This window comes from Homo sapiens, chromosome 1 (assembly GCF_000001405.40).
Source record: "Homo sapiens chromosome 1, GRCh38.p14 Primary Assembly".
In the NCBI taxonomy this organism is placed as follows: Eukaryota; Metazoa; Chordata; class Mammalia; order Primates; family Hominidae; genus Homo; species Homo sapiens.
The window spans coordinates 78,810,050-79,098,407 of NC_000001.11; the positions used below are offsets into that span (position 1 = coordinate 78,810,050).

The 288,358-nt window shown below is 35.6% G+C and overlaps 1 protein-coding gene, 1 long non-coding RNA gene and 1 pseudogene across 2 annotated transcripts, besides 2 other annotated features; all 3 read right to left on the bottom strand.

Annotated features, from left to right (window-relative positions):
• Positions 1-60,034: 60,034 nt before the first annotated feature.
• LOC124904203 (uncharacterized) lies at positions 60,035-71,901 on the bottom strand. Its single transcript, XR_007066179.1, has 2 exons — positions 70,824-71,901; positions 60,035-60,589 (listed from the first exon to the last, which is right to left on the bottom strand). It is a non-coding gene; the product is annotated as an uncharacterized LOC124904203 (long non-coding RNA).
• Positions 71,902-79,714: 7,813 nt separating this feature from the next.
• ADGRL4 (adhesion G protein-coupled receptor L4) lies at positions 79,715-196,681 on the bottom strand. The gene is made up of 15 exons (NM_022159.4): positions 196,584-196,681; positions 195,021-195,170; positions 136,225-136,377; positions 129,139-129,209; positions 128,051-128,230; positions 127,758-127,941; positions 126,246-126,362; positions 116,837-117,042; positions 111,564-111,737; positions 110,134-110,337; positions 107,781-108,001; positions 107,585-107,651; positions 83,049-83,140; positions 81,475-81,643; positions 79,715-81,167 (listed from the first exon to the last, which is right to left on the bottom strand). Exons 1-15 carry the CDS (start codon positions 196,603-196,605, stop codon positions 81,105-81,107), a joined length of 2,073 nt encoding a protein of 690 aa, NP_071442.2. The 5' UTR covers positions 196,606-196,681; the 3' UTR covers positions 79,715-81,104.
• Positions 242,865-242,994: an enhancer, noted in NCBI's record as "active region_1238". NCBI's record gives its function as "activates an Ori minimal core promoter by ATAC-STARR-seq in GM12878 lymphoblastoid cells {active_cell/tissue: GM12878}" and the evidence as "EXISTENCE:reporter gene assay evidence [ECO:0000049][PMID:35858748]".
• On the bottom strand, positions 244,700-246,073 carry PSAT1P3 (phosphoserine aminotransferase 1 pseudogene 3; annotated as a pseudogene).
• Positions 265,613-273,400: an enhancer, noted in NCBI's record as "VISTA enhancer hs1989". NCBI's record gives its function as "enhancer in: limb[3/3]" and the evidence as "EXISTENCE:transgenic organism evidence [ECO:0001131][PMID:17130149]".

A 288,358-nucleotide genomic window follows, 5' to 3' on the forward strand; every position in this document is an offset into this window, starting at 1 on the left:
AATACCGTTCAGGACATAGGCATGGGCAAGGACTTCATGTCTAAAACACCAAAAGCAATGGCAACAAAAGACAAAATTGACAAATGCGATCTAATTAAACTAAAGAGCTTCTGCACAGCAAAAGAAACTACCATCAGAGTGAACAGGCAACCTACAGAATGGGAGAACATTTTTGCAATCTACTCATCTGACAAAGGGCTAATATCCAGAATCTACAATGAACTCAAACAAATTTACAAGAAAAAAAAAAAAAAGAAACACAACCCCATCAAAAAGTGGGTGAAGGATATGAACAGATACTTCTCAAAAGAAGACATTTGTGCAGCCAAAAGACAAATGAAGAAATGCTCATCATCACTGGCCCTCAGAGAAATGCAAATCAAAACCGCAATGAGATACCATCTCACACCAGTTGGAATGGTGATCATTAAAAAGTTAGGAAACAACAGGTGCTGGAGAGGATGTGGAGAAATAGGAACACTTTTACACTGTTGGTGGGACTGTAAACTAGTTCAACCATTTTGGAAGTCAGTGTGGTGATTCCTCAGGGATCTAGAACTAGAAATACCATTTGACCCAGCAATCCCTTTACTGGGTATATACCCAAAGGATTATAAATCATGCTGCTATAAAGACACATGCACACGTATGTTTATTGCGGCACTATTCACAATAGCAGAGACTTGGAACCACCCCAAATGTCCAACAGTGATAGACTGGATTAAGAAAATGTGGCACATATACACCATGGAATACTATGCAGCCATAAAAAATGATGAGTTCATGTCCTTTACAGGGACATGGATGAAGCTGGAAACCATCATTCTCAGCAAACTATCGCAAGGACAAAAAACCAAACACTGCATGTTCTCACTCATAGGTGGGAATTGAACAATGAGAACACATGGACACAGGAAAGGGGACATCACACACTGGGGCCTGTTGTGGGGTGGGGGTGGGGGGAGGGATAGCATTTGGAGATATACCTAATGTTAAATGACGAGTTGCTGGGTGCAGCACACCAACATGGCACATGTATACATATGTAACTAACCTGCACGTTGTGCCATGTACCCTAAAACTCAAAGTATAATTAAAAAAAAAGACTTGAGGCCCATTTATTCAAGTTAAACTAACCACTTGCCTTTTCTTCTCTAAGAATTTTTGAACAATTAAGAACCAACACAAAAAGTAAATTGGGTAACTGTTTAATTAGTCACAGTATAGGGTCCCACAAAAAATCTTTCTTGGAGAACAAGGCTTTGCCTGAGATCATAATGGGGTGAGGTAAGCAGGATGTTAAGGTGGCCCCCCCAAGATTTCCACCTCTTGTTGTACAGTCCCTATGTAATGTCTTTCCCTTGAAAGTGGGTAGAACCTATAAATATGATGATGCATCACTTCCATGACTGTGTAACATTATATGGCATAAGGGAGATTATCCTGGGTAGGCCTGACCTAGCCAGCAGAACACTTAGAAGAGAGAGACTTTCTTTTACTGTCCTTAGAGGAAGAAGTCAGAGAAATTTCCTGCTGGCCAGGAAGAAAACAAACAGCTATTCTGTGAAGTGCTGATGGAGAGGGGCAGCCTCTGGTAGCTGAAGGTGGTTCCTGGTCAACAGCTACCAAGAAAATAGAAACATGGGTCCTATAATCATAAGGAACTGAGGCCTGCCAACAACTGCTGAGCTTGGAAGAGGACCTAGGAGCCCAGAAAGAATCAAAGAGTGAGTGACATGATTTCAGCCTTGTCAGATCCTGAGCAGAGGACCAAGTAAACTTGTATCTGGACTCCTGGGCCGTGAGACAGATGAGATAATACATTTATGTTGTTTCAAGCTACTAAGTTTGTTTTGTGATAATTTTCTACAGAGCAATAGAAAACTAATACATGGGATTCCTTCTGTTTTCCCATAAGTTAAATTTAACTTTGAAAAATGGCAAGGAAGTGGGAGCAAGGGGTGCTCCAGTCACGTCACTGAAGTTTCAAAAGAAAGAGAGAAACAAAGACTCCAGGTTCTGTATTAGCAGCCATCTCTACAAAATGCACCAGCAAGACCTTTCACTTCTACTATCATAAAAAAAAAAAAAAAATCAGCAAGGTTGGCAAAGCAGAAGATCACAAGCCAGTTATTTATCTTATTTTAATAAAAGTTTACTCAGGTTCAGTGATTCCGGGGCTGAGATGCTGCAAATCAGCTTTCCGGACTCTGGATTCCTTTTAAGTTCTGACAAAAAGAGGCACTCGGGAGAGACTGGAAGTTAGGCAGAAAGAAACAGATACTTTCTTCATATTTCCCTGTTCTTGTTGGTGTTGCTCCAGCAGCAGTTGGTGGCCTCAGCTTCCAGTTTCTGTCTGTGTTCCCTACACCAGCCCTGTGACACTCCCTTAGAGACACCGTCAGAACAGAACATTACTACCCCCTCAGAAAACTAAACACCAGCTCACAGGCACTTCTATTCCAAAATTCTAGGATCTTGGAACCCAGTATCTTCCTTTTGGTTCTTTCAGACCTCATTGTGGGAACTTCTGCAGTTATTATCACTGAATACTATAGTGCTCCTTTGTATTTTTTCAGTCTTCCAATACCCAAGTAATGAACCTTTGGTATTAAATAATGTCTGCTTAAGATGCCTATTCTAATTTCTCTTTGCCCAACTGAATCTTTGCCAATAGTGGACTCATATTATTTCCTCCTGGTGAGTGAAGTCTAAAGTACTTTCTACCTGAGAAATGGAGTAGCAAATATGTACTTTAATGCACTCTTTAATGCACACCAACATCCAAATTTATTAACATTTTACTCCAAGAGGTATCTCTAGTTCAGATGTCACTGTTAAGTCATTGACCAAATTTGAGCCATATATGTGCCTTGCTTTGTAAGTGTGTTAGTCTGTTTTTTTAACCTAGAAAGAAACAGCTGAAGTTGGGTAGTTTACAAAGAGAAGAGATTTAATTGGCTCACAGTTCTGCAGGCTGTACAGGAATAGTGCTGGCCTCTGCTTCTAGTGAGGGTCTCAGGAAGCTTCCAAGGCAAAGGAGAAACAGGTATATCACATGGCAAGAGCAGAATGAGAGACAGAGAAGTGGGAGGACACAGACTCTTTTAAACAACTGGATCTTTTGTGAACTGAGCCAGAACTCACAGAAGGGATGGTGCTAAATCATTTAGGAGGCATCATCCCCATGATCCAAGCATCTCCCACCAGACCCCACCTCCAATACTGGGAATCACATTTCAACATGAGACTTGGAGGAGACAGACAGACATCCAAACCATATTGGCAAGCATTATTGATTTAAAAAATATTCCAAGTAGAATCTTGTCATATGGGCTACATGATCTTCAATTTGTGTAATTGATAACTATCCGTATTGTCTTAATATTGTGCCTGTTTCATTATTTAAATTTGCTTTCACATTGCATCTAAGCCCAGTCCAATGCTTGTTTTAAATGGAATTGTCCCTATAGAAACATTTGCATATATATTTATTTCCTCAATTGTTTGTTTATTCGTGTTATTATATATTGATTAGATATAGTGATTGTGGGTGGGTATTTCTATCTTTATAGAAAAGATAGGTGGGTATTTCTATCCTCATTCTGAAGATGAAGGCCCCAAATTCAATGTTATTAAATATGTTACTGAAGCACGTAGGAAATTTCTTCTTGCAATACAACTGAGGAGCTATTTTTAAGCCATCAGCAGTGCATTTTCTGCTTTCAAAATGTTTTTTGAAAACATTATATTTAAACCTCAGAAGAGCTCTATGAACTTCCTTTTACAGAAATGTAAAAAATGTAAGAGTCCTGATAAATATGCCATTACTATCATATTTGGTACTAAAATTGGGAAAATAATTCTAATAATTGAACCAATGATTTTCTAATTACATCATATGACCCATAAGTGACTTTAAGTGAGATTTAAATTGCTAATGAAAAATTAAAATCATTCATAGACATGGCTTGACTAAAAGATTACTCTCCAAGACCAAGATTATCATCCAAGATACTGAAAATTAATTATGCCCTAAGACATGGCTGCTTTTCTTAAACCTAGGACACTGGCATCACTTCTGAAATCTCTCCGTAAGATACCAAACTCGATGGAAAAACAAATACTGATGATATTGAGAAAAGGTACAGGATATTGAGAAAAAGAAATTAGAGAGGATGTAGGAAAGGTATTACCATGGAAACATCACTAGCAATAATAAAAATCACTTTGGGGGGGCATTAGTTTGAAGAAAAACACTAATAATCATTGAAATAGAGTAATCAAATGACATAAGAGCCAGGAAGACAGTAACAAATATGCTGATTCAGGAAAATAAAAAGAACATCATTCAGGTAAAGATGGTTCGCTTGAAGTATCATCATTTGAGTATTATCAGTGTCTTTGTGGTTTTTTTTTGTTTTTTACTTATCATTTTGATGAAAAATTAAATTGTGTATGGCTACAAAATAACAGTGCCTTGACATATATTTTTTAGTTTGTCATTTATTTTATAGTTCTAATCTTTTTACAATTGTTGTACCAATTTGTTACATCTCTTGGAACTGATAATTCTTCCCATCTACCCCCACTCTACACATATATGCTGTATTGTTACAAGAAAAAATGATTTTGTATTTGTCATTAACAGCTTGTTTAATTATGACAGAAGTTTTGCCTCTTTGTTGAAGATTTGCAAGAAAGTGCAGTGAGGCTAATTAAATAGCTATCAGATACTTATCTTCTCTCTCAAGATATTGTGTTGATATTTCACTTTGTTGATTTATGTTCAGCTTATGAATATCTCCTTATTTCCCACTGTTTCATTAAAAATGTAATTCTAACATTCTGTTGCTTTTGCCAAAACTTTCCCCAAATTTATATCAGTAACCAGGACTTCTGCAAATACCTCCAATACCTATCCAAAATTTGACACTGTGTTGCCTCCACTGCTATGGCTCTGGTTTAAGCCACCATCATCTTTCCCCTGGATTATTGCCGCAGTCTCTTAATTGGTCTCTCTGCTCTACCTCTGGACTCTGAGAGTCTGAAACCAGATGGCTCACTTGCTCATCTCTTTCAGGTTTCTGAACAAATGTCACCTTCTCAAATAAAGTCTACCATGAAAACCCTACTTAAAACTGAATTTCTTTACATCCACTCTGCTCCATTTTCATTTCCTCCCCTCCCATCTTTATCACTTATTGATTCTAACATATTTCTTATAATTACATTGTCTGTTTGTGATCACTGCTTTTATGAGCCCAGTACCTGGACCAATGTCTGGTCTATAGAGGATACACAATAATTATTTTTTGTATGCGTGAATGAATGTGTGAGGTGTATAGGTATACAATGGTGTATAGGACATAATATGCTCATTTAGCAATGCAAATCAATTGTATGAAGACTGGAGAGAGACTAAGGACAAAGAATGAAAATGGAAATAGTGCAGGCAAACTCAATCCACCCTTCCACTCAATGAACATCTGCCCCAGAATTAACATGCCACAGTATATGAATCTGCTATTTTATATGTTATGTCAGTGGCCTCACAGTGTGAGAATGGTACATGTTGGGTGGGATTATTTTGCTATTTAAAAATGGGTATTTTTTATACATATGGACTTCAAATGCAAGACAGCCACCTTATCTGAAGCTTAACCAAAACATGATCTGTTCTAAAGCTAAAGGGAAAACAGCTGTGCTGAATTTATGTATAAAGAGAAGACACATTGGCCAGATGTGGCGGACACATGACTATAGTTTCAGCCCCTCCTGGGGCAGGAGGATCACTTGGGCCCAGGAGTTTAAGTTTAACCTGGGCAACATAGTGAGACTCCATTTCTGAAATGTGTCTAACGTGGTATTTCCTAAGGGGTCTTTACCAGCCATCATTTTCACCTTTCAAGTTCACTTTAGAACTTAACCACCAGATAGCTGGGACTTCAGTGTAATCAACGAGGTTTTTTTTTTTTTTAATAATTGAGATGACAAATGGTATCAGGAGCAAACATAAAGTGTGTAATAAGAGCATACCTTCCCCAAACCATACGTGTTTCCTATACGGCATTCTTATTGAATATATTTTGTACTCATGGGGTCCCTGCATTTGCATATCCTTTCCTGCTGCCAGGAATGCCCTGCTTCTTCCCCACTTGGCGGAACTCCACTTTCCTTTTGAGATTCATCCCAAGCACGTTTCTGGAAGAGGACCCTTTGCTGAACTTCCCATCTCCTTCAGCTGTTTTTCAGTTCTCCAGTCATCTCTTTGAGTATGCACTAGATGTTGATTTTATGTGTTTACCTGCTTGTCCCCACTGGTCTTTTGCAAATTTCTTTATGCTTGCAATTTTTGTATTATCTGTGCATTGATTTGTTTAGCAATATCCTCTGGTCCAGCATAGTGACTGCTATGTATTAGGTACTCAAATAATGTTTGATAAATAATGAGGACTAAGAAACCGAGACATATGCCTAGCTCTGACTTAACTCTGACCTAACTTCCCAATGGCTTACCAAGGTGACTCTTTAGAACAGAGAGCACATTTTACCCTGTTTACTTGTGAGGATTACTGTATGAGCTGGAAAATGAGATAATGCAGAGAAATTTACTGAAAGAGAGTAAATTAAATGCAAGGTATTCTTATTATCATAGCTTCTAAGGCATGTGCAAAACAGAGACTGGTGAGTGCTTTCTTAATGATCCTTGTCTTTTCTCGTCCCCTTCTCTCTCCCTCTTCTCCATCTCTCCTTCCTCCCTTCATTTCTTCCTTTCCTCCAACCTCCCTTTCATTCCTCCCTTTTTCTCTCTCTTTTTCTTCCTTAGGATTGAGTTCCTAAATATAAAGTCCTCTAGGAAATTAATCACCTGTCTAGTGCAAATTTTTGAGGCACACTTTCCAACCCCATCTTACTCCATTGGCTCCAACTTATTCCTCTTACCTTCTAGTAAACTTATGTCTTGAGATCTAGTTTGGATTTGTTTTTCTCTGATTAACAGTTAAGTCAGAAACTATGACTTTTTCTCAGAGCACTGAGAGTGGGCACTAGGATACAAGAGTGTATGTATAATATATCATTATTATTCTTTAAAAAACTTTAACTTGAAATAAATTGTTTAAAAGCATATGCATTCTTTACGTATATAAAGAATTTCCTAAAATAGTGCTCAGCAGGAGAACAAGAAGTTTGGATTTTATCATTCTCCTGGGATTTAATCTCTTAGCAAAAAGTTACATTTGCTATGCTAAATCTGGATTTTAAAAAGTCAATAAAATCTAGGAGAAACTCAGACATCACGATGATAAATTGTGATTTTATAGTGGAGTCCATATCACCATATGTATTTTACTTTTTGTAATATAAGTGACATATAATAAAATATTATTTTATATTCCGTATTTTACCTGTGTTGTATTCCTCTATTATACAACTTGGCTGGTCATTGTATAAAGACAACTTGGCCTGGTCATTGTATAAATGCCTCTCTCTGTCACTTGACTTTCTCTCCCTTTTAAAAACAAGACATTCTAGAGGTACTTGGCATGCAAATAATCAAATAGGTGCCATATTGCAGCCCTGAGCCAGGCACATAGAATGGAGCCTATAAGAGGTACATATTTCCTTAAGATAGAATTATACACCCTTTTAGTCTGTCTTTCTTAACAGAGGTAGATTTTTTAAATCTAGTTCTTAGAAGTTACTGAAAATAGATTATACCACCATCAATGTATAAATTATTACTATTGTTTAGGGGATTGTCTTCTTCCTTAAATAGTACTTACTTCCTAAAAAGTGTTGAATTTTTAATGGTTATACTCCCAATAGGAATATCTGAAAGAATCTCTGAAAAAAATTGCATACAGGTTTAAGAGTAGTTATTTGAGAAAAGCAAATTGATGGTGGAAGATTAAGAATTAGCAAAAAAAAAAAAAAAAAAAAAAAATCAGCCTTTTTTTGTGCAGCTGAAAGACATTGCCTGGCATTTTACCTCAGAGTTCACAGGTATCTCTTGGTGACTTTTGAGAGACCACCATTGTGATTTACTGTCACATATATGGAAAAAAGAAGCAATGGGTCAAATGAAAAATGTGTATTGTATCTTTTTATTATTATTTACTAATAATGCTGACTTTTTGCATTAGTTAGATTCTTTCAGGTAAAACTTGTAGTTTCTCTAAGTGATGAGGGGCCAGGTAGGTCAGGAAGCATAGAAAACTCTGTGCAGTCCTTGTCAAGAACTTAAAAATTGCTCAGAAGTGCATTTAAAAGTGTGAAATTCCTATCCAACTACTCCATCTCAGCTTATCCTGTCCTTTACTCTCCTATAGAGTCTACTTATTTATACTTGTACTACTTAGGAGGCTTTAGCTTTTCTGCATATCTGTCTACCATCCGTGTCCCTCTTTGCTCATGTGTCTCATTTCATTAATTTATTTAATAACTTTTAAATCACTTATTTGACAAATGATGAATGGTAGGCACTTAGATAGTTCTGGTATTGAATTCAAATGCCCCAAAATATGATCTTCATGAATCAATTCATTTACTACTAAAATGTTAGACTTTTTTTTTCCTGCCCTCTTTACAGGCCTAGGGATCAATTGGTTGGCTATTTTTAGCTCATTTATCAAAGCCTTGACCATCAGTTATGACCAAGCTGATATGATCAAATGAAACAGGGCTTCTCCATGACGGTGGTTCTGTGTCATGGTGGAATCTGGGGAAAATCCTGCAGTAGCTAAGTTATCACTATGCTTCCATTTTAACACCCCATAATGATTTCCATTCTTCCCAATTGCTTAAAATCTATAACACATTAAAAAAAAAGAGTTCTTCAATAATCAAAACAAAACTGAAAGCAAACTTCATGGTTGAGGCAGCTACTTTAGCAATTTATTCCTCTTCTCTTAAAGGAGCTTTATTAAGAGCCTTTTAAAAGCTGTTATGAAGGAGTGTTTATTTCTTGTTCAGACTGTTTTTTGAATTTGTAACTTCATAGGCACCCTATTATATCTTATCTACAACTAAAAATCTTGGAACAAGTGAGATAAATCTTCAGTTGCCCTTTCAAACTAATTCTTTCAGTTCTATAATTTTTTTTTTTTTTGCAAATATCCATGCCCTCTTAGATTGTGGGAAATGTCTGGTAGAAGAGACACCAGACACCAGACATCCCTTTGCAGCATGTGGATTTTTATGCCATCAGGCATTTTCTCCTATTGGTCTCAGGAAAAAGAAAAAAAGGTGTTTGGGGTCCTGAACAAGATAGAAGGCAAAGGGCAGTGCCAGCTGTATTATTATGGTTTTATCCTCTATTTTCATGTTCCCCTACCATCTTAAATGTGATTTCAGTGTAGGATGAAATTGCATTTATGATTGTACTGATTTGGTTTTTAATTGTCATTAATATGGGTGACATGGTTTGGATCTGTGTCCCTACCCAAATCTCAGGTCGAATTTTAATCCTCATTGTTGAGGTGGGGCCTGGTAGGAGATGACTGGATCATGGGGAGAGATTTCCCCCTTTGGTGCTGTTCCTGTGATAGAGTTATCATGATATCTGGTTGTTTATAAGTGTGTAGCACCTCTCCCCTCTCTCTTCCTCCTGCTCTGGCCATATGGGACGTCTCACTCCCGCTTTGCTTTCCACCATGATTGCATGTCATCTGAGGCCTCCCCAGAAGCTCAGCAGATGCCAGCATCATGCTTCCCATGCAGCCTGTGGAACCATGAGCCAATTAAACCACTTCTCTTTATAAATTACCCAGTCTCAGGTATTTCTTCATAGCAGTGCGAGAATCAACTAATATGGTGGATTTAATTAAAAATAACATGATATGCATGCAAAACAGGTTGTCCTTTTCAGGGAATTAAATTGCTTTTGTTCCTTACCATACATGAGGTTGCTCTGCTTTGAAGGAGCTGTAGACATAGGAGACATTCAGAAAGTCATAGGCTCCTCTTCAGAACATTTCTATATGTGGTTAACAGTTTAAACAGAACTTTTGTGTGCATCTTTGATCCTCTTATTAATGAAGTTAATAATTAGAACTTACATTTTCTCTGTTTTGTAAAATAAGACATTGAAAAATTGATGTGGGCAAAGCCATACAGCCTTTGTTTGACTTGAATGACAGCAATTTGTGGACAAAAACTTATTTATCTTGGTCACCCCCATGCCTAACACACCCTATGTCCTGGCACATAGTTGATGTGCAATTAATGGTTGATGAATACATAAATGAATAAAGATGTAAATGCAATTAGAACCTAGGCTTCTAGTCTTCTGCTCATTTCATTTTATTAAAGGACCTTTAAATTGAAAAATATTTTGAGATCCCATACCCCTGCCATTGGAAATTACTACAGTTACTGCAGAAAGACACCCCTGGGGGATATATAATACAGGAACACAATGACATCAAGCTTAAAATTGCCTGATTGCTAAATATTGTGCATAGATTACATGTTCTAATTTTATTATTCTTCTTCATGAAAAAACATGTTCCTCCTCCATAAACATTTCTATCTCTGTGGCTTAAATTAAATTTAGTTTTAACCTCAATACTTTCTCTTACTGAATACTCACGTTCTAGCTCATTTATACTTATGTCTAGATATCAAGAGATCACACAGATTCAACCTGGACATCTTGCCCTAATTAGACAGATAAAACAAGACACATTTATTAGTTGGTCAGTGTAATTATTTTCATTTTATTTTATGTTTTATTTTTAAATTTTTTCTAGAGACAGGGTCTCACTATGTCACTCAGGCTGGTCTTGAACCCTGGCCTTAGTGTTTCTCTTGCTCCAGCCTCCCAAAGTGTTGGGATTACAGGAGTGAGCCACCATACCCAGCCCTATTTTTTATTTTAAAATATCAACAAAAATATATAAAGTGCTAAGGAAATGTGATATATGTGCTATACACATTTCCATGGAAACACAGTAAGCTAAGACCTACAAATTTGAGACCAATGTTATTTTGGGTCATGTATAACTGAACAACCATCTCTACTGCCAATCAGAATGACAGCTGAAATTCATGAGCTTGATCTGGGGAAAAGAGAAATCTCAAAAGGCGATTTAAGTAAAGGTAGAGTAGAGGAGAAAATGAAATTTGCAGAAACTAGGTGTTGCTGTCCATTATGGTTGCTAAAATTACTACTGGGTCCTCAGAGAAGTGACTGAAATAGTGCTCATGTGCTGGCTAATAACTTGAAAGGATGTAAGTTGAGATTAAAAAGGGAAAATTTAAAGTCCCTATGACAAATATGTGTGAACTGGGTGGTACATTTTCTCATCTAGAAACAAACAAACAAACAAACAAAAACTTAAATAGAAACTTTAATAGAAAACGGTAAACTTTTGGAAAATTGGTCTTTCTGTCAAACTTCATAGTATGATTTAGGTGGGAGTTTTTCTTGCCTCAGGGAGTGAGAGGGCTATTGGGCTTAACTAATGAGATTTCATATAAATAGATGAATTCAAAAGAGAAAAATTGCTCTAATATTTTTACTCTTTTTAATGGTTAGAGATCAAGGAAATTACCTATCTATGTATCCCTGTTCCTAAGTGTGGTATTTTTTTTTAAAAAAGATTTAGACACTAGTAAAAGACTACAAATCCAAAGAAATGTATACATTTCTGCAACACAGTGCCTGGCACCCCATAGTTGATGTATGTTGGCGTGAGCGGGGAGGGGAAAAAGATGGAGGTATCAGAGGATAAGCAAAAGTGAGGAGAGTAAGGAAAAAGAAGGCTCTGCTTTTTTTTCTTTTTTTTTTTTTTTTTTTTTTTTGAGACGGAGTCTCGCTCTGTCGCCCAGGCGGGAGTGCAATGGCGCAATCTTGGCTCACTGCAACCTCCGCCTCCCGGGTTCAAGCGATTCTTTCACCTCAGCCTCCAGAGTAGCTGGGATTACAGACACCCGCCATCATGCCTGGGTAATTTTTGTATTTTTTTAGGGACAGGGTTTCTCCATGTTGGCCAGGCTCGTCTTGAACTCCTGACCGCAGGTGATCCACCCGCCCCAGCCTCCCGAAGTGCTGGGATTACAGGGGTGAGCCACCACGCCTGGCCTCTACTTTTTTATAGTGGTAGCTATGACTTTGCCAGTTAATGTATTACTGGCTTTTAGGTTTAACACTTATTAAATAACATTTCGGACGTTAAAAATGATGTAAAGAATACTATATCAAGTATCCACGTACTTGTCACTCAGTTCAAGAAGATACCTTGTCAACACAGTTAAATCTCCTTTCCAAACCTTTCCTGCATATGAGCTGGATCTCTTCTATAAGTAACATTATCCTAAAGTTATTATTTAGCACTCTCATGAATTTTGTTACAGATATATATATATATTTCCCTAAGTATTAAACAGTGTTGTTTTGAATACTTAAATCTTTATATAATTGGTTTTAGTATTTCATTTCATTTTTTCATTTTACATTGTTTGTGAGATTTATATATATTCATTTATGTTCCCCATGGTATGAATATACCAACATTTATTTCTTTATTCTCTTGCTAATAGATATTTAAATAATTTTCTTTTTAAAAAAAAACAAACAATGCTATTTTATACATTCTCCCAAGTGGTTGTCCCAATTCCCAGATCCACCAGCAGCAGTGTATAAACATTCGTGATGCTTCCTTTCTTTGCCAACACTTGATATTAAACAACTTTAAAAATGTTTGCCAACTCAATTATTATAAAATGATATTTCATTGTGATTTTAATTTATATTTATTATTTTCCTAATTGCTAGTAAAATGGAGTATGATTTCATATGTTTATTGGCCTCTCCTGTGAATTTCCTGTGCATCATGTTTGTTACTGTTTTTAGTTTAAAAAATATATTGTAGTTGTGTGAACTATATATTGTACTGAAACATAAAAAATATATATTTTTCAACCTTCAAGATCTCTTTCCACTTTTGTGTTGTGTTTTAATGAAAATACTTTCACATTTTAATGCAGTCAACATATAAATAAATTCATGGCCCAGATTCTCATTACTATTAGATGCCGTACATCCTACTGAGACCTGCAATCTGCTGAATCTGTAATCTTTTTACTTTCTCTCTTATTCATCACTCCCCTGCATATAACCTTGATTGTCTTGCCTTTTATTGTATAAGTCTGAAAAATATGAACCCTGAATGAATCCAACTGTCTTTGTACTCAGCATCTACACCTGTACTGCTGTTCACACTAGAGAAAAACACACAATCATGATCACTGACCCACTGGAATTCATAATCCTTTCACTCTGCTGTTTTCCTAGGTAACTATTTCCTGCTCCCTTCTTAAACTTAAAGCACCCTCTCATCCATCTTCACTCTCAGCTTATGGCCCTGCTTATTTCACTAAGGAAATAGGAACAATTGAAATAAAAATGCTACATACTTTCTCTACCACATTTACCCAGTTAATTTCAACTATGCCAATAAACCCTACATCACTCATAAAGTGATGCTGTGGTCCTATCAAATGTGAAACCCTCCATTGCATAGTTCATTCTCTCCCATTTATTTAATCGCTCAATTATCTGTCTAGCAATTCTCCTCTTTCCCTTTTGTACACCATCAATTTTCCCTCTTTACTGGATCGTTTTGAATATCGTAAAAATAGGATATAATTTTCGTATCTCTAAAAAATCTCTCTGAACTCTACTCCCTCTCCAGTAAGCACCCCTCCAGCATCTTATTCCTGGGCTTTTTCTTCCTAACAAAACGACTTAGAATAGTTGTGTATAATTGCTATCTTTAATTCTCTCCTTTTATTCTCTTATTTTAGGACTTTTTGTTTAAAAACTCAAACATACACAAAAGTAGAAAGAATAGTTTGATTAAATCTTGCTTTCATATCACTCAGATGTAATAATTATTGCCATTTGCCATACTGCCTACATCTACCTTCTCTTTTCTTTGTTCTTTAGCTAAAGCATATAAAAGCAAATTTTGGACATAATCTTATTCTACTCCTCTACTCAAGCTTTTGCCGTCACCACTTCACCATAACTGCTCTTGTCAATGTGAACCATGACCTTTACATTGTGAAGTCCAATGGTTAATTCTCACTTCTCCTCATACTAGACTGTGATGGTTAATTTTATGTGTCAGTTTGACTGGGCTGAGGGATGCTCAGACACCTGGTGAAATGTTATCTCTGGATGTGTCTTTGAGAGTGCTTTGGTACTATTGGTGCTGTTTTTCTAGAGGATCTTGACTAATACCTCTGCTCATCAGCAGCATTTTACAAAGTTGATGACCTGCCTTGTTGAAACATTTCCTGCACTTGACTCGGATGCATCCTATGGCTCTGGTTTTCCTCCTGTTACACTAGACTCTCCTTTTCAATTTCATTTGCTGGCCTATCTTTAAATGATGGAAGCTTCGAGATTGTTTCTTTACCTCCTCTGTTTTTTGCCTAGGCATATTCCTGGGTAATCAAATTCAATCTTCTGGGTTTAAATGATGACTAAATATCTAATGATTTTCATAGTTATATCTCCAGTCAAGTCTTCTAAACCTGACTCATATGTTCTACAGTCTTGCAAGTATGATAAAGATGTCTAATAGGCATCTCATTTTAATGTCTCAAACTGAACTTGGGAGTTTCTTACCTGCTGCGGGCAAATCCCATCCTCTAAAATGCTCCTTAATTTTTAAAAATAGTATCTCCATTTGTATAGTTTCTCAGGCCCTGAAACCTTCTAGTAGTTGGTCAGGCCTAAACTCCTCCTTTTCCCACATGCAACATTCAATCTGTCACAATACTTTTGATTCTACTTTTGAACTAGCATTTTATATCCCAAATCTGAATCTTTGCTTTTGGTTCTACCTTTGTACTGTCTTCTCTGCTACCACCCTGTTCCAAAACATTATCATCTCTCACCTGTATAATTGCAATGTGCATCCAAGTGGTCTCTCTGTATACTGCCCTTGCTCACCCCAGAGCAGATAGAGTGATCTTTGAATATGTACATAGGAATGTGTTATGTTCTCTCTATAATCTATAAACTGCACCATGTCACTCCTTGACTCTAATGGCTTTTTATTTCTGTCAAAAATAAAACCCAATGTCTTACAAGACTTGTAAGTAAAGTGAGAATACATTTATCCCCCAGACCAGGACACTTTGGGGACTGAAGGAGGATGATCATACTAATTAAATTGATATGATTCTGAAATGTGCATTTATGAATATGTAAATTAATTATATTAGTAGATGTGAAATAATTATATTCAAGAAATGTTTGAAACTAAAATTTTCTTCAAAAACAATGTTTGTGAAAGCAACATTAGAAACCAAATATCTTATTTAAAAATTAACATAATCTGAATAATTATTCTCAGTCCACTTTCCCCCACTTTAGTCATGACTTAGCTATAAATATCTCTAATATTATGTCACTGGTATTTTTTTCTAAAAAATATATGTTTTAAGCATGGCTTTATCAAGTTTTTAAAAAATAATATTACCTTCAAATATTATTCAAATTTGCATTGTTTGGTTAATTTGAAGGTGATTATACTTTCAATGTAGTCCTGTTAGCAAGCTGGGTTTTCAATAATTTTGATTTGCTAAGATCTTCAGATCTGAAATTTTGGCAACAGCTCCATTTGTTGAGTAACTTCCTTAAATATTTCTTGTTTAAAGTAGATGGTAGAGAATCTCAGTATATTTTTCTTCTGGTTTTCATGTGGTCAATGATATCATTACGGTACCCATGGGGGATGGCAAGTGTTTACAAATAGCCACAAGAGCAATGTTGCTTTACAAATATCATACATGTTTAAAAATGTGGGAGCTTAGGACACAGCAAAAATCTATGAATGAGTGCCCAAAGAATACCGTGTTCTTCCATAATACCATAATTATAAGAAAAAACATCTTATTCTACAGGACCAATCATAGAAAAAGAAAAAAAAAAGGTCATGGTTTGGTATGACCAAGCCATGGTTTATGTATGTCCAGAAAATTATAGCTAGAGTTAATTTTTATGTGGTATTTAGTTTGTTCCCAGTATTATTTAAAATATTTTACATATATTAATATATGTAATTTTTATAACAACTCTATGAATGAGGTTTTATTATCATTCCCATTTACAGGGGAGAAAATTGGTGGCCACAGAAGTTGAATAGCTTGTTCAGGATTACACAGCTAAAATGTGGAGGACTTGTACTAAACCCAGGTGCTAGGGACCAAAATTCACTTGTGGAAGCCCCACTCTCTAATGTGACAGGGTGTGGAGGTAGAGACTTTAGGAGGTAATTAAAGTTAAATGAGGTCATAAGGGAAGGACCTAATTTGATGGTATTTCTGTCTTTATAAGAGGAGAAGGACATATCGGAGAGGATTCAATCTTTCTCTACCATATGAGGACACAGTGCGAAGGCAGACCACTTTAAGCCAGGAAGAGAGCTCTCACCAGGAACTGAATTGGCTGGCCCCCTGATTTCAGAATTCCCAGCTTCCCAAACTGTGGGAAATACATTTCTATTGTTTAAGTCAACCTGTCTCTAGTGTTTTGTTATGGCAGCCCAAGCAGACTGCCATACACCAGGCACCTTGGTCCCAGAGTCTGTGGCTCTACTTGATAAAAACTTCCAGGTACAACAGTGATTTATCTAGGCCTTCTCAAACTTGTCTTCTAAGGTATCTAAGACAGCACTGTTAAATGAGCATTTCCACATGAATTTGTAACCTAGGGCTACCATAACAAAGTACCACAAACTGGGTGGGTTAAAACAACAGAAATTGACTCTCATATTTTAGAAGGCTAGAAGTCTGGAATCAAGGTATAAATAGGGCCATGATTCCTTTGAAGAGGGATCTAGTGAAGAATTCTTCCTTGTTTTTTCCAACTTCTTTTGGACCCAGGAGTTCCTTGACTTGTGAGAGCATAACTCCAATTTCTGTCTCCATTGTCACTTGATCTCATGTCTTTCTGTGTGCCCTCTTCTTTTCTTACAAGGATGCTGGTCATCAGATTTAAAGCCTACTTTAATCCAGGGGGAACTCATCTTAACTTAGTTATATCTGCAAAGAAATTATTTTCAAAAAAGACCACATTTTGAGGTTGCAGTGAAACAATAATTTTCAGGGGACACTGGTCAGCTCACTACCATATCTCTAGGAAACTGAGAGATACAGTTAAACACTACTTGAAACTTTCTCTCAAAAGGAAATCAAGAAAGAGGCCATTGTAAATGAGCCCATTTCTCTTGATCTTCCCTCTGGATTTGCTCTTGAGAAGGATTAGGCTGGTTTCCAACCTCTTCTCTCCAAACAAGAAATAAACTTTCATATTTTCTGTGTCTTGAAGAAGGCATTGTAGGATTCAAGGGCTGTGTATGAGCTTGAAGAAGCCACTTTTAGAATTAATTTAAAATGGGGTTACTCTGTTACATGTGAATCTAGAATACTCTAACTCTTAAGCAATTATAGTGTCAAAGAAGCTGATTGAGCTTTAGGAAACAGCAATATTTAGGTTTGTTGATGAGTTTTTCTCTTCCTAACGAATACTAAAAAAAACTATAAGCATTATTTACGAGGAATCATTCTGAAAGCATTGCTATTGATACTTTTCATTATTGGGTTGGAATATACATATACATTGCTATGAAAGATAGTTTGCACATCATCCATTTATTTTATCAGTTCCAAGATATAATAAGAACAAAAGAAATTGACTTTGGAACAATTTGGAACTTTAAAAGATTTTGAGAATATCAAGGAAATTTAGGAGCTTAGGGGAAAAGGTCTGCAGTTCACAATTAATTATAGATTTTAACATAATACTTCAAAATATCTGTGTGTAGGTGAATATCTTGAATTTTGGAACATGGCGAGGAAAGACAAAAGTCACAATGGCAGACCAAACAAATCTCACAGCAAAATGTAGTAAGTTGTTCTGGATGGGCAAGGCCAAGGCTATAGGTTCGTTACTAGATGCTGTTAGGCAATATCATTTTTTGAAAAACTTGCCTGTTGGAGCTGAGAAGCACTTCCACAGTTTGAAGCTATGGATTTACATGAAAGGCCAAATAACTCTTCAGAAGGTGGCATGTGGGTAATTATGAGAACCCTGATCTCTTTTGCCCTACTGAAGTTACATATATATATATATATATGTAATCTAATAGGGTGAGTCCAGACAATGCCAGAATATTGGAAAGGGAAAAAGAAGGCCCTAAGAAGAGCCGTGTCTGGAAAGGGTGTGGACTGCTGAAAGGGGCTGCAGCAGTGGCTGGCCCATCAGAGGGAACAGGGATAGGCTGATTTGAGGGATTAGTCAGATCTAGCGTATTCTTTAAGGAGAAAGACAGGTGTGTGAATTGAAAGTGCTGTGCCACTAAAGAGTATAATATTTTGGGTCCAGGTAGCTTTGTTGTGGTTAGCCTCTGTCTGAATGTATGTGAGGAGCGTACATCCTTCTCTTTGACCTATGAAACCAAGGAAACAGCATGTTTTATATCTCAAAGGACTGCTGGCATTTTTAGATGGGCTATCAAAGACGCTGGATATTTGGCTCCACTGTTAGCCGTGAAAGTCCATTGGGGGTAATAGCAGCAGGCTATAAGGCCAGAGGCAAATGGAATGGCCTGGGGGAGTGTGGGACACCATCAATTGTAGAGTTCAGCCTTGAGTGATGCCATTGGCAACAGGGGATCTCTGACAAGGACTGATTTATGAACAGAGTGCAAGCAGCTCTGGGGATTTGTGTAAATATTTGTATAGAATAGAATTCCGGAAGGAATGGAAATTACCTCAGGTAAAGGGACAGTGGATTTAAGATATTATAATAATGTAAACATAAATATAAATGACTCCTCACTTTTGCCATTGGGTTAGCGAAGCATGAGGAAGTTTTCAGTGTCAACAACGTGTATTAAGCCAGTGTCAAGGTGGATAAATAGCTCAGAAGTTGGAGTCAGGCTTGCGGTTTAAGGCCTGGTGCTACTATTTAGTAGCTTTGTGATTTTTGCAAAAGTTAATTAATATCTCATGCCTCATTTTTCATATCTGCAGAATGGGAGCACAATAGTGCCTACCTCATGGGGTTGTTGTGAGATTTTTAGATTATTTGTGAAGCATTTAAACAATGCCTGACCCATGTACATGCTATATACTATTTAGATAAAAACCAAGGAAATAGAAGAGAATGAGAAGAGTTAAGAGTGCTGTTTCTAAAAACTGAAAATAATAGTGGGAGAGGCCGAATTCATTTGCATTTCAGGGGCACTATTTATCCACTGCACGAACATTAAGTGAATATCACCTGTGTGTCAGACACAATTCCCTAATAAGCTCCAGCATAGGTGAGCCAATGAGAGAGGAGCACTTGTTTCTGTTGGTTTCCATTATTCAGAAGAACTTCACCAGGACAAAACATGTAGTTCTCTGGCCTAAAAAATGACTCTAAGGGCTCTGTCCAAGATTCTCTTCTGAGGATGCTTAGGGCATTGCTAGACATTGAGAGGCAGTAGTAGAATGATATTAGAAATTGGCTATGGCACCAGACAGAAGGAATCCCTGTTTAATAGGGTTTCTGTGAGTTTTAAATAAAGAAATCTGTGTACAAAGTCTAATAATAGGCACATTGTTGGCCACTGACATTAGGAAGTTGCATTTCTTCAATAATTCTTCTCTGCTGTTTCTCTAAGATATTCAGCATCAATCAAATACACAGCACCACTGACAAGTGCTTTGGGGATGCAGCAAATCATAATGGCTAAGCCGTCAGGCTCTGGAGACCTATTTTCTTGTATTCAAATCCCTGCTCCGCCTCTAACTAAGTGTGTGACCATGGGCAGAGTCTACGCTTCAGTTCCATCATCTGTTAAGTGGGAATAATTACTGTTCCCGCTCCACAGGATGGCTATGAAGATTCAATGAGTTAATACATGTGAAACCCCCAGAACATTGCCTGCTGCATAGTAAGTAGCATTAATAGATGTTAACTGCTATTATCAATATAATAAGAGCATGATAAAACACTAGAAAAAGAAATACTATCAGGAAAAATTTCACAGAACTTCTAACAAAGGTGACAAAGTCAGTTGCATTTTCTGCAAATGTTCTGATAGAAGAGTGTTATCACTACTCATGGTTCCAGTGGGACCATAGGCAAGAGAATGGTAGAGGAAGAATTTTGATGGCAGCAGTAATGAAAGTTAAAGCAGGACGCTCACGAAGGATTTCCTAAATATATGAGATACTGAATCGAGGGCAGCAAGCTTATTGAAAACCCTACCAGCTCTTGAGTCTGAAACCCTGTCTCCTTTCCATGGCCTTCAAAGTCCTGCTCGGTCAGCTTTCCTGTCTAGCCCTCTAACCTCTTTTCCCAGTCTCACAGCCACCACCCTACACTGTGATCTAGCATTTATTTTTTCCTTAAGTATGCCAATTCTAAATTCATTCCAGTCCCAGATTTTTGCACTTGAAATTGCCTCTGTTAAATGCTCAGCCTCTGGGCTTTTCATGCCTGGCTCCTGCTCACCACTCAGGTCTTGTCTCATGTTACATCTCAATTTCCCTGACTACCTATTTGAAAGTCTTCAGCAGACTCTAGTTACTTTCAATCTCACCACCTTGCTCTCTTTTATTCTTTGTACTTATCACTGTATAAAATTATCTTATTTGCCTACTTGTATCATGAAAGCAAGGACTTTATCTCAACCACAATTATTCCTATGTTCTAGAACAGCACTTGTCACGTAGTAGGAGATCAGTAACTATTTGTTTTTTTATTTTGTTTTGTATTATATATATATATATTTTTATGATTCTTTAAGTTCTAGGGTACATGTGCACAATGCGCACGTTTGTTACATATGTATACATGTGTCATGTTGGTGTGCTGCACCCATTAACTAGTCATTTACATTAGGTATATTTGTTAAATGAATGAAAAGTGTGCTGGCTGCTGAGAGGAAGGGAGCTGGAATTTTTAAGCAGAATCTTCGGAGCCTGCAGCTGAATAGGCTGACAAATGTAGGGACAGATAGGGACAGACAGTTTCAGGTCTTCTCATTTCCAGAATGAAGTTTACTGGTCATATATGAGGTTTTTGGGCTTATCTAAAAATGTGAGTGCAAATCTGTAATTCTCCAGGTATAGTTTAGACTGAATTTGATATGTTCATATCCATCTTTTCTCCTCTTTCCATTCATATATTAAAATATAGGACTAAAACAAGATCAAATTGATGAATAAAAAAAAGAAAGAGTTTAGGACCTGTCTTGGTTTTATATGTATTTTTAGCATTTTGTTAATATAGTATTTCAAATCCATAGATAACAGATTGGCTATTCAACAAATGATGCTGAGAAAACTAGTTAGCCTTTGGGAGAGAAATGTAGTGAAAATCCATACCTTGCTGAAATCAATTTCAGATAGAGCAATGAATTTCATATTAAAAAGTAAAAGTCTGACAACAGTTGAAGAAAATAGAAGTGAGTATTTGGAATCTTTGTAGAGGACAACTTTCTATGCATGACCTAAAGCCAGAAACTATAAAGGAAATGGCTGATAGAGTTCCCTACATAAACGTTAAAAGTTTCTGTAAGGAATAATAGGTTCTATAAATAAAATTAAGAAACATAACAAACTGGAAAATAAATTTACAAAATAACCTTAATATATTTAGACATTTGTTTACAAACCCTTTCCCCCGCCCCACACAGACACTACCATGCAGTAAGAGGGTGTCTAGCCTTCTTAAGGCAGACTGGACTGATGGCCCACCTCTTAATCATTTCCTTTCCCTCTCATTTCCTCTTTGCCCATGCAGCCAAAATTCCCCACTATAAAGGCTGAGTTGTCCCCAGAAACATGCTTTGGGGCATTCCTGTGGCTAGGTTGAAAGCATGTGACTCAATCATAGTTAGTGGGATCTGAGTTGAGGTCTTCTGGGCCTCCTAGGAAGTACTTTTTCCTCTAATTAAAAGAGGCTCATAGTAGGAAATACCCCTTTTGTATTTAATATGTAACCGTACATTGTCATGTCTAACTGGGAGCAGATTTTGCTACATTTTGCTACGTTTGCCAAAAATTTCAAGCCTAAAGACCAAGACTACTTGCCAAGAAATTCAACTCCATATTTAAGTTGAGAAGTAATTAATCATACCAAAAGCTGAACATGATTTCATGCTTCATCATTGTTTCAGATATTAAATCAGCTTTTTTTTTTTTCTACTCTAGAAGCATAGGCAGGCTACAACTATCAACAGTCTTGGAAGTTTTTTTTTTTAACATGTCCAATATTTGAATTAATATTCAGAAGCCTCAGCAAATTAGTCTATTGTTTGTGGATCTGCTGCCAACCAGCCCATACAGTGTGTGTAGTTGACAGTTTCTGAGTTTTCCAACAACCAACTCACATAATAGGCAGTGTTCAGGGCATCTGGCCTGGCAATCAAGTTAAATGATAAAATAAGTATCTACTGTCCTCAGCAAGACTGTTGTATCTAACTTCTCACACTGATTCCCGTGTAAGTTAAAGATCCAATTGTCTTCTTCTCTGGCCATCTATGCTCTATTGTTCCATGCTTTCTACAACATTCTGCACGACTTTGCCCCTGGGCTACACTCCTGCACCTACTAAACCCTTCACTGTATCCTCTGAACTTGCTCCTCCGTAATTGGAGATCTCCATTGTGTCTTTGACTTTTTATCTCAGTGTTCACACCATCTTCTTGTTTTAACTATAAACGGCTTCCTTCCTAAGGACACCACTTGTGCCTTTTTCTTTTAACTTTTTCTCGTCTTGCATAACTCATGACCAGGGATTAAGCTAGTGTGTCCTCATTGATCTCCATTATCATCTCCAGCCCATTCCTTTTCCACTCTTGTATAAAACACTAATTCTTGGCCGGGTGCGGTGGCTCATGCCTGTAATCCCAGCACTTTGGGAGGCCGAGGCGAGTGGATCACCTGAGGTCGGGAGTTCCAGACCAACCTGACCAACATGGAGAAACCCCGTCTCTACTAAAAATACAAAATGAGCCGGGCGTGGCGGCGCATGCTTATAATCCCAGCTACTAGAGAGGCTGAGGCAGGACCCGAGAGGCAGAGGTTACGGTGAGTAGAGATGGCGCCATTGCACTCCAGCCTGGGCAACAAGAGCAAAACTCCGTCTCAACAAAACAAAACAAAACGAAACACTAGTTCTTTTAGCTCAAGCCCATGTATTGAAGACTGTCACCTAGTTTGCTGCCATCATACTGCATATCTTCAGAACAAGCAAGAGGAATCCTTCAGGATCCAGGCTTCTGTATCCTGACCTCTTTTTCTCCCATGACTTTCTCCTTCACTCCACTTTAAAAATCTGCTCCAGTAGTCATTCCTAACATCACGCCATCACCTCTATTTTTTTTTCCTTCAAAATAAGTAATTTAAACCTCATACACTCTTTACCATATTCTCCTATATGTTCTGTGTATTTATTCAACTATCCCTTTTGCAACTGATGGACACCATCTGTGTCACTTGTCACTTCTTGTGCATACTCATTCCTTTGTCAACAGCTACATTTCCTGACTCTTGAACGAGGTTACATTCCGTGATTCATCATTTCAACAACACCCTTGCCAGCGTCTTAAATTTCCTTTCTCTCTGTTTTTCTTTTTCATCACATGTACTTGGAAATGTTCCAAATCAGATCAGCCTGACTGTTTAATTTGTTCTGCTTCATTGTATTAGTTAGCCATTAGCTGCTTCTAGCTTCATGCCCCCGCCTTCTTTCCCTCCTCAAAGTTTATTATCCAAACTTCTCAACATAATTCTCTAAAATTATCCATTTTAACCTTCAACCAATTTACTCATTAGTTTAGTTCTGCCAGGATTCCAACCTCATCTTTCCATCAAAACAATATGTAGTAAGACAAAAAATGTCCCCCATCTTCCCAAATCCTTCGTATAACTGTCAGTAATTTACTTGAACTTTCAGCAAGATGTTGTCCTTTTGACTCAATCTTCTTGAAAAAAAATCTCTTTTCTTAGTTTCTATGTCATATCTGCTTTCCTTCATTCTTCTCAGGTCATTTATTCTCTATTTCTTTTGTGGAGGTTCGTTCTTCTGTACCTACTCAATAAAAATTGGTATTACCAAGGGTCACTTTTAGGTAATCTTCTCTGCTCATTTTATACTACAGATTGTACCTTATATCATGAATACCTGTGGATTAAATTGTTCTCAATATGCAAATGACTCAGAAATGGATGTTTCTAGATTTACGATAGCTCCCAAGTTCCAGACCAGTACACGGAATTGCCACTTGATATTTTCTCGTGGTTGTGGTAAAGGGACCACAAAGTAAATATGACCAAAACTAAACAAATGATTTATAGCCATCTCCTGTAGAAAAGAAAAATAAGCACAACACAAACTCTTTTCCAGTGACACCACCATCTACTCAGTTATGTGAACTGGAAACCCCCCATACCCTGTACATAATCATATCCTCTCAGTTTCAACTTTCACACAATCTAGGTTGACATCATTTCTCACCAGAAATACTATCCTGGTATCACAACCAGCCTACCTGCTTATAAGGTATAGTACATCCCCAAGAAACACTTGTTCGATAAATGAAATGAGTGGATAAAATAGATGAAGAAAAAGTCATTATAAACATAAATTACATAAATGTATTTAATGTATTTTTTTGTTTGTTTTTTGTTTTTTTGAGACAGTCTTGCTCTGTTACCAGGCTGGAGTGCAGTGGCGTGATCTCAGCTCACTGCAACCTCCGCCTCCTGGGTTCAAGTGATTCTCCTGCCTCAGCTTCCTGAGTAGCTGGGACTACAGGTGCGTGCCACCACACCCAGCTGATTTTTATATTTTTAGTAGAGACAGGGTTTCACCATGTTGGCCAGTATGGTCTTGATCTCTTGAACTTGTGATCCGACAGCCTCAGCCTCCCAAAGTGCTGCAATTACAGGCGTGAGCCACTGTGTCTGACCTTGGTTGTTTCTTATCAGTGACTTAAGTCACATATATTTTCTAAAATTCTAACTTTTTATATAATAGTACATTGATAACATCCTTTTACTTTATTTAAAATATCATAAAGGAAAATTGACTTTCAATTTTGGTTTTCAGTTACATGAATTTTATCACATGTGTGGTTTCTACTATAATCAAGATACAAAACAGGTGCATCATTCCAAAAAAACTTCCTCAAGCTTCCACTCCATGGTTATACCCTCCTTTCATCCCTTTCTACTGGCAACAACTGATCTGTTTTCCATAAATATAATTTTGCCTCTTTAGGAATGTCTTACAAAAGAAATTATTCAAAATGTAACCCTTTAAAACTGAATTCTGTCATTCAGCCTTTCTCATATGAATTATTATGTGCACTGATAGTTTGCTCATATGTATAGCTGAGTAGTATTCTATCATGTGGGTGTACAAGAGTTTGCTTATCCATTCAACATTTGGGTTATTTTCAGATTTTAATTTATTAATTACTATACTGTCTCTTTTGTATAACTTCTATATTTTTAAGTTCCATAGAGTGTCACTCACTTTTTCTATTATTATAGGAAAGGATAATTAAAGGAAGATTTTTATTTTTTATATAACTACTTCATAAAGTTGTGTGAAATAAAATTTTTTTACAATAAGGACAGGCTACTTTAAATTCTTTTAGTTCACAATATGTCTGTAATCCTTGATTTACAACTTGGTAGGTACAAAATGCTCTTCCATTTAAGATATTGTTTTGAGACCAATGTAGAGAGAAAACTACAAATACGCTACATTATAGATATCTAAAATATTCTTGCTTTACTTCCCTTCAAAGCCTTTAAGTCTTTTTGCATAAGTACCTGTGTAATTCTTTTCACATTAAGACAATTATTTCATGAATAAACTCATGTTCAGAGCCCTGAAGATAGTGGGTTGTTTCTTCATGAAACTTTCATATTTTTGTAGTTGAGGTTGCCTCTTATTTGCCTTTCATATATCTAGAAATTTGCTAAATAAAATTTGTTTAAGTATATATAAAGGTCCTAATATTTTGTGAGAATTTTTTTTAACTTCATGACAACCCTGAAGGTAGAATGCTCTTGAGATATAGCAAAACATTGTGGGAATCAACCATTTATTTAACTCAATGTAGTAATATCCCAGGAAAACTTGGAGGTCCACAAAAGGAGGAACCACCTCCAGGTATATGCAGTACATACTATGTGTGTGTAAGAGTTTGTGTGTTTATGTGCGTGTATGCATGTGTGCCTGCCTGAGCACATATGAGAGAGACAAAGAGAGAGACAGGGGTGGAGATGTGATAACCAGCACCAGATGAAGATAGATATAGTGAAGAGTTTAAGGAAACTTTACAAATTTTATCTTGGGGGTGAGAAATTTACTGCTTGGAAAATTTCTTTTTATATATATATATATAAAGATATATAAGTATATATATATCTTTATATATATGACTATATATATGACAATTTGACTAAAAGCTTATAATATGACAATATATCTTTATATCTTTATATCAATATATCTTTATATATTTATATCAATATATCTTTATATATATGACAATTTTGACTAAAAGCTTACCTTTTATATATTTATATATCTATGTAAATATATATTTATATGTTTAAAGATATATATATATAAAAGGTAAGCTTTTAGTCAAAATTGTCACTTTGTTGAGAGTTTTGGCTCCAACACTGTTAGACCAACAAGACTTCCTTCTCTTGGTACTTGTTGATCTGCATAGAACTTTACTTGATTACTTTTGAAGAAGGAAGAAGTTTGGTTGGAGTATGTGGCAAAGGGAGAGAGAGAAAAATGAAAGTGAAAGCAGATGGTTTGGCATTTGTCTTCTATCAGCATTCATACATTGGTTTGAGCCCTAACCCTTTGAATATTGGGAGTTACAAACATGAGAAATATTTTTGTTTTTGCACTTGAAGAAATTTAAGTAGAAGTGTACTTTTTTCATGGTCCAGGAGAAAAGTGTTATTTTCTCCCCTTTGCCTGGAGCTTGGTTTCTTTAGAACCCCCAAAATGGTGACTGGAAGTATTGGAAAATTGTTCATTGGGTATATTCGTCAAGGGTACTTTCAACTATAGTGTCAAAGAAGTACCCTCAAAATCTCCAGGCTATGACTGTGGACAATAAGTCAGAGAAGGAAAGCAAGACACAGCATGGTGATTTTTACTTATATGTGATCTAGTTTGAATCTTCACATTTTCCAGAAATGACTGTGGGAGAACTGGAGAAATATGCTACAGAAGAAGGCAAGGAATAAGAGTACAGATGGAGTTCAGAAACATAACATTTTAGGCTTATATACTAATGTCCCTCATTTGTACCCATTGGATGATAAGGCCAGGAAAAAATATGTAATCACACTCTTACATATGATACAGACGTGTGATGTATAATGGTAGAGATGTATAAGTTAGACACACCCACTGGTGGTTAATCAACTATTCTTATTTTTTTAAAACCAATTTGAATTGGTGATGGTCCATCTCCTTGGTCTCCATCCATATAATTTGAGGACTGGCCAATCTGTTTTCCCGAGGTACATTAATGGAAATATAATCCATTTTAATGCATGGTTAAAGGACATCAAGAAAGCATATCCCTTATTCCTATATGTGGAGTAAAAGCTGCTCAGGGCTACTGTGTCCTCAGGATGCATGTGTGGAGTCACTATTAGTATTTAATAGAAGCTGGGCATGTGCATCAAGGAGACAATATTATAGTACCTGAGAATGTCAAAAGAGCTATATAATATTAGGGCTTTTCTTGTGGAATAGACATAAAAATGATTGAAATCCTAGTTTAAGGAAAAAAAACACATACTCATTTTAAATGTCTTCTTTGGTGGTATTTATAGAAACAGCTTTTATTCTTTTTCCAACAGCTTCCCTAACTGTGGAAAAAATAAATGATCTCAATATGATTCAATCTAATATAAAAACCCTTACCCTGCAACGTTCCAGATCCCATTCAAGTACAAATAACCATTTGCTTAGAATCTGGAAGAAAAGTAAAGGTTGTCTACACCTAAAATTTGCCTTAAATTGACAGAATAAAAAGATTTGTTTGTGTATCTCTCTGCATATGTTTGTGCATATATGTGTGAAAACATCCTACAGAACATTAAGATACAGAGGTAAAACAATCAGTGATCTAATTCAAATTAGAGATGTTTCATTTTCTAAGTCCTGGTTTGCTAAGAGACTGCCTTTTCAAGGTTGTTGGCCTATAAAAATAAAATAAAATAAAATAAAATAAAATGCTGTATGTTTTAAGTCTGTCTTCTTAAATTTCCTCCCTCTTGTTCCAGCAAGATAAAAATAATTTAGTATTTTTTTTTTTTTTTTTTTTTTTTTTTTTTTTTTTGAGACGGAGTCTCGCTCTGTCGCCCAGGCCGGACTGCGGACTGCAGTGGCGCAATCTCGGCTCACTGCAAGCTCCGCTTCCCGGGTTCACGCCATTCTCCTGCCTCAGCCTCCCCAGTAGCTGGGACTACAGGCTCCCGCCACCGCGCCCGGCTAATTTTTTGTATTTTTAGTAGAGACGGGGTTTCACCTTGTTAGCCAGGATGGTCTCGATCTCCTGACCTCATGATCCACCCGCCTCGGCCTCCCAAAGTGCTGGGATTACAGGCGTGAGCCACCGCGCCCGGCCTTTAGTATTTTTTAAAACACCCTGATAAATCTGTGATTGCTTAAAATGGGGAGATTTTTAAAATTCCAATTATCTTTTCACAATTAGCATTAAGCCTAGTGTAAGGACGCTTAGTGGCCTCCATTTCATTTTTCAGATCACATGTGCCAGATCATCACATTCAAATTCAGTAAACACTCATTGTTTGAAGTAGGATTGTATTTTCAATGTACTGATTTTTTAAAAGTGAGATCTGTGGATAAAAAAGGAACATTTTCCCTTCTTTTTTCTCTAAGGAGTTAGTGGATAGGGGGCCTGGGCTAGAAGGTCTTAGAAGTCTTAGAAGCTATAATATCCCGATGCTGAAATGCGTGTTGGATGGTTCAAAACACTCACCTGAGAACACATGGCCTTTCAGAAATCATGTCTTTAGAGACCCCATGTACTTTGTTAGAAGCCGTATTGTTAGATTCAGATAAATCAACACTTGCTTCTGCTGAGGACTGTATCTTTGCATTATATTCTATACTGAGTTAAAGATAACTACATTTTTAAAATTTAATTTTCTTTCTCAAACACCATATGTGCTGTTTTGATTGTTTCTGTGAGAGAACTTCACTTCTAAAAAGTCAACTCTGTAATTATTTAAATCTATTTAAATTTTACAACCTCCTGTTACTTATATTCTTGTTCCTTTTACTAAATCCTAAATGAATGACTTTGGTTATTTGTATTTCCATAATATTTGAGCTAATTAATAGATTTGAGGTAATCTGCTCTGAATATTTATTTCATTCTCATGTATACACAGTACATTTAAATTTTTTATTACCTTTGGGTTTTCTAAAAATGTGTCTATAGAAAAAATAAGCTAAATTTTAAACAACATAAAAAAAGTCCATCAGTCCTAGACCTAACTATTCTTCCTATAGTTGATCCCTTCCATTCTTTTTCTCTTTATTCCTACTTTAAAAACCAAAAAAAGAAACTTTTTTCTTTGACCAGTTTATCTTTTCTTCTTGTTATTCTTCTTTATTTTTTAAAATCCCTTTTTTTCTTTTGATTATTAGTGGACTCTTCAACTAATTGTTTCTTGGTTTGGGAAAGGTTAAGTTCGTGCAATTTCTGCAGAGCTTGCTTTTAAAGATTTGTCCAGGAGGTGGCACTAAAGCACTATAATAAGATTGAGTCACTATAATAAGATTGACATCAATTTTAAAATGTCACCTGGAAAAAAAAAAATCTCTGAGGAGTCCTGAGGTTGTTACCTGTAAAGAAGGTATGTTTGCAAACAAAGAACAATTTGCACTTGAAATCTTACCACAATATAGATTCAATTATGTCCAGTTAAATCCTTTCTCCTGTACAAAAGAAGTAAATATTCTTGTAAAAATAGTAGGAGTTTGTATGAATATGCGTCTCTGTTAGGGAGAATTAATTGAGACAACCTTTGTCTCCATAGGGTTTTCTAAGTGTTCTATAAAATATTACATTAAATCTGCATAAAATCAGAATTAAAAATGTATTTATTAGTATACAGTTCTCATTTGACACAGGGGGATTGGTGTGCACAGTCTATCTCTTATTAGTGTTAATGGGAATTACATGTGTAAATCACCAAGTCCCAGTGCATGGAGATGAAAATCTCCATAAAGATTAAAATTCTGCATTTGTATTGCTTTTGATTATGGAGAAACTGAAAGTATGATAGTTGTGCTTATATCTTTAAACTTAGTAGGAATAAGTTGCACCTGAAACAACAGACTCTGAATTTATTCAGTTAAACCTTCAGTTTTTTGTGATGATCAATTCAGAACCAAAAGCTAGAGAGGCTTCTCAGATTGCCAACCCTGAATCCTGGAATTTAGCCAACCCCGAAGAGCTCCCACAGCTGTTCCCATAGTAGCAGAGGTTGCTTCTGGGTCTAGCTTCCAAGAAGAAATATCTTCTTTTCGATGCCAGTTCAAGCACCTTAGAAAGAGCAGAGCTTTCTTCTCCCTCCTGACCCTTATCTCTGAAGCTCCTTCTGCCTCACAAAGTGGGGCTGCCCAGCCTCAGTGGCATTTGTTGCACCTGGCCTCTTCAGAACTCTACCTAGGTTTGAAGCTGGTCCCCAGTGACCCTCTAGAAGTAAGTCTCTCCAGAACGCCCCCAGGCCCAGGCAGCAAGGAGTAATGTGAGCCACACTGCGGCAACCAGCAGCTCCTGACTGACAGTTCTGGTTTGGCAGTTAACCAGAAAAGTGAAGAGAGGGTTTTGACAGCTGGGAGATCCCCTGCCCTACAGACCTAGAAGATACTTATGCCAGAAAAAGAAACCCTTCCATCCAGGAATGCGAGGAGCCAGTCAGTCTTTTTCTTAGCTGACTGTCTTTCCCTGCTCTGCTTTTCTGAGCGCTGCCCTGCCTAGATGACTAATAAGTAAGATCGCTTGCAGAATCTGTGTGGTCTCCATCCAGCTGCATTCTCTCCCTCCCGTGGTCCCAAAGGCTTTCTGGCCTTAGTTAAAAGCCCTTCTACTCTTGAGAATATACTTCCAGTAGCTGGAGACTTCAGTTTTCTGTCACCGGATAAGACACTGGACACTCAATAAATATTGAGCTTCCGATGTGGCCAGCACTATTTTACGCTAATTACATGAGGAATAGGGGAAAAGATTCCCACTCTTTTTCAGTTTTTCTTAAGCCCCTTGATTCTAACTAGCTTTGAAGTAAAATAGCCTTTCATTGTCTTTCCTGCTCCTAGGTTGGCTATAGCAACCGTTTCTGTCTCTGCTTGTGGTATTTGCCAAGGTGATAACTGTCCCATATCTATCTGCTGTTCATATTTAATAAGTGGGTTTTAAAAGGCATGATTGGAGACAGTGTATACTCTAGATAGATAATTCCCTCTGGTTTTAAGAAAAGGTGAAAAAGAGTCTTTTATGTTACCTTGAAAATTCACTCTCCTTTGTATCTTGCAGGTTTTTAATTTTTAAAGTAAAATAAAATGTTTTTTTTTTCTTTTTCATTTCAGGACAGAATGGAAAACTGTAACACTAGTACCATGTGTTTCATAAGGATTTGCTTCACTGATAGAGAAAATTGGCTGTTGACAATGGTTGACTGAAGCCGACATAGCCTAATAAGGAAAGGAGACACTTTATTGATTATAAGACAAAAGTGCCCAAACTAGGTTTTGTCCCTTTAAATTTTATTGACTATAAAATGGAGATCTTGTACCTTTTAAATTTGCATTTAGTGTGATATTACAATTACTTTTACTATCACTCTATTCATGCTCTCTAAGAGAGCACACACATTTATTACCGAAAAAAAAAAAAAAAGACTACTACTCTTTAGCAGGCACTTTGCTCAGGAATATTTATATACACCCACACACAGAGAAAAATTCAAAGCAAGAGATAAATGTATTCTAATTTTAAGGAGGACTCTGAGGTCATTGCTAAAAATTTTTGATTTGAAGTCATTGCCTCCAAGTTGAATATAAAAAAAGCATTTCTTTAGCACAGGCTCCTCAATCCATATCTCATTTACCATATTTAAATCCTTAATCCTGTAACACCAATTCAAATAACAGTCCACTTGCTATCTTCCAGCTTTGGGTCACCATTCAATGAAAAATGACAGGCAGTGAAATCAGGAGGGCTCATTGGCACGTAGATAATGGATGTCAAAGAAAGTCAGTATAACTCATAAACAACTAGCTTTTATAAATTGTCCAGTAAACAAATATTTTGTGAGCACTCTGCTAGACAATAGGAGCAGTGACCAAGATAATTACCATTCTCAAAATATTTCCACTGTTCTCAAGGGGCTTATGGTCTCACAAGGCATGTTGATAGAGAACTACAGGACCTAATAACTGCCATAAACTGAGTGATTCAAAATGTCGTATATCTGCTAAGTGCCTAATATACACCATCTTGCTAATCTTCAAAACCCCCTTATGAAATATATATTATTAACTCCACTTTACAAATGAGACAATTAAGGCTCAGAGAGGTTACGTTACATGGTTAAGACATATCTTATTCAGTGATAGAGACGCCATTTCAACCTAAGGTTCGCAGATTCCTGAGACAGAGACCTTTCTTCATACTTTGCTATTTCTTTCTCTTGGGAATACAAATGATCAAGTAAACTTTTCTGCCTGGAACACAGAGGTGAACAGGTAAGACTTCACAAAGAAGAAATCTCTTAGGACTGAGGAACAAATTTTCTAGGCACATTTCATTGGCTAATTAAAAAAAGAAGTGCTGGAGTGTTGCTAGGTAGTTTATATTTTATTCCATTTCAAGTTGGAAAAATACCTAGCTTCAAAGCTTTGTTTTTGTATATATTTTTTTGTGGGGTGGATCACATTGTAGGCAATTTGGAGAAAATGTTTATAGTTGTACAGGCTGAGAATCTGGTCTTTCCCCAACACATATTTTAACATATAGCAAAACATAGCCACAATATAGTCCTGCTGTTCACAAAGTAAAGCTTGATTCTGGGACATATAAACAGGAGTGTAACTACAGGAGACATGAGTTAATCCTCTCACAGTCCTTAGCATTTGCAAAGCTTTTATTAGAGCCTCATGTTTACAGCTGGCTGAAGCAATTTAAACAAGATACATGGAACCTGGAGAGAATCCAGAGGACAGAGGCAGGACGAATATAAGGATTCCTTGAAAAGAATTCAATTCAACAAACACTCATATATAAGGTACCACAGGAAAAAGTATAGCCCCAAAGGGCTGGGCCCACATCTGTTTTATTAATTAATATGTCCACAGTTCTTAGCCCAGTACTGGGTATATAGCAGCACCTCAGTCCACACGTGATGAATTGACTCAAAGGCCTTAGAATCTCATAGGGACGCAAAAATAAAAGAAGGTCTGCAATGCAAGGAGCAGGAGATAAGTGATACAATAAATGTACAAAAAAGGACAGAAGAAAATGATTCATTTTGACTAGTTCGTCACCGAAGTCTTCATGAGTAAGCCTGATGTTTGAGATAGGCTTTGACTATGGGGGAACTTTCTAAAGGCTAAAGAGAAAATGGGCATTTCTGGCTATAGGTTTAGTCAGTGAAAAGATGTAACAGTAAGATAATTTATGCTGCATTTATGGAATTCAGGATGGTAGAATTTCAATCTAAAATTCATGGGTGGAAGTGAAACACAGAGAAAACAAGACTGGAAATTAAGTTAATCTCAGGCTATGAAAGGCTTGAATGGAATGTTAGGAACTCTGTACTTTATTCTTTAGGCAGTGGAGAAAATAAGAAATAACATTTATCGAACTATGGTAATACAAGTTTTATAGTGAATAAATGTGCAATGTACAAACACTAATCCTCAAAACTATGCCAAGTTTTAGAGAGTTTAAGTAATAGTCTCAAGATCACATATCTGGTTTAGCTTATCTGTTTCAATCTACATCTGTGTGACTCCTGATCCAAGGCTATTAACTAATAAACTGAATGGTCTTATTATCAATAGCTTTTAGAGGAGTAACTGATATGATTAGAACCATATCAGTTTGAAGGATGCATTAAAAATATGGAAGGATAGAAATAATGAAACTAGTAAGATTATTGCAATGGTCCAAGAAAATATCATTTAAGGCATAGCTATAGGAATTGCACTGGAAGTGCAAATAGGGCCTGAATATAAAGGCAATGCCAAAGGCAAACGAATAAGGATTCAAATAGTTTTAATTTGAAGATACAGTTGTTAAATAGTGCTGTTAGCCAAATAATTATTGTTCTTTTCTTTCCAGACACATTGATCACACTTTCTGCACTCCTATGGTTAGGTTTAGTCATGTGATTCATTTGTGACAATAATTGTACAGAGAAGTGAAATGTGTTATTTCTTGCCTGAGTATTTAATTGATAATGTATGACTTTCCAGAGCATTCTCTTTTTCTCTATCATCATGATTGGCAATATTTGAGAAGATGACTGCTCTTTCAGCCTGGTCTTAGGCTGAAATATCAGTGGCTATGAAGAACAGGGGGCCTGTTGACCTACAAGAGACCTGAGTAAAAAAGAACCCTCTGTTGCTGTAAACCACTGATATTTTAGTTTTATTTTTTACTGCAACAAACTTAGCCTGTCTTGACTGATACAGAAGTGATGAGGGAACTAGCTAACATTTATTGAGCACTTATTCTGTGACATGCACTTTTCTGAATTGTCTTTCTTAGTTATTAAAATAAGTCTAATAAGTAGATGCCATTATCGTCTTTATATTTGGATGAAGATATTAGGTGTATTGTTGTTAGTAGAGCTTCACTAAAGATTAGCCAAGTACTCCAGCCGGGATTTGAATCTAGGCAGTTTTAACCTAGTGCCCATGTTCTTGTACATCATGTTACTCTTTCATCATGTTTTCTGGTCAGGATGTCAGGGATAATAGTTATGCAAGATTATTTGAAAGAGAGAGAGTAGGATTCTAGAAGGTGTGTTGGGAGGTGACTACATTTTTGAATATTTTAAAGTAGAATTGGAACTTTCAGAAGCAGAACATCAGGCAATATTATATAAATTTAACATTCTGAAAAAAAGTCAAAGCTAGTGTGTTAAACAGAATAATGGCTTCTCAAAAACATCCACATCTTAATCCCCAGATCTGTGAATATGTTACCTTACATGACAAAGGATTTCACACAGGTGATTAAGTTAAAATCTTTTTTTTTTTTTTTTTTTTTTTTTACTTTTCTTTTTTTTTTTTATTATACTTTAAGTTTTAGGGTACATGTGCACATTGTGCAGGTTAGTTACATATGTATACATGTGCCATGCTGGTGCGCTGCACCCACTAACTCGTCATCTAGCATTAGGTATATCTCCCAATGCTATCCCTCCCCCTCCCCCCACCCCACCACAGTCCCCAGAGTGTGATATTCCCCTTCCTGTGTCCATGTAATCTCATTGTTCAATTCCCACCTATGAGTGAGAATATGCGGTGTTTGGTTTTTTGTTCTTGCGATAGTTTACTGAGAATGATGGTTTCCAGTTTCATCCATGTCCCTACAAAGGACATGAACTCATCATTTTTTATGGCTGCATAGTATTCCATGGTGTATATGTGCCACATTTTCTTAATCCAGTCTATCATTGTTGGACATTTGGGTTGGTTCCAAGTCTTTGCTATTGTGAATAATGCCGCAATAAACATACGTGTGCATGTGTCTTTATAGCAGCATGATTTATAGTCATTTGGGTATATACCCAGTAATGGGATGGCTGGGTCAAATGGTATTTCTAGTTCTAGATCCCTGAGGAATCGCCACACTGACTTCCACAATGGTTGAACTAGTTTACAGTCCCACCAACAGTGTAAAAGTGTTCCTATTTCTCCACATCCTCTCCAGCACCTGTTGTTTCCTGACTTTTTAATGATTGCCATTCTAACTGGTGTGAGATGATATCTCATAGTGGTTTTGATTTGCATTTCTCTGATGGCCAGTGATGATGAGCATTTTTTCATGTGTTTTTTGGCTGCATAAATGTCTTCTTTTGAGAAGTGTCTGTTCATGTCCTTTGCCCACTTTTTGATGGGGTTGTTTGCTTTTTTCTTGTAAATCTGTTTGAGTTCATTGTAGATTCTGGATATTAGCCCTTTGTCAGATGAGTAGGTTGCGAAAATTTTCTCCCATGTTGTAGGTTGCCTGTTCACTCTGATGGTAGTTTCTTTTGCTGTGCAGAAGCTCTTTAGTTTAATTAGATCCCATTTGCCAATTTTGGCTTTTGTTGCCATTGCTTTTGGTGTTTTGGACATGAAGTCCTTGCCCATGCCTATGTCCTGAATGGTAATGCCTAGGTTTTCTTCTAGGGTTTTTATGGTTTTAGGTCTAACGTTTAAATCTTTAATCCATCTTGAATTGATTTTTGTATAAGGTGTAAGGAAGGGATCCAGTTTCAGCTTTCTACATATGGCTAGCCAGTTTTCCCAGCACCATTTATTAAATAGGGAATCCTTTCCCCATTGCTTGTTTTTCTCAGGTTTGTCAAAGATCAGATAGTTGTAGGTATGCGGCGTTATTTCTGAGGGCTCTGTTCTGTTCCATTGATCTATATCTCTGTTTTGGTACCAGTACCATGCTGTTTTGGTTACTGTAGCCTTGTAGTATAGTCTGAAGTCAGGTAGTGTGATGCCTCCAGCTTTGTTCTTTTGGCTTAGGATTGCCTTGGCGATGCGGGCTCTTTTTTGGTTCCATATGAACTTTAAAGTAGTTTTTTCCAATTCTATGAAGAAAGTCATTGGTAGCTTGATGGGGATGGCATTGAATCTGTAAATTACCTTGGGCAGTATGGCCATTTTCATGATATTGATTCTTCCTACCCATGAGCATGGAATGTTCTTCCATTTGTTTGTATCCTCTTTTATTTCCTTGAGCAGTGGTTTGTAGTTCTCCTTGAAGAGGTCCTTCACATCCCTTGTAAGTTGGATTCCTAGGTATTTTATTCTCTTTGAAGCAATTGTGAATGGGAGTTCACTCATGATTTGGCTCTCTGTTTGTCTGCTGTTGGTGTATAAGAATGCTTGTGATTTTTGTACATTGATTTTGTATCCTGAGACTTTGCTGAAGTTGCTTATCAGCTTAAGGAGATTTTGGGCTGAGACAATGGGGTTTTCTAGATAAACAATCATGTCGTCTGCAAAGAGGGACAATTTGACTTCCTCTTTTCCTAATTGAATACTTTTTATTTCCTTCTCCTGCCTGATTGCCCTGGCCAGAACTTCCAACACTATGTTGAATAGGAGTGGTGAGACAGGGCATCCCTGTCTTGTGCCAGTTTTCAAAGGGAATGCTTCCAGTTTTTGCCCATTCAGTATGATATTGGCTGTGGGTTTGTCATAGATAGCTCTTATTATTTTGAAATACATCCCATCAATACCTAATTTATTGAGAGTTTTTAGCATGAAGGGTTGTTGAATTTTGTCAAAGGCTTTTTCTGCATCTATGGAGATAATCATGTGGTTTTTGTCTTTGGCTCTGTTTATATGCTGGATTACATTTATTGATTTGCATATATTGAACCAGCCTTGCATCCCAGGGATGAAGCCCACTTGATCATGGTGGATAAGCTTTTGGATGTGCTGCTGGATTCGGTTTGCCAGTATTTTATTGAGGATTTTTGCATCAATGTTCATCAAGGATATTGGTCTAAAATTCTCTTTTTTGGTTGTGTCTCTGCCCGGCTTTGGTATCAGAATGATGCTGGCCTCATAAAATGAGTTAGGGAGGATTCCCTCTTTTTCTATTGATTGGAATAGTTTCAGAAGGAATGGTACCAGTTCCTCCTTGTACCTCTGGTAGAATTCGGCTGTGAATCCATCTGGTCCTGGACTCTTTTTGGTTGCTAAACTATTGATTATTGCCACAATTTCAGATCCTGTTATTGGTCTATTCAGAGATTCAACTTCTTCCTGGTTTAGTCTTGGGAGAGTGTATGTGTCGAGGAATGTATCCATTTCTTCTAGATTTTCTAGTTTATTTGTGTAGAGGTGTTTGTAGTATTCTCTGATGGTAGTTTGTATTTCTGTGGGACCGGTGGTGATATCCCCTTTATCATTTTTTATCGTGTCTATTTGATTCTTCTCTCTTTTTTTCTTTATTAGTCTTGCTAGTGGTCTATCAATTTTGTTGATCCTTTCAAAAAACCAGCTCCTGGATTCATTGATTTTTTGAAGGGTTTTTTGTGTCTCTATTTCCTTCAGTTCTGCTCTGATTTTAGTTATTTCTTGCCTTCTGCTAGCTTTTGAATGTGTTTGCTCTTGCTTTTCTAGTTCTTTTAATTGTGATGTTAGGGTGTCAATTTTGGATCTTTCCTGCTTTCTCCTGTGGGCATTTAGTGCTATAAATTTCCCTCTACACACTGCTTTGAATGCGTCCCAGAGATTCTGGTATGTTGTGTCTTTGTTCTCTTTGGTTTCAAAGAACATCTTTATTTCTGCCTTCATTTCGTTATGTACCCAGTAGTCATTCAGGAGCAGGTTGTTCAGTTTCCATGTAGTTGAGTGGCTTTGAGTGAGATTATTAATCCTGAGTTCTAGTTTGATTGCACTGTGGTCTGAGAGATAGTTTGTTATAATTTCTGTTCTTTTACATTTGCTGAGGAGAGTTTTACTTCCAACTATGTGGTCAATTTTGGAATAGGTGTGGTGTGGTGCTGAAAAAAAATGTATATTCTGTTGATTTGGGGTGGAGAGTTCTGTAGATGTCTATTAGGTCCGCTTGGTGCAGAGCTGAGTTCAATTCCTGGGTATCCTTGTTGACTTTCTGTCTCGTTGATCTGTCTAATGTTGACAGTGGGGTGTTAAAGTCTCCCATTATTAATGTGTGGAAGTCTAAGTCTCTTTGTAGGTCACTCAGGACTTGCTTTATGAATCTGGGTGCTCCTGTATTGGGTGCATATATATTTAGGATAGTTAGCTCCTCTTGTTGAATTGATCCCTTTACCATTATGTAATGGCCTTCTTTGTCTCTTTTGATCTTTGTTGGTTTAAAGTCTGTTTTATCAGAGACTAGGATTGCAACCCCTGCCTTTTTTTGTTTTCCATTTGCTTGGTAGATCTTCCTCCATCCTTTTATTTTGAGCCTATGTGTGTCTCTGCACGTGAGATGGGTTTCCTGAATACAGCACACTGATGGGTCTTGACTCTTTATCCAACTTGCCAGTCTGTGTCTTTTAATTGGAGAATTTAGTCCATTTACATTTAAAGTTAATATTGTTATGTGTGAATTTGATCCTGTCATTATGATGTTAGCTGGTGATTTTGCTCGTTAGTTGATGCAGTTTCTTCCTAGTCTCGATGGTCTTTACATTTTGGCATGATTTTGCAGCGGCTGGTACCGGTTGTTCCTTTCCATGTTTAGCGCTTCCTTCAGGAGCTCTTTTAGGGCAGGCCTGGTGGTGACAAAATCTCTCAGCATTTGCTTGTCTGTAAAGGATTTTATTTCTCCTTCACTTATGAAGCTTAGTTTGGCTGGATATGAAATTCTGGGTGGAAAGTTCTTTTCTTTAAGAATGTTGAATGTTGGCCCCCACTCTCTTCTGGCTTGTAGGGTTTCTGCCGAGAGATCCGCTGTTAGTCTGATGGGCTTCCCTTTGAGGGTAACCCGACCTTTCTCTCTGGCTGCCCTTAACATTTTTTCCTTCATTTCAACTTTGGTGAATCTGACAATTATGTGTCTTGGAGTTGCTCTTCTCGAGGAGTATCTTTGTGGCGTTCTCTGTATTTCCTGAATCTGAACGTTGGCCTGCCTTGCTAGATTGGGGAAGTTCTCCTGGATAATATCCTGCAGAGTGTTTTCCAACTTGGTTCCATTCTCTCCATCACTTTCAGGTACACCAATCAGACGTAGATTTGGTCTTTTCACATAGTCCCATATTTCTTGGAGGCTTTGCTCATTTCTTTTTATTCTTTTTTCTCTAAACTTCCCTTCTCGCTTCATTTCATTCATTTCATCTTCCATTGCTGATACCCTTTCTTCCAGTTGATCGCATCGGCTCCTGAGGCTTCTGCATTCTTCACGTAGTTCTCGAGCCTTGGTTTTCAGCTCCATCAGCTCCTTTAAGCACTTCTCTGTATTGGTTATTCTAGTTATACATTCTTCTAAATTTTTTTCAAAGTTTTCAACTTCTTTGCCTTTGGTTTGAATGTCCTCCCGTAGCTCAGAGTAATTTGATCGTCTGAAGCCTTCTTCTCTCAGCTCGTCAAAATCATTCTCCATCCAGCTTTGTTCCGTTGCTGGTGAGGAACTGCGTTCCTTTGGAGGAGGAGAGGCACTCTGCGTTTTAGAGTTTCCAGTTTTTCTGTTCTGTTTTTTCCCCATCTTTGTGGTTTTATCTACTTTTGGTCTTTGATGATGGTGATGTACAGATGGGTTTTCGGTGTGGATGTCCTTTCTGTTTGTTAGTTTTCCTTCTAACAGACAGGACCCTCAGCTGCAGGTCTGTTGGAATACCCTGCAGTGTGAGGTGTCAGTGTGCCCCTGCTGGGGGGTGCCTCCCAGTTAGGCTGCTCGGGGGTCAGGGGTCAGGGACCCACTTGAGGAGGCAGTCTGCCCATTCTCAGATCTCCAGCTGCGTGCTGGGAGAACCACTGCTCTCTTCAAAGCTGTCAGACAGGGACATTTAAGTCTGCAGAGGTTACTGCTGTCTTTTTGTTTGTCTGTGTCCTGCCCCCAGAGGTGGAGCCTACAGAGGCAGGCAGGCCTCCTTGAGCTGTGGTGGGCTCCACCCAGTTCTAGCTTCCCGGCTGCTTTGTTTACCTAAGCAAGCCTGGGCAATGGCGGGCGCCCCTCCCCCAGCCTCGCTGCCGCCTTGCAGTTTGATCTCAGACTGCTGTGCTAGCAATCAGCGAGACTCCGTGGGCGTAGGACCCTCCGAACCAGGTGTGGGATATAGTCTCGTGGTGCGCCGTTTTTTAAGCCGGTCTGAAAAGCACAATATTCGGGTGGGAGTGACCCGATTTTCCAGGTGCGTCTGTCACCCCTTTCTTTGACTCGGAAAAGGAACTCCCTGACCCCTTGCGCTTCCCAGGTGAGGCAATGCCTCGCCCTGCTTCGTCTTGTGCATGGTGCGCGCACCCACTGGCCTGCACCCACTGTCTGGCACTCCCTAGTGAGATGAACCCAGTACCTCAGATGGAAATGCAGAAATCACCCGTCTTCTGCGTCGCTCACGCTGGGAGCTGTAGACCGTAGCTGTTCCTATTCGGCCATCTTGGCTCCTCCCCTAAAATCTTGAGATGGGAGATTATATTGGATTTTCTGAGTGTGCTCAAAGTAATCACAAGAGTCCCTATAAGGGAAAGAAAGAAGGAAATGTGATGGTGGAAGTAAGCAGAGGTTTGAGAAACAAGAAGAAATTTGAAGATTCTACACTGCTGGCTTTGAAGATGAGGAAGGGGCCAAGAGCCAAGGAAAGCAAGTAGCCTCTAGAAGCTGAAAAGGCAAGAAAACAAATTCTACCCCACAATCTGCAGAAGGAACACAGCACAGTCAACTGATTTTTGACTTCTGACCTTAAGACTTATAAGATAATAAATCTTTATTGTTTTAAGCCATTAAATTTGAGGTACTTTATTATAGCAGTGATAGGAAACTAATACAGCCATAATAGATTTGGGAATTCATTTAAAGAGATTTGATAATTGATGCTGGAGGGCTGGTGAGATTGTCCAGTGAGGAAAAGTAAAGTGAAATGGGAAGGGCTAAAGAGCGAGCACAGGACAATTATAAATTGTCTTCAAGAACAAGGCAAAGGAACAGGGCACAGGCAATGGTGAGAGAGTTAGGGGGCAACTTTGTAAGAGGAGAGCTAGGATTGGGCTAGGCATAGATCTGCTGTGGTCTTGGTGCTACTCATTCTGGAAGGAGTGGCGAACTTGATCTATAGACCAATCACAAAAATAAAAACCTAAGGAAAACAGAACATACAGGTGTGGAACTCTGACCCAGCAAGCTCAGTAATGATAATAATAATAATAACCAATACTTTATTAACAGATTACCATGTACTGGGTAATATTGTAAGGGCTTTACATGTGTTCATATTTTTCAACATTACAACAAATCGCTAAGATATGTACTATTATTAACTTACGTTCATAAATAAGGAAATTATTTGTGACAAAGAAAAATTTTAAATGAAAGCTAAGGTAAAAACCAGGTTGTCCAGCACAGAGTCAACACTCCTAAGCCCAATGCAGATTAATATCTGAGAGAAATGCAAAATAATAAGGCCATTCTGAGTTCAAATTTCTGTTAATCCACTTAATAGATGTACAAATTCGGATAATTTTTATTCTTTTTGAACTTCTTCTTTCTTGTTTTAAAATAAATCTATGAATAGTAGTACCTATTTCATATGGTCAGCGTGAGGTGTACCGACACTGACTGGTTGCAGATAATAGACACTTAACTCAGAACAGCTTAAACCACCCTCTAATCCCACTAAAATAGAAGAGATGGACTTATTGGAAGTGTCTGGGGTGGTTCTCAACATAGAAAGAGGATGAGGAATTCTTGAGAAGGGAAGAAACCAAAACATCTTTGGGGATCCCAGCAATTCAAACATCAAAATTATTTCTGCTGGTCTCTCATCCCAGCTTCTATCATCATGTAAAATGTGTCCTCTTCTACAGAAGGAGATCAATAGCATAGCCAGATTAGAACCCTAACAACTTGGTTATGTCTTTACACTTCATTTTCTCATTTTCTTCGAGACTCTGCTAAAATACCGCCACTTGAAAGAACTGATCATCCTATGTAAAATAATACCCCTGGCATTCTATCCATTTTCTAGGTTCTGTTTTCTTCTAAGCATTTATCACTACTTGGTATTCTATTATGATTCTATTATATATTTATTGGTGGTTGTCTGTATTCTACACTAGTATGTAAGTTCCATGAGAACAGGGACTTGATCTGTGTGCTTAACTACCTGGCACATAGTACCATTCAAATCTCGGTTGGATGAATTAAATTACTGAATTATTGTGTGCTTACTATATGCCAAGCACAATTCTAGAGGCTTGGCATACATCAAAGATCTTTGCTTTTGTGTAATTCACTTTAGGTGGGGATCTTGGGGGAAGAAAGCAAGCAAGCAATAACTGTAATATTAAAGTATATTTGTAAGTGTGTTTGAAGATGACAAATTCCATGAAACAAGAAGAGAGTACAGTTGGGGGAGGGAGAGGTATCAGAAATGCCATAAAGGAAGACGGTTGCTAATTCCAAACTGAAACTTGAAGGTGAGACAGTGAATTATGTAAATATGGGAGGTGGAGGATGAGGAGTGTTTTGGGCAGAGCACACAGCCAGTGCAAAGGCTTAAGGCTGGAACTTGACTGAATTTGTTGCTACTGTGACTGAGTGGAGTGAGGGAGAAATTAGAGGTAGGAGTTGAGGTAAAGAGGATCATAGGCAAGGGAGAAACGGAGGACTTGTTCACCAAGAGCCTTGAGACTCACTCTAAATATCTGAACAAGGAAGGGATATGATTTTGCTGAATGAAGAAATTAATGATCATAAAAAATGAAAAATATATATCATTATAGCTCCAGGTTTTTTTTTAATCTTGAGAATGACTGAGTGGCTCTATTCTGAACTTGTGTATATTTCTGAACAAATCCCATGGCCATGACCAGAAACCTAGGTAGCAAGAGTAGCTCAAATTTGGTCAGTTGCCCCTTTCTCAGAAAATCTACAACAACAACAACAACAACAACAACAACAACAAATCAATTCAGTGTGTATAGAAAGGTGGGCTTGTAGTTTTTCAGTTTGGTAATATTTAGTTAGGTTGGAAAAGAAGGAATAGTTTCCCAAAGGTCAGAATTAGATTCCAGGGGAATAATTTGGCAAGCAGTAAATTTTAAATAAATTATAATGCTCTTTTACCTCTTTTAGACATTGGGAAACATTCTGTTGCACTCCTGGCATCAACTTTAGATTATCTTTTATTAAGCTCACTGTTCCAGGCATTGGGGACGTAAAATTAATTGACCAAGATATGCCTTCAAGAAGCTCACAGTTTAGCAAGAGAAAATACAAACAAATCACATTAATACGACATGCTCCTTGACCTAATGGACTAATGACGCACTGCCTGCTCTGGGGACATGCTGGATGGAATACTTAGCTCATTTTCATGAATCAGGGTTTCACAAAGCATTGTCCATGGATCACCTGTAACAGAATCTCCTAGGGGGTATTTATTAAAATACAGATTTCTGGGCTCCATTCCAAACCTACTGAATCAAAATCTCTACAGATAGGGCTTATGTATCAGCTTTTATAATAAAGCTCCTAATGATTCTTACCTAGATCGAAATTGAGAACTGCTGCCACATATTCTTTCTTCTAATGCTGTCTGGTAATAGTGCTGAGCATAAAACCAGCTGCGATGAGCTGGTTTACAGCTCAGCAGAGTGGCCAGGGAATTCAGATGATAGTCGCTCTGCCACAGGGTGTACAAGTCTGAAAACTCAGAACTGAAAATAGAGCAGCACAGGCCCCTAAGCTACTCTTCAGATTTTAAGCCAATGCTGTGGTTGCCTGTGTTTAGAACCTAAATATTACTGTGGGTGATGTGCTTCATTATTTTTTTATCGTCCGTTGTGACTTAATTATTTTGGAAACCACTAGGCTTTTGAGAAAGTCATTCTTTGACCACTGATATGCCAACTGTTGTTTCCCTCAGGGTCAAGTAGACTTAGTTATCCTGATTGACTGGATTGCCTGATAGGGGGTTGGTGGTTCAAACAATTTGTTCTTCACATAAAAAGAAAAAACCTCTTTCTCTCTCTCTTCTTAAATTTTTGGTCATAGGTCTTATTAATTTCACCCTACAAGAATTTATCTGTGAAATTCAGTTAGGAAATGGACTCTGATGATAGTCATTTCAGTCATCAGGACTTTTTGAGTCTTGTTTTGCAGGGTCACACATGTATGTCTTTGCCTTATTTTCACTGCCATTACCATGGTCTCTAGCCCTCATGCACCCAAATCTAGCTTGCTTCAACATATTCCTAGTAGTTCTCTTTGCCTTTCATTTACCTAGCCCCAAGATTCAGCAGTGTTGCCTGATAAAGATTCTTAAAGTGTCCCTTTCATAATGTCAATGTGTTTAGTTAGACTTATTGAGTCAAAGAACAGAGTTTTGCATTGACTAGGTTAAGTTCAAGGGGATTACTGGCAGCAATTTTCTATTCTCTTAGTTTCCTTTGTGGCCTATGTGGTTTCATGACATGCTTCTATCTGCAAGTTTCCTCTTTTTGACTCTTATACCTGAACAGTCCTTTATGGAGTCAGTTTGATTGGCTTAACTAATAGTCTTCACTTACACTAGGAGAATCTCTTCATTTATCCTGGGCTGGGCACCCACCCTGATCTAGTTAGTTGTCAGCCCAGTGCAAAGAACTATCTTTGCTTACTGGACAGGAGGCTCTGGGTGAGGGTACTTAAAACTTTCCAGCTCAAGAACTTAAAATGACATTCTGTTAAAGCCATAAAAATACTTACTTTCACTCCCTAGATTTAAGTTTTCCTGATGACATGACCCTTCCCTAAATTTTTGATTTTATTGCTAACTAATGTCCAATGTGTATTCACTGCCATAATCAAGCCAGTTTTATTTCAGTTGTTTCCACTTACTGTTCACGTTTCCACCTCTACTCTCTCATCCCTATTCCACAAAGCCATGCATCTCACTTATTTCCACCTATTGACACCTTATGCAACTAGCCACACCTTGCCCATTTCACAAGAATCAGCTTCAATTACCTTCATATAGATGCTCCAAGGATTTCGTCCCATGTTTACCCCTTATTTTCTCATTCTTTTTAAACATATAAGCACTATCTTATTAACTGTGTCTTATTTTTTATGCTCTTTATTTAGTGTGTTTTTATATAATTCTTTGTCCTCTAATTGGATTCTGTGTGTCAGCATTTGCTTAGCACTGTGCTCCTTATGTATTAGGACCATATATTATTGTGCTGTGTGGCATAGTGCCCAGCTCATTTCTGGACACATAACCCATGCTCAAATAATTACATTGTTAAATAATAAACAATGTAAAACAGGATAAGCCATTATTAAACAGGATAACCCTTAAATTGTTGCTACAAGGGTGATGATCAGTGATAACTCCTCAGAAAGTCAATAGGAAACTTGTTCTCAGTATGTGAACCCCTATCAACGAGTAATTATTTTTAACGAAAGACAGTCAACTTTTTATCCTTCCTAGTCACTGCATCTCAAAAAAGTAAATGTTGCTCTGGATAAAGCACAAAACAGAGAAAGGAAATTCCTTGAATTAAGTAGAGAACTTAGCTAAGGGGAAAGAAATAGGAAAGGAAAGGCATTTAAGCCAGAGAAATGGCTTAAACAAAAGTGTGGAAACAAGAACATTCAGGATGTGACCTGGAGTTCAGTTCCATAGAAGCAGAGATTTTACCCATGCTGGCCACTCCCACCTCCAAACTGGATGGTAAGGACCATGAGGACAAGAATTTTTCTGTCTCATACAACTCTTTATCTTCTACAGTGGATAGCATATTTTATGACCTCACTAAATATCTGTGGAAGGATGGGTCAAGTAAGAATGAACAAGCAAGATGTTTTTTTAATGAAGAGAAAATATTCTTCAGAGCTTACTGAAAGAATGCAAAACACCCACAGAAATAAATTTATATAAAATAAAATGTGTACATTTGAAAATTTTATTTTGACCTTGCTTGCCAAGGTTTCTTACAAAATGAGCAAACTAACATCATAACTCATGCTGTTGTATTCAAAGTTGCTCTATTAACTTGTGCCTGGGTTACTGGTATAAAAATTTCTCTCATCCAAGAGAGAACATTATGTTCTTTATCATAAAGTTTTTTTGATTGATTGTTATCCCTTATTATACGATTTTCTTTCCAGTACTTTTATGTATGGGTAACAGAACTAGATGGGTCTCACTCAGGTCAGAAGAACTTTTTCAGCACAGGTTATACTGGAAACTCAGTTTAAATTAACATAAGTCAAAAAGAGAACTTACTGTTTTGTGTAATTTTGTGTAACCTGGAAGTCAAGGTGGGATGTAGTTTCACGCACATTAGAATTTGGGGCTGTACTGATTCCATCAGGCCTTTCTCTTCATCCCTTGACTCTGCTTCTTGCTGTGTATCAGTTTAAATTCTTTCTACTCTGGATACACTTTTTGCATGTGGTTGGCTTAAAAAGGGTACCAGCTGGCACACAGTTCTCCATGTTCTTGACTTAGTAACATCAAAGGATATAGACTTTCTCTTCAACCTCTGCTTTCAGAAAAGACACTGATTGGCCCTATAAGACATGTAGTTTTAGGATTAGTCCCGTCTTTGTTGTCTCCCTTCCCCCGCTGACACTTCCACCCCCATGGCCAGAGTATGGTGGACACTACATGTAACAAACTGCAAGATGGCATATTAAAGGGATAATTCTAAAAAAAATGAAGCTGGATATTCCATATATGTCTACAAATATGATCTAATAATGAATATTATGCTTCCTAGAGTGGGAACAATGAGATAAGCAGCACACCGCCTGACATGGAATGCCATCTTAACAAGATTTATTTTTGCCCTGTGGTACTTTGTAAGATTGTATTTTGTGAAGATGACTGCAATAAATCTTCTGTTCCGCATATTTTTCTTCAATATGATCTTAACATTTTCCCGTCAAGAGGTAATGTCTAATTCCCCCCAGACTGCTGCCCCTCATCCCCAATCTGTACTATAACCAAGACAACAGGCCAGAGGTGGTGTTGCAGGACTCCTGAAGCTGGGTTAGAAGTAGTCTTTCAGTTTCTGCCATGGTATCTTGCAATGCTTGTGCTCAGAATGTTCCTCTAGAAACCCAGAAACCATACTGTGAGAAGCCATAGCCAAATTGCTTGCCCCCATGTAGATATTCTGTTTGACACTCTTAGCTAAGCTCAGCCTTCGAGTCATCCTAGCCCGGGCACCAGTTATGGGAGTGAATTAGTTATCTTGAAAGGGCATTCTGCAGCCCCAGCTTTTTCTGCATTGGGCCATTTATGTCACTCCCAACTGAGACTCCATTTACAAAGGAGGAAAGAATTTCTGACCCTGAAAAGTGATGTGCATACTAAAGTAGTGGTTGTTTTATACTGCTAAGTTTGGGTTGGTTTGTTATGCAGCAATAGATAACTGGGACATGCTCCATGCTCTTAGTGCCCAGCATGAGTTTTTGCACAGGATAGAAAATGAATTTTCCCCCTAACACTTGAAACATAATTATACCAGATGAGAAAGCCTGAAAACAATGTTATCAGAGAGATATTTAACAGTTAACAGTGGAGGAAATCAAACACGTTCTTTTAAAAGAATGAATCGTGAAGTCTTAAAGTCAGTGAAGAATATTAATTAATGGGGAGGAACATAAAAAATAAAACCCATGAACAGAGTTTAGTAATCAGCACGCATTTAGGAGAACAGTAAGAAATTGACATGATTGAAATATATGAAAGAGACTAGAGATAAATTTCAAAAGAGGGGGCACTTTATTTGGCCCTCGATGCTCTGTTAATAAGTTTCCATTTAGATAAGGACTAATAGGAGGGTGCTAAGTTTTATTCTTTCTGAAAGTTATATATCAAATATATATCAAATATGGTAAGAAAGATTGTCATTTTAACCATGTTTAAAATGACTAAGAGTGAGGAGTCCAGAAAAGCGGCAAAAGTAACAACCCCATCACACAGTGACTAGAACATCTGGCAGAAAACATGATGGGCATTGGGTACACTTAGAAAAGGTAGAAGAAAAACAAGTTTGTGCCCAATTGTAATTAGGGATTAATTATAACCTCCTGTTTCTTTCAGATGCTGAATTTCCATAATAATCCCATAGCATGACTATAGTTGGTAGTGAGGGACAATTGGGAAAAGAAGCTTATTTTGAGGGAATTTGAAGTGTTAGTAGTAAGAGATGTGGTTTTGTAAAGTAGCGGTAGAAACAAAGATGCTTTCTCATGGCATATTTGTGATCTTAGATTTTCCACACCTCTCTGTTCATCATGGCTTTCAAATGAGACTAAGGGAATGTGTTGTACTTGATGTAGTGAGCTCTTGCCTTAGGACTTCAAAATCCCAGTTACTAGCTATGTGATCTAGAGCAAGTAATGTTCCTGGAACTTAGTTTTAATATTGGGAACTATGAATTGACTGTTTATGGAAGAATCTGATGAATACATGTTTCATGTATTGTAAAATGTACAAATCGGCACATTTCATGAATATCTTTTATACAGATAAAAGATTGTTAATATGAAACTATATAGTTAGTTTTGGAGGACTCAAAAAATACATTAGAAAATTTCAGTTGTATCAAAAAAGTGTTTTTAGGGTAGAGCCCTGAGATATGTATAACCTGGGCTGGTATATGGATCTTATGTGGGGCTATCAAGAGAGGGGTGGTTCAGCTCAGATGGAAATTGGGGAACATGATTGGATGTTTGATCAGAATAGATGGATGTTGGATCAGAATAGATCCATTTTATAGATAAAGGAGCCAGAAATGAAAGTGAAGACAGCAAATTATAGATAGAGACTGTGCTTAGTCCAAAGGTAAGAATTGAGGAGTCAGTGAAGATCAATCAGAGAAACAGATTTATATAGATGAAAGGAATGAAATCAGAAAGATACCAGTGGGTATCAGTAGGAGAGTCAGAGATAGTAGTATGATCAATTTGCTTTATCTGTGGTCCTCTCGATGTGGGGCTTCCACCCTAAGGGTTTAAGGGGACATTTTCAGAGGTGATTACTTAGCTATTAAGAGATACATCTTTGTTCTTGCAAGTCTCAAAATTGTTGTACAAAATACTTTGACTAAGAGAATTTCTGTTCGTGTCTAACCTTAGACTCTACGAGCTAAGTAAATAGAATGGCTATTGTCCTAGTTGGCTTATTGCTCTACCTGGCATTATTGACAGCACCTTCTCAAGAGGGTAGGTGACACTGTAGACACCACGTGTAAAGCTTCTAATCTGCATCCCAAACCCCAACTATAGCTACTAACTGTAGTTTCATTTTCCCCTTTTGAAGTCGTGTTGCCACAGAAGAGGTTCCACCACGTTGCTTGTCTTCTTTGGATTGTTCATTCTATCAGCTTGGGTCCTCACTCTTTTTTTTGAAACTAGACAATGACTTTTCAAGGTTTTCTGATTCCACGCTCCACAGCCATGTGCCATCATTGCTCTATTCAAGCATTCTAATTTGGTTCTCACTGTCAGGGCCAAAACCTTAAAGGGATTAGTCCGCTATGGCAATTACATATACTGTTAGGTGATTGTTAATGTGGTCAGTTATATTTCAGGTCTAGCATTGAGATTATCTCTTATTTTCATGTGTTATTTGAGTGATGAAGCAGAACTTTATCATTACTAACTAACGCTGTGTATTTGAAAGTAAATAAACTTTAGATAGTGAATACAGCTTATGAATAGAAATATTTTCCACTTACAAATATTTATTCACTTTCCAACATTAGTGTGGCACATTTGTAATAATCAATGGATGAATATGGATACATTACTATTACCTAAAGTCTATAATTCATTCAGATTTCCTTACATTGTACCTAACGTCTTTTTTCTTTTCCAGGATTCTATCCAGTAAACCACATTCCATTTCATCACCATGTCTCCTTAGGCTTTGTTTGGCTGTGACAATTTCTCAACTTTCCTTGTTTTTGATGAGTTTAACAGTTTTGAGTAGTACTAGTCAAGGTTTATATGAAATATACCTCAATAGTGATATGTCTGATTTTTTTTTCATTACTCGTTTAGGATTATGGGTTTTTCGTAGGAAAATCATGAAGTGACATTCTTCTCATATCACGATTATAGACTACCAACATGACCTAGCACTGTTAATGACCTAGACCGCCTGACTGAGGTAGTGTGTACAGGTTTCTCCACTGTGAAGTTACTCTCTCCTCTTCCTTTTCACAGCATGAAGTTGGAAGTTACTCCACACTGTCTACAGGGGATGAGTGGATAGATAAACTCTACTCCTTGAATAGTAATATTTACATACATTATTTGTAATTCTTATGTATGAAAAGTTTGTTTAATCTCTCCTATTTTTAAATTATTTAGTCAATCATTTATTTATATCAGTATGACTGCAGGAATATTAATTTCATACACAGCTATATTCCAGTGCTACTTTATTTACTTATTTATAAAATAAGTTTAATTTTTACAGACATTTTAGGTTCACAGTAAAATTGGGAGGAAATTACAGAATTCCCATATCCCCGCCTCCCTGACACATTCACAGCCTCTTCCACTGTCAGTATCACTAACCTGAAGGGTACATTTGTTGGAAATGATGAACCTATATTGACACATAATTATCACAAAAAGTCCATGTGTTACATTAGGATTCACTCTTGGTGTTGTATATTCTGATTTTGACAAATGAATAATGATAAGTAGCCAATATTATGGTATCACATAGAATAGTTTCACTGCTTTAAAATTCCTCTGTGCTCCACTTATTCATCTTTCTTTCCCGCTAACTCCGGCAACCACTGATCTGTTTATTGTCCCCATCATTTTGCCTTTTTCCAGAATGTCATATAGTTGGATCATACAGTATGTAGCCCTTTACGATTCACTTTTCTCACTTAGTAATATGCATTTACAGTTTCTCTATGCCTTTTCATGGCTTGATACCTCATTTCTGTTCAACACTGAAGAATATTTCAGTGTTTGGATGTACCATAGTTTGTTTATACATTCATATACCAAAAGAACATCTTGGTTGCTTCCAAGTTTTGACAATTATGAAGAAAACTTCTGTAAACATTTATGAATGGGTTTTTATGTGGATGTAAACTGTTTTTTTTTTTTAGGCGGAGTTTCTCTCTTGTTGCCCAGGCTGAAGTGCAATGGCATGATCTTGGCTCACTGAAACCTGTGCCTCCCAGGCTCAAGTGATTCTCCTGCCTCAGCCTCTGAGTAGCTGGGATTACAGGTGCCAATGAAAACTTCCAAACGTTTTAGGTAAAAACCAAGAAACACAATTGTTGGATTGCATGGTAAGAGTATATTTGGTTTTGTAAAAAACTGGTGAACTGTTTCTAAGTGGCTGTACTATTTTGCATTCCCACTAGCAATGAATGAAAGCTCTTGTTTCTCCACATTCTTGTCAGTGTTAGGTGTTGTCAGTGTTTTGTATTTGGGCCATTCTGATAGTGTATATTGGTATATCATTTTATTTTCCAATTCTCTAGTGACATATGATGTTGAGCATCTTTTCATATATGTTTATTTGCCATACGTACATCTTCTTTGGTAAAGTGTTTGTATAGATCTTTGCACATTTTTAAAGGGGGTTGTTGAGCTTTAAGTGTCTTTTGTATACTACACTTTGGATAACAGTCCTTTATCAGATATGTCTTTTACAATTATTTTCTTCCAATCTGTGGCTTGTCTTATCTCGACAGTGTCTTTAAAAGAGAAGAAGTTTTTAAATTTAATGAAGTCTAGTTTATCAATTTTTTTCCCATGGATCATGTTTTTGGTGTTGTATCTAAAAATTCATCATCAAAGCCACACTTACCTAGATTTTCTTCTATGTTATATTCTGAGAGTTTTAAAGTTTTGCATTTTACATTTAGGTCTATGATCCATTTTGAGTTAATTTTTGTGAAGGATGTAAGGAATATATATATATTCTTTTTTTTTTGCCTATGATGTCCAATTGTTCCAGCACCATTTCACAAAAAGACTCTTTTCCCTATTGTATTGCCTTTGCTCCTTTGTTGAATATCATTTATCTATATTTGTGTCTCCTTATTTTGCTGTTCAAATTTGTCCAGCTTTGGCCTTTGGGAGCTATTTCAGTTGACTTCTGTGTCCCATTTGAAATATTCTTATTATTTTTTTCTTTATGAGAATTCTTTACTTTCTAGCACTACACAATACTCTAAGCTCAGTTTATGTATTTCTTGTCCCATTTCTAGAGTCAGCCATTTTTACAAGGAGCCCTGAATGTTTTTATTGGAGAGTAAGTATCTGAAGCTAAGAGCTGAGTGCTTGGTGTGCTCACTGCTACTGGGTTGTCATTGTTTTAGGTCCTCTCAGATGACAGAGCAAGGAAATAGATAAGTGTCTACTAACCTATGTATGTATACACACACATGTAAATATAGTTTTTTTCTCTGAGTAACCATGTATATCTACCTTAAGCGAATTTGTTCATAATAATGTCTCCCACTCTAGTGCATTACCATATTGTATTTTTCTCTAATTTTGTCATGAAGTCTCTCTCTGGAGAGTGGCTATAAACTCTAATTCTGTTTGATGGGGCTCCATAGATGTTCACTTGTGTCTTTCACAGAATACTTATTTATTCTCGTGGATGGTCTAATGCCTAGGTGTCCAACATGTGACCAGTTGTCTCTCTCACAGGAAATTTGTTTATACTGGCAGATGCCCTTATGACTCTTGCTGACCTGTGTTCAGCTTATTCTTACCAAGATAGGCATTCTCTAGAAGAGCCCTGACCATGAAAGAAGTTAGGTTTGGGAGTGGTGGTCAGGTGAGAAATGGTAGAAAACTCAACAAATCTCATGAAATAATAGAAGCAGTTTATACTTATAGATCCCAGAGAGAAGAGGGCAGCGTGCCTCGCAGGGCCAAATGGAAGGGGGAGCTGTCCAGGACACATGTTCTTAACCAGTGAATGAGAGCAAAAGAGAGGGGAACCTGTGGACTAAAGGCTTTATTGGGGTCCAGGGCATTACCCAAGCAGATTTGCTGTAAGGAGTCTAACGGGTAGGTTTATGTAAGCAGGCATGGGTTCCACAGAGTCACAGTGTGACTAAAAGGGGACCACTGCAGCATATCATCATGGTCCATGTGGGGTGTGGGGATCAGTGGAGTGAGTCAAGTAGGTTATTATCTAGCTGTTTCATAGGAAGGTGATCACTAGGAAGTGGTTATGTAAGGCAGATGTTTGGATCCACCATATTGAAAAACTGAGAATAAGTAGAGAACTGGAAAGTTTAGTCAAAGGTGACTATACCCTGCTTCTGATATGAGAAATTCCCACTTATATGCAAAATGGATGCTGAGGCAGCATAAAATTATAACATTTTACTACACATATATATCATTCTTGCTTTCTCTCCTTATTTAACTTTACCCCTAGTTAAACGACGTGAGAAATTTGGGTACTGCAGTCCACCATTCTTTGTTTAATTTTTGTACACATGTATGGTGGTTTCACAATTGTTAACCCATAGTCCATAGGAAACACTTTCATCAAATAAAATACAGTGCTTATGTACATTTCTTTTTTCCTTTAGTCTTGAAGACTCTACTTATTTCCAAAGTTACTTAGCTCAGTACCTTTTTCTTTCATCCCATTTCAATGAGATTGTTTTAATCAGTTGTAATAAAGTTATATTCTTTTGTCACACTGCATTATCTCCTGGGATTCCTCATTTCCTCAATGCTTCTTAAAAATTTGTATACATTAAGGTGTACTCTTTGTGCTGTTAATTTCTGTGGATTTTGACAAATTCATAGTGTTGCATATCTGTTATTAGAGTATCAGACAGGATAGTTTCACAGCTCTAAAAAAGCCCTTGTCTTTTACCTTTTCATAGACCTATCTCCCCATCATCTCCTGGCAACCACTGATCTGTTTACTATCCTTGAAGTTTTGCCTTTTCCAGAATGTCATATACATGGAATTATACCGTATGTAGTCTTTTCAGATTGGCTTCTTTCACTTAGCAGTATACTCTTAAGGTTCATCCATGTCTTTGTGTGGTTTCATAGTGCATTACTTTTAATAGCCAAAGAGCATTTGTATGAATGTCCCATAATTTGTTTATTCATTCACTTATTAAAGGACATATTGGTTATTACCTTTTTGGTGATTATGAATAAAGCTTCTATAAACATTCATGTGTAGGTTCATGTAGACATTACTTTTCAAATCAGTTGGGTAAACACCTAGGAGCACAATTGCTAGATCATATGGCAAAACTGTGTTTAGTTTTGTAAGAAACTGCCAGACATTTCTAGAGTGGTAGCATTGTAGTCCACCAGCAATGAATGAGAGTTCCTATTGCTCTGCATTCTTAACAGTAATTGGTATTGGCAGTTTTTTTGGATTTTAGCCGTTCTAATTAGTGTGTAGAGTATATCTCATTGTTGTTTTAATTTGTGTTTCCCTGATGACAAATGATTTTGAGCATATTTTCATATGCTTATTTGCCATATCTTTCTTGGTGAGGTGTCCAAATCTTTTGCCCATTTTAAATTGAATTCTTTGTTTTTTATTGTTGAATACTAGAGTTCTTTGGATATTTTGGATACGAGCCCTTTATCAGATAGGTGATTGCAAATATTTTCTCCCATTGTGCGCTTTCTTTTTATTCTCTAGACAGTATGCTAAGGAGAGCAGAAGTTTTCAATTTTAATAAGCTCCAACTTACCAGTTTTTTCTTTCATGGATTGTGTTTTTCTTGTTATATTTAAAAAACTCACCACCAAACTGAAGGTTATATGGCTTTTTCTCCCTTGTCTCCTATATTTTCTTATTTTCTCTCGGAAATGCTATAGTTTAGCATTTTATATTTAGGTCTATCATTTTTTTTTTTTTTTGGAAGAGTTTCGCTCTTGTCACCCAGCCTGGAATGCAATGGTGCGATCTCTCTGCTCACTGTAACCTCCACCTCCCGGGTTCAAGTGATTCTCCTGCCTCAGTCTCCTGAGGTAGCTGGGATTATAGGTGTCCATCACCATGCCCAGCTAATTTTTTTGTATTTCTAGTTGAGGCAGGGTTTCACCATGTTGGCCAGGCTGGTCCTGAACTCCTGACTTCAAGTGATGCATCCACCTCAGCCTACCAATGTACTTGGATTACAGGCATGATCCATTTTGAGTTAATTTTTGCGTAAGGTGTAAGTTCTGTTCTAGGTTCATGTTTTTATATAAACATCCAGTTATTCCAGTACTATTTGTTGAAAATACAGTGTTTTCTCCATTGAATTGCCTTTGTGCCTTTATCAAAATCAGTTGAATATATTTATGTGGGTCTATTTGTGGAGTCTAGCCAACTATATAGTGAGAAGACACAGTTCTCACAAAACTTCTCTCATTTAAGTCACCAGCCACAAGTTTCAGGTGTCCCCTAGACCACCTTCACTTCAGACCATTTGGCTACCATGATTGTTTTATGTTTCAAGTTTGCTAGGCTGTAATACCCAGATATTTAATCAAACACTAATATGGATGCTGACTTGAGGATATTTAGTAAATTTGATTAACATCTACAATCAAATTAATTCAAGAAAAATGAGATTACCCTCAATGATGTAGATGGGACTCATCCAATACACTGAAGGTCTCAAGAGTAAACACTGGTTTCTCAGAGAAGAAAAATATTTTGCTTTAAGACTGCCCATGCTGAGTTTTCAGCCAGCTGACCTGCCCTACAGATTTTGGACTCAAGACTGTGGCATTAACCCCTGCCTAATTTCCTAGCCTGCTGATGTGATCTATAAATTTTGGACTTGGCAGCTACCACATTGCATGAGCACTGGTTTTGAGTAAATGTCATATATATATATATATATACACACACACTCATATACACATGATTATGTGTACATATAAATATATATTAGACAACATATGTGATCTGTTTATAGTCTATATAAACTATAATTATATATATATAATATATGTCATATCATACATATAAAAATCTGTTTTTCTTGAGATTTCTGACATATATAGCTACAAATTCTGGGATCCCCACTACCAGTCACAGGTTTGATAATTGGCTAGAACAGCTAGAACTCAGGAACACACTGTACCTATAATATCTTTTATTATGACAAAAGTACACAAATTAAAATCAGCCAAGGGAAGTGATGCACAGGGCAGAGCCAGAAGGGGCCCCAACTTGAGACCCCTGGTTGTTCTCTTCCTGTGGGGTCATAAGCAGCGTTACTTCTCAGCCACAGTGTGTGACAATATACACTGAATATTGCCAACCAAAGAAGCTCACCTGAGCCTTTGTTGTTCACAGTTTTGATTGGGGCTTGATTACATACTTCAGTCTTCAGCTCCTCTCAGAGGTCAGGCTAATACTCTTAGTCTCTAGTTCTGCTGAATGTTAGAACTAATATAGCATGGCTCAAGTCTTCCACCAGAAATTACATTGTTACATTGTACCATGGCCAAAATCCCCAAGTCAACAAAGTCTCTCTTGCCAGATAAGACATTCTAGGGATGTATAGATCCCAGTAGTTGAAGGAAAAGTTCAGACTTTTCTTTGGGCAAGGTTAACTCTTTACTAGATAACACATAATGTAAGAAAAAAAATTGTGTGAATTTTAAATATCATAAAATTGAATTTAAATATGAGTGATAATTATGATACTGGTGTTCAAAAATACACACTTTGGCAGGGTGTAGTGGCTCATGCCCGTAATCCCAGCACTTTGGGAGGCCAAGAAGGGCAGATCGCTTGAGGCCATGAGTTTGAGAATAGCCTGGCCAAAATAGTGAAACCCCGCCTCTATCAAAAACACAAAAATTATCCCAGTGTGGTGGTGCGCACATGTAATCCCAGCTACTTGGTAGATGAAGCACAAAAATCCCTTGAACCTGGGAGGCAGAGGTTGCAGTGAGCAGAGATGGCTGCCACTGAACTCCAGCCTGGGTGACAGAGTGAGACTCTGTCTCAAAAAACAAAAAAATACTTTGAGATTTTACAAAATTTTACTGTCTTATTTTCTATCAGAAAATAAATTATATTTAAATACTTAGTAACACAAAGTTTTTAATAAGAAAACTATTAAAATTGGCCAATTTTTGTAATTAGGCCTCTTAGTTGTGTAAGGCTTTCTCCATTTTTATATGTGTATCTTAATAGGATGTTGTTTATCTCTCATATTGTAGGAATGTGAAGACCCTCACACATAGTCTTTACCTCACAGATATGTTCTACCAATAAGGGTTAGCTATTCTATAAAGTTATTCATCACTTATAAAATGATAATTTTTGTGTGTGCATGTTTTGAAATGACTGTGGCCTCCTCATTGGTTTCCAATAGCTTACAATGCTTTTTAAATGTCACCTCTTGAAAACTAGTTAAACTAAAACCAAAATAATTCTGTCTTCATGTCAAGCCTTTTAGTGCCTGTAGTGCCACCAAAAGGCAATCACCACTTACTTTGAGATTTAGCATATTAGGATCAGAGATGGTTAGCCTAATTAATCTGAAGGAGGCAGGCTAATTTTTTGATGGTGGTTATTTTCCCTTTAAAAATGAGAGGCATAAGCTATGGCTGAAGCTACATGATAATGTGTGCAATGTTCATAGGCTGTTTTTCTCAGGTGGTTTCAGAGAAAAACAGGATTTTTCACTCTTCCCCTATTCTCAAGCCGCCCCTGCTGGGTCAGCAGGGTGATTATGTCTGTTTCAGTAGTCTGCAATACTCTCATCTCACTTGGAAGTGTTGCATACAAATCATCCATTAAAAGAGTAGACTAAAAGATATCATTGAATGCTGTTTTAAGATTCGGTAGATGCCTTTCCAATTTTGTGTAGCTTCAGGGGAGGCATCCCTGAAAACTGCCTTTATTTAAAGGTTCTCTTATTTCCTAATTCATAAATCCATTTTCTCTTAAACATCATTTCCCTTTTTTCTTTGTACACCATCATAGTGAAGCAGGGATACAAGACTTCTTTAATATCAGGGGCTGCATGCAGATTTTGAGTCAGTCATTTTGTGTTAAAACATTCTACAACTAAATCTGACCTACATGAAATTTAGTCTTAGTGTATAACCTGTTTTGGGTCATAGGCTTTGACTTAGTTGTCACGGAAAGAGAAAGTATGACATAGTTTATGTGACAGATCTTTTAGTCTCACTAAATATGTCAAATTTAAAAATACATTTCTTATATTTATAAACTTTTCTTCCTAATTTTTCTGATATTAAATAATTGTCTTATTTTTGGCTAGACTACTATGTTGAAATACTATTCTTTAAATAACAGCTGCCTACAGCAGTGCCAAAATTGTATACAATTACGTAACTTTAATAATATTTGAGTATGTATTCATTTACTTTACTGAACATTAGCTAATTCACATTTGTTTAGAAAACATTATACTATTACCAGTCTTGTACAATTATTATAGTTAAAATAGTAAATATAATTTAAAATAACATAAAAATAATTTGTTTGCCATTTTATAAGAAGAAAATGTGTTCCTTTAAAGTTTAGATTTATAGTTTTTTTGGAGAACTAAATATTCATGTTCTATACTTGAAACTATTTTTAAAGTTATTAAGTGAATGAAAGAAAAACATTTGTAGGTTTTAACACTGACTAGATTTACAACCTTGAATATAATAGTAAGATCAGTTTATTTGTAAAAGTTCATCAAGCTTGATGTTTGTCTGTATATTGAGTAGGGCAAGATTTTAACTGAATTTTTCCCACTATGCTACATATAAGGAATAGAACTCTGGGCTCTCAATCACACAATCATTTGTTATGTTCTTTGGTTAAGGATTCTTCAAAAAGCTACTAAGTCATCTTTTGCCAGCATTACAAAAGAGCTATATTCCTTGATTAATTGAATGCAAAGGAATATTATTTCACATCCAGATGATACTTGGCTTTCAGTTTATTCTCAAGTCAAATACTACTCACTATTTCTCAACAACCCATCTTTTGGCATGTCTTAGTCCATTCTTGGTTCTTGTATTGCTATAAAAGAATACCTGAGACTGGATAATTTATAAGGAAAAGTGGTTTATTTTGGCACATGTTTCTTCTGGCTGTACAGGAATTGTGATGCTGGTATCTGCTTTTGTTGAGGCCTCAGGAAGCTTCCAGTCATGACAGAAGAAGAAGGAGCAGGCATATCACATAATGAGAGCAGGAGCAAGAGATGGAGGTGTGGGGAGGTTCCATACTCTTTTCAACAACTAGATATCACATGAGTTAACTGAGAAAGAACTCACTTACCACCAAGGGGATGTTAAGCCGTTTATGAAGGATCCACCTCCATAATCCAATCACCTCCCACAAGACCCTCCTCCAACATTGGGGGTTACATTTCAACATGAGATTTGGAGGCAATAGACATCTAAACCACATAATTCTACCTCTGGCTTGCTCCTCAAACCTCATGCTTTTCTTCCATTGTGAAAAGAACAATCATCCCTTCTCAATAGTTTCCCCAAATCTTAACTCATTCCAGCATCAATGAAAAGTCCAAAGTCCAAAGTTTCATCTCAGCACACATGAGCCTGTGTGCTCCATGAGACTCCTTCCACATATGAGCCTGTAAAATGAAAACTATGTTATTTACTTCCAAGATATAATGATGGTATACTCATTGACTAGACATTCCCATTCCAAAAGGGAGAAATAGGCCAAATAAAGGGTCAGTAGGCCCCAAACAAGTCTGAAGCCAGGCAGAGTGATCATTAAATCTTAAATCTCCAAAATACTATTCTTTCACTTCATGTCTTGCATCCAGGGAACATTTATGCAAGGGGTAGGCTCCCAAGGACCTGCGCAGCTCTGCCCCTTTAGCTTTGCAGGGTGTAGCCCCCATGGCTGCTTTCATAGGTTGGAGTATGGTGCCTGTGACTTTTCCAGGCTAAGAGTGCAAGGTACTGGTGTTTCTACCTTTCTTGGGTCTGAGGGTTGCAGCCCATTTCCTGCAGCTCCACTAGGCAGTATCCCAGTGGGGACTCTGTTTGGGGGCTCCAACGCTACATTTCTCCTCTGTACTGCTCTAGTAGAGGCTCTCTGTGAGGGTTATGCCCCTGTGGCAGGCTTCTGTCTGGGCACCCAGACTTTTTCATACATTCTTTGAAATCTACAGGGAAGCTACCAGGCCTCCTTCATGCTTGCATTTGTGCACCTACAAATTTCATGCCATGTGGAAGCTGCCAAGGCTTAGGGCTTGTGCCCTCTGGAGTAGTGGCCTGAACTGTCTGGGGCCCTTTGAGCTGTGGCTGGAGTTAGACTAGCCAGGGTTCAGGAAACAGTGTCTTGAGGCTGAGCAGGACAACAGGGCCCTGGGCCTGTCTCCTGAAACCATTCTTCCCTTTTAGGCCTCTGGGCCTGTGATAGGAGGGGCTGGCTTCAATATCTCTGAAATGCCTCTGAAACCTTTTCCATTGTCTTGGATATTAGCACTCTAGCTCCCTTTTAATCATGCTAATCTCTACAGCTAGTGATCGTTCCATAGCCTGCTTGTATTGCTCTCCTGAAAATGCTTTTTTCTTTCTTTACCACATAGCTAGGCTGCAAATCCTTCAAACATTCACCCTCTGCTACCCTTTTAAATTTAAGTTCCAACTGTAAGTTATTTCTTTGCTTCAGTATCTGATCATAGGCTGCTAGAAGTAGCCAGGCCACATCTTGAATGCTTTGCTCCTTAGAAATTTCTTCCACCGGATTCCCTAAGTTATCACTCTTAAGTTCAAACTTCTACAGATCCCTAGGACATGGACACAATGCAGCCAAGTTCTTTGCTACAGCATAACACAGGTGACCTCTACTATAGTTTCCAATAAAGTTCTCACTTCCGTCTGAGACCTTGTCAGCCTGGCCTTCACTGTCAATATTTCTATTAGCATTTTGGTTACAACCCCTTAAAAAGTCTCTAAGAAGTTCCAAACTTTCCCTTGTCTTCCTGTATTCTTTTGAGACCTCCAAATTCTTCCACCCTCTGCCCATTACCCAGTTCCAAAGCTGCTTCCACATTTTCAGATATCTTTATAGCAATGCCCCACTCCTCAGTATTAATTTTCTGTGTTAATCTGTTTACGTGTTGCTATAAAGAAATACTTGAGACAGGGTAATTTATAAAGAAAAGTGTCAGGCCTCTGAGCCCAAGCTAAGCCATCATATCCCTTGTGACCTGCACGTATACATCCAGACGGCCTGAAGCAACTGAAGATCCACAAAAGAAGTGAAAATAGCCTTAACTGATGACATTCCACCATTGTGATTTGTTTCTGCTCCACCCTAACTGATCAATGTACTTTGTAATCTCCCCCACCCTTAAGAAGGCTCTTTGTAATTCTCCCCACCCTTGAGAATGTACTTTGTGCGATCCACCCCTTGTCCACAAAACATTGCTCCTAATTCCACCATCTACCCCAAAATCTATAAGAACTAATGATAATCCCATCACACTTTGCTGACTCCTTTTTCAGACTCAGCCAGCCTGCACCCAGGTGAAATAAACAGCCTTGTTGCTCACACAAAGCCTGTTTGGTGGTCTTTTCACATGGACACGTGAGACATTTGGTGCCAAAGACCTGGGTCAGCGGGACTCCTTTGGGAGACCAGTCCCCTGTCCTCACCCTCACTCCATGAAGAGATCTATCTATGACCTCGGGTCCTCAGACCAACCAGCCCAAGGAACATCTCACCTATTTTAAATTGGGTAAGCAGTCTCTTTTTACTCTCTTCTCCAACCTCTCTCACTATCCCTCAACCTCTTTCTCCTTTCAATCTTGGCACCACCCTTCAATCTCTCCCTTCTCTTAATTTCAATTCCTTTCATTTTCTGGTAGACAAAGGAGACACATTTTATCTGTGGACCCAAAACTCCGGCGCCGGTCACAGACTCAGGAAGGCAGCCTTCCCTTGGTGTTTAGTCATTGTGGGGATGCCTGCTTGATTATTCACCCACATTTCAGAGGTGTCTGATCATGTGGGAATGCCTGCCTTGGTCATTCATCCTTAGCAGCAAGCTCCACTTTTCGGGGGGGCAAGCACCCCCCACCCCTTCTCCCATGTCTCTACCCTTCTCTTTAAACTTGCCTCCTTCACTATGGGCAACCTTCCACCCTCCATTCCTCCTTCTTCTCCCTTAGCCTGTGTTCTCAAGAACTTAAAACCTCTTCAACTCTCGCCTGACCTAAAATCTAAGCATCTTATTTTCTTCTGCAACGCTGCTTGGTCCCAATACAAACTCGACAATGGTTCTAAATGGCCAGAAAAAGGCACTTTTGATTTCTCCATCTTACGAAATTTTTGTCGAAAAATGGGCAATTGGTCTGAGGTGCCTTACATCCAGGCATTTTTCACACTTTGTTTCCTCCCTAGTCTCTGTTCCCAATGCAACTCATCCCAAATCCTCCTTCTTTCCCTCCCGCCTGTCCCTTCAGTCCCAACCCCAAGTGTCGCTGAGTCTCGTGAATCTTCCTTTTATACTGACCAATCTGACCTCTCACCTCCTCCCCAGACTGCTCCTCCTCAGGTCGCTCCCCGCCAGGCTGAATCAGGCTCCAACTCTTCTTCAGCCTCTGCTCCCCAACCCTATAACCCTTCTATTACCTCCCCTCCCCACACCCAGTCTTGTTTACAGTTTCATTCTGTGACTAGCTCTCCCCAACCTGCCCAACAATTTTCTCTTAGAGAGGTGGCTGGAGCTGAAGGCATAGTCAGGGTACATGTGCCTTTTTCTCTATCAGACCTTTCCCAAATCAGCCAGCATTTAGGTTCTTTCTCATCAGACCCCACTAAATATGTACAGGAATTCCGATATCCTACAATTTAACCTGGAGTGACTTAAATGTCATCCTAACTTCTACCCTCTCCCCAGATGAACAGGAAAGAGTTTTTTCTCTAGCCCAATCTCATGCTGACAACTGCCAGCTCCATGAGCCAGACCTCCAGGAAGGCATTAGAGCAGTTCCCCAAGAGGATCCCCAATGGAACTATCAGGCAGATTCCCCAGGTATAGCTAGTTGAGATTACATGATTTCCTGCCTAGTTGAAGGGTTTAAAAAGGCAGTTTACAAAGCTGTTAATTATGACAAGCTTAAAGAAACTACCCAAGGTAAAGATGAAAACCGAGCCTAGCTCATGGCCCGCTTAGCAGCAACCCTTAGATGCTTTACTGCCCTAGATCCAGAGGGGCCAGAAGGCCGCCTTATTCTTAATATGCATTTTATCACCCAATCCACTCCTGACATTAGGAAAAAACTTCAAAAATTATAATCCAGCCCTCAGACCCCACAACAGCAATTAATCAACCTTGCCTTCAAGGTGTACAATAATAGAGAGGAGGCAGCCAGACAGCAACGCATTTCCGAGTTACAATTACTTGCCTCCGCTGTGAGACAAAACCCAGCCGCACCTCCAGCATACAAGAACTTCAAAATGCCTAAGCCGCACACACCTAAGCTACAGCAGTCAAGCATTCTTACAAGACTTCCTCCATCAGGATCTTGCTTCAAGCGCCAGAAATCTGGCCACTGGGCCAAGGAATGCCTGCAGCCCGGGACTCCTCCCAAGCCATGTCCCACCTGTGCAGGGACCCACTGGAAATCAGACTGTCCAGCTCACCCGGCAGCCACTCCTAGAGCCCCTAAAGCTCTGGTCCAAGGCTCTCTGACTAACTCCTTCCCAGATCTGCTCAGCTTAGAGGCTGAAGACTGATGCTGCCTGATCGCCTCGGAAGCCCCCTGGACCATCACGGACGCCAAGCTTTGGGTAACTCTTACAGTGGAGGGTAAGTCCCTCCCCTGTTTAATCGATATGGGGGCTACCCACTCCACATTACCTTCTTTTCAAGGGCCTGTTTCCCTTGCCTCCATAACTTTTGTGGGTATTGATGGCCAAGCTTCAAAACCCCTTAAAACTCCCCCACTCTGGGGCCAACTTGGACAACATTGTTTTATGCATTCTTTTTTAGTTATCGCTACCTTCCCAGTTCCCTTATTAGGCTGAGACATTTTAACCAAATTATCTGCTTCCCTGACTATTCCTGGACTACAGCCACATCTTATTGCTGCCCTTCTTCCCAAACCAAAGCCTCCTTTGTGTCTTCCTGTCATATCCCCCCACCTTAACCCACAACTATGGGACATCTGTACTCCCTCCCTGGCAACTGATCACATGCCCATCACCATCCCATTAAAACCTAATCACTCTTACCCCGCTCAATGCCAGTATCCCATCCCACAGCATGCTTTAAAAGGATTAAAGCCTGTTATCACTCGCCTCTTACAGCATGGGCTTCTAAAACCTATAAATTATCCTTACAATTCCCCCATTTTACCTGTCCAAAAACCAGACGAGTCTTACAGGTTAATTCAGGATCTGTGCCTTATCAACCAAATTGTTTTGCCTGTCCACCTTGTAGTGCCCAACCCGTACACTCTTTTGTCCTCAATACCTTCCTCCACAGCTGACTATTCCGTTCTTGACCTTAAAGATGCTTTTTTTCACTGTTCCCCTGCACCCCTCATCCCAGCCTCTCTTTGCTTTTACCTGGACTGACCCTGACACCCATCAGTCCCAGCAGCTTACCTGGGCTGTGCTGCCGCAAGTCTTCAGGGACAGCCCTCATTACTTCAGCCAAGCTGTTTATCATGATTTACTTTCTTTCCACCTCTCCGCTTCTCACCTTATTCAATATATTGAGGACCTTCTACTTTGTAGCCCCTCCTTTGAATCTTCTCAACAAGACACCCTCCTGCTTCTTCAACATTTATTCTCCAAAGGATATTGGGTATCCCCCTCAAAAGCTCAAATTTCTTCCCCATCCATTACCTACCTCGGCATAATTCTTCATGAAAACACACGTGCTCTCACTGCCGATTGTGTCCAACTGACCTCTCAAACCCCAACACCGTCTATAAACAACAACTCCTTTCCTTCCTAGGCATGGTTGGATACTTTTGACTTTAGATACCTGGTTTTGCCATCCTAACAAAACCATTATATAAACTCACAAAAGGAAACCTAGCTGACCTCATAGATCCTAAATCCTTTCCCCACTCCTCTTTCCATTCCTTGAAGACAGCTTTAGAGACTGCCCCCATACTAACTCTCTCTGACTCATCCCAACCCTTATCATTATACAGAGCCGAAGCGCAGGGCTGTGCAGTCAGAATTCTTACACAAGGACCAAGACCACGCCCTGTAGCCTTTTTGTCCAAACAATTTGACCTTACTGTTTTAGGCTGGCCATCATGTCTCCATGCAGCGGCTGCCACTGCCCTAATATTTTTAGAGGCCCTCAAAATCACAAACTATGCTCAACTCACTCTCTACAGCTCTCATAACTTCAAAAATCTATTTTCTTCCTCACACCTGACACATATACTTTCTGCTCCCTGGCTCCTTCAACTATACTCACTCTTTGTTGAGTCTCCCACAATTACCATTGTTCCTGTCCTAGACTTCAGTCTGGCCTCCCACATTATTCCAGATACTGCACCTGACCCCATGATTGTTTCTCTGCGATCCACCTGACATTCACCCCATTTTCCCATATTTCCTTCTTTCCTGTTCCTCACCCTGATCACATTTGGTTTATTGATGGCAGTTCCACCAGGCCTAATCGCCACTCACTAGCATAGGCAGGGTATGCTATAGTATCTTCCACATCTATCATTGAGGCTACTGCTCTGCCCGCCTCCACTACCTCTCAGCAAGCAGAACTCATTGCCTTAACTCCAGCCCTCACCCTTGCAAAGGGACTACATATCAATATTTATACTGACTCTAAATATGCCTTCCATATCCTGCACCACCATGCTGTTGTATGGGCTGAAAGAGGTTTCCTCACTATGCAAGGGTCCTCCATCATTAATGCCTCTTTAATAAAAACTCTTCTCAAGGCTGCTTTACTTCCAAAAGAAGCTGGAGTCATTCACTGCAAGGGCCACCAAAAGGCATCAGATCCTATCGCTCAGGGCAACACGTATGCTGATAAGGTAGCTAAAGAAGCAGCTAGAATTCCAACTTCTGTCCCTCACAGCCAGTTTTTCTCTTTCTCATCGGTCACTCCCACCTACTCCCCTGCTGAAACTTCTGCCTATCAATCTCTTCCCACACAAGGCAAATGGTTCTTAGACCAAGGAAAATATCTCCTTCCAGCCTCACAGGCCCATTCTATTCTGTCATCATTTCACAACCTCTTCCATGTAGGTTACAAGCCGCTAGCCTGCCTCTTAGAACCTCTCATTTCCTTTCCATCGTGGAAATCTATCCTCAAGGAAATCACTTTTCAGTGTTCCATCTGATATTCTACTACCTACCCCTCATGGATTGTTCAGGCCCCCTCCCTTTCCTACACATCAAGCTCAGGGATTTGCCCTGCCCAGGACTGGCAAATTGACTTACATGCCCCAAGTCAGGAAACTAAAATACCTCTTGGTCTGGGTAGACACTTTCACTGGATGGGTAGAGGTCTTTCCCACAGGGTCTGAGAAGGCCACTGTGGTCATTTCTTCCCTTCTGTCAGACATAATTCCTCAGTTTGGCCTTCCCACCTCTATACAGTCTAATAATGGACTGGCCCTTATTAGTCAAATCACCCAAGCAGTTTCTCAGGCTCTTGGTATTCAGTGGAACCTTCATACTCCTTATTGTCCTCAATCTTCAGGAAAGGTAGAACGGACTAATGGTCTTTTAAAGACACACTTCACCAAGCTCAGCCTCCAACTTAAAAAGGACTGGACAGTACTTTTTACCTCTTGCCCTTCTCAGAATTAGAGCCTGTCCTCGAGATGCTACAGGGTACAGTCCCTTTGAACTTTTATATGGACGCACATTCTTACTCGGCCCCAACCTCATCCCAGACACCAGCCCTCTAGGAGACTATCTTCCAGTCCTCCAGCAGGCTAGACAGGAAATTCGCCCTGCTGCTAATCTTCTCTTGCCTACTCCAGATTCCCAGCCACAGGAAGACACCCTAGCTGGACGATCAGTTCTTGTTAAGAATCTGACCCCTCAAACTCTACAACCTCGATGAACCGGACCCTATTTAGTCATCTATAGTACTCTAACCACTATCCACCTATAGGACCCTCCCCACTGGGTTCACCATTCCAGGATAAAGCTGTGTCTGTCAGCCAGCCAGACTGATATCTCCTCTTCCTCCTGGAAGTCGCAAGTACTCTCCCCTACTTCCCTTAAACTCACTCACATTTCTGAAGAACAATAAGAACCCTTATGAGCTTAATACATCCCTTCATTCTATTAGGTCTATCCATCCTTACCCTACTCTTTGCAACAGGGCTTTACACAGTCACCCCCACTACTTAGACTGCGCCCCAAAAAGTTGTCATTCCTACTATATTCTGTCTAGTCATACTCCTATTCACCATTCTCAACTACTCATAAATGACCTGCTCTTGTTTACACTGCCGGTTTACATTGTTCCTCCAAGACATCACAGCTGATATCTTCTGGTGCTATCCCCAAACCGCCACTCTTGACTCCCTCTTAGAGTGGATAGATGATTTTTGGTGGTAGGGCATCCTCCAATACTTCCACCCTGATGAAGTTCTATTCTTTAGTTTTCTACTCACTCTTATTCTCATTCCCATTCTTATGCCACTCTCTACCTCTCCCTAGTTACCTCCAGCATGCTGTCAATCTCACCCACTCTCTCCTCACTGCCTCCAATCCTTCTCTAGCAAAGGGTTGTTGGCTATGCATTTCCCTTTCTTCCTGCTTTTACACAGCCATCCCCACGCTACAGGCTGACTGGGCTACCTGCCCCATCTCCCTACACCTCAGAACCTCCTTTAATAGCCCTCATCTGTACCCGCCTGAGGAACTTCTTTACTTTCTAGACAGATTTGGTGAGAACTCTCCAGACATTTCACACCAACAAGCTGCCACACTTTTCCGCATCTACTTACGGCAACTTTCTCCTTATGTCAGTTTCACCCGCCCCATATTTGGATCCCTAACCACACAAACAACTATCCCTGTTGCCATTCCTTTATGCATCTCCCAACAACAGCCTACTGGAATCCCTTTAGGCAACCTTCCACTGTCCAAATGTTCCTTTACTCTTTATCTCCAGAACCCAGCCGCACACATTACCAAACAGATGGGAGCATTCCAACTTCACATTACTGATAAGCCCTCTATCATTACTGACAAACTAAAAAACATTGGCAGTCACTATTGTTCAGGAAGACACCTACCCTGCATCTCACTACATCCTTGGCTACCCTCCCGCTGCTCGTCTGAATCTCCTCCTAGCCCTTCCTCTTGCTTTCTTATACCCAGCCCCATAAATAGCAGTGAAAGGTTACTTGTAGACACTATGTGCTTTCTCATACAGCATGAAAACTGAACCCCTCGCTATACGCAGTTGCACCATCAATCCCCATTACAACCTCTAATGGCTGCTGCCCTTGCTGGATCTCTAGGATTTTGGGTGTAGGATTCCTCTTTCAGTACACCCTCTCACCTTTTCACTTTACATTTCCAGTTCTGCCTGACACAAGGTCTCTTCTTTTTATGTGGCTCTTCCACCTATGTGTGCCTACCTGCCAACTGGATGGGCACATGTACTCTAGTTTTTCTTACCCCCAAAATCCAGTTTGCAGATGGGAATGAACAACTGCCTGTCCCCCTCATGACATCAACATGACAAAAAAGAGTCATCCCACTAGTCCCTTTACTTGTGGGTCTAGGACTTTCTGCCTGCACTATTGCACTTGGAACTGGAATAGCAGGCATCTCAACCACTGCCACAACATTCTGCAGCCTCTCTAATGACTTCTCTGCTATCATTACAAATATATCACAAACTTTATCGTTCTCCAAGCCCAGGTTGACTCTTTAGCTGCAGTTGTCCTCCAGAACCGCCGAGACCTCGATTTACTCACTGCTGAAAAAGGAGGACTGTATATATTTTTAAATGAAGAGTGTTGTTTTTACCTAAATCAATCTGGCCTGGTATATGACAACATAAAAAACTCAAGGATAGAGCCCAAAAACTCGCCAACTAAGCAAACAATAACATTGAACCCCCTTGGACACTCTCTAATTGGACGTCCTGGGTGCTCCCAATTCTTAGTCCTTTAACACCTATTTTTCTCCTTCTCTTATTTGGACCTTGTGTCTTTCATTTAGTTTCTCAATTCATACAAAACTGCATCCAGGCCATCACCAATAATTCTGTATGACAAATGTTCCTTCTAACAACCCCACAATATCACCTTACCCCAAAATCTTCCTTCAGCTTAATATCTCCCACTCTAGGTTCCCACATCGCCCCTAATCCCTCTTGAAGCAGCCCTGAGAGACATCGCCAATTATCTCTCCCTCCCACCCCCCAAAATTTTCGCTGACCCAGCACTTCACCACTATTTTGTTTTGCTTTTCTTAGTCATATAAGAAGACAGGAATGTCAGGCCTCTGAGCCCAAGCTAAGCCGTCATATCCCCTGTGACTTGCATGTATACATCCAGATGGCCTGAAGCAACTGAAGATCCACAGAAGAAAATAGCCTTAACTGATGACATTCCACCACTGCGATTTGTTTCTGCCCCACCCTAACTGATCAATGTACTTTGTAATCTCCCCAACCCTTAAGAAGGTTCTTTGTAATTCTCCCCACCCTTGAGAATGTACTCGTGAGATCCACCCCCTGCCCACAAAACATTGCTCCTAACTCCACTGTCTATCCCAAAACCTGTAAGAACTAATGATAATCCCATCACCCTTTGCTGACTCTCTTTTTGGACTCAGCCTGCCTGCACCTAGGTAAAATAAACAGCTTTATTACTCACACGAAGCCTGTTTGGTGGTCTCTTCACACGAACGCGTGAGACAAAAAGTGGTTTATTTTGGTTCATGGTTCTGCAGGCTATACAAGATGCATGGTGCTGGCATCTGCTGCTGGTGAGGGCTTTGGGAAGCTTCTAATCATGGTGGAAGGTGAAGGAGGAACAGGCGCATCATGTAGTAAGAGCAGAACAAGGGCTGGGGGCGGCAGGGTGGGTTTCATGTTCCTTTAAACAACCAGATCTCACATGAACTATCTGAGCAAGAGCTCACCTATCATCAAGAGGATGTCACTAAACCATTCATGAGGAATCCACCCCCATGACCTAATTACCTTACACCAGGCTCCACCTCTAACATTGGAGATTACGTTGCAACATGAGATTTGGAGGGGATACACTTCTAAACCATATCATAAAGTGAATAATTATGGATGGATGATGGTTGAAGAGTGTGAAAATTCTGTATTATATCATGTTAATCTTTCCTGATCTGTGTTCTGTGAGGTCTCTCATATCTTAATTGGTATCCTAAGGGAAAAAAAGTGTTCTGAGTCTTAAAAGGTGCAGCAAAACTACGTTAAACTAATTCAATATTTGGATTTGTGTTTTTTAGAATGGCAATAATTCTCCAAACTTTTATATATTAAAATATTTTGACTGGCTGACTCAAGTCTATGGTGTAGTTGGAGTGTGAGAATGAGTGAACTATGTAGGATTTCTAAAAAGAACTCTACTTATAGAATGCCTTTATTAATTTATTTTTTTTCAAATAGGGCCCTATTACTAGCAATCAGAATACTTGTATTCAAAATACTAGAATACAATATGGAGAATACTGATACTGATTTTAAAAATATACCCCTAAGTAAAGCTATAAGAGCATAAAATAGTTACCTAGCTCATATAATTTGGGATTTTTATGGCTTTTATTGCTTTAACTAAATTGTTCTTTGGTGCAATTTTATTGGTCTACACTCAAGGACACTACAGGCAACAGTCCTATAAAATGCTTTGCTTTGTCTAATGTAAGGATATTATTGTGATATATAGATAATAGCAAGAGTGTGAAACTTATGGCAGGGCTGGGGGCTAGAGGAGGGATAGCATTTGGAGAAATACCTAATGTAGATGACAAGTTGATGGGTGCAGCAAACCACCACGGCACATGTATACCTATGTAACAAATCTGCACATTCTGCACATGTATCCCAGAACCGGGCGCAGTGGCTCACGCCTGTAATCCGAGCACTTTGGGAGGCCGAGGCGGGGGGATCACAAGGTCAGGAGATCGAGACCATCCTGGTGAACACGGTGAAACCCTGTCTCTACTAAAAATACAAAAATATTAGCTGGGCGTGGCGGCGGGCACCTGTAGTCCCAGCTACTCAGGAGGCTGAGGCAGGAGAATGGCGTGAACCCGGTAGGCAGAGCTTGCAGTGAGCCAAGATGGCACCACTGCACTCCAGCCTGGGAGACTCCATCTCAAAAAAACAAACAAAAACAAAAAACAAAACAAAACAAAAAAAACAAAAAAAAAACTTATGGCAGATTGTATTTTCTAAAAAGGACCTCAATAATATTCCCATTCCCACATGCTCTTATGCAATGTGACCTTGTTAGTATTCCATTAAGAGATGGATCTATTTCTCCTTCCTCCTAAGTCTGGGTGGGCTTTGTGACTGACTGCTTTCACAAAAGTAAGTGATATGACTTCTGAGGTTAGGTAATAAGAAGGTTTTCAGTCTCTACTAGAACCTTTTGTAATGCTTGCTTTCAGGATGCTCCCTCAAGAATCCCAGAATCTATGCTGTGTGAAACCCAAATAACATGGAGAGACCATAAATGGGTGTTTGGTGGGCAGCCGCTGTCAAGATTACAGTCGACAGCCATGTCAGATCACTGTAGCCTCAGTTAATATCTGACCACAGCTGCATGAGAAACTCTGGGTGATAACTACACTGCTGAGGCCAATCAACCAACAGAAATGTGAGAAACAATAATGAATCACTGTTTTAAGGCACTTGATTCAGGAGTGGTTTTGTTACACAGCAACAGATAACAGGACAGAACTTAAGTGAATAAAGCACTCATATTTTATTAAAGTTTTTACCTCCATTTTATGACAGTACCCTTGTTTTTCCTTTGACTCTACTCTCTTGTTTTATATTTGTATTATCCAGTTTATATTTTATCCATCTTTGTAAAGCACCTTAAATTCATTTTGTAAAATGACCATATGTACATAATTATTTATGTAAGAAATTCACATCATGTCCAAGTCAAAAATATACATATTAATCCATTTACCTTTTCTGAGTCTCACAAAGAAAATGGGAGGATACTAAGAAGTAATATTACACTTCTGCTTTCAAGGAAATGGAGCTTTGGGGAGCAAGCAAGAGCTTCCTATTTGTTAGTGCTATTGGAGCAAGTAGAAAAAAATGTTTGGCTATGTAGACTTATTCAGCTTATTCTATCTATGAATGCAAATTTGTTTGGAAAAAAATCACACAATGCTAAGTATGTCTTATACTTTAGTGCATAGAAGAATGAAGAAATATGTTTCTAATCTCTGAAGCATTCTTCATCAAAATAACAAGATTGGCAGATGAGGATGGCAGATATAATGGAAATCTGGATTCTCAAATTAGCAAATAATAAAATTTCTAGTTAATTTTTATCTAAAAAATTTGTAATATCTAGTTTACTAAATATGGAAGCTAGAAATTACCTTTATGTAACAAAGAAATCTATTGTTCAGGAAACAATGCAGAACATTTAAATAGCATAAATAGGTAAAGCCAAATGCATTTTACAAACAAGTAATTGGTATTTATTAAAGAATATTTCTTCTTTTCTATTGGCAATTCCCTTATCAGTTTTTCTCAAGTATTAAAATAGCTCATTTGCTTTTTCCTTTAAAGATATCAGGATTGTGTTTTAAAGGAGCATGCTTTCTGTCATCTTAAATTAGGCAAGAGTAAATGAAATGACTGGAAAGTGTCCTGAACCGAGAATATATACATTTATCCTTTATATATATATTCTTTATATATATTTATCCTTTATATACATATTCTTTATATATATTTATCCTTTATATATATATTCTTTATATATATATAATACGCTGAAAAAAGTACCCAAATGCCAGTGTAAATTTTTTCCTTATTTATGGTAGTACGTGGAAAGCTGAGAATAATAAAATGTCTTTGTTTATGTGCACTATGTTTAAAGAAGAGAAAATATTTTTTAGCTTCATGTAAATGCTAATAATAATTATATTTAAATAAAAATATATTGATGAAAATTTTTTACAGTAAAACCACTTTAATTGTAACTGAAGTACATTAGCACCTGCAGGGGCAGGATTTCTGTGTATACAGAGAATGTGGGACCTGGGCTGCAACCGCACTCCAGAGAACACATCAACAAAGTCGAACATTTAAACTTCTTTTTGGCATACTTCCAGCTCCATATTAGAGGGCAATGAAACTTGAAGTTGGAGTTTTTGGGTGGGGTGAAATGGGGGGGCGGTGGGAGAAACTAGATTGGGGGATGATAGAAAATAAAGAAAGTAAATCTACAGTTTGACTTTATTATTATTCACTTTTGTTTTTACTGTTTCCTTGCTTGTTTCAGAAATAACTTGCTGATAAATCAATAATGTGGAGATCTTCACTTTGAACAAGATATTTATGTTTATTTTTTCTCAGTTTTCATGATTTTTACTGGTTAACTCCACCACATACTGAGAACAGTCACTAGTACCTGGTAAGTGCATGGTCAGTAATTGTTCATGAGGGTTATAATAACAATAGCTAATACTTAGATACCACGTGCCATGTGCTAATCATTGTATTAATTGTCTTCCATATATTAAGTGATTTAATTCTGAAAACAACATTATATCATTGTTATCTCTATTTCCTAGGTGATAAACTGAGGTCTAGGGTTGTAACTTGCCCAAGGTTATACAACCAACTCTGTTAGGAAGGGAATTCTAGCCAAGGTGGTCTGACTGCAGAATCTGAGCTTGCATCCACACCGCTGTTACTGCCTCTCTGAAAGTAAAGTTCTAAAATGTGAGAGGTGATTGTTTATTTACACACCCCTTTAGGAGAATCTGAGAAATTGATCTGAGTGGGAAGATAAAATTGGGGAGCATTTAGGTGGCTCTGCAGAGAAGTTGGCAGCACTTGAGGAACAAGAAACACTGTTGTTTTGAATAATTACATTCCTCACTTGGGTCATCTAAGGTCTTGCAGAAAAGCCTCCTGCATTAGATTGAGTGAAAGTTGTAGTTGTCATGATTGCCGTGTGGGCTGAAGTGACAGAATAAATGACCTCACTGGCACAGTGCCGCTCTCCAGGAGCCAGGATGCACAGAAAAGCAGGGGAATTTTAGGGTAATTCGAGCGATATTTGCAGTGGTGGCAACACATGGCTGTTTCTTCACAGCAGGCAGCAGTAGCAGGGAGTCTTTTTTAGGGCTCTGTTCTTATCACCTAAAACTTCCAAAGCTTAACTGACTGCCAAGATAATTAACCCCCCTGCATACTGAAGGTTCTTTTAGATCCACTTTCTGATACATTAAGAAAAAGAAAGAAAATAATCATTTTCAGGTTGAGCTGCCTGGCCCTTAGATGTTGATATACAGCAAATTGCAGCCTGATAGGAAATAAAACCACATTTCTTAAGGACAATTTTGAAAGAAACCTATTATTTTTTCCCTTATTTTTGAGGGCATAAAATTGTAATATACTTTGTAGACCTTATTATTTACATTGCCTCAAATGGGGGGTTGGAATTAGAAACATAGTACATTGGCACCAGAAGAGATCCGTTGCAGCTAAACTAACCCTCTCATTTTATATTAATCATAACTATCACACAAACCTGTGATGTGCAATGTCTGAATGAAATACCAGGTAAAATGTTCTGCACTTTCAGATTGCTTACCAATCTTAATGCTTGCTCAAGCCATCAATGTAGGGTAAATAATTCAAATCCTTTTCACTTAAATGAAAATGCTCAAGGAGCTTTGTGGATCTCAAATCCATAGTATGATTTTCACTGAATACTTACTAGAAACATCAAACAACCTTTATATCAATGAAAGGGTTATGATGTTTTGGCTCATCAACATGGGTCCACATTCATCTTAAGAAAAAAAACAACATTAGCATTTGGTATTTTCAACAACAAAACCAAGCCGTATGGCATAGGGAACATTATTTTTGAAAGGCAGTGAGCTCTTCCAATATATTATTGCATTAGTTCAGATTGTATATCAGCTGTGCAATTATGGTACATCCTCAATACAAAATATTATTCAGCCATTAAATGAATTAATGGGCTATACTTGTTAATTTAGCAAGTGAGAAAAGCAGGTAACGTAGGCATTATTATAATGTGATGTCATATTAACGTTCTCAATAAGATGATATGAACAGGAAGAACAATATGCAAGAATATATGCCAGTTGGTTAACATGAATTGCCTGGTTGAGGGTGTGAGTAGGAATGGGGGATGGGAATAAATGTGCAAGGAAAGGGCAGCGAAGCGAGAGAAAAAGAATAAAAACACATTAACTTAAAACTTATGCTATGCACTTATTTCAAATCACAGATGCATGTAGAAAAGACATTAAAATCCCATGTTAAAAAAGTATGTCGGCTGGGTGCGGTGGCTCAAGCCTGTAATCCCAGCACTTTGGGAGGACAAGGCGGGCTGATCACAAGGTCAAGAGATTGAGACCATCCTGGCCATGATGGAGAAACCCTGTCTCTACTAAAATTACAAAAAAATTAGCTGGGCGTGGTGGCGCGTGCCTGTAATCCTAGCTACTCAGGAGGTGGAGGTAAGAGAATCACTTGAACTCAGGAGGTGGAGGTTGCAGTGAGCCGAGATAGTGCCATTGCACTCCAGCCTGGGCAACAAGGGCAAGACTCGGTGTCAAAGAAAAAATAAAAAAGTATGTCATGCTTCCTCTAGCCTCAAGAGAACATAATTGTAAACTGGAATATTATCCTTACACTATACAAATGTATAGCTGTGGAATATACCCTACAGAGGCAGAAAGCTTGGGTATGAATCCAGCCATTTTCAATCCTTATCTGAGTCTGAGCAAGTTTGTGAGAGCTCCTATAGGGGAGCAGCAGGAGCTGTAGCTTTGAGTTTGAAAACTAACTTTGCTATTTCCTACCTGTGTGACATTAGACACTTTTCACGTTGAAAAGATAAGGATAGAATTGCATATGTTAGTGTGAGAATTAAATGGGATAGCACAGTTTAACTATTTAAAACTGTATCAACGTTCAAGAAAGAAATATTTTCTTTAAATGCCTTTACCAAGTTATTTAACTCCTATCTGTAATCTAAAACCTAGGAACTTGAAGCTTGAGCACTGAATGATGACTTTACAATGATTCTTATTAAGTGTTATGTTATCATGTACACCCTGTAAGTGCTATAGTGGTAGCGATTGTGGAAATTAATAAGGACCAAATTGACCAGAGAGCTTCATAATGTGAAGTCTTGAATGATGGGTAAAATTTGCATTGAGAAGACATTCCAGGTAGGGGGAAAACTTGAACAATGGGGTACTATTTCTGGATTCATACTGAATTCATAATTCATGCTTCCCTCAAAAATTTCATGTTGGAGAAATTAGACAATAATGTGATACATACAAATGGGTCCTATTTTGTAGGGCAGTGAAGATGTGTGTAGAAAGTTAGATAGAATATATAGAAAATTAATGATGCAGAGTCAGCATTTAATTTTATGGGGCTAGCATTAAATTGAAAAGGACTGAATAAATGATGTCATCATCAAATTATGAAAGGCTTATTAGTTATGCCTAGTATGAAGATTGTGGATTATTTGTTTATAGACCCTCATGTTATTTCTAATTATTATATTGCATGTAAATAAAATTTTCCCAACTACAGTGTAATCGGTTGACGAACAGATATTTTTTATTAGGGGATTATTACATCTCTAGTTAATAGCAAGTTTTCACACAGTCAGAGAATTTATCTTATACTTCCCTGGTGTCTGTCCATCTCATTGCTTTAGGCCAAGCTTAAAGTATTAAGTTATTTGATTGAATCTTCTGAGATTTTATAACTCCCCCTTTGTTTGTTTGTGAAGAAGAGTTTGTAATTTAGTATTTACTGATGATCTTGTGACATATTTTACAGGTTAAGGTGGTTGAGTCTCAAATCTTAATATTTACCTAACTCACTATCAAATGAGGAAGTGGAATAAGGAATAACATGAGGAAAGACAACCAAATGGAAAATGAAGCATAACTTTATTATTTTGGTAAGCTCCTTACAAATCCTCCAAAAATGTCTTTTCTGAAAAAACTGAATTGAATAATATATGCTCAAAGCTATATTGCTCACCTAATTACTCTGCCTTCTCTACTTTACTAATTTGAAGTTGCTGGGTCATCCCTTTCCACCTAATTGCATGGTGTGTGTGAGACAAGCATGAAAGGCTTGGCTAAGTGGGCTTCCAGAACGGAATAGGTAAAGCAAAAGAGCAAAGGCCAGATTGTTCAGAGGGTGCAGACCTCTTATGACATCAAACATGTGGTCAGGAAGCAACAGAAAATAAGTAACATCGATTCAGGAAACCCAAAATAAAAAGGGTACCTGTGTTTAAGAAATAACAGAACACCATCCAGTGAATGTCCTGAGCTGGGCTGAATAATTACAATACAGTGTAATAAATGTTAAATAGATAAGTACTAGATAGAGTGGTGAGACAAAGGTAGAAATGATTAATTCCTTGTGTGAGTCAGAGAAGGCTTCCTAAAGAAAGATGCATTAAGGGCAAGTAATATTTGCCAGAGTAATGATTGTCACAAGGACGAAATTCCAGAAAAGGGGAATTCGGTAAACCATGGCAAATTTGGGGAAAGGTAAAGTGTTTGGTATAACTGAATAAACTTGTCAGGCAAAAATGAAAACTGGGGAGGAAAGTAGATATGAGAAGCTCTTAACTGTCATACTAACAAATATAAGCTTTGTCCAATGATATCTATGAAAAGGTGGATGAAAAGAAGACAGTTGGGTGAGTGCTTGCCCTAATGATCTGAACAGTAGTTCATCTCCAAAGATCTTATTACATAAATATTTCCATCGTATTCATTCCTAATGGCTGCTGTAACAAATTATTCACAAACTCGGCTTAAGACACCATAAACTTATTATCTTATAGGTCTGGAGTTTAGAAGTCTGAAATAGGTTTCCCTGAGCTAAAACAAAGTTATCAGCAGGGCTGACTCCCTTCTGGAGATGCCAGGGAAGAATACATTTCAAGCCTTTTTCTGCTTCTAGAGGCTGTCCTCATTTCTTGGTTTGTGGAGTTCCATTTCAATGCCAGCAATGGCTGGTAGAGTCTGCGCCACACTGCATCACTGTAACTCCTGCCCTTCTTCTGAATCTCTCCTTCACTTATAAGGACATTGTGATGACACTGGGCCCACCCGGATAATCTAGAATCATCTCCTCATCTCAAGGTCAGCTGATTAATAGCCTTAATTTCATCTGCAACTTTAATTCTCCTCACCATGTAATCTACCATATTAAGAGGTTCTGAAGATTAGGGCATGGACATTTTTTTGGGAGGGGGCATTATTCTGTCTACCACGGGAAGTTTTGAATATATCTATTAAACAGATGAGTATTTTCAATATCACATTTCTATAACATTATCCTGCAATGGCACTGATAATAATAGGTCACAGGCTTACCATGTAAGAAATTAGAAGATAATGAGAAGTTATTATCATGGATTCCCTAAAAATGTAAAAGACCCTTGGCAGGTAGCTCATCTTTCTTGAGAACAGGAATTCAGCAAAGCTGTAGCGGAATTACTTCATTTAGATAACATTTTATTTGTTAGAGCAAGATTTGGCAGACTTCATTTCAACAGCTGGAGGAATTAATTTAAAATCACAAATTTAGTGTATTGGCACACTTTTACAGGTCGGCAAAGAAAAATTACCTATTTTTGAGATCAAAATCACTGCTTATACATTTTAATGAGAAGATTTAAAGACAGATAGAAGCTATATATTTAAGCAGATATGATTTAATAGATAGTAGAAAACTGTCAGAAAATGGATCCACTGTGAAAACCTCTACAGTTCTCCATGATTTCTTTGTTAACAATAACAATTTTAAATGTGTTTACACATTGTTAACAATAACAATTTTAAGTGTGTACTTTTCTGAACAGAAAAAATAGCAATTCACTTTATAAATACTTTCATATTTACAATACCCCTTTAAAAATAGTAAATTAAAGGGAATATTGCAATGTGAACTGTGATATTTATAAAATTAAAAATAATAAAGGATTCAAATATACTAATGAGATAGTATAACTTTCACTTCACTGAAAGGTAATAGAATACTTCAGCTTTATTACACTGTTTTTACATTGATAGGTATAAACAATATTATATCTTGACACATTTATATTTTACTGATTAACTATCCAAAGTCACAATCTGTGAAATAAGTAAGGAAATAGTATATATCTCAGTCTAACCTTAGAAACAGATTTTTTTCACTTTTTTTTTTTCAATTTGTGGAGGTAAACCTTTTTTTTTTTTTTAGAATATTAGAAAAAGAAACAGATTTAGCAAACAGAAGTCTAAGTTGTTTTAGTGGACATTTAAGTTCAGAACAATTCACAAAATGGTAAAATGTGTTTCTTCAATTCTTTATTTTATGTCAACAATTTCTCAGCTAGTCTACAGAAAAAACAGTTCATTCAAAATACATCTTATCATTCCCTTTTCACTGTTTGATATTCTGCCCCTTCATTCTCTTATGTTCCACTTTCTGTAATGGAGCTCATTACCGAGGTGGTAGGGGACTAGTTTCAAAGGCAACACGAGTCACAGAAATATCAAGCCAGTGGTTTCCTTCAGGACATTCATATACTTCTCGTGTTAGAAAGAAAATCTTTCCTTGGGTGCAGTGATATCACTCCTGAGAAACCAATTACTTTCCAAATATCTGCAATACTATTTTTGACAGAACTATTTCACATAGAAAAACATAGTATATCTATATGATACATAATTTTACCTTATTATCTACAGTTCCTATAGCATAAACAGAAAAACTGATTTAAAATACTTTTTGTCTAGTAGTTAATAATTGGATAATTTGATGAGTCATTTTTATACATTGGTCATCCACAGCTTGGAATTTTTATTTTTGTGCAGTTGTAATTATCCACCATTCTCTATGTTTACCTTAAACATCCAAAACAACAGGGGACATTTTTGAACAATCTGTAATATTCTTCTTGAATCTAAAAATTAAAAAAAGGAAAGGAAGAAATGTTAATCATAACAATCACATTTAATTTCTTTTTCAAATCACAATAAATTGTTACATATGGTTTTCTAAAGTATTATAGCTCAGAATATGTCCATTTAAGTTATATTTATATCCCTAATACCAAGGTTCTTTTAAAAGCATATTTTCCTATGAACAGCTAGGCGATTTAGGCAATAAAGGCAGAAGTCATAAATCTATGAGAGTAAGAATTTTCTATCAATTTGGCAACTGATGTTACATGAATATACTAGGAACCACCAAAATAAGAAATTGTTTACCTTTCTAGATAAAACACACAGGAATAAAAAAATGAACATCCCCTGGAAAGCATTGCTGACTGTGAAGAGGTAAGCTGTAACCACTGATGCGTGCACAACATGGAGAACCCCAAAGATCCAGGTGGTGCCGAGAAGGAACAGAAGAGCGAGGGCTCCTCTTGCACAAGACCTATCACATATGAGAAATGCGTCAGTGAAGAAAGCTACGTATAGTCAACATATCTCCCAAATTACTCAAATTATGTGGGAGGTGAGTTTTCAGTATAACCAAGAAACCTTTTACAAATAGACCCAATAGAATTTCCAAACTGCTAAGTTGTGCTGCAGTTAGGTGTGACAGCATTTAGGGTATGTTGCTGCTACTGAACCGTGGCAGGGGTGTGCTTCCAAAGTCAAATTGCTGTTACCAAAACATGTTATTATGTTTAAGATTAAGTAATTTCCTTCACCTTAAAATATTTTTGTCTGGTGTACTGCAGTGTGCATGCTTTGATTTCAAATGTAATGTTGCAGGAATTCCCAAAGGTAAGACATATATCTGTTAGGAAGTATTTTCCCTAAGAAACTCCGAAAAGAAAGTATACCATGTGGACTGGGGTCAGCACATATCTACTACATCAAAGGAGGCTCTGCTTTTCTTTCAGGTTGAGAAGAAACGAACGTGTAGGATATAAAAATAGGGTTTTGTTTTATTTTGTTTTGCTTTTGCAATACAAAAATATGTCAAAATAAATTCATCACAGAATACTGTTTTCTTAAAAATTAAAGAAAAAATACACACACATACGCACTCTTACATCTTTTCAGCAGAATGCCTGTGACTTTTGGTAAAACAATATTCTACCCTGCTCACTAAGGACATTGCCTTGGAAATGAAGCAACTAATGATTATTCTCTCATTCATTTTTAGTCCAGTCATTCTTTATTGCAGCAGATGTTTTAGCAGTGTACCTCAGAAAATGAGTCATTTTCAACTTTATTAAAACCAGTACACTACATGAAACCATAACTGGTGAGGACTAAAAGAAAGTAATCGATCAAACATTTATTAAATCCCAACTATAAATCTTGTGCAAAGTATTGAAACTACAGGAGTGTTCCCAAGCAACACAAATAGTCCTTGGTTTCCAGTGTTCCCTATAGTATAATTCAGCTCTTCCTGAACAAATCATTTTCAAGGTTTCAATAAATCAGTTTTAAAGCGGGAGGGTGGGTGTAAAGGAAAAATCATGACAACATGCAAACTAGGGATAACAAGAAAGAAACAGTTACTAAGTTCTGAAAAGCATTTTACAAAAGAAAATCACTAAGGCCTTCCTTGCCTTAAAACACAGTCATCGTCTTTTCCCTTTCAAAGGGGTGTATGTTTGAAAAAATTGCTTCTTACCACTGAATCTGCAGTAATTGTAGTCTTAATATACATACTAAATGCTATTTTCCGATGCGTCTTTTAAATATGGTAAAGTATGAAACAATCATTTAAAAATAATTCCCCAAATTATTTGTACTTTGAGTTACTAAAGCTTTTAATTACCAAAAAAAAAAAAAAAAAGTGAACTTAAAGACGCATTTACCTTATGTTCTCAAAGCAACTAACTTCTGGTTTCAACCCTGCAGTGTGACGAAAAACTTTGTATATGATGACTCCAAAAGCCAAGAGATTAACCTGGAAAAAGAATTAATTTCAAAGAAGAGATAGTTTTCATCTTAAATTGGATACATATAAAGAAAATAAATGGTAAAGATTTCAATAAGATAGAAACTAAAAATCATGGCATTTATATAGTTCTTTACAATATCACTGAAAATTATCAGTACAAGTGGTACCGAAAGCAACCTGTTTATGAAACTTCTTCAGATGTTATCATCATACCTAAAGATTGATGAGTATCATCTGCTGCCACTAATATGATTAATATATACATTAAGTTAAATTTTGGTTTGGAAAGCTTTATAAACACTAAAGAAAGCAAATTTTTGTTCAGTAATTTCTATACTGTTTCTTTGAAGAAATGTGTTAGTGATAATTCCGTGAACCCTTTAAAAATTTAGACTGGAAAAGAAAAATTGAAAGATTGAAAAGAAATAAGAAAACTCAACAAAACACTCTCAGTTTCTAATGTGAGGAAATGTTTGAATGTACTTTCTCTCGTATGATTTATCTAGATTCTCTCCTAATACAAATGTTAATATTTCTTTTTCCTTGATTTAACCGTGGATGCTTTCAAAATGTTAATCAATGAATTAAATGTTTGTTGTTAGGCAAATAAATGTTAACACATTCTATTATTTGTATTTTGTAATATGGGCTAAATAGAATTGGAGAGTTGTCACCCTTTTTATTGTGACTGCATTATGAAAAGTTGCCTCTTATTTTCCTTTTTCTATAGTTTTGAAGACCTCCAAGTCATATTTGCAGTGTTAGAAGGCTAAATGAAGGGTATATGTTAAATGTATAGATAGTCTAATATGAGCATGCCAATAATTTAAAATATTAAATATTATAGAAATAGTTGGAAGGCTAATCCCTTATGAAATCTATTTTATTAATTCAAGCAGATTTTTCCAAAGACACTTTGAAATGACAACAACAAAGTGCAACATTATAATTTTCAGCTAATTCTTCTACTAGTAATTCAGAAGCTTACAGTTTTAAAACATTTCTTTTTTCTATCTTCTAATGAGTTTTATGTAGCCTCTCAAAATGAAATTTAGCATATTGTAGTATTACAAACAGCAGTATAAAATAATGGGCCTGAGAATTTCATGTTGCCACTTTTGTATGGAGGGGTCCTTGAGAGGAAATCTCGGAAGAATAAGGGGTCTAGTCTCTATTTCCTGTTTCCAAATGTCCATTACTTCTAATTATATGAGTAATTAATCCTAATTATAGTAATGCTTCCATACTTTAGCAATTGTAGAGGTGAGATAAAGAATATTTAAATTGATTTAGGTGATAGTTCCATCCTCTTTGTATGCTCAAATAATTAACTGAAATGACAATTAAATAATATTTAATTTTATAAGTAGTCTTTCATACTCATGAAACTGGAATACTTAGTATTTTCTAGATTTCAATAGCTATAGCTTCTTTGTATAAATTTGGAAACAACTGTATTTAATTTTATAAATATATGCACATATATTTACAAATAAGAGTTGTAAAATTTGGTTAGTCTAAATAATATATGCCTACCCATTATTGGTTTGAAAAACTTTAAATAATTTTTATGAGGTATTTATATTGATCTTGCTATCTCAACAAAGAAAGACTTAGAAGATAAAGTAAATGACGAGAAAAGCTGTTCTCTAGATCCACAAGTTTTCCACATAAATAGTAATTTATTTAAGTTTCTTAAACTTCTGTTTTCAATAAAACTGAGTTTGAAAAATAGTTGCTCATACTGCTAATGGTTTCTCAGAAGTTCACATTCATTTTGGATATGCTCTTCTACATCACATGCTGAACTAGTGAAGAGAGGAAATGGAACATTCCCTGAGGTGATCCAAATCTTGAAAGTACATTTTTTCTGTAAAAATGGAAAATGTTTACATACTTATAAAACCCAGGTGCTGCTGGGCAAGTGGGAGACTAATTCTTATTCCATTAGCTCATATTTTTCCAAATTTAAGAGAAAACAGATTAAAACATGTTTATCAAAAGGCGTTATAGTTTCATGTTATCCAAAAATCACAAATATACTGATTATATTATCCACATTCATTGATAATAATACAAATATGCGGAACTTTTTATTTTCACTTATGCTAAGAATTTTTTTAAAGGGCCTATTAAGTGTCTGGTGCAGTGGCAAGGGCTAGGTACCTACTGATGATTAAAACAGACATGGTCTTTTGTTCTCATATATTCTATTGAGAAACAGATAGTAAACAAATAATCATACAATCCTTATAAATCTACAAACTGTGATAAATGCTATTAATTCACAAATTAGAATTGTTAGGAGAGACAAAATGGACATGTAAGACTAGAATGAAGGTTTAGGAAGTACCTGTCTTGGGACTTAGCATTTAAACCTGGATTTAATCAGTTATGATGCATTAGTAGATCAAATAATGAAGGGAAAAAAAGTATTCTACAGAGAAAAACAGCATAGGAAAATCTTCAAGGCTTGAGGAGCTAAGAAAGTGATATTCCTACAAACAATTGATAAAGATGGCTGGAGTATAGTAAGCAAAGCGACGAGTGGCATGACATGAGTTGGGTGAGGAGGACAGGGACAATTATCACTTAGATTTTATTTGAAGTGCAAAGGTTTATTTGCTGTTTTGTTCAATAATTATTTATGTACTGTAGGCTTTCTCCTTAAAGAACCTATAGTATGCTGGAGGAGATGACCAGAAAACAGGCAAGTGCAACACGACTCAGAAAGCACCAGGTAGTTGTTTACATAGTTTCATGAAAGAACACAGGAGACTGCACCTTAAATAGGGATTTCTAAGCAGTCTTGAATGACCAGTAGAGGCGAAGGAGGACAACACAGAGAAATAAATGATTACTGTGAACAGCAATCATTGAACCTATTTATGTACTCTCACTTCCTAGGTGATCAGACCCAATGGTTCATGCCACTCTTCCCTTTGTTTACTATACTCCTGCCGCCTTTATCAATTGTTTATAGGAATATCACTTTCTTAGCTCCTCAAGCCTTGAGGATTTTCCTATGCTGTTTTTCTCTATAGAATACTTTTTGTCCCTTCATTATTTGATCTACTAATTCATTATAACTGATTAAATTCTAGTTTAAATGCTAAGTCCCAAGACAGGTACTTCCTAAACCTTCATTCTAATCTTACATGTCTGTTTTGTCTGTCCTTTGGCCCAATCTAACTCCTCCATTTGGAAGTCTAATAGGCATTGTGAGTTAAAGAAAAGTCAAAAACCAAACTGCTGTTCTTCCTGCAAATAACCTATTTTTTTCTGCAATCTTCCCCATCTCAAAAAAATGTTATCTTACTCTTCTAAGTTATCAGTCAGTGAACTCTTTATTTCTACCTTCAAAACATGTTCAGAATATGACCACTAACTACTTACCATTTCCACAGACACTATCCTGAAACGGGCCACCATCATGCCTCCTCTGTGCTACTTCAGAAACCTCCTAATTGATCTCTCTTCTGCCATCCTTATCTTCCTATAATCTATCTCATAATAACAGTCAGACTGATCTCTTTAAAATGTAAGTCAGATCTTTTCACTGTTCAGAATCCTCCAATGGCTTCCTATGTCATTCAGAGTTAAAATAAAAGATTGCACAGTGGCTTTTAAGGTCTGAATGATTTGATCTCTGCTATACCTCTTCCCCCAAGCGTTACTTCTCTATCTTTTGACCACTTCACTCCACTCACAGTGAGTTCATCATAGTTTCTCCAGTACCCCATGCACCATGCCATAGGGCAGTTGAATTTGGGCACTAAGATATTCCCATGGCTCATACCCTCATCACTCTGTTTAAATGCCATCTTGCCTACATACTCCCTGCCATGTGCTTATATTAAAAAAACTGAAACTCAAATGATAAAATCAGACCTAAGTTCAATTTTATGGAAATGTAGAGAATGATGAGTATTCTTTACTGTTTTGTACAATGCAAACTTTGTAGGCCAACATATTCTTCCCTTGCCTTTGTCATTAAAAAACTGACACTCTCCTTGACCAAGCTTTAGCCAGGTTCCTGTGAGTCCCCTTCACTACTAGTTAAGCCTTGACTTTGGGCTTCAGTGTCTGATCTTGTGGAGTCCAGTTTTAGTAAAATTTCTGATAAGTCAGTTTAGAGAGAATCTCCTCACTTCTGATACCTGATTGTTCTTAATACCTAATCAAATTCTTCAACTCACATCCTTGATATTTGCTCACCCTGGCTTGCCATTCAGTAGGAATCCTGTTAAGTCAGTTTAGCAAGAATTCCTCTTACCCATGTTGTCTCTTCTCAGTAATTATTCCATTACCCTTAACTTGCACCTTGGCTATAAATCCCCTGATTTCAGAGTTGGGCCAATCTGCCTCTCCCCTGCCATAGTTTTGACACCTATCACAGTAGTCCTGAATAAAGTCTCCCATGCCATTAACAACAGTCATAACAAGTTTTTTCTTTAACTTTGTATCAGAATAATAACTTTTGCCAGAAAAAATACTTATCTAAAATTATTTAGAATATGTTTTTCTTTCATTACTCAAAATTTCCTGAATGATATGATCCAAAGTCATATTACAATATTCAGCAAAGTTGGGGTAAATAAAGAAAAATGTAAGTTTTCCCAGTTACCCCTAATGTCATATTAAAATATTCAGCAAATTTGAGGTAACTGGCAAAACTCACATTTACTCGTTTATATTTTCTGTGTCCTCTTTTTATCCATAAATATATAAGCTACTTCAAATCCTTTTTCTAACAGTGTCAAAGCTTTAAATAAAGAATCAGTATCACCTAAAGACATCTAAAGGCACATGAGTTTATGTACCTAGAGGTGGAAATAAAGTTTACACGGTATGGAAAAATATCTTTGGGGAATTTTATGAAATAGGTGTGAAGTGTTTGAAATGAGGTTAAAAAAAAGGATACCTCAAAAAAGGAGGATAAAGAATTAGAAAGCATTTTTAATAATAAAAATCAGTTTTCAGTTAACCCAGAGGTGATGACTTGGAGGAAAGATGATAAAAGTCTCCATTTTGGGTTGAACAGCTAGAAAGATACTATCAGCACTATGTTTATATGGCAGTGTCTAATATCATGATAGCAGACTTGGGTAAATCTTTAAAATGTAAGAAAAATCATTGGTATTCATCTGAATTAAGAAAATAGTGCTTTTCAAATGAGATGCACTTTTACTCTTTAGTGCATATCTGTGTGTGCTTATTTAATCCACTGTGGTCCATTTATTAATCTCTAAATGTTAGTGCCAAAAAAGCACCAGGGATAACTAATGATTTGTAAATGAATATTCCTTCATTATCACTTTTGTCTCATTTTTTTTTTTTTAACGATTTCAGATTGTCAGCTTGGGTTCCATGATACTTTGATAGAAATAAACAGGGCAAGGACCTTAGATGGCAAGTATAAGAACTTTGAAATTCAATGCTGCACTTCAGAATACAGAAGAGAATAAAAATAGCTGTGAAGAAAAAAAGTCACTCAAAGTCATGAACACTTAACTCTTGAGATAAAGCAATATTTTAAATTTAAAGTCATTTTTTGTTTCATCTTAAGTGATATTTATCTATAAAGAGACCTGTTTCTTAAATTCAGATACATGCAGTTCATATATTTCATGTATTTCAAAGCTTAGCACATACATTTTGTTGTTTGACAGTGTGTTAAAATTTTTTAAGTGTCTTTAAAAAAAACAAGAAATTTAAGTAGATGAGTTGGTGAAAGAACGACAACTAATTCTGAAGGATTTAGAGCTACAGGTACATTCAACCCAAAGGCTTCAAAATCAGACTTCAAAATGAAGCATCCCAATCAGTCATTTTTCTTTTCATAGTCTTTTTCTCAATAATTGATGAAGCCATCTATATGATGTTAGATCTCATCGAAAAAAATGAAAAGATTTCTCTTACAGCACTTTTAGACCCATGCTTAAATTTTTCATAAATATCAAACAGAATCTGGTTCATTTAAGGATGTGTCATAATCACAATGTCTTTGTTCTTTCAAATAGTTTTATTACCTTTAAGTCAACTGGCCTAGGACAGACCTGCTTTTGCTATGAACAACAGATGGGTTTCTACTGACTGGCCTACTGAATAGCCATATACAGCAGCTTTTCATTCTCAATCGTTATACCACTGCAGAAATGGCTATGTATGTATGTAAGTATTTATTTTGAGACAGGTTCTTGCTCTGTTGCCCAGGCTGGAGTGCAGCGGTGCAATCATAGTCCACTGCAACCTCAACCTCCTGGACTCAAGCATCCTCCCACCTCAGCCTCCTGAGTAGCTGGGACCACAGGTGCACACCACCATACCTGGCTAATTTTTTGTATTTTAAGTAGAGATGGGGTTTCGCCATATTGCCCAAGCTGTTCTCAAACTTCTGGGCTCAAGCGATCTGTCCACCTAGGTCTCCCAAAGTGCTGGGAATACAGGCATGAGCCACCATGCTTGGCCCTATGTAGTTATTAATTTAAGCATCAGAATTTTAAATTGTGCTCTATTAATTGTCCATGAGTTAAATTGGAATCAAAGTAGAACAGGTTTTGTCTTCTGTCTGATTTTCTTTTTTTTTTTAACCATTTCCCAATTGAGATTACCATATTAAGTGCCTTAGTTACAATGCTTATCACAGAGTATCAGAAAATTGGGTGTGTGTAAAGCAGAATAATGGCTCCCCCTCCAAAAAAATGTCCACACCTTGATTCCTGGAACCTGTGAATATGGCAAAAGGGATATTACAGATAGAATTAATGTTATAAACTTTAAGATAGGGAGGTGATCCTGAATTACCTGGTTGAGCCCAATATAATCACATGAGCCTTTGAGGCAGAGGAGATTTGGTGGGAGAGATACGGCAAAAATGAAGTGGAGGTAGAGAAATTTAAGCAGGAAAAGACACCAACAGCTGTTGCTGGCTTTGAAGATGAATGAGATCATGAGTCAGGGAAGGTGGGAGGCCTCTGAGGTTGAGTAGGAGCCCCGTCTCACAGCCAGCAAGGAAATGGGGTCTTAGTCCCACAACTGCATGGAGCTCAATTTGGCCAACAACCTGAATAAAAATGGAAATGAATTCTTCCGCAGTCCCTCCAGAGACATTGATATCTTGATTTTAGCCCAGTGAGACTCTAAGCAGAAAAACCAGATGCGTCATGCTATACCCAGACTTCTAACCTACAGAACTGTGAGATAATACGTTTGTGTCGTCTTAGGCCACTGAATTGTGGTAATTCGTTATAGCAGCAATAGAAATCTAATATAGGGAGAAATACACGCACATGTACATATAGGTGTGATATGGTTTGGCTCTGTGCCCCCACCCAAATCTCATGCTGAATTGTTATCTTTAGTGTTGGAGGAGGGGCCTGGTGCAGGTGATTGAATCATGGGGGCAGACTTTCCCCTTTGCTGTTCTTGTGACAGAGTTCTCATGAGATCTGGCTGTTTGAAAGGGTGTCGCACCTCTCCCTTCACTATTCTTCTCTCTCTGATCACTATGTGAAGACGTACTTGCTTTTCCTTCACTTCATGATTGCAAGTTTCCCAGCCATGCTTCCTGTACAGCCTGAGGAACTGTGAGTCAATTAAACCTCTTCTCTTCATAAATTACCCGGTCTCAGGCAGTTCTGTGTAGCGGTGTGAGAATGGACTAAATACAATGTGTATATGTATATAATGAAATACCCTATAATTATAGTTTTTATTATCTTTAAATTAGTATTTATTTTAAACTGGATTTTAAATCTTAAAAGGTTTAATGTAATATTAAATTGTATGAGATTTAAAATCCAGTTTAAAATAAATACTAATTTATAGAACCTACCATATTTCTTCTGTAAAATTCTTATCTTTATAGGTCCTTCACATAGGATTGCCAGATGTTGTAAATAAAAATATAGGATACCAGTATCTTGGTTCCAAATATTAATATTAATTCCATGCAATATTTGGGGGCATATTTACACTTAAAAATTAATTCATTGTTTATCTAAAATTTAACTACACTTGGCATCCTTCATGTCAACCCTAACTTCATAGCTTTCAAATTTTGTTCACATCTGATCTTTTTATAATCTGAGGACATTGGCTTCTTAGTGGAAAACCCCAAGGATGTCACCCTCTTCACACAGGCTGATCTATAATTGTTTGAAAGAGACCTCAAAGGAAGGGGGGCTACATTTTTAGATGTTCCAACTATTGTGGAGACTGAATATATGTGTATGTGTTAAAACTGATAAAATGTCCTAAAAGTATGTAGTCTATGAAAGGGCACATAAAGGATTGAACCCAGAAAATGATACATTTGGTCTTGGCAGAACTCTTTCTCTTTGGAAACTCCTTGGTACACATGGTACAGTTGTGTCCAGAAGCAGTGGATTGAGCCAGCACCTGTTAAACACTTTTTGTTAGTAAAGTAATGGTTAGAAATAAAATGTATAAAGCACAGGTATAAAATGGTACTAGTACATTTGTCAAAATTCACAGCAAGTATGATGCCACAGTGTTTGGTCACCTATTGTCAGATTTGTAGAAAAGACAGAATAACTTTCACCCCCACATATAGCTACATGACACTGCTAGGAAGCGTCTCTCTGCTAACACCATGAGCCTCATCATGTTCAGCACTCACTAGGGTCAGGATTTAGCACACTTGGGAGTATCTACAGAGCTAAAAGATATTTCTCTGCTGAGGTTACCAACACTCAGCTCAGCAGAAAGCAGACCTCAGAGAAATGGGAGTGCAGTCTACAATTATGTGAAAAAAATTAAGTGATCTGAAATACACTGAAACATCTGAAACCATAATAAATATACTAAAGTAGGCTCTTTATATCACAAAAGGAGAAAAATTTTAATAGATTGCTCTGGGATAGTAACAGTATCAAAAAATGCAGTAAACTCTTGAGATTTATACTTTAGAAAACAGCAATGTTCTTCTACCAGGCATTGACTGCAGAGGAACCCAATTAGATGAATAATCGCTCTGAGATAATGTGGCATTCTGCATGTACTTCAAAACTACTGTTATATTGAAACTCAAGTGAATGACCACCTCCACATCCCCCAAAATTAAAATTTTGAGTGCTGATATTGAGTGCTTTCTATGTGCCAGATATTGTTCCAAGTCTATTTATTAATTTATTTAACCCTCTCACCAAGTTAATGGGATAAGCATTCTTTGCCTTACTATTATCACCATTACCATTATTATTTCTGTTGTTGCTCTTATTATTACATTTGTTTCACATTTATGGCAACAGAGGCAGAAAGAGGTCAAATAACTTGCCCAAGGTAATACAATTAGGGGGTAACAGAGCCAATATTCATACCTAGTAGACAGGTTCTAGAGTTTATGCTCCTGAGCACTTTACAAAGCTACCAAACTAAGATGAAGGAAACAATAAAGAGAAGCTAAACTGACATCTACAATTTTAAGAATTTAATTGTACAGACATTTATTTACATGCATAGCTAACAGTTATTGCCTTTGAGAAATAATTAAAGGAGAAGAACAACATATTAATAAGTATTACTATGGTTAACTATTTGGCATTAGTGTTCATCCAAATTAGTCATGATACCAGTGATGAAGGCCTTGTTAATAGCTAACAGGATTTAGTGTACTGTGCTAATTATCCTTTACTGGAGACATCTGTCCTCATTGTTCTCTGTGGTCAAGGGATTAAAGAATGTGGTAATTTTTCCTGTACTGGTGAACAACAAAGCTTTCCATCCTTTAGAGTCCAAATATAACTGTATAATCATTTCATGATAGTGGTTTCCAAAGTGGATTGTCAAAAAAATATAAATTGGGGTACATGAAGAACACATTCGAATTCCAGCTGATATTTTCCCACGGAAAAATTAAACTTTAATACTTAAAATATGAATGACACTGGTGTCCTCACTTTTTCCATGCTCTATGGAGTGGAATCCCATGTCAGATCTGAGCCATTCTGAAGGCTATATTTGTTCCTCAAGGTGGAGGAATCCACCCTCTTTATCTTTCAGCCTACTGCATCATATTGTATGCATGCCTGTCATCTTACACTATTTAGTTTTAATAAAGTAATCCTAATGAAATGGACAAATAAGACTTAAGATGTCTCCAAGTGCACTGTGGGTTAAAATTCATACTACTAAGGAAAATACAAACAAGAAAATGACAAACTGACATTTTTCTTACTTCTACAGTGTGCTATGTGCCAGCCAGGCTGCAAGTTCATGTAAAAAGTCCATATAAGCCAGTCACAGTTAAAATCCATGAAGATCTAATCAGATTTGATTAAATGGTATTACAAAACTCAAAGTTTTAAGAAGACAATTTGAAGCATGGATTTAGATCCACAGTTTTCAGTCATATTTAAAGTTATGCATATTCATGAAATGTTTAGAAGTTTCTAGTAATGTTTTCTACTTAACAGTGGAAGTTTAAAAAAAAAGTCAGGTACTATTGGCCGGGCGCGGTGGCTCACGCCTGTAATCTCAACACTTTGGGAGGCCGAGGAGGGTGGATCACGAGGTCAAGAGATTGAGACCATCTTGGCCAACATGGTGAAACTCCCTCTCTACCTAAAATACAAAAAAATTTGCTGGGCCTGGAGGCACGTGCCTGTAGTCCCAGCTACTCAGGAGGCTGAGGCAGGAGAATCCCTTGAACCTGAGAGGTGGAGGTTGCAGTGAGCTGAGATCACGCCACTGCACTCCAGCCTGGTGACACAGCGAGACTCCATATAAAATAAATAAATAAATAAATAAATAAATAAATAAATAAATAAATAATAATAATAATAATGTACTATTGAAGAAAATATCTGTTCTTCATGATAAAATTAACTAAAATAATACATGGAACATAATATAATAACCCATGAAGTAAGACATGGAAAACAAATAGAATAATGGCACCAAATTTCAATGTATTCCTTTATATACTCCTTCACTAAAAACTTCTAGAAAGTGCAATAATAAAACATTGCTGAAGATTTGAAGAAATAAGTATTAGAACAGAGTACCCAGAGTGGTAGATCTGCTACATCTAATGTGAAAGTACAGATTTAATGTATTTTTGAGGTTGCAGCTCCCTGATAGTCATTTAAACCAAGTATTGAACTTAGATCTATACCTTTGAATTGCTGCATTTAAAGTATAATCAATATTTCATTTAAAAAAATGAAATGCTAATATTTTAGTGAGAATCATATTGATCTATTTTAAATATTGTTATTTCATCTTTCATTCTTTAATATATATTTTAAAGTATGTTTTACAATATACTTTATATACTGTATAAGATAATTTATATAAAATATTAGTAAACTAATAAATGAAAGACATTTTCAAGATATAAACATACATTTAGTGAGGTGCATACATTTTACTGATGGGTCTTTAGTCAAAAAGTTTGAAAACCACTTTCTTATATAATATGACAGTTTTAAGAAAGCAACAAATGCACCTTCAAAATAAATGGACTAAATGGACCTTAGAGCCACATTCATAGGTTCAAATTCCAGTTTTCATACTTACAAGAAGATTAATATATTTAGTTATTTGTGTCTTACTTTCCTTGCGTGTAAAATGTGGATAGTATTAGTACTTATCTCACAGGTTGTTTGTGTGTATTAAATTACATAATTAATGTAAAGTACTCCAAAGAGTACCTAATATTTAAGTTCTCAACAAACATCAATTATTATCAGTAGTGGTTATAACACTCATACAGAATTATGGTTCTTCTATATTGTTTTCAAAATTTGAAGTGACCAAAACTACATATAATGTGTATTTATTCAACAATTGGATAATTATTGTTTTGTGATATGGTTTCAATGGACCTGTCAATAGCATCTTAAAATACCAGAACTTATATTTGTCTGTCTTTATTTTTGGCCAATATGTTCTTAATATAGAGGAGGGAAATATTTTCCACTTTCAGGACTTTCTTCTAAAGTGATATCAGCAAAATAATTACTGAAATGGATATAATTCAAGAGTAAGTTGAGCATTTATCATTTGTGTAAACAATTCCTCATTTCTGTTGAAACTTCTCTGGGGTAGAATTGTAATTTGTAGATCATAAACCTGGCTAACTTCAATAAGTTTATAGAAAGAAAGAAATAACTATATTGCAAAGGGTGACCCATAAAGTACCCAGAATATAAGAAGACATATTCATAATTAATCCATTATGAAATTCTGGGAATTTTATGAGAGCAGATAGCTACCTTTTCTTACATTTCTCTAGTATACAGCTGGGATTAGTAAACATTTTGTGTAGAGGTCCAGAAAATAACAATTTGAGGTTTTGAGACACCTGTGGCCTTGATCACAACTATGCCATACCATTAAAGCAGAGAATACAAAAACAAACAAATGAGTGTGGCTGTATCCCAATAAAACTATTTACAAAAACAAGCCATGCTCATTGATGACTCCTGATCTAGAATCCGAGGTCCACAAGGACAAAGACTATTTTCTATTTTATTTGGTGATGTATTCTCAAGGCCTAGAACAGTGTTTGGAATATACAAGATGCTCAACAATCATTTGTTGAATAAATAAAAGGGTGAAGGATAGACCCTATATTTAAATCCCAGGTATCTTTAATAACCTTCATAAAGGAGCATTTAGCCATTAATTTGACTAAACATTTCGAAAAATTACATTTTTATTTTGTCTCACATTTTGCAGATTGTGACATAATAGTATAGAATTAGAAACAGAATATTACATAATATATGGCAACAGAAACTAAGAAATATAGCTCAAATTATCCAAATATAATTATTCTCCAGGAATAACTCTGAGTAGGGAAAAATAATAAAGTTACATCTGTTGATGTGGATAGACACAATGGACAACTTTCAATAGTTTGCATCTAAAAGAAACTAAAGATTCATGGGTTTTATGATATAAATTCATTAATCTAAGACTTGGGCACACTGGTAGGCCACAACTAAATTCTTAGTCAACTAGTTGGCAGGATACTTGTCTATTAGGAAATTAATCCTCATGCTATAGCTTATAGCTAAATAATTGCTCTATTTAATTATGGCTAAAATCCCATCCTAATACATAATCATTTTAGGCATTAAAATAGTATTAGCACTTCATATTTTTAACATGTTTCCATTAGGAATATTTTAATAGTGGTTTTTTTTAGTGTTTGAAGGAATAATTTACTAGTCTCAAAAACAGAATCAAAAGGCAGAGAGAACTGGACATCTGTATCCATGAAGGATAAAGTGACCCGCACGGGAGTAAGTGAGCTACATGGGTTTATCTTTATCACTGGTTTTTAACTGTAGATGATTTTAAACCATGGAAAGGAATAAAGGTGAAGGAGAACAACTGTATGTGAAGAGCATTTACAACAATGTAAATTGATGTAATGTGACAATGAATACTACATAATGAACTATTTCTTCTTAAGATATAAGCAATGAAAAATATTTGTTGTATATACTTGCAATAGAAAACAAGAACAGAGGTTAGTAAGAATCAAACATTTCAAAGGAAGTTTATAAAACTGTAACCTTTAAGGTATAAAAACTTTAATATAAATTTATATAAGTTGCTCGCTGAGAAGCTAAAATAGAACTTTCGCAATTAAATTCAAAGGTATATCTAAAATTATTGCCAATTTAATTTTTCATTTAAAAGGTAAAAATAGAAGAGATATAAGATTTTCCCCCAAATTATTAAGAATTGTCCTTTTCTGACTTTTAAAAAATGCTCTAATAATTTGCTTTTAGTTTTTAACAGTATCTCTGTATCTGGAGTAGATACCATTATCCCCATCTACATATCAGAAATTCAGGGCATGGAAAGAACCCATTGTTTGTACTCTTCACTATCCATATTGCTTTTGAAAACTTCTGGCATTGTCTAGCCAGCACTTCATTTCATTCAGTTAAGTGTAAAACCTCAGTGTTAAAATTCCTACTGAAAGCATGTCATAGGTAGATAGACTAATATACATAGGTAGATATAGTAATGATTTTCTAAGAAAAAAGTAAATAAAGTAAAAGTGATAGTTTATAATGAATGCTGCATATAATTTTCTGAAATTTTTTCTCAAAATAATCTTATGTCCGTGATGATTTATTTCTTTAAATTTCCATTTTAGGGAAGGAAATATCATTTCTGAGTAACTTTTCATGGCGCATCATTCATTTATTCATTCAACAGTATTACTTGAGTGAATTCTACATGCTAACCCCTAAAGATAATATACTGAGAGAAAATCCATAAGGTTTTTGTTTTCACAGAGCTTACAGTACTCCTTTGAGAAGACAGATATTAATAGGTTATTCACACTAACACATGTGTAATTGTAGAATGATAAAAGTTTTCCAAAAGAAAAAAATGGGCTTCTATGAAAGCATTTAACAATGAGACTTATTATGGACTAATGAATCAAGCGGGACTTTCCTTGGAAAGTGTTGTTTGAGTTGATATCTGAAAGACAAATGAGTGGTAACTAGATGGAGGTATAAACAGAAGGAAGTGATAGGGAATGTTTTAGGGCAGAGGTGCTGAGATGGGAAGGTACATAGAACCTCTTAGGAAGTGTCAAGCAGCCAGTGTGACTGAATATGGAGAGCTCTTGAAAAAAAGAAGGTGAGCAGCAGACAGGGTCTAGAACATGCACTTCTAGGTAAAGTATCCACACGTCCCCGTTTGCCTGGGCTGGTTGTCATTTTGATCAGATACAATCAGGAGGAATGATTTTTGCATCAAAAAGAATCTTAAATACTTATTCCTTGGGAAGCCCTGAAACTAGACTGCACAATGTTTCCGTATGAGAGAAAGAAATCAAGACCAAGCCACGCAGACTGTCCATTCTCTCAAAATTTGTAACTCATATTTTGCAGGGAATATTAAAGGGGACAGAGGGATATGACAAACACTTATAGAGAAGTTTAAATATCTTCAGTTGTGTAGAACATGAGCTCTGCAACGACTAAGAAAGACTGATTCAAAGAAAGGCTCCCTCTTGTAGTAGATCAGCTTGGGGAAGGAAATCATGTTACTTTCAGAGGATGATCAGAAGTCCAAAGGTGATTAGAACCTATACTGTGCTCTTGGCTAAGTTTAAGGATTTTATGGATTCTTAGTAAATAGGAGCTTGAAGGTTTTGTCTGTTAGCTACAAAAGAATGCACATAATTTGCCTTAGTGTAATCAGCCCTTTTCAAACAATTGGTCTAAAGCTTTAAAAAGTTATAAATAGCAGAACCCCTGTAGGTATTTTTAAGTAGATAAGTCAATATTACAGTATTACAGTGTAAACATCTAGTAAAACATCATTTTTTATGAAATGCTGTTACTATTTTTATTTGCATGTATTACAGAAGCTTCCATTAGGATTAACTGAGATATAAGTGTTTTGTAAAGGTTAAAAGACTATAGGAATGTAAAGTGAATAATAATTCTAATGACTATCTTGCTTTACCAACATCCATAGTTCTTCCCTTTCATCATATCATTATGTAACATCCTTCAATGTAAAGCTACATTTATAAGGAAATACTAGCGATGAATCTCATCTTAACCAGTTATTTCCAACTGGGCTTTAGAGATCCAAGAGTTTTTAAAAATATTTTTTGGATTTCTAATTTCTATGAGTTTATTCAGCTTTTAAGACATTTTCTACTATGTGTCTTAAGGACATTATCTTTGAAGGTATTTCCAGTAAGAATATATCTCTCATATATAGGAACATATTGAAACTACCAATGTATTATTTATGTTTTTATATAATTCCACTTTTCCTTATTTTGAATTCCAGCTATCTATTGTTTCAAGAAGGTCAAAATAATATGAAAAAAAGTGGAAAAATGTTACAGGCACTGAAATGCTTATTAATACATAATATGGATAAAGGTTAGAGTATTAAAGTGCCTTGAAACACAGAGGTGACTGAAAGATGCACCCAACAAATATGATGATGTTAAATTAAAACACATAATTAAAATGTTGATGCCATTATCCATAACATTTAAAATTACAATGAGTAGTGTTTCTAATATAACTTTAATGTGGACATCTAAAGTACAGTGCCCAAACCATGATTCTCATGATTTTTCTCATTGTATGCTATTTATAGAGGACTGCAAAATACAATCGTATTCAAGATACTTAACATCCATGTCTAGGCTAGTGGTTCCCAGTGAAGAGAACTGGGAATATCATCCCCCAGAGGACATGTGGAGAGGCATTTTTGGTTGTCATATTTAAGTGGCAGTGGTGCTACTGGCATCTAGTGAGTAGAGACCAGAGATGTTCCTAAGCTTATAATAGCACAGACAGGACAGCCTCCACAACAAAGATTTGATCCAACGTGTCAGCTCTGCCATTATTGTGGAATCCTAGTTTATCACAATGCTTTTTGGTTTATATATTCCAATCGAACCATTTATTTTTATTATCTACCTCAGTAGATAATAATATCTAGCATTGGCAGAAGTGTCAGAAAGAGAACACTCTCATATATTGTTGGTGAACCTATCAATTGAAGTAATTGTTTTGAAGGACAATTTGTAAATTTTAAAATCTGTATATACTTGCATTTCTACTTCTAAGAAGTAGTTCCTAATAATTTTATGTAATAGATACATGAAATTATATTGGAATAAAGATTCTCTGTGCAGTATTATTTGTAATAAGTAAACTTTGGAAATACATTAAATATTCTTCAATAGGAAAGTTGTTAAATAAATTAGCACATAGTCATAATATACATGATAAAAAGAGGGTAGAACTGTATATTCTAACAAGGAAAAATGAATATGATATATTACAGATAATAGACAATTCAGGTTTTTTGAATTTATAATCAAATATACACACAGCAGAGGTCTAAAAGGATACAGAGTAAATATTAAGAAAAATGTATTTATGGGGAGAATGAGTGTAGATTGGAATATTCACATTTTTACCTTGCACAGTCTTGTAATATTTGCATTTTTCCAATCTTTGGCAATTTGTGCTACTAAAAAATGTAATAAGAATGTCTTACATAATAACAGATATGTCTAAATGTGGCCCATCTTGTAAGAGTCATAAAAATTCATTTTGAGTAGGTTTTAATAAGTATTTCCTGGTGAAAGGGAATTAGATTGTAGACATATAAAGGACAATTAGAGGTTACAACAAAAAGTGAGTGGAGTTCTGGTCAGATTTGAAAAGAAGTTGGTAAGAGTAGTGATACAGCAACACATAATTATGAGAGTTTTGATTTAAATTCAAATGAAACCTCACAGTTTTTAAATAAAATACCTTACTTGGACATAGCTTAATTAGTATTTGCCTCAATCAAGCAAATGCTATTCTTCAATGCTGAATGTGTCTAGGGGAAACTTCAGTTTCTATTTAAAAGTTAAATTATTTTTATGAACTCTTCTTTATAGTTGTGTACTTGAATCTAATCACTTACATAGTTTTAGTTTAAAGAATTGAGCATTGAAGATTAAAAATATTGAATGAAGAAATAAATTATGGAAATTATCTTCAGTTTGCAGCTTGCTTTACAAAGATTTAGACATCTCTTTTTTGTACAGCTCAAGCTTTCAAAAAGCAAGACTAGGCCTTTTCAAGTACAGTCACAATCTTAACATTTTAAATGTAGTGATTCATAGATAGAATCAATGAGGTCACTGGTTCATATTTCAGAATTCTAAGAGATTTTTAATATTAATGAACCAAACACCTGAAGAATTACTTTAGTAAGATCAATGCAGAACATGTTACTGTTCAAATACCTAAGTAGTTAACACTTATCTGAACGGATTAAAAGCTTAAATATTTGTTTGAAACAACATACATAATAATACATTAGTGTTGAACTAATTCTGTTCTTACTGATTTATATATTACCTCAAAGGCATTTTACATCATATTCCCAAACCAGGCAAGCCTCAGGGCTCCATTCATAAAAATAAGCAAATACCATTTAAGGCATTAGTCTGTAATTCTTACTCTAGAAGTCCTTACTCTATGGATAAACTGTAAGGATTCCATGTAGGAATGATTGGGATTAAAGATTGCTCTATAGAGATTTCTTTTCTGGAGCACAAGTCTTTCTAGATGTGTTCAGAGAAACGGTGAAAGCAATCTTAACCTTCATATAAGGCCATAAAAAATTTGCCCCTAATTACCTATTTAAATTTGAAGCTTCACTTATATTGTGTCTTTATTCTGGAAAATAAATATTATTTATTCTGTTAAGTTTCTATTGGTTTTCTTTGCAATATTTCATGTTTACTTTGTTTTAGCTAAACTTTTTCTGGTATGGTGTACTAGAGACTTCTAACAAATTCTATATAAAAACAGACACACGTATAATAATCATATCTTGCTATAATTAAATACTGCTACTTATTCACTAATATTTTAAAAATCAAGATCTAAACACACACACACACACACACACACACTATAGTTGGCTACACATACATTCCCTTGCATATAATGTTTTGCTGTAAAAATCATGGTTTTAAAATGTCTTTTTATTTAATTTTAATACAAAAATGTAGGTATAGGAATGCCATAAGATTATCCTCCAGAATGTTGTGCATTTTCCTTTTTTAATTGTTAAAAAATAAGTTAAAGTTGTTATTGCTGTTTTTACCATAGCCGTGTTATGTAGGGCTGGCATCATTAACTTCATCTGCATATTAGGAACCCAAGGCTAGGCGTAGAAAAATAGCTTCAGAGAGATCACTTAATCTTGCTTCCTCATTTATTACCATCGATATTTTTAGTGGCTCAATTAAAATATACACATAATTACTGAAGACTTACTAGGCACTTCTATACTGCAGGGTGACCAAAAAGAGGGCCACAAAGTTTTACAGTTCTAGAGTCCATCACTCACAGAGGTTCCAATGTGAATGCAGCTCCCCAAAGACCACATTGCAACTGTGACTCCTAAAGTTGTGCAACACAGTGGCACTGATTATTGAGCAAGATGAATATTGAGTAAGATGCGGTAAATAAATCAAGAAAGGCATAGCTCTATGATTGAGATGTAAACTAAAAATAAAATTTGAATCCCTTCATCAACTGACTAGACTCTGTTGTGCCAAGGAGACCCCAGAAAAACTTGAAAACTGAGTTCCTGGCCATGATGAGTTGGAAGGTCAAAAACACCTTGTTATACCCTCTCTCTTTTATGGTTTAGACAAGGGATTCCCAAACCCCAGGCCATGAACCAGTACTGCCTGAGCTCCCATCCTGTCAAATCATCAGCAGCATTAGCTTCTCATAGGAGGGCAAACCCTATTGTGCAATGTGCATGCAAGGGATCTAAGCTACATGCTCCTTATGAGAATCTAATGCCAATTACCCCTCCTCAACAATCTGTGGAAAAATCGTCTTCCACAAAACTGGTCCCTGGTGCCAAAAAGTTGGGGATTGCTGATTTAAAAACAATAGCTGACTGCATTAATGTTAAAATAGGAGGTCATAAAACTGCCAGAACAGACTCTTTGTGGCAATATGATACCAAATTATAAACAGGACCTGAGGCTATACCAGGCCAGGGTAAGTCATGCACCCCTACACTTTAAAAAAAATTGGCAAATGTGAACTAATTAAACTAAAAAGCTTCTGCACAGCAAAACAATCAACAGAATAAACAGACAACCTATGGAATGGAAGAAAATATTTGCAAATTATGCATCTGACAAAAGTCTAATTCCAGAACTATAAGGAACTTAAACAAATTTAGAAGAAGAAAAAACAAACAACCCCATTACAATGGGGACAAGGGACATGAAGAGACACTGTTCAAAAGGAGACATACACATGGCCAACAAGCATATGAAAAAATGTTCACTGTCACTAATCATCAGAGCAATGCAAATCAAAACCACAGTGAGATATCATCTCACACCAGTCAGAATGGCTATTATTAAAAAGTCAAAAAATTACAGATGCTGGTGAAGTTGGGGAGAAAAAGGAATGGTTATACACTGTTGGTGGGAGTATAAATTAGTTCAGCTATTGTGGAAGACAGGGTGGTGATTCCTCAAAGACCTAAAAACAGAACTACCATTTGACCCAGCAATCCCATTACTTGGTATATACCCAAAAGAATATAAATTGTTCTATCATAAAGACACATGTTCACTGCAGCACTATTCACAATAGCAAAGACACAGTATAAACTAAATGCCCATCAGTGGTAGACTGAATAAAGAAAACATGCATATACACCGTGGAATACTATGCAGTCAGAAAAAGAATGAGTTCATGTCCTTTGCAGGGTCGTGGATGGAACTGGAGGTCATTATCCTTTGCAAACTAATGCAGGAACAGAAAACCAAATACCACATGCTCTCACTTATAAGTGGGAGCCAAATGATGAGAACACATGGACACAAAGATGGGAACAGCAGACATTGGAGCCTACTTGAGTGTAGAAGATGGAAGGAGGGAGAAGATCAGGTAAAATCACTAATGGGTACTAGGCTTAATACTTGCATGATGAAATAATCCATACAACAAATCCGCATGACGCAAGTTTACTTATGTAAAAAACCTGCACATGTACCCTTGAACTTAAAATAAAAGTTAAATAAAATAAAACAAAACAAAGTATAAATTAAAATAAAACCTCTTATTTTTGTTCTGAATACTAAGCATCCTAGTGAGGGATAGCAAGGCCCCGACTATAAACATGGAGGAGAGTAAATGGATGAGTTTATTTGTGGAGGTAAAAATTTGTTTAGTAGTTAATGACAATCTGGACTAAGAAGTGATTAATGTATTTTAAAAAGATGATTCTTGAATACTGTGAATAATGGTGATTCTTCAGTTGATGTCTGGTATTGCCTGGTTTACAATGCTAACTACTTCTTGTTTTGCCGTTTGTTCTCCCTCAGAAGGAATCTGGCATGCTTATAAGGGCTGCTTGCTTTAGTTCACACTTGCAATCCTCTGCCCTTTCGCAATCATATAAAGTAGAACCTGCTTCTTGTCACATCCACAAACAAGGTCCTCCACCTCAATGAAGACTTTTGAATGTCTATGATATATATACTGATCTCTCCACATCTTACCAGTATGACTTATATTGTAATTATATACTTTCCTTTATCATGTGTGTTGTCTTTTTTCCTCTCATTCATACTGTAGTTGGCAGAAGATATTTCTTATATTTTCTTTGTCTTTCTATCATGTCCAGAGCACCCAATTAACACGGTGAACTTAATCATACGGTTTGGGTCTTTACCTAGCAGGATATTCTAAAGCATAGGATGCAAATTCCTAATCAGTAGGTCATTGCTATCCCCAAAATGGCAAGTGGTGATCAATTTTGAACATCTGATCATTTGATGTTCATCTGATCATTTGAACATTTGAACATTCCTACTTCACCAAGGAATCTCTAGTTGGTGAAGTAGAGATTTTTTTTGGTGACATAAAAGTTACTTTTTTTTTTCTTCAGGGACTGCCATAAATTTACATGCCATAGCTTTTAGTAATTTTAGATTTTTTAAAATCTGGTGTTTACTTCTTTTTCCTTTCCAGATACTTGAAGCGTATGTGTTTGAGTAGGGGCAGAGTGGTTGGTTCTGAGATACTGGTCTTCTACTGCTAGGGATCCACAACTCTGCGCTTGGAGGGTAGAAGGATCTGACCACCAGTTGTTATGGGGGAGCTGCATGATATAATTTTGGTTTAGTCTGGTTCTTATTACCATTGCTAGTTGTGGCTTAAGAGACAGTCTTCACTTTGATGGTATGCATAATTTACTTGGTGATCACAGTATTTCATTTCCATCTTGGTCTCTTCTATTCTTCAAAGATGAATATCCATATCTCCATTCAACCCATTCTCTTCATTGTACATATCTTCACATGACCTAGGCAGACCTGCAACTTCTTTCCATTTCTCCGACTTATCTTTGCGTATAGAATAGCTCAAGTCTTTGAGTTTCACCCTATCATTTTATTACTAGGGACACTGTATAATAATCTTTTCTGTCCCTGCTGTTGAAGAATACTCCAGTAAGCACATTGCCTGGAGGAAACTCCGTACAAAAGCAGGTGCTAGTCTCTAGGTTCACATTTGGCTCGAAATCAGGGGATATATGGCAAACTCTCATAAAAAATGCTCATTATAATCTGGTATTCTTATATCCCGGGGACACATGAAAATTCTACAGTCATTCTAGCAATGTGAGATCAGGATGATAATTTTACTCTTACTATTTTGATTCCATGCTCTGCAAACTTTTTTGAGTGTTCCTCCACATCTTGTCTTCAGGGGATAGGGAAACACCATCATTTTTTCTTATTGGTAGAGAAAAGAAAAACTTCTAATAGAGAACATTGTCCTCCCCTAAAGGCCAAGCATGCCTAACTCTGAGCCATCATCCGCTGAGCTCCCTTCTCCAGTCCTCTCACGGGGCTATAGCTGGTGTTTCTCTTTAATTGTATGACCCATGGGAAGAGCAGGCCTAAACTGTTGGTGGTTCTTTTTTAAATGTTTGGTGTTCAATATCTCTTTGACTTTATCTTTGAACTAGCTACTATTCTTGGGCAACAGGAAAAATGTCATCTAACATTGTGTTATATAGCTGAATAATAATAGTAATATGCAAGCATTAGCACAGAAGAACAAAGATAACTGGAGATAAATAATTCACTTTGATTCAATAATTATCTAAGAATTTCTTAGTATTTAAAAAAGGTATTATAAAAGATGAGAAATATTTAATTGTAGAGTAAAACTGAGGGGCCTAGCTCATTTTTTAAGTAGACTGACCCCCTGGTTAACCTGGAAATGATTATCATACAGAGACTGTATGGGAGATAAATTGGCTCACTAGCTCCAGACTAGAACAATGTGACAGTGTTCATTTAGACTTCTAGAAAAGTTTTCAGGACTCATTTTTAAATAATTTCATCTAAATTCTCTGTATCTTACCATAAAATAATCCAAATTAGCCTTACACAAGCAACTGTTAAAAACTATTTCAAAGAATACTTCCCCTTTCTTATTTTAGAGAAGTATGCTCCTGTTTTTGTTGTTTTAATATAATTTCTATCATGCTACTTTTTATCTAAACAATAAGAGTCATTGCTCCACGGACCTTTCACTTGTACAAAACAATGGCAAAGATGGATTTTCCTATGGTGAGAAAATCAGTAAAATTAGGATACGCCATCACATGAAATACTCACATCAGGGCAATCCATAAAAATATGCGAGTGGGACACCATTTTATATTCTTATGTGGGTTGGAAATTTTGGAGTCATAATAAATTAACTCAACTTGTTTTAGCTTAAATCTTGCTCTTGGTTTTTCTTTTATAAAATATTGTTTGATTTATTGTGAGAATTATAAATGAGTTTTTGTGATGAGTAGAAAGTATACTTTATGAATGCCCTTGATTTCACCCACACCATTGCAAAATAAAGCTTGATGAAAATTCTCTGCTTTGCATTTCAGGTCCTTCTCCATTTAGCAGTACCCTCACAACCATAAAAAACTCAAAGGAAAGAGGAAGACAGAAAAAGAAATTCAAAAAGATGGCTAGCTTACGGTCAACACATATGGAACAAAGTTGTCCAAAATATTGCCATAACTTCTCTACTGACAATTCATTCCACTCTAGAGTTTTGTCAGCCCTCCCAGATTCACTGACAGACTATTATATTCAGAAAGACTGTTGAAAACTTTCAGGACTTAGAAATGCTCTTCAGACATACAAAAATGTCTTTATTTAGAATGGAACATATAATGCCTGCCAAATTTGTAGGTTTGAAACCACTTCCAATAAGAATTAAAAGGCCCTCTTCCATGCTGAAATAGGACTATCTCAATATATGACTTGTCTGTTCATGAGAAATAGTGGGTTCTTGTCTCTGCTGTTGCAATTTAGTTTAAAATCACTTTATGATGACAGGGTACATAAAGATGATAAAACTATAAAGATGACAGTCTAATCTTCAAAGATGACCGATCATCGATAAAAGATTAAATAATGTAAACATCTAAAATGCCAAATTATCAGCTGGTTGGCACACTCTGTGTGTTGAAGCATGCCGAGGTATTACTGATAAGCAAAAAATGCTTTTTCCTCTATGTTATGCAGACATCTATACTCCATCAAGAGGGGCAAATGAATTGTAATAGCTTTGAATTTAAAAGCTATACATGATTTTTTTTATATTTAAAAAGTATTATTATATTTTATATTTAAAAAGTATATATTAAAAAATGTATAAAAGCTATACATGATTTAAAAGATATACATGTATTTTTTAATTATAGTATATGTAAAATGCTGATAAGTGATATACTGTAAAATATTCAAATTCTTCTTTTTTAGAATAACACCTTATTGCTGGAAATTTTAAGCACCCTATGATCATCACTTTTTTGAATTGTAATAACAATTTTATATATACATACAAGAATGATTAGGCATGCTGGTCCTATAAAACTCCAAATAAAGTTGTTTTCGGTGCTAAGCCAACATCTGAAAAGTAAATAAAAGATAGAATCTATAAATATGTTTGCATGTATGTTAACATAGCAAAATTATCAAAGAAATGCAAAGCACATTCAAAATCGTATTTCAAATGCTCATGAAATCATTTTAACTTACACTTTGGTTGTGCCATAATATCTGTATCCTAGTGCTGCCGAAAATCCAACTACCACGGCTGGGCTTAGATAGCCAAAGATATAAAAATTCTTGTGCAAAAATCCCTTGTTGTAGATGACACCCACAACAATGAGATAGAGATGTATGCCTTCAATGCACATCCATGCAAAAGCAGCTAAAAAGAAGTAGTGTAGCAGTCCGGCAATGATTGAACAGAAGAGCTAGAAATCAAAGAAAAAAAAAAAAACATTGTCAGTGTTTGTTTTAAAATTATCATAACATACAATCTCTACTTTCGCTGTAAATCACAACTTTCTTTATACTATAAAGTATGCCACTTTATATAATGATTAGTCATATTAAAATACCATGTCAGTTCTTAAAGATTTAGAAAAACAACTGCGTTTCATCAGCGTGAAATATTAACCAATCTTGTGATAGAACTGTTACTGTTTTTGTCCAGAGGTTTGTAACTTTTATATATTTATCTTATGTGATAAATTGTGGATTATTCTCATGTAAACCATGGTATCTTGGTGAATATGTTAGGATTTAAGTTGATTTCTGTTTTGGAGATGCCTCTCTTTTCCTTTATTTTATTCATGCTCAAAGAATGAAAATGACTCATAATACTCTGCTAGACAAAAGAAAATAAATATCTTAGATGACAAAAATAAAATTTACAAAGTAGATTAATAATATATTTCATCAAAATATCCATTACAGAATTACTTTCAACTGTTAAGATTATCATGTAAATTTGAGATGGCTTTCACTTAAACATACTTTTCAGTGTTTATTTCTCATCTTGAGCTAAAGTTAGACCTATAAGAAATAACAGAAGAAGAAGTAGTTACACTTTCCATACTAGTAAAGCTAAAGGTATGTATCATGGGAGAGATAACATAATACATACTTATGTACCTATCCCATTAAAAAAACAGAATATAATTCAAGATTAATGAGATGACATAGTAAAATATGTTAGAGAGTACTCTATAAGGCTGGGGAACAGAAAGATCATTGGCAATTAAAATTTGGAAATCACTTTAGCAAGGAAGTGAGATTTGAGATATGACTGGAAAAATGGGACAAATTTAATAGGTGAAAAGTAGTTGAAAGTAAACACTACACTGAGTAATTTTGGGGTGAAGATAATGGTGGAAGGTAATTGAAATAGGAACTAGGCATTGGAGGATAGTGGGAGATACATAAAATTGAAAAGTGTTACGAATACCACTGCAAAACATAAAAATAGATAAGGAGTTCACAGTCTAGTGTATACTATTTAAAATAAACACTTCTTGCCATCTACTTCAGAAGAATACCTTGCTAACTGATTGTTAGTTTCAGTCTTTGAAAGATTTCTAAGAATGGAAATATGGAGGCAATTTCACTTTTTGTGGTCATGAGAATACACTTCTCCAATCTCCAACTGCAAGGAGTGCAACTGACCTAAGGCTTCAGCCGCAGCTGTAGGAAATCCACTGCTGTTCCCACTTCCCATAGGCTGCTGCCAGCCCATCACTGAGTACAGTAGGGTTACTGCTGTGAGAGAAAAAGGATTCCTCTTACAAAGGATTCCTGCTCCTGAGAGACAAAATGATTCCCCTGACAGGTAACGTTGGCTCAAGGACTTCCGAGAGGACTCCTTGACACCTGTGCTGACTTTTCCTTAGAACTGCATTACTGTGTGGAATGCTTTTGCCCACTCTTCTTTTCTTCCCTCAGGATCATACCTGAATCTTGGTCTGATAGCTCTCCAAGCCTCTCTCTTCCCATTTGCTCTCCCCAGCAATTCTCTTAATAAATCTATTGCATACTTAACCCCATCTTAACACCTGCTTCTAGGAGGACCCAGACCAATACAATATGAAACCTTTTGGGAAGGTTCAAATGGTTCAAAATCAATAATCTTGGGAAATGGGAAGTTAGAAAAGATACTAGGTAAAACCAATTTATCACATTCCAACCTACAAACTGTGACTGCATTTATGTTCAGTCCCTATTCTAAGATAAAGTTTATTTCTAATTGTTTCTCTCCTTGGCCTTTGTTTAACGTCCATTTAAAAACAAAACAGAACAACAAAAAAGTATTTATTCAGTTTGTTGCAAAGTTTTAACTTGTCCCAATAATTCATCATAATGAGGGCCATTTTTGCTGAATGGACTTGATAAGTAGTTTGCTTAGCTGTGTTAGCATTATCAAACTTAGAAAGGATAGCTGAAGAACAAATTATAGAGAACGTCTGCCCCATTAAACCCTAAATTACAAATAATGTTTCTAGGACATATACATTTAAGAAAGTACACATATCATAGGACAAAAATAGAGATTAGGATGCCTACATACCTTATTAGTATTTGTATTGATCCCAACAAGAAAAACAAGTTCAGCAAGAAATAGGCTACAGCAAAGATTTTTGTGAATTGTTGTCCTGGTGCTTTGAATTTCACTGAAGAACCAGAAGGTAAAAATGCATATGGCAAGACAAATCAGTGAAATAATTATTCCTAGTTGAGTGATCCTTGTAAGAATATTATAATCTTTAATACCCTAAGGGAAAATAATAATAAAGCAGTTAAAAGAATAACTCACTAAGTTGTCAAAGGAACTACAACATATAATGAACTTCCTTTTTTGGTGAAACATTAATCAAAATGTTCATAAAATGTAAAAATATAAATGTGCATTTAGATGAGAAAAATTTTGTACTTTTGAAAATCCTCAATATCCACATAAATCTGATGTAAATCATGTAGCACTTTAACAGTTCTGTAATTGGTGATTTTTTTTCTAGGCATAGTATTAGTATTAGTACATGGTTTAACAATGTTATCGTCATTAATTTCACTACATTAGAAAGGCAATCGATTATTATAATGTGAACATGGTTAATTAAAACAGATTTATCAGTGGTAAGACTAAGTCTTATGTCTATGCAGTGATTCATCTAAAACATGTGAAACAAAGGTGTTAGCAATGCAGAATATAAGGATTATCAAGTAATATTGTTCAGAAACTTTGAAATAGAAAATGCTGGTTTTATCCTAACTAGATGAATACTTATGTTTATATACGGAATAGATGTTTATTTGCTTAAGTTCAGGAAAAAATCATTGTTAGGACTGACATTATGTTCAGGTAGATTTATTTGGTTACTTTATATATTTAATGATAGATTATAAATAAATATATTAAAATGGAGATGATAGCACAGAGCTATAAAATAAGAAATTATGTGATAAATATACAATGTAAGTAAGATATTACAAAAGTAAGATAAATGTCATGAAACTATTCACCTTAGAGAGATTCTTCATGTTTAAAAATCTTGTGGCGTTCTACATTGCTAAAAACATGATGTTAGTTATAAGTGTGCTAATACTTATTGCCCAACTGTCAAATATTTTCAGGAGCTTTGTCATGAGTAAAAATAAACTGTCATCACAAAAAAGTGCCTTTAAATTCCGTGATACATTAAAATGGGCAAATGGCTCTTGAAAGCAGCATTACAAGCTAATTTAATATGTAATCTACCAGATATTACAGACTAGATAAGTCTTAGACTAGAAATAATCTTAAATGCATACTAGATATGTTTCAGAAGGTAGGTAGGAAAACAGACAGAAAGAAAGATCCTGTTGGGGTTTTATCTCTTATACTAAATGTGCTATCTAAACCCAAGAAAAATATATAAAAAATTAAATATTGTCTCGAATGATGCGGAAAAAAAACAGAAAAAGCAACATTTATAAATATGAAGGGGAAAATTATCTTACAATGGAAGGACCAGAGGACATCAAAATTGCAAAATGTGTCAGGTGATTACAGCGGCATGAGGTGTGGGTCTCATTTGAGTATGTCAGCTCACAGCCCTCTGAAGACCAGCTGCCATTCATGGTATCAGGTGAGTAATTCCAAAATGCACATAGACTCCTATACCTATCTGTGACCTGAAAAAAAGATACTTTACTGATGAAAAAAGAGAAAAAGTTACATACATAGTATTGTTTTGTCATATTTAAAATACCACTAATGTGATTGAAACAATGCCTTAACAGTGAAACACAAAACAAATTATAACAAAGGCTGCTATGTGGCAGAATGGAAATTTATATTGCAACAATGCTGTATTTTATCAATTTTGTCTCACAAACGTGTGGTAATTTTCATTACAGTAAATTACTCATGTCATTTACCACAGTGCATAATTATCATATGTATCTTTATTCAATACAAGTTTGTTGAGTATTTTCTAGATGTTTATCATTAATCCAGGTACTAAAAATACAACAGTGAACAAAACAGAAAAAGTTGTTTGCATTGTTGACATTAAATTCTAGTTAGAGATGAAAAATTATTCAATGAGAAAAGTAACCCTGGGTAAGAAGAAAGAAAGTGATATGGAGGGTTGTCCAAGGGACGTCTCCTAGATTATGTCTAAGCAGGCACTTCGATGACGTGAAGGGGGGTGTCCAACAGACTTGGGAACAGAGGGTTCCAAACAGTTGGAAATGCAAATGGACAAGCTCTGAAGTGAGGCTGACCAGAGGCATTCCAGAAACTTGTAGAAGCCAGTTAAGTTAGAGCACAGTGAGTGAGGTAATGAATAGTGAAGACAAGATCAGATACAGACATGGGACAGATGACACACAGACTGTGTGATAGTTATTCAATAAACAGTGGAATTCTCCTTATCATACTTTTATATTAACTAATCATAACACTATACCTAATGTATGGTTTAATAATAATTTATCAATAAAATGTTGAACTTGTAGAAATAAAAACTATTTAGTTATATAACAATTTACACTTAACTAGGTGCTTGCTTTCTTATTTTGTTTGGTTTGACCCTCATAAACCTTCTCTGAGATAAATGCTATATTATGTTAAGAGGCCAAGATATGTGATTTTAAGGTGTACTTAAGACTAAACACTGATAGATGGAGTAATATAGAATCAAACTCAAATTTTCAGACAAATATTTATTAAAGAAAACATGTCCTGAGTGACAAATGTATAATATATACTGTTCAAGGAGTAAGGATTATCAGTCAAAAAGATAAAGTATCAGCTCTTCAAGGATGATAGAAACTCAGATGATTTAAATACAATAAGATAATTGTTTTAATGGGATAGATGCTAAATACAACCCTTAGGTCAACAGTTGGAGCACTGAAAAAAACTGTGAGTTTGTCTGGAATGAGTCTGGAAAGATAATTGAGTTAAAATTGGAGAGATTGCTAGAAGTTTGTCAAGGAGGTCAAGCTATATGAAGAAAACTGAAATTCTTTTAGTTCCTAAAAGAGCCTGGGAAGGGCCTAATTCTAGAGAAAGTAGAGGGACTCAAGAATTGAGGAGCCAGACTGAACTGTGATTGTGCGTACCATTCAAAAACAGAGTTAAGTGAGGGTCTGTTTACACACTGGTCTCCCATCATGCCCTACCACATTTTCTTAATTTTCCTAATCCTTTCACCAGACTTCTGTCTGGGGTAGATAGGAAAGGAAAAACATTTCTTCCTAAGAAACGGATTGGCCCAAAATAAACTGCTTTTGGGTACTGACATTCGGGATCTTCCAATGCCATGGCCAGGAGCCTGCCTGATGAAAACTCTAGTGAAGCACACCACTGCCACAAGGTCAGGAGAGCACACCGTGTCTCATTATTAAATGTGAATGGGTGGTCATGAACCCCCAGACATCTGAGGACAAGCTCCAACAGCAAAGACAGGGAACCAAGATGAACAATCCAAAGAAAGAAAGTCAAGAGCAAGATGATGCAGGAAGCAGAAAATAGCTTTTTTAAAAAAATATATAAATAATATCTCAGAGAGATGAGATACTGTACCCATTAAACAAAATCAGGATTGAAAAAATAAAGTTTCTCAGTGAAAATAAAGTATAAAGTGAAAATAAAGTATAAAGTAAAAATAAAAAATATTAGGAGAAAAATTAAAAATAGGAATGAAAAAGTTTAAAAACTCCAAATATTAGAAGCTCTGCTGGGAAGTCTCATAAATACTAAGAGGAACAGAAAAAGAGAGCAGAGATACTGTACAGGGAGAGATTACCAAGAAATCATTGTAGAAAATTCCCTAAAACTGAAGACCATACATTTTCAGACTGAAAAGACTCACAAAATGTTTACTGCAATTAATGAAGGAAGATTCACACCAAAGTACATCTTAAAGATTTTGGAATACTGAGAATAAAGATCCCAAAACTTTACAAGAGAGATAAAGAGAAAGAGACTGATTGCATTCAAAAGACAATAAATTTTAATTAAAATATTAATTGCATTCAACTTCTCCAGGTTACCCTTGAAAGCTGAAAGACATATGAACGAGATCTAGAAAGATCTGAGAAAAAAATATAACTCTGTACCATGGTATTTATCTAACTAATATAAGGGTAAGGTAGAAAAATATATTTGTGTGTGTCTGCGTGTATATGTATATTTATATAAAATCTGATAATGCAAGAGCTTAAAAAATTGACCTTCTCTGCTTCCTCTTTCAAATGGCCACTGGAGAATATGCCACCAAAATACATATATAAACTAAGAAAGAGGAAGACATTGCTGGAGGAAACATGGCATCTGACACAGGAGAGGAGAGAGGTGAATGCTGAATGTTATGTGAAAATGATGGGGGAAGGGAAGGCATGCCTGGGCTGATAAATGACCCAGGGGTAGATCATCTAGACAGCATCAAGGCTACAGAGCCTTGGAAAGGATGTCTCCAAGACAACAAACTGGCTGATAGATAAGCTTACATGTTTGAACGTTTTGAAAAGAGATTTATAATTCTGTCAAAGATTTTGGAGACAAATTAACAATGGATAAATAGAAATTTAAGCAAGTGAAAATAAAGGAATTTATTAACACCAGGGAAATGATTGAGCTCCATGATTCAGTTGTGAATAACACACCAATTTATAGTATTATAAACACTGAAAACTGATTTAACCAAAAATTGGAGGTAAGCATGAGCGGATGGATAGTTGAGGGAGTGTGTGTATCACAGCAGAAGATGTGTGTAAGAAAACTAAATCTGAGTCTTCCATAGATGGAAGTCAGCAGATTACATCTACTTTTTAGAAGCTTAAGATAAAAGGAGTTATTAATTTTTGGTTTTTTGGTTGAAGATGATACAGTACCAAAGGGGAATGGTTTTATTTTTTTATAAGGTAGAGACTTGAGTCTTTTTATTAGCTGAGACACTGACACCAATGTGGAGAGATCCAGGAAAGATGAGATGGTGGATGGAGCATAATTTCTTGGGAAGTAGATTGGGATGGATGTAGTGGGCCAAACTGGCCAGGAGTATCATAGCTTCTGAGAGCATGGACTCTGGAGGAAGGCTGCAGGGGCTTGAAACCTTTTCCTACCAGTTAATTGTTGAGTGACCATGAGCAAATTATTTAATCTCACAGGCTCAGTTTCCTCATCTATAAAATGGTAATAATAGTATGTACCTCATATGGCTTTTCTAAGCATTAAATGCGCTCATTTTTTTAAGTAAAAAAACTTAGAATACTGCCTGGTTTCTAACATAAGCACTATGTAATTATTGATTGCTATGAGAATGGTTAATACTACTATAATTACTGTTACTATTCTTCTGAGGTACTGTAGAATTATGTATTAGTCAAATCGCAGATAAATTATCAGGGAATCAGGACACTGAAGATATTACTTATGAGATAGTTTTTATTTTCTCAGGGGAAAAAATGGGAGCGAAATTTCATTCTCAGAGCAAGGGAACCAGAGACTAAGCAGGTATATTGTCAGAGGAGAGTGGTGAAATTTCATAACAGTCATTACTTATTGAATGGAAAATATATTTGAGCAGAAAGGCAGATAAAAGCAACTAAGTTTTCCCAGGAATTACCGTGAAGAGTTTTTGTTTAAATACGCGTTTTGTTTTGTGTTTTTATCAAACAAGGATTGGTGAAGTGGGTTGTTCTTGGCAACTCTTTAGCTGCCAAACCATTCCACTGATGAAAAACGGAAAAAACATCAGACCATGTAAAAGAACAGTGTTTGGTTTCTAGTATTAAAAACGTCTTTTGCATTTAGCATCTAAAAAAGAAGTCTAAGTTTGGTTTCCAGTCTTAAGCAATTTCACACCTTCTTTTTCCCTCAACATAGTGCTTACCATTATTTAAGTTTGAGCTATTATTTACCTGCACTTTTTATACATTTAGTTTCTCTCTACCTTCAATGTTTTTACTTAACAGTGGCATGTTTGTATTGTGTGTGAGCAAATATACTCTTTTTGTTTAGAAAGCCCCTTTTCCTCCCATAATAATGCAAATATAATTGCTCAACTTCAAGGTACTTCAAATGGAACTTCGAAAGTACTCGAATCATGTACTAGAACTGAAATTCTGTTGAAAGTTTAAGATAACATCAACTGTGAAATGGTAGCAAATAACCTGTGATTTTGAGTTGCCCCCATTCATTTTTAACTAAAATAGCTAAATAGTTGGTTAGTTCTAATCATGCTTTTTTATTGTATAGCTTTAATTATGTATGAGTCTGAAAAATGATTTAGAATAAAAAATAAAAGAGTAAAATGGTCTCCACCAATTTCTTTATGAAACATTGCAAATGTTGCTATAATTTTCTTTTAATCAACACCAGAATCCCTTCAAATATTATTTAAAGTGACAAGTATTAATGAAACACCTCACTTATTACACAAGTGACATTTATTTCTCTGATTGTGATACTTTTTAATAACTCATTCTTCGAAACCATGGATATTTCCAAAATAAACAGTGTACTTATAAATAAAACTAAAATATTGCTTAATTCCAGAGAATCAAATTAATGAATTCCTTGGTATTAATTAGAATGTTTAAAGAGCTGTGAAACTACAAGAATATTTTATACAAAAATTAGTTAAAACTACTTCACTCTTTTAATTTCAAATCTGTATTTTTAAACTCAAGAACTCAGATAATTTAAGTGACACAACAAAGAGTCCAGTTCTCTGACTGTATCACAATCATAGCCAATAACTACCAGAAAAACAGCTTACCTTTCGATGACTTAATGTAAATGTTATTTTTTCAAGTTCATATAATGTGGGTGGGTTTGAGCTCATTGAGACTGAAATTACTGAAGATATGACTCTTTCCTCCTCTTCAGAATTATCATAATTTTGAGGTTTCAATAAGAAGTTGTCAGATGATGAAAGCAAAGGACCAATACTCTTATAATATACAAATGCAACTGCAACATTGCCTATCAATCAAATAAGTATATTTAGTGAAATTCTTATAAAACAAAGTGTATTTAGACTCTTAAGATAAACATAAAAATTGAATAGACAAACATTTTACTTTAGAAATTTATACAAATCCCCAGATACTGAAATATAGACCACAATAAGCCTATGCCTGCATTGTTAAACCATAGGAAGACATATTCTCTGACCTCAAAGAATTCAAAGATAATCATGAACTGTGTAGTATCCCCTTTGCACAAACTATCTTTAGAAGAAAAATAGTCCTAGATAAATTTACACCAAAATCCTGACCAAGAACCAGAGTGTGAAGTGTATTCACTTGAATAACAAAGTTTCAAGTTATTATGTCCTTGTATAAATATATGAACTTAAGAGGTATTGGGAGGAAATTATCACAGGCTGATAGAATCAAGAAAATTTAGAGATGAAGGAGTTGTAACATGCCACTGAGTTCAAATGTATGCCCACTAAAATGGTTTCTATTTAATATTGATAACATGTAATTATGCAGTGTCGGGGTAGAAAACTTATTTGCTTGAGAGATGGCCATTTATCCATGTCCCCTAAAACTCCCCAAATGCAGTGCACCAGCATATAACCAAATAGCGCAAAATCATAAATACAAATATTAATATCATCAAATAAAAGGACTGTAATAACAAAACTGGAAACCTCCACATCACATGAATAAACAGGATTATTTGGATATGACTGTGTGAGCTAGAAGTTGCCAAAGTGTATTGCTATTTATGTTTTCTCTCTTAATCTAAAAAGGCACCTCAAGAGACATTGTTAAGAGCCTTGCTAAACCCAGATACATTACATAAAAGATTTTCCTCAAGTGTCGTCTTACAAAACTTATATTAAAGAAAGTATGACATTGTTGGGCTAGTGAAATTATGACTCCAAAAGATGATAACTATCCCAGCCTTTGCTATAAACAGATGAGGGCCTGAGGCAGGACTTGGATACCTGTTAGGTCAACATGACCAGGTCCAGTTGATGAACCATGTCGTGGGACAGTGGCATCTCAGGAGTTGTAGTAGAAGATGGTTCAAAATCAAATGATGAATCAAAAATATAAGAAGGATTTTTAAAGTCTACTAGTTACTGCTTTCCTTTGTGAAGAAAAATATTTATTTAACATCAATTTTTGACTTTTGATAAGGGGTACCACAAAGAATCCTCCAAGATATCTTCTCACCTCATTTACAAATATATTATCTCAGTATTTATTTGTCCATTCCCAGGGTTTTGAACTTCTTCAATTCCTATGATTTCTCACTAATTTGAGGCTTGATCTAGCTTTGAATTTTCTTAACAAACCTGTACTTTTATTAAAAATTAGGGGTTCATTCACTAATAAAGGGCATAAAAACTTTGAATAATTTGAAAAGAGTAGATCATTTCCTAATAAATCATCATCCATTCTTCCTAATTTTTCTTCTTTACAATGCTTACTTTAGTCTTTTTGCCCTAAGATCTTTCCTGTATTTGTTAACATTACCATATGTTTGCCAGGAACCAGAGATAGCCTTCAATTTAATTGATAGAACATATATCTGAGCATTTACACAGTGCAAATAACTATGCTAAGTTGTGGAGACTTTACTTTAGAATTAATACCTATATATATTTGTTTAAAGATTCCCATTCAGTAGGTCTTCTTCCTTATTCCTATTTTGTTTTGTTGCTTCCAATTCTTTTGAATGAAATTAATAGTTTTTTATTACTGTGGTCCAAGCACAAGCCTTCCAAACTATTAGAAAACTACTGGGGTGACAGGAGTTATGATTTTTCCTTATGTTAAATTCCCATATCAATTTTACCCACATACACTATGCAATGAACTCCTTAGAGAATCATTGCTCTCAAACTGCTTTATTGCTACTTTAACTTGAGAATGACTAAAACCACTTCTCAATAGAGCTTCATATGCTGCTTTATTTTTTCACCTAAATGTTGATTTCATAAGTAATTTGAAAATAAGTATGTGAAATCTCTTAACAAAAGTCTATTATCTTTTTATCATAAAACCATAGATCAGAGCATTGAATCTTGTTCTATTAATTCTCAACCCTTCCTCCTTACTCTTCTAAAATTCAGTCTATAAAAAAATATACATTTAAAAATCCAGGGGCCAGGCACAGTGGTTCAGGTCTGTAATCCCAACACTTTGGGAGGCTGAGGTGGGAGGATCACTTGAGGCAGGAGTTCGAGACCAGCCTGGGCAATATGGCAAAACCACGTCTCTACAAAAAATAGAATAATTAGCCCAGCATGGTGGTATGTTTCTTTGGTCCCAGCTACTTGGGAGATTCAGGTGGAAGGATCACTGGAGCCCTGGGAGGTCAAGACTGCAGTGAGCCATGATCATGTCACTGTACTTTAGCCTGGGCAACAGGGTGAGGCCTTGTCTCAAAAAAGAAAAATAAAATCCACTTGTGCTGCATAGACCTCCTATATTTTCCTACCAATGGTACTGTTTATGTTTTAAAGAATGCATGTGTTTTATTAACTAATTTTTTCAATAAATTAATAAATACTTGCAGACATCATTGAGAGGGTTTGATCAATGTGTTAGATTTGTCCTTATTTTTAAGATACAACCTTGAGAAAAACACATTTTCTTACTCTCCTTTACTGACAGCTAATATTACTGTCCCTTTCAAATGTCACTTTGTACATAGGATCATTAAATATAACAAAGCTACCGTACAATCAGACAAAATTTCTTCAGGATATTAATTCCATGACAATTTCATCATCTGTCACTATAATCGGTATTTTCAATGTCTTTTTTCCAACTTCCAAACAGTACCCAAATTGTCTTTGAAATTTCAACAGTTTAACACATTCTTTGGATTTGTTCCTAAATACAAAATGTATGCTTGGTTAATTAGAATATGGTATAATAGAGTAAAAGCCAAGGTTTCAATGGGAGCATGACTTAGTTATTTTTGCTTCATTTATGGCTATTTCCCACTAGAACATAACAAGAAAGAATAGAGGATACGAAAACACTTCTTTTTATGAAATAGTGTCTCTCCATGAGACCATATGTGTGTTGAGGTATATAGTTTCCATTTGTATTTTACTATTTTGTTGTTGTTCTCATATAGGTAAAAATATATTACCTAGAGAAAATAGGAAATATTATTATTATTTTCTTTGCAAAAATTTTACAATTCCTATTTTCTCAAGGTAATATAATTTTACCTATATGAGAACAACAACAAAATTCTACTATCAGCAGGGTTTTTTCTAAATGCATTGCACTAAGATAACAGATAAATGATTAAATTGAAATAGTAACTACTTACTTGCTAGTTAGGTACCAAGGAAAAGCTGATTTTTTTTTTTTTTTTTTTTTTGTGATGGATTCTTGCTCTGTCACCCAGGCTGGAGTGCAGTGGTGGGATCTCAGCTCACTGCAACCTACATCTCCCCGGTTCAAGCAATTCTCTGCCTCAGCCACCTGAGTAGCTGGGATTACAGGCACCCACCATCACACCTGGCTAATTTTTGTATTTTTAGTAGAGATGGGGTTTCACCATCCTGGCCAGGCTGTTCTTGAACTCCTGACCTCATGATCCACCCACTTTGGACTCACAAAGTGTTGGGATTACAGGCGCGAGCCACCGTGCTTGGTCTGGAAAAGCTGATTTCTTTTTAGAAGAATCAGCTTTTAGCGGTTCTGTACTGTCTGCTGATGGACATGGAACAAATCTATTAAGTTTGCACATTAGTTACATCATCCATATAAGAAGGATATTCAGTTATTTAATCATTAATTTGCTTGCTAGTACCAGAATTGAATCAACATTGAATTTTGATACAATTTTTAAAAAGGGTTGTTTAGTTGAAGAGTTTACTATACAAAGACTAAGAAAAATACAAATTATAAGAGAAATCTAAGCCTAAGAAACTTACTTTATCTCCTACCTAGCAAGACAGGCCAACATGCAAATTCAGCAAATACAGAGAGCACCACTAAGATACTCCACGAGAAGATCAACCCCAAGACACATAAACAGATTCTCCAAGGCCAAAATTAAGGAAAAAATGTTATGGGCAGCCAGACAGAGAGGGCAGGCCACCTATAAAGGGAAGCTCATCAGACTAAGAATGGACCTCTCAGCAGAAACTCTGCAAGTCAGAAGAGATTGGGGGCCAATATTCAACATTCTTTAAGAAAAGAATTTTCAACCCAGAGTTTCATATCCAGCCAAACTAAGCTTCACAAGCGAAGGAGAAATAAAATCCTTTCTAGACAAGCAAATGCTGAGGGATTTCGTCACCACCAGTCCTGCCTTGCAAAAGCTCCTGAAAGAAGCACTGAATATGGAAAGGAAAAACTGGTTCCAGACACTGCAAAAGCAACCAAAATATAAAGACCAATGACACTATGAAGAAACCGCAGCAACTAGTGTGTAAAATAACCAGATAGCATCATGATGACAGGATCAAATTCACACATAACAATACTAACCTTAAGTGTAAGTAGGCTAAATGCCCTAATTTAAAGGCACAGACTGGCAAATTGGATAAAGAGTTGAGACCCATCGGTGTGCTATGTTCAGGAGACCCATATCATGTGCAAAGACATACATAGGCTCAAAATAAAGGGATGGAGGAAAATTAACCAAGCAAATGGAAAGAAAAAAAAAGCAGGAGTTGGCAATCTTACTCTCCAACAAAACAGACTTTAAACCAATAAATATCAAAACAGACAAAGAAGGGCATTATATAATGGTAAAGGGATCAAGTCAACCAGAAGAGCTAATTATCCTAAATATATATGCACCCGATACAGGAGCCAGATTCATAAAACAAGTTGTTAGAGACCTACAAAGAGACTTAGACTCCCATCCAATAATAGTGGGAGACTTTGACGCCCCACTGTCCATATTAGACAGATCAATGAGACAGAAAATAAACAAGGATAATCAGGACTAGAACTCAGTTCCGGATGAAGTGGACCTAATAAACATTTACAGAACTCTTACCCCCAAATCAACAGAATATGCATTCTTCTCAGTGCCACATGGCACTTATTCTAAAATCGACTACATAACTGGAAGTAAAACACTCCTCAGCAAATGCAAAAAACTGAAATCATAACAGTCTCTCAGATTACAGTGCATTCAAATTAGAATGCAGGAATAAGAAACTCACTCAAAACCATACACTTACATGGAAGTTGAACAACCTGCTCCTGAATGAATCCTGGGTAAATAATGAAATTAAGGCAGAAATCAAGAAGTTCTTTGAAACCAATGAGAACAAAGAGACAAGGTACCAGATCTCTGGGACACAGTTAAAGCAGTATTAAGAGGGAAATTTATAGCACTAAATGCCCACAACAGAAAGCTAGAAAAATCTCAAATCAATACCCTAACATCACAATTAAAAGAGCTAGAGAAGCAAGAGCAAACTAATCCAAAAGCTAGCAGAAGGCAAGAAATAACTAAGATCAGAGCAGAGTTGAGGGAGATAGAGACACAAAAACCCCTCCAAAAAAAAAAAAAACAATGAATCCAGAAGCTGGTTAAAAAAAAATTAACAAAATAGACCACAAGCTAGGCTAATAAAGAAGAAAAGAGAGAAGAATCAAATAGGCACAATAAAAATGATAAGGGGGATATCACCACTGACCCTACAGAAATACAAACTACCATCAGAGAATACTATAAACATCTTCATGCAAAAAAACTAGAATATCTAGAAAAAATGGATAAATTCCTGGGCACATACAATTTCCCAAGACTAAACCAAGAAAAAGTCGAATCCCTGAATAGACCAATAACAAGTTCTGAAATTGAAGCAGTAATTAGTAACCTCCCAAACAAAAAAAGCCCAGAGCCAGACTGATTCACAGCCTCTGGAATTCTACCAGAGGTGCAAAGAAGAGCTGGTGTTATTCCTTTTGAAACTATTCCAAAAAATTGAGGAGGAGGGAATCCTCCCTAGCTCATTTTATGAAGCCAGCCATCATCCTGATACCAAAACCTGGCAGAGACACAACAATAAAAGAAAACTTCAGGCCAATATCCCTGATGAACATTGATGCAAAAATCCTCAATAAAATACTGGCAAAATGAATCCAGCAGCACATCAAAAAACATATCCACCACAATCAGGTCAGCTTCATCCCTGGGATGCAAGGCTGGTTCAACATACACAAATCAATAAATGTAATCCATCACATAAACAGAACCCAAGACAAAAACCACATGATCATCTCAATAGATGCAGAAAAGGCATTTGACAAAATTCAGCATCCCTTCATGTTAAAAATTATCAACAAACTTGATACTGATGAAACATATCTTAAAATCATAAGAGCTATTTATGACAAACCCACAGCCAATATCATATTGAATGGGCAAAAGCTGGAAGCATTCCCTTTGAAAACTGGTACAAGATAAGGATGCCCTCTTTCACCACTCTTATTCAATGTAGTATTGGGAGTTCTGGCCAGGGCAATCAGGCAAGAGAAAGAAATAGAGGGTATTCAAATAGGAAGAGAGGAAGTCAAATTGTCTCTGTTTGCAGATGACATGTTTGTTTATTTAGAAAACCCCATCATCTCAGGCTCAGAACTCCTTGAGCTGATAAGCAACTTCAGCAAAGTCTCACAATACAAAATCAATGTGCAAAAATCACAAGCATTCTTTCACACCAACAATAGACAAGCAGAGAGCCAAATCATGAATGAACTCCCATTCACAATTGCTACAAAGAGAACAAAATACCTAGGAATACAGCTAACAAGGGATGTGAAGGACCTCTTCAAGGAGAAGTACAAATCACTGCTCAAGGAAGTAAGAGAGGACACAAACAAATGGAAAAATTGTCCGTGTTCACAGATAGGAAGAATCAATATCGTGAAAATGGCCATACTGCCCAAAGTAATCTATAGATTCATGCTATTCAAACTACCATTGACTATTTCACAGAATTAGAAAAAAAATACTTTAAATTTCATATGGAATCAAAGAAGACCCCATATAGCCCAGACAATCCTAAGCAAAAAGAACAAAGTTGGAGGCATCACACTACCTGACTTCAAACTATACTACAAGGCTACAGTAACCAAAACAGCATGGTACTAGTACCAAAAAGAACAGAGACCTCAGAAATAACACCACACATCTACAACCATCTGATCTTCAACAAACCTGACAAAAACAAGCAAAGGGGAAAGGATCTCTTATTCAATAAATGGTGCTGGTAAAACTGGCTAGCCATATGCAGAAAACTGAAATGGGACCCCTTCCTTACACCACAGACAAAAATTAACTCAAGATGGATTAAAGACTTAAATGTAAAACCCAAAACCATAAAACTCCTAGAAGAAAATGTAGGTAATACCATTTAGGACATAGGCATGGACAAAAACTTCATGACAAAAACACCAAAAACAGTTGCTACAAAAGCCAAAATTGAAAAATGAGATCTAATTAAACTAAAGAGCTTCTGCACAGCCAAAGAAGTTATCATCAAAGTGAACTGGAAACCTAAAGAATGGGAGAAAATTTTCACAATCTATCCATCTGACAAAGGTCTAATACCCAGCATCTACTAGGAACTTCAACAAATTTACAAGAAAAAAATCAAGCAACTCCATCAAAAAGTGGGCAAAGGATATGGACAGACACTTCTCAAAAGAAGACATTTATGCAGGCAACAAACATGAAAAAAAAGCTCGACATTACTGATCACTAGAGAAATGCAAATCAAAAGCACAAGGAGATACCATCTCATGCCAGTCAGAAGGGTGATTATCAAAAAGTCAAGAAACAATAGATGCTGGTGAGGCTGTGGAGAAATAGGAACGCTTTTACACTGTTAGTGGGAATGTAAATTAGTTCAACCATTGTGGAAGACAGTGGTGATTCCTCAAGGATCTAGAACCAGAGACACCCTATTTGAACCCACAATCCCATTACTGGGTATGTACCCAAAGGATTATAAATCATTCTACTATAAATACACATGGGCACGTATGTTTATTGCAGCACTATTTACAATAGCAAATTTATGGAACCAACCCAAATGCCCATCAATGATAGACTGGATAAAGAAAATGTGGTACATATACACCATGAAAAACTATGCAGCCATAAAAAGGAAAGAGATCATGTCTTTGCAGGGACTTTGATGAGAGCTGGAAGCCATCATCCTCAGCAAACTAACACAGGAACAGAAAATTAACAGCACATGTTCTCACTCATAAGTGGGAGTTGAACAATGAAAACACATGGACACAGGGAGGGGAACATCACACACCAGGGCCTGCTGGGGAGTGGGGAAAGAGGGGAGGGAACTTAGAGGACTGGGTCAATAGCTGAGGCAAACCACCATGGCTCACGTATAACTGTGTAACAAACCTGCATGCTGTGCACGTTTCCCAGAGTTAAGCAAAATTAAAAAAAAAAAAACAAACCTACTTTAAAAAAATCTCTATTTTTCTTCCTCACACAATCACAAATTTTGTCTCATGATGAAGAATATGATGGATTATTGAGGAAGAAATATTAAAGGAACTGCAAATATAGTGACTTTGCTGTATAAGGAGTAGTAAAATCAGAGCTCTTTTGTATATTTTCATTAGAATCTCAACAATTTCAGACAGTAACAAAAGTTGGAGGTAAGACAAGGACCCAGATATTGTCAGCCAAAATCCTCCCCAGGTATTTATAACAGAATGGAAATCTCAAGTAAGAATATGGATATTCTGGGCCGGGCGCGGTGGCTCACGCTTGTAATCCCAGCACTTTGGGAGGCCGAGGCGGGCGGATCACGAGGTCAGGAGATCGAGACCATCCTGGCTAACACGGTGAAACCCCGTCTCTACTAAAAATACAAAAAAATTAGCCGGGCGTGATGGCGGGCGCCTGTAGTCCCAGCTACTCGGGAGGCTGAGGCAGGAGAATGGCGTGAACCCGGGAGGCGGAGCTTGCAGTGAGCCGAGATTGCGCCACTGCACTCCCGCCTGGGCCACAGAGCGAGACTCCGTCTCAAAAAAAAAAAAAAAAAAAAAAAAGAATATGGATATTCTGTATACTGTACATACATCAAATGTTTTTATAGGAAACCACATGTTACATGTACATATGACATAATCAAATGCATGATAAATATTTATTGCAAATTCATTGATATATTGTCTGTTAGATTGTTAAAGTCCTACCATTTGAATCATATGCAGCTTTTCTCTTTGGAAATATATTTATGTAGTCTCCATCCATATTCATATGAGGATGAATATGTTTCATGTTATATGAATCAAAAAAGAAAACTTTGAGAGCTGAAACAAAACCATGAAAATAAAAAAAGTGAAATTACTTTAATCAATATACATCATAAATATATTAGCTTAGAGACAATTTCATCCATCATTATTGTGTTTTAAATTATTTATAACAAGTAGAGTGAACATTCTTAATGTGTTTGGACAATGTAATGTATATGTTAAAAATCTGACTCAAGTTTTAATTTTTTAATTTCACTATGGCACTCATGGTTTAACTTTTTTTGCATTAAATAAAATATAATATGTGTATGTAACCAAGCAAGCTATAAAATTATAATTACTAAAGCAAAGATAAGCAACTACAATGGCTTACAGAATAGTGTCTACAACTTACTAATGAGTGATTTAATTAAACGTTTGAGTGATAATTCCTTTGACCTGCTGTATTATCACCATTTTCATGCAGAAACATTATAAAAATATAGAGCACCTATATATTAGTCATAATGCTTGAAACTTTGATTTAGAGTAAACGATGAATCCTGATGAGATTTTTGTAAATCTGCTGTTGCACAGCAGAATGCCAACCAGAAAATGCAATAAAGATGTCTGCAGTGATTATTTCAGCTAACTTACCTTGCTTCCTCAGAAAAAGTTTATAGGGATCCTCAATTTGATACAAGATTCTGAATATTTTAAGTATGAATTTGCATGAAGCAGGAAACATTCTAATTTGCTATGTTGATTGCTTTATATTATGAACATGCAAAGGATTCTTAAATAGAAGTTTAAATGTGTTATATCCGGCTGGGCATGGTGGCTCATGCCTGTAATCCCAGCACTTTAGGAGACCGAGGCAAGTGGATGGCTTGAGGCCAGGGGTTCGAGACCAGCCTGGCCAACATGGTGAAACCCCATCTCTACCAAAAGAACAAAAATTAGCCAGGTGTGCTGGCACACGCCTGTAATCCCAGCAAGTTGGGAGGCTGAGACAGGAGAATTGCTTGAAACCAGAAGGTGGAGGTTGCAGTGAGCTGAGATTGCGCCACTGCACTCCAGCCTGGGTGACAGAGCCAGACTTTGTCTTTAAACAAACAGACAAACAAAATCCAAAAGATCATTGGTCAAGGTAGATCCTAACAAGTCATGAGATGATGGACTCAAAATGCCAAGGGAATAATGTACTCTGACCATTTAATGGCTGTACAGTTCAGGAATCAGAAAAGGTGGATATGATAGGAAGGAGACACTTGTGGATTTATCCTTTTGACTGGTACTTTATTCACAATGCTTTTGCAATATGCATCACCATTCATTTGTACACTGATAAAACTACTTTCAATGTAATCAATACTAGTTTCAACACCATGCCTCCTAACCCCACCCAAAACTTTGAAAATGGCTTATTTGGAAAACACAATTACTTTTAAATGGACCCTTGTTTCTTACCTATATCCGTTGAATTTGTATCAAACTCTGTGGTCTTTTGGAAGCTCTGGGATATCCTTAAAGTAGCTTGTTCAACAGTGTGCATGAGTTTTGTAAGATGTGTTCTCCTATGATTCACAGATAACTTGTCCCAAACTACAAATGTATCCCTTTGAACAAAATTATTCACGGTTTTTACAAATTCCTATTGAAAAAAAGTATGTCTTTTAGAAATGTTGGAATCCTACACTATTCACAAATGAAAGGAAAAATTCAAAGCTCAATTATATTGAGTTAAAGCTGAACATACTTACAGTAAGAGTTGAGTTAGAAAGGGTGTCCTTGGCTGAGATAGTGTTGTTCTTGTAACCTAGTAATGAAGATGATTCAGCTAATATTTCTATATATGTAATTATATCTGTTGGTGAAAGATCTGTCACAGAATTTCTATAGACTTCTTGTAGCAAAGCCACAGGTTCTTTTATGGATCTGATCTGAGAAAAAATGAGTCCAGAAAAAGGAAACTAAATTAGTTCTACTGGAGTTTTACAAGAATAAAACTTACATGTTAAATTTACCCTGAGGTTGGTTTCCTTGGTCTACACATAAATAATATCAAACTAATAAACCTAAACCATAACATGCATCATTGAAACCTGAATTTATTTACAAGAGATTAGCAAATAACTTAAAAGCCTAGACTTGACTTTAGAAAAGAAATAGAGCATGTTTGAATTAATAATTTTTTTAAATGAGCTTTCAAAATAACTTCCTATTCTTCAGTATAGAATTATATCCTAGCCAATGAATCTACCTTAATACTTAAACTTCTTAGTACTTATAAATATTGATATCCTAAGCAATAAATGATAATACTTTAAATTAGATTTTAATCAACCAAAGAAAATTCTTTACAATGTGATTAAGTGAAAATTTGCTTTAAACTGACAGTTTATTACTCATGTTGAGATTCACATTTTCAATCATACGACAATTATTTTATAAATCACCTACTTTATTTGCTCTTTGAATGTTCACTTTGAAGTACCAAATCTAGGTGCATTCAATTATGTCTACTTAGAATGTGGGAATGGGTCTAGAGTCAAAGTATCTCTTTACTATTTTTTAATCAACATTTTTTACACAAAAAGAATTTTCCAACATATGGAGTAATGAAAATGTAGCATATGAAATATGTAAAAGGCCTCTTGAATAATTTGAGGATTTTCAAATTAACCCTATCTTTGATGCAAACATGATGCTTAGATCTCTATATGTAAACGTTTTCGACTCTCCCTAAAGTTTGACTACTGTTTACTCTTCTTGAAATGTGTGACATTGAAAGCATTTTAATTGAAACCAAAATGTCAAAATAAAATAAATTGTTAACTGTTCTACTTACTTTTGTTAAAGTTTTATTAATATTTGCAGCTATACAGACATTATCTAAATGGCAGTTTGCATTCACATTTTCTGTAAAAAAAGAAAATAGATTATACAGTCAGTTTTAAAAAGTATTTTTCCTAAGCTGATCATATCAATCCCAATGATCTTTCTCACTTATTTAAATATTAAAAAGACATTCTCTAACACTTGAATTTCCTCTTCAGTTTTAGAATGTGCAATATTTTACAGAAAATGAAATAAAAGGGTTTTAAGGGCCAAGAAATGTTAGTTCCATAAAATATTATCTACAATTTTGATTAAATTAAAAAAAATAGGCTTTCATTTCTTTGTTCCATAGAAGATAAAGGAATGCAGGCACATTTCTTGGAAGATGTAGCTCTGTGATACTTCACAACTGTGTACTACATATTTTATATAGTTCTTTGATCATACATAAAATTTAATAATGTAATTTACATTGGCAGTAAGCGCCATCATTATGTGTGAACTGTGATTTTCCTGTGGATGTCTGATAACCTTCTTTGCAGGAGCAGTTATACCCACCATTCACATTTTCACATATGGAATGATCATCACAGGCAACTGACTCACTGCACTCATCTATATCTGGAAATACTAATATTTGAAAAAATGTTTTAGTGCTCATATGCCTGCTACCTTGTTGAAAATAGTGTTACTTATGATTAGCAGTTTCATGTCAAATTTTACAAGAAAGCAAGAGAAATACTATCATTTAGACAATGGCAGAACAAACTTAGATGCATATACTTTTTAACTTTAATTCCTCCAATCAATTTTGACAGAGTATTGAAAATATTATTCATGGGCCAAATTCTCAAATTGCTTTCTGAATTGCGTGATTAATCAACAAAGTCATTACAGAAATTTCCATCATTGATGATGTAACATTTAGTTCTAATTTAACAAAGACCCAATTTAAGAAACACATTTAAACTTATTTGTTTTCTAGTATTAAACTAAACTGATTTCAACAACTCAGTGTAATCTGGAGGATAAAAGAGCGACCTGATTTCTTTCCAAAGCTTCATTTTTGCATTTAAGTTAACCTAAAAAACTAAGATATAGCAGAACGTGTGATTGAATTCCCTTAAAATTTTACCACAACTTATTACTTTTGTTCAAGGTTATATTTTACTATGGTTCTTCATACACAATCATCATAAATAAAGTAATACATTATATAGAATTAAGTCTTACATTCTCAAAAGCCATGTATTGAGGCTGTAATAAAGGTGCTGGGTTTTAAGCTTACATAGTATATATTCTTAATTTAAAACTTTACTTACTACAGTGAAATATGCTTCACATTATAAGTACAGTATAAATAATCTGCCACTAGAGAAAAGATTCTAAGGAACTGAGGAGTCTAGATCATTACCTTGAATTAATGCAAAAATTTTTATGTTTCTACCCCAGGTTTGACGTCTTAAAGATACTTTATATTAAATTAATAAATGAACATCTAACCTTAAATTTATAATGTAATTTATTTAAAACTAATAGGGTGGCATAATACTGTTTGCTGTAGAAAAAGGGTGTGTAACCAAAGTCTAATTTAAAATGTCATCTAGCTAGTTATCTTAAATGCAGGTGTTCGTAATTTCTCACTCAAAAATCCAACAAAAAGACCTAGAAAACACATCCAAATTCACACCACCAAAACTGAAAATGGAAAGTGAGCCTCTTGCTACATTCTTAAAGAAAGCTCCATTCACTAGAAAGGTGATGGTACTAGATTTAAGAGGTCAGCTAATAGCCCAGGCCTAAAAGGTTAGAACAGTTCTTGTTCTTCTGACAAGTATATATATTCAAAATCTGTACTACCCAGAAATATGAGCACACCACTTCCAAAGAAACACAAATGCTCCTGTAGCACCCTCACCCCTCATCCTCTATTTCTAAGTGTATTCAGGAACTACCACTCCACAGAAATGAATTAACAGAAAATAAAGTAGGGGAGAAGTAATGACAAGTGACCTTGGGATATGGAGAACCATCAAGGAAAGCATTCTAGGCTGGGCTAAAGACAGAAGCACTCAGATGGTAGTGCAGACTAGGGTTATCACTTGTCATGAAATCAATGAAGTGAGAAAGCTATATAGGACTAAAGCAAAGATGAGTCTTTTTTAGAGCAGAACTGCTGAAGTATGAAATGTTATACTCCAACTGGGAAAACACCCCAATGAAAGTGTGAATAAACCCATGAAGTATCATAAACAACACCAAAAAAAATTTATTTCATGAGCAAGAAAACTACTATGTTCTTTGAATACCCTTGTTTTGTAGTTGAGATGCCTTCTATAGGTAACAGTAAACAAGGTGGTTTTTTCTCTCAATTTCAATCCCCCCTTTTTTTTTTAAATGTGCAACAGTCTTAGAAACTTTATTCCAAACCCAATCTCTGAGAAACACAAAAATCTTGGCTCCATGGACTCAATTTCCATCCTCCTTCTTGCACTTTGAACTTAAATGTCCAGTGAAACTGGCTTGTCTACAGTGAATGTGCCTGTCATTTTGCAGCAAGATCCACACTAATTTCTCTTGCAATCTCTTGCAGGTTCAAATGGCTAAAACCTACGGTTTCCTCTTTCCTGCAGGAAAAGTCTCCGGGATTGCTAATTAGAAGATCTAAATTCAAATCCTGACTATAACACTTATGAGCTGTGTGATAACCTTGGGTAATATCTTAAAAAGACACCTTCTAGGCCCGGCGCAGTGGCTTTCGCCTGTAATCCCAGCACTTTGGGAGGCCGAGGCGGGTGGATCACGAGGTCAGGAGATCGAGACCATCCTGGCTAACACGGTGACACCCCGTCTCTACTAAAAATACAAAAAATTAGCCAGGCATGGGTGGCAGGTGCCTGTAGTCCCTGCTGCTCGGGAGGCTGAGGCAGGAGAATGGCATGAACCTGGGAGCACCACTGCACTCCAGCCTGGGTGACAGAGCGAGACTCCGTCTCAAAAAAAAAAAAAAAAAAAAAAAAAAGACACCTTCTAATCCAAAAGAGTTCTACCTCATCAACAAATAAGAAAATGTATGGGAAGGTGGAATAGTGCCTAGGATATAGTTGCCACCTGATACTGTAACTGGAAAATCAGGACTGGTGATTCTACTCATATTGCATATTTTCCTAATAGCAGGAGCCTTGTGACTAAGTATGTTTGAAGATACAGATAAATAAAGAGTGTTTTCTTCTAGGTTACCATGTCTTGGTAATCTCCAAATCTATTAAAAAAGAAACCTCTTTCCTATCTTAATGAAAGCTAAATCTCTGTTAGGTAATTATTTAAGTCAGGCTAGATTTGACAGACCTGATTTACTGATTGACCCACTTTCCTCACTACCAACTTATTTGATTTTAAACTAATAATTTGATATCACTAAATGCAAGCATATCATTAACAAACAATCTTAACTCATTTTTATTAATAGGTGATGCTTGGCTGGCTCACACCTGTAATCCCAGCACTTTAGGAGGCTGAGACAGCAGAATCACTTGATTCCAGGAGTTTGAGACCAGGCTGAGCAACATAGCAAGAACCTGTCTCTACTAAAAAAATTTAAAAATTAGTCAGACAAGGTGGTGTGTAGTGTAGTCCCAGCTATTTGGGAAGCTGATACAGAAAGATCACTTGAGCCCAGGAGTTCCAGGCTGCAGTGAGCCATAACTGCACCACTGCACTCCAGCCTGGGTAACAGAGACCTCAGCTCAAAAATAATGATAATAATAATAATGATAATAATAATGTTATGTTTGTTTCCATGTGTATAATTAGCCAATCCAGCAATATTTTATCATAATCTTCTTTCAAAACATGATCATATGATGGTTATGATTCTTATAATTATGATCAATAATACAGTTTTCTAATGCGTAACTCACAGACTGCCAAAGAAAGATAAAATGTTCAATTATAGTAAATTATTTTCAAAGACAAAATTTAATATTATTCAAAGCTAGAAAAAAAAATCTACAATTATCATCGAGTGCTCCAGGCAGTAGGACATTACAAGCAGTAAACAATGCTCTAAAACACATGGTGAAATTGAAGGAATTCATGGCTTCTATTAATTTGGTTTTAGGAGATTGACTTTACTATTGGATGCCTCAGCTTCCCCTTGTGAAATTCTTGTGTGTAACTAGGTTTCTCAGGAGCTGGACTTCTGAAGTTCTGTTTTACTGTGATTCAAAGAGGAGGAGAAATATGTGCAGTGCTAAATCTCACCCAGCGCTTTCTGCAGCAAAATGAACTTATGTGTCGAAAATAGTATTTGAATATGGACTAAAGGTAAAGAATTTTGCTTGGATTATTTCTTGCCCTGTATCAAAGTCTTCCATTTTTTATTCATAGAGATTTTAATGACTATAATTACCAGAAATGTCAAATTTAAGGATAAGCTAAAATTTCAAATCAGAAGCAATACACTGTAAGGTGATATACTAACGCAAAAGGGAGTAGATTTATGTTTCTCTGTTCAAATTCCCTGAGGATTATGATATTGTGCAACGAAAATTACTGCAGGACTGAAATAAAAAGAAATAGCTGCACTGCTTTTCAAAAAAGCTTAATCCTTAAAGACAACAAAAATTGATGAGAAATAACATTTTTCTAGAGAATGAATTTTTCACTGAATAATCCATCAAACAAAACAGGTAGAAACAGAAGGGCTCAATACTGGGTATTGGGCTTTAATAAGGTTAGTGCCTTTACTGACTACTTAAAATAGCTAAAAATGGAATTAGCACAAACTCAGGCCCATTCCACCTTAACACAATAGAAATTGAGTATCAAGAGAAAGAGTCTTCAATTACAAATATACTACCTCCATAAAATGTTGCCATTCAGTAATCTTTGTGTTTTTGTTTTCTCTGTATTTATGATTCAGTGTTTTCTAATGCAGAAATTCTCTACTTCAAGGAACATGAACCGAGAAATGTAGCCCTTTGTGAGTTGAGGGTTATTAAAAGTAAACATGATCAGATAAAAAGACAGATGTCTTCTACAGACAAGAGACATTAGGGAATGGAGAGCACAGTTAAAACTGTATTAAATTACAGTGATTAAGATGTTACAAGTTAGACTTCTTCACTAACTGGAACATTTCCACTAAAGCTTGCAGGGCTGCATATTAGAACTGAACTACCAAAGGTAAAAAGCACATTATATGACATTCTAAGACTAGTAACAAGAATATAGGCTTGAGAAGAACAAACAGTGAAGTACTGTAAGTTTTCTGGGCAGAATATCATTGATTCCTATTTCCTGAGAATGTTGTTATGCTATATTGCAATAAAACTTTTTTCTAGAAACACTAAAGGTAAAATTACCATTCAACAGTAATAGCATTGTTTTCTCATATTTTAAATATTTTATACCCTTGCAAAGCTTGATCGGCTGTATTTGGATGATTCAGATCAAAGTGATATTTAAATGGTCTACTACACATTTAAGTATTCCATGGAAATAACAAAGGGTTTTTAGATACAAGACTGTGAGTGTAGCCTTACCTTTATCCAAAATGTATGAATCTAGAGTAGTCCTTTACTTCCTTGGCAATAAAATGAGGAGAATAAAATATTCCTTTTTTACATAACAGAGTAAATGTTGTGAAGCGTAGGTACATGAGACTGGATGATTTCTTTAACACAGACATTTCACAGATAAAATTTTTGAACATTGTGTCATAGCTTACCATCCCAGCACTTTGAGAGGCTGAGGTGGGCAGATTGCCTGAGCTCAGGAGTTCAAGACCAGCCTGGGCAACACGGTAAAACCCTGCCTCTACTAAAATACAAAAAATTAGCTGGGTGTGGCAGCGTGCACCTGTAGTCCCAGCTACTCGGTAGGCTGAGGCAGGAGAACTGCTTGAACCTGGGAGGCAGAGGTTGCAGTGAGCCGAGATCGCACCACTGCACTCCAGCCTGGGCGACAGAGCGAGACTCTGTCTCAAAAAAAAAAAAAATATATATATATATATATATCTCAATAGGGCACTAATCAAAGGCTTTATTGTGATTTAGATTAACTTGAATATCTATCTCTTTTATCTAACTATATCATTTAGAAGCAGCGCATTACCCTTCTCTATGTTGCATGTAGGTTCCTGAATTCTAGTCCCATGTCTAACCTTGGCTACATGATTACATTCTCAGGGCCTCAGCATACCTATTAATTTTGTAGATTACCAATCATAATTATAATAGTTATTGATAAGTTGAATATTTTTTAGAAACCATGCTTAAGATTATTTAAAATTTATTTTCAAAATTAAAGTCTTTGGCTCCAGAGAATTTGCTTCTGAAAATTATTCATCTGTTGAAGTTTATAAATAATTATTTTTTCTCAGGCTGTAATCCAGTTCTCTAGGATCTGATAAATCACATGCATGACCAAATTACAATAGAAGGATATTTTTAAAAATTGTCTAGGTACTCCCTTCAGACACACAATAAGTGAACAATCACTTAAAAATTACATTGAAATTATTTTCCCTACAAAGGACATTTTAGTGACCCTACATGATTTTATAAAGAATTTTCTGACTCTAGTGTTCAGAAAAACTTAATGCATATCTGAAGTGTGACTTTTATTAAAGCAGAGGTAAAACCACTAGAACAATTATTTTATAAATGATGATTGTCTGAAAAATATGTAGAACCCATCACAGAGTGCATATTTACAAAGGCCTCAGTATCTTTTAATGCAAATGACAATTTTCTTGGAGTATTTTATTATTCTAAAGTGTAAACATTTATTCTGTTGTTTGCCACTATACTAGATCTCATGACTCCATGAACATTTCTCTCACTTTCTTTTATTTATTTATTTTTGCAAACTTATTCTCTCAAAAATTAAACCTTCTTCCTGTATCCTTGGATAACTATCCCACAGACTTTAAAACACTGGAGAAATAAGGACATTAATTACATTTCTGAAAGTACTTAACACGTAGGGTACGATCAAGGTCTGGCAGAATTTGGTTTGAATATGTTTAACCTCTGGAGGTAACAAACAATAAGAGATATATACAAATTCTAACTTAGATAACCGAACTTACCTATACAGACGGTTCCATCATTAGTGATAAACCTGTCTTGGTTACTGCTGGATCTGAAGCCAGGTACACACATACAATAATAACTTCCTTCTGTGTTAGTGCAATTAGCATTTTCGCCACAGGACTGAGTTAAATTTCCACATTCATTATCATCTGTTGGCATATGAATTTAAAAGATTATTTTTATATAATTGACATAAATTTTGACTATTTTCCATCAGTATTTTGGAATATTGACTGTTAGATAGTTTAAGGTATGTGATGTTTATATCTACAAACCTTAGTGCTAAAGAATCCATATTCCACACTTCCTTATTCTTGTTTATAATAAGAGATCTTCTTTGTAGTTGCAAAGCAAAATAGTATCTCTTACTTTAAAAGCACTAGATATAACTATTAAATCTATATGGCAATATCTTTCAAATTTTTACATATAATTTAATTATAACCATGTCAACAAATATAAGCTCACTTTGAATTTATGGTACTCTTCATAATCCATCAAAAGCACAACATAAATTAAAAATGAAAAATCAGAAATTACAAATTGACATGTTGTTATCATGTACTATTTATTTCATCCACTGTTCCACAGAAAAAATTTGCATTACTTGGCACACAATCTTTTCATGTATTCATTAATGCATTTATTTACAACTATATGCATTATATTGTTCCACAGAATAGTATGCAATACAAAAAATTAAAAGTAAATAATATAGTCTTTACCTTTATACTCTTACAATATAATTTATCAGGGAAGATAAAGGTTCATAAAACCTTTTTAAACATCAGAGAGCAGATTTATATTATCTGTTAAATAAATTGATTGGAAAATATGTGCTTCTCAGAGATGATCATAATGGTCTGGAGGAGGAGAATATTTTCCAGTGACATGAAACCCTGTTTTGGGTTAAAAAACATAGTTCAAGTCCTAACCCCAAGGTGTCTGTGAATGTGACATTGTTTGAAATAGGCCCTTTGGATATGTTATTAAAGAAAAACAAGGTCATACTCGATTATGGTGGGCGCTAATTCAATGATTGACATCCTTATAAAAGGACGGAAATTTGGATATAGAGACACAGAAGAGAAGGCTTTGTGAAGACAGAGGCAGAGACTGAAAGATGTAACTGCAAACCAAAGAATGACAAGGATAGCTGGCAACCACAAAAGCTAGAGGAGGCAAGGAAGGATTCTTCCCTAGACGTTTTCACGTTTTTGAAGCAGCATGGTTCTGCTGACACCTTGATTTTAGACTTTTAGCCTCCAGAGCTGTGAGAGAATAAATTTCTGATATTTTAAGCCACTAATTTGGTCATATTTTTTTATGGCAGCCCTAGAAAACTGATAGACTCAAACTGGAGAATATAGGATAGGTAAGTATCAGTTAGAGAGAAAGAGAAGAAGAAAGGAAAATAAAGGAATAAAAAATTTTGGACAAAGTTGCAGGCAGAAAAGTGACTGGGATATTCTGAAGATTGTAAGAAGCCTAATTGGGGAGCACAGAGAGAAATCACAGGAGAATCATAAAAACAAGTCAGGTTTGAAAAATGTCTTGAATCTTTATTCTTCATTTTATTCAAACCAGGCTTAATTTCTTTTTAAAGGGTGAGTTGTGTAGCATTTAATTCATATACTGGCTATTGCTCACATATAGTAATTACTAAAAGTTGAAGATTATTCCAAATGTTTTATAAATATTAATTAGCTTAATGCTTTATAGAAGCTCTAGGAGGTAGGTATTATTATCTTTAACTGATGAGAAAAATAGAGCAGACAGAGCCCAGGCATCATACCTAAGAGTTTTTTCTTTGTGGCATCAGATAGCTTTTTACTTTACCATAGTTACCTTCCTGGCAGGTTGAGAGCAAATCTCAAGTTCTGTTGAAAATTTTAATCCCTAGCATTTGACCTGATTTATTACTGGGAAGACAGAAGAGCAGAGCAGCAAGGGAAGAACTTTGAGCTTCTCCTGGAGACCAACAACTTTGAGATATGAAAGAACAAAGGTTGAGTTATCAAAAGTTTGTATAGACCAGGTGGGTAATGTAACAGTTTGATTCCATCAGGAGTCAGACAATAGAAGGTGGTGTCGTGTAGCTTGTGGTACCAGTAAGTACACACTCACTTAAAAAATTTAAAATTTAAAAAATTTTAAAAGCATATTTAAGATACTTTGTTCAGATTTAGCATTTGGCCAGGCACTTGTCAAATGCCCCTAAAGCACAGCATATGGAGGTGGGAGGAAGAGAGAAAAATTGCTGAAATATGACAATAAAGTAAGATAAGTTATGAATAGTCTTCTATAAAATGCGGAAGAGTTAATACTTTATTAACATGCATTTAATTAATTTACCTATTTTATATAAATAAATATATGATGCAACTCTATATGGCTATATATACTCAGAAAGTAGATATGTATGTCTATGAATGCATAAAATAGAAATTAAACTAGTTTCTTAAAATTAACTGAGAGTGGTTCACAAATTGAACATAAGCAAAATAGTTCAACCATATTAGGTTTGATTCAATCATTCAGTTACTCAAATATTTATGGAGTCTCCCAGTTCTCAAAAGTGAATATATCTATATTGGGAAATAAGTAAAAATTAATCAAAAAGTCAGGATCTGTGCCCTGCTGTCAGAGTTCACATTCTAAAGGCAAGTTAACACAGAAGCATATAATTGAGTTTTTATTAAAATAAAAGTTTTCATTTTTATCTTTAAATTTGACTCCCTTCATGGCATACTGGGAGAAGTTTATATTAAACTTTAAAAGAAATTGGCTCTCAGATCAGTTATTGGTAATATAGAGGACGATGAGGATTGTATCCCTTGTGGGCTATAGCTGTAAAAATGATATGCAAAAATATAGAGAAAAAGAACACATGAGGTCTGAGGTATTGGTTGGAGTACAAGAAAATGAACCACTTTATATCACCTAACTGATTGTTTGTAAAAATAGATTAACTTGCCAATATGTTGCTTAACCCTGAAATATTGTTACTAGTCTTGGGTAATACATTAATAGGTAGAAAAAAACAAAAGTTGATATTAATTTTTGTGTCTCTTCCTGCTGTATGGTTTTGAGCGCTTGACCTCTTTGCTTTCTTATCAAGAATTTGGAAAGAAAAATATTTCCTTATCTATCTCCCTATCTTCTGGGCTGGATATATGATATGGACAAATTCCCTAATGTTCCAACTCAAATATTGTTCGGTAAAATACCACTTATCTGAAAGTAACCTCCCTCTTCCCTCAAGATTGTGGAGATAGGCAAGAAATTATCTTTGTGAAGTAATATATAAATATGAATTATTTAAATTGCCTTAAACTTTCCAGTGTCCAACTTCATAATAATTAATCTTCAAGGAGAAAGTTTCTCTGGATGAGTATAGTATAGAAAAATAAAAGTCTGCTTCTTGGGCACTCTTATTTCTAATGTTCAAATCAATTCACCAGTTATACTACCTAATCCCTGTAACTAACTCTATAATTTTGGTAGATTGTAAAATAACTATTTAGATTAAGATGTCCCTTGAAAAATTCTTTAAAATACAATTATATTGTAGATATATTTTAAAATGTTATTAAAATGTTTTAATAAGGAAAAATATTTGGTATTCTCTGATAAAAAATTCTTCCTCGTTCACCTCTGATACGCTGAGTTAAGCACGGCAAGAACACAGGCATACACACAGCTCCTAACTTTAAGGTATCCATAGCTACTGGAGAAGATGTACCAACACCCAAATTATCAGATTGTAGAGTGTGTCAAAAATAAAAGAGGTATTTAGTAGTACAGTGGCAACTGGAAGAAAATGGCTTCCTTAGGTCATTTGCAAGATAAAAAGGTGAAGATTATTGACAGAGAAGTATTAGGAAAGGAAGTGATGTTTGGAGTCAGGTAATGAAGTATAAGCAAGAGTTTAGACAAACAAAAGGGGTCCCCACAATCCAATCAGGCAAAGGAAGAAGTTTACCTAAATGCCTGGAGTCCTGCAGGAACAGCGTAATTTAGAGGAGGATTGTACTGTCAGACACTGGGCAGGAGGGTAACGGCTTCAGGGCAAGAATCTGTGCAGGTAGGCATGGCTGAAACCGAGAAAACGCTTGCCAAGAATTTGGAATTATATCCAGTGGGTAAAGGATGTCCATCAACAGGTTTTATGTAGTGGATAAATATGATCGGATTTGAGTTTCAAAACATGTTTTCAAGGATAAAGAAAACTAAGGCCCAAGTAACTCTGGTTACAAGGCTTGAACTAACCAAAACAGAATCAAGGAGAAAGAAGTAGGGAATATTTCAGAAATATTTAGGTGTTACGAGTCAGTGATTTGGAGAAGATAAAGAAAAGAGGGTAGGATTAAACAGGTGATAGCTACATGCAAATTTTTATATCATATTTTGCTTTTCTGTATTTTAAATTTTTCATAATAAAATAATACTTAAAATATCAGTGGGGCTTGGAGATTGAATGGATATTTGAGTTGGCTGAAGAGAGGGGAGCAGCAAAAATGAAATCCAGGTTCTGACTTGGAGCGATCTGGTGGATAAATTGATCCACTTACCAGGACAGGGAGAAGCAGAGGAGGAACATTCTTGCAGGGTAAGATGTTGAGTCACTTTTGGACATAAAATGTTGATGTGCCTTAATTAACTGAGGACATTTCAGAAGACGTATCAATAGTTCTATAGTCAACCATACAGTCATGAATTGTCTATTCATGAGAGAAAGCTCACGACTCCCTTCTTCTCTTCCAGAGCATGAGTCAGATTCAAGAGCATGGCATTTCTCAGCTCCTGAGAAAAGGGGCAAGCCTGCTGCTTTTCTTTGTGCTTCATCTCTAAATGGACTCCTTTGCTCTCCTTCTAACTCCCCAGGTTCCATCTCAGCTTACAGAGCATGGGTATGGGGCATTATTGCACTCTTGTTTTGCCTCCCCATCATCTGTTTTTTGTTGTCCTTTGTATCTTCTTCCTTGAGTTTACTTCTTCTTACCAATCAAGTGATAAAGTCCAGAGGATTGAGGGTAGGATGTGAAGGTAGAGAAAAATGAAAAAGGAAGCCTCTCCACATATTTTTCTTTCAGCATTACCAGAAAAAGCCTTTGGGGTTTCACATGGTTCAGCCCAACTTGCCAGTAAACTACACAGGGGGTTAAAATAATAAACAGATGCATATGTCTACGATATATTTTCAAAATATCTGTTGGCATTTTGTTTCTGTTGTTGATGGTTATCTACTCGTTTAGTTATTTTGGAGTTATATCAACAAGTAGATTAGCAAGATTTATACCCGATAGTATGAAAGAATTATTTCAGGGAAAACACATATTTCAAGCATTCTGTTAAATGGTACATTTTATATTACTTAGTTGTTGCAAAAATGCAATGATTGATATTGTCTTCATTTTACTTAAGAGGAAACTAAAGCTCAGATGGGTTAAATCATGCTAGCGTAGAAAGAGAATCTGGTAGACACAGTTTTTATGCTTAAGACTGTCTGACTCCAAAGACAAAGTTATTTTTCAGCGTTGAAGAGTGAAGTGTACTTTATCATAAAGTGTACTTCTTAATAAGACATAAAGAGCGAGCATATAATTCTCCAAATTCAAGAGTTATATTGAGTCCCCTAGTAATGAAACATTTTTGACCATAAACCATATGATTATGTTATCTTCTTTGTATAATAGGACAGAAGCTTATTTGCTTTATAAGACACTGGTATTCAAGAATCTCAACAAGATTTTAGTTTATATTTCATTTTTTTAATCTATTGACCAAAGATGGAGAAAAATAAAAAGAAAAAAGAAAAAAGAATCGTCTTTTTTTTATCACTTGAGATATTATTGGCCGGGCTCAAATTGATTATAACAACTTGAAATCTATGGAACTTTAACAGCAGCATCACTCCTGTACACATTTTCCCTCTGGACGTGATTGCCAGTGTTGCTCCGTAAACTTGAACACTAAAATGACTATAACCATTATGTGATTCCTTGTAAAACAGGCCCTCTGTGTCAAAGGTGGAGTAACATAGAAAGCTTTTTTTTTTTTTTTTTCCTCTTTTTCCCCAATGCAGCTGCTGGGCTCATTTGTTTTCAACAGCACTGGGAATTCTCTTTCCATATCAGTACTATAAGGAACTTTAAAAGATCATCACTATCCTTCTCAATCAATTATGGACTTTCTGTGGTTTGTATTTATTCTGTGAATACCAAAGTAAAAATACAGGTAAAGAGATAAGGAGGAAGAAAAGATCACCAGAAAGGAAAGAAAAAAAAAGAACTACAATGAATCCAGAATGGATTCAATCAGTCAAGACAAATAATAGACTTATAAAGCCCATAGTGTAAACTCACATTTCCTTGACCATGAACTCAAGTTCAATTTAGTAAAGGAAATGTAAAATTCATCAAATGAAAGTGTTACAATTATAAAGGTAAATAAAGCAGAGTTATACAAGAATAAAATGTTTGTGTTGGGTATTTATTATTATTTTCAATATCTGCATTGGGAATGAATTTTTAAAGTGTTTGAAACTACAGGTTCATTTCAAAATTTTTTTGAAGGAAAAATGTCACTTTGACTATGAGTCAGACTTTGAAAAGTATGTATAAGCCAGGAAAAAAAACAAACAATACTTGTATAGAATGGTCTCTGTTTCTGTTTACACTTACTTATTTTCTGAGGGAAATGCAGCACTTAAGAAAATGTTCCCGTTTTATATTATTATCATTTTTTGGTCCTCTTTGTCAGAACTATTAATATACACATATTAGAAAAACAAACAAAATGAAGTATAAGTAGAGAAGGTAAATGAAATGAAACAATCTTATGTTTGTACATATTGGAAACCACTTATCTTGACCATTGGAGATATGGAAAATTCTGACACATTTTTTTCAAACTATCAAAGACTCTAAAACTTTGTCATTCCATTGTATCTATCAATCAATGGTACAGTAAAGATGAGTAATGCTCTTACAGTATCTCTGGGACTTACATGATGGCTATGAAGTTGTTTTTGAGGAGCTAGTTTTATTGAATTTTGTTTCTAATCATTGATGTAATGCATATTCAATGGGGAAAATTAAATCATTGGTAGAAAAATCTTACAAGCTCTCAGTTGCAAAAAAAAAGCTGCTAGTTCACAAACGAAAAACTATTAGAATAGTATCAGATTCTTGCTAACATCACTGAAAGACAATAGAGTAACACGTTATGTCACTGAGATAAAATGAGTGTGTCTTTATAATTTTCTAACCTGCTAGAGAAACCGTTCTCTGAACAGAATGAAATACATTTGTAGAAATACATGGATTCAGAGAGTAGATCAATCATGCACTGTGTGTGAAGAAAATATTCAAGACAGCATTCTAACCAAATACCAATGAATTCAGGAGACAGAACTTTATATAGGGGAAGATTAGATGGAGAGGTAAAAATGGTGGACAATAAGCTCTGCAATACATAAATTCAAATAGATGATGACTGTGTGATCATGAACACATAACACAAGTGCTAATTATGACTCTCATAGGATACATGTTGATAGGAGAAACTAATAAATGGTCTGCACCGGCCAGGCTAGGTTGCTCAGGCCTGTAATCCCTGCACGTTGGGAGGCCAAGAAAGGCAATCATCTGAGGTCAGGAGTTTGAAACTAGCCTGGCCAACATGGTGAAACCTCGTCTCTACTGAAAATACAAAATTACTGGGCATGGTGGCACATGCCTGTAATCTCAGCTACTTGGGAGGCTGAGGCAGGAGAATCGCTTGAACCTGGGAGGTGGAGGTTGCAGTGAGCCAAGGTCATGCCATTGCACTCCAGCCTGGGCAACAAGAGCAAAACTCCATTTCAGAAAATAAATAAATAAATAAATAAATAATAAATAAATAGTCTGCACCTAGTAGGGTTCATATTACTTTAGTTAGGGTGAGGGTGGAGCACAGTGGGCAAGTAAAACACACTGGAAAAGAGAAGACTCGTTATCTAATTTTAGTAAAGGACAAAAATATCGAATTTATTATAAGTATCTGGAATGAGAAATGTACTGAAAATTCACAATTGAATTTAAAAAACAGGGAAAAAAGATAAAGTAAGCCTTCAAAATCTAACATAAGAGAAAAAACAAAACTCTGAGTAAAAACAAATGAGCTATCATTAAATAATTTTGATGGAATAAGAATAGCAATCAAGTATATCAACTGTTACACTAAATGAGGAAGACATGCATTTCCCCATAAGACACAGCACGTCAGATTATGTTGCAAACAAAATCCAATTATATTTTATTAACAATAAACATACTTAAATTTTAAATGGAAACAACCTTGAAAATTTCAACAAAGAAAATAGGGATGGCACACAATATTAAAGTAGAATTTAAGATTAAAGTTATTAAAAGACACAGAAGCACATTATATCACTAAAAGTTCAGTTTATTAAAAAATTGTAGTTAGAAATATAGAACTTAAACACAACATTTTAGCTTAAAAGCTATAGAGAAACAAATTACATGACATTCAAAGGGAACTAGACAAACGTGCAATAATAGCTAAGTATTTTAATTTTCCTTTTTATGAATCTGATACACCTAACTTACTAAAAAATTTGTGCTTATATCAATAGAGACCAAAAATGTAATTAATAAAATTCATCAGATAGGGGAAAAGTTTTTTCAATGTAGTAATGGCTACTTAACAAAAACAACATAAATATTATTCTAAATCGTGAAACTTTGATCAGCATGGCCAAACTAATCTTCAGGAAATGTGTAGATATTTAGTAATGTAAGAGATGTGCATATTTCTCAATTCCTTTGCATTCAATTTCAATTTGATAGACAAAATATAAGATCTCATTTCTATAATCATGTTGAGATTATGTATTTAAATATTACTGAGTACAGAACCCTCTTGTATATTTACATGACATTTATTTTGTGTTCTTGCTTTTGTTATCTGGCTCTTCATAGCTTTTGCTTGGGCATTATTAATTTTCTTGTAGATTTGCAAGAGGCTTTTAACAATTATCAACTATTGCCTCTCACTGATATGACATAAATGTTAAACTTAAAATTGTTTTTAACTTTATTTGTGGCATAGTTTGTTTTATTTACTTGTTTGCTTCCCAAGCTGCAGAGATTTTTTGTAATCATGTCTTGCATTCTTTTCCTTTCTTGTTTATGATCTTGTATCGCAATTATAAACCATTTATACTCCTAACATTATAAAAATGTTTAATAGTACTTTTGTATTGCCTTTGTTTTTTTTCCTACAATAAAATCTCTAAAATAATATGCAGTTTACTTCAGTGTAAAATGTGAAGTTGAAATCTAATTATTTTCCTAAAATGAGTAAGTTTTTTCATCATTATTTTTGCGTAATCATTCATTTTTTTCCTGATGTAAAATGTTATTTTTTCATACTCAAAATACACTAATTTACTTAGAACAGTTTCTGAAGTCTCTCTTATGTTGATGAGTTTTTCCACACCTTCATAACTGCCAGCCAGGTTTACTTATGAATGAGACCTTGTTTCCTTGATTTGAAGATGCCATAAATTTTAAGACACATCATCAGTGCAATAAAATATTTTGGAAAAAAACTATCTAATCTATACTTACTAAAAGTGTATGCATTTATTTACACAAATACATTGTACTTTCTTTACTATATAATAACGATTGACTCTAGTCTTTTTCCAGATTATATTCTAATATGACTTTGAATTACCTTTGGTATCCAACAGCATATAGCATCAGGATGATACACTCCTTCCATAATTTGTGATTATAACCTTGACCTCTATATGTATTGCATTTAGGAATGACATTAGTTATTAGTTATTGCATTTAGATATTGCCGAAACACAAAAATTAGCAGGACTTTGTCTTCATTTTTTAAATATAAACTAGGATATCACTTGTTTCCCCTTTGCTTCTTGGTATAGCGCTGTAAACTTACATAACTTTCCCAGCATTCAGTTTAAGCTGTCGGATACATGTCCCATACCTAGATAATATCCCTTCTGGAAGCCTACATTGGTTATGTCAACTGCACCTAGCCTTGCACATTTTATTAGTCGTTCATAGAGATTTGACTCTGATTACCTCTAAGCAAGAAATGGCAACAAACTCATAGTTTATTTATGAGTCAACAAGTTCATCTTGCCATCATACTGATTAGTATGTGAAAAACAGTATTTGTCTAGTGTTCAAGTCTATGTTAGCTTTTAATTTTTGGTAAGGCAAGAGCCTAACACTCATTTTGCAAATCTCTCAATCTGTTCACTTTCTTCCCCATTTTTAAAATCTATTATGCAAAACCAGGTTGCTCAAATATTATTTGTCACAATGAATAATAAAATGTAATATTGTTGACAACAGAGAATTGAATTACCTATCAATATCATAAAATTAAAATTACCTAATGTTTGAGAAAACAACAATAAAGAAATAAAAACCCTTGTAAATAATGAGACAAAGAAGAAAAAGAAGTCAAAATGGAAGCATTGTGTCCTTCAGAAAACAGAAATGAGTACAGGCATACCTTGTCTTACTAAGCCTCACTTTATTGTACTTTGCAGAAATTGCAATTTTATGGTTTGTTTCAGCTCTGTGTCAATCAAGTCCATTGGCATCATTTTTCCAAAAGCACGCGCTCACTTCAAGTCTGTGTCATATTTTGGCAATTCTCACAACACTTCAGACTTTTTCATGATCACTATACTAGTTATTGCAATATGTGATTAGTGTTCTTTGATATTATGATTGTAATTGTTTTGGGATGCCATGAACCATGCCCATATAAGATGGCAAACTTAATTGATAAATGTTGCGTGTTCTGACTGCTGAACCTACTGGCTGTTTCTCAGTCTCTCCATTGCTCAGCCCTCCCTATTTCCTGAGACACAATAATACTAAAATTAGGCCAGTTAATAACCCTACAATGTTCTCTAAGTAAGTGCTCAAGTGAAAGGAAGAGTTGCATTTATGTCACTTTAAATCAAAAGCTAGAGATAATTAAGCATAGTGAGGAAGGCATGTCAAAAGCTGAGACAGCCCAAAGCCTAGGCCTCTTGCACCAAACAGCCAAGTTGTGAATGCAGAGGAAAAGCTCTTGAAGGAAATTAAAAGTGCCACTCCAGTGAACATACAAATGCTAAGAAAGTGAAAAAGCCTTATTGTTGATACGGTGAAAGTTTTAGTTGTCTGCATATAAGAACAAACCAGCCACAGCATTTCCTTAAGACAAAGTCTAATCCAGAATAAGACTGTAACTCCCATCAATTCCATAAAGGCTGAAGGAGGTGAGGAAGTTGCAGAAGAATATTTGAAAGCTAGCAGAGGTCGGTTCATGAGGTTTAAGGAAAGAAGCTGTCTCCATAATATAAAAGTGCAAGAGGAGGCAGGAGGTGCTGATGTAGAAGCTGCAGCAAGTTATCCAGAAATCTGGCTAAGATAATTGTTAAAAGTGGCTACAGGAAACAATAGATTTTCAGTGTAGATGAAACAGCCTTCTATTGGAAGAAGATGCCCTGTGAGACTTTCATAGCTAGAGAGGAGAAGTCAATGCCTGGCTCCAAAGCTTCAAAGCACAGGCTGATGCTCTTGTTAGGGACTGATGCAGCTGTTGATTTTAAGTTGATGCCAGTGCTCATTTACCATTCCAAATATCCTGGAGCCTTTAGAATTATGCTAAATCTACTCTGCTTGTGCTCTATAAAGAAACAATCCTTTTATGACAGCACATCTGTTTACAGCATGGTTTACCGAATACGTTAAGCCCATTGTTAAAAAAATAAAACAGTGGGCCTACTTCTCAGAAAACAAGGTTCCTTTCAAAATATTACTGCTCATTGTCAATCCATCTGATCATCCAAGAGCTCTGATGGAGATGTCCCAGAAAATGAAGGTTGTTTTCATGCCTGCAAATAACATCCATTCTGCAGCTCAGGGATCAAGGAATAATTTTTACTTTTAAGTTCTATTATTTAAGAAATACACTTTTATAAGGTTGTAGATGCCATAGATAATGATTCCTCTGATGGATCTGGACAAGTAAATTGAAACTCTGGAAATGATTCACCATTCTAGATGTCATTAAGAACATTTGTGAATCATGGGAGGAGGTGAAGATATCAACATTAACAGTAGTTTGGAAGAAGCTGATTCCAACCCTCATAGATGACTTGGAGGGGTTCAAGACTTCAGTGGAGGAAGTAACTGCGGACGTGGTGGAAATATCAAGAGAACTAGAAATGCAGCCTGAGATGTGACTGAATTGCTGCAATCTCATGATATAACTTTGATGGATGAGGAGTTGCTTCTTATGAATAAGCAAAGAAAGTTTTTTTCCTGAGGTGAAATCTATTTCTGGTGAAAATGCTGTGAACACTGTTGAAATGACAAAAAAGGATTTTGAATATTTCATAAACTTAGTTGATAAAGCAACAGCAGGGTTTGAGAGGACTGACTCCAATTTTAAAAGATATTCCATGGGTAAAGTGCTATCAAATAGCATTGCATGCTACAGGGAAATCTTTTGTGACAGGAAGAGACAATCCAAGTGGAAAATTTCATTGTCTTGTTTTAAGAAATTGTTGCAGTTACCACAGTCTTTGGCAACCACCACCCTGATCCGTCAGCAGCCAACATCAAAGCAAGACCTTCCACCAGCAACACGTTTATGACTTGCTGAAGGTTCAGATAATTGGTGGCATTTTTCAGCAACAAAGTATTTTAAATTAAAGTACATACATTGTTTTCTTTAGACATAATGCTACTACACACTTACTACTGTATAATGTAATGTAAACATAACTTATGTGCACTGGGAAACTAAAAATATTGTGTGACTTACTTTATTGTGATACTCGCTTTATGGCACTAGTCAGAACCAAATTTACAATATCTCTGAGGTATGCCTTTATGTAATTCATTGAAGAAAACAGAAATAGCTCATTGCTCTACATAAATATTTATCTTTACTAATAATCAAAGAAACTAAAATTAAAATAGAAAATGAAAGCCCAATTATCAGCTACAAAATTGGCAAAGTATATTTAGAAACTGCAATCAGTTTTTTAGGCAGTGATTAATAAGTAGGCAAATTGGTTATGACACCATCACACACTCAATACCACCATTTGCCAGGCCAATAGTTTTTAAACCGGACTCAGTCATTGGGCTGAAATAGCAAAAACACATTCATAGCATCCTTAACATCTTCAGTTAGTCATGTCTCCAGTCTGACCTGTGTGTGTGTTTACCTCCTAGGCAAAATGTCAGAACATTGCATGGACTGGTGGACTGCCTGATCTCATAATCTTGTTTTCTTTTTTAATAGCAAGCACCTTATAGAAGTGATGAAATTCAATTTGTATTTCCTTGTATTTTATTGGTCTGGACTCATTTATTCTAACATTTTACTTTCTTAAAACTGTTGATAAAAGTATACTGAACCAGAGTCAGTATAATCAGAGCATTCACGTACCTTGCTCTCTCAAGGATAGACACTTTTACATCAAGATCACCAAAGGTGGCCATATATTTTCCCATGAACCTTCTTGATAGATATTAAGTCTAAGGTTCAGAGTTCTATCAAAAGTTATATACAAGAATATTCACAGAAGTAATATAATATAAAGAATAAGCCAAAGCCTAAATGCCCAACACAAATATTTTGAATAAGCTAAAAGTGTACGCCATTCAAAATAACATTTTGAAGAATACTCATTAACAATAGATAATATCTGCAGTTTAAGAAGTGAAACAGCCCAAAAAACACAAAGATGAATCTCATCCCTCATTGCTTATTGATGAGTTAAAGTATATCTTGCATCTTTTAAGAAAAATGCTTACATAAAAGCATATCATTGTATTAAGTATTTTACAGAAATAAAAATGTGGCTTTAAAAAATCTGTTTATATAATGGTTTTTCTAAAACTATTAAATTTTGCAAAAACTAGTCCGATTTTAAAACCATACCTGTATACATGGCACTTTATGATTTTATATATGTTTGTAAATATCTAGTATCTAAAATTATCACACAAACAATAAACATTTAAATTAGATTTCTGATAACCATAGGCCTTTAGAACATACCATAAATTTGACAATGAATCTGATTCGTGGATCTTGAAACAATAATTATAGCCCCGACACTCTTATTGAGTGACTTAACATAATTATCCTGTGTCTCAGATCATACACATGACAAAGCTAACTGTGAGTAAGGCATGGAGTTACGAGGAAATTGGATATATTGTTTTAACTTTTCCACTTTACTGTGTGCTTCTTAATGTTTTGCAATTTTTTTAAAGTAACCTTGCAATGGACTGCTGCTTGTGTTTTCCCACCCCCAAATTTGTATGTTGAAATCCTAACCCCCAAGGTGATGGTATTAGGAATTAGGAACTTTTCCAGGTGAATGGAATTAGTGCCCTTACAAAAGAGGCTCCAGAGAACTCATTTACCCCTTCCACCCTGCAAGGGTACAGCAAGAAGGCACCAAAAAGCAGATCCTCACCAGACAATGAATCTGCAGTGCTTTGATCGTAGACTTTACAGCTTCTGCAACTGTGAGCAATGAATTTTTGTTGTTTACAAGATATCCAGTGTATGGCATTTTTGTTAGAGCAGTGAAAATGAAAAAGACAAATCTATAGTAAGAAATGCATTTTATGCACCCATATTTATTCATAAATAAATTGAGTAAGTTTTTTTCATCAAAATATTTATCTTTCCATCAGCTATTGTGTGTGCTCTATTTTTTATGACTCTATATACTTCAGTATTTTTTTTTTTATACGGAGTCTTGCTGTCACCAGGCTGAAGTGCAGTTGTGCGATCTTGGCTCACTGCAACCTCCGCCTCCTGGGTTCAAGTGATTCTCCTGCCTCAGCCTCCCCAGTAGCTGGGTGCCAACCTCTGACTCATGGGTTCAAGCGATTCTCCTGCCTCAGCCTCCTGAGTAGCTGGGACTACAGGTGCATGCCACCTCACCCAGCTAATTTTTGTATCTTTAGTAGAGATGAGGTTTCACCATGTTGGCCAGGATGGTCTCGGTCTCTTGACCTCGTGATCCGCCCACCTCGACCTCCCAAAGTGCTGGGATTACAGGCGTGAGTACTTCAGTATGTTTTAAAGTGCGGTAATGATCTGCTACTTTGACTGTATGGCCTCCTAATGGGTCATGAAAGACAGTTTGAACAAGAAGCCATCCGCTCAAGTCACTTGATTCTGTTTAGTTCTGTTTGATTCTGTTTAGCTCTGTTTAGTAAAGTTTCACTTTCTAAGATGCCATTTGATAATGACCTACTGTCTGCCAGGTGTCAGACAATATTTTTAATGGCCTTCACAACAGTCTTGCAGCAGGACATCAGGGTCACATGTAGCCCTGATGTTCTTAAATGGCACCATTGTATGACTTAGAAAAAGATGCTCTTTCTGGGTGGATGCAGCTTTGCAGGCATGTGACTAGGTAAGCATATAGAACCTTTGTTACCTTCTCTGTTAAAGAGCAGTCCTGCATCATGGTACATGGCTTGAGAATCATAATATGGGCAGGATTCCAGGCTATAATTCTTTTTTTTTTTTTTTGGATGGAGTTTTGCTCCTATTGCCCAGGCTGGAGTGCAATGGCAAGATCTCAGCTCACTGCAACCCCTGCCTCCCAGGTTCAAACGATTCTCCTGCTTCAGCCTCCCAAGTAGCTGGGATTGCAGGCATGCGCCATCACACCTGGCTAATTTTGTATTTTTTAGTAGAGACAGAGTTTCACCATGTTCGTCAGGCTGGTCTCGAACTCCTGACCTCAGGTGATCCACTCACCTCAGTCTCCCAAAGTAATGGGATTACAGGCATGAGCCACCGGGCCCGGCCTTCCAGGCTATAATTAAATCAACATTTAATGTGCTCCGAATATGCCTCAGTTTGCAGTCTTTTGTCCTTCTCCTTAGTGATCACATACATTATTCTGTGTTCAACTACTGCCACTGCGGACACTCCTACATATTTTTTCCTCCACATATGATTTCTCTCTGCAATCTAACTCAATAGCTACTAGACATTTCCATTTACCTCTCCAAATATTCTCCTACAATAAATATGGTAAGTTTTAGCCTACTCATATATGCCTTTATCTGTGAAGATGGCAGCCATTTTGGCTCTCGTGTTCTTTCTATCCACACGATTTCCCCCTTCCTCCTGCCGACCCAGGTTGAAGACACATTTCCTTGCCTCTCTCCCCTGTCTCCCCCATCCAAGCTGAAACTTTATATTGATGATGTTAGGATAACATCTTTTTCTTTTGATATTTTCCATAAGTCATCAATTATTCTTCAAAAATATAGTGAAATATCATTCATGTATTTTGTTTCATATATAGAGATGAAAATAGTTTTTATTTGCTTAGAGAAAAGAATACAGAATTTAACTTCAGTGATTTTTTTTTTCATCTTCAGGTAACATTCTTTCAAATCTGACAGATATCTCACAATGTGCAAAATAAAATGCACTAATAGGATATAGTTAAATTCTATGGCTACACAAAACTAAGCAAGCAACAAACGGATTAGGATAAAATAGGGTGCCAATCTACTTGAGAAAAATGTTCATGGAAGTTCATCTTTTCTTATGAAAACTTACTGTGCAAAGCTATTGTGTGTATGAAATCTTTTCATATTTTATTATAAGCTGAGGAACTCTCCACAAATCTGCCCTCTGTTTTAAACTGTGAGATTCTCAAGGAAAAAAGATCATAATTTACTGATATTTGTATTTTCAGAAATTGCTGGAAATTACCTGGCACATAGAAGATGAACAATAAATTCTTGTTCAATGAGGTGACCACAGGAGTAAGCTTTCTTGATTTCACCCAGGTATAAATATGTCAAACATCTATTATTGACAAGTTGTTTAAGGGCTAGCACAGGATTCTTTCATACATACAAATTTTCATGGTGTTCACATTGCAACAGAGAGGCTATGCATGTATAATAGGTAATCAAAAATCCACATTCCCTTTGCCCCAACACCTCTTTGCTTCTTTGATACCTGTCTGCTTTGCCTACCTGATCTCAAACTTCTCTGAGCCCAGAAAGGAGCTGAAGAGACCCTGCCTAGATTGGAGTATTCTCACGCCCAGTATGCTGTCAACATTGTCTTTCTCTGTCTCTTGAAGTCTCCTTAGGAAGATGGAAACATCTAATTGGATGTGTATATTTGAAGTCTAATTTGGGACCATGGAAAATAAATCTTGAATTCTTGTTTTATACCCTCCAGATCAAATATGACATTTGTTTATATTTTAAGACAAATATGCTTTTATCTTAAAGCATGCTACAGAAATATTATCATTTATGTCTACTAGATCTCACATCATTAGTCTTGTGACAATTTTACATGATTTCTTCATAAAATGAGATGAAAATAAATGTATACATGGTAAAAATCAAGGCCCCAAGAAATAACTAAAGCATGTGAAGAAACAGTGTTTATTAGGCATACAATAAACCTATGGAAATTTCTTCAATTCTTAGATGAGTTCATTGATTTAAAGATTGTTGCTGTTCAAAAAATGTGAGTAATTTATAGCTATTTAAATTGAAAATGACACTGAGTGTAATCAAATATCAGGCTTCCAGTTCTACAATAATTGCCTAAAGGGTCAGTTAGAAGTTGCTTTCCTCTATCAGTTTTGCAGTCTTATACCACTGCTTAGGTCCGCTGAACTGTGTGAAGACGATTTAACTAACAGTTCAGAACCTGGAAAAATACATGATGCCTTATTTTCTGGAACAGTGATCTGACCCAATCTGGGATGGTAAAATTGATATATAATTTAAGATATGAATACTTAAGAGCAAAGGAGACTGATTCAAAAACTTTTGTCCAACTTGAAAATGAATGCTCAATGAATGTTCAAGATCAGAGTGATCCTGCTATTATTGTAAAATGTACATTTATTTATCACTCTAGTGCTTTTCTAGCTCAGAGTATGCAGTTACTGTGTTTATGTTTAATAACAGCCTTTTATGACAAGCACTGAAGTCTTAGAGTTATCTCATTTTTATTTCAGACACTATTTGTGATCAAAGTACAAAGCAGAAAAGGTCGCACAATAACCTTAGAATTAAGTTGTTTACATCCCCATATATGAGGCAAAAGTAAGTGAAAATAGCAAGGGCACTGTAGGCAGCTTAGATTAGGTTGCGTTCCTACTATCTACTTAAAATGTTTTTATGTTTATTTTTCCCCTAGCACTACTGTTAGCAATGTCATTTCAAAACCTAATAAAATTCTTCCATTTAAGTTCTTTCCTTCTAAAATGTTTCATCAATCATAGTAAAACTGTGTGCTCTGTCATAGGGTAATTGCAAATTGGCATACCAAGGTGGGCATCTACATGTCCTTATACTCCTTATCTTCACACTGGGCAAGGATGACAGCCAATTTATTAGTTGAGATACTGTTAAACTCATCAAATAAAATACTGTTTTCTGCTTCTGTAATGTTTTCTGTTATGGTATCAAAGTTGTTTCTTTCAAACATCCATTTAAAAATGACTGTGATAGCATTATTTTATTTTTGGAGAGAATAAGTCACTCAATTCTATTTTGTGTCTCTTGTTTTCTCACCTATAAAGTGATTATATTAATTATCCAGCTTTCTAATGTTCTGTAGAATTGTTTTTAGCAAAAAAGAGACAGTGGCTGTAAATAGTCTTAAAAAAAACTGTGAAGCTAAAATATCCTTGGATTTTAATAATTAAAAACAGAAATGTACCAAATTCAAAATATAGAAATCCTTTTGATGCTTATAATTATCTAGTCCAGAGTTCTAGTAAAATGCAAATATATATTTTGGGAGTTTTTTAAAATTTACAAGCTAAAGTCATTTAACTCTTAAATCTTGAAAGCAATCATATAAATGTGACCCAATAAAACTAATTTGTATGATACTTTGTTATAAGAATAAAATTTAGGCAAAAAACTGACGGATCATTCAATATTAACTATGCTAGAAAAAGAAATATTTGGAGCATTAACTCCTTGTACTTGCTTGTTTATAGTATACAAACTTTGCAGACTAATAGAAGATAAAGCACATAGAACAACACGCTAACATTACAGTTATTTCCTGGGAGTTACCCAAACAATCAAGTGTTAATTTAAAAAAAGAAAAAATTTTTCCTATTTCACAACCCACAAATTTTGTAGCAAGCAGTAAAATAATTTACCAACAAAAAGTATAACTAGAAACTTCTTTTAAATAACCTACTCCAAAGACCAATATCTGGATATAACAAGAGATTGTAAGTGTTAAACTCTCCTGTATCCATTTTTACCAATCTTTTATAAAAAGAATTCAATTGCTAACATTGATTCAGCAACTATTATGTTCTAGGCCAGTAAATTAACTCTGTCATTTAAATATTAAAAGAAACCTTTAAAATGACATTGCCCCCATTTTATAGATGAAAATACTAAAAGTACAGACATCTTAAGTCACTCACTGAAGAACACAGCATTAGAGAATGACATAGCTGGCTTTTAAATCTGACAGCTGAGCTGACACTCTAAAATATTAAGCAAGGTTTATACTATCTCAAATGAATGTTTTGCCAAAAGAACTATTCTTCAATGAAAAAGTAAGGTTTATTTCATTTTAACAGTGATGATAGGACAGAACCAAAAAAAAAAAAACAAAAACAAAAACAAAAAAACCAAAGCTGTTTGAAATTTTGGTTGGGAAAAGCCATCATGAGATTGGGAAAACAAATAAGCTACAGAGTCATAAATATAAAGTTTGAATTTTATTGAGATAGCCAGGCGGGAAGAAGCTCTGACAGCCTGTACACTGTGGTGGAGCCATGGGAAGTTCATGCCCTTTGCAGCGGGGAAGAGCCTGGCCTCTCTCTCCTGTTCTGGGGTGTGGTACCCAGGATTCAATCTGTGATCGGGGAAGCACACTAGCAGGACTCTGAGTTTGCGGAAAGTCCCTGTTTTCCTTTTTCCTTTTTTTGCCTAATAAATTCCATTATTCTCAACCTTCAAAGTGTCTGCAAACTTAATATCTCATGATCATGTGACCAGGACCTGGCTCTTAGCTGAACTAAGGAGAAAGTCCTACAACAGCTTTGGCGCCCAACGTGGGTCTTGAGAAGCGGTGAGTAAAATGGGGACTCAAATCCTCTCACTGTTGCTTCTGAGCCTTTTCATCCTTGGTCTTCTGAGGGTAGGAGAAACTGTGCCCCCACCCTCATTGTTCCCAGGGGTCAGGGGCCATTCCATGGTCTTTTCCTTCCTCTTTTTGGAATGGACAGATGAGCAGGGGCTCCTCACTCCCCCTCCTCTTCCAGGTGGGCCTGGGGAATGCCACGCATTCACATCTTCCCCTTCCCTGGCCAAGGGCTTCAACTCCATCGGACAGTAATTAAGCTTCTCTCCCTGGTGGTGGAGGCACCATTTGAATAAGAATAAGAGCTTCTTCTCCCAGGCATTCTTTTTTCTTTTCCACCCTATCAGTCAGCAGTTAACTTTTAAGCTAGTTTTTTTTTCTTTTTCTTTCTTTTTTTTTTTTTCATTTAGAAGACATTTTACTAGGCTAGGAATGATAAAAAAAAAATCCCTGTTTATATTCTTTAAATTTTTAGTTGTGACAAAGGATCTTATGGGGACTGGGTTTTCTCCTGCCTCTGTGTAGTATGCGTTGTGTACGTGACATCTGTAATAAGAGGTCTAATTAATTGGCCTAAAGGAAGACAAGTGCTTGGATCAAATATTTTTTAAAGGAAAGTTAAAAGGTGTGGTACCTTTCAGTTCACATGACTTTAATCTTTGAGAAATAAAAACAGCCTTAAAAATTATTGGTAAAAAGCAGATGTCATCAAAATGTAAATAGGTGGACTAAATTATGCAGGTTAGGTACTAGGCTTGCTAAATGTTTTGAGGCTATAAACTGCTTTGGGGTTTTGAGAACTATCTGACTTGCCAGTTTCACAATTAGTAAGACATGGGGTAAAATGGAACATACCACACCCTTAATTATGCTGGAAGGAGTCAAACCTTGGCTGCACCTAGCACACAATTAAAACAACTTACCAGGTTTTACATTAAATTTTAAATTGCTAGGAGTTACCTTTATAATGTGTAATTGAAACTACTGAGAATAGATTTACATGCAAAGTGTGCAAGAACAGTAAAAATGTGTTTTTAGTAAATGGTTATAATAAAGGCATAGAAATGTAAATTTTTGTTCAGGGTTAAAGGATTGTATTCAGTCACATAAGATAAAGCTGAAGGTTCAAACAAGCAGTGGAAAGATTGTGGAAATTAATCTTGTGGAAGAGGTTCTCTGTGTGAACATACTGACTAAATTCAAAAGGGTATTATGGTTTTTCTGTAAATCAAACATTGAAATAAAAGCACAACAAGGATTTCTTAAGTCATTAATCTGCTCTTTGGCAAAATTTGTAAAAGGTTATAAAAGGTTTTTGCTACTTTAAAATTTTCGAGTCATCATTTTGCCAAAAAAAAAAATAATAACTTATGGTGATCTGGAATTCTATTTCATAACATCAAGTGTTTTAAACTGCTACCATATTTAACAGCCTTCCCAAAATCAAACTTCGGCTCCAAAATTGTCTTTCTTGACACCTGGCTTTTCTGAGGCTCCAGAGGGTGCTTGGAGTGTCCAGAAGAGAAAGGTAAACAAGATTATTTGACATGTTTAGGTACATGAGATTGCCAAAATGATGTTCAATCTTCTTTAGATTATATTTTTGTGAATAAAGCTAACATATATTCCAAAATTATATGGGATTTCTAAGATTCTAATGTCTGATTACATGCATCAATTATAATTAAGGTTGTTATGATGTCACTGTAAGCTACAGAGATAACCAAACTTTTTTGTCAATTGTGTTTCCAACTGTGGGAGTTCAGTCAGGCTGGTGGGAAATATTTTAAAAATAGTTATAGAAATAGAAACAAACCTTCTTGGAAGGCCAGAGGGTTTGCATAAGCTGCAGTAATAGATCAGGCTGGAGGCAGCCTAATCCTTACCTTAAGTAAATAGTTTAAAGTAGATACAAAGGAATGTATAGTAGTTTATCTAAATAGCTTGTTTACTCATGCGGTCCTAAAACCAACCTTTGATCAACCAGGGATGCATAATCGCTCTCTACTGGGGTGGAGGGCGGTGGGGGGGTGGGGGGGAGACGGGGGTCGGCAATCAGTTCAATTACCCTCTAGTGGTATTTACTCAAGACCTTTGTCATTTAATCTATACTGAATAAATGCAAACTTCACTGGCTGAACAGGGCTGCAGCTGCTACTCTTTATAGCACCTTCTTTGGTGTCTGTGAGGAGCCCGGGTTGCTAGCTGGACTGATAGGGAAAATATCTGTGTCAGTGTACTTTATTCATCTGTCATTGGGTCAGGGTCTGCAGGATGGATCCTGCATCCAACTGTAACTCCCATGAAAATTTGTTATTCACAGACGATTGTTATCTGGTTTTAATCCTTTTCAAAAGATGGCTTATAATAAGCTACAGAATTTTGACAGATGCTCTCAAATACAAGTTTCTGATAACTTTGTTGATTTTAATATTGGAATAAAGGAAAAGTGTACAGGACTTATGAGGAGCTGAAATGTTCAAGAATATCAAGCAAATCAAGAACTAAATTGACTGAACTCAGAAAGCTGAAGCAATCTTTTTGACTTTTGATTGGAATATTGCTGATCTTTGTTTTGTTTTTCAGAGTCAAGGGGATTTATTTTGAACTATTTACAGCCTTTAATAATTGAGTAAGGTATATTCCTGTGAACAAAATTTGGAGCATATTTGTCTCTCTTTCTCCCTGGCTTCTCCAGAATTTGGAAACTATCTGTGAGTATTCTTAACTTATGGCAATATCATCATTTGCAACAGTGCAATAAGAATCCATTTTTCTTTTGCAACAGGACACAACTGTAGAAACTCGTTGTTTTATCAAAGCTTTGACTGGAAGGGTATGTTTCCTTTTAAGAGGCCAAGTTCAACTTGCAGAGCTGATAAAAGCCTCTTGGGGAGAAACTTGCCTAGACAGTCCCTGTACAGGGTTCCTGACTGGTGGTCAATAAAGAATATCACTTTCTAACAGGTCCAGGAGCTCCAAGTTTATCTTGGGACCTTAAGAGACAGGATCACCCAACTCACAGATATTTGAGGATACAAACCTATGGCTGGGCTCGGCTTTAAAAGGTCTTATTTGAGATTCCTTGTGGAACAGAGTTTCATCAAAGCCAATCCAAAGGTGTGAGGAAATAGTTACTCTTGCTGCACTTCATTCAAATAATCAGGACAAGTATAAGACTAAAGTCTGTTTTGCAAATGACTCAGTCCTTTGATGATGATTTGTGGGTTTTTTTTTTTTTTTAACAAAAATGAGGACTGGAGAGAGAGAAATTATGTTTCAAAACTTATCGTACATTTGTCATTAATTGTTCTTAAGTTTTCACCTACATTTTAGAGTAACCCTTCTTGTTCCTGTGAACCAACCATCAGCTTCCAGCTGCAGTTCAGAAAGAACAAGAGGGATGGGCAATGTAAAAATCTGGATCAATACTCTAGTTCTGAGCAATTATCCTGCAAATCCTGCCAGGTGATGGGAATAAATAGAATGCTCACCACTTGGAGGTTTCCTTTTTTGGGAAAGTAAAACCAAGGGAGCTAACCATAGCCAAGCACCATGCACCCAAATCCTAGCAAGCGTAACTGCAGCTACCAGTTATCTGGGTGTGTCACAAGACATCCTTTTCTCTTCCTTCTTGGAGGAAGACTCAGTTCCACATTTTCACCTTAGCAGCTGGCTTATGTTAAGGAGTCCATGCAACTCCTCCCCCAAGACACATTTTTGTCCAAAACTCAATTCTAAGTTTTGGGTCAAAGCCCTAGGAAGGAAAATTGGATCTAAAGGATCCAGATGAAGATGACAACAGATGTTAAAAGGCAGAGTGCAGGTAAGCATGGCTAATTAAGCCATTAAGCCAATTAAGCCAAGTCTCCCATTTCATGGATAAAGGTCATGCTAGTATCTGTAGCATAAATGAGGTCTAGGGAACTCCAAAGCTACTGATAGTAGGTGGGATAGAGACATAGGTGAGAGTGGATAATTCCTATTCTCTAGCCCCTCCCTGTGTCATGGGTGCAAGCCACTTTGGCACCAATGCCAGCATGTGCCAAGGTCACCAGGACTCAGGAATGCAAGGACAGAAGAGGGAAAAAGGATGCTCTTCCCTCTCTCCCTCATGTACCCCAGGTATCTGCTAGGAAGAGAAGGAAACAAGGGATGCCTGCTCCCCTTTTCCTAGATGGATAGGCATTAATCTTCAGTCTGTACCACTTTTGAATGCACCCTGAACCCCTGGGACTCCATTGAAAAAATCTCTTTGTTTTTCCCTTTCTCCTCCTCTGTCCTCTCTTCACAGATAGGCAATTGTGTCTCAGTACTATGGGACACTCCCCTCAGATGCATCCTCCAAACTGGGAAAAGTTAATTTCCCAAGCTGTAAACTGGTTGGTTTAGGATTGGGCTCAGGGGAAGGGAATGCAGAAGGCCAACATGATGACAAAAGGGTAAAGTGTTTTTACCAGTCGGGCTTTTGGTCTCCCTCTCCCTATGCAAACTGGTAAAAGGCCTTGGGATTTTTGAGCCATCCTTACCCCTCCCCTTGTTCTGTTTTGATAAATGTTTTCTAATAACCCCGTTTGTCTCTTCTTGCCTTCAGGGCATGAAACTCCAAATGGTCATGCAGTCATGTGACTGGAGCCTTGGAAAATGGCCCCTTCTGCTGGGAACCCTTAGATAGGCCTCTAAGAAAACTCTTGACTGCTATTTTCCCCAAACAGCACCCCCTGACAGCAGGAAGCAGTTAAGATAGGTCTTTGACCTTATCCTTATCCTTATTCTGACAGCAGTTAGATATACTTCTTTTTTTTATTATTATTATACTTTAAGTTTTAGGATACATGTGCATAACGTGCAGGTTTGTTACATATGTATACATGTGTCATGTTGGTAGAGAGGGGAATGAGAGAGCCAGGTGGGAATGGCTCCCTGGAAGAACCTCAGATGACCTGCACACTAGGGTGGAGCCATGGGAAGTTCACACCCTTTGCAGGGGGGAAAAGCCTGGCCTCTCTCCCCTGTTCTGGGGTATGGTACCTGGGATTCAATCGGCAAGGCAGGAAGCACACTAGCAGGACTCTGGTTTTGTAGAAAGTCCCTGTTTCCCTTTATTCCATTATTCTCATCCTTCAAAGTATCTGTGAGCCTAATGTCATGGCCGTGTGGCAAAGATCCGGCTCCCAGCTGAACTAAGGAGAAAGTCCTACAACACTATGTGACTTGTTCAGATTTAGTTTCCTCATTTTCAAATGGAATTAATGACGTTCATTGCAGGATTTGTTGTTTTTGTTGTTGTTTTTGAGATGGAGTTTTGCTCTTGTTGTCCAGGCTGGAGTGCAGTGGTACGATCTCAGCCCACGGCAACCTCCACCTCCAGGTTCAAGTGGTTCTCCTGCCTCAGCCTCCCGAGTAGCTGGGATTACAGGCATGTGCCACCATGCCCAGCTAATTTTTTGTATTTAGTAGAGATGGGGTTTCACCATGTCAGTCAGGCTGATCTCCAACTCCTGACCTTAGGTGATGCACCTGCCTCAGCCTCCCAAAGTACTGAGATTACAGGTGTGCACCACCGTGCCCGGCCAGGATTATTTTAAGGATTAAAAAACCTTAAATATCCTAAAGTAGCACATGTAGATGCCATACAAATAGTATGGATTATAAAGCATGCTAACTTTTGAATAACTATGTGGGAAATAATTATCCTTCATTTGCTACTTATGTTATGGAATCCTATCTCTATTCATGTAAAACCTGTATTTATCTCCATGGCATATCACCATGATGAAAAAGCCTGACTGGATTTTATGTCAGTATGAATGCTTAGCTCTAATATTTATGGAGGAATCTCCAGTAAAGCAACATTAGAAACTTAGAATTGTGTAATTCTAACATTGTAATTAATAGACCTCATAAATATTACAGATTTAAAAGGTTTCTAATATATTTAGAAGAAATGTAAATTGCAAAGATTTTTAAAATAATAAAATCCGAAACATGAGTCTCTTCCATAAAATATAAGAGGCAATGGTTTCAGTCCTGTAACAACTCTTTATAATTTAAGTACTGTACACATTTATCTCTAGAACACTGATATGCATTTGTTGAATTAGAAAGGGAACATATTGGGAAATAAAATTTAGTATTATTATTTTTAAGTTGTAGAGGACAGTGTTGGCTATTTGGCTTCATAAATGAATCTGCTTATTGCCGAAGCATTCTCAAATTCTATTCAATTTTCTGTTTTCTGGTTCTGCAACAGTTCTGTTTTCCAATTAGTTTCTCAAATTGTAAGACCTTTCACATAATTTCATGGCCAACATACATTTGCATACGGTTCCCACCAAATGTCTTTTGTATCACAGTGGTGTTCCATCTGTTGTTGCTGCATATCCCAGTCTGCACCAAAAGTGTGGGAAGTTTGGTTGAGGAATAAGGCTGCCAATGGACCCTGCTCTTACCAGGTGCAGGCCTCTCAGCTATGAACATAGGACTGATTTCGGTTGCAAAGCACATACTTCTGTAGTTTTAAAGGAAGCCAGACAGGTGGTACCCTTAGGCTGTTAGCATTAGCATTTTCTCTCAAATATCATTTCCTCCTTTAACTCCTTTGTTTTCCTTCCAGTTTTAGTCTTTTTTCCTTAGGAACTAGTTTCAAGGCATTTTTAAAAATAGATTCTTAATTTGGTTCATATTTTAGAATTAAACCAAGAACTACTCTTACTTTCAAATTTGTGTGTTTTTTTAAAATGAGTTTATTTTTACTCCATATAACAGAGTAAATGTCTGGTGATTCCCTTCATATATATGTATAAGCATTATATATAAGCTATACTACTGTATATAAAGAGAGACTGCCTTCAGTTCTAAATAATTGAATGATTATTTGTGAATGTTCTACTTATAATTTTAAATATTATTTTAAAACGTTTCACATAAGCATATGTAGTTTTAAAAGATATTCTTAAGACTGCATTTAAAGTTTCAAATAAGGAATACTTTATGAGCAAGTATGATACATTAAAAATACAAATTAAATAAAATGTAACACACGCAAATCTCTCCTAAGTGATATACGATGTATCATAGGAAAATAATTAAATGTCAATATAAATAAGTAAATTGGTAATATATATTATCTTAAATAATATAATTACTATACATATTATCTTAAATAAGATAATCATATATATATATATGTTAGCCTGAGCATACAAGATACAATTTTTCAGCAAATTTTGCCATTTATAATAAATTGAATTGCTTATTATCCTTCTTAACTTATAAAAAGTGCTAAAATATCCACTGGTGCTAAAGTGGTTTTGTTTTATGTTTCTTTTCTTATATACTCTTGTATTCTGTAATTCCCCTTTTCAATAATGCCAGGAAGATATTTTACTGTTCTAATAAATAAACTAAGGCTAGAACAACTGACTAAATCCTTTGGTAGTTATGGGCTTTACTTGGATTTCATTATTGAGAATATATTTATAGCAATCTTTAGATGAAAATATAGCTTCTTTCTTTGTTTGATTCAATACACTGCATGTGTGCAAGAGCACACACACACCCCTCCCTCCAGCACCCCACGCAAGCCTGTACAGCCACAGCAATCCACTCTGTCATGTTGTCTTCCTGTTCCTCCCTCAAACACGCATATAAATGTTATTTTCCAGTTTATCTTCAGTGCAAAATATTTTACTTAATTTCTATGCTTGGAGTGACTCTTCTGATTTTAAATTATTTAATAATTGCCTACAAAGATGGGAGGAGAAGTCATAACCTTCTATGTATATCAGCCTGTGGATCCTGGTGAATTTTAGGACAATAGTACTATGGTCTATCTTCTTCTACATTTTCAGTTATTTATTGACAAACGAATTGTCTCATTTTGATTTAAGCATGATTTTATAATATCTCTTTTAAAAATGTGGCTCCAAAACCCTAAGAGATTGAAAAAGAAAAGAATGGAAATGTACACAAATGACATTTTTTACTTTTATACATTATACTCAAGGAAACATCCTCAGTTACCATATTATTTTCCTATTGCTGCTATAATGAAATACCACAAATTTTATGTCTATAAAAACACAGGTGTATTATCATACAGATTTAGACGTTGGAGACCAAAATGTGTTACACTGGGCTAAAATGTGTCAGCTGGGTTGACCTCTTTTCAGGAAATTCTAGAGGATAATCTATTTTATTGACTTTTCTGGCTTCTAGAGGCTGCAAGTGTTCCTTAGCTCATGGCCTTCCACTTTCAAAGCCAGAAATGGCTGATTGAATCTTTCTCATATCACCTCAATCTGACACTAACTCTTCTGCCTCCTCTTCCACATTTTAGGACACTTGTTTTACATTGGGCCCATTTAGATAATTCAGGATAATCGACTATTTTGAGGTCACATAGTTAGCAATCTTAATTCCATAGAGAATATTATTTCCCTCTTGCCATGTAACATATTTGTAGTTTTTGAGAATTAAGGAATGGGCATCTTTAGGGGGCCATTATTCTGCCTATCATAGTTACCTGTTTCATATGGTGAATAAATATGAACAAAACCAACAAACAGACTGTAGTGGGCAGGTAAAATTTTGTCTTTTGACTCCTATTACAATCATAGAGAGAAAAATGTGGAGAAATTCACTTTCCTATCTAGTCATAAATTAGAATTGGCAGTTTCTTTAGTAATTATCAGGTAATCCTCACTCTTGACCACCATTTGTTTCTGGATATAACTGTAGTGAGTGGGACCAAAATGATGTATGAGTTGAAACTCTGATGAAGAAAGTATTAATTACTGCTTAGAATAAGTACTTCATGATACTAATAATATTATAATTAGAATATAGGAACAATGATGGTAAATCCTATATTTAAAAAACAAATGAGAATTATGATGCCATATGTCACCCAGATGGACAGTGGGAGATGCCTTGATATTAAGACCTCTTTGTCCCTTAAACAATTATCTGTCTATCCCAACTCCTATCATCCACTTAAAGACCCTCTTAAATGGTCTTACATGAACTCTTCAGTTGACCCCTTATAATTATGTAGGCCCAGGATGACATCTGACTTTGCCACTACTGCAATTTCTTAAACTCTAAAATACAGACTAAAACCCAACTCAGGGGTTATCTTGATATTTACATGAATTGTTATATATAAGCTTTTAAACTTATGCCTCAATAGTATGCATTTGTCAAAAACACTATAGAGTCACTATTTTGCGCTGGGCAAGGTATTATAATTATTATTATATATATTTCATAGATAATGGAACTAAGAGCAACCTAGTATTTAGAATAAAAGGACTATGCTTATAGTGACAAGAGACACAAAGTTTTGAAACACTTTCTTTTTGGTACAGGGATCAGATTTACCCTCTGAACAGAAACAAACATCATTAGTAGCAGCAACAAAAACAATCACTGCCAGAAAAAAATACATGAAAGGGTGACTTTCAAGATACTGGACAACAGTCATCAAAAAACAGTAATCCCTGAAAGATAAGTTTAAAAAATGAGATAAACTATTAATACATGACTGCCCCAGCTTACTGCTTTGAGAGAGTTCAAGAGGCTATGACTTAGATAGAGACTGATGGATTCCCTGTGCTAAGTAAATGGAGTTAACAGTCCCAGAAGAACAAGGTGACTAGAGTTTACAGGACAGAAACAAACAAGCAAAAACATGAGAGAAAGAATCTAGATAACTGCAGAGGTCCCCTTGTAGATTCAGCAAAGTACAATAAATAAGTGCTGCATACTACAAGTGAGGAAAGAACCATCTGAAAGCATAATAGTGAGCAATATCTCTTGCTCATGTAGCAACAGCTTCTGTTCTCACAAACAAGATGGAAAATAGGACATTGGGTAGAATGTTTAATAGAATTGGGCTTCAGTATTTTTTTCACTTGTTAAAAATTAAATATAGATATGAAATATTAAGAAAACAAAATAAAATGAAAAAAAATCCTCTATAAAGTCTTCAACATCTTAGGTGAAAAATAACCTATATGTCTGTTTTAGTTTTTCATTAATTTAGTTTTTATGCTCATGAGCTACAGATGGTTTTATATTTTTAAATGATTACATGTTAAATAATTATATATACATAAGACCTTTGATTGTGTATGGAAAAACTTAAAATATTTACTTTCTGAATCTTTATAAAAAAGTTTGCCAACGCTTGACTTAGACAAAATGGACAAATTCCATAAAAAACACAAACAATCAAAGCTTGTTCAGGAAGAAATAATGTGAACAGCACTATATTTTTTAAGAAATTGAACTTACAATTTAAAGCCTTCCAAGAAAAAAAAAAAACCTCCAGACCCAAATGGCTTCAATGGTGAATTTTCCAAACATTTAAGAAAAAAATACTAACTCTACATAAACTCTCCCAAAATATTGAAGAGAAGGAAATCCTTTCCATTTTATCCTATGAAGCCATCATTAACGCTGGTACCAAAATCAGATGAAGCTAGTACAAATCTACAGACCAATATGCCTCATGAACACAGAGGGAAGAATCCTAAATATAATTGTAACACTTAATCCAACTATACATACAAAGCACCATGACTAAGTTGGGTTTATCTCAAGGGTGTTAGCATAAAAGTTAAATTATGCTTACACCCTTGAGATAAACACAATATAATTCACTATATTGACAAAATGAAAAAGAAAAGATATTATCTCTATCAATGCAGAAAAAGCATTTGACAAAAACCCAACATCCACTCATGATTAAATAACTCTCAGCAAACTGGGAATAGAAGGAAACTTTACCAAAGGACATCCATCAAAAATATTATCTAAAATCACAGGTAATAGTGAAAATTGAATCTGGTGAATTGTATGGGAACTAGGGTAATTGAAATGTTCTGTATATTAATTGTGGTGTTGGTTAAATGGCTTTAGAAATTTATGAAACTCAGAGTGTGCATCTAAAATGGGTCAATATTATCAAATGCAAATTTGTCCACAATGAAGTTGAATTTTTTAAATGCAAAGGACTAAATATATCCAAGATACTCTTGAAGAAAGAAAAACAAAGTAGAATTACTTTATCAGTAGAGACTTAATATAAAGTTACATTAGGTAAGACCATGCGAAGCTGTTGCAAGGAGAGAAAAAGAGACCAATGAAATAGAACAGAGATCCACATGCAAATTGTGTATGTGTAGTAGCAGTAGTAGTTATAGTAGTAGTATGTGTGTGTTCTGGTGAGTAGTTTGGAGAATAAGTGCCTTTTTTTTCATCTGGCACTACCAGAACCTGGCTATAAACTACTTATAGCAAATACATTTTAAAATACAGGGATAAGCATTACCTGGAATTAATTGGAAAGAGCTAACATAATCAAAACAGCTGATAGTCACCCACATCATGTATGTGTGGTAGAAATACTAGCAAAAGAGTATAGGCCAGTAGACCAGAAAAGACATCCAGTAAGTAAACAAGAAATTAACAAATAAACATGTGTTTCTAAATTAATATTAAAATTAATAGTATCCTTCAAACAAGTTTTGCAATTATATAAATATCCACAGGCATTCCCCACTCTGCTCTATCACCTCCTTTACCTTGGTCATGTGGAAAAGATTTTGGGGGTCAGATTCTCTGGCATCTAATATAATAGGATTTCCACTTGGCTCTTTCACCCTAAATCATGTATCAAAGCATCAGCATTCCAGTTACCTTTCAATTAAAAGTAGCCTATATTCCTGTCTGGGTAATCTATGTGCCTATTGTCATGTCCCAGATTTCTGCAGCTTGAGAGACTCTCGGGAAATTTTCTTGCCTTCTGTGAAGATTCAACATAGATCATTTATTGTCATTACTGAACTTTCACTCACACTATTTTTGTTTTGTAAATGTATTGTCTACCATATAGCTGACATTGTAGAAGTGAAAGGCATCACCTCTGTCCACAAGAACATGAAGGATGAAAAGCCACAATTTCCAGGTAAAAAATAGTTTTCAATAGTCAATGTTTCAGTTCTTCTCGTCCAATTCCTCAGGCTATTTTTGCCAGGTTTCCTGTTTATATCATCATTTTTCTCATATCCATATTCTTCAACAAAATGATATGTTTTCCTTTGAGCAGGATTTCCCAAGAAACCTTACTATATTTTACCATACGCACAAGAGCAGACTAACACTTATTGAGTACTTTCCCATTGTTGAAATCTGTAAGTGTTTTACGTGTGCTGTTTCAATTCATCCTCACAAAAATTCCTGTGGGTTAGATTTTATTAGTTCTCTTTCACCAGTTAGAAGATTGAAGTCAAGGAGGTTAACTTTTCAAAGTTTACAGAGGTGCAAAGTTTGGAGGCAGAACTAAAACACAAGTTAATCTAATGCCAAAGATCTTATCTTTTTTTTTCTTCTTTGTCCTAACATCCTATAAATACACTGATAATCTAATGTTGGTATTTCACATTTTAATATTTTTGGACTGTGAATATTTAGTATTTAACACTAGCAGCAGCAATTTTTTGAATGAATTATGAGTTACATTTGAGAACACATTTCTAAATGTGTCTACATTAAACCAGGAAAATATCACAGCGTTTTCTAGATCCTGCATGATTCTCTCCCTAATGCGGCTGGCCTTCCTAACAAAGTGAGTCTAAGATTTTACCATAATTTGGAAATGGTGAACCTAACCTTCAAAAATAAACATTGTTTACGCAGTCATGAGATCTATATTCCTAAAATGAAAATGTCATTGTGTCCTTTCACTACTTAAAAAACCTTTGTTTTCAAAACTAATTTCAAATCCCATACCTTGATTTATAAGTCCGTTCCCTTTAGCTTGGTATTGAAATCCCTTCCTGATTCAGCACATGACCACGTTCTTCTTCTATTCGCACCCTGTAGTCAGTATTTCAAACCTATGAAGTACTTGAAGATTTTCAAACATCTTATGGCTCTAATTTGCCAAGCCATTAAACGTATTGCTTCTGACATATTCTCCCTTAACCTTGCTTTAATAAAGAATACTAATATTTAAGCTAAAAACAGAACTACCATTTCATCCAGCAATCCCACGACTGGGTATCTGCCCAAAGGAAAAGATGTCATAATATGAAAAAGACACACGCACACACATGTTTATCACAACACAATTTGAAATTGCAGAGATATAGAACCAATCTAAGTGCCCATCAGCCAATGAGTGGATAAAGAAAATGTAGAATGTATACACCATGGAATACTACTTAGCCATAAAAAAGAAATGAAATAATGTCTTTTGCAGTGACTTGGATGGAGCAGGAGGCCGTTATTCTAAGTGAAGTAACTTAGGAATAGAAAAGCAAATATCATGCTCTCACTTATAAATGAGAGATAAGCTATGAGGACGCAAAGGCATAAGAATGGACTTTAGGAACTTGAGGGGAAGGGTAGGAGGGAGAGATGATAAAATATTACATATTGGGTACAGGGTACACTGCTTGAATCACAGGTGCACCAAAATCTCAGAAATCACTGCTAAAGAACGTATCCACGGAATCAGAAAACATCAGTGCCCCCCAAAACTATTGAAATAAAATTTAAACAAAAGAAGAACACTAATGTTTTAGTATGTAGCTCAGGTTTCATTTTTTTTTCTAGCAGCATTTCTAATTTCTTATCTGTGTGCTGCACTCACACGCAGATAAGACTCATGCGTGTGCACACACACACAGACACATACACACACACACCCACACACCAGTTTGGGTGGTATTCCCTATTCCATGTGCTACGTCTTCTCAATGCCCTTATTCTTACTGAGTTCTAATTCTTTTTATTTACATTTCGACATTTTCTCTAGGCCTTTATTCTGAAGAGTGGCGACTTTGTTTCTTTCTAGTGCCTAATACATTGTCAGCTAAGAATAAGCATATAATATAAATATTTAGTAAAAACAAAATAAAAAAAACTGTCTCTTACAATATATCATTGTCTCCAACAGAGGCCTATAAATAGAATCCACTTGAGTATTTCATTGTAAAACAGTTCTGACTTCTATAATTAAAAGACTTTTACTTAATATTGTTAAAACACAATTTTATAGCCACTGAGGAGTTAAAGCTTTATTTATATATAGTAAAGCCAGAAAATTTAGAAGAAATCTTTAGCCACTAGTTTACCACTGAGAGTACTAGCTGTAGTCTAATGGAATTTATGAGCAGTTCTGAAGAAATACTTTATTTCCTCACAGAATCGCAAGGCTGGAAATGAACCAGAGAGGTCACGAGGTTCATCTCTCATGTTTAAATCATCCCACAGAGATGAGAAACTACACTATTTATAAAAACCTGCAGAAAGTAGATATGACAACTTCTCTTTGTAACTGATTCCAGCACTTCACACCTTTCATCCTGAAAATCTTTCCCTAAATGTAACCGAAATTTCTAATGCTAGAGTGTAAACCTGTCTGCTGTTGCACGATCACTGATGAAGCCTGAAACTAACAGGTTAGTCTCCCTTATGTTAGAAACTACCAGACATTTGTGCAGTGTAGCCTAATACTGGACCCCTGAGTACTTCTTTTGTCAAAGGTTAAACAGGCATTTTCAAAATAGTATTAATCTTTGTGACACCTCTCAGAATTTTTGTGAAAGACATCAGCCTCTCTATAGAACAGCCTTCTAATTACCACTCTGGCCCCTCAACAATCCCTTTCCCCCAAAGCAGTCATATTGTTATGCAAACTCCAAAGGAGACAGAAGAAAAATATCAACTGATTAATGAAATGAAATCAATAGATAACAAAATGATAAAAAATTTAATATTTTAAAGTAAAATAGATGAATGAATGCGAAGTGTTTCACTCAGGCAGAGGAGGAACAACATAGAAAAATATTGTTTGTTAGGAAACCATGACTTTATCATGCCCATTTCATAATATTTCAAATTATTTTGTGCCATTTTATTCCAGAACTGATTCAGATATAAAGTTATATTGCAACTATTTATTTCACTCATAAAATGCTTACAATAAGAGCATCTACCTCATAGGGTTGATGAAGATTATAGGAATTTAAAAAGCCATTGCAGTCAGTGGATACTCAGTAAATATTGGTTGGTATAATTCATAGTGTTTATAGTAGCATTGATGATCATTTTACCTTATTTAAACATATTAACCATATTGTATGATTTTAATTTCAAAAAAGTCCTGAAATGACTAAAAATATGGTCTTACAGAAATAAATAAAGTTCTATTTTTATGTCTTGGTTTACCCCAGTTTTATAAAAGTGTCTGCTATGAATAATTAAAATATATCTGTCTTGTGTTATGAATTAAGTATAAATATTAATTAATAAAACAAAGATTAAATACAAATTTAATTATTTAAGATATTTTATGTTTCTTAATGTCCTTGACATAATTACAGCACAATTTACTATTTTCACTTTATGTTCAATATATAGTAATTCATTTTCAACTTCACTTTTTACCTCTACTTTTAGTCTTCTTTGTAATCTGCCTCATATTTTCAATTTCAACTAGAGCTCAACCTTTAAGATCTTCTAAAATACATGTTGGTAGTTCGCTTCTTTGAACCTTACACAAATTTTGCATTCATATGCTTTAAATATTAATATTATTTTTGAATTTTGCTGATTTGTTATAGAATTCCAAATTTAAGTTTAATCTTACTCACTAAAACACTTTCTAACTTGAAAATCTCACCTGTATTTCTTGTATTTGCAAACACTCTATTCTAAAATATAAGCCATTTTGCTCACAATTTCATGCTTTAACATTTTCCTATGAAAGGTGGGACAACACTTACACTAATATGGTTGTATATTCAAGGCACAGATGGGGAGAGCTGGAAACCAAAGGAAATGAGCTGATAATAGATCAAGTGAGATGTTTTTTACTGTAAGTACAAGAAACCCATTTCAAAGTGGCTTAAGACATAGGGCAATTAATTATCTCACAAAAGAGAAAAAGTACAGCAGTAGATTAGCTTCAGGGTTGATTAATTTGGTAGCACAACCATGTCATCAAGGTTATTTCCTCTTTCTGCTCTGTCATCCAAAGAACTGAAACTTTTTTCCTTGGGCTAGCTTCCTTTATGCTCATAAGATTATTTATAAGTTTTGAATATCTATTCTTACAATATGAGGACTAGATAATCTCAATACCCTTCTCCAACAAAACATCTAGAAATGCTAGATAAAATATGACAAAGAAAATAAATGTACTCTTAGAAGATAAAACAGCATACTGGAAAATAAGAGAAATCCTTGAGGACAAACATAAATAGAAAGATAAAAATTAGGGGTGTAAAACAAAACCTCAGAAATGCTTTCTGGGGGCTTTGGTTTCTAAGGGTTTCTCTGAAAAAAGAGGTAAGGACTGCACCTGTGCAAGGTCGAGCTAAGACTGAAAAAATTGTCTAAAGTTAGGACTTCAAAGTGCTACATATTCAGTGATAGGATGGCCCTTAAAAGGGTCCTCATCAGGAAAAATAAAATAAAATTATTGGTTTTGGCCTAGGCTACGGGGGCAGAGGGAGAGTGGGAGTCATTTAAGAATGTCTAATGACATGCCTATGATCATAGAAACTCCAAGCTGACAAACAGCAGAAAGTGACCCTGAGGTGGTGGTGAAGAAGGTAGGGTGGCTGAGAGAACAAACGAATATTCTTCCTGTATAGAAAGGTCCTGTGCACTGGCACCACAGGATTCCCACACATAAGGAGTGCCAAAATAAATTTTGCAATTAAGCTACACACACAGACACACATGCCCAAAACATCATCAGTGAGAATCAGCAGAAAGAACAAATAGCAGATTTAGGGTACTTTACAAACAGACTTATTGGATATAGAATACAAGGTAGCTATGTTGAAAACATTAAAGAGATAAGCAATGGAGTTTAATATATGTGAAAGCTACAAGGTTCTATTAAAAAAGACTCAAGAGTTTAAGAGAACCAAGTAGAAGAAGCTCTAGAATTAGAAAAAAAAAAGCAATTAATGTAGCGAACTGGTTGAACAACAGATTAAATATAGCTATAGAAAAAATGAAGTGAAAGATCTGAAATACTAACACGTAAGACACATAAGCAAAGAGATAGAAGATGTTGATGTTTAAGAAACATATAACAGAAAGAGGAACATTCAATTGAAATTCCAAGGACAGTAAATGAGAAAGTTATTATTTTAAGAGCTAACAGATTAAAACTTTTACAGAATTGAAGATAAGAATGTTCAAATTTGGGGAATACAACTTTAGGCAAGATTAATGAAAATAACTCTAAAAATGGAAACATCACAGTGAAATTGCAGAGATGATTTTATAAATAGCTATGGAGAAAAAGTAGATTGCCTACGAAGAAAAAGATACATGAGGACACTTTAAACAGTAACAACTAGAAAATAATGTACCATATACCTTCAAAGTTCTTAGGAAAAAGTATCTGTAAACTCAGATAGCCATCTTCAGATAAACAAACACAAAATTTATCAGGTGAACTTCAGGACAAAGAATAGTGAACTCAGAAGGAAAGAAAGGTAAACATGAAGGAATGACAAGAAGAAACAAATATCCAGGTAAGTCGAAAACAACATTACTACATAAGCAGTACATTAAGAGACAGTAGAGTATACTGATTCAAACATGTTTTAATACAAGCGAAGACACTAGAACAGTTTCTGGTACAAAGTAAGATGGTTCTTATCACTATTGTTACTATTACTACTATTTAAAAATATTAATGATTAATTTGAGGGGCAAAAACACCAAATTAAAATACTGAACTATAAAACTAATTAATATTGAGGTAGGAGATTGGTGCTAAAATATTAAAGTTATTATATTTTTAGGTATGTAAAAATATGGATTATTTTGGATTTATTTAGTTAATTATACAAACTAAAATTAGAACTAAAAGGAAAGAGATGGAAAAAGTAAATGTCCACCAGGAAACAGTCTGGATTAATTTTGAATGTATTCATCTAGGCAGAAAAGGCATGACATCTCTGAGAGGTAAACTTGAGACTAGCCTCAATCTTGACATGACAGCAGTCAGTGACAAAAGGCACAAAATGTAGTGTATGCAAGTTCTAATGATGACAGTTTGACTTAAAAATAGTGTGTCGAAACAAGTTTCCCAAGTGTAGGAGGAACAGTAAGACATTTTCAAATACAGAAGAAAGCAGACAACAGAGTAGTCAGAAACCTTTCTTAAAAAACACACACACACATATTCAATAAAGAAATTTAGCTAGTTAATAATTGCATTTAAAAAAATTCCTAGAAATTTCTCCTAGAAATGGAGAATCTATAGTGAAAATAACCCCGGATAGGGCTAAAACCTTTTCAACATAAACGGAGAGTAAATTACCGTGGGACTCATGGTAGAACAGAATGTCAACGCTATAACCCTTTACAAAGCAATAACATGCAGATAAAAAGGAAAAAGAGGGAGGAAGACGTGTTAGTATGGCAAATGGTCAACTAGTACTGTCTGAAATCTAAATGAGTTGTTAAAAATTCTCAGCACCTATATGTATATATATTTGCTTATATTTATATAGTTAATTTAAAATTTATTTGTTTTGTGGTTATAAATATAAATCTGCAATCAACAATTATTTCCATTTCATTTTAGTCTCTTTTTTCTTCTGTTAAATTATAATAAAATGGGAGTGGACTTTCAGTGAAATAGCATGTAAACAACAATCCAATATTTATAATAGTCTATCATTCTATCTATCTAACCTTTCTCTCATCTATTCTCTAATTTATCTATAATCTATTTTGATAGGTGTCCATGCATAGAAAGATACTCTGAATTATATTAACTAAATACATAAAAGCAGGCTTACAAAGTAAGGATTTGAGTGATGATTTGCTTTTTCCCTTGACTTTTTCAGTGGCTTAAAATTTTTGCAATAAGTATATATTACTTTTATCAAAACAAAATATGCTGAAATGGTATTTAGAAACAAAAGCATAGAGTTTATTACTTATTTGATCAATTTAAGAATAGTATGTTAATTTCGACCTTTAACTGTTGTTACACAATTGGTATAATATATTTCCTCCAATGGTAATTTGAGATTTGTTAATAACTATTGCATAATCTCTCATTTATCATCTAAATGAAGACAGAAAACCAGGGACAAAAATTATATATAACAACTTCCTCTTAAATGTCAAAAGATAGGGGTAGGAAAGCTTAAGCAATATATAAGACATGTGAAAGACATACATGCATGCGTATGTTTATCATAGCACTATTCACAACAATAGTGAAGACATGGAATTAACCTAAATGCTCATCAGTGGTAGACTGGATAAAGAAAATGTGGTATATACACACTATGGAATACTATGCAGCCATTAAAAAGGACGAGATAATGTTCTTTGCACCAACATAGAGTTAAAGGCCATTATGCTAAGTGAACTAACACAGGAACAGAAAACCAAATAATGCCATGTTCTCCCTTATAAGTGGGAGCTAAACATTGAGTATATGTGGATATAAAGAAGGGAACAATACACACTGGGGCCTACTCGGGGGTGGAAGAAGGGAGGAGGGTTAGGATCGAAAAACTGCTTATCAGGTACTATGCTTATTTACTGTTGGCAAAATAATCTGTACATCAGACCTCTGTGACACACAATTTACGTATATAACAAACCTGCACATGAATCCTTGGACCTAAACTAAAGGTTAAAAACAATAATAATAACAATCACATAAAAAACAAAATAAAATAACATTTTTGCCTTTTGAAAAAAAATGTGATTCATATTTAAGTTCTTATACAGCAGAACTATGACTAATTGACTTTGTCTTTTGGCGGTGAAATCTACAACCAAGTTGTTGATGTTTTTGTAATCCTAGCATTTGGGAGGTCAAGGCAGGAGGACTGTTTGAGGCCAAGAGCTCAAAACCAGTTTAGGCAACAGAGTCAGACCCTGTCTCCATGAAATACAATAAGAAAAAAGAAAAAAGAAAATTAACTGGGTGTGTTGGTACATAGACACAGCTACTCTGGAGGCTGAGAAGAAAGAATCACCTGAACTCAGGAGTTCAAGGCTGAAGTAAGCTATGGTTGAGCCACTGCACTTCAGCCTGGATGACAGAATGAGACTCTATCTCAATAAATAAATAAATAAATATTTTAAAAATTAAAAAGCAATATACATTACTTTTTGAATAGTTGGGGTAAAAGTAAAATTTTTCAACTTATAAAATAACATTCAAATTGGAATGCAAACTGTGCTTTCACTAAAATTAAAATATTTTCCCAGTTATTCACTCATCATAACTAAGAGTAGCTGGGGTCCTATTTGAAATAACTATAAATAATCTAAGTTAAAACCTCAAAATGATCAAAAATAGTAAAAATGTATCTTGGATAAAAGATTAGATAGAGTCTAAAAACTAATTTGACCACAAGGGAGGTGTTCTGTAGCAATAAGATGCTTTGAAAGCATATATATCATGAAACTAACGAGGTATGTCATGAAACAAAGTAGATAAATCATGACACGATGGTATCATTTAAACAGGATAGTTTGGAAGGAGATGTCAGTGCTATTTTAAGTAGTAAATTTTCAGTCTCAGATAATTTTTTTTACCAAGAATATTAGTTAAAAGTACCTGCAAATCTCAATATCTAAATCACTATCTAATTGAAAGCATAATAATTATAATTTCCACACATGATTTAAGATAGCTACATAGTATATAAATGACAGGTCATCGTGATATACTATTTATTGAATGACTCAGCAATAGCAGTTTTGTCCAATTCCAATGGGGAAACGCACTCCAAAGTGTGTGCAAAGCCATCCATTGACATATAGGTAAAAATGGTAACATTTCTTCATTTATTTATATCTTATACATTTCTGGTTTGGGGTGTTTTGTAATGTAAGGTGGGGTAAATATAAAATAAACAAATGTATATACATTGGATGTACAGTGTAAATAATTTTCATGAATCAGGATAAAAAAATTACCACCATTAATTAAAATAAGATTGATTCCCAATACAACTAAAAATTTGGAAGTTATTACTCAATCCACTGTACTGAGAAAAATTTTAGGACAATGTCTAGTCAGTGCTGATAAGGGATACCATGATGGTTATCTAGCTGGTAGAAGAACAAAGTATGTTATTGGAACACTAATAGTTAGGTTCGAACCTTACTATACAGCATTCTACTCCAGGCACTGGCAAATATTCTTGATTAATTTATATGGAGAGTTTCTTTGCTGCTATCTTTTCCTTTTCAATATTGCATGACTCTTATCATTTTCCAAGACAGGCCACATTTATTTGCCCTTTTGTCCTTACCCCTGAAGCTTTAGAAATAGTATGAGACATAAATTAGTGAAAGGGAAATTATCCAAAGGAACATTCAATCTTATTGCTCTATTGTCTTTTTTTAATACATACTAATCATACCATAATTTTTAGATTTATAGTAAAGTAATATTTATTGCATCATTATTTAAATTTTTAAAATAGCCACTGCATTTTTTTTGTTTCTGTAATTTAGGAATATTGACCAACTAGTAGGAAACTTGCAAAATGTATTAGAATTTAAAATAACATACTTAAAAGAAAAGCAATTTAAGGTATAACCTACTGTTTTCTTGGCAAATTACAAAATGAAAGTAATGAAAAACAAATGTTATTATATCAAGAATTTAAACAGTTTATTTCAGGGCATTTTAGAAAACTTAAGTTGATGATCAGCTTTTTGACAATTAATTTGAAATGACAGTTTGAAAAAAAATAGGAATAAGTTTAGAATTAGTAGAGCCAGGCAGGAGTTTCTCCCTCTGGCCAAGAGTTAAGACATCTATTCTGACTTTATGAAAACATACTGTTGAGATTTAGTTGCAAAAGGATTCCTTCACAGAATTCATATTTAGCTCTCTACTTTTCATTTATTGGAAAAGTTTCCAAAAACTAGAGAGGGTTCAAATGCAATGAGCAAATATTAGATCATCTACAGTTAACATAAATTAAACTGTAACTCAGAAATGTTGCTGAACTGAATGAAGGTGTCTTGATACATTTCCATACAAATCTATCTTTGTTCAAGATAAAATACTACACTGATGAATGCCTCAACAGCCATGGAACAGAACCCTGACAGAGTAATTCCAGTCATCCCTCTCAACCAGTTTCTGTCAATGAACACACATCACTTCTCCTAGGCATTGAAAATCCTAAGTGATGTCTCACAAGGTGAGTCTACAGATCCATGATTTTTCTCAAAGTTTAAGAATCTACCTGGAGATTACGTGAATCACTTGAGAGGCAGGACACCAAATTCGTCTTTAAAACAAACAAAGTTGTGCTAATTATTCAATCTTTCCACCCTGCAAAATGAATTTTCTTCCATTTTTCCCAGAATTAAAAATATATATGTACTTCTCTATTCTAATAAGCTTTATGCCGAAGTATTCTGCAAGTCTTTTTACAAATTTCATAATAATAATTAAAAGAAACTTCATATATACTAAAATCTGTCATCTATCATTTATTTCGTATATTTTAAGTAACTAATTTCAGTAAAAGATTTGTTAAGCCAAACAAAAATATTTAAAATTTTATAATATAGACACTTATTCAATTTCTGTGTAAATTTCATTATTTCCAAGAAATGAAAACTGTGACAGATATTAATATATTTGTTTCCAAATTTTGATAATATTCACATTAAACTATTTCAAGAATTTATACTTTTAAAATCTATTTTTGTATTGTACTTTATATCATAGCATGCTTTCAATGCTAACCATCTTTTTTAGATAATTGAATGTATTGATATACATATGATTTAGGAAAAGTTAGTTCACAGATTGTCTTTGTAAACATGCTTCTACTTTAAATACAGTCATCCACCATACTGACCAGGTGATTGGTACAAAGGAAATTAAAGAAACTTATTCTTTAAAGAACGCTTACTTTCTTACTTTAATAATTAAATAAATTTTTATTTTGTTTTTTTTCCTTTGGACACAGTGAGCTAAAAATATAAGTTAAAGATTAGTAAACTGGTAAAGAATGGGGAGTAATATGTTCTTCTTCTAGGTATGTCCCGAAGTGCCCGTTATGTGTTGTAGTTTGTGGAGTTTGGGAAAAGCAGAAGAGCATCTTGTTATCTATGTAACCCTAGCATCAGAATCTTGCAGCCTAGATGATCTTAATCAGGTGTCCTGAATGGTTTGGGAAAGTAGAAAGAGACTGAACCCATCAAAAACAATTTTGTCAAAAAGTGATTGACAGATTTACAATGTAACAGTTATCACTTATTAAAGCCTTTCTATATGGCTGGGGTTATAACTAAGTCCTTTAATTGTATTTTCGTCTTTAGTCTTCAAAAATGATTTTGTTGCTGATAAAACTATTTACAATCCACAGATGTAGAAACTGGTAGATGCCAGGACCAGGGTTTGATTCCAGGGATGCCTTCTTTAGAAAGTCTGCTTCCTCCAAGGCCCTGACTCTCACAATAAGCTGTAATTCTACTTCCCATTGATTATCAGGATATTTTCATCAGGTTTTGATCAATCTTGATTGAAATCATCAATATTTCATTTCTGAATCAAAAAAGCTGAGGATCCTTTTTACCTCAGTGGATCTCCATCATAGTGCTTCATCCTCAAAACTATTTTGAAATAAGCAAGCCATTTTTCCCTTCTATGTTTATTATCTGTACTCGATATCTAATTTTGAACACTTGTCATACTTCAGAATTTTATTTTTAATTGTACTCTCTAAGTGTGTCATATTTCTATCCAATTTTAAACACTGCTGGAAGAAAAATTTTTTTCATTAGTTAAGAAATTGATATGGAATTATTAAGGCATTACTAGTAATAAGTCCCCTGTTCACAATTTAGGAATCACTGGAATCTTCTATTAAAAAGCTATCACCAATAATTGATAAGACTTAGGTTTGGCTTTCTTAACACAATAATGCAATTTTTCCTATGGATTACAATCTGAAGACTTGCTTAAATTCAGATTAACGCTATACTTATTTATTCTTAAAGCAACCATTTGATTTTTTTCAAAGGAGAAGTATAAAGGGATTGTTGACTATAAAACAACAATTAATGCTTTTACTGAAAATTTTTTTAATATATTTGTCTACAAATAAACTGAAATTCAAAGACCAAAACACATTTAAAAGACCATTCTTCTCCACATGATATTCCATTGGAAACTGCTGCAGCGAACATAACATTAGTTGAAGAAGCATAACACTAAAATCAAGCATCTGCTTGCCTTTCTGCATTGTGTATACAACAGAGATTTGTTGTACTTTTAAAAAATATTCTCAATAGGTTTCTGTGTTTATAAAGGTCCAGAAATAATCTTCAGAACTTATCCTCCATACGGCACCAGGAAATCTGGCATAAGAACCTTTCTGACACAAAGGATATACAACTCTCTTATTTCAAAATATCAATAATTTGCCACAAAGGCAAAACTATCAAGCAAGTGTTAGAAACACCTCAGCTTCTGTTCAATCTCATGAAAACTGATTTAGTTGCCGGTACATGTCAACTTTAATTATCAAAAATGCATAAAAGACAGCAGCACATTCCTTCCCCATGCTAGTTGTAAATGTTAAATACAACTTCAATTATGTTTTTAATACTAAATTCTTTAAGACTTACGATGTGTTCTTGTCCTTCAGAGGGCCAAAAGCACGAAGTGCTAGATAAGCATGACCTACATTTTGGTTCTGATGTTATATACACAAAAGAGGAATAAGTGAAGATGTGCAGTGCATGTGTCTGGATAATTATTGTATAGATAACTTATCTGGTTAATCAAGCCCCAAAAACCTCATGGGAAGTACATATTTTGGCGTTCTTTGTGCAGAATTTACAAATTTCACAATTTGCTTTAAGTATCTTCTGCAATTCTTTCTCCTGTGTAAATACAATTAGAGTTAATATCGGTTAAATAAACTAACACTTAAGGTATGGAGAATGCTGACAATTTAGTACTTTCACTGTATTCTAACTTCTTTAAAATTACATTCCAAAATTTAGTGAATAACTGAAATAACAACCTTTAAGTCTCGATATGCTCATCAGCACATATTTTCATATTTAAGATTTAATAAATATAACCTTTGAAATATGTGAAAATATAATATAGTATATTTAATATGTGAGAAATATAACTCCTAAATAAATTGAAAGACTTCACCTTCAATATAGTCAACCAACTAAGTATAATGTTAATTACACAAAACCTACTTGCTATTCAATAGAAGGAGATTATTTCTGCTCCCATAGTAGCAAAAAGTAGTTTACATCCTTCTAATGGCAAAAAGGGATTAACTTGCTAGTACGGTGTGAAGGAATAATATGGTTCCAAGTATGTATGGTTCCTTTAACCTAGTCAATACACATTGCCAGATATTTCAATTAATGTGTACCAAGGTCACAAAATCAATTTCTTATCAGCCAAAAACACTCATACAGTAAATTTTATTCTCAAACCATAATCTCTAAATTAAATCTGTGTACCTAAAAAATACAGTGCAGTCAGTCAGTCACTGGGTTTTCTCCCTGATAGCATTTTCACAAATGGCACAAGACTTTGTATGCTATATTTAGACTACAATGTTTGGTTAGATTCTAATCTTCCTAGAGAAAGTCATTATCTCCTTTCATGGCAAATAAAGGACCAAAGTGTTAATTTCCTCCTTAAAATAAGTACAAAGTTTGAACAGTTAACATTCTGTCTTTCGGCAACTTATTTGGGAACTTTTAAACAATTATAAAGAGAATCTATGAAACTGTACACTAATCCGGATTTCTTGGTAATATAAATTATGTATCTGAATGTAAGATTGCAGAAAAATCATGTTAATATGGAAAACAGCATTACCTTGCAATAAATCCCATGCAAAAGGACTTTTCAGGAATTGAGCTTGTCTGACCAATAACACTCAACATAATCACATTTTTAATGAAAACTCTTTGACTTGAACATAAAATATTGTCTATTAGATTCAAGTGTTAGAGTTTGTTCCCTATAGTCCAACAGCCATGAAAACTTTTTTTTCCTCCTAATACTCTCATTCTTATCCTACTCACAACTACACACAAAAGGTTAATAATTTAAGGTTGGTGCTTTTCATCTATGCTCAATGGCAATGGACCAAATAGTTAAGGATAAAAGAATATTTCAATAATCTTGCCTCAGTGTTTTAATATGCAGAAAAATCACAATTTTTATGCCAGACAAATTTGATTTGTTCCATTTTTTATCAATCCAAATGATTGATACTTTTATACAAAAGCTATATAATATATACTGTACAGTGGTGTTCTGTCATACAGCTGACTAACAAACTATACAAATCTATGTAACTTCAGACCAATTGATGTTTGATGGTTGATACAACAGAGGATATTAAATTATATCTTGGGCAGAAAGGAAGTAGAAAATTATCCTGGATAATACATTTAGAATTTCTTAAGTTATTTTTTTCTACATTCTCCTAAACATGTAAATTTTAGTTGATTGTAACACTGCTTAACAGTAGAAAAATAATATTTTCTAGAAGAAAGTAACACTTAAGGAGGGTTAAAATACGTTTTTTTAATTTAAACCAAGCATTTTTTGAGGATGTACACAATATTTTATTTATAATCTTTATATATTGGCAATACAAAAGTTCTCATAAAATGACTTAAAGTTGTAGAGAGAAGGAATACTTTATTTCTTCCCAGTTGGTTTATGTGATCATGCATTCCATTTTAATCAAATTTAGGGCATGATAATAAACAAAATAAATTTTGTAAAATGTGAAATTGTAACAGCATAAAGTCTTTCACCTTTACACCTAAAATAAAAAATGATTAAACCTATAAAACCTCATCTTAAATAGTTTACTGAAGAATAAATTTAGCTCTACATAAAGTTGTGTTTATGAAGTTTGGTTCATTGGAAGTGAATGATAAATGTGAGACAAGCATTATGAATAACACATGGAGTAAAAGGAGTAAAATCATTTTTGTAATTAAAAAGAACTTAAAGTACTAATATGACTCTAAGCAAAAATTCCATTTTTTTTTTTTTTGAGATGGAGTCTCGCTCTCTCACCCAGGCTGGAGTGCAGTGGCAGGATCTCGGCTCACTGAAAGCTCCACCTCCTGGGCTCATGCCATTCTTCTGTCTCAGCCTCCCAAGTAGCTGGGACTACAGGTGCCCACCACCATGCTCGGCTAATTTTTTTTGTATTTTTTTTAGTAGAGACGGGGTTTCACTGTGTTAGCTAGGATGGTCTCGATTTCCTGACCTCGTGATCCGTCCGCCTTGGCCTCCCAAAGTGCTGGGATTACAGGCATGAGACACCGCACCCGGCCAAAAATTTCATTTTTCTAAGTGCCAGTGATTTTACACTTCCCAGAATTTTTGTGAAAAAATCAAAATCATATTTGATACATAAGATCCAAAAGAAAGTAGCAAAGCGATTCTTGGGACTCTGAAGGCTGCCTCAAAAACAGACCATTACAAGGCATTAGTGCCAATATTTCAGCTAACTCTGTCTTAGGAAATGTTACTTCCTTATTCCTGAAAATGTTCACAAAAGCAATAAATAAGTCAATGAAAATTCAGACTTGCATAGTTCATCCCTTAAAATGAAGTAGGAAAACAAAGATATTACAGAGCAAACCAATGTAAAGTTTATGATACTGAGTTTAATCATTTATGCAAATTTTTCATTTGGCTATGATGGATGCTCTGTATTTACAGCAAAATATTTGAGATGGGATTACATCTGAAGTAATCCCATTTCAGCCTTATACAACATATAACATTCAATCAGATCTAAGTGCTTGATTCTTGCAAGCAGAAATACCATTCACGGTCTTTCAATAAATTCAGCATAGGTAAAGAACAATAAAATGGGGCATCAACAAACCAGAATTGTCGCATTTTGCAGACTGAATTTTTGTAGTTTCCAAGGTTACAATAAAAAATAAGAACTAGCCATTCTCCTCAAAAGGGTAGTCATTGCTGGGATTTCCCAGTCACTAATGAAAAGCAGGCAGAGTCCATCGTCAGTTTAAAAATAAAATGAAATTATTTTTTCATTACTAGGATTAATTACTTTAGAGAGCATGATTAAAAACAAACAATTATTACTGACAGATAAAATTTTTTTAAAGCCTTGCAAAGAAAGTGGCATGTGAATCTGGTCTTGGACAGTAACCAGGTTTATAATAGTCCCAGTATTGAAAGGGTCTAATTTGTCCTCTGAGCACACATATATTTGATCATCCTGCCTCATTAGTTGAGCCTGGTGCAAAATTATTTTGATACCTGGCAATATATATTACCCTCAGAATGAATAAATGTAGCTTTTGGATTTACTTCCTAGCTGAGACTACTGCCTGTCTGATCAATTCTACTTTTACCATTCCTGAACATAAACACTCGTTAAGCAAAGATCTTTTGGAATTGCAACACAAAGATCAGTTTCACTATATACCATTTTGTTTTAGTTGTTAGTTACGTGGTAATTATAAAATCACATGAATTACAACCCTCCTGTCCCTTAAATGGATTTGTGCACCATCTTATTCAAAGGAGTACTCTCAATCACACATCACAGTGACTAAACCTTCCCAATAGGAGAGCAAATATAAAAATCATGGATGTAACAGCCTTCTACTTACGTTTAATGGTTCAAGTGACCCCGGTATAGCACTTCTCTCACTGATCATATGACATTTAATGTCTTACTTTTCAGCACTGTAATGCAGGAGGGGTCTCAGAAAATTGATCCAGAAATTCCTTCTGAGGGAGGAAACCACCAGAGAAAATATGGAAAAAACGCTTCCTTTATGTGCCAACTTCTACTGATTTGTAGCACCAGCCTGGTAATATTGGCAGAAGAACTTTCAAGTCACATCCTGGCTCATCAGGAAAGAGTATCATGGTGTGCCAGGTCATAAGTGGAGACGAGATGAGTACAAAGAGTAGATAAAGCATCTCCTGCATTGGTCATGCCAGCTCCAGAGATCAGAGTTTAACACAACTGTGTAATAAAGTGGAAAGGGCACTGAGCTTACAGGCAAGAGATCAAAATCCATCTGTTTCATTTTCATCTTTCAAATTGAGTCCAAAATCAAGGCTATTTGCCCAAGAATTAGTTGAACTGGAAAATGACTACAGTTCAAATACATGTATTACAATAGTAGAATCAAATAACTTTAAATCTTGTAGGGACATCAATAAAGATATTAGTCCAATCTGCTCATTTTAGGGAAACTAAGGCTTGGATGCTCTTTGTGACTTACGATGGGAATCTTAGTAGGACAGGGATAAAATATACATAACAAATTTGAAGACTTTAGCAAAGAAACACTAAAATTTATTATTAGAGAATCTAGTCACTGGAGCATAGGATACCAGGGGGATTTCAATTTGTAACGATGGGTTTTGGTTGTTGGAGCATAAGATATAAAATAGGAGTCCAATAATTAAAACGTGGAGGATAATAGATTAATCTAGAAATTATTTTATTATTAATATGATATACCACAAGATTTCTAATAAATTTCCCTTTACTTTAGACTAGAATTTGTCTCAGGAAAAAGATAAAGTAGTGGTTAAATGAAAGTAGATGGATGTAGAAATGGGAACTGAAGGGATTGACAGAAACTTTCTTGCAGTGGTCACTTGCCTTTCTGGCTGCATGGCATCTATTCATCCTCCTGATAACAGTCACCCAAATGTCCTTTTGAAAAGTACTTTCTCTCTTCTCACGATTTGAGTAGGTTTTTAGCCTAGGCTCTAGATATGGAGCTGCCTGATGTTAAGTCAGCTAATATATTCCATTACTACTTAAGGACATAAAGATTATAAAAAACTTAAATGTATAAATAAAAGTGACAGGTTGTGAAGTAAACTATACTCTTCTTTCATAGCAGGATATCAATGGATATTCCTTAAACATAAACTGAGAAGTGAAGGCACAGGCACATTCCATAGAAGATAAGTGGTCTTCTGTGGTTTCTTTTAATTGAAGGCTCATGACTTTCTTAAGCTTTGGGAAATTAATTTATGTCTTTTATTTTATCCTCTGCTAAATTTTGCCTGAATCCTTCTTCAGTAAGACTTCTATTAGATGAATATTAGGCCTTCCATGGTTGATCCTCTGTTTCTCAGTTTTGTTCTCTTATTTTCCATTTTGCTCTCTTATATTCCATCTTCGCTTTTTAGCTCTACAATTTGGGATGATTATTTCTCAGCCCATTGTTGTACATTATCTCATCAATTATCAGAAGATAAATATATTTTATAGCAGGTGAAAAAATACTTTAGGTTTGTTTCACAGGAAAAATCAAATTAGCCAATGAATTCAGGAAATCATTTGGGGTAAACACACAACACAGGGAAGAGATGATTACACTATTGCAACAACAAAAGTTACAAGTGAGTCACAAAATGAGTTTGAGTTCAATCAAATGAAGCAGAGGTTCTGCAACAATGATTAGCAGGTATGGACTCCATTACTGCATTAATGACATTTCAATGTAAAAATCACAGACAAACCATGCAGTTAGCGTGAGAAAACACATTGATGATCACCTTGTTTAACCTTTGAGATAAAGCACAGGAGGAATATAAAAAAAGGTCTGGACCTAGATTAAAAAAAAAGATTAAAAGAAGTCAAATCGGGATATAAAAAGGGGAATGGTACTGAGGTGATACACTCAAGAATATCTTGACTAATGCTGTCCTGGTGTATCTTCCACAGATACATAAATAAATTGAATATTTGCAGCTTCCCTATTCTATCCCGCAACCACCCTTGCAAGACAGAAAACCCAGGAATGGGAAACTTTAACCTCAATCTTATGGTGGTTTTTAGGCACTGGCTTGCATTACTGACAATTTTAGCAGCTTTGTATCTTGATACCTCTTCCTACGAAAGGAGAAGAATTAGAGAAAGAGTGTGGAAGAGGTTGAGCCATGCAAAATTTTGAGGTTATATCAAAGTAATAAGTTTTTTTTTGTTGTGTGATAGTTCTTTTGTACATAGAAGCCTCTTCTAAATTTTTGTAATTGTTTGGATGCAAAATTTTCCAGAATGTCTTTGAGCATATAAATCAGAGTGTTTTCTTCAACCTAAAAGTATGGCTTCTCTGGCAAATTTTTCTATTTATTCATCTAGGTGTTTATATTGTTCACTTTTCCTCAATGACTGGACTATCTTTAAATGACTCTCATATTTATAATTTAAAAAAAAATGTGATTATCACAGGTAACTTGCTCCAGATTTTGCCAGCTAGCCATTACCATCTCTGAAGTAAAAGAGATTTCAGAGTTTTCTGTAAACGCAGGTGGGTACAGTAATTTTGAGACATTATTCTAGGTAACATCAGTAAGGAGAAGACAGAAAGGTGGCATCAATTTTCAGTCTCAAGAGTTGCTTCCAGGCAGATGACCAAGTTTTCTTTGAGAGTATTTTCTTGACTTTATCTGGAGACAAACAACGAGGAATAGAATGTCCAATCTGTGTAGCCTTTGGAAAACAATGCCTCAAACAATCACCTAGATTTCTCTCCACTTCTGGGAAGAGGACAGGATCCCACCACCACAGGGGAAAGCCAGACTCTTTGCTGCAGGGTTCTTTATGTGCATTGAACTGCCCCCTTTTGTGGCATTTGACGCTGCTTTGAGAATTTCACTCTAATCTGTGGTCTTCTCATGGCCTCCCTCTGATTTCATTGCTTTTTTTTTTTTTTCAATTCACTTATCTTGATGGAGATTGATGAACAGGAGTTAAACTCTTGTACTTGACCTACGCATTTTATCAAGATATTAAAACTTCCACTGATTCTTTTTTTTTTTTTTTTTTTTTTTTTTGAGACAGAGTCTTGCTCTGTTGCCAGGCTGGAGTGCAGTGGCACGATCTCGGCTCACTGCAACCTCTGCCTCCTGGGCTCAAGCGATTCTCCTGCCTCAGTCTCCCGAGTAGCTTGGACTACAGGCATGTGCCACCATGTCCAGCTAATTTTTGTATTTTTAGTAGAGACGGGGTTTCACCATGTTTGCCAGGATGGTCGCTATCTCGACATGGTGACCCACCTGCCTCGGCTTAGCAAAGTGCTGGGATTACAGGCGTCAGCCACCGCACCCAGCCAGTTTCTTAAAATATCTTCATATATATATATGATTGTTTTGATAATGTAGCAGGGAAAAGGCAGATGGGTGTAGGGTAGAACCAAAATAATTCATTTTATCTCAATGAGATTCACTTTCTTTATTTGCAAACCTACACCACAGAGTAGTTTGAGGGTTATATGAGGCAATTGTTGGTATATACTTTCTCTGGCAAATTACTTAATCTATAAATTGGGGATAACACCAGCCCTTACTTCAGAGAACTATTGTGAGAATTAAATTTAAAAATTCATGTGAAGTGCTTAGAATAGTGTCTAGCTCACAGAAGTCACTAAAATCAACATCAATATATAATTTTTTTATTAAGCTGCAAACCTGAAACTTACTTAATAATTAAAGAGAGTAAATAAGGAAGAAGAGAAATAATGGGAACACAGATAAGTACAAGACTGGATAATTTACTTTTAAAATAACCAGGAGTTTACTAAGAAGTGTGCTGATGCCCTAAAAATTGGGACTATAGACAACTGACATTTCCAGAATAACAGAAATGTCATCAATTTTGCAAAATAAGGTTTGCAACCTTAAAATATTGACAAAAGAGTAGAACTATAATAAACAAAGCGCAAAATTTGGACTCAGTGATTTTGGGGGAAGTATTGGAAGTGCTATCTCTGCTATTTCTTTAGTCACCTTTCTACCAGAATTTTCATGGAAAAGCAGCAGGAATTAAAATGTATTATAATCCACATTTAGAATACAATTTTTTACAAACAATTAGCCCGGCGTCGTGGCAGGCGCCTGTAGTCCTAGCTACTCGGGAGGCTGAGGCGGGAGAATGGCGTGAACCCAGGAGGCGGAGCTGGCAGTAAGCTGAGATCGCACCACTGCACTCTAGCTTGGGCGACAGAGCGAGACTCCGTCTTAAATAAATAAATAAATAAATAGAATACAATTTTTATTTAGTTTTACATTCCTAGCAGCTTCAAAATATATGGCAGAACAGGAAATGTATGATGGTACAGTCACCGTGTTCACTTTGCATACAAAATGAACACAAGCTCTAGGAAAACCATATTCAATTTTTATTGTCATTGATCCCTTATCACTAATGCATATTATATGATACACATCTATAGTTATATCTATCTATCTATCTATCTATCTATCTATCTATCTATCTATCTATCTATCTACCTACCTACCTACCTATCAACTTTATAAACTGATGGTAGAGCCTGAAGTATAAACAGAAAATGGTATTCTTAATTTGGGAAAAAAATCAACATTGAAATAATGTCAACCCAGAAGGCATTTTTTTGTGCATAAGTAGAAAATACATTGTGCAAAGTCTTCTTTAAGATTGATTTGGTATAAAATTTTGCATAACATTTTTATTCTTAAAATTAGAACCCAGAAGCTGTGTGTTCATTTTTATTATTTCAGTTTCATTCTTCATCCTATTAGTTACTGGATATTACTTTTCTGGTTCTAAATATTCAATGAATCCATCTAGATAATACTGATTAAAAATAAATGAGGCTTCTACTTGAACAAAAATTTTAATTAGGTTTCATTATCGGTTACTTGGGAAAATCCAAAATCATATGTTCATATTAAACCCTACTTTAAGATTTCAAGAAATTTCTTAGTTGTACCTGATTAATTCTTGGTAATTATCCTGTTAGATAAACATGAAACAAGATGATTTGGAAAAATGATTCCTAAAACTTAGTCTGTAAAGCTGACCTTAATGAACCAGGTCAGCGAAGTCTTTGGTTTTAAAACTGTGGAACTAGTCAGCAAAACTCAAATCACACAGGCCCCTTTCCTTCTCTTTTCAAAGTAAATATTAACCTAAAGAAAGTTTTTACAATGGTTTATTGATTTATTTTCCTCTTTCTATATACTGATGGAATGTGTAATATTGTTGAGTGGATACTTTTGAGGAAGTTCCACCTAATTATTGTGGTAGCTATCTCTACTGCAGAACCTTTCTTGTGAAGAGAGAAAAGAGGTCATATTTCTAGTACAAAGAAAAGAATTTCTGAAATTGGCAAGATATTTTATTTATTTGAATGAAGTTTACAGAAATCATGATCCTGGAAGGTAAACCCTGGGTTAATTTAGACTATAATCTCTTAAAGAGGTTACATTTCCCATTTAATACAGAAACCCTAAAGAAATATAAACCTCTCTTTAAACAAATTTGATACATGACTCTCCAGTAGCACATCTGAGTTTATACTTTTTCAAGTTTGCTGTAGTATTCATTTAAGAAGCTCCTCTGAGATACGTAAAAATTCCCTAAGATTTTTAGTAACATATCTTGTACATGAAGCAAAACATACATATAATATTCGTGAGATATATACTTGTAATTTTTGAAATAATCCTTAAATATTATCTGAAAATCAGGAGCCACCTCCTTTTGAGGATTGTAATTTAAAAAACAAGAAAGAGAGAACGAAGGAAAAGAAGCAAGGAAGGGAAGGAGGAAGGAAGACAGAAGGAAGGAAGGAAGGGAGAGGGGGGGGAGGGAGGGAGGAAGGAAGGAAGGAAGGGAGGAAGGGAGAGAGGGAGGGAGGGAGGGAGGGAGGAAGGAAGGTATGAATGAATTATGAATGCTGGTCCGGGTACTACTCAACTCAATTGACTACTCCTAAATTTCAATACTTAAAAATAAAAGGACAAGAAAAGTTTCAGATGAACTACCAGAGGCTGATAATGTCTGATGAAAACTGAAAACAAATATTTTTAAAATGCTTAAGACAAAAAAGAAAGAAAGAAAGAAAGAAAGAAAAACAAAATATTTAGAAGCTACTATGAAAAATAGCTTCTCCAGAGGGACCTGAAGCAGTTAGTTTTGATAAACTCTATATTCTGGGTATGTGCTCTCACATAAGATACATATTTATACAATTTTAAGGCAATTTGTGAACTTCAACTTTGCTTATTTGTATAACACACTATCTCAGTGAATAAATAGACTAACTTTGGTGAGCAGACTATTTAATCCACTAGGATATGATAAAAATAAGCTGACAGACCATCTTTTTAGGTAAGCAAATTATACTGTTGTTATGCTAATTGCTTAGGGGTACCATTTTGTGAAAATGTCTAGTATGAAGGGGATACGATAAATATTGTAATTGCTAAAATAAGTAAATGATTTTGCCTTTTTCTCATTTTTTCAAGGTAGTTATGGTATTTTATCATAGAGGAAAAAGCTTGGTCTCTTCTTCAAAATGCACTGATATCTTTTAATTATTGTTTTTCTGCTTTGTGATGGTTATTTAAAAAAATGTTTGCATTAATAATTGCATTATGAATATATTTTCTAAATAAGCTGGTTTACCTCTAGGATTTGTTTCAGTAACATATTAGATTTATCTTTGTTACTTTAGGGTTAGAGACATTAGCAATTTCCTTTGGAAGTGGAATTCTGAAGAATTCCACTTAACGTTAATTCCGCTTATAATGTTTATAAGATAAATGCATGAAAATTATTCATTTATATTTCAACAAATAATGGAACATATACATCCAAATGAGAAGTAACAACTTGAAAGTCAATGCATTTATTACAGTCAGCTTGCTATTGCTCAAAACATCTCAAAAGTTTTCAAATTGTCTACTCCATGCTACTCATGAAAAAATGTCCCCCATATATTAGTTTATAACCATACAACGTTTTGAAAAATCATTTTGGCCATTAATTATTCCCTTTACTCATAGGCTGAAACCTAGAAGTTGAACATGTATGATATTTTTAAAGGAGTTACAAGAATTTCATGCCAGATATATATCAGAGGGCATATTTGTTGAGAAGGCAATGGGAATTAAGTCAGAATGTTAAGGGCCTAGACTTTATTCTGTTGACAAAGAAGAGCCATTGGCAGGTATTAAGTAGCCGAGTTACATGATAAATTATGTCTATTAGGAAATGACTCTGTTAGGTAGAATAAACTGAATTAGGAAGGGTCAACCAACCAAACAAGTGGTAGAGCTAATACTTGAATCCAAGTCGGTTTGATTCCACAGCCTGTACTCTTAATCAATATGCTTGACTATAAGGCCTCTGTTAATTAATTTTCTGGACTCAGAGGAGAGTAGATATTAGCTATTCTAATGTTGATGTGATTATGATAATGACGATCAAAGTGCTTAATAAACATCTGTTGAAATTAAAAAATGATTAAATTAAATAAATTCACTACGATTAAAGCTTATTTTGTAGGACCATGCAAAACAAATTATAAATTACTTGTTCAAAACTTGCTCTTTTAATATGTTTAGTGAGGTTGGGTTATTACTATAACATTTCTTTGGTACCTCTGAGAGAGACAAATTTTATGATAATGGCGATATTGAGGACAGAAAAAAGAAAACAAATTCGATTCCTCAAGAAATAGGCATCCTCTGTAGCTAATCTCCTGTCCAGTCATTTCATCTTGACATAATACCAATCTTAGAGAAAGATAGGAAAGGTGAGGAATCTCTTTAGAGACGAAAATGTCAACAAGAATCTTAAAACTCAAAATATAACCTAGACTATTCAGCAGTTGGGAATACAGTGTTTTAATTCTAAAGAGCATATTAACTATCCTGACTAAAAAAAGGTTAAAAACCTGTCAGTGAATTAATAAAAGGTGAAAAAGATGAAAACCACTGTTTGAACAGTTTTAAGAAGACACTACAAATCTCAGATAATAAACATCAAAACAAGTGTATATGGAGTTTTTTTTTTTAAACAGAAAGGGAATTTAAGTTTAACATGAACCTAAGAAAGAAACAAATTCCCATTACAAATTATGTTCTGTGTGAAAAGAAACTGCAGGCCAAAAGGTCTTAAAGAATTTTTTTTTTCCAATGGAAAATATTTTCTGTTTATTAGCTAGTTATTGACTTAGGCAGCAGGGGGAAAACAACTGCATTAGATAATGGAAGATGCGTTTTTAAAAGAAATCATTAGAAACGTGATTATAAGCTGGTTGGCTGCTAAAGGTCCAAAATGTGAAAATTTTTTTATGTTACTTATGCTAAGCATGGCAATTGAAAAGTATCTAAATAACAAAAAGGTAATGCTGGTTATGAAGTACTATGGTACAATTTGTAATGATTAGTGGAAAAGCACATTAATTTGTGAGATGCAGTATTTTGAAGGTCACTCAACTTTACACTTGCTACAATGCCATTCAATTAAATACACAATACATTTCTAAGATTATTTATGAAAAGAATTTTGTAATTCTTGTAAAATAGTATATTACAAATTCTGGCTGTTTATACAAGCAGAAGCGCCTGATTTAATGCACCATTAAGTGAACTGTAGCTTTGCTGTACATTTTTTAAATATTCAACCTAATTATGATGAAGTTTGGTCTTACTAAACACGGCATATTTAATCTTTTTAAAGAGCCTATATAATTCAATCACAAGATACAACTTGTTTTTGTTGTAAGCAAACACATGCAATATTAACAATATACAATATCCTGGCTTAATTAGAAAAAGTTCATGTTATCCTGAATACATTTAGGTGCATAACACCCCACAGCTATAATTTTAACTTGCTATTTAATTATATTTTAAAACTAATTTGTATGACCTAGTACTTTTCTCTCTCTCTCTCTCTCTTCTACACAGGACGTTGGTCTATGGATCCAGTTAAAACTAGATTTTACTGAAAATGAATTTAAAAAGATTGAGTGTGTTGGGGGAGTGGAAGATTGGGGTAGAGGTGACAACTACAGACACGAAATTACGTAAATTTGATTATCAGATGGTGTTCTGCTGATCAAATCAATGGGCTAAACTGCACCCTACAAGGATGCTTTGTGGCATTCTGTCTCTGGACAGTAGCATGAAGTTCTATGATTATAATCTACTTTTTCAAAAGATGACGTCTTTTCAAAATTCTCTCTTTCTCTTGTCATTTCCTATGCCCAGGGTATGCATGAGAAAACCATGAATCTCTTAATATCATCTCCAAATATAGGCGGTCAAGTACCTGTATATGTGGTATCATATACCATATAGGTATAAAAATACTTATATACTTGGTATCATGTAAAGAGGGTATATGAAGGCGATACATAGCAGTATACATTTCGTGAACTCTTTTGTTCCCAAAGCTGTTGACTATGCCCTCTACACCTGGATCTCCAGCATGAGCTAAAAGGAAATCTTTAATATTTGCACCAAAAAATAAGATATGCATGAAGTCTTTTAAAATCAGTAACAAGTATAAATTTTGACATGGTAAGTCAAACTTACTGTTTAGCTACTTACGCGTTTTTTAAATAGTATGAAATTAAACAGTATAACACAAAACAAGTTAGTTTCTGGAGGACAGAAAAGCAGTCCCATCAGAATTTAATCTTACAGTATAATCCAAAAGAAGTAACAAAGCTTGTTTACCTTCACAAATTGTGACACCATTTCCTGAAAATCCCATGTTGCAATAGCAGGCTTCAATTCCATTGCGTATTTCACATTTTGCATTTGGGAGACAAGGTGTCTTGGTGCAATTTTGAGTATAGGAACAATTCAACAAAGTGGAAAAAACCACTAAATAAAATAGAGAAATACACCTTTTCAAAAAGTAAAACAAACATCTCTCCCCATTGTTGAATTAGAGTATAATAAACATAAATTATCCTCTCTTTCTATTTAGATAAATGGATTATAAATTTTTCCCAAGAGAGCACTTAGCTAAGTAACAGCACAAAAGCAAGTAAGTAAAACTTACTTTTAAGATGAAGGCTTTTTTTGTTCCAATTTCAACCTTTATCAAGTAAATCTCAATGAAACTAAAATGTAATAAACAACTCAGCTTTATAATAAAAACTGTGTTCCCAGATCAGTATAGCATGTTGATTAAGTGTTACCCTTCATTCTGAGGTGAGATACTTTGAAAGGGAACTGCCTGATTGTAAAGCAATTTCCCTCCTCTGGGAGTAATCCTGTGTAGAAATGAAGGTAAATTGAGTATTCAGGTTTTTGCAAATTCAAATCTGTGTTATTTTAAGATGACATCTTATCTAGGAGAACAGATGCACTTGCTGTTTTTTTCTGTGTTCTAATGATTGTTTTCAATTTCAATTGTTTTCAATTTCAATTTCAATTGTTTTCAATTCAATTATTCATAATAAAATTTATTTCACTGTTTTTATTTTCCATTAGGGGAAATTTAAAAACAAAACAAAAACAAAAAAAGAAACTCAAGATTATAGTCAAAGATTGATCTTCCAGAAATGGAACAGCACACAAATGTGAACAAAAAAAAATGAAACAAAACAAGGAACAAGACTATACATCAGAGTTATTGAAATACATTTGGAAATTATATGTTGTGGACTGATAGGAAAAAATAAGGAAAAGTAAAGTCGGTTCCTTTTTTATTGTTTTACCAGGCCTACTCAAGAGTCTTGAGGACCAACAGCTATGAAGCATGAGGTCATTGTTCTGAAAACAGTCATCTAACATTAGTTGTCCTTATCAGGTACCAAGAGATTCTTAAGTATTCTGTTCTAAATCCCAGTGGCAAATAACTATGTATACTGACTAAGCCGGAATTAGTTCACCCTCGGAGATGTCATTTACTATCTTTCTGCACAGTATGTTCAAAATGAAGCTCAAATCTGGCCCGGCAATCCCCTTAAAATGCCAGGAAACCTCTCATGGGTGTTAATGGTCTGGATTTCCCAAATTTCTTCGGGGCAGAACAGAAGAAAGGTGAAAGGGGATGCTGGACACTTCCTCAAGAGGAATAAAAAGGTAACATTCCCTGGACCTTGGAATATTCAACTTTAGAGTTGAAAGGTCAAGGAGAAAAACATCCTGAGAAGTACTAAATCAATTCTCCTCGGAGATTTTGCCAAATACACTTGCCATGTGAGCTCCACCTCTTAAAAAATCCAGTCCCCTACAAGGGATTGGTCCCTCCGACGACCTCGGCGACCAGGGGCGCTGAGCACTCACCTAGGAGCGGGAGGCGTTTCATTGGCGGTGGCCGCAGTGGTGGCGGTGGCGGAGAGCGCGGCGGAGTGAGTGCGGCTGTGGACCCGGGACCGGGCGCCGCTGGGCGGGCGCGGCAGGGTCCCGGATCCGTCCTCCGTGACGCGCCGGCTTCCTCCGGACACTTTCCGGCCTCTTTTGTGTGAGTGTGTGAGTCAAGCCCTGAATCCGCTGGCCACGTCCGGCCTCCATCCCCTTTCCCCACGCCTCCTGGGCTCCATTCCCTGCCTAGTGACCACTGACCCTGAGCAATGTTACAGCCCCACTGAGGAATCAGTTTATCCCCAGGCGCAGCTCCCAGAGTGACACCCTAAAAGTGAGTACTTAAAAAGCAAAGGTCTCTGAGATCCACGGAGAGCCCCTCCAGAGGGAGCATCCAAAACTCAGTAGGTTTCAGGGGTTCTCTCTGACACCTAAATTTCAAGACATAGCCTTTTTTTTAATATACTCGCCAATAAATTTTCCTAAAGAACAATGGGTCAAGAAGTAGTCAGGAGACCTGAATCCATGCAAAGGGGCATGCCAGTGCTCAGGCCCCACCTTGCTGGGACTCAGGGTTGCATCGTGTAAAATAAGGATATAGTCTATTGTGTCTAGGTTAGATTGTGTTTTCCATTATCAACTCAATTTCAGGTAAAATTCACCTGTAGCCCTTCCTTACATCTGCAGAAAAATTGGTGCATCATATCCTTTGCATGTTAATATACAAGTCGATTACGTAGAAAGAGATCGTCCACATTGGAACATGGAAACAATTCTAGCTTAAAAAATTAAAAATAACTGGCAGACAAAACTAATGTATCATGACAGAAAATAGATCAATGGTTGCCCAGGGTTGGGATGCAGAAGAGGGACTGACTGCAGAAAGGCACAAGGAGAAATTGAGGTGATGATAATATTCTATATTTTGATTGAGGTGATGGTTGCATGAGTGCATGCATTTGTCATAACTTATCCAACTGTATTCTTAAAACTGGTGCATTTTATTGTATATAAGTTAGATGAATTGTATTATATGTAAGTTTAAATAAAGTTGATTTAAAGAAAGGAAATGACTAATATTTTTGCCATCAACACAAGCCATTTTACCTTTCAATAGTCAGATCACCTTTGTCACATACCATTTCTATTCTGTTTAAAAAGTGACTAGTGCAAATTTACTTTATATAAAGAGCAGCCTCAGAAAGATGAACAGCCACAGCCCCCGGACTCCAGGGGGATTATGAACTACTGGGAAAACAACTAAAACTAGTCACAATCACACACCACAAAGTGACTTATATATTAACAGCAGTCACAAGTGCTTATGTATTGACACGTTTATCTGGCTCTCCATAGCATTTTCCCAGACTCCTTCTAGGTGAATGTGGGCAAAAGTTCCTGAGAGTGGCACCATAATAGGTGAGGCAAATGAGGAACAAAGGTGTTGCGTGACTTGCTCAGAGTCCACAGCAGCTCTTAGACAGCTGGTCTAAGTGACTGGCCTTGATTGGAACCCGGACTATAAACTCACAGTCCATGTTCTCTATATTGGACTTTTTTTGAGACGCTTTTTTTGAGTGGCTTTTTTTGAGACGGAATCTCACTCTGTTGCCAGGCTGGAGTGCAGTGGCACAATCTCTGTTCACTGCAACCTCCGCCTCCCAGGTTCAAGCGATTCTCCTGCCTCAGCCTCCCGAGTAGCTGGGACTACAGGCACATGTACCATAGCCAGCTAATTTTTGTATTTTTAGTAGAAACGGGGTTTCACCATGTTGTCCAGGATGGTCTCGATCTCTTGACCTCATGATCCGCCCACCTTGGTCCCCCAAAGTGGTGGGCTTACAGGCTTGAGCCACCGCTCCTGGCCACAAATGGGCATTTTTGACGAATTTCATTATGCACTATTCTAGAAACTCTTAATTTATCCAATCAATCAGCACATTTTCAAATTCCATATCTATCACACTCGGGCACTGAATGAAGTGTCATGGAGCAAAACAAAACAAAACAAAACAAAAAGCCAAAAAACAAAACTTTATTCCTGACCTTCGAGTTCTAGGAGATTAAGAACCATTAACAGACATCACACTCAGGAGGCTGTTGCAAGAATGAGGAGTCATCAGATATTGTTATTCGGGGAGTTTGAAAAAGTGATTTAAAAGTCCTAAATGCCATAAAAAAGAAGTTCTAGACTTTGTTGATAACTTTTTTTCTAAAGATTTTTGTTTTTGTTTTTGTTTTAAACTAAAAAGCAATTCAGTGAATCACTGGCAAGAACGCAAATGATGGATTTTAAGGGCATACCAAAGGCAAGGAAGCAAAAATAAACTATGAAGAGTTTAGGAAATAGATTATGAATGCCTGAACAAGGGTAGGCATATTCGTGATGGAGAGATAGGGACAGATTGCAGAAAGCATTAGATAAAGACAAATTGATGTCTGCTTGACTTAGTAAAATTGAGATATAAGGCTGAAACAAAGAGAATGTGGAGGTTTTCCAGTTGTATGAATGGGAGAAGGTGGGAACCATTCACAAAGATACAAAAGATAGGATGAGGAGTAATTCTGAAAGAAAAAATGAATAAGCCCAGTTTGGTAATACAAAATTGGAAGTATGTCAATGATCTGAATTTATTCATGTGAAACCAGTTTCTCCAGTTATAAGAAGTTGAGCTTCAATGTACATACATAGAAACAAACTTTAGAAGGCATAAATATAGAAACACATTATTTTCTGAGATGAGCTATAAACTGAAACACAGCACTTATTTTTAAAATAATTTACTCCTTATATCTGCCACACTTGCTTCATCTTTAATTTTATCCTAAAGATAATAAAATACAGCCCAATCTTTAAAAATATCACTTTTTCCTAGACATTGCTTTAAAATTAGCAAAAGTGAATTAATACTTAAATCTAAAAAAAAAGTTTTCCATTTTTTTCTTTTACATGTGTGTTTTTATTAAAAGGCAAAAGTGTATTCATTGTTCTCATCAAGAAAATGATAGTATATAGGGGAGCATAAGGTGTTTAATGATGCTTATAGGTTTTTTTTTTGTTGTTTTTGAGACGCTCTGTCGCCCAGGCTGGAGGGCAGTGGTGTGACCTCGGCTCACCGCAAGCTCCACCCCCTGGGTTCTCGCCATTCTCCTGCCTAAGCCTCCCAAGTAGCTGGGACTGCAGGCGCCCGCCACCATGACCAGCTAATTTTTTTGTATTTTTAGTAGAGACGGGGTTTCACAGTGTTAGCTAGGATGGTCTCGATCTCCTGACCTCGTGATCCACCCACCTCGGCCTCCCAAAGTGCTGGGATTACAGGCGTCTGCCACTGCGCCCTGCCGACACTTATAGTTTTAATATTGCTCTTTGTAAAAATAAAATCATTTAAAAATGTATTGCTTGAAGAAGTCCGTATTTGTAAAGGAAAACACAGATGATCAATGTATAATTTTGGATTCATTGTCTTGTATTACTTACAAAAAAACATTTAGAAGTTTTGGTCGGGCACGGTGGCTCACGCCTGTAATCCCAGAGCTTTGGGAGGCTGAGGCGGGCGGATCTTGTACAAGGTCAGGAGATTGAGGCCATCCTGGCTAACACAGTGAAACCCCATCTCTACTAAAAAAAAAAAAAAATACAAAAAAATTAGCCAGGCGTGGTGGCAGGCGCCTGTAGTCCCAGCTACTGGGGAGGCTGAGGCAGGAGAATGGCATGAACCCAGGAGGCAGAGCTTGCAGTGAGCCGAGATGGCGCCACTGCACTCCAGCCTGGGCGACAGAGAGAGACTCCCTCTCAAAACAAACAAAAAAAAAAAACAAGTTTCAATCCAAAAAATGTTTTAATTACCAGAAAGAAAACCATATTTAAAAAAAAATATTCTCAAAGGAATATTGGACTATCAGTCTAAACTTTTATTAACAGTTTTCCCTTGGTTACCACTGCGGCATGTTTAACTTTGAAAGATATACAGAAATCACTTAGAGCTTGATTTTGGTCTATAACATAACGCATGGAAGTTAAGTCACTTTAAGCTACCTACCTGATTGTAGCTTTGATGAAATATACCAGTGTGAACACTCCTCTTGCAATGGTAGATCTTATCAGATCCATGATTAGTTCTATCTTAGGTCTGTCTGTAAGTGCCAAATTAAACAGGATTTCCTTGAAAAGTTCTTGGACAGGTTGGAGTTGGCAATGGAAAGTATTCACTCTGAAGACTTGTGTTTAATTCTAGCTTTTGAGTAGAGTATTTTACCCCGTTGGGGATCAGTTCTGTTAAATGAAAATAACCGTATTTGCCCTGCTAGATGATAGTGAGCTGCTAAGGTCATTACTGTACATGTAAGAATAATCAGACATCTATACCTCTGGACACTAAACACATTTAAATATAGGAAATTAGTGTATAGTTGACAGTAAAGCCCTTCTCCAAAAGTGTATTTATTCTGCTCATGGTGACAGATAGTAGGAACCTAATGCCGTTTCTGGATACTTTCTGAGGCCTCTGTAACATTGTCTAGTTCCTCACCTAGATAGACATCAATAATGTGATTAGATTCCAAGTGTTTGTCACGCTGTAAATATATATCTTAATATTAGTCATTACTTATGGATCATTTGACTTTTTCAACTTATTGAACTTTTGCCACCAATTTGTTAATTTAGGTAATTCTGCATTACTACGTATTTTCTTTATTCCCATAGTACCCTCAATAGGATGACAATTTACCACAGTTTCTCGCCTAAAAATATTGATTTTCTCAAGACTCACTTTTAGTCAAAATCAACATTAACAATGTACCGTTGGCAAAAGTGCTATAGAAAGGTTAAAAAAAAGGAAAATTGAGTTATGTATGAAGTAGGAAAGAGTAATTTGATTAAAACATACACAATGTTGAAATTAAGAAAACTTTTAATAAGGTGGAACAGTAGCCCCAGTGTAGAGGAATGCCCGTGAATGGAGAAGGACTGAGGTTTCCAAAGTGGACTTGTCTGTTAATGGTTCTTAATCTCCTAGAACTCGAAGGTCAGGAACAAAGTTTTGTTTTTTGGCTTTTTGTTTTGTTTTGTTTTGTTTTGCTCCATAACACTTCATTCAGTGCCTGAGTGTGATAGATATGGAATTTGAAAATGTGCTGATTGATTGGATAAATTAAGAGTTTCTAGAATAGTGCATAATGAAATTTGTCAAAAATGCCCATTTGTGGCCAGGAGCGGTGGCTCAAGCCTGTAAGCCCACCACTTTGGGGGACCAAGGTGGGCGGATCATAAGGTCAAGAGATCGAGACCATCCTGGACAACATGGTGAAACCCCGTTTCTACTAAAAATACAAAAATTAGCTGGCTGTGGTACATGTGCCTGTAGTCCCAGCTACTCGGGAGGCTGAGGCAGGAGAATCGCTTGAACCTGGGAGGCGGAGGTTGCAGTGAACAGAGATTGTGCCACTGCACTCCAGCCTGGCAACAGAGTGAGATTCCGTCTCAAAAAAAAATGCACATTTGTATTTTTGGAGACTATCTGGAAATTGTCTGCCTCAGAGGTCTTTTAGATTTTCAGATGTATTTTATATCAATGGGATATAGCAAAGGTCAATATTTTGCATTTAATTTTTTAGAAAGCCAGCAAAACATAGTTATTTTTAAAAGTATTCGTAGTTACAAGACAGTAGGAGAAATGAGTCGTTTCCTTTTTTTTTTGGTCTAGTGTTAAACTTAGGTTTTAACCAATTGTAGAGAGATGCTAGTGTGTAAACCTGGCTAGCTGGAAACTTGTGTCTTTCTAATCTATGCTAAATATGTCTAATGTCGGTCAACAGTTGGTATCAAAAACAAATTATAGTGTTTTAATACACATTTTCACTTATGCGTTTAATCAGTTCATCATCTAATTATGAAACTCAAGTTAGTATCCAAAAGCATTTTAAAAGTTGGATTTCTAAGACTATGAACAGGAACACTTGACTAGGTTTTCTGCTACTAATTTTTTCAGTGGAACGGGGTGCAAAAAGCATCTGGTAATTTTCAGTGTTGACTGGAAGGGAGGAGCCCCAAGTTCCTTCCCAGCCTGGTCATTCAATTGTTTTGTGACCTTCAGAAAAATCACTAAATCTTTCCATTATTCTGCTTAACACATTTACAAATGTCCCTGCTTTATATGTTTTTTTCTCTCCTAGAGTTTCTCTTCATAAAGATTAATAAACTAGTACCCACACCTAGGAACAAATTTTCTTCTGAGGCAGGTATTGATGTGAAGAGGAAAAATAAAAATCACCTGCATTTATGCTAATCGTTTCCATTTTAACTGACTTGTAAATTATTTCATTAATTTATTTTTCTTTGGACATTTCTATGTTATAAAAATATCAAGCTGACCTCATTTTCTAAAAGGCAGCACTCCGAAAACAGAAACCAGGTGCAAATCACCTCTTAATACTGTTCTTTTTAGCTATACTTTCAACACTTTGTAACACTGGTTTATTCATAGTTGATTGCTCTCCTTCATTGAGTTGTCCAAAATAATATCTTGAGAGGTTACAGAATCCCTCAGGATGTACAAGTAATTTAAATTATTTCTTTAGGTTTGTAATACATTGTACTTTACATTACATTTCATCTGCCTTTGTGTTCTTCAATCACTCATTTACTATATCTTTTTACAATTCTCCACGATTGCTCAATTTTTATTTGGAAAATTAAATATTGTAATTATGTACTGAGAGCATATTTCAGTTGCTTGTTATTCACTATCATCTATTGTTATTAACATGCATATTGAAGATACAAGTCTCTGGTTCGGGACTCCAGGGAACATCATTAACTTCCTGTTGCTTTGAGAATTATCTTTTTATTCTTACGCTTTATTTTCCACTTTGTCACACATCTTTAATCTCAGACAAGATTTAATTTTTTCATTGTTAACTGTTTTATTAATAGCCTTCTATGTGAAAGAATTGGCTTAAAAATAGAAAGCTGTTTGGAAATCTAAATAAAGTACCTTAACTGATAATCATTTACAATTTATCACATTTAAAAAAATGTTCTTTTAAAGATAAGCATAAGGCTCTGAGTTTCCCTTCATATCTCTATCTATAGACATAAATTAACATAAATAGTACTATCTCCCAACAATTGCAAACATAATTTTGCTTACACTGAAATAATTATCTTAATTTAAAGGTACATTTCCAAAAGCCATGATGATGTAAAGGCATTTTTTTTAATTATACTTTAAGTTTTAGGGTACATGTGCACAACGTACAGGTTAGTTACATATGTATACATGTGCCATGTTGGTGTGCTGCACCCATTAACTCGTCATTTAACATTAAGTATATCTCCTAATGCTATCCCTCCCCCCTCCCCCCACCCCACAACAGGCCCCAGTGTGTGATGTTCCCCTTCCTGTGTCCTTATGTTCTCATTGTTCAATTCCCACCTATGAGTGAGAACATGCGGTGTTTGTTTTTTTTGTCCTTGGGACACCTTGCTGAGAATGATGGTTTCCAGCTTCATACATGTCCCTACAAAGGACATGAACTCATCATTTTTTGTGGCTGCATAGTATTCCATGGTGTATATGTGTCACATTTTCTTAATCCAGTTTATCATTGTTGGACATTTGGCTTGGTTCCAAGTCTTTGCTATTGTGAATAGTGCTGCAATAAACATACATGTGCATGTGTCTTTATAGCAGCATGATTTATAATCCTTTGGGTATATACCCAGTAATGGGATGGCTGGGTCAAATGGTATTTCTAGTTCTAAATCCCTGAGGAGTCGCCACACTGACTTCCACAATGGTTGAACTAGTTTACAGTCCCACCAACAGTGTAAAAGTGTTCCTATTTCTCCACATCCTCTCCAGCACCTATTGTTTCCTGACTTTTTAATGATGGCCATTCTAACTGGTGTGAGATGGTATCTCATTGTGGTTTTGATTTGCATTTCTCTGAGGGCCAGTGATGATGAGCATTTTTTCATGTGTCTTTCGGCCTGCATAAATGTCTTCTTTTGAGAAGTGTCTGCTCATATCCTTCGCCCACTTGTTGATGGGGTTGTTTGTTTTTTTCTTGTAAATTTGTTTGAGTTCATTGTAGATTCTGGATATTAGCCCTTTGTCAGATGAGTAGATTGCAAAAATTTTCTCCCATTCTGTAGGTTGCCTGTTCACTCTGATGGTAGTTTCTTTTGCTGTGCAGAAGCTCTTTAGTTTAATTAGATCCCATTTGTCAATTTTGGCTTTTGTTGCCATTGCTTTTGGTGTTTTAGACATTAAGTCCTTGCCCATGCCTATGTCCTGAATGGTATTGCCTAGGTTTTCTTGTAGGGTGTTTATGGTTTTAGGTCTAACATTTAAGTCTTTAATCCATCTTGAATTAATTTTTGTATAAGGTGTAAGGAAGGGATCCAGTTTCAGCTTTCTACATATGGCTAACCAGTTTTCCCAGCATCATTTATTAAATAGGGTATCATTTCCCCATTTCTTGTTTTTGTCAGGTTTGTCAAAGATCAGATAGTTGTAGATACACGGCATTATTTCTGAGGCCTCTGTTCTATTCCATTGGTCTATATCTCTGTTTTGGTACCAGTACCATGCTGTTTTGGTTACTGTAGCCTTGTAGTATAGTTTGAAGTCAGGTAGCTTGATGCCTCCAGCTTTGTTCTTTTGGCTTAGGATTGACTTGGCAATGCAGGCTCTTTTTTGGTTCCATATGAAGTTTAAAGTAGTTTTTTCCAATTCTGTGAAGAAAGTCATTGGTAGCTTGATGGGGATGGCATTGAATCTATAAATTACCTTAGGTAGTATGGCCATTTTCACGATATTGATTCTTCCTACCCATGAGCATGGAATGTTCTTCCATTTGTTTGTATCCTCTTTTATTTCATTGAGCAGTGGTTTGTAGTTCTCCTTTAAGAGGTCCTTCACATCCCTTGTAAGTTGGATTCCTAGGTATTTTATTCTCTTTGAAGCAATAGTGAATGGGAGTTCACTCATGATTTGGCTCTCTGTTTGTCTGTTACTGGTGTATAAGAATGCTTGTGATTTTTGTACATTGATTTTGTATCCTGAGACTTTGCTGAAGTTACCTATAAGGAGATTTTGGGCTGAGACGATGGGGTTTTCTAGATATACAATCATGTCATCTGCAAACAGGGACAATTTGACTTCCTCTTTTCCTAATTGAATACCCTTTATTTCCTTGTCCTGCCTAACTGCCCTGGCCAGAACTTCCAACACTCTATTGAATAGGAGTAGTGAGAGAGGGCATCCCTGTCTTGTGCCAGGTTTCAAAGGGAATGCTTCCAGTTTTTGCTCGTTCAGTATGATATTTGCTGTGGGTTTGCCATAGATAGCTCTTATTATTTTGAGATATGCCCCATCAATACCTAATTTATTGAGAGTTTTTAGCATGAAGGGCTGTTGAATTTTGCCAAAGAGTAAAGGCATTATTGACACATAACTTGTGAATTAACATTTTAAAATAAGGGCCTGTTACATATAATTTACCTAATTTATTGTACTTATGTATGTCTTAAAAATAATTCACAAGCCAATTGCACTAGTTTCTCTTCCAAAATTATTCAATAGTTATTGATTTTCCAAATTTTAATTATACCAAGTAATCCCACTTCCTATGCTGGTAGCATAGTACATAATACAATATCATTTATAAGTCTATTAATAAGCTTAGACTTCTTTGTCCTATGAAATAATATAGACACATTTGCTTTATTTATTGACTTACAGCAGAGTTACAGAAAGCTAGAATGCTGATCAGATTTGGTGATTTCAAGAATATTTCTATAATGAACTTCTAAAGATTGAGCAAACATTTAAAATTATATCTTTTATAAATGAATCTTGTTTGTGACATGTGAATAAAATTCTTTAAGGTACAAAGAATATCGAGATTGAAAAAAAGTAACATTGTTTTATTTTTGTGCCAAATGTGATCACTGAGCTCAGGCCAATGCAAGAACAAAGAGTTTTTCATTAGTAGATATTCAGGTATTTATAAGTAATTTTCTTAAAAATTCATATAAAATGGAAAGAATTCTGAATCACAATTGTAATTATCTGAGAAACTGTTTGGCCATAGAAGACAGAAGTTGCCATTGAATTATTATCAAGGTAATTGACCTTTATTCCTGAAGTTGAGATTATATTTTAGAATGCGTTTTTCTTTTTGACTAAATAAATTAGAAGATAAAAATAAGATTCTAATGGAGGAAGTTAACATTTTCATCAACCTAGGCACTTCTTTAAAAAAAAAAAGAGCTATATATAAAAGAGTTTCTGAAGTCATTTTTATTTGATTTCTCTTAAATTGTTTTTTACTATTAGTCAGATATTTACTGATTATTCATTGTTTTATTTTAAATAATTTCAATATTGCATCATTAGCAACATATCTTTCAAATATTGTCCTCACTGCCCACATATTTTTGAGAGTATAAAATGTTTTACTCATACCTGAAAAGAGCATTTTTGAAAACTTTATAATAATGCATATCACTAAAATCGTGATTCCTCTGTTGACTTTCTTTCGTTGAAGGCCGAAATTAATTTTATGCATTGTTTTTACTTTGGGTGCTAAGATTGATAAGGTTGCTGTGTACAATATTTAAGTAGTGATGTGTCTTGTTTACACTTTTCGGTGTTCCATTACCACTGCATTTGTGAGGAACCATATGATTATGGTCTTAAAGGTTGTCCTGTAAATATACTAATTTTGTTCCATTTCCCCTCTGTCCTTGTCAATAGAATGCCTAAATCTCAGCCTGTCCTTGTTTTGTTTTGTTTGTTTTCTGAAGGACTCATAAGACTGTCAACAGGATGGATTAATTTTGTACCTCTCTCATCATAAAATGTTTGATCCTAATAAAGAGTTACAGTTGAATTTACTCTCACTGTGCAAAATTTTATTGAGAGATAATGTGGCAAAAAATGAGTCTATTCTTATCAGAATCTTTAAGTTGCAACTTTATAGTTTGTATTGAATGTTGCATAGCACTGAGGAAATATGTGTATGGTAAAATAACTTTCTCAGATATAACTTTTAGTGTATATTAACCAACTCTTAACCTGATAATCTGTTACTAGAGTATGCAAGTATGATTATCAGATAAAAGCAATAGTCTGTATAAAATGCCTAACAATTAACTAAGGCTTGAAGAATAATAGAACTTAAAATCTTTCTGATTTTCTCTGCTTTATCTCAAAAACTGTATTCCAATTCATATTTATCATGCTACAATCACATTAGCTCACTGTCCCAATGGCTTTATATGCCCAAGGCAATGTCAAACTTTTTATGTTCTGAAGCCAAAGGTATTGCTTCATCTACCTGGTCCACCATGTATATCAGAAGAGGAAACTCAGCAGTGTCCATTTCTGGCCTTGCTGCTATTTCATGTGCCTCCACACCAGTTACAAAGGCCTATTTATGTCTCCGGTCCTCAGTGAGAAATTTTTTTTACAATGGATTTTTTTTTTCTTTTATGATTCAGGAAAACTGTTCTAATTAGGTGACTGGAATCACACTGAAAGAACTATAGTAATTTAAAAAGAATGGCATGGAACAAGCTGCCATTGTGATGAGTGATTCTAAGACAAAGGCTCTTAGCATTACTCTCGGAAAGCTCACTCTGTGTTTTCCTTGGTAGAATCTTAGAAAGGGATGCTCTTTCCTAAGAAAACACACACTGACAAGTTAGCAAATCTACAGAAAGGTGACTTTTTTTGTTTCACTTAAGGGACAAATAATTCAAATATTAATGAATTCCCCAATGTTGTTTCAGATGTAGCAGGAAATATTTTATATTTATCCATTAACACTCCAGCCAACATTACTGAGTGTCTGCTGTGTGGCATATTCTGTGTGACACTCTGGAGATTCAAAGCTATAGAGTGACAAAGAGAATCATCCCCAAATGGTTCTAGAAATCAACTGGGTTGCCTGGATAGTCAGCTAGCTGGAACTTGGAGATCCTCTGCTTTGTTCATCAGGAGGGGTTGTGCCCAGCCTGACTTTCCATGGGTCCCAACGTGCCCAGGTACATTCCCAGACAACTGTTGTCAATAGATGGCATCAAAATTGAGACTTCCTGGCACCCAAATTGATAAATTCCTTCCTCACAACTGATGGGATTGAGTTCTTACTCAACTCACCAAAAGGGAAGCAGGACCTTCCCTTCTAGGAAGCACATCTGTACTTCACGAACAGTGGAGAGGCATGCGCAAGTAACAGCCCTTTCCAGCAGATAATGGGAAGACTGGAGGGCCTGTGCCTTTTTCTTCTATTGTTGACTCTTGGCTTGTAAATTTACCCGGACAGGTACTTGTAGTACATGCTATCTGTGTAGGATTGGATTTCTGCGAAAGGGACTGTGTCCTTTGCTCCTGCTCCTTTGTTGTAGGGCAAGCCTACGAAAATGACTTTTTCAGGGAATAGCAGGCACATAGGAGACTAGAAGTCGTAAGTTCTAGCTGCCTAGGAGCAGCGACAATAGGGCCCTTGGGAGGTTGTAATTCTTCCTGTGAGGTGGAAGAAGAAGCTGCTTTCTGTTTGGAGAAGAAGAATCCTTAATCCAAGCTATCTTGGTAGAGTATTTAGAATGAGTCCTCAGTAACTTTTAGACAGTCCTGTTATAACACCATAAAGGTTGACATGACATGTCCCTAGCTTCAATATTATTAAAGTTAAGCAAGGATAAACCAAAAATTATAATGAGAAGAAATCATTGTTAATTGTGGCAGAAAGAACATAGTCTGTTATGAGGGTTTGGCAGAAACTGTTTGTTGCTTCCCTAGCAAATATTATTTTCATCTTTCTTGGTAGTCATACCTTGTACTTGAAGCTGTGAATGTGGTCTACTACTAAAACAAAACTGCATTTTGCAGTCTATCTTGCAACTGGGATTGCTGAGACTAAGTTCTAGCCGTTGAGGTATGAGCACAAGCTCTGGATTTCACTTTTAGAAGCCTCCTTAAAATAGGCTATATATGTTTTTTTTTTCTATTTCTTTCTTTCTGTTACTTTATCACAGTGGTAAAAATTGGAATTCTGTTTTCTTGAACTAGGAGAGAGAACCACAGCCTCATGACATTGGGGGTGATAAACTAGCTGTCCCTAAGAACTACAGAGCCAAGGCAGCCTCCGAGAATTGGTAGAATTGGCCACCCCCAGTCTTCTTTAATGCAAGAAAAATTTACCTACTATCTTGTTTAAGTCATTGTCATTTTGGAACTGTCATTTGGGGACTTAGAATAACTAAACCTAATTCCAACTGATAATGTTTTCAGAACCATCAGTATTTTGGAGTTGAGAGAGCTAGAGATGAGGACACAGTTGGTATAACAGGACCAAGTCATGGCTACCAGAACAGTTTACAAGTGTCTTCATTCTCTGAGAAGCCAGTTACCTTTGTACCAACATAATGCTGCCTGGCCTCGACCTAATTTCTTCTTGGCTTCTTGTAAATAAGCGACTTCCAGCAAGGGAAATCAGAGGTCCAGGCAGGAAGTAAGAACATTAGGAAAAAACAGGGCAATCACATGACCTAGAACGACAGTTTAGGGAACTGAATAGACACAAACACATAAACACACACACACACACGTATATGTATTTTTGGATGCATATTATATGTGTGCGTGCAAATATGTATGTATAACAGTGTGGGAAACTGCACTGTATATGTGTACGCATGCAATTCTAGACAGATAAAAGTAAATTTATATACATTTACATAAGTAAATGCCATATCCCTCTTTATCCAAACTCTTTGCCCATATGAAGCTTATAATAAGTCCTTTAAGTTGTGAAATAAATTAAAGAGGTTGTTCCTTATTAAAATATAAATGCTACATGAAAGTACCTCAGATTGGCAAGCTCAAGACAGTGATTTAACTGTTCATGACTCTATCCTCTGAGTGCTTTGCTTTGTCTATTAAAAATGACAAAACTTCAAGACCTCAAAGATATCCATAAAGATTTTGCTCAAAAGGTCACTGAAACCTTTCTACAGAGTCAACATGGTGGCTTTTATAGATTATGAAGGTCATTAAAAAATAAGATCATATTTATCAGAGTAACATGGAAAAGCTTCCCAGCATGCTATAAGTAATAATGGGAGTCTTATTAATTTATAACTATCACACAGTGTTTTTCTAACACAATCCTGAGCTTTCAGTGAAGCAAATGTGGCTTATTGATAGTCTTTTGGTTTCTAAGTAGTTGGCATCTTGAGTGAAATACTTATACCAGATAGCTTTACTAGTAAAAGTGTCAGTTCTGGTTTTCTCTTCAAATGCAATTATTAGATAATATTAGCTTAGAGATATTGGTGGAATTTCATACAAGTGGAAAAGAATAACATTTTGATATTTAAAGTCAACTTTTGATAGACTTTATTAATGAAGCACACTAAATCTTTTGCTACGGATCAAAATTTATTTTGTATAACAAGAAAATTTTTTTACAATTTATATTATCTTAGAAAAGTGTTGATATTGATAAGATTCACTGAAAATCTTATTTGGGGAAAATATTAAGAAAAATTTGAAGTACATTTTTGAGTTGTAAATAAAATAGAGATTTAAAGTTATGGCCTACGAAGGAATAAAATAAAAGATAATCTAAAAGTCTTTGTACATTACGAACATGCGTTAGTAACGAGCGACACCTTTTGTTCTGTGATTTGTGATTGTTCATGGAATTAAATCTTCCCTCTCCCTGTCTCCCTGACTTTATTTCCTGGTTTTGACCTTCACTGTGGTCTGCCTTAGTGTTACTACCATATATAATTAGAGTGCTCTGCAAAGACAGTAGGTTCTCTCAGTGGACAACGTCTGTCTCATTTGGCTGGAGATATGCGAGATATGCAATTTTTAGCCATATTATTTTCTTACTCATTGCTGCCCACAATGAAAATCAATCCCGTGGCTATTGTTACAGCTACACTGCCTAAGAATGCCTTGGCACTGGAGAAGACCTTCTAGTGAAAATTCTCTGCAGTTGTTAACTAATTAGTAAAGCAAGCAAGCAAGCAAGTGAAAACAAACAAACAAACAAACTGATTTAGAGAACAATTTCTCAATGTTTGTCCATAGCCTTAAAAGGATTCTTACTTTTGACTCAGTAGTTTCCATTTTTAAAATATATTCTAAAACATGCACACACACAAACACACACACACACACACACACACACACACACACACACACCAAATCCAGATTTTGGTAAAGTTGTATGCATCAGGGTATTTATAGCCACTTCAATTATAGCATTCAAATATTGCAAACAATTATTTTAATATAGAGGGTCTCCTTCTGTCCCCTCAGCTGGAGTGCAATGGTGCAACCTTGGCTCACTGCAGCCTCAGCCTCCTGGAGTGATCCTCCTACCTTAGCCTTCTGAGTAGCTAGGAATACAGGTTTGTGCCACCATGCATGGCTGATTTTTGTGTTTTTTTTTTTTTAGACATGAGGCCTCACTGTGTTGCCCAGGCTGATCTAGAATTCCGAGCTCAAGCAATCCTCCCACCTTGGCCTCTGAAAGTGCTGGGATTACAAGTGTGAGCCACAGCACACAGCCTGAAAACAATTTTTAAAAGGAAAGGAAATGAAAAGGAAATAGTTAAGAAAATTATACCATGGAGAGTCAATGTTATATGTTCATAAAAAATTGGTGATAGTAATATTAGGGCAAAATGGGAATATTGGTTTTTTTGACCAATTTCAAAATGCCGTATCAATGCTGTTCTTTTCTTTTAAAAAACAATTTTGAATTCATATAATAAAACAAAATAAATGCATGATACATTTTAAACACAACAAATTATAAATGTATAATAAGACATGCAGTGGAATTATAAATTTATATTTTGCATTGAAATATAAACATAATGAAGTATTTTCAGGGAACAAAATAAAGTGAAAAATATATTTAATTAGGAAACATTTAAAGGAAAATGATACTTGATCTTTTTTCTGAAAAACATCACTATCTTCAAAAAAGTGTCTATATTGTCAACGTTAACTCATGAGTGTATTTTTGTGCAGATTATTACCTGCTGATGAAGAAGACCTTTCTGATTCTATATTAGTCAACAGAATGGTGCAGAGACAGGCTATTAAATAACTCCAAATACTTTTCTCTAAATAATTACCTTCAAAGAATTTACAAATCTCAGTTAATAACCTTGTGGAGATATTTTAAATAAGATTTTAGGATTTTTTTCCTGATTTTGCAAACTTCTCATTGATAGCAAACTATATATTTTGTTTCATTACAAAGTGTATTTTCCTGGTTTGTCCTTTAATTTTATCATGAATAGTTAAAAGTTTGGTGCAGACTTACCTTTATCAGTTTCAATTCTGATTTTTTCATAGTCTACTACTTTGAAATGTTTTTGAAATAGAATAAAAATTGTTCTTGAAAAAGAAGGTTTGCAATATCACAATACACTGCCTATTTAGACTCATTAGCATAGAACTGGCTAGATGAGTAATTGATTTGTCTTTTCACATTAATTATATAATAGAGTCAATGATTTTATCTGAATAAAATACTGATGCAGATTTCAGATTTTTAAAATGCCAACATGATGACTTAATGTTAATAAAATAGTACCAGAGTATTGATTCCTAAAAATAGCCCTGAATACTGGAAAAACTGACCACAGTAAGTATTATAAACACGATTTTAAATGGTTCTTATAAATACTATTCAATGACATGGAAGATTATTAGGGTATAATTTTAAGTAAAGAACAGAAAGATACAAATTACATATACAACGCTATTTATAATAATAAATACTATATAGTAAATATTTGTTATGCACAAGTTTGGTGATATTATATATATATGCTTTTGTCCATGGTTCCTGGCTCATTAACTCCCATGGCCCTTTTTATAATGCTGGGGAGCTTTAGGCCTCAGGAACGGTTCTCAGTAAACAGTCTTTTTCTCTCTGACCTTCTCCTGCCCTCCTTTCACCTGCTCCTTTTTCTCTTCAAGGCAGAAATCTTCTCTTGCCCTTCTGTCTTAGAGTTGGCTGTAAAGAAATTCTCTGACCTACCTTGTAGGTCATAAGATCCCCACTTCGGAAAGGTTCCTACCCCACATTCAAGGAAGGATGCTGCATGGAGAAGCCAAGAATCTAATGAGACAGGCTTTTCTGTGTTTCTCCATTCAGTCTATTAGTATTAGATCATAACAGTTTTGTTCAATCATGTATCAGGACAATTATCCATGCTTCAATCATGAAGTCTCCATAAAGGCCCAAGAGGACAGGGATAGGGGAGCTTCCGGATACCTGAACATGTGGAGTTTCCTAGAAGGTAGCAGGCTCTGCTATCTCCAGGTAGATAGCATCCAAATTGAATTGGAGAACACCCAGCTAATGTCTAACAATATAATTGACTGCTTTCTTGCTCTGTGGCAACAAAACACACACACACACACACACACACACACACACACACAGAAGTCTTCTGTTTTGATTGTTGTTGTGGTGTGAGAGTAGAGGGGAAAAAAAGTGTGAGTTTTTTTGCCCTACAGAACCAGCCAGTTTAAAGCATTTGGTGGATGAAAATGTATGTTCATTTTGAGATAACTCTGTGAAATAAGTACGCCTCACCATTTTTCAAATGAAGATCTGAATATAGAAATAAGCACCTGTGGACAGATGAATGGATAAAGAAAATGTGGTATATACATATATGATGAAATATATTATTCACCCATAAATAAGAAGGAAACCCTGCTATTTGTGATGACATGGATGAACCTAGAAGACACTATGCTAAGTGAAATAAGCCAGGCACAGAGAGATAAATATTGTGTCATCTCACTTATACATAGAATCTAAAATAGCCAAACTCATAGAAACAGAGAGTAGAATCGTGGTTGCCAGGGTCTGGGACAGGAGAAATTGGGAAATAGGGAGATATTGGTCAGAGTACAATGTTTCAGTTATGCAGGCTGAACAAATTATGGAGATCAAAGGTACTGCATGGTGACTATACCTAACATTACTGCATTATTGTATCGTTGAAATTAGGTAAGAGAGTAGATATTCATTGTTCTCACCACAAAGACCCAAAGATAACCATGTGAAGTGATGATTGTGTCAATTGATTTGTGTTAATTCTGTCACAATGTATATTTGTATTAAAACATCATGTTGTACACCTTAAACATATACACTTCTGTTATTATACCTCAATAAAGCTGGAGAAAAAAAGAAAAGAAGTAAATATCTGAGGCTTAAGAATAGAGTGAGTCTGATGTCATTTGCTAGTAAGTGGCAGTGAGGTGGTGCCTGAATCCCATCTCAAAGCCCTGGTTTCTACTGTCACATCAGCATTTTAAAATTGATTTGCCTGCAACCCATAGCAAGAGATTTGTTTAGCATTTCAAACTCAGTACGTGGGCAAACACACCTAAGCACACACATGATGCTATATAGATATACGACACTAAAGAGTGCCATATCTTAACTCACCCCTCCTTTTTAGCTTGTATCCTAACAATTTGGTACTGCATGTTGATGAAGTAGATCCACCTCTTCCTGTCAGAACAACAGGAAAACAAACTTCCTCTTTTCAGGAGTGGCCTCGAGACACAGTGGAATATCTTGGCCGATTATTGTCAGAAAAACATCTATCAATTATGGAAAAATCAGAGTTATTGTTTTACACCAAATCATCCGGTATTTTAATAAATAACACTAAAGCATGTTGTTCAATTTAACTTATTTACTTATCTGGAGGTCTATTTTCTGACTAACCACTCACATGGATATAACTGTTCAAAATCAAATATGTTACAGGAAGCATGTTACTCAATGGGTAGACATCAGAAATGCATAGATCTGAAGTTGAATTATGAGGAATTTGCCAGGCACTATCCTCAAGTACACCTGCTGCATAGCTCCTATAGAGGCAAAATCCTGGCAGGATTTTAAATTTTAATGATCAATTCTTTTTTCCTTCGTGTCTTGAATATTTATTGAACACCTAAGAGCAAGACACTGTGCAAGGCCTTAGGAATGTCATGGTGAAGAGGACAGTTGGGAGCCTTGCAAAGCTCAGGACTTCGTTGTTTATATTTGTTATGTTTTAACTATGATCCTAGCACCTAGAACTGGTTACTTGGCTTTGCCCTTCAAAGGTCTAAAACATTTTCCAAAACTAAACTTCTCCACTTCTCTTCCCCTATTTACTCCTCCAAACAGAACAAAAAAGAAACAAAAAACCCCAAACAAAACAAATCCTCTGATATGGTTTGAATCTGCGTCCCCCTCACAAATCTGATGTTCAATTTTAATCCTCATTGTTGAAGGTGGGGCCTGGTGGAAGGTGATTGAATCGTGGAGGTGGTTTCTCACGGTTTAACACCATCCCACTTGGACCTATCATTGCAATAGTGCGTTCTCATGAGATCTAGTTGTTTCAAAGTGTGTGACACCTCTCCGCACTCTCTCTTGCTCCTGCCCTGACCATGTCAGATATGCCTGCTTCTCCTTTGCCTTCCACCATGATTATAAGTTTCCTGAGACCTCCCCAGAAGCAGAAGCCACTATACTTCCTGTACAGACTGCAAAACTGTGAGCCAGTCAAACCTCTTTTCTTTATGAGTTACTCAATCTCAGGTATTTTCTTTACATCAGTGTGAGAATGAACTGAAATCTGAAACTGAATTGTGTATACTTCCACCTTTAAGTTATAAGCAATTCTGTCCTCTTACTTGAAATACAATCCTCTCAATTACCCTTGACTTCTCTCTCACACCCAGTCTAACCCATCAGCAAATTCTGTGAGCTTTATCTTTTTGTTGTTGTTATTGAGACATGATATCACTCTGTTGCCCAGGGTGGAGTGCGGTAGCACCATCACAGCTCATTGCAGCCTCCACCTCCTAGACTCAAGGGTTCCTCCCATCTCAGCTTCCCAAGTAAATGGGACTACAGGCACACACCACCACACTCAGGTAATTTTTGTATTTTTTGTAGAGTCTCACTGTATTGCCCAGGCTGATCTCCAACTCCGGGACTCAAGGGATCTCCCCACCTCAGCCTCCCAAAGTGCTAGGATTACAGGCATGAGCCACTCTGCCTGGCCCATGAACTCTATCTTCACAATCTATTCAAAATCGCTTCACTTTTTACTGCTACCACCACCTTGATACTGGTCCAAGCCACCATTATTGCCTTTCCTAGATTTCCCCATCTGTCTCTTACCTGGACTTTCTGCTCCCAATTTTGGCCTTATATAGTCCATGCTCAACACAGCAGTCAGAGTAATCATTTTAAGATGTAAATTGCATCATGACACTGCTCTAGTCAAAATTGTCTAATGACAATTCATGTTCATTCAGAATTGAAGCCAAAGCTCTACCACTGACCCACAGATCCCTACATAACCTGAACTCACCTGTATCTGTTTAACTTCACCTTCTATAATTCCTCTTGCCCCACCTCCAAACTCAATTCAACTCTACTAGTGCAAGTGCTGGTCTCCTGGAGGACTTCAAGTTCCACCCTAATTTTCACAGGACATTGTCTGTCTCAGTTACCAGCTTAGCACTGGCACATGGCTTTTGCACTTCAGGTATCTGCTTAAATGTCACCTTATAAAAGGACCCTTTCTGACAACACTATTAAAAAAAGCTTCAGTCCTAAATTTGTCATTCCTTTTCCAAGGTCTTCATTTTCTCCACTGAATTTACTACCATCTGAGAAAATACATAGTTGTGTATATATATATATATATGTGTGTGTGTGTTTATAAACTGAAACTCATTGTTATAGTTTATTACTATAAAAGGATACAGATTAAAATTAGTTAAGGGAAGAGACACACGAAGACTAATTCAAGAGAGTTCAAATGTGAAGACTCTAGTTGTCCATTTTCAGCAGAGAAATAGTGTTAACTCCTCCTGGCAACAAGATATATATATATATTATATATATCTTTCTTGATAGATTGTAAGAGTCATAAGGGTAGAAACTTTTGTCTGATTTGAACTCTTTACTGTGGGATACACAGCATATAGACCAGTGCCTGGCATATAGCAAACAATAATGTTCACTAAATGATTAAATCAGTGAATCAATTGGTAAGTCTATCAATTCTGAATGGCAAATAAATAAAAACCCTGTAAACTAATAAGACAGACAAGATAATTGCCTTTTGAAGCTTGCAGTCTAAAAAGAAAGATAGTTAATCAATTATATGTATGTGAGTATATGTATATATATACACACACATATGTATGTACATATATACATGAAAATATGTGTGTATATATACACACATATATACACGCATACACACACATCACACACATATATGTCATGATATACAGATATACATATACAGTAGCATGAATTAGATCCATTGTAGAAAACTGAACATGTGACTTGCCTTAACGTGGCTGCCTGCACAATTTTCTTTGCATTAGAAATGAAAGCATTTCCCAAGAAGACCTATCCTAAGAGAGCTGGGAATCAGGCAAACAAATGTGTGTCATTACTAAGTACAAATTTGGAGAAGAGTCCACAAGAACACCCTCATTCTGACATCACTTGTAGAATTTAGAGGTTCTCATGACTCCTCTCAGTTGTGATAATTCACTAAAAGGACTCACAAACCTCACTGAAAGCTATGAAACTCATGGTTCTAGTTTATTACTATGAAAGAATACAGACTAAAATCGGTTAAGGGAAGAAACATATGAGGGCCAGTTCAGGAGAGTTCAAATGTGAAGCTTCTAGTTGCCCATATTCAGTAGAGAAATATTGTTAACTCCTCCTACTTACAATGTGAACATATGCATGGAGTATTACCAACTGGGGAAGTTCATTCGAGCCTTGATGTCCAGAGGTTTTATTGGAGTTCAGTCTTATAGACCTGGCTGATCTTCAATGGTTCCGACTTCACTCTCCAGACCCTCCAGAAGTCAAGCTAGTAATGTGTAACTCAAACTCTCTAACATAAATCACATTGTTAGCATTGATTATTTGAAGTGGCCCAAGGCCTCCAGGTTAAAAACAAAAAAACACTTTTATCAAGCAGGACATTCTAAGAGCTTAAGGATTACCTCTAAGGAGCCCATGGCAGAGGCCATACATCTCCTAGGGTAAGATTTTTTTTTTTTTTTGAGATGGAGTCTTTCTCTGTTGCCTAGGCTGGAGTGCAGTGGCATGATTTTGACTTACTGCAACCTCTGCCTCCAGGTTCAAGCAGTTCTCTGCCTCAGCCTCCTGAGTAGCTGGGATTACAAGCACCTGCTAATTTTTTTGTATTTTTAGTAGAGATGGGGTTTCGCCATCTTGGCCAGGCTGTCCTTGAACTCCTGACCTCGCAATCCACCCACCTCAGGCTCCCAAAGTGCTGGGATTACAGGCATGAACAACGGCCCCCTGCCAGGTTAAAATTTTTTACTGCACATGAAGCTTTATTAGTAAAAGGAGATGATTCCTTTGAAGTATAACATTGTTCTTGTTATGTTCATTATTTTTTTTTTTTTTGCATTCCAATGCCTGTGTCTGCTCAAAACCTTGTCCATCTTCTATGAATACAATACTCTTCATTTAGGGAACTTCTAATTTCACTTCAACCAAATGGTGAGAATAGGAGAAATGTTTCTATAAACCTGCCATCCTGACTGTAGTTGAATTTTTTTTAAATTGAGAAAAGGAAAACAGAGAACTTTTCTGATGAAAGACAAGACATGAAACCACAGGACTCCTAGTGGACAGACAATTCTAGTGAACAGAGGCTCTGAAACAAAACATCCTAGATGTAAATTTTGACTTTGCCACTTTATTCTTCCTTCCTCCCTCCCTCCCTTCTTTCCTTCCTCTCTCCCTCCCTCCCTCCCTCTCTTCCACCCTCCCTCTCTTTCTCTCTTTCTTTCTTTTCTTTCTTTTTTTTTTTTTTTTTGAGACAGAGTCTCACTCTGTTGCCCAGGCTGGAGTGCAGTGGTGTTATCTCGGTTCACTGCAACTTCCACCTTCCGGGTTCAAGCCATTACCCCGGATTCTAGCAACGTCCTTAAGCCTCCATGGTTCAAGCCTCCCTAGTAGCTGGGATTACAGGCTTGCACCACAATGCCCAGCTAATTTTTGTATTTTAGTAGAGAAGGGGTTCTGCCGTGTTGGCCAGGCTGGTCTCGAACTCCTGACCTCAAGCGATTCACCCGCCTTGGCCTCCCAAAGTGTTGGGATTACAGGCGTGAGCCACCACGCCCAGCAATGTTAAACTTTTTACTACACATGAAGCTCTATTAGTAAAAGGAGATGATTCCTTTGAAGTATAACATTGTTCTTGTTATTTGGATTATTTTTTTTCCATTCCAATGCCTGTGTCTGCTGAGAACATTGTCCATCTTCTATGAATACAATATTCTTCACTTTGGGAACTTCTAATTTCACTTCAACCAGATGGTGAGAATAGGAGAAATGTTTCTATAAACCTGCCATCCTGACTGTAGTTGAAATTTTTTTAAATTGACAAAAGGAAAACGGAGAACTTTTCTGATGAAAGACAAGACATGAAACCACAGGACTTCTAGTGGACAGACAATTCTAGTGAACACAGGCTCTGAAACAAAACATCTTAGAAGTAAATTTTGACTATGCCACTTTATTCTTCCTTCCTCCCTCCCTCCCTTCCTTCCTTCCTTCCTTTTTTCCTTCCTTCCTCTCCCTCCCTGTCTCTCTCTCTCTTTCTCTCTTTCTTTTCTTTCTTCTTTTTCTTTTCTTTTCTTTTTTTTTTTTTTTTCAGACAGAGTCTCACTCTGTTGCCCAGGTTGGAGTGCAGTGGTGTGATCTCGGTTCACTGCAACCTACACCTCCCGGGTTCAAACGATTCCCTCGGATTCTAGCAATGTCAAGCCTCCAGGGTTTAAGCCTCCCTAGTAGCTGGAATTACAGGCTTGCACTGTGATGCCCCGCTAATTTTTTGTATTTTTAGTAGAGATTGGGTTTTTTCATGTTGGCCAGGCTGGTCTTGAACTCCTGACCTCAAGGGATCCACCTGGCTTGGTCTCCCAAAGTGTTGGGATTACAGGCATGAGCCACCATGCCTGGCCAACTATAACACTTAAGCTGAGCAATCTTTTCTGTGATTTAGTTTCTTCATCTTTAAAATGAATAATGATAATTTATTGCCTCTAAGATAGTTACAAAATTATGAGTGATAGGTTGGGCAATTCGAATTTTGAATATACACTTTGTGTTAATTCTTTTTGTTATTGCCAAGAAAGGTGGTTTTTCAGTAGAAGGTAATAAAGACAGAATTAAAAATAATTTTATTCGGATTAATTTGTAATATTTACCCAAAGGATACATTTTAAGACAAAAATAATTTGTCTTGGCTGATTAAAAAATTATGCTAGAGTAGTCCTATAACAACTTTCAAGTATTTAAAAGTCTTCCCACAGAGAAAACATCAAACCCAGATAATTTTACATGTGAGTTTAATCAAATTTTTAAAGAATATATCATTTAAATCCATTTTATATGAATATTGAGAATGGGGGAAGAAAAGCAACCTGGCCTATAAGATTTGTACAACATGGAAACTAAAATTAAGCAAAAATGGTGTAAATAAAAGATAAATGTCAAATCCACTAGTGTATAAGAAAATAAAAATCCATTGATGTATAGGAAAAAAGCAGTTTTAATTTATCACAAGAATTCAACTTGAAACAACTATGAACTTAGAAAATTTTCAAGTGAATTTATCACCCTAAGTGGCTAAAAGGGAAAAAAATGGAATCACTTCAATAGATACAGAAAAGAATTGTTTGATGAAACTCAGTGTTCATTTCTAATTTCTAAAAGTATGATATTTTAAAACATCTTTAGAATGATAACGTGTTAAATTTAAGCATCCGTAGAAACTATCAGTCTTAATAGAAAACATTAGTCATATCGCTTTAAAATCAGGAAAAAGACGAGGCCTGGTGCAGTGGCTCATGCCTGTAATCCCAGCACTTTGGAAGGCTGAGGCAGGTGGATCTGCTGAGGTCAGGAGTTAGAGACCAGCCTGGCCAACATAGTAAAATCCCGTCTCTACTAAAAATACAAAAATTAGCCAGGTGTGGTGGCGCATGCCTGTAATCCCAACTACTCGGTAGGCTGATACACAAGAATCACTTGAACCCCGGAGGCAGAAGTTGCCATGAGCTGAGATCACACCACTGCACTCCAGCCTGGGTGAAAGAGTGAGACTCTATCTCAATAAATAAATAAATAAATAAATAAATAAATAAATAAAATCAGGAAAAAGACAAAAATGACTTTTATTTTCACTTCTTTGAAAGTTGTGCTGAAAACCTGGCACAGTAAGAAAAAGAAGTATGGCCAGGAGTGGTGGCTCATGCTTGTAACCCAGCACTTTGGGAGGCCAAAGTGGGCAGATCACTTGAGGTTGGGAGTTCAAGACCAGCCTGGCCAAAATGATGAAACCCCATCTCTAATAAAAATACAAAAATTAGGCTGGGCGCAGCGGCTCACGCCTGTAATCCCAACAGTTTGGGAGGCCGAGGTGGGTGGATCACCTGAGGTCAGGAGTTTGAGACCAGCCTGGCCAAAATGGCAAAACCCCGTCTCTACTAAAAATACAAAGATTAGCTGGACATGGTGGCATAGGCATGTAATCTCAGCTACTCAGGAGGCTGAGACAGGAGAATTGCCGGAATCCAGGAGGCGGAGGTTGCAGTGAGCCGAGATCTCGCCATTGCACTACAACCCAGGTGAAAAGAGTGAGACTCCATCTCAGAAAAATAAATAAATAAAAATAAATAAAAAAAAATTAGCCAGGCTTGGTGGTGCGCCCCTGTAATCCCAGCTACTGGGGAGGCTGAGGCAGGAGAATTGCTGAACCTGGAAGGCCGATGTTGCAGTGAACTGAAATCACCCCCTTGCACTCCAGCCTGGATGACAGGACAAGACTCTGTCTCAAAACTAAACAAAAAAAAAAAAAAAAGAAAAAGAAAAGAAAAGAAATGAAAGAAAAAGAAGTACAATATGTTAGGATTGAAAAGAATAAACAAAGCTGCTATTATGTATATATTATTACACATGTATATAACGTATGAATTATTCAAAATAATAAGAAAGATGGACAAAGTAGATCGATACAGACTCAATATATAAAAGTCAAATGCATTTTGCTCCATTAAAAAATACCACTTGGGCCAGATGTGGTGGCTCACTCCTGTAATCCCTGCACTTTGGGAGGCTGACGTAGGTGGATTACGAGGTCAAGAGATCAAGACCAAACCTGCCAACATGGTGAATCCCCGTCTTACTGAAAAATACAAAAATGAACTGGGCATGGTGGCAGGCGCCTGTAGTTCCAGCTACTCGGGAGGCTGAGCCGAGATCGTGCCACTGCACTTCAGCCTGGCGACAGAGCGAGACTCCATCTCAAACAAAACAAAACAAAACAAAGCACTTACCATTTACAAGAAATACAGGTAACAGTATATATAATAAAAATTGGAAGACCTGCCTAGAAAATATTATGAAATATAATGGAAGTCATTAAATAAAATTTAAATGAATGGTGAGTTATACTGAGTTTAAGCCTGCCATTTCTCCACAAACTGATCCACAGATTCAATAAAGTTCTAAACAAAATCTCAATAGAGTTTGAAAAATCAACAGAAATGTCCCTGAGGTTGGTAACAAGTAAGATGCCTGACAATACCAAGTGGTGGTGTGGATGTAAATCGAGTGAAAGTGTATATTTTGCTTCATTGACTTAGCAAAAAAATGATGCCTAACACTCAGCAATTATATTTCTAGACATATAGGCCAAGAAACTTGCACACCTGCCCTGGGAGACAAATACAAAGTGGGTTATAGCAGCTTTGTTTGCAGCACTATAAACAAACAAAAAATAAAAACAAAAACTTGAAAATGACCTCCATGAATATATGGAGAACTAAAAATTAAACTGAAGTATATTCAAATAACATAATATTTTTCAGTAATGTAAAGAAATAAAGGTATAAGTCTTAGAAACAATGAAGAAAGAGAAAAATAAAAAGAGAAAGAGAAAAAAGATAACAAAGTATAATACCATTTTTATAAATTTCAAAAACAAACTGATTTGTTGTTCAGGGATAGATACATGCATGCTAAAATCATTAATGGAAAAAGCATACACAAGAAAATTTAGGGTACTGGTACTTTGGGGTGAAAGATTAAAAGTAAGAGATACAGGAGGATCAGTTAGTACATATAGTGGTATCTGGTTTATTATTATGCTTTAAAATATGTAAGTGTTTATACATGGTCTTTCATCTGTATCAAATATTTTATAATACAAATAATTTATAAAATTTTATAAACAATGTAGTTGTGAGTAAATAATGCTTGCTATAAATTGAAGGGGATCTGTGTTCTAAAACTATTAAAATCATACTATATAACTTAATTTTTCCTATACTATTGACCCAGGGTATCCTCCCTCTCTTTAAAACTCTTACAGCATTTATCATAGTTATATCCACTCAGCAGGCAGCCAATGAATATTAAATGACAGCAATTATGACATTTATACTTATGTTAATTTCTATTGTATTCTTTAGGTTGATGTTACTTGGACAATTTGTTCTCTCATTTGGCTATTCTAGTGAGGTTGAGTTGCAGTAAGCTAGAGTTTTTTAGTTCATGTCAATGTAGGACCCATGATTAATTACACATAAAGAACAACTTGCTTTCAGTTCAATAAATTTCACACCTGACCTTTTTATTAGAATCTATATATTTTTTTAAATTAAACACCTTTAAACTAGAAATTACAAGGTACTTCATGAATATTGACTCATTGGTTTCCATAAAATTTCAAGAGCGGTTGTTAATATTACTATCCTAATATAAATCTAAAAATCTTAATTTTTATAAAGGTGTGTAATTGGAAGTAAATTAGGCATAAGTTGTTATAGGAGTGGTTTCAAGTATTTGGTAAATGAATTATTAATCCTTCCAAATACTTCGTCTGCACTCAGTCTGTTAAAAAGCAGTGTCAACATTTCTTGACAAGGAAATTTGATATTGTTGTATAAAAAATTATAAACACCTCAATAGATTATCTCAACACTCAAAAATTAGACACTAAAATTATTATCTCTAGGGCATAGAGATGCCACACTTTGTGGCTAATTACTGACATGTTTCTTCCTAGAAGCCATAATCCACATGTAGAGCACAGGCTTTGCATTCAGAAACCCTAGTTTTGAATCTTCCTTTTGCTACTTACAAGTTCTGTGATGCTGGGCAACTGAGCTTTGCTTTTATCAGGGAATGTAAACACTATATCTGCCTCATAGTTTTGCTATAAGCATTAAATGCAATGATGCATATCAAGCACAATTCCAGCATGTAGTAATTTCAGTAATGGTAGCAATTTTCAGTCATTGTTTCATAATAAACCTGCAAATGCTAATATGGAATATGTCCACCTAGACCCATGTTTATGATAGAATTGATTAATAAAGACAAAAATTTAGATTAAAAAATTTACCTTTCTGAAAAGAAATAGACTTCAGCTGACAGATTGTGTTTGAGACTAGTGCTAGACAAAATTATGATATAGTAATTCAGTCTCTATCCTAATTTCACTTCTACTTTTGCCATTCCTTTGATTTGAACCCTTTGCTGGATCTCCTGCTTCCAGCACTCTCCCAAACACCAATTACTCTTTTTACATCTAACCCCTCACATTATGCATTATTACATTAGCTAATAAAGACTGAAGCGTTGCAAAGATATCTACACTTATTATTATTATTATTTTTTGAAATGGAGTCTCACTCTGTCACCCAGGCTGGGGTGCAGTGGTGCGATCTCAGCTCACTGCAACCTCTGCCTCCCAGGTTCAGGCAATTCTTGTGTCTCAGCCTCCCTAATAGCTAGAATTACAGGCATGTGCCACCACACCCTGCTAGTTTTTGTATTTTTAGTAGAGACGAAGTTTCACCATGTTGGCCAGGCTGGTCTCAAACTCCTGATCTAGGTGATTTGCCCTTGCTAGCCTCCCAAAGTGCTGGGATTAGAGGCATAAGCCACCACATATCTGAACTTTGATATCAACACACAAGAGAGTGAATCACTTAGGTTGAAATTTTATTAATGAACAGATCATTAGGTGATATGTCATCACTTTGAGCTGCCTGTTCAATCTTTCTCTTGTCTTTTTGTTTTAAGTGTTGATAGTGAGGTGACTAGGATAGTTATACATACATATTGATATGGTTTGGATTTGTGTCCCTGCCCAAATTGTATGTTGAATTAAATCCCCAATGTTGGAGGAGGGACCTGGTGAGAGGTGATTGGATCATGGGGGTGGATTCCCCATTTCTGTTCTCATGATACTAAGTGCACTTTCATGGGATCTGGTTGTTTAAAATTATGTAGCAACTTCCTATTCTCTCTTCTTTTCCAACCATGTAAGACATCCTTGCTTTCCCTTTGCCTTCTGCCATGATTGTCAGTTCCCTGAGGCCTCCCTGGTCATGCTTTCTGTACAGGCTGTGGAAATGTGAGTCAATTAAATCTCTTTTCTTTACAAATTACCCAGTCTCAGGTTTTTCTTTATAGCAAAGCAAGAATGGACTGATACAGAAAATTGGTACTAGGAGTAGGGTATTACTCTAAAGATGCCTGTAAATGTGGAAGCAACTTTGAAACTGGGTAATGGGCAGAGGATGGAAGAATGTGGATGGCTAGGAAGAAGACAGGAAGATGAGGGAAAGTTTGGAACTTCCTAGACTTGTTAAATTGTTGTGACCAAAATGCTGCTAGCAATATGGACAGTGAAGTCCAGGCTGAGAATGTCTCAGAGGAGATGAGGAACTTATTGGAAATTGGAGCAAAGGTCACTTTTATTATGCATTAACAAAGAGATTGGAAGCATTGTTCTTCTGCCCTAGAGAGATGTGAAACTTTGAACTTGAGAGAGATGATTTAGGGTGTCTAGCAGAAAAAAATTTTAAGCAGTAAAGTTTTCAATATGCAGCCTGTCTGCTTCCAACAGCATAAGCTTATATGCATGAGCAAAAAAATGATCTGAAACTGAAATATATTTAAAAGTAAAGCAGATCATAAAAGTTTGGAAAATTTGCAGCCTGGCCATGTGGTAGAAAAGAAAATCCCATTTTCAAAGGGAGGAATTCAAGCAGGCTGCAGAAATTTGCCAAAGGATGGAGGAGCCAAATGCTAATAGCCAAGACAATGGGGTAAAAACCTTAAAGGCACTTCAGAGACCTTTGCATCAGTCTCTTCAGTCACAGGTCCAGTGGCCTAGGAGGGAAGAACAGTTTCATGGGTTGGGCAGAGGGCCCCACTGCCCTGCACAACCTTGGGACACTGCTCCCTGCATCCCAGCTGTTCCAGCTCCTGCAGTAGCTAAGAGGGCCCCAGATACATCGCAGGCCACTGCTGCAGAGGGTTCAAGCCATAAGCATTGGTGGCTTCCATGTGTTGTTAAACCTGCAGGTGTGAAAAGGGCAAGAGTTGAGGCTTGGAAGCCTCTGCCTAGAGCCTGAAGGATGTATGAAAAATGCCTGGATGTTCAGGCAGAAGTCTGCTGCAGAGGTGGAGCCCTCATAGAGAACCTCTACTAGGGCAGTGAAGAGGGGAAATGTGGGATTCGAGCCCACATACAGAGTCCCCACTGGGGAACCTGCCTAGTGGAGCTGTGGGAAGAGGGTCACCATCCTCCAGACCCCAGAATGGTAGATCCACTGAGAGTTTGCACTGTGTGCCTAGAAGAGCTATGGACACTCAATGGCAGGCCTTGAGAGCAAGCTTGGGATCTGAGCCCTGCAGAGCCACAGGGGCAAAATTTCCCCAGAGCTTGGAATCCCACCTCTTGCATCAGTGTGGCCTGGATATGAGACATGGAGTCAAAGGAGGTTACTATGGAGCTTTAAGATTTAATGATTGCTTGGCTGGATTGTGAACTTTCATGGGGCCTGTAACACTTTGTTTTGGCTGATTTCTCCTTTTGGAGAGGGAATATGTACCCAATGCCTATACCCTCATTGTACCTTGGAAGTCACTAACTCTTCAGATTAACAGTCTCATAGGCAGAAGGGACTTAACTTGTCTCAGATGAGACTTTGAGTTAATGCTGAAATAAGGTAAGAATTGGGGACTATTGAAGAGTTAAAATTGTATTTTGCAATGTGAGAAAGATGTGAAATTTGGGAATTGCCAAGTGCAGAATCATATGGTTTGGATTTGTGACCCTGCACAAATCTCATGTCAAATCGTAATTCCCAATGTTAGAGGAAGGGCCTAGTGGGAGGTGATTGGATCATGGAGGCAGACTTCCCCCTTGCTATTCTTGTGATAGTGAATGCGTTCTCATAAGATCTTGTTGTTTAAAGGTGTGTAGCACCTCCTCCCCTGTCTCTTTCTCCTTCTCCAGCCATGTAAGACTTGACTGTTTCCCTTTTGCCTTCTGTCATGATTATAAGTTTCCTGAGGTCTCCAAGCCATGCTTCCTGTACAGCTTGTGGAACTGTGAGTCAATGAAACCTCTTTTTTTCTTTTTTACAAGTTACTCAGTCTCAGGTAGGTAGGTCTATAGCAAGACCAATGTGAGAACAGACTAACACACACACACACACACACACACACACACACACACACACACACACTCTATTATTTTGATCAATGAGAAAAGTTAAGTCATTTAGCTTGCAAATGCAAAATGTAACTCTGAGTAAGCTTTGGACCGTTTTCAGTTAAAGCAACCTCCCCAAGTTTTGCACATTTTCTGAAAATATGTGCACATTTTTAGGTTTCTCCTGAACTTTTCCCAGGACCTTTCTGCCTACATATTTCTTCTAATGTTGTCCTGTATCATTTAATGCAGCCATTCCTAATGCAATGACTGATCAGAAAAATAGAAGTATCCTGACTGGCTGTATTCACCCTTCCAACTTGGGCTGGGTAGGGTTGGTTTCTGCTTTGGGAAACTTCTATGTCCTGGCAACGTACCTATAGATTTCCTTCTCTGGGCTGATTTGCCTACAAATTTCTCACAGATTGAGGCACTTTATTCTTCTTTCACAGCATATTAAAAATACTTTTATTACAGCATATCTGTGCTGTATTGAAATTGTATGTTAACTACCTCATTTTTTTAAAGTGACCTCCCAAGTTTCTGAGCTGTATCTTTCCATTTCTGTGTCTTAAGAGCCTTGTAGAGGAGGTTCTTTACATGCAGTAAAGTTTGTGAAAGATTGAAAAATTGACTTTCCTCTGTCCAAAGTGTCACCAGTAGTGGGTTGTGACTGCAAGTTGTCCAGTTCCTTGGCGTTTTGAACAAAGAATTGGACATAATGCCCCGCAAAGCAAAGAAAGAATGAAGCAGCAGAAGAATGAAAGCAGGGATTTATTGAAAACAAAAGTACACTCCACAGTGTGGGAGCAGACCCGAGCAATGGCTCAAGGGCCAGGATAGAGAATCTTCTTGGGTGCAAATACCCCCTAGAAGTTTCCCATTGGCCACTTCATGCTCACCTCATGTAAATGAAGTGGTAGCCCACAATCAGTCTGATTGGTTGCAGAAAGCAGCCAACCAGAGGCTGAAATGAAGTTGCCAAGGTCACACTCCTGTGCAAACATCTCATTGGTTGCAAGAAGCAACCATCAGAGGCTAGTGTGAAGTTACAAAGTTATACATTGCATGCAAATGAAGGCTCACCACAATCAATCTGATCGGTTGTGGACAGCAACCATTCAGAGGCTGGAGTGAAGTTACAAAGCTGCAAAGGAAGATTCCACCTGCAATCAGTCTGATTTGCTGGGGACAGCCAATTTCTCATCTGCCACGCAGAAAAAAATGGGGTTCGCAAAGGGAGTAGCCCCTGGTCCTTTTGTTACTTAGGTGTGAAAAGTGAGAGTTTTCCTTTCAATTCAGTTCTATGAAGTTGGTGTGAAACAGCCTTTGGTTCCCTGCATCTACACCCAAATCTCCTGTCTCAAAATCAGGTTTCCCTTTTGTAATTTTGGCATTTATAATAACTTATTATACACATTTGTCTCTAGAGGTCTTCTTGAACACACATGGCCTTGAAATAACACTTTCTAAACATTAATAGCTATTGATAAGCAAAGAAAATAAAATAAAATAGAATTAATCAAATTTATCTGCTTTTTAAGCATTTAGATTCTGAACTTAGACTTGTATTTATTTCTAAAATGTTTGAATGGAATGAAAAAAATATTTACCAGATACTTAGGCAGTGGAAATTCAGTATTTGCCACAATATCAGTTGAATGATCCAAAAAAAGTTAAATGATTCTTAATTTACTTAAATTAAGAGAGCAACAGTTTTAAAAACATTGAGGGCTAATTACAACTAAATAAATTAAAATATATGCACATCAAAATATACATGTATGGGTACTTTATTTTCAGCAACCAACTGAGAAATTCCTGTTTAGGCAAGATTCTACCCACTCAGAAGTTTGGTTGATAAGCTATCTTCATGAAATACATAATAATAACTCTGTGTGTGTGTGTGTGTGTGTGTGTGTGTGTGTGTGTGTGTGTAGAGAGAGAGAGAGAGAGAGAGAGAAAGGCTGCTGGTTTTGAAAGTGGAATGATGATAGTTCTACTATTTCAAGTATCAATAGTCTTATAAGGTAAAAATAGTGACAGTCTAATCAGATCTAACCAAAAATTTAACCAAAAAAAAAATTTTCAAGCTCTCTTTTTGAAACAACGCTTTACATAATATACTTACATTCATTACTAATCTCACTCAAGAATACAGGTAATGATACTCTAAAGCCAGTGAGCGAAATATGCAAGTAATATCTAAGTCGCGGTTAAGCTTCCTTCTTTCCTTTGACATGAGGTACTCTGAGACTTGTACATTTTTTCACTTATTCACCTTTTAAGTAATACAGTTTAATTTCAACGTATTAAAATCAGTCACAAAAATGCTCTTCCAAAGCATTTACAAAAGCTTCTGCTTACTAGTGTTTTAGTCATAATTTCAATTTGCTAACTTCCTTTGCAATACGTACTTTCGTTTCAATGTTTTCTCTTAAATCACCACCTCTTTCATGATAAATTGTTGTGATAAAAAAAAGTGCTTCCTCTGGTGGGACGATGTAACTATTCATTTCGCTAATGTACTTCACATCTGTCATTTGCAGTCCCTAAATACTTTGTCACAGCACGAAATAGAAACCTTACAGAGTAGGTCTATGAAGTATGTTTTCATTTTAAGTCACTATCTATGATGTAATTTGGAACAGTGGAATGATTAGATCAGTCTTTTCTTTTCTTCTGTCAGTACCAGAGACAAAGCATGTTAACTATAGAAATGTCAACTTTCATATTCCCTGATAAACTGAGCACTATTTCCAGGATTTATTCTAAACTCAGGCTTTGAGGGTGGGGACTGACCCTTATGTGCCTGCTCATACACAGTTAAGTAATTATTTGTGGTTGATAAGGACTACCTATTTTCTATTGACTTGAAGAAATTGTATTTGCAGTAGGTTTAAAAGAAAAAGCTGCCAGAGGAAATTTGGGTGGAACCCTGTCAATTCAGTTAATTTAAGACCCAGAGTTACTATATAAAGGAAGGAAGCAGATACCAACTCTTAAAAAAGACATCTACATTATCCAGAATAGTGCTCAAAAATATTATGCATTCAAATATATTTTAATAAGTGAATGTTGAGTAATGAATGACATAAAATATTTTTTACTAAATACAACTTTACCATAATATTAAAATATATTTGGCAGGAAAAATCCAAAAGGGATCCCTCTGTTAGGAGATTGCATTCTCTTTTATTCTTTCTTTTCTTTTATCAAATGATGCAGCCAAAGAGAGAGATCTGAATAAGACATAACGCAAGTGTAGAAACAAAAGTCCAGGAAATCATCTTAATTATATGTATTTATTTGTACAGTCTTTCTCTGTCACCAAGGCTGGAGTGCAGTGGTGTGGTCATAGCTCACTGCAGCCTCGAACTCCTGGGCTCAAGGGATCTTCCCATCTCAGATGCCCAAGTAGCTAGAACTAGAAGTGCATGCCGCCATGCCCAGACAATTTTGTAATTTTATTTTTTGTAGAGATGGGGTGTTGCTTTGTTGCCTAGGATGGTCTTAAACTCCAAGCAACCCTCTCACTTTGGCCTCCCATAGCACTTGGATTAGGGACGTGAGTCACCATGCCTGGCCATCTTAATTGTTTCCAATAAATCATACATTTAAACTACTTAACCTAGCAAATATTTAAATAAATTAAGAGAAAAATATTTTCTAAATTACTTAAGGCCAATCATAAAGAAATTACAATATATGTGAATGGAAATTAACACAAAGAAGTATTTTTGTTTTCAGCATCTAAATGAGAAATTCCTGTTTAGGTAGAATTGTCAGAAGTTTGACTGAAAAACCATCTTCATAAAAGTACACACGAATAACCTAGTATTGTGTGTGTGTGTGTGCATATATATATATATATATATATATATACATACACACATGAGTGTGTGTGTATGTGTGTGTGTGTAGACAGCTCATTTTGAAAGTGGGATGCTAATACTTCTGCTATTTCCAGCATGAGTCATTTAGAGGTAAAAACAGTGACTCATCAGATTTAACAAAAATTTAGCCAAAAACCTAAACTTTCAAGATCCCTTTTTGAAACAAGATTTTTACATAATATGCTATCATTACTTATTAATGTCACTCAAGAATAAAGATAATGATGTTCTAAAGCCATCTCAATAAGGAAGCCGTAAAATATTGTTCATTGTATCTTTATTTCATCTTTTAAAATCTGCTTTTGTTTATGTTTATGTTGTATTTAAGAGAGATTAATCCTGTATGGGATTATATATAAATATATGTATATTTGGTACTAAAAATGAAATGGATATATCAGTCTAATAATAGAATTCTGGAGGTAACTGATACTGAACTAACTGTAGAAGATTGATAGAGCTTCAGAACTTAAGAGGAGCTTGTGAAGAGATAAAAAGAAGCCTCAAAAACGTCCTGAAATTCATATGGATGGAATGGGCAAACATTACGCTAAGTGAAATAAGCCAAATACAGGAAGTCAAATACCACATATTTTCACTTATATGTGGAACCTAAAACAATAGAAGTCACAGAACCAAAAAGTAGGATGGTAGTTACTAGCAACTGGGCTGTGGGGGAATGGGAGGATTACAGTCAAAGGGTACAAAGCCTCAGTAAGGAGGGATATGTTTTATTTTTTTTTAGGTGAATTGCACAGCTTGGTGAATATAGCTGATAATTGAGTCCTTTATGTTTCAATGTTGCTGAGAGTAAATTTCTAATGTGTTCGTCAACAAATGTTAAATATTTGAAGTTAATTAGCTTAATTTACTCTTTCCATGTTGTATTAAAAAAGCGGAACACCACTTCTATAATTATATGCAACTGTAATTTGTGTATAATAAAAATAAAAATTAGAAAATCTAAGTGCATGTGCTGACCTGGATGTTTCTAAAGAGAGCCTTCAGAGCTGTCATGACATTATAAAAAATAGTGACTCATTTTAGCTTAAAAAGAGGCATATTATTCAATACCTTGCAGATTTATACTGAAAAATATTTAAACATATGAGAAACAAATATTTGGTATCTGTTAAGATATTTGAATAAAATAAATTGGATTTACTGTAAAATAAATAAGGCTTCAGAAAATGATATAGGTTGCAAAAATATATAATTGTGTCAATTGACTGAAATGCATCAAATAGCAGGTGTGACAACTGATAGCTAAAATGATATTTAACAGAAATTCGTATGATAGAATTTCATTTTTTCTTTCCCATTTCGTCATCAAAAATACACGATAGATAGAATAAAATGAAAACAGATGAAATGAATTTCCGCATGGGTTATGCAAAGTTGCATCTCCTCAGTGAAATCTTAGGAAGTCCCGAATTCATTCCTGTGATTATGACTGGAATGTGCAGAATCTGTGAATTACTTCTTCATTCTGCCAACTGACAAACTGCTCCAAGTGATGGAACACAAGGCAAAGGGAGGCAAGTTTGTTGATTAAGGCATCAGGAATTTTTTCCTTGCTCTCTGCTCTGCACCCCCTCCCCTCCTCATTTCCCTTTCTTTTTCTTTCTCCCTCCTTCTCTCCCTCCCTTTCTTCTTTTCAGTTCACTTCATGGTTTTAAAAGTTCCAGTTCCCTCAAAAACTATTATTCTGACATTTTATTTTCACAAATCTTGTCAAACATAGGTGTTAAAATGCAGTACATATGTTCACCCTGTTCTGAATTTAGTTTCCTAAAATAAGGAATAGAGTCCAGAGTAAGTTTAAAGTTGCACTAGAAAGTTTATTTATTTGTTAGCATTTGTTATCAACTCTTTCCTCAGTCTGTATGCTAATAGTCTTGTGACAGTTATACATTATTTGATGTCACCCAATGACAAAAGGAAAATTTACAACTCGTTATTAACTTTCTACATTGAATTTATTAAAAGAGGTACATAACTTTTATTGTGTCTTAATTTGTGGTAGTCTTTCAGCTACCTGAAGTTTATTTAAATGTATTATTTTTCACCAGGAAATCAGTAGTAGAACAGTTTCAAGAGGTAGCATTAAAATGTCTTTGACATATAAATGGTACAGTCTGTATTGCTGTACTTCAAATTTCATGAACTGTATCAAAGCTGGTAACATATGACATGAACATTCAGAAATACAGCTACAGATCATTTTCCTAAAATGTTTATTTTACATATCTTAACGTAGCTCATGAATGTTTATTTTGAATCAAAGAAACGTTATTTTATCTAAAAACAATTGCTACTAATTGTATGAGTACATTTTTATTAAGGGAATTCATGGCTTTAAAATAAAATGTGAATGTGACTAAACTAGATTCTTGCCAACTCTAGAAGTTTTACGGATATAATATGATTTATTTACTCACGTTTAAATCCAGAGAAAAAAACACTAATACTTTTAAATGTCATATAATAATTATATGGTTTTTTTTTAGATGTGCTATTTGAAATATAAGTAGAACTTGCTAAGGAGAAGTGCCGAATATCTAAAAACTTCAGTGAATAATTATTTTAACACCATTTGTTAAAAATATTTAATGAAAACTAAATACGTTTAATTTTCTTGCTTTTATATATTAATAAGTGAAATAAAGCACTTTAATCTCTGTATTTTAATCTTTTAACTCATGGAAAATTTTATTTTTAATATAAATAAACATGCTCTATGATCAGTGACTTTTTTCATGTGTCAGAAAGATGTTTTAAGTGAAACGGGAAAAGTTTGCTTGTCCCCCTACAGGGTTTGAGGCAGGGTGTGTGGCTCGCTTCTTCAGTGCTACGCTGCTCAGACCTCTAGGGGAGCATACAGATGGTCAGGCTGTGCGGCTCCGACCCCATGGCACTGTCTAGGGTTGAGTGTTTACAGCTCCTGAACCCCCAGTGGGCATGTATTACTGGGCGCTCTCTTAGTCTGCCATCTATAGGCAGCTTGTGTTAACCAGCTCAATTAGACCCTCTACCTTGTCACAAGAACAGAGGGCTTTCTGTATCCTGGGTTCTTGCCTTGGTGTATGGGAAGAATCAGATCACATACATGTGGGCTTGGAGAATGAGTCCAAAGTTTCATTGAGTGGGAGTAGCTCTCCGACGATAGGGGAGCCAGAAGGGAGATGGTTTTCCCTCAGAGTTGAGTCATTTGGCAGCCCCAGCTTTCCTCTGACTGCCCCGGCCAAACTCCGCCTCATGCCGGCCTTCGAAGGCCTGCCAGTGTACCCTCGTCTGTTAGTGTGCTTTTCTGCCAGCGTGCTCCCATTGACGTCCTCTCGACGTCCAGCCTCTTGTGTCTTCTGCCAAACTGTTTCTCTGTCTCTGCCAGCTGCCTCTGTCTCTGCCTTGGTAGGGTCTCGGGATTTTATAGGCCCAGGATGGGGACGTGGTGGGCCAGGGTGGTCTTGGGAAATGCAACATTTAGGCGAAATGGCAGGACTGCCTGTCCTCACCTAGGTCCGTGGGGGTGGAGCCCTAGCCAGGGACCACGCCCTGCTACACCCAGCGCTTCCCTTCCCTCCTTCTGTATCATTTAAAGGGACCATGCTCTTCCATTTCCAGCACTCCCGTATCATAAGGAATTCTGAAATTCTTTTTTTCTCTTGAAATTAAAAAATAATCTGGACTTCAGTATCAATTGAACACCTTATGGTTTTATTCTTGACGCTTATAACCTTAATTGGCATTAGTGGTTTTTTCTGTAAAATGGGATAGTAATGTCTGTTCTACCATTCTCACACCACAGCTTTTTAGGGGGAGGTGGAGATGTTGAAGACAATTTGAGCTAATGGCTATAAAATAATGTTTGACTCATAAAAGTACAATTTGCTATCAGTATTGTTATGTTATTTGTGATTTATAAAACAACATTGATTTTTTATTTTGAAAATAAATATGAAAATGTATAGCTAAATAGAAAATTGGGGGATCTATAATCCAATCCATATATTTCACAGACCAACAGAAACCAAATGAAGGATGTATGAAGTGATTAGAACCCCAAATGGATTACCTACTTCAGCATACACTCCACTTACCATTATGCATTGGTTTGTGTGCCAATTCATTACTTTATTTTTGCCAACAGATTTTCATTAAGATTCAAATCTATCAGTTTGAATGTTCTTAGCATAAAGAAAAAACTAAATATTTAAGGTGAAGAATATCCCAATTACCCTGATTTGATCTTTATATATTACATGAATATATCTAATTATCACATGTACTCCAAAAATATGTACATGTATTATGTATCAATAAAAAGGTTAAATTATCTGATAAATCTATATATTTTACTTGGTTTATGCAGGGTGGATTAACTACCAAAGACTGCATTAAAGTTGGATGAAAATGTAATCTGGTTAAATTGGCCCAAAATATTAATCACTACCATTAGCACAGTAATCCATTATATTAGTATAAAGCTTTGTGTGACAGTGCAACTTTCACATAAATCTTTAGTCAATCTTGGCAACAATAGTACAAGATAGAAATTATCATTGCCTTTTACAGAGTGTTAAGGCTTTGCCCAAAATCATTCAGCAGGCAAAATGTTTTTTATATATATATTAAATCTACTGATCCCCAACAACATGATAAAATTGAAGCTCTGTTAGTTCAGCAGTCAGTTAATTTAAAATGTTGTTTTAAAATATTGGTATATTAATTTACAGGTACATTGTAATCTAATTAAAAAAGACTCATTTCTACCCAAAATTGGTAGTGTCTTAATTTAGATGTCTAACTCAATTAATTCAGGGTCTATCTTAACTGTCTAACAGTTTCCTAGAATTGTTTCTCAATTTCTACCTATTATCAGTTCCAGCATTCATGTTAGACCCCTAAGTCAGCCTTATGAGTGGATCATAGGGAAAATATTGGCACAGGCACGACAATATAGGCACAAAAATATTATTTGAGGCCCCACTGTGACTTAAATTTTGGAAATAGCTGGGGGATTTGACTCTTTTTGTTTTTATTAAATGTAATAAAAATATCATCCTGTAAAATAGCCTGGATAGATTTTTCTAATGTTGCATTTGAATGATATTTTATAAAGTAATGGCTTCAGAGCAAATTGAGTAGTGTTAGGAGAATTCTATTGGCTGTTTTTGTGATTTATTAGCACACAAAAAAATTCTGCTGGTCATTTTAAGGTACATACCATTGTGATTTTTTTGCTACCAGAAATAATTTTGGCTCTGTAATAAGAGATATACAGTTGTTCTTCTCTATCCTTGGGGAAATAAGTCAAACAAATGACAGGTATGACACTAAATAAATATTCACAGCATTTGAAACATAAATGATTTATTTTTGAGTAGCAATTGAGTTATGTTGTCAAAAGAAATGTTATTTTGCAATGATGAATTCTTAATCTTTAATTCTGTTGTAAATCCCATCCTTTTCAACCTGAATCCTAACTTACAAAGATTTTTGAATGTAAATAAAAAATCTCTAAATGTTTTACACTACTTTTTATAGCTGTGAATTTTTGTGCATAAGTTGTTACTAGTGTTTAAAATGGTGGTGGACAATAACTTTTTCTTTTTTGTTGCATAGTGAAGTAAAGATAAGATCATTTGTTATGATAAAACCCTAGCCATGTAACAAAATGATATGATATAATATTTAATTGTTTTGCTCTACTGTGAGTATGTTTTAGTGTAGTGTATATAATTGCTAATTCTTTACAAATATAAAAACAGAAACAAATGAATAATATCTTAATAAAAACTGCCCTTTTAATAATTTTTACATGCATTTGATCACTAATCGTTTCCTTAAAAATATTTAAGATAGCAGATACTTTTGAAACTGTTGAGATATAACTTTATGAGCAACTATTTCATGTAAATCTATTGGAACAACCAGATATATTCATAATAATAACTGTAGTTTGCTTTGATTTTCATAGTGCATACAGTAAAACAAAATATATTTTATGATTTCCCCAAGTTACATTGTGCCATTTTGTTTGGTTTTGTTTTGTTTTCAAAATACTCAGCTTCCTATTAGCTATTGAAAGATGGGAGAGAAAACATTTTTAGAATAGTGTAAAATTTAGATGTTCTTTATTAAAAGACACTGCCTTTGCTCACAGTTTCTTTGTTTCAAAATAAATGAAGAATATATTTTGGTAAAGATGAAACACAATCTTTTCAGGAGCAAGAGCCTGCTGCATATGGCAATATTTTAAATGGGAAACTCTCTGGTTGTGGGGAGATGTATCCAAAAAGGAACCACAGATTGAATTTGAAAGTGTTTTTCAGATACAGTTGAGGATATTTTCAGAAAAAAAAAATAATTCTTACATTTCTGAGACAGTGTTGTTATTGATTCTTTGGGAAAGCTATCATCCCAATTCTACATGAAACTAAACTGGTCAATATTCCTGTAAAACACACATGCACATGTTTTTTAAAAAACTCTTTTTAAATACTGAGCGTAAAACAAAGACATGTTAGGGAAAAAACATTAGTGGTTATACAAAAACTCATTATATCTTGTCTGAAATAAAGTTTAGAAAAATAACTATCTGAGGAGTTTCAGTAACTGAGAAGTTCAGCAACACGATGGGCTATGTTGACTATTTTGAAAAACTCATAGAACAAGGGACAGATGGTGTAATTGACTATATTATTATAACTTATCCTGATATACTAGAGTATGCTTATGTATGTATTATTGGGGCCTCACAGCACTGTGGAAACAAAGCAGGAAATTATTTTGCCTTTTTCAGATGAGGAAACTTTAAACATTTGCCTCAGGGTAAGGGTTGAGGTAGAACTTAAACACCCACGTGTTTTTATTTTTCTTCTCATAGAACACTCACTCATACACACTGTCCAACCTCTTTTTTTACTTTCAATTATTTTTTAATGGAGAATGAGCATGTGAAGTGGCTCCAAGTCCAGCTGACCCTCAGTTCACTGAGTATACGTGTGCTTGACCTCAAAGTCCTCACCTGTAAAAGAGAGGATTGAATTCCATCTTCTTTTGTTACTGCTCACTCCACCATCTAAGACATGAGGATGATTTTTTTTTTTTTTTTTTTTGAAACAGAGTCTCCCTCTGTTGCCCAGGCTGGAGCGCAGTGACACGATCTTGGTTCACTGCAAGCTCCGCCTCCTGGGTTAACGCCATTCTCCTGCCTCAGCCTCCCAAGTAGCTGGGACTACAGGCGCCCGCCACCATGCCCAGCTAATTTTTTGTTAGTGGAGACAGGGTTTCACTGTGTTAGCCAGGATGGTCTCGATATCCTGACCTCGTGATTCATCCGCCTCGGCCTTCCAAAATGCTAGGATTACAGGTGTGAGCCACCATGCGCGGCCAAGGATGATTTTCAAACTAGAAACAGAGTACATGATCAAGGGAAATTATAGACTCAAACAAAGAAGAGATTCTAAGATATGGTAAAGGGCTTTATATAAGTTAGGGAATACTTGATAATTGGACTGCTTCAAGACTCAAAAATCATGCAGCTGTGCAATCATGACTGCCAACGTGTGGAGAGCAAGTATAAATTCTTTGCCAGCAAGGCATGTTAAGTCAACATTTAAAAAATTATTACAATGTTAGACTGGTAGATAAGTTAGATTACTTTAGATGTGTATGTTACTATGGAATGACAATATTTTTGTGTTCAAGATGTAGAAGTCAATGCAGGCTAGATAATAATCAGGTTAGGTGGGATTTTAGGAGAATAACTATTTCAAAAGAGTGTTGACTGATAGGTAAAATTAACCTGGCACGTGGACTGTAATGATTGGCCATTGGGTACTACAATTAACTATTTCTTGGAATATATTTCCATCTATTACTTAGAGATCTGGTTCAATATTGCCATTTTGTCTTCCCAAAATTCAGTCTTCTATTAGGTTTTCTGTTTATTAAACAAATATATTTTTAATGTTGATATGTATAATTCTAAACATCCTGTTCAGTTGGTTTTGTTATTGAAGCAGTATGTGCTACCTAAATCTTTGCCTCCTTTTTGACTTAATCTCAGAAGACAGAGTTAGAACCTTGAGACCTGTGCTTACTGTTACTAAATGTTTCTATGCTGTAAATGTGTTGTCACTCATGAGGACTTTAATTTGGCAATAAATTTATCACTCCGCATAAGAGTAAACAAAATGTGCTCTATTTGTTTGAGTGTAATTACATTTTTCTTCCTATAAAATACATTTTTCCCCACTTTTTCCAGTAAATAATATTATTTTATTTTAGTAAACTTTCTAATCTGGTAGTTATATTTTACATATTTTAATTAATGACTGAAGACTTAAAATTTGGACATAGACTTTAAGAAGAGATGAGTTATGTTAAGATAATTCTAAGGTCTATCCAAACTCTTAGACTTCTAAGATGTAGCCAAACTCATATTTCTAAGATGTATCCAAACCCTTAGAAGTCTAAGAGTTTTCAACGAAACCAAGAATTTCACTCTGAAAATATTATGCCTGGCATTGCAAACTTTTCTTACAATGCTGACATATATTTCTTTTAGAGATGTTTGTATGAATGTTCTACTAACATACACTATGTTAGAGGGAAAGTCAACAGCTATATTAGTAATGCTAAACTCACATTGATGTTCCATTTCCTATACTACTTTGCTATTTGCAGCACAGAATCAAAACTACATAATGCATAGTAAGGAAAGACAAGTAAAATATTTTAAAACAAATAACAACTGAAAAAACTCAGTAAAACTTTTGCTACCCAATGATTTAAATTTAATGTCAACATTGTCGCTGTTGATTAAATTTGAATCCCTAACTAAACTATATGTTGTTTCTGAAATGTTTTTAATGTGCAAAAGTATACAGGTACCAATTCATTATTACTTCATCTTAGATTACTAGATTTCAAATACACTCTATTTTACGTAGTGTTGATATTTTTTCAAACAAGGACTAGATATCCATCTGCTATTGCAAAATGGTGATCAATCAACAAAGTACCTCAATGTTAGTCTATTTTATATTACCATATCTTTTGCTGTATGAGCTTCTATTTTTGGTGGCTGATCCAAATTAATATGGTTCCTCTACCCAGTGGCATTTATTTTGGTTATAAGATTAGAAATGTAAATTTGCAATAAAAGAAGAAAATAGAAAGCTGGTTTTAATGAATATTTTACACAAGACTAATTAACAGAATCCCCTGCAGGAATTTGGAAGTAATAAGAAATTGACTGAAGATAAATTAAAAATTAATAAAGGAGTCTCCAAACAACTTTGTTTATGAACATTTAACAGTTGCTTTCTTAGTTATAAATATTTCAAGCTGTTTTGTTATTCAGTATGTATTATTCTTGTAGTGTTCATAATTTTAGAGGTGATTAGACAAAAAGAGAGTAACACACAAAACAAAATGTCTTTAAAATGTTAAAAACCCACCTTGGGAAAACTTGCTAATGTGAAAATAATGGCTTAATATTCATGTTTTTTGTCTACCAGTATATGCAAAACAGGTTCTTATATCCATATAAGGATCAAAAGCCCTTAAAAGGAGCTAAAGGAAACTCAGCAGTTTGATTTCTGTGAACAATGTGAATAGTTTTAGAGGAGGCTTCTGAGCAGAAGATAATGCTGGTCTTTGTCAAACATTTTGAAAATTGGTTTAAATGATACAAATTCACTCTTGCATGTAAATTGGTGAGAACATCACCCCAAAAGGATACTCTTAAAACATCTTTCTTCAAGCACATTAGGTCTTAATTTATTCAGGTACCTGAACATTTATGGGCAATTTCCCTCAATGTTTGCAAACAAAAGGCATAAGTTGAAGAACTTTAGCTGCAGTTTGTCAAGAAAAAAATTTTAACTTCAATTTCTACTCAAAGTTAAAATGGAAGAATCAAACAATTTGAATGACATTTATTCTCTGTACTTATCATGTCTGAATAAAAACACCACCAAACAACTTTCAATTATTCTCTGCACATAGTAAGTGAAATGCATTTGGCAAATGTGCTACATAAAAATAACTTAAAATGTAATTTTCAAATACATAGAAAGTATTAATTTTATTCATGGGGACATATATTTTGTATATTTGAACTAATATCTACAAATAATAACAGTTACAAATATTTAGTAATAAGAAGCAGCTCTTAAAGTTACCTCAAGAGTATACCATACATTTCTTGTAATATTAAAATCTCTTAATATTTAAAACTCAGCAGATGTTTCAGAAATGTTTCATAGGGAAATAATAAACATAAGAGTGCTGTAATACTGAAAGAATTTCAAAAGAAAATGAAAGTTAGATTCTCAAAGTTAGATATGTCAATATTCTTTAATCTTCTCCCAAATCTGAAATGCTGTAATAAGAAACTTTTAATGTTCTTAACATACTATATACCTTTTAACAAGAAAGAAATATTTCCCATGTAACCTACAAATTTTATAACCAAATTTAATTGTACTTGTTCTGATATAAACTGTCCTCATTACTATTTCAGTTCTACTATCAATCTGTCTGCAAGATAAATATTCCACTGTCCTTCAAAAGATCCTCCATAGCTTAAAAAGAGTCCACTATATATTGGTGATAAGAATCAGAATCACTAATGCCTCATGAATTTCTTACTTTAATTTGGATTTTCTATAGTACAGTGAATTTTTTTCTGAAAGATAAAGAAACAAAAAGACTTAAGTCAGCATGACATTGTAATTCAGGTGAATAGACTGCATGCTATTAGAAAAAAGGAAATGGAAATATTCAAAGAACAGAAAGAGAAACCAAGAGAAAGAGAAAGTGATACGAGAGAGGGAGGGGAAGAGGAAGGAATACGAGCCTTCAACTAACAGTAGTTAGATGTTATGTGTTACATGCAAAGTACATTGGAAATAATTCTTTAAGACTACATAATAATTCTTTGCTTAGTCTTTCTTATCTTTTAGCCACAGCAGAGCGTAGCATTAGGAGACATTGTGCTTTCCCTGGTTACCATCTCCTCTACCTCCACCCTACTCGTCCTCCTCCCCCTCCTCCCCACTCTCTCTTTCTTTTTCTCTCACTCTCTCTCCCTCCCTCTTTTTTCTCTCCCTCATTCTTCTTTTCTATTCTCTTGCATATTTCTTGAATCCAGAGAAATATAATTTGCAAATAAAACTCTAGAAAAATTTGTATTTTGGAACTAGCAAGTGATAATTATAGACTCTGTATTCTTAGTAATATTGCCATTCTAAATTCTTCTCAGCCTTTTAACAAATGCAAAGACATTTTATTGTATTTTTTGCTTTTGTCATATGCAAGAAAAAAAATCAGCTTTTTTTTAAACTATCAGCAAATCATGCATAAAATTTCTATCAGCACAGAGTAAAATTTACCTTCAAGAATCTAAATGGCTGCAATGAGCCATTTGATACCAAAACTGAGTTAAGATATTCATTTTGATTTTTAAAAGTAAACATATAAAAATATCCTTACCTGCTAACTATTAGCTATACTATCAGGCATTCCTATTTCATTATTTATGGAGACGTTTTTAATATTGAAATAAACTTCTTAGTCTTCATTAGTAGGTACATAATGTAATCTAAAGTAGAAAAACTCAAAACTCTGTAACTGCAACTTTATTTTTCATTGCTATCATTTCCATCTTATTCCATCCTAGGTGATTCTTTTTTTTTTTTTTAGATGTTTTAGGACTTTAATGTTCTTCACATATTCAACATAAAATACTGACAATAGATAAACAATAGGGGAAAGACTTTTGAGCAAAGTATCACTCTCATCGTCAAACATTACAAAGAAAACAGTCAGGAGAACAAAGGATAAGGTAATTTAACAGAAATGTTTAGTTTAATGGCATAATTGAAAAACAACCAACCAATCAACTTTCTCTTCTACCTATGGAAAGAACGGTAAAAATGAATCAAGAACTTCGAGATGTTTTTCATAAAACAGCTTAAAAAGAGGAAGAGGAAGACTGGGGAGGGGGTGCAACTGTTGCTAATGGAATGCTATAATGCACAAGGTCAAGGATTTAATAAATTCTAAAAGTGTCTACATGTATCAATGATAACCGTATTATTAGAAATATAAAAGTATAGAAATATAAAGTATATGGTATTAAAAACAGACCTTGCTAATATAAACATATATAAAGTATGACACTTCTCTTGTAATAACAGTATAATGATCAATCTTCAGTTTGCCCTTTGCCTGGTACTCTTAAACCACTCCTCCAGTGGTCAATGTTGACCTTGAATCAACAGCCTCTGAACACAGGAGACCCCACAGATGTTTAGATTCAGCACCTAGAGGGCCCCACCTACCCTCTATGCTGTGTGTTCCCATGACTCTAGAAATAATTAATTGCAACTTGCAGTATGAAGTCCACAGGCAAGTTGGAAATCTAACTAGAAAAAGTAGCAGCAAAGGCTAAACAAGCGGGAATTTGTTAGAAAAGCAATGAGAAGATTTCTTAAAATGCTTCCAGTTCAAGTCAGAATTAAGGTGAACATTAGTTCCCACCAGCTTTACAGAGCTGTAGATGTTTTGCTGTTGTTCTTTCAAAAAAGAAGAATCTACAATAAACATGTTCATTTGAGGAAAATACTGTGTTTGTTAACCTTTTGTAGCCATACCCAAGTTACTTTAAACTTTGTATGTTGTTCAAGAACAGAGTATATCCTGGTTAGGATGTGTTCATAGCTGATGCATCTCCAAAAAATTTTTCATGAAGGCGGCCAGCTTCTGAACATCTTCAATAGTGACAGCATTATACAGAGAGGCCCGGATGCCTCCCACAGACCTATACCCTTTCAAGGGCAACATATTAAGTTCAAGAGCTTTATCAAAAAGTCTTTTTTCTAAAGCATCATCTCCTTTGGCATTGCAAATGCAGAATGGAATATTCATCTTGCTTCTATTTTGGGGCTCCACCGGACATACGTAGAATCCTTGAGAATTATCAATAATCTCATAAATCATTTGAGATTTGATGGAGCTAAGCTTCTCCATGGCCGCGGCACCTCCATTGTTTTTAATCCACTCCAGGACCAAGCCCATGACATAGATGCTGAAACATGGAGGCGTGTTGTACAAGGAGCTGTTTCCAGCCTGTACCTCGTATTCTAGGACCAAGGGGCACTCTCAGAGGGCAAACCCCAGCAGGTCATCACAGACAATCACCACAGTGACCCCAGCAAAGCCAACATTCGTCTGGGCACCAGCAAAAATCACACCAAACTTGGACATCCACTGGCTTGGACAGGAAGTTTGAGGACATGTCACAAACCAGTACTGCTCCCTTGACATAGGGTATAAAGTCAAACTCCACACCATGCACCACCTCATTTGCGCAATAATACACATAGGAGGCATCCGGGTTGAGGTTCCAGGTGCTTGGATCTGGAATTTTTGTATAACTCCCAAGTTTAGGGTGAATGATATTTATAGTCCCAAACTTCTTGGCTTCTTCTGCGGCCTTAGCTGACCAAGTCCCTGTCACCACATAGTCCGCACATCTTCCTGCTTTCAAGCCAATCAGGTTTAAGGGGACAGCACCGAACTGGCCAGACCCACTTCCTTGCACAAAAATCACCTTACAGCTGTCTGGAACGGCTAGCAATTCCCGCACAAGATTCTCTGTATCGTTAATAATCTTGGCAAAATCTGATGGCCTGTGACTCATTTCAAGAACACTAATGCCAACTCCTTTGTAGTCTAATAATTCCTTTTTTATCTCTAACAACACTGAGTGAGGCAGCTTGGCGGGACCAGGCCCGAAGTTGACCACGTGCCTCGGGGCGTCCATGGTGCGGCAGCGAGGGCGGCGAGTCAGCTAAGGAGGACCGAACACGTGAACGGCTAGTGTTCCTGGCTAGGTAATTCTTACAGATAAGTGGGTAAGTGAGTGGAGGACACAAACTTACAATGATTTGCCTGGTCTTCTAAGCAGACAACAAAAAAACAAATACATAAATTTAATTAAAATCAAATTTATTTTAAAACATAAAGGTAACTCTGATTCTACACTGACCCAAGGTCTATTGAATACTCTGTAGCTGTAAACTCTTCATCCTTTGAAGTCTTTCAGGGAATCAGTATAACAGTGGGCAAGTTGTTTCTTTCTGGGTATTTAAATGACATCCCATTGTCCTGAAAAAAAAAGTAATGATCCTTTTCAGTTGCCCATCTATTAGACACCCTAGTAAAAAAAAATGGTCTAAACACAAGCTTCGGGGTCAGGCAACTTGGAGTGTAGTTTTAACACCATTTTGAAGCCAATTTTGTGATTCTGAGTAATGTGGCAAAGTGATAATTTTCAGTTCCTCAATTCTTTCACTGGGAAAGAAATTGCTGGATAATTTAAAATAATATGTGTCAAAAATTATTACTTCATAATGGGAATATAATAATAATTACATCTATTTTCTATGTTTTTTTCTGTAAAGAAATTATCAGAGAATTCATGGTGAACCAATGGAAATTACTCTGTCTTTATTCTGTGGAACTTTTCTTTCCAAGTTCTTTCCAAGTGAGAATCAGTAAATAGCACTGGGTGCTCAATTTAAGTCTCGAGCAAACTGAAAAACAGTCAAACAGCTAACAGATTTCCTTTGCATTCAAAAATATAAAAGTCCAGAGAATTCAAAAGTAACTGTTTCCTAGACGGCCTACTTTCAGAAAGCATGAAATTTAATGTTAGGTGCTAGAAATCCAGAAACTTTCTCATTCTACCTATAGGTGATTATATTATAAAAGTGCTACTAACATCTGCAGTTACACTTGTTTAACATAGCGTCTTTCTAAAAGTACTTGAACAACAAGCAACATTTGAGAAAGCCACCACACAAATTCTACCCACAATGAAGGAACTCATACAGAGACTTGGCCCTCTGAAAGCAACCAGAAATAAAGCCAAAAGATCATATGCAACATACACCACAGTCATACCCTCAAGGAAAAAAAGAATGAAGCATTTAAAAGTCTCGTACAAATGAAAGCGAATTCAAAAATAGGAAGCAACAGCTCTTTCACATGAGAATGAATCAGTGCAAGATCTTCTGCAGTACAAAAACAGTGTTTTGACACCTTCAAAGATCACAGTAGCTCTCTAGCAATAGATCCTAACAGGAATGAAAATTCTGAAATAACAAAGAATTCAAAATATGGGTTCCAAGGAAACTCAATGAGATACAAGAGAAAGTTGAAAACCAATACAACGAAACCAGAAAAATTATTCAAGATATGAGAGATGAGAAGGCTATATATTATTGTAGCAATTTTTTATATACGTATAGATATATACATATATATCTCCATATATATATATCAAATGGCTATAAATATGTATGGATATGTATGTATATATAATAGAACTGTGGAGTTTAAAAATTCACTAAAAGAATTGCAAAACACAACAGAAAGTTTTAAAAATAGACCAGAACAATCAGAAGAAAAAAAATCAGAACTTGGAAACTGGTCTTGCAAATTAACACAGTCAGACAAAAAAAAAAAAGTTGTTTGAAAGAACAAAGCCTTTGAGAAATATGGGATTACGTAAAGCAACCAAATCTATGACTTATAGGCATTCCTGGGAGAGAAGCAAAAAAAAAAAACTTGGAAAACATATTTGAGAGAATAATTTTGTATTTTTTTAAACGTAGTTACAAAGGTAAAAATCTGGATACAGGAAATTTAGAGAACGCCTGCTAGATACTACACAAGATGAACATCACCAAAGCATATTCATAGTCATCAAGCTATCCAAGGTCAATGCTAAAGAAAAGATCTTAAAGACAGCTATGGAAGGGCAAATCTCCTATAAAGGAAATTCCGTCAGACTAACGGAAGACTTCTCAGGAGAAACCTTACAAACCAGTTTATATGCTGCTAAACTGAGCTTTATAAATGAAGGAGAAACAGCCTTTCCCAGACAAGGTAGAGGACAGATGCTAGAAAAGTTTGTCACCACTAGACTGAATCTGCAAGAAATATTCAAAGGAGTTCTAAACATGAAAACAAATGAATAATACTTGCTACCATAAAAGAACATGTAAGTACAAATTTACCAACCCTACAAAGCAATTAAATAAGTTACACTACAAAGCAACTAGCTAAAAACATGATGACACAAACAAAGCCTTACATATCACATATAAATATTAATTTTGAGCATAACTGACCTAAATTCTCCACTTATATAGATTGGCAAATTAAATTTAAAAAATGAGACTGAACCATCTGCTGCCTTCAGGAGATGTACCTAACATGTACTGAGACCCAGAGGTTCAAAGTAAAGGGGTGGAGAAAGACAGATCACATAAATGAAAAACCAAAAAGAGCAGAGGTTGCCATTCTTGTAATAGATAAAACAGATTTTAAACCCACAACAATAAACAGAACAACACACATACACACACACACACACACACACACACACAGAGAAGGTTGTTATATAATGACATAGGGTTCACTTCAAAAGGAAGATTAAATGAAAATCACACAAGTACGTGGAAACTAAACAACTTGCTCCTGAATGACTTTGAGGGAATCAAAGAAATTAAGGTAGAAATCAAAAAATTATTTCAAATGAACGTAGAGACACAACCTATAAAATCCTCTGGCATACAGCAAAAGCAGTGTTAAGACGATAGCTCATAGTGCCAAATGCCTGAACAAAAAGATAGAAATATCTTAAATTAATAAACTAATGCCTCACCTCAAGGAACTAGAAAAACAAGAGCAAACAAAATACTAAGCTAGCAGAAGAAAAGAAATAAAAAAGATCAGAGTGGAACTAAATTAAATTGATTTTTAAAATTATAAAACAATCAATGAAGGCTCAATGAAACAAGAAAGTTTGTTCTTTGAAAGGTTAAACAAAATAAATAGAATGCTAGTTAGATAAACCAAGAAAAAAAGAGAAAGAATCAAATAAGTACAACAGAAATGACAAATGTGTCATGACAACTGATATTGCAAAAATATAAAAGATTCTCAGAGACTGCTACGAACACCTCTATGTATACAAACTAGAAAACCTAGAGGAAATTGATAAATAACCGAAATGTAACTCCCAAGATTGAATCAGGAAGAAATTGAAATCTTGTGCAACCAATAATGATTTATAAAATCAAATCAATAATGAAAAATCTACCAACCAAAAAAAGTTGAGGATCAGATGGATTCTCAGCTGAATTCTATCAGACATGTAAAGAAGAGCCCGTACCAATCTTACTGAAAGTATTCCAGGAAATCAGGGCGTAGGGATTCCTTTCTAACTAACTCACTCTACAAAACTAGTATCACTCTGTTACCAAAGTTTGGCAAGGATACAACAAAAAAGAAAACCACAGGTTAATATCCCTGAGGAATATAGACACAAATATCCTCAAGAAAATACTAGCAAACTGAATCCAAGAGCATAGAAAAAAAGACAATTCATCATGATCAAGTAGGTTTCATCCCAGGAATATAGGAGTGGTTCAACATCTGCAAGTCAATAAATGTGATTCACCACATAAACAAAGTTAAAAACAAATCATATCATCTCAACAGATGCAGGAAAAATATTTGATAAAATACAGTAGCCTTTCATAATAAAAACTCTCAAGTAACTAGGCATTGAAGGAACATACTGTAAGACAAACCTGCAGCCAACATCAAACTGAATGGTGAAACACTGAAAGCATTCCTCAGAACTCGAGCAACCCAAGGATGTCTACTCTCACCACTCCTATTTAACCATAATACTGGAAGTCTTAGCCAGAAAAATCTGATAATGAAAAGAAAGAAAAGACACCCAAATTGAAAAAGAGGAAATAAAAGTGTCTCTGTTTGCTGACAACATGATCTTATATCTAAAAGACCCTAAAGTTTTCTTCAAAAGACTCCTTGACCTGACAAATAACTTTAGTAAAGTTTCAGGATACAAAATTAATGTATGAAAATCAGGTGCCTTTCTGTATACCAACAATACTCAAGGTAAAAACCAAATCAAGAACTCAATCCTATTTGCAATAGCCACACACACAAAACATAAAATATCTAGGAATACATTTTACCAAGGAAGTGAAAACTGCTACAAGGAGAACTACAAAACTCTGATTGAATAAACTGTAGATGTCACAAACAAATAGAAAATTATCCCATATTCATGGATTGGAAGAAGTAATATTCTTAAAATGAGTTTAGAGCCCAAAACAATGTACAGATACAATGCAATTCCTATCAAATTACCAATGTCATTTTCACACAATTATAAAAACAATTCTAAAATTCATATGAAACCAAAGGAAAGCCTGAGTAGCAAAGCAATCCTGAGCAAAAAGAACAAAGCCAGAGGCAACACATTACTTGACTTCAAACTATATGACAAGGCTATAGTAACAAAAACAGCATGGTATTGGTACAAAAGAAGACACATAGATCAATGGAACAGAATAGAGAACTCAGACATAAAGCCACACACCTACAACCAACCGACTGTTGGCAAAGTTTACAAAAGTAAACAATGGGAAATGGGTACCCTATTCAATAAATGACATTGGGAAAGCTGGCCAGCCATATGAAGTCAAACTGGACCCCTACCTCTCACCATATACAAATATTAACTCAAGATAGACTGAAGATGTAAATATAAGACCTGAAACTATGCAATCGCTAGAAGAAAATCTAAGAAGAACTCTTCTAGATATTGGCCTAGGCAAAGAATTTATGACTAAGGCTAAAGGCAAATGCAACAATAAAAATGGACAAATGAGATCTAATTAAACTAAACTTTTGCACATAAAAAAATAGTCAACAGAATAAACAGACAACCAACAGAATGGGAGAAAAAAATGCAAACTGTGCATCTGACAAAGACTAATATCCAGAATCTATGAGGGACTTAAACAAATCAACAAAAACCAAACAAATAATCCAATTAAGAAGTGGGCAAAGGACATGAACAGACACTTCTCAAAACAAGACATACAAGAGGACAACAAACATATTAAAAAGTGCTCAACATAACTAATCATCAGAGAAATGCAGATTAAAATCACAATGAGATACTACTTCAGACCAGTCAGATTGGCTATTATTAAAAAGTCAAAAAATAACAGATATTGGCAAGGATGTGGAGAAAAGGGAAGACTTTATACACTGTTGGTGGGAATGTAAATTAGTTTAACCTTTATAGAAAACAGTATGGAGATTTCACAGAGAAATAAATATAGAACTACCATTCAATCCAGCAATCCCACTCTTCAGTATCTATCCAAAAGAAAAGAAATTGTTTCATCAAAGAGACACCTGCACTTGTATGTTTATCACAACACAATTCACAATAGCAAAATCATGGAATCAACCTAAGGGTCTATTACTGGTTGACTGGAAAAAGAAATGTGGTATATGTATACCATGGAATACTATGCAGGCATAAAAATGAATGAAATTCTGTCTTTTGCAGCAACATATATGGAGCTTGAGACCATCATCCTAAATGAAATAAGTCAGAAACAGAAAATGAAATACCGCATGTTCTCACTTTACAAGTGAAAACTAAACAATGGGTACACATAGACATAGAGATGGAAATAATAGATACTGGGAATCCCAAAAGGGGGTACAGTGGTAGGGGGTAAGGGTTGAAAAACTACTTATTGGGTACTATGTTTACTATTTGGTTAATGGGTCCATGGGAAGCCCAAACCTCAGCATTGCTCAATGTATTAATATAAAAAACCTGCACATGTACTCTCCAAAACAAAATAAAAAAAATAAGTAGCCTAGTCCTCTTAATTTAAATAAAGTAGACTTCCATTTAAAAATAATATAATTTAGATATTAAATTATGAGATTTTATAAGGCCAACAATAATAATCCTTCATTTATTTATAACATTATAGAGCTTGATTAAACTAATGACTTTCTTAGTCTTCAAAATATTTATATATGTGATATCTGGCTGAGTTTTAGCATATGGTATTTGTTCCAAAATGTGTTGCTTCCTGTATTTCTGTTGTTTGTGGAGGAGGTTGAAAGAGGGAGTGGAAGTGTGTAGAGAAATTAGCTTTATGGAAAATAATATGCTCAACTTTGAGTATTAGAATTCTTTCAAATCAAAACAAGGTAACGACTGATTAAATATTTGCAATCCCTGATTCTATGCAACAATTCTTTAGAATAATAAATAATCATTATACAATTACCTGAAAATAGTGAAGACATTTTCTGTGAGAATTTAAGACAGGAAATATTTGTTTAATAAGTTTGGAATACATAAGGCAAAGTTGCTATTTAAACTTCAATTAACCCAATATTCCTTTACTATGAAAATATTTATGAAGCATACACTATGTGCCAGAGAGTTTTCTAGATTCTAGAAGTGCAGAAGCAAACAAGAGAGATAGAGCTTCTTATCTTCTAGAGCTCACCTTTTAGTAAGAGGACATTAAATACATAAACATATAAACAAATAAAATAACAAGGTAAGGTCAGCAAATACAACAAAAGATGTTTATGAAAATTTGACAAATGCCGCTGGATGCCGTTCATTATCCATCTTTTATTGCTAATAGAATATCGCTATTGTTCAATGTGGCAAAAAATCTATTTTTAAGTGTTCCTTGTGGCAATGTGATGCAGTTCTGAACAATAAAATGTGAGAAGACTTGAAATTTCTGGGAGAGTTTCATTCCTTTCCCAGGTATATCCCCTTCTTTGCTGTTTATTTCCTCCTGGCTAGAATGTGGAAGTGATGTCTGATGCTGGGTGGCCACGCTGTGATTATGTGAAAAAGACAGGACAAGGGCCTTGAGTTAACTTTACCAATTGCCTACATGTCTCTTAGGTGTGAGAAAAATAAAATTATAACTCATTTAAGCTACTCTTTGATGAACATTTCAGACAAATGGGAATCCTACTTTCTACAGAAAATGATGGTGTATGACTAATACACTGGATAGTTAGGAAAGGCTTTACTGGTACTTTAACATGACAAGAAGTGATCATGACCATAAAAAAATACTATACAGGAAAAAACGTTCTAGACAGACAGAAGACCTAATATGAGAATATGTGTCAGTCATGAGCTTTACCAATGTGACAAAATTGTCATGAATTATGGAGAAGTTACCTGTGATTATAAGTAGGTGGAATGAAGACACTGCCCAGTAAGTGTATCAATGGTGACTGGGTTTTTGAAGGAGGTAGGTAAAGCAATAATATGGAGAGGGATAGTAAATGAGAAAAAGAATGGTTACTTCTTTGGAGAAATATTGCTTAGTGTGGGTAACCAGGCCACACACCAGATGAGCTCAGCCTGCAGAACAACTTAGTTTGCTAGTCCTTACCACCAGCATATATAATACATATTACCAATTACTCTATTACTAACGAATTGGTAATGCATTTCTTTTAATGTGAGTAGGCAGGGTTTATTTGACATATTCTCTTTCTTCAAATACAGAGTCAAATATATTATTTTCGATTTGAAAGTGCCCTATATACTAGAAATTTTATTTTCAAAAGGACATTATATTTATGTTCATTTATGAATACAAACAAATCTAATATCTAAAATCTGAAGAGATATCTGAAATTTCAAAAAACATGAAAATCTAAATGAAAATGAAAAATCCACACATAAGCGAAACTCTATTGATACTGCTTTGTTAATGATTGATGTAATATTATATTTAAGCTATTACAAATAGTACTTATGTGACTGTACTCTTATTGAACTGAGCCTATATTATTTAGATTCAAAGAAACATAAATCCAGAGAAAAACAGATATTAGGTACTGGAAACTATACACAATTTGATGTTAAGAAATTCTAGATTTGGTGATGTGGAAGAAATAGCATGCTAATGCTAAGAGAGTTCGTGAATTACAGCAGTTAGCATGATCTTAATGAAATTTTGGAGCAATAAAACAAAATATAATCATTGATGATACCTAAATTTTAAAACAACAAATCCTTGTATGTTTTCCATTAACATTTGCAAAACTTCCAACTTTGTTGAATACCAAGCCTTATAATTATTCATTTACCATAATTATTAGTTGGTGTTTAAGTTAAAATAAATGTTTCTTGCAAATTTAAATGTTACATCTTATTGTTTTACTTTTAATATGAAAAGCTACTCTTTTTCCCTTCCCTGAAGTAAAGCTTTACCAAGTGATTTATACCCTTTACCAAGTGATTTATAAATGCAATTTGTTTTTAAATAAAAGTACAGTGGTACAATGATAGAAATTCTTATAACTCAAAGCTTTTAATTAAAACCTAAAATATGTGTGTCACTGTTAAAGAAATTAAAATTTCCAGAACCTTAATAAGAAAAACTATTTGTTAAGGCATCCTGAAGCAATTTTGCTTTTGAAGATAAGGCCTGAAACAACTTCGTTCTGGCATTTGTTTTTACTCTACTTAGCATTTCAGTCCTGTGTTCACAGAAATTTTCTCTATTCTTTATGTGGGAAAGCACCAAGGGTGTATCTGCCTGGAAGGGAGGACCTTTTGCAAAAGCCTAGGAAATTAAAAAGGGGTCAAATAAAAATGTGGAGAGTTGCCCCCAAAACCTCCAAAAAGACATGAGTTTTTTTTTTTTTTAAAGAATCCTAAGGGATTTATCTTTGGAGGGGAGGTTCGTGCATTAAACTGTAGTATAAGAGGAACAATTTTGTATAGACCCATCAGGGGTGTAGTGTAACCAGCAGTACTAATAGGGGCTTTATACTGCAATAACCTGCCAGGAGTGGATGAACAGCTGGGGAACAGTTTGATTCACAGATGCTTCCATGTTGGTAGAAGGCCTGTGGTGAAATTCGTGGATGTTTTACAAATAAGAAATCCATTGCCATTCCAGCTGTGCATCCTCAAGCTGCAGATGATAGTGAAGGGTTCTTATGCCAAATGCCCCCAGAACTAAAACAAAATTGCTTGTATAACACACAGCCCTTACTGGATAATAACTCTTCATCTGTCAATATTTAAAGCCAAGGTTTTTATTTAACGTCACAGTGAACGGGTAAACTACCTGAGATGCAAACAGGAACTCTTCATTACACTTACATGTCTGCCTTACCTTCCTTATTTAAGAGGTTCGGTTCTGAATATACATATGCAGAGATCCCCACTAATCTTTAGACTCATCCCTTGGCAATTTGTTAAGGCTTAGGGTCTCAGTATAGATTTTCTTCACTGAATAAAGCTGTGTGGAAATGTAGCCTATGCCAGTTAAATGAGTCCAGCAAGACATAACCAAGCAGTACAAAACCATTATGATGTTGAGGATCTGGTGGTAATTCTGAATTATTCATTAACCTTCATCCTTTTACCCAGCTGATATGTGGTGTCATCTGATGTTACTTTTATTGCAAACTGGAAAATTGTTCCAAAATATAATTCTTGCTTTTTTTTTTTTTTTTTTTTTCTGACAGAGTCTCCCTCTGTCACCTGGCTGGAGTGCAGTGGCACGATCTTGGCTCACTGCAACCCCCACCTCCCAGATTCAGGGGATTCTCCTGCCTTAGCCTCCTGAGTAGCTGGGACTACAGGTGTGTGCCACCACACCCAGCTAATTTTGTACTTTTAGTAGAGACGGGGTTTCACCATGTTGGCCAGGATGATCTCGATCTCTTGACCTCGTGATCTGCCCACCTCGGCCTCCCAAAGTGCTGGGGTTACAGGTGAGAGCTACTGCGCCTGGCCAAGTCTTGTTTTGTTTTTTTTTTATTTTTTGTTTTTTGTTTTTAAAAAATCCTTTCCCAATATATATGCTAAATTTTAAAAAATATGCTCAGTCCATAATATAAAATTTGAGGATATTTCATTTTTATTTATCATTTAGAAATTTTGGATGATTTATTTCATATGAAGCCATAAAAAGGGAGGAGTTGGGGATCCAGGCACTTTGAGTTGAGTCAGTGACTTGTAAAGCAAAAGTCATCTGAAAAAATACTGTTAATTTTAAAAGGCTTCTAAACCATGCTAATGTTTGTGTTCGTTCTCATAAACAATATCAAAATGTGACAAAATTATATAAGTGATGATAGTTTTTAAAGGTAATGAATAATTTTAATATCATATTCTATTGTTTTCTACAATTGAACTTCAAAAAATTTATTTCTTTTTGAAACATTTATTACTTTAGCTTTACCCATGTGCTCACAGGTGCATTAATCAATGGATGTTATTACTTGTATCCAGGAAGGCAATTCGATCATTTAAGGGTGACTTATTTTACTTGGGGTTAATTTGTAGGCAGCTCTAGAGCTCTGGGACTTTAAGAAGTTAGTGAAGGCAACAAAATGAAAATTAACAGCTTTTGCCCTGTATGGCTGTATTACATGGCAGAAATTGTACAAAGTAGCAATAAAAGTTCACTGCAAACCCTAAGATGTACTTAGCTTGGGGAGTGTCATTGGGCTTTGGGTGTCATTGTCACCACTGGATGCTATTTTTATGTAAACAGATCACAGGAAGTCTGTAAATCCAAAACACATGAGTAAAATAATCTTCCTGGAAGCAATTGTGCATGATTGCCTATGTCTAAAAAAAAATGATGCACTGTCATTTTAAAATGCAAGTGCTTTGCAGACTCCAAGATATGTGTGTGTGTGTGCATACATGCACATATATATATACATATGCACACAGAAATTTGTGTCTCACTTCCACTCTGAGAAGTAAATGGTTCACCTTCCAATATTCCCATTTTACGGTTGAGGATATTGTGGTCCACAAAGGTTAAATGGCTATTAAGTGATGAGGTTAGTTAGTTCTGGCCAAATCACAGATGGACCCACGAGAGTTAGTTGTACCTTCTCAGGCATAGAAATAGGAAGCCTAACATAGAGGCCATTGAAATTATTCAAAATACTATAGGATTAATCAGAACTTGAGCAAAGACTGTACTGCAGAAGACAAAAAATAGTGAAGAGTTAGAAATGACAAGCTTTGGTGGCTGATTGCGTAGGAGTGAAATTAAAAATGAAAATGACTCAGAATTTTAAGTCATTGACACTGATAATAAGAATGTACAATTTTCTAAGGTTAACTTTTACTTTGAGATGAATTCAGACTTAAAAAAGAGTTGTAAAAATAGTATAGAGTTTCCATATTCCCTTTACCTAGGTTGCACTAATTAACATCTTACATAACTATAGTGCAATTATCAAAACTAAGAAGTCTATATTGTTGTGATACTATTAAATTTGTAGTGAACTATAAATTTCACACAGAAATGTAGATGAGATATTCAATTTCACTTATTTGAATAAGTAGCTTTCCATCTCCCATTTTATTTTTGCTTGCATTATAAAACACCATTGCTCACTAGACTCTAGACATGAGACATCGGTGTAGCCAAGATAGAATAACAGAGACCAGGTTTATTCTCCTGCCAGAAAAATCAAAAACTGAGCAAAAACCCAATACTTTTCAAGACACTAGATATCAAGCAATGGAGGGAGTTGAGTTGATCTTTCACCATAATTTTCCACTAACAAAAACCAATTCCGGTATTGCCGGATGCAACAGGCATTATCTTCTTGAAAGACTCCATCATCTTCCTGGAAGAGTCCATTATCTTCCTGGAAGATCCAGGTAGTATAGCTATTCCTTCACCACATAGGGTAAGTTGGGTTTTGTGGTCAGCTGAGCCTCCACTCTTCTCCCAACAGTAATGAGACTTAATAAATAAAGCAGTGCAAATATGGCTGGTCACCACTAGAATTCATTCCTCCCTCTCCTTGTCAGTTAGGGGATGAATCCTCACCTCAACTGGTATCAATAAAACTAAACAAAGAGTTAAAAATAAGTGCTAGTATACACTTTAATTTCTTCCATCTGTAACTTCACTGATATCCAGTTGGGAACAGAATTTCCATATCCACTAGGCAGAAGTGAAAATAAATAAAGTGGTTTGAAGTAGTGTTAGCCACACTCCTGTTTCTGATCATAGCTCCCTAACCCCCCAGCATGGCTTGCAGGTTTAACGGATTGCTGAGCATCCATCCGGGAGGTAGAAAGTAGTGGTGGAGACAAGTCTAGTTAACACTCTGTTTCTACCAGGTCCTTTTTCTTTGGTGCCAGTGGGACCAAATAGGCAACCGAGCTTCTGCCTACCCTGGACCTGCAGCAAAAAACCAATATGGGTTTGAGCTCTTCACTTCCATCCTCTACGAAGCAACACAGCCCTTGGCAAGCTAATCTTACACCTCCACTCAGAAGTGAGGTGTTGTGATACTTTTAAAGGGAAGGTGTCAGCAGGTCAAGAGGGAAGCTAACTGCCATCCCAGCTGTCTGCAGTGAAGCAGCATGAGTCAGTACCTCGTGATTGCAGGAAAGTGTCTATAAGGTATAGTAGGAAGGTGAATATACATACCTAAATGTCCTTAGAGTTACAGCTAAATAGAGGATTGCTTTCTAAAAAAATGGTTAAATAGGATTGAGAGTATCATGTTATAATACCATATAGTTTCAGAGTGCAATTTAAAAATCACTTCTAATTCTAAGAACCAGAAAAATCAAAATGTGAGAAAATATAAGCAATGGATACCAACATCGAGATGAATCATATGTCGATATTATCTGACAAGATATTGAAACAGCTTCAATAAGCAATTACAAATTCTTTTTATACAAGTGAAAAAATTAAAAATCTGCAAATAAATAGGAGTTAGAAGTAGATGGAAATTATAGAACTAAAAGATCTAATAACTGAAAAAAATTACAGAATGGGCTCAATATTAAGATGGAGATGAAAGGACATAAAAACCAATGAACTGGAGAATAGATGAAGATAATTTACCCAAAGTGAAAAACGAAAAAAAAGTACTTAACCAAAAAAAAGTACTTAAAATGATCTGTTGGACAATCCCAAATGGCTAAATTGATATCACTGCAGTCACAAAAGGAGAGAAGAGTACTTGAAGTATTTGAAAAGTATTTTAAGAAATAATGGCTGAAAACTTCCCTAATTTGCACAGAGGCATAAACCTGCAGTTTCAAAAAGCTGAGCCAATTCCAAATAGGATAAACAAACACATCCATGTAAATACGCGTCATAATTAAATTCCTGAAAACTAAGAGCAAAAAAACATATTGAAAGCAGCCATAGGGAAACAACACAGTAATTATGTACTAACACTGATTTGAATTACAGCATATTTCTCATTCGAAATCATGGAAGACCAAAAGAAAGTAAAATATTTTATTAAACACTGAGAGAAGTGAACAATGACAGATTTTATATCCAGCAAAAATATCACTCAGAATTAATGGGAAATAAATACATTCTCAGACAAAGAAAAATTAACAGAATCCATTGCCAGCAAATTTATCCTTAACAAGTGGCTAAAGGAAGTTCTCTAAGCAGAAAACAAACAGAAACAGAAGAAAGCTCGAAACTTCTAAAACGGAAAAAGAATATCAGAATTCATAAAAATAAAGTAAATAATAGATGATCTTCCTTTTCATGAGTTTCTTAAATCATAATTGATGATTGAAGCAAAAATTACAATACCATTTGATGGATGCCCTATGTATGTGGAAGAAATACTTAAGACAACTCTTTTTTTAAAAAGTGGAGAGGGTAAAGAAACACAAATGGGACTAAGATTTCTATACTTTGCTCACTCAAAATGCTAAAACATTGATAAATAATAGAGTACAACAAATTATGTTTGTATATTGTAGTACCTAAAGCAACCACTAAAACAAACTACCTATAAAATGGCATAACAAGGTACTACAAATAAAACAAGATATAATCCTAGAAAATGTTCAGGCTTCCCACAGGGGTCTAAGAAAAAAGAAACAGAAGAACAAGAAACGAAAGAAGCACACAGAAAACAACAGATTGCCCGTAGATGTGACTTGAAAAAGGCAACGGAAGAGATCCTTGTGGTGACAGAATTGTTTTTCATCTTGACTGCATCAATGTCATTATTCTGGTTGTGATATTATTCTATCATTTTTCAAGATGTTACCATTGAGGAAAAATGGGCAAAGGGCACATGAGATCTCTATTATAGCTGCATGTGAATTTGTAGTTATTTCAAAGTAAAAAGTTCAATTAAAAATATACAACCACAGTGCGATACTACCACATCCCTATTAGATTGTTTAAAATGAAAGACTGATCCTACCAACTGCTGGCAATGATTTGGAGTAACTGGAATTCTCATACTGCTGATGAGAATGTAAAATTATGCACTTTGGAAGCAGTATGTTCATTTCCTAAAAATATTTACCCATACACCTGCCACATGATGTAGCCATTCCATACCTAGATGTTTGTCAAGATGTCAAAGCATGTACCCATCCAAACATTTGTTCAAGAATGTTCCAGAAGCTTTGTTTGTAATATCCAGAAACTCAGTACAATCTAGATATTTTTCAATAAGGGAAATGATAAACAAATTTTGGAATATTCATGCAATAGAATACTGCTCAGCACTAAATGATAATGAACTATAGATGAATGCAATTACATAAATTGGTCTCAAAATGATTAAACTGAGTGAATGAATACAGATAACAAAGAGTACATACTGTGTGATTCCATTTATATAAAACTTCAGAAAATGCAACATAATCTATACTGACAAAAAGCAGATTTGTGGTTGCTCAAGAGACTGGGGGGCAGAAGATAAGAGGGAGGGATTATCCACGGCCACTAAGAATCCCTGGTGGTGATGATATTGATGGAAATGTTCACTATCTTGATTGTGGTGATGGTTTCTCAGGGATACATTTATGTAATAACGTATTAGATTATAACTTTAAGAATGTTCAGTTTAATATTTGTTTCAAATTTACCTCAATAAGACAACTTAAAGCAAAAATATCCCTGTAAACCCCTTATTTTGGGTTACTTATGAAAGGCAAACAGATGACATACTATTATCTTCACTGTGCAGATTAGGAAATTGGATTACTGTGTTGTGCAGGGTAAAATTACATATTAACATTTCAAAGTCCACAAGAGATAATCCTCATTTAGGAAACTGGAACCCTTCCTCTTTCTCTCCTCTACACCACAACTTTCACACTCTGTGCTCAATACAATATATCTATTATATTTTTTTAAGAGACATCAATTTTCCACTGTTACCACTTGTCATGCGAAGTACTGGGTAGATTAAATCTAAAAATGTGCTCTGGACCTTTGAAATATTGGATCAAAATAAGCATATGACTTCAGTTTAAGAGCTACATTTTCTTTTCTGACAATTTAAAATATTATGTTACAATGGCTGAACATATAAAACAATTGTTAAATATTTAGAACTACTATGATTTCAAACATTTTGAGAGAGAATACTTATATTTACTTAGAGTCTTTCACATGCTAGGTTTATGCTGGGAACTTTATATATTGTATTTCATTTGACCAACATAGAAATCCGAAGTAGATATTGTTATTTACTATGAAATCTGGAAAGAGACAGATTAAGAAATTCAGTCAAGTTAATGAGGATACAGGGAGATTTCTCTTTTTAATTTTCAAGGGGGCTTTTAAAATCAGAATTTATCTATTCTGTCAATAGATTTCTGTCTTGTCAATAGTTTCCTGTGAATTCTGCATATACATAGACAGTCCACAGCATATATATATATATAAAATATCCAATTTAAATGATATCTGTGTAATCTTTGTAATGATATCTATGAATTTTCTTCATTTAAAAACATTTAATATCCAAACTTATTTAATCACTTATAATGTAGAAAATAAAATAATAGGTTTAATAGTAAATTACAGTGCTTATAAAGACATTGGAAAGACAGGTTAAAATAAAAAAGTCAGGTGTCTTCCTTTCATATTTCAAACATTTAACTTTATAAATCATAAAATTATAGAGGACAAATAGAAAATCATGTAGGTTGATGAAAGTATATCTCTCTAACGTCATCTCATCTAACACGAGGAGTGAGACAGAAAAGAAGAGGATACCAGTTCCTTGAAATCATCACATGATTTCTGTGAAAGAGTGAGAGGTCACGTTTGTTGTCGCTCACAGTCCACAGCTTACTTCTGTGGAGATTCCTTTGAGGTTCCCTTAATGCAGGAAAATGTTACCCAGGTTGGAATATTGTCTTTGTAGTTCTAAATAGCAGGAAGTAACTCAAATCATTTTTGAAGGTTTTAAAGCTTTTATCTCAAAACTCCACAATTTAGAGCTACAGAAAAAAAAAAAAAAAGAAAAAAAAGAAAAAAATAACTTTGGGAGCTGTTGTGTTTTTACAGTTCCCGTAGGCTTCATCATACCATTAGGAAGGTTTTATTACAAATGTTTCATTATGGAACCAAAACAAAACCACAACTCTCAGTTGGTTCTTGTGGTGTCTGGATTTTCTCTCAAATTGAAATTGGAATGAGAATGAAATATTGAATGCCATACAAAATGGCAAACAATGGAAAATTGTATTCTTTCTAAACCAATTTGTATTTTGAAATTTTTTCTAACCAAATCTGATGTCTCCATCTCTGTATTAGTTGACAATACAAATACAATATTAAAATTATATATCTGACTATGGGGCACTGTGGGAGGGCCAACCCTGAAGAATGGAGTAAGAGGTACGAGTGAGTAAAAGAAAGTTTCTTAAAGGAATAGACAGGCGATTCTTAAGGATTAATAGGCATTACCTACATTCCCAAAGGAGGGAAATGTACCCCAAACAAAAGAAGAAAAAAAGGCCAATGAAATTCAAGACATTGGTAAGATATTAGAAATGTGCAGCAGAATTAGAGATTGGAGTGAATGTGAGTGCTGGGGGAGGACAATAGAAAAAGTATGAGACAATATTTTGAAGACATTTAAATATTAATAGTTCATTGAAGGACTTTCAGCAGGAAATTAACTTGGCCAGCTGTGTTTTTAGAAAAAAACAAAGATATTTTTGAGGGGCACATTGGAAGCAAAGAGACCAGACAAGTTCTGAAAATATTTCAAGAAAGAGTGAGTGTTGTAACTAAAATCATGCAGATGGGGAGGAGGAAGAGTTTAAGAAGCAGAATGCATGTGACTTGATGACCCTGGATGAACAGGGGCAGAGAAAAAGGCAGTGTAGAACGATTTCCTAGGTGACTGAATAAATAGACAGATCATCATGGTGGAGATGAAGGCAAATTCTGAAGATTTGGGGAGAGGTTAAGGAGCTAATGTGTGGACATTTAGAATATGGTGTCTGTGTGCGCATAAGAACATGTCTGGTTGGTACTTGTATTAGTCAGAGTTCTCCAGAGAAAAAGAACCAAAGGAATATATAGAGAGACAGATAGATGAGAGGGTATTTATTAGAAGAATTGGCTTATGTGATTACGGAGGCTGAGAGGTCCCATGACAGAGTTGGGGATGCTGATAGTGTGGTTCATTTCAAATCCAAAAGCCTCAGAACTAGGGAAGCAGATGCTGTAACTCAGTCCAAGGCAGCACGCCTGAGAAACCTGGGGAATGGCTGCTGTGAGTCTTGAAGTCCAAAGGCCTGAGAGCCTAAAGTTGTGATGTCCAAGGTCAGGAAAAGGAGGGTGTCCCAGCTCCAGGAGAGAAAGGGAGCAAATTCACCTTTCTTCTGCCTTTTTGTTCTATGCCGGACCCCAGCTGGTTAGATAGTGCTCTCCCACATTGAGGGTGAATCTTCCCCGCTCAGTCCTTGACTCACACACCAATCTCCTCTGGAAATGTCCTCACAGACACACCTTAAAATAATGCTTCACTAGCTATCTAGATATTCCTTAATCCAGTCAAGTTGAACCTAAAGTTGACCATCACAGTACTGAATATAGGGCATGGTATGATAGGAAATGGGATAAAGTGGTGAAAATAAGAAAAACAAAATGGAATAGACATACTCTTACCCTTATGGGTTTTTCTATCTATGGGAAAAGAGTAAACAATTGTAGGAATTGGTTTTAATTAGTGCTATTGTTGCATGGAAGAGGCTGGAAGAATACGTAGTGATAGCTTCTAACAGGTAGATTTAACCTAGTTTGGAGCACAGGGTCTCTTTGCCATGAAAGTTATACTTAATTTGGCCCTGGAGTTGAGTGGAGGTTGGCAAGGTGATTATATGCAGCAGTGGAAGCACAGAAGTAGAAGAACTTTTAACGTATTTGCAAAATAAAGCTGGAGAAGCTAATCAATCTGACCTTAGAGAAAAGTGTACTACATTCTCTGAGCTATAAGATCTATAAATTTTGAGGGATTTTAAATAGAGAGTGACATGATATGGAGGACTAGAGCTCAGAAACATTAAGTCATGGGGATATTGGTAAGATTCAATTTTTAGAAAATATTTCCAAAAGATTAAGGCAAGAGTCTCTTTTTTATGTCAGAAAGTAATATGATGATCTAATTTGTCCTGTTATGTAATGCTATGAGATAATAACATATTTGAAGGGGACTATTAATAATAATATTAATATGAATATTAATAGCAGATATTAATAGTAATGACTTAATATTTATTAAATATTGCAAATCATTTTTGAATCGTTGTCCTGCTATTTAACTGTGACAAGTTAATTGTCTAAATTCTTTCACCTATTTAAGTTTGGCTGTTATTTTTACTTTCAAAGTGGGGATATTAACAGTAACTTTACTGTTAATATATGCTTGCTATGAAGTTACACACTATAAAAGATAAACGGTATTTATATTAGTGACTGCCACACAGGAAGTGCTCAGTAAATGTTACCTATTTTTAGTATTATTAATATACTCATCACCCTCATAGATGTTTACACATTAGACTATTACAATTTTATATCACCTTAATGTAAACTATTTTATTATACCACGTCTTAACTTGAAAGAAGCTAGGAAGCAGAATTGTAGGTATTGGTAAGAATATGGAGAGATATTAATCATTTTCCTCTTGTGCTTGACACAAGGCTTGGCATGTGTAGTCATACACAGCTCATGGTTTAAGTGAAATCCACAGCCAAAGATAAGCCAAGGAGAGCTTACTCATGGCAGGATTACAGCACGGAGACAAGATTATTGACTCCACATTGACACCTGGCTCTCTACAGCAGTGCCCTTAACATTTATTACTGGAAATACTCCTTATTGTTACTGGTAGATAGTATAAAAGGTATGGGTGGATTTCTACTTTAAGTCATAGGGAACAGAAAGGCTTAAGGAGAGGAATACACTAAGTATATCAATATAACCCATCAGCGGCCATATATATATATTTCATATTAATTTATACAAGAATCTCTCAAGGTAAAAATTATCATCTTTCGTAACTACTCCTGATGAATGAGTCTTAGAAAGGATTAAAGACTTCCCCAATATCTCACCACTTGTAATCACAAGACACCAGGTTGCAATCCAGTTTCTAAAGCCTCTTAGTGATGCACACATGTTCCAAGCCCCTTTCATTTCTGATTTTCACTGGTCCCCACCCTCTCTAGGCTCCTTTTCCATAATACATTATCATAAACTTAGTGCTATCTTGATTTCCACATGCTTTTTCTTGCTACCACTATCATAAGAGTATGTGTGTGTGTGTCTGTGTGTATTGGAGGGGGACACATTTTTACTAAATTTCAAAGATTTGCAGTTGTTTCAATAAATATATTAGAGTTATACCACTTTCAAAAGTTCCTCAGCCATTCCTCAACCAGAAACTTGTCACGAAGTTATCATTCACATTGATCCCAAATAGAATTGGGCTCCTTCCTCTTCTTTCTCAGTCTCACCTTCTAGTACCTCCCCTAACGCCAGTTTCCCAAATCCTTCTGACACTGGGGGATTCAGCCTTGGGTTTTTTCTTTTCTTTCCCCCAGAATATTGAAACCATTTCCACAATGTTTTAAAGTTTGATTCCCAAGAAAAATTTGTCTTTTCCTCTTTGAAATATATATATAAAGCATTTAACCAAATCTCTGACACAGAGTAAGAGCCTGATTCTCAGTGGCTTTAAAACTACAGGGAAAAAAAAACAACTTGAGGATATTGACCTCATTTAGGCGAAGGGGATACTCAGAGAATATGGTCAAAGAGTATGTATGTGATGATGGAGGCTATGCATAATTCCAATCTTTCCATCTCTATCTCAACCCTTTTTTTCTCCCATGTAAGAATATGTTAAAACGGTGATAATGACTGTGTTTAAGGGACAAGTTTCAAGTAGCTCTGGCTTATGTTTTAAAAAGTTAATGATGTGGAAAATTGAAGGTAGTGTTTTGTGCACATTTATGAGAGATTCTAAAGCCTGATACTTAAATACTGCTTTGAATTGTAGAGACAATTTTCACATCTTTTTCCATGTGTGAACATTGGTCATTATTTTCTTCAGTTCATGTTAATATTAAGTTTTAAAGGTGATAGAGAAAAGGAACAGGAGAATAGTCTGGCTTCTGGCTAAATGATCACTTCTCCACCTAATGTGGGTCCAGTGGGGATGGAGGGGAGTAGATTGTTGCCATTTTTAAATGAGATAATTTGTAGAAGTGCTTGACATCATCTTTATTTTAGAAAGAGTTTAACAGATGATATTTTGATTCCAATTTTGGAGTGGCTCCTTATTTAAAGAGTAGGGTTAATGCTGTGCTGAGTGTTCACATGGATGTATGAGAAAACTGCTGCTAAACAATAGATTAAAGGTTGGACTCAACATTTTACATTTTTAAAGGGTTGCCAAAGGGAAAGTCTATAAAGTAAGAGCATAACCCCTAAGAACAAAACAAATTTACAATACCTCTTCTAAATCTAGCAGTGCAACACAAGAAGAAAGTGGGGAGAAAGGAAAAGAGAAAGAAGGTAGGGAGAAATAAGTAGTTAGGAAAATCTTTTGAACAGAGTAGTTGAGGGGGCAGTCATCTTTCAGCTGAATCTTTGAACAACGGATAGAAATTGATAGGAAATGGACAACAGAGAAAACAATGATGTTTCAGCAGAAAAGAGTAATAAGAGTGGAGACATGGATACTGGAATTAACATGGATACTCAGGAGGCCAAATGGAGTCAGTATAAGAGAAATGTTAAATAAATGTTTGGATTCACATTTACTTTGTACTCTGTGCCATAAACAATATCTTTTTTTCTCCCCGCAACTCCATAGATAATGTTGAAATACTTCATGCCTTCTGAGATAGTTTTTAGAAGGAATTGTCCAAGAGGAACTAATTGTAGAATGACCTAACTAAATCTTCTAGTTTTCTTTTCTTCAATGGCCCTGCGTAGGTCATGAGTACTTGAGGATTCACTTTTTCTATAAATTCACTATAACCCAACCTTGCCACTTTCAATAGTTTCTTAACACTGACATTGTGGGATGATGACCACTTGTGGAATTCTGGTTGAGAGATAAAATGGCCTTCATAAGCACACTTCAGGTTAATCAGACTTAAGGATATTTAATGTTTCCCTTGATACTGTCTACCAAACAAAGTACATTTATATGCATTCTAGAATGTCTTTCTGTAGCTGAAATAACACCTACATAAAGGTTCTGCTATTAATGAAATATGTAAAAAATATCCCAGAAAATACTAACATTAAAGAGGTATAAAATATAGGCTTTTCTAGTACATCGACCTAGTATGTTCCTGTTACAAGTCTTCCTATTACTTAAACAGCTGAACTGGCAGCTTTAAGACCCTTTAAAAGTTAATAGTGCAATTTCAATGAGACTCTAAAGTCCATATGTGCTTTAATGGATGTTTTAATTACAGTATTTTATACCTGTTTCTATATGTGTCTAGAATTATATGTTTATAACCATCCATATAAGTTACATTATTATAAATTTTTATATTTAACTTTTTGTAACTGAAATAGCATTATGTTTCACTTTTGTTATTTTTCAGGATATCTGTAATGTTTTCAGTTGTACAATATACAATATTTTCACAGGTTTCAGTGCTCACAGAGTTGCCTCAAACTGTGAAAAAAGGAACTTGATAAATCTTTCCAAATAAGACGATCACTTCATTTCTTTCCTTCATGAACTTGTGCTTTCTTTGTAGTGTATTTTGGCTTGAAATAAATTTTTTAAAAAAACCACAGAAATAGATTTTAAAGATGTCCTGGCCATTTTATCTGGGTTTCTCAACAAATACTCATTCAGTATCAACTGCTTATATGCATACCTTATTGACTCTAACTTTAAAAGTTCTTTGATATTATGGATCAATAGTCTATATGTTTTTGAATTTTGTATTTTTACAGAGTTTTAAACAGAAAATATAGTATTAAAAGTTGAATGGTTTGGATTTGTGTCCCCACCCAAATCTCATGTTTAATTGTAATCCTCAGTGTTGGAGAAGGGGCCTGATAGGAGGTGATTGAATCAGCTATCATGAGACTAGCAGATTTCCCCCTTGCTAGTCTCATGATAATGAGTGAGTTCTCATGAGATCTGGTTGTTTAAAAGTGTGTAGCACGTCCCCCTTCTTTTTAATTCCTCTTTCTCTAGCCATGTAAGACATGCCTGCTTCCCCTTTGCCTTCCACCATGATTGTGAGTTTCTTGAGGCCTCCTTAGTCATGCTTCTTGTACAGCCTGTGGAACCACATGCCAATTAAAGCTCTTTTCTTTATAAATTACCCAGTCTCAGTTATTTCTTTATAGCAGTGTGAGAACAGACTGATACAAAAGTATATGGAAAATTTATAAGCAATACCTTGTTGCATTTCTTCCTCCCTCCTTTCCTCTTTTCCTTTATTACTCTTTCTTCTTTTATTTTATCCAGCCTCCATTCCTTTTCTTTCCTTCTTAGCTTAAAATAACAGTTAATAAAATTGACCCTTTATTCTTTAGATTTTGTTTGTTTATCTACATACATAGAGGTTAAATCAAGCTACTTAGTGGCCGAATATCTGATTCAATCTTCAGAAAATTTGAACCTTACTATCACCATATAATAATAGATAGAAGAATAGAGTATTAGTGTTAAGGCCTGTAAAATAAAATGTATATTTTAAAAAGATAGGCTCAGTCAATAAATTCTGATCAGGATTTTCATTATCAAAGATATTTAATAAGTAATGATCTGAAGTGAATATAATGATAGGCATTGTGCACTGGGAAAGCTCCAGCACAAAAACTTTTTCAAGTATTTTAACTACATATAAGTAAATACTCTAAGCACACTTTGTCAAATACTGCATTATGAAATTGTATGAAATATAAAATATGTATGAAATATAAAATATAGGGTAAAATATATCTTTTTAGTCACATATATCAAGGGCTAGAAAGAATCTCCATTTAGAGAGAAACCAGAAAGTGAGATGATGGAGATAATGGGGAGAATAGAACATGTTCATTAGATGTTGAAGGTAAATACTTGACATACTTTTGGAACCTGATTTGTAGAGTGTGAAACAGTAAAAACATAAAAATTTGTTTAAGTTATGCCAACTTGGAATCTGAAAGTCAAGATTTAAATCCTGTTATGACTGAAACCAGATCTGTATTTGGTTGAGTATATCATTCTCTAAGAGATTTTTTTTTTAAAAAAAGAACAACTCAAACTTATAGCAATAAAAATGATAATAGTTCTAATTCTTCAGAAAGCATCTGGCTCTGGGCTCTATTTCCTGAGAAGTTATGTAACTGTTGTATAATACATCAGTATGCCAAGGCAGAGAAGGCAGAGGAGAGTGCTGGAAAATGGAGAAGGTGCTGATTTAAGCTTTATCAGCTTCTAAGGATTGTTTGGCCTGCTGTTCTGGTTCCTTCCTCAGGAAGCCAAGATTTGCATGGCTGCTTCTGGATGAGTCATCAGTTTGGGCTCACTAAGCTCAGCTGTGGCCTGGTAGGGAAGGATCCTATGTCAGGAAATCTGGGATATTTACTGACACTCATGCATGTCTGTAGCTAGTAAGCACAACTGATTTGAATCTACATGAAATGAGGCTGAGGTCAGGGGTTTGATCTCTGTTGGGCCAGTTGGCTTTTTTTGACATAGTGATCACAGACTGTATCTCACCCTGACCAGCCAAGTGTCTTGCACATATGAGCTACTCATGAGAGAATGGACAAGTTCCTATGTATGTACTAACCTCAAAAAAAATTCCTTCTCTTAGAAAAACAACTCAAGCATATTGTCGTCACTTATTAGCACCAACTTCATTTATTAGGTGAATTTGATTGTTAGAAAATTCAATGGATTTTTGAGATGGATTTCTGGTTTGCAATGAAATAAATATTCTTCAAATAATGTTGTTAATAATACTTTATTCACATAGACTCTCCTTTAAATTAAATAAAATTAGAGTATTAAAATGACAAAATATTAGCCTTCAAAATTATAGGTGACCATTAGGAATAGTTTAGACACCTTGCAGAATTCTAATGCTGGTGAAGTTCCATTACTGAAATATACTAAAAAATATATATTTATCTCAGGTGAGCTTATGTAGTGTATACATGTTGTGTAAATAATGCTTGTATTTTGCTTTGGGAAACCACCTCTTCCTCACTCTTAATCCATGTAGGATGACCTCACTTTTGAGACCTAGAAGTAACCTCAGTATTCATGCCTTGGTACTGAAATTTAACTAGTGACATTTTTGGTAACTATTGTACAAGAGAGATTTTCCTCTGCCTTGATGAATTAGGTAGGAAGATGAAAGTTGGGCACTGTTAGGGTCATTAGAAGGAAAGGACCTAACTGAAAATAAGGCTAACCTGGAGAAAAACAAGGGCATGGGATGCAGGTGGGGTTGGGTGGTGGTGGTAGACAAAAAACCAAAACAAAAAACAGAGTCTTCATGACATTTTTGATACAACCATATGTGAAGGTAAACTTTGGGACTTCAGAGATTTATAAAGTCAATAAATCCCACTTCCTTTCTGGGGGCTTTGAATCAATGTTATTGTATTTCTACAACTTGCAAATGTAAAATTCCTGGCTAATAGAAATAAGAAATTTTATTTACTCGAACACGTTTTTGAACACCTAATTTGAGCTTCTGACTTATCACTTAGCTATATTTTAATAGAATCTGATAGAATATTTTTCCATTATATATACATATGAAATGTAAATTTTCATATCATCTCTGATGTAACATATAAAATGAAGTGCCTTTTCAGAAAAAAATGACAAAATTTGCAGTCATTTAAATAGGACAAAAATGAACATCTGCAAGCAATGATAACATGCAGATTAATGTTTCTTCCTATTCTCACAACAATAGTAATGTCACATTATAGTTTCAAAGATCTAAAATCCTAATAAAGGCAAAAAGTGTTTTAAAATTAAAATGCAGAGTTGCCAAAAATATTTAAATAATGTGGCTGGAGTGCTGGATTTTTTTAAAAATATCCTATCTTGTAACATTTAATCTCATGTCAGCCAAGCTTAAATGAAGGCATTAAAGCTCAATTCAGTCAAGCACATGGGATGTTACATTTGTTGTAAACATATTACGTATCATAACTAGTACTTTCATATTCTATTGATTTTCACTATGTTGCATGACTAGATAGGTTATTTCATACAGATAGAGTTCACACTATGGAAAATGACATTTCTATTTTAAAAATAGATCATTTGATGCCCTTTGCCTATTGGTGTTTTACAGTCATGCCATATCAACATTATCTGTACATTATAATGAATCGATAATGTTGAAGGCATCAGAATGAAATATCAGAATGAATTTGAACATGAACAGGAAATAGTAGTATTTTTAGTGAGGCATTAACAACCAAAAAACTGTTAGGAAAGAGAAAGCTTCAATTCTAGTCTCTCTTTCCTTTTTAAACTGCATTTCTAAAATGTATCAGATTTATTATGAAAACTATAGAAAAAAAGCTTGAGAGATGAAATGCAGTACAAAAGGGTGAATGGCTAGAATAAAAGTCAGAATTGAGTACACCTTTGATATCACCTTTTACATTTTTATTCTTTCTTCAACCTCTCCTCCTATGTGTGAGAACTCTTAATGGAGAATAAAGTGATATCTGTTTTTTCTCTTTCTTCCATCTTTTATATTATGGCATTCTATCACATTCCCCTTCAAACTTTCCCTGTCAACCTGAATAGTTACTAATGCAGAAGGTTCTTTTATGTGGCTGCTGGTAGGAGGAGCGGTGTCATAATTCAGACGTTATGCTTTCCTTTGGGTCAGTGCACAACTTTCTTGCCTATCTAACAAACACATGACAACTCTACATCAGAAGGATCAAGATCAAACCCATACAACCTAAATGAATAGATTTCCTTTTTCTCTTACAAAAGAGGAAATACCACTTCCCCACCCCTTCCTCTGAAAATGCATGACCTGCTTCTGATGTCCTGGAATTTAGAAAGTTGGAAGGTGGAACAGATAGCTCATCTATCAGGCCATGGTGTTTTATGTACCTAAATTAACATGCTTCTTGACCTCCCTGATTACCCTTAAGAGAAGATTTAAATCCATTTCCTCAGGGCTCAAATCAGGTGAGTTTTGTCTAGAATAAGTCCCAAAGCCCCACTTGACAAAAAGGAAATTGTTCATACACAATATAAAGAAAAAACAAAACAAAAATCTTAAGAAACAGAACAAACTTTTGTCCAATTACTAAGGCAGAAATAGTGTGAATGTGCGTGTGAGGGTGTGTGTGTTAGTCTCGGCTCCTTTTTATCTTTTGATGGATAGATGATACTTGCCTAGGACAAATACTCATGCTGGTATTTCAAAAATATCTCCTCAATAACTACATATATTGACAACTACTTGGTTCATGTTGTTTAAACGGGGTAATCATTAGTTTAAACAAGAACTCTACTTATCATGTTGGGTTTTGCTTTTCCCTGCATAAACTGTGTTTCATGATCGGATGAGTATGACTGTAAGAATGACAGACCATTACTTCATGTTAAAAAGTCTTCTCACTCCTTCAAACGAAGTCATTTCAATCACAATAATAAAAACTAAACTACTTTAAAAGCAAGTTGATGAAAAAAAGGCAGATGTCTCTAACATACAGTTTGAAAAATTTAAACCAATTTGGAATTGGACAATCTGAAGTTGACTCCTAGTTTCCCATCTATAGGATGTTGAGATGTGTGAGGTTCTTCATTTCTAAAAAGGAGAAAATAAAACGATGTGTATTCAAGGAGGTAGAGTTGGTAAAACCCATGGCATGAATTAAATGCATACACAAAATGTTAGTTTTAATTCCAACCTAATTTGCAAATATTTTCAAGTTCTGCAGGCCAGATACAAAGTCTGGCAGTGGGTGATGGACAGGTGAGAAGTTGAATGCTGTTTTGACACAGTAGTAACTTTGCCTGCTCTTTCTTTTCTAAGTGAAGAGAAGAATTTGTTCTTTACCCTCTCCTCTCTCTACCTTTGTCCCTGCTTCGACCTCATTTATTCCATACTCAGCTCTATAAACTTATTTTCCAAATCAAGATTACAGTTTTCTCCAACTCTTTAAACCAACTCCATGAGTATCATATCAAATCTTGTCATCTGAAATACAGAAATAGGAACTCCCCGTTTTCTCTACCCAGAGTAGTTCCTCTTGACATCTATGTTTCTGTTAATGGCCATACCTTTCACACTATTCTCCCTGTTAGACAGTTATAAGAAGTGAGAGGAATGTGATGCAGCATTTTTTTTAATTTTAGATTTAGGGAATATGTGTACAGGTTTTTTACATGGGTATATTGCATAGCGCTGGGGTGATGAAGTATTTAAGAACAAGTTTTATGGAGTAAGGCTGCCCAGGTCTAACCCACTTTTGTCATTGGAATAACAGAGTATCTCAAAACTTAACTTCATATTGCTATTGAATGGATTAAATTCTCTGTGTGCAGTCCTTAGGGGAGTGCCTGTCACATAGTAATCACTGTAAAACGTAGTATATATTGCACTAAATATGTTTATCTGTCATTTTATAAGTACACACTAAATATTTGCACCAGGATGAAATTAGACTCTCCTATAACCTGTATCTCTACCTTTCTGTTCAAAATAGAATAATCATCTTAAAATATCTAATAATCTTCCTAACTAGATAGAAGCTTTTCTTCTTTTATTCCTAAAATATTTAATATTTCCTTTCTGAAATGTACTTTCGGCTTCATATTAATACTATGTGCATGTTATTCTTCTTCCAAAATTAACTGATCAGCTCTTAGGTTCAAGAAAGTGTTTCTTATGCATTTTTGAATCCTCTAAACAAAAGCTTATTCATTGCAAGGACTGAATTGTAAAACTACTTTGAATTGAATTCTCAATTCTAAATATTATTCTACAAAATATTGTTAGTGTTGTATAAAGTACTAATCACATTTCTAGGTTTTATTGAAGCGGTCCTTCTAGTTTCAAGTTTTCTGTTTCCCTGTAGGTTACTAGTGAAAAGAACACTCTGGTCTAATCACATCACTAAGTTTTGTTAACAATGTGTAGGTTTAGTGTCCTAATTCCTTTAGTTTTTCTATATAATTTATATAAAGAAAAACTATTTGGGGTTTTACTATGCGATTTTGTGGGAATACAACTTATCTGAGAACGTGTAGTAAATTGACACAATGAATTATTGAGGTAGGGTTCTAGGGCGTTCATGTGGAGGAGTTGATGAATTACCTAGCTGATCAATTTACAGCCTTTTTCCCTCCAGAATAAGACTACTTGATGACAACTGGTGACTTGAATTTATTAATTAAGAAATTTAAGTGCATATTTAAGGGAGAGATCCTAAGATGGCTGATGTTCTTTGCTTTGGTGTGACCTTTAGAACGTTCCTTTTTTTTTTTTTTTTAAGTTAGTACAAGATTGTTAGGTCAGAGAATTTAGGAATATTGCAACATGTACTTTGCATTCGGTATGACATTAAGAAGAATGGGAAAATGACCAACGAGGAAAAGACAGAAGAGAAAAACCACAATTTGACACAGAGAAAACTTTTCTGGGATTTGAACATAGGGCATAAGTACTAACAACTTTCATCAACACCCAAGCTTTCATTTAGGTTTGTAGATCATCGGAGACAGTAGAAGAGAAATTGGGAAAAGAGCTATTTATTTTGTATTCTACTCAGCTCTCTTCTCAGTCTTTTATCCTATGTTGGAATCATGTGGTGTTTTCTGCCTGTGGCTACTATCAAGTTACTCATTTATTATTTATTTCACTGATTCCTTTTCCCAATATATTTTAAGCACCCACATCAGTCATACATAACAAAAGGTACTATGGGTAGGATGATTAATGAGACAAGGTTCCTGCTTTCATAGACTCAGAGACAGGATTAATTTTAATTAATTAATTAAAGGCAGGATTAATTTTAAAACTCTGAAATAGTCTCCCTCCTATTTCCAAAGTAATTATACTTTCAATTCATCTAGAAACTTGAAAACTGATGACTAGTGCTTACTGAGTGAGCTTCACGGTTCTATAGGTGTTGTTTTGGTCCTTAACTCCAGATTTCACAAACATTGTCCACCAAGTCTTAGATTCTAAAGAATATCTTATGTTATATTATTTTCCATTGATAGTGTTTAAACCCAATGGCTTTGAAAACCTGTAACATTGGTTTTAGCATTTTTAAATCTTTTTAAAAAACTCAATTTAATAACGAGAACTGATTACTATATTTTTCTTATTTGAGTGCTAAGTGTCTCAGGATTTACCTGTGGGAATTAGGTCTTGGTGCTTACATTGTGGAGTTTTAAAAGTAGCATATTTTGTCTCAACTTCTTGGAGGTGCTCCTCCTTTGACAAGAGACAGATGTTTGGGTAGAGGAACTTATTATTCTTGAAGTGACTCCTCATAGCCTCCTGGTTATTTCACTAAGATTTCTCAAAGGCTATAAAAACATAGCTTTCTTGAATAGGAAAGGAAAAAATGTTTTGAAATAGGTTTCCTAAAAGCACCATGGTAGGGTATCTTGATGCTATAATTGGCACTTAGTAGTCACACATCTGGCCATACACATCTTTTGTACTTATGATTCCATTGGTACCTTTGCTTAAGCAATAACATCCCTAAATCCAAAAGATGAAATAGACAAATGATGGAGGCAGAAAAATAAAAAATATAGTGGTGGAGCCACTTAAAGGAAAACTGAAACACAATGGAAGCAGAATAATAAAAAAATATATAGTGGCCTGAGCCACTTAAAGGGAAGCTGGAAAAGCACTACTCCTTATTTACCACTTTGTCAAAACAGCCAGTTGAAGAAAACAAAAACATAATTCACTCAAAGTATTCATATCAGGTAGAACAACTGCATAGTGTAGCGTAAGGGCATAGGTTTTAGACTAGCACAGAATTGGTTAAAATTCCTGCTTCACTCCTGAAACTACTTAGACAGGACATTACTTAAAGACCTCAGTTTCCTCATCTATAAAGTTGGAAAATACAATAGTGCTTATTTGTTAAAAGCATGAACGAAGAATATGTATGGAATATACTTATCACAGCACGAGATGCACTTGATCAAAAAATGTAGTCCCCACCTTCCAATAAATAAAAAAATTATATAAACTATAAAAGATATTTTTACAAATATAATACTTTTTAAATTGACATAAATAAAATTATTGTTTTTGGAAAAAATAGCCTTAAACATTCCACCAAATAATTAAATGAGGGAAAATAGACTTTCTTAATCATTTCTAAGTCTGTTCAAGATTGGACTTCTGAGCAGTGACATGGTATTTACTCTATTTTTTCCCCACTGGAATAAGCACACCTTCAAATGTATCCTCATGACCAGGAATTATGTCTTGTGGCTTGACACCTGTGAGCAATCTTTTTCCAACTGCGCCTATATACTCAAACAACACAAAGAAATATGAAATTCCTTCAGTTATTAGGCTATATTTGCGTTCCCTAGATTCTATTTTTAACTAACGTGAATCACTGGTACATACAGAAGGAACATACAGGTTAAGTATAGTTGTCTCTATAAAAAGCTCATCTGAAGAACTGAACATATTGTGGTTAATTGTGAGCCTCCCTGCACTTTGCTATTGGGTGTGAATTTCAGTGAAACTTCATATCCAGTGAGTTCTCCCTGGGGAAATCAGTTCAGACATTGAAACTCTGCCCTCAGCTAGATGGGGCCATCTTTACAGATATAATCTATCAAGGCTCTCCCAATGGTGACCCCTATTTGATAAAGTTGAAGAGATACATCCTTAGATTATCCAGCGTAGGGAGTAAATGGAGAAAATAGTAAGAGATATTTGTTATATTGAAAAAAAGTACATATATATGCCTCATATCCTGTAGTCTTCATAGGAAATCTTTACAAATGGCTTCATTTTATATACATATATGTGTATACAGTATATGTGTATATAAAATATATGTGCATGCGGTGCATACATATTTTCATTTGTCATATTAAAATAGTTTCTGAAATCATGGTACTTATTTCTGGGTTAGAGAATTATTATTGGAATCTTTAGGACAGTAAAGGTTTATACAGCAATTAGCATATGCCAGAAACGGAACGTAAAAAGCACTTTACACATATAAATTCATTGAGTTCTCTCTCTGAGCTTATCAAATTGGTATTAACAGTTTCATCATTTTAAAATAAAGAGTCATCAGAGAAGTTCAGTAGCTCTTCCAGGGTCATGGATCTGGTGTCGCTCCTGCTCCATATTTTCAATAATTGTATCACTTTATACTATCTTCTCATAAAGGTTCTTGGTTATAAAGTTGAAAACCAAAAAAACATTAAGAATACACTTCTTTCTAATTTATTAGGACAGAATGTTGTATCCAGGAAGTTCTTTATGTATCAATATTTTTTTTTGCAGATCAGATAGGTGTAATTTTGAGATAATTTGAAAAAGTGAATAATTATAACTTTCCTGATTAAATACAGTTTGCAGATCTGTGATCAAAGTTTTCATCCCCCCTCCATTTAAAAATAGTTACAGAAAGAATTGTATTGAATATTAAAGCAGTGAAGTATCTGTTGACATACTACCTTTTATTTAGCACATAGTGATTCAATTCATTTTTCATTTATCCATGAAAGAATTTATTAAATGGTCAGGGATTGGATAACCAAGAAGTTTTATAAAAGGTATGCTGTCAACTAATGGAAAGTATGTCTGCAATCCTTAAGGGATGTAATGAGAGACTGGAAGTATTTCTGTGGACATAACAGCACCTACCCATTCTATTATAATAGCAGAGGGGATTATGAACACAGTTTTTTGCCTTAGGGTGCATTTTTGGAAGTAAGGAGAGAAAAAAAATTGGAAGGAGAGCAGATGCAAGTGCTTTCAGAGGACACTAATAAAGGGAAAATGGCTGACAATAGGACAAGGCAGATTTGGGGAAATTTTAGTATCAACAAAATGTCAATGGTTAACCTTCTTTCTAAGTCTGTCTGCCAGGACACAGATCTCAATAAATGTTTTATGTTATAATTTTAAGTTTGACAAAGGTGAGAGCTGTAAGTAGCAAGGGTCCACAATACTAAAATGACATGTTTCTACTATTTTCATTCTTTTGTTACCTTTAAAAATTTTCTGGCAAATATCTAAAACTCATACATATTATTTTAAAATTTTCCGTTACAAATACTTTTTAGTATCTTCCCCAAATTTTAGGCACTCTGGTTTCTTGTTCTATATGCTAGTCTAAGACTTCCTATACTAGAATCAATGTTTGGTTTTACTTCATTCCTCAGATGGGAATTGTTTTTTACATGTCTGTATTGGAGATCATAGTTCATTTTTGCTTCCATTAACTATTTTCAGAAAATTAATATATGGTCTGTTCCTTGGTGAAACATTCTACTGATCTTTATAGTTGGTTTGAGGTATGTACATATACATATACATATACATATACATATACATATACATATACATATACATATACAGACAAGTTCTGGCTCTATTGCTCAGGCTGGAGTGCAGTGGCATGATCTCAGCTCACTGGAACTTCCACCTCCTGGGCTCAAATCATCCTCCCACCTCAGCCTTCCAAGTAGCTGGGACTACAGGCATGCACCATCATGTCTGGCTATTTATTTATTTATTTATTTATTTTTGCAGAGACAGGGTTTTGCCATGTTGTCCAGGCTGGTCTCGAACTTGTAAACTCAAGCAATCCACCCACCTTAACCTCCCAAATTGCTGGGTTACAGGCATGAGCCACTGTGCCTGGCCTTGAGGTATTTATTTTCATGTAAAATTTGGATTTCCTAGAAAGACATAGCATCATAACAACTGGAAAGCTGTTCTTGGGTCCTTTGAAAAGTGTATCCAATTTCTGTATCTACTGCAAACTCTTATTTAAAATACTGCTCTTCTAAGCTTGTTTTATATTTTCCAAGGAATTGTTCTTTATAATAAATATATATTTAGTTCATTTTACTGTCTTATGCACATATTTTCTATTATAATTGGCTTGTCATTTTAAATCTTTATGATCTCCAACAAATTCATGCCATGGAATACAATCTCTGTAGCAGCTGCGTACCACATCATCTTACATTGACATATCATTGTAATGAAAGGTAAACTTTTACAAATGTATGCCAATTTAATGGTACAATGAATGTTTTATAGACTCTTAAGTGCTTTATATTGCTTGTCATATGAAAATTATATAAATGAAGAAAACAGTCTTGAACACTTAGCTTAAAATTTTGTTATATATAATTACATGTATATTATATATTTATGTATTTTTATTTATTTCTTTTCTTTCAAAGCTTGGAGAATAACTTATTCTCCCAAGATAGAACTTTGTTGTGAGGGAAAACTATGTTTAAAATGCAACATGATTATTAAATAGTTTTATTTCTATTATAAGCAGATAGTAAATGGTGATTCAATATAACGAAAAAATACTTTGAAATTATAAACAGGTGAATACAATAGAAATTTGATTCTATGTTTAATTCAAGAAGCTGTGAGGCATGATAAGTTGGAACATGTCTGGCAGAGAACCACAGAATGCTGATCAGCTTAGAAACTTAACAATGATGGAAGGTAAAATGAATTTGACTTAGAACAGAGAGTATCCAGAGCAATAGTGTCAGGATGAGCAAATTCAAATCAAGTAGGTTTTATCAAATCTTGCCTATCGTTTATTAATTCATTTATTTAATAATAACAATATTATTGAACATCTATAAGATCTCAGGCACTGCAGTAGGAGACAAAGTGCTGAGACAAACACATTATCTGCCCTCACAGAACTTATAACCTAGAGTACTATAATTTCTGATTCATAATAAATTCTGATTCATAATAATTCTGTATTTCCTAAGTACCTATAAATTCACTTGCTAGAGAGCATCAGGAGAATAAAAATGTTCATTGGATAATTTAATTCAAGCCAGAAAAGTAGAAGGCCAAGATTTATGAGTAGAAACACAATGTGCCAATGCATATTCTGTCAGGCTCCATAAGTCTTAAGTCAGAGCCATACCCAGTACCAGCAAGCTGAGGGTAATTTCCATGGGTTCTTTCTGTTAGGAACTCTGGACCTTACTTTAAAACAACAGCAATAATTTGAGGATAAATCCAATAGAGAAGAAAGGAGTAATTACACCATCTGATATTTAAAAATGAAAACAACAAAACAAAATTCTGAAGCTTCTAGACAAACAACTAGTTCATAACTATCCCTTCCACTCCATTTTCCCCATGTATGTAGGAAGAGTGTAACATAATTAGTTAAGCACATGGACTCTGGCACCAGACTGCCAGGTTTTCAGTCTTACTCTACTGCTTTCCAGCTGTGTGACATTAGGCTGTGCCTCAGTTTCCTAATCTATAAAATGGGAATAGTAATAACAACTTTCTCAGAAGGTTATGAGAATTAAATGTATTAATATCTGTAACATTGTTTACAGCAGGGTTTGGTACAATAGTCTGCAGCCCTTTTAAGGTTTAGCTCTTGTTATTAAAATCACAGTTAAGGGAGTAAGAGTATCTCCAGGCTCATATTTTATGATTACACATAAACTCATAAATCCCTTACATGACTCATTTACCTCTGAAAAAAACAATGAAAAGGCAAACACAAATGATGATTTTCCTAAGCAAGGCATGTGTGCCTAGTAATAGTAAGCATTAACCTTGGTGAGGTCAAAGAAAGTCAAATGTGAGTGTAGAAGCTTCTTCTCCCATTACAGTCAAGGCTCTTAGGCTAAAAACAAGAGGAAAACAGGAAGATGCAGAAATTCTAGGAATTCTATTTCACATTAATTTAACTTTGTTGTTGCAATTGATTAGATCAATGATTTGGCCATAGTAGCGAATAGATGTAGTTGTAGTGTAATTGATTTAGAGCAATGGTTTTCAACTAGATGTACAATCCCCTAGAAGTCCTTTGGGAAATGTGTTGGGGCATTTGGTTGTCATGACAAATGGAGAAAACTTGCTGTTATTTAGTAAGCAATTGCAGATACTAGAAGCTCTGTATTTGTATGGGAAATTCCTGTATAATAACTGACTATAGTGTTTGGTATGAATTTCTACTGATCCATTGAACATACATGGCTGTGTAAGAACTGTTCTAAATAAATGAGCCTAGCAAAGTGAAGAATTTTTGTGTTGTTTCAGTACAAGAAGATTTTTCCAGTAATGCAACTCACCATACAAATTGAGGAAAACGTGTACTTTGTCTTGTTAAGAACATTACCATGAGATGTTCACCATTTCTCAAATCACATCACCAATGGTACTGTGTTTCTCTGGTTTTGAGGTAACAATACAATAAGATGAATCAATTTACAATTGTACCTTTAGCATTCACAGAGATGACACCTAGAGGAACACGCATCTACCTATTTCATTATGGTTACTAACATAGTCATGTCTAAACATTTACTCATTAAATGTATAGAATTTTTTATAAAGTAATTTCTTCCTTTTCTCCTTCATATCATAGTTAAGACATTACAGATAGATACATAGACCGATAGGTGACGTATTAAAGTCTGATGAAATTGAAAACCAAAGGCTTAGAGCCCTGTACGAAGATGATGTTTTTGATACTAACAGTTTCTATGGAGAGTTCTGCCTGTAATTTTTTTCCATAATATAATATGTTCTAGATTTTTCTTGTCTTTAATTATCTTTTGTGTGTGTTTGTGTGTGAGAGAGTGTCCATGATAACCTATCAATAAGGTAATTAGTTAAGAATTTCAGTGATTTAATTGAATGGATACATGACTTGTTTTGTATTTGTCATGTTTTAGTAAAAATTAAACTAATAAAAATACCAGATACTAGAGTAATTTATTGACTGGTTTCTCCTTATTTTTTTTAGATAATTTAAGTATACCATTAGACACTTAGACTTATTGACTAATTACAGTGGACAATAATATGCTGGGAGTTGGCAACCTGCTTATTAACTGGAAACATGAACATGAGGTCATTCAGTAAAGCATTTATAAGTTGGCTTTATAGAAAAAATATTCCATCAAAAAGTCATCATCCTTTGACTCTGATTATATTGTCATGTTTTTACAAACTGCTCTTCAAAAATTCTGAATTTCAATCTTTGCAGTGATATGGAAAACTCTACACTTGCATTTGTATTTTCAGTTCTGATAATAGTTTTACAAGTGAAAACAAAAGCAATAAAACCAACCATAGAATGTTATGAAGCAATCATTACAGAGCTGTGGAAAATTGATTATATGGAACATCCAAACATTTTAGAATTGACTTTATAAGAAAAACCTTATTAAGAAAAACACTATTGGCAAAAGAAGGAATATGAAAACAATAGGAATATACATGACAACTAGTGAAATAGAAAATGGAATATAAATGTCATATTAAAAATGTGAACTAATAAAATACCATATTGCTTGTTTATATTTCTATGTGGGTAACTTAATGGACAGAAAATCTTGAAATGGCATGGAGATGTACTAGATGCCTAAGATTCATTTTCTTTGATTCTAATGAATAATTATATTCCATTTCAGAACTGTATCTTCCCAAGTACTTGCACTTGGTGTGTCTTTTCTCTAGTAAGATATTTTCCAGCAACACTGTGTGTGTGTGTGTGTGTGTGTGTGTGTGTGTGTGTGTGTGTGTGTGTTGGGGGGTGGGTGATTGAGGGCTTTTGAACTTAGAACTACAAAATAATACAGAACACCAATCAGTACCTTCTATAGAAAATACAGACAGCATATTTTAAAGATTTAAAATAGAATTTGAAATTCTGATTTTTTTTGTACATTATGCTCTTATAGATTCAGATAGTGGATTTAAAAAAGAGAGAGATTTTGTTTGTTTGATTTAATTAACTCCTAGGATTTCTTGCAAAGACATTTGGGATTTTGAGGGAATCATGGAAATGATGGGGAAGGATTTGACCCACCATTGTCAGGAAATGAATCCTTTTGCAATAGGATATTTTACCTCTTGGATCTCTTAGGTCTGGTTTGTAGTTCTACATTTTTCACAAGCTGAGCGATGTAAAGACCTGGAAGTGCATTTATGATGTCCTGTCCTCTCTTCCCTTCTTGGGTATGTGAGCCTTGCTTCAATTTATTCCCATCCTTTCTTTATTTTCATTTTCTCCCTCTCATATATAAACAAAATACCATTTTGTTTATGGTATTTTATTGAGATACAATAAATGTAAAGTAAGATGCACAGATCTTAAGTACTGCATGATGCTTTTTGACATATACATCAATGGAAACATCCCTACATCAAGATATTAAACATACCCATCACCAAACTTCATCTCCTTTCCTGGTCAATCCTCACCTCTTTGCCAGCCTCCCAGCCCTCCCCTCCAGAAACTACTATTCCCATTTCTATCATCACAAATTGGTTTTGTCTGTTCTTGAATTTCCTATAAGTTATATCACATCATATGCATTCTTTGCCTGCGATTTTTGTTGAATATATCCTTTAAGTTCATGTTTAAAAAGCTATGGAGATCTGTTGTAAAACATTGTGTCTATAAATAAGGATACTCTATTATACACTCAAAAATCTGTTAAGAGGGTAGAGCTCATGTTAAATGATTTTACCACACACGAAAAAAGATTCCATGAACTACTCCAAACTTCAATAGAAACTGAACAATGTAAATGCAATCATGGTTTTTAAGCCAAAGATAAAATCTCAGAGGAAAATATAAGCAGAAAATCCTGTCAATAAGTAATTATTTCTGTTATGCATAGTGAATAAAGTATCATCAACAACAAAACAAACAGCTATTAATAATTAGTTTTACAGAATAATAATTAGAAAGCAAAGCCTGAGTCCTGGAATACTTTGTAATATGATTGCTGCTTTTGTGCCTTTATATGACTAAACTGAAATGAGTCAAGCAATAATTCATATATTACATTTGAAGCAGTTTGTTTTCTAGTAAATATATCTGTTTTTAAATAATGCATTATCCAAATTATGCTTGGAGAATATTAAACATGCTTTAGGGAATAAAAATATAATTATTGGGTTAGGTTGTAGTTTCTCTATTGTATTCATTATCATAATCATAGATCATATGGAAAAATATTCACAGGGAAATTATTTGCCATGTCCCCTTGTAATTTTTCATTTGGTCAAATGCTCATTGTCTCCCTCCATTCTGTGCCTTCCATCAACCCCAGCCGTCCCCATCCCCACCCTCTCACACCCAGCCAAGAATCTGATTTAATCTTCAAACTAGGATTGGCAGAATTCATGAAAACTCAGATTGTATGCGTGGAAATACTGAAGTAAAAAGGACCCAGCATTTTTTCAAATGAGCCTTTCTTTGTGAGGCTCTGCTGCCTGAATTTAAGGCTGCCATCCCAGTGGGAGTTAAACACACTCAAATGCTCCTAACTGTGTTGAGTGGTTGATGATGACGAAACAGTTACTATGTTTGCCCACATTTTCTCCTGTACTGGGACAAAATTGCAGTCTCCTAGATCAAGAGGTAAGCTCTGATTGATCTCATTGGGAGCTTTGCCAGTGAAAGGACAATAGTATTGGGCTCCTGACATCAAACTAATTTCTTACAGGGTGGCCAAAGGTCACGTGGCATCTTCCACTGCAAAGTAGAGAATAGGAAGAGAATGAAACAAGGTGGATACACATTTGAGAAGAATGATTTTCTCTGTAATTATTTGTGCAAAGAATTGATCCTGATTTACCTTACTCAGAAGTAAATGTATTAAGAAAATGAAAAATTATGGAAACCAAGTAATATCTTAAAACATTTATATTTAAAAACACGTCTTGAGATACATTTGTCTATTGTGTTTCTGTACAGACACATTTTCATCTTTCTCATTTACACCATGGATGTATAAATACCTCCTTTGTCTTTCTTGTCCTACCAGGAAAGTGTTCTCCATCCCTACTGCTGTCGTTTACCATTTGGTAGAGTTGGTTTCACCATGAGAAGCCTTTTTTTCATAGCTTGCAATGCATCACACCACTTCATTGCTCCTAGGATGCATTTAGAGGAGGAAAGAGGAAAGAGGCTGTTAGGCCCCACACTTTGAATAATGCCTGACATTTAGTTGGCCCAAATACATTTATCTTTTTTTTTTTCTTTTGAGATGGAGTCTCGTTCTATTGCTCAGGCTGGAGTGCAGTGGTGCGATCTCGGCTAACTGCAACCTCTGCCTCCTTGGTTCGAGCGATTCTCCTGCCTCAGCCTCCTGAGTAGCTGGGATTACAGGCATGAGCCACCACGCCCAGCTAATTTTTGTATTTTCAGTGGAGATGGGGTTTCACAATGTTGGCCAGGCTGGTCTTGAACTCCTGACCTCAGGTGATCCCCCGCCTCAGCCTCCCAAAGTGCAAGGATTATAGGCATGAGCCACGGCATCTGGCCATATGTATCTTAAATATTAATTACTGTCCAGATATTTCCTTGCTCAGGAATTAACATGAAAGGAGTGCAGAAGTAACTTTTAATTCCTTGAACAATAAATGTTTCAAACTATATGAGGTACTTTAAATTTTGTAATCAAATATACATGCACACATAATCTTATATAAATACAAAATTTAAATTGAATAATACATATGCTAATAACTTTTAAAAAGAAATTTCTTTTTTTGCCTGTTTTCCCCTCCCTCCCTCCCTTCTTCCCTCCCTCCCTCCCTCCCTTCTCTCTCTCATCCTCTCTTCCTCTCTTTCTCTCTTTCTTTCTCACTTTCCAAGTTATCTCTCTGTTGCCCAGGCTGGAGTGCAGTGGCACAATCTTAGCTCACTGTAGCCTTAAATTCCTGGGCTCAAGCAATTTTCCCACCCCAGCCTCCCAAGAGCAGTGGACTACAGGCACATACTACCACCCCCGGTTAATTTTTAAAATTTTTTTGTAGAGACAGGGTATCACCCCTATCTCTATCTATCTATCCATCCATAGATAGATATCTATCTATCTATCCATCCATAGATAGATATCTATCTATCTATCCATAGATATCTATCTATCTATCCATAGATATCTATCTATCTATCTATCCATAGATACCTATCTATCCATAGATGTCTATCTATCCATCCATAGATATCTATCCATAGATATCTATCTATCTATCCATAGATATCTATCCATAGATATCTATCTATCTATCCATAGATATCTATCTATCTATCTATCTATCTATCTATCTATCTATCTATCCATATCACTACTCATATAGTGATATGGGTATCACTGTCACCCATAGTGATACCCTATGTTGCTCAGGCTGGACTTGAGTTTCTGGCTTCAAGTGATCCTCCTCTCTCAGCCTCCAAGTGAGCTGAGATTACAGGCATGAGTCACTGTTCCTGGCTTCCTCTCTTTTTCTATGTTACCTCCAACCAATTGCCATAAGTCATATTCACTAGTTTATTTTCTTACAGCTTTATTTAATTATAAAACAAACCTATCTATCATCTATCTACCTATCATCTATCTATCTATCTATCTATCTATCTATCTATCTATCTATCATCTATCTATCATCTCTCTCTAACCTATCATTGTCATCATCTATCTGCAGACATGTAGTAGACATGTACAGAAATCATTTTTGCTATTACTTCACAAAAATGGGATCTTCTTACACAAATTCTTCTGAATTGTATTCTTTCATTGCTAGTGTGAAACTTCCCATGCCAAACACCACCATCTAAGGCAGGGCAGTGTAGAGGCAGTGTAGAGGCAGTATTCCTGCAGAGGAACACATTCATTTACTCTTCTTTAGTGATGTCCTTGGCAGGAGACTCAGGGTTATTTGAAAGAATTCTAATTAATAAATTTGGCTCCAAGTATCTACAACAGATAGTGCTTTTTAGAGACTGAATTCACTGTTTTATTTGAAAGCAGTGAAGCATAGGATGCCATTAATCTTGTTTTGAGAACACTTTTCTAGAAAATCTAGATCCTGGTGTTTGGATTTCCCCTCATCATTTGGCAGAGTCCCGTCCTCTCTTCCTGGGAATGCACACTTTGCTGGACATTGGCAGACCTCTGCCATAATAACCACATTGTAGGAAGAGTTTAATTAACATAGTGCAGTCTGGCAGTATTAAGCAGCATCTGGAAAGCTGAAAATTCCCACAAAACCCAGCTTGTTCAACGTCCTCAGACTCACTTATGATCAGTGCAGGGCAAGGAAGAAGTCCTTCTGTCCTAAGCTGTGGGGGGCCCTGTCTCATGCCTGCCTTCAGTGCTGTGAGATCCACACTTCTGCCAATCTGACCTCTCCCTGGATTCTTTGCCCCCATCCAATAATGGGTTTTCAGCTCTTTGTTGCACTCTCAGCAGAATGGGTGAATCCCTCAATTACCCTGAAGTTGTAAACAGACATCCCTGTGTCTTTGCTTTTTCACTGTGTCTTTCTCAAGTGGAAAAACTGCAATAACAACAAAAACCGGTAGCTCCTAATGGAAGACCAGGAAAGCTTTTGCAGTTCTGTTACTAAACTTTTTTACTCCCTGTAGTAACAGGTCCAACCAATGTGATACGGTTTGGCTGCGTCTCCATCTAAATCTTGTCTTGAATTGTTAACTCCCACAATTCCTACATGCTGTGGGAGGTAATTGATTCATGGGGGTGGGTCTTTCCCGTGTTGCTCTCGTGATACTGAGTGAGTTCTCATGAGATCTGATGGTTTTATAAGGCGGTTTCCCCCTTTTGCTAAGCACTTCTCCTTGCTGTCACCATGTGAAGCAGGACATGTTTGCTTCCTCATCTGCCATGATTGTTAAGTTTCCTGAGGCCTCCCCAGCCATTC

What these genes read in the sequence shown, in the direction of transcription:
- ADGRL4 (NM_022159.4), bottom strand. Translation starts at nt 196,605, where the DNA reads ATGAAACGCCTCCCGCTCCTAG. An exon ending in TGGTGTCACAATTTGTGAAG is followed by an intron (nt 136,378 to 195,020) that starts GTAAACAAGCTT and finishes ATATGCCAACAG; the next exon opens with ATGATAATGAATGTGGAAAT. An exon ending in TTAATAAAACTTTAACAAAA is followed by an intron (nt 128,231 to 129,138) that starts GTAAGTAGAACA and finishes ATTTTTTCTCAG; the next exon opens with ATCAGATCCATAAAAGAACC.